We start from the raw sequence: 283220 nt of genomic DNA on the forward strand, positions 1-283220 counted from the left end.
CGTCTTCACTCATTGCTCTCAACAGTGTCCCTCACACCTGCATTCCTGCACACAGGGCCCACCTCCATGCTCGGGGTAGCATGCACACACCAGTGTCCACCCCGTGGCTGGCCAGGGCCAGGCGTGAGCGTGAGCGTGGAAGGACAAGCAGCTTCCTTGTCATCCGAGGCAGGGAAGCTTCTGTCCTGGGCTCCGCTTTGCCCGACCTCGTGCTGCACCTCCCCCAGCCCAGGAAATGCTCTGCAGCCCAGGGCTGGTGGCCAAGGTCATGCCTGGTATCTCTGGATTTGGAGGCCGGCACGCCTTTTCCCACGCTTTCGGTGCAGCTTGCCTGCCTGGCGCGTCTCCCAGGGCTCCAGGTCCCCAGGCCCTGTCGTGGGGCTGCCTGTCTCTGCTCCGCAGCCCACCACAAAGCCAGCCCCACTGGAATGCAGGCAGAGTGGGAGGACATCTTTCGAAGAGGGGGTCTCCACCCTTTGACAGGCTCTGAGCCCCAACAGCACTCCCATTCTACAGCTGTAAGAGGTAGAACCCCAACTTGAATCCCATTGCTTCATGTAAGTGAACTGTCCGCTGATTCTTAGAACTTCAGGCATGGCTGGATCCAGGGAGTCGGCCCACGGTGTCTCGTCTCTGGGCACTGCAGCTGCGGAAGCCCCGAGTCCACGCTGGGTGGTTCGAGAGGCCCTGTGTCTCCCAGAGAGCAAATATCACATCTGAACTGAGTGCGGGGCACGGACCCAGCTGCGCCCCTGAGCATCCCAATGGCCGTGGCTGGGCCTGGCTCACGTGCTCACTCCCGATCAGTCTCCTGGAGTGGGTGTTCCAAAAGAAAGAGCAAAGGAGGCTGGGAGGACTGGGCATGCATGGAGCATCAGACTCCCATGTCCCCTTGGTCTCGTGTGAGTGATGACACCAAGCTAGAGGTAGACCACGGCCACGTGGTGACTGGGCACGGGGAAAGGCGAGCTCACTGACCAGGGCCCGCAGCAGAGGAAAGAGCAGACAGACACAGCCTCCAGCTGGGGCCCAGGGCAGCAGAGCCACTGGGCACCAACTGCTCCCTGTGCCGGCTCTTTCCAGAGACTGCCCGGTCAGAGAAGAAGGGCTGCTGGGCCTCTGCTGGGCTGCAGGCAGCCAGCTGAACTCCACATGGGAGGCCCTGTGACTGTGGGCACACAAGACCCCCACAAGGAACACTCCGCCCACAGATTGCCTGTCACAAGCTCTGTGAGCACACGGCCAAGGCCAGGAGCTGTGAAAGCCGAGGCTCTGGTCCGGTGCTGACTTCTCCCGGAGGGCCACTCCGCGTGGCTCCTGCCTCCCTCCCTCCTCCCAGCCTTTCCTTCCTGCATTGTCCCCAAGTGGCTGAGTCATCCCTCCCAGACTTGGGGCCCAGGGTCCGGCTCCCGGAGTTGGGGGTTATGGAGCAGACAACTGGGAAGAGGGTGCAGCTCCGTTGTCAGGGAAACAGGCTCCTCCCCATGTGTCACCCATGGACTGGACCACAGTGCTGGGTTCCAGGCAGCGACCCCACCCCACCGGGCCCCTGTGGCCTGAGTGCCTTGGCTCTTCAGGGAAGCTAGGGGCTGCTCTCAGGATTGGGACCCAGAGGTCCGGCTTGGCTGCTTCTGTCATCAGTTCACCCTCTCAACCTTGAGCCAGACCCTTTTCTCCCCTGGACCTCAGGACACTACCCCACCATCAGCCCCACCCCCTGTGTACCCACCCACCCCCCAAGCTAGCCACACTGGCAGGCAGAGCAAGCAGCCAACCCCTGCCCTAAAGGCCCAGACAGTACAAATACGCGAATCCTACAACCCACAGAGGCCGCAGTGGGCCAACGGGGTACAGTCCTTGGGCCAGGAGGCCAGCACTGCACGGGTGAGGCCAGGCACCACGCCCAGCAGGTTCACTCTCAGTGTCTCAGCCACACTGAGACAGACACGAGTGCACGAGTGGCAGAGCGGCAGGTGCCTGCAGGCATGGCAGGCTGCCAGAGAGCTGCAGACCAAGCTGGCGAGCAGGGATGAGGCGGTTCAGTCAGTAGAAACCAGCCATGGAAGACAGAGAGCCTTGCAGACCGGCGCTCCCCTACCCCATCCCGTACTTCCTTCCTGGCCCTGGAGGCCGTGACCTTCAGAACAACTCTGGCGCCAGGAGCCCTGATTTCCCCCTTGTCCTAATCTGCCACTCCCACTTGGGGACCTTGGGTATAAAAAGTAGCACCTCTCTCTCCCTCCGTCTGTAACTTTCAAAATAAATTTTAAAAATCTTTTAAAATGTATATACAAACATGACAACAGGAGAGCCAGCAAGGGCACAGGACTGAGCAGCTCACAGCTGGGAGCCTCTGAAGGCAACACGGGGAGGGGCAGGAAAAAGGGGGCTTCTATCCAGCAGATGACCCTGGGAGGTCACCTCCCTGCGGCAGGGGACACACTGGCACACGACAGGAGGACCAGCAGCTGGGGGGCGGCAGGTGCCCAGGGGCCTGGCTCACACACTTGTTCTGGGGGCCAGGCAAGGACACAGCCTGAGCTGGGCCCTGCGCCTCTGGGAGGGGCTGGGGAGGGAGGTCCGGCTTCTCAGCCCTCCTGAGTGACAGGCAGCAGCCGGCCCGCCCACAGCTTCCTCCTCAGCTCCCTGAGACTGGGACACAACAGAGGCAGGGCCCATCCATGCTGCCAAGTACCCAGCCTGGCCCACGGGATCCCTCCTCCACAACCAGCCCCTCAGAGCTGCCCCCAGGCCTCCAGGGGGGACCTCATCACCCACCACCTGGAGATGGCACGGGGAGCCACCGAGGGTCTACAGGCAAGCAGCCCTCACCCACAGAGCCAGGCAGTTCCTGGGCAGTGGCCCGCCTCGGCCCTACCTGCCAAGGAAGTAGCCCTTGCTCTGGGCAGATGCTGTGGGTGGGACCCCAGCGCTACGGCGGAAGCCTGTACCAGGCTTCTGCGGGCACTAGAGTTCCTGGAGCTTCTCTCTGTCCACCTGCTTCCGAGTGCCTGGAGGAAGATCAGGTCCCCGAAGGCAGGCACTGCTGGGCCCCTGGCAAGAGGTCTCACATAAGGGCTGGGGCTCTGCCTTGAGGTGGGGGCAGCATTTCCATCACACCCCACTGACTTTAGTCCCATTTTAAAGCTGGAGAAACTGAGGGCTAAAATACTTACTGCAACTTGTCCATGTCAACAGCTGCCCAGCGGTGCAATGGCTGCTAACCACTAGACTCCACTGCCTCTCTGCAGGGAGCAGCAGCCAGGGAGCTCAGAACAAGGGGAGGAATTTGGCCTTGGAGACAGAGCTTTCACCTCTTCCGGCCCTGAGCCCTGACTGCTGGGCTAAGAGCCAAAATGACCTAGCTCATTCAGTCTCTTGTAGCTCGAGACACGCCTCTCAGTGTGCCCCTCTGTGAAATGGGACCAAGGATCATGGGACCATCAGGCAAACGTCCTTGCCTTCTTGGGGGCTGCCACATCCCAGAACTCAGCCCCCTGGGCAGCTCTAGGGGCCCGTCCCACCTCTACAGACCCCCATGTTCGCTGCAGACATACATGGGGAGCTCTGTGTACTGGTAGTGGCCCACGCTTTCCAGACACAACCTGGGCAGGCTGGGCTGCCAGGCCACCCCGGAAGTGTTTTCCCTGGTCCAGGCTGTCACCGAGCAGGACAGTGGGCAGTGTTCCAGCTCTTCCTGGCCAGAGCCGCATGTGAAGCCCTCCCAAGGCAGGAGAGGAACCTGCCAGGCCCTGCTGCCGGCACAACACACGGAGAAGGCCGGGGAAGGCCCACAACTGCCCTGGGGGCCACAGCATGGTGCTCAGAAGGGGTGGGGCCTGAGAGAACCCCGGCTGAGGGCATAACCTCTGAGGGTACCGCTAGTGGCCTCTGGGGCCCCTTGGCCCTCCAGGGCCGTGCCAGCTCACGCTGAGACCCTGTCCTGCACTGGCCAGCCTTGCTCCCCAAGGGTATATCCCTGAGCAGCCTGAAGGGACGCCACCCCCGCAGGGAGTCCCAGCCCCCACACATGCCTTGGATGAGGTGGCTGTCCCCTCAGGGGGCAGCAGGGAGCAGCCCCTGGTCTGCAGTTTAGCTCCTGGGAATGGAGGGTTACCATCCTTGGTCAGCTCTGCCCGACACCAGGTCCCTAGTCTCCATGGGTTGTCGTTGGCCCCAAAGCCAGAGGCGTGGCTGGAGTTGGCCAGCGCTGACCCAGACATGGCTCCTTAGGCCCTCTCCTCTGAGATGGATGAGCTCTGTGACCGTCTCGCCCATGTCCATGGACCTTCAACCCCAGTTGGCCACCCTGGAGGCTCTGCGGACCCTGGGGGTTGCAAGTGAACCAGAGTATCCCATGGGGCCAGAGGCAGTTGGTGATGGTAACAGCCCAGCCAGCAGGGTGGCTCAGCTCTGGGGGGCTCCCCAGGCTCCCTGGCATGTACGAGAGCCCCCGGCACATGCCACATCCTCCTGAGGGGGCCGAGGTGCCAGTTCCCATGGAGGATATCACCCTGGAGGGTAGGTGGCAGACACCCTGAGTGCAGACTGCACTCACCTTGATGTTCCCCAGGGTGGGGACCGCGGGAGAGGTGGTGACTCCAGGACCAGGGTCAAGGAGGAGGCACAGGGTGAGTGGGGGGAAGACAGTGGCCAAACTCAGGGCGTATCAGGCCCAGGGACCAATCTGCTAAGTCCACTTGGGATACTTATGATCATGTGAGTTTGGACAACTCACCCCACTGTAAAGTGAGTGGTTGAACCCTGCTCCCAGGAGGCCGGGAGGAGTGGGAGGTGGTGGTGGTGGGAGCTATGCATGGCACCCCTCCGAGGGACTGTCTGTGCCCTCCACGTCCCAGCTCACCCGCGTGACCCTGGGCACATCCTGCCATTGGGCAGCAGCTTCTCTCAGCACCCCAGTAGCCCCTTCACCTGTGCCAATGCTGACGCGAAGACAGCAGAGCCACATGGACAACCAGATGTGCAGCGTGCCCTGAATCCCGAATCTGCATAGGGTCTGCTGTTGGCCGGCCAACTTGTGGGATGGGAAGAATGCACGGTTGGGGGCTCAGGGCCAGCTCCCCCGCCTGGTCTCCATCGGGGGTCAGGGGCTCCACCTATCTGGGCTGCAGGCTCCAAGAGCGAGCCTGGAGTGAGGGCACCTCCTCCACCAGCCACATCCTGCCCCATCCCAGTCCCCCATACACCTCCATATGCCTCCCTCACCAGGGTCCCAAAAGAGAGCAGCCCCTCTGTCCAAGGCTTTCTCTGGAGGGAGCGGATGGCCCTGCCCCCGGGTGAAAGCCCCTTCCAGACACACAGTGGGTGCTTAATAACTGCTGGTCTCCGCCTTGCTCTTCCTGGAACTGAGCCCTAAGACCAAGTCCAGGCCTAAGTGGGAAGGACTTAAGGACTTTTGACCTCACCTCCACCCTTGGCTTTCCGAGACACAAATCAGCCATCCATCAATCCCCTGCCTCCCTCCATCCGCACTCCTCCACCCACCTCCCACCCAGTAACTCAGCCCCCGGCAGTCCACACTGAGGCTGGCGAGCTGCGGAGGGAATGCAGGGGAGCCATCTCCGGGCCGCGGGCCGCGGGCCTCCAGGGGGGAAAGGGCACCTTTGGAACAGGCAGGGCTGGAGGCAGAGCGGGTCAGCACCCCCAAAGGGAGGAAGCCAGACTGAGAACAGAAACATCACCTGACAGTGGGCAGCTGCCGTCCAGCAGCGCTGCCCACGGTGAGCAGCGAGAACACAAACGGTGCCCAGCAGCCTGCATCTCCGGCTCCTTTGGGAGACGACACCCGACAGGACCTGCAGTCACAAAGGGCGGAGCAGGCCACAGGGCAGATGACAAAGCCAGGCACCGCGTGGAGGGCAGAGACACAGCGCACTCGCAGCCTCGCTGACAGTCTATTGATGTAATTGTCCTGTTTCATTACCAGGTATTTACAGATTAAACTTTATCACGGGAGCAGGCACTCTGGCCCAGTAGTTAGGACAGCCCGCATCCCACATGACAGTGCCTGGGTCTCTCCCAGCTTCCTGCTCAAGTGCCTCCAGGGAGGCAGCAGGTGACACTCAAGTCCTCGGGTCCCTGCCACCCACCTGGGAGACCTGGACTGAGCTCCTGGCTGCTGGCTTCAGCCTGGCCCAGCCCCAGCTGTTGTGGGCATTTAGGAAGGAGGCCCGTGGGTGGGAGATCTGTGGTTGTGTCTCTCTGCCTTTAAAATAAAAAACTTTCAGAATGCATTATCGTGAGCCTATACTTGCACAGGACAGGACTCAACGCTCTCAAACTCGAGACCCACTGAGCTGGAGAATCCCAAGGGCACAGGAGCTGGCAGTCGCCGGCAGCGCTTCCCAGTGAGGGTTCCAAGGAACACCAGTGTTTCCGAGATGGCACCAATGACATTCCCCTGGCAGTAAGTCTGAGTGGCCCTGGCTTGAGCAGAACTTAGACGTATTTCTGCAGGACCGGTGTCCCCAAGCCTCTCCGAGGAGCTGAGCGAGCAGTTTCCCAAACCTGGAGCAGGGGAACCCTCTTTTCTCAGAGCGCCTATTAACGATCTCCCAGGACGCCCGGGTCCCACGGAGCCCAGTCTGGACAAAAAGGCCGAGAGGGGCAGGAATCCAAGAGCGCTTGCTCGGAGAGCGGCGGAGGCCGCGCCCTTTCCGGATTGCAGGACCTACCTGGGCTTTCTCTTGGCTTCTGTTCCATGGCCGCTGTGGCCAAGTTCATCCACCATAGTCCCAGAGAGCTGTGGGCTGGGGCGATCAGGAGATGCCAGCCTGCAGCAGGGGACCCTGGGTGCGTGGCCTGAGCCGGCAGGGCTGTGGCAGTATTATCGTCACCATGTTCTGATGGAGGCAGGGCCGACGTCCCCAGGAGCTCCTCGGTCACTTTCACTTTCACAGCTAACTCTTCAAGGTGGAGAGGCCGAGGGCTCGCAGGCTGCTCATTCCCCAGACATGGGGCACTTGGCAGGAGCTCCCTGCTCACTTGACCCCCCGGCAGGCTCCAAACCCAGCGGCACCCGAGGGAGGTGGGCTTTAGAAACGCCTCCCACTGGCTCCCAGCGTGAACTGCTGTCACCCTCCCCCAGGTCTGTGCCGGGGTCTGGGGGAGGCCGCAGGTTTTTCATGGCGGATGTATTCCCTAGGCAGGCACACAGAGAGATGAAATGGGTAGGGGAGAGAAACTGAAGGAGAAAAGCAAGTTGGTGACGTCACCTCCCAGGGCCCACAGGATCATGTGTGAATTCGGTCCCTCGTGTCAAGGGAACAAGGACAAGCAGGCTGAGCCAAGGGTGATGCAGTATAGGGTGGTGAAGCTGAGACGGGCGTGGGAGCAGAGGGGAAAGGGAGGAGGTGGGCCCGCTGGGCACCAGGTGCAAAGCCAGATCTCGCAGCCCGCTCTGTGGGCGCCGACTTCCCTCTGGCCTCCTCCCCAGTCCTGGCCCAGTCACGCCTCGCAGAGGGTCAGTGTGTGAACGTGTGCCGGGGGCAGGAGGTCCCGATGCCAACACCCACCAACAGGGGCATTCTGGCCGCAGTCAGGGATAGCTGCGGCCCTGGAGAGAGAAGTCACACCAGGAAACAGGATGGGAAACAGCCGGGTACAAGAGCTGGGGCCCGCGATGGCCACCGGACACCACACCAGCTCTGGCTTACATTTCCTTCGTGTGAAAGAGAAAGGCAGTTCCTCCCCTCCCCTCCCCTCCCCTCCCCTCCTCTCCTCTCCCCCTCTTTCTTTCTTTCAGATTTATTTATTTATTTGAAAGACAGAGATACAGAGAGAAGAGAGGTCTTCCAGCTGCTGGTTCACTCCCCCAGATGGCTGCAACCATCAGGGCTGGGCCAGACTGAAGCCAGGAGCTTCTTCCGGGTCTCCCACATGGGTGCAGGGGCCCAACCTCTTGGGCCATCCTCTGCTGCTTTCCCAGGCCATTAGCAGGGAGCTGGATCAGAAGAGGAGCAGCCAGGACACAAACCAGCACCCATATGGGATGCAGCACTGCAGGCAGAGGCTTGGCCTTCTACGCCCACAGTGCGGGCCCCGTGTTTTTACTCTTCATCACCACAGACACATGAAATTTGTTTTTAATGGTTCAAATCATGTATTTTACATGAAAAATCAAAAAGCTTAAATAGACATTGAAATTATCCTGATAAAAAGGCTAACTGAGGAAACGTCTAGGCTGGTCAACATCTTTCTGAAGAATCAGCAAGTCAGCACAGCGGAGGTAGTGCTGGGCATACGGACCTCGGCCCCGCAGACCCAACCTCGCAGTGAGAATGGAGTGACGTCACCAGCTTTGGAAGATCAAGGCCCTGGCTCGCCCCCTCCACTCCGTGTGCTTGCCCCAGCCTCTCAGGGCGTCTCTGCACTCTGAGCACCAGGCCCCCATCACACCCACCGCATGTCATCTGCCCCGGCCTGTGGCCATTGTCCCTAACTGCTCTGCGACCCTGGCCACCAGCAGCCCCTGCACAAGTTGACTCTGGCCATTCCGGGTGTCCTGCAGGCCGGGAGGCTCCCGACTGGTGCACACGGGGTGGGAGGACGGCAGGCTCTTTTTGGACCCACACACTCCACATTAGGAAACCAGGTACTCAAGGAAAACGAAACAAAACACATTATCCTAACGGCAAAAGCAAGCCCCAGGGAGCTACCACGCTGGCAGGGAAGCTCTCCGAGATGGACCTCAGGGTTTGGAAGGATTTACTGGCTACCACAGAGCTAGAGAAAAATTACATTTCTCTCAAAACGGTGCTCAGACTGAGCCGAGGGGAAAGCCTGGACTGTTCATTTATGAATTCCCAAGGTTGGCCCCAGCACATCAAGATGCCTGGGTGCAAAGGTCCCTGCCCCCCAGTTTCCGGTTCACCCCGGTGCTGGGCGGTCCCCACGTGGCTGCTGCCCACAGTCCTGCAGCATCCACCAAGGAATTGGTCCAAAGAGGAAGCAGCGGGGCTGCACTCCTTGACTGCTTCGTGCTGGCTGGGCCCGCAGTGCCAGCTTCAAGGGAGAGGGCCCCAGGGACAGGGGCACCCACACCGGAGCAGGTGCCTGGGGACCCTCACGGCCGTCTGCAGCCGCTTCTCCGGGTTCTCCCCTCGCCGCTACACCTCAGGGGCAGCCACGCTTCGGGAGCCTTTGCTCCCAGACCCGACTTTCCCACAGGGAACGCTCTGCCTGGCTCTTGCCTCCCACGTGACTCAGGAGGCAGCTGCACCGTCAATGCGTTGTTGCAGCTCAGCGGAGCCGAGCCGATTTCTGGACTAACACACACGGCTTCGTGCTCTGTGGCCCGAGATGACCTTGCATAGACAACCAGTTCTAAAAGACTCCAGGTGGCCTACACATCTCCCGGGCCACATAGGCAGGGGAGCGAGGGAACTTGGGAAGCCAGGGCTGGCTGTCGCTTGTCCCTGCCTGGCTCTGGGAAAACCGGCCAGGACCTGGGGGCTATTTCCCTGCCATGGAACCCAGAGCCGTTCAAGCACGCCCCTCAGCACCACAGGAATGGCTGCCACAGGACTCCTGCTGTGGCCCTGGTCAGTCCAGACGCCGAGGGGTGGACGCTGCAGCACCAGCAGCACCATGTGGGAAAGTCTGCATGGCTCGGTGTGGAGAAAACCAGCTCCACATGCGGTCGGCTCGCCCTGCACATGAGGAGGCATGGCCAATGGTCCTGACAGTGCCAGCACCACTGTGTGAGCCCTGGGCTGAGCCCCAGATTCCTCAGCTGGACACAGACCTGTTCCCTGGCCCCCTGTGTTCCAAATACGCAGGGCCAAGGGCAGTGGTGGGCACGCGGTGGTGGCTACGCTAAGGCTTCAGCAGAGAGATCAGGGGTGGGAAACCCCCGGAGGATACCCAGGGACTATGAGGTTGCAGGCAACAAAGGGCACAACAAACCCATTGGTCCCGTTCGTCACTCACCCACAGGGCTAGAAAGGACAACAGCGCTGGCCCAGGAGAAGAGCCCATTAGGAAAACAGAGCCAGCCGGAGAAAAGGCCGAGAGACACTTCCAGCTCACTGCTAACCGGGCAGCTACAGGCATGTTTCTGGCGCGATCCCATCCTACGGGCCATGCTTCCAGGTCTTGGGAGTTAATATTCGGTCTCGGTTCTGCTCAAGGACTTCCAGCATTTTCTCCATGTTGTGGTCGGCCTCTATCACCTGGAAGTCAAACACCATGGCACAGGGCTGCTCTGACTTCAACATCCTCCTCCTTCCATGGCCAGAGACAGAAGGTGGAGGCAGCCAGGCGAGGCAGGGAGAGGGAGCGCGAGGGGGAAGGCAGATGGGAGGGGAGCTTAGAGCCACGCAGCTCCCAGCTCCAGCCAGTCCCCTTACAATTCCCGACTTTCCCACTTAGGCATCCGCCGCAGGTGTCCCTGCAGTAGGCTCAGGAGTGGGTTTTTTCTCATCATTTTACACCCTCCAGCTGTTCTTTAACACTGAGAGGGAAAAAGATAAATTGAAGGAGGGGTCTTCAAAAAGTCCATGGAAAATGGTGCTATGAGAAAACTGCATGGATTTCTAAAATGAGCTCACCCTGCCACTCCATTTTGCCAGACTTGTTTGTAAACCCACCATGGTGAGCACCTCATGTGCAGCAACCTCTCTGCTGGCGGCAGTGTCGTGTTAGCGGCCCTAACGCCAGCGCTGGCGGCCATGCACGGAGCGCCCTGGCCCACACTGCGTGCGCCGACAACCAAAAGTACCCAACGGCCCACAGAAAGAACTCTGGGAGCAGCCACTGAGAAACCCGGGTTGGGAAGGGAGGAATGCTGATGGGCAGACACATCGCGGCAGTTAGAAAGGACACATGGAGGCAAGAGAGGGAGGGGACTCTCCACAGCAAATGCACGCACCCAGGCCACCACCTGGGCACCTCCCTAAGGCCTCGGCGCCCCAGCCACCACCTGGGCACCTCCTCCCTAAGGCTTCGGCGCCACACATCCCTCTTGATGCCCCCGAGTCACCGAGCAAGGGGACGTAAGGCTCTGTGTCGCCACATCAGAGGGCCCATACCCTAAACCCCCGGCCAGAGGCTGCGGGCTTCTGGAACACTCCTTGGCTGACCACGCTGGACAAGGGACATGGCACTGCACTCAGCAGGTGTCATGGCCTTGGGACAGGTGTTGGTGGGCTCCTCTCAGGTCTGTCCAGAAACAGGGACAGAGAGACAGGAGGAGCCCTTCCCGCCTTCCCCAGGGCTGCCGGACTTGGCCCTCCCCGTCGCGAAGTGCTGATGCTCCCTGGGTCACTCCTCCTGGAAATGTCTCCTGCCCTGCAAGGGAGACCAACTTACCAGAACAGGGGCTTCCAGGGGGAAACGGCTTCCTGTGATGAGCCACTCCTCATAGAGGCGGTGAATGGCGTTCAGGTACTCCTGCCGGAAGCATGGGAGCATCCTGTCAGGCAGGGAGGGGAGCAAAGCCTTCCCACCAGGGGTCACAGGCAGGGCGGGGGAAGCGGCTGTGACCACAAAGCAGGGACTTGGACAAAGGAACCCACAGCAGCCAAGTGGGCTCTGGTGGGGCACGGTGAACGCAGCTCCGTGAGCCAGCATGGGCATCACCTTGGTCAGTCTGCCCCACCGGGTCTTCCCCTGAGGACAGGCCCTTCCCCAGGGCCCGCCACAGACGGGTCTGAAGGCAGGAGCCCACACCTGGCTTTGCCACATCTCCACTGCCAGGCCCCGGCTCCGCCACGGCACAATGATCCACAGCTGCGCCGCGACCAGGTATCTCAGCTCTGGGCGGCCTTGCAGCCTTCTCGCTGTCTTGCCCCCAAGAGGACTGTGGCCACAAAGCCCTTGCCCAGCCTGCCTATGGGCCTCCAGGGCATTCAGTGCGATGTTAACTGAGTGACGACTGGTTGCCAGGCTGGGGCACATGTGCTGGGACACAGAGGGGATTGGATTTCAATGGGATGAGGAATGGAGGCCTAAGCAAACAGCATCAGTGCACGGTCCTGAAGGCTCTGATCTCAATCAGCCTTGTGGGGGAGAGGGAAGGGGGTGTCACATGGGGGAAGATTAAGGAAGGCTTCCTGGAGGAGCTGGCATAGGAACTGAACCTTAAAGGCAAAGGAAACACTGTGCAAATGCACATTTGCTTAACCCCATGGTTTGTGTGTGGCCACATGCAGTTCCTTATGGCCAGGGCACGGAAGGCAGGGGGTGGACAGAGCAAAGGCCAGAGAGGCACCTGGGGCAGGACGTATGGGATCTTGTGTGTTATACTATGAGGAGTGGATTTCATCTGAGACAGGGCGCTGAAGGGTCTGGGCCAGGCAATCACCAGCGTGGTGTCCATGGTGGAAACACCACCTACCCGAGCAGCAGCCAGGGGCTGGACTGCCAAGGGGAACGTGGCGGGTGGACAGTCCAGACCAACCCCACAGTTCCCATGCAAATCGGTGTGGCCCTGAGACAGACTCAGCGAGACGCCCCTCCATGCCGGCTTGGTGCAGAGCTCCGGGGAGGGCGGGGTCTTCCCGAGTGACGAGGCAGAGGAGGGCAGGAGGCCGCAGAGAGGAGGCCCTGGCAGGGGCTGCTGGAGCCGGAGCGGGGGACGGCGGGAAGGGAGGCAGACGTGGACATCCACGAAGTCAGAGAGCCTCCTCCCACACACTCAGCTCTGGACAAGAGCTCAGGGCGGCCCGCAGGTGGGCTGGGGCCGGGGTCCCAGGGGGCCTGGCCGAGTCAGAGGCCACTTACCAGTGGAATGACCCTCTCCTCTTCCCTGCATCTCATCTTCAGCCTCTGGTAGCAGGTCTCAGGAGTGGTCCGCAGATAAACTGCCGTGAGACACACACGGAGCCCCGGTTACTCTGCTGTGGGCTCAGACGCCAGAGCTGGGGTTGGGGGGAGGCTGTGGGCAAGGTGTGGAGAGAAGCCCCTGCCCCAGCTCAGCTCTCCATGGACCACCTGCCAGCTGGGTGGCCCAACAACCACCTCCTGTCACCTTGCCCTGTCACCAGCCCCACGAGGGTGATTCTGTACTAGACAGGGCCTGGCACACAGCGGGTCCCAGCAGGTGTCTGGCTCTGTCCCTCTCCACTGTGCAAACCAGGAAAGCCCACTCCATCCCAGTGAGTTCCGCTGTGAGGTGGCTGCTACAGGGGAGGGCACGTGAGGTGCAGAGGCCAGGGCCCTCCCCCCACAGCTGCGCCTGCCCTTGGTGAGGGCTGAATTAACGGGGGCAAGGGGTCACTGGCGCCAAGCCCCCTGCCCCTGGTCCTGGCAGGCAGGAAGGGAGGGGCCGGCTCACCTATCAAATCGACAGAGATGTCCATGTTCCTCCCGATCCAGTCAAACCACTCGGAGAGGACCACGTAGTCCACCTCAGGCATCTTCCCGCTGCAAGGAGAGGTGTCAGGGCATCACCGCCCCGGGGCGAGCCTCCGGCTGTGCCATTCCCCGAGGGGGTCTGGGTGCTCTCGGTGCACGGGGGTCGCAGAGAGCACCAGGACAGCAGGCTCCTCATCCGCTCCCCCCTTCCACTGCCTGGGGTGGCTGATGCAGCAGGAGTCCTGCGACGGGAACTCCACGCCGAAAAGGGGACTTTAACGCGTGCTCCCCGAGAACGGAGGCAGAGTTCAGGCTGGGAGATGGAGCAGCAAGGCCGACTCCACTTCCAGAAACGCACCTGCTGAAAACGGTCTCGGACGCTCGCTGTCTAAAATAAGGAAAGCGAGGTCTTGGTCCGTTCCCGTCACAGAAAACCATGCTGTAACGGACATGGGGAGCATGCAGCACCGGCGTCCACGCGCACAGCAGCTTATGAAACTGTCCATAGCACAACCGTATTTCCCAAAGTACTCAGCGCTGCTTTGAAAACGCAGGAACAGAAAAGCAAAAATACCGCCGAAACGCCAACAGTTGCTTTTCTCTGAGCTATAGGACTAGAGGAAATACTTATGTTTTTCTTTATGCTTTTCTGTATTTTCCAAATTATAACAACGTATTAGTTCTCATTTCAGGAATAGGGAGTGGGGAGTATTACTACATATTTTAATTTTAAAAAAGGGGGGGAAGAAGAAAAGGGGAAGGAAGAAAGAGCCCCCGAGTGAGGAGAGGCCCCATGTGTATTCCCAGCATTCCTGGGGGCTTGCTCCACCCAGGGGAACACAGGGCAGAGATGGGAATAGCAGCAGGTGGACAGCACAGGCCCCACAGCAGTCAGGGGACCCTCAAAGCCCAAGAGGGGAATTCTTCACTGCTCGGCTCCTTTAAGAGTTGCATATGCATTTTATTTGAAAGGCAAAGAGAACGAGATCTTCCATCTGCTCCCCAGAGGGCTGCAACAGCCAGGGATGGACCACACCAAAGCCAGGAGCCAGGAGCTCCATCTGGGTCTCCCCCCAGGGTGGCAGGGACCTCTAAGCAGGTGGGCTGTCAATGGCTGCATGCCCAGGTGCGCTAGTGGGAAGCTGGATGAGAAGTGGAGCGGCCGAGACTCTTAACCAGCACTCCAGGACGGGATGCAGGGGGCTCAAGTGGCAACTAAACCCCTGCGCCACAACACTCACCTAGGAGCTCTCCCTCTTAACAACCTCCACGTGGGACCCCACTGGGATCGGCTCCGGTCTGCGCTGGGCAAGGACGGCTGCGGGAGGGGATGCGCCGTGCTGTGTGCAATGGGAGCCACTCCCTGGGGCTGCAGGAGCAGAGCCCACTGGGGAGGCCACAGAGGGGCTGGTCCCTCCCAGCTCTGTGAGCTGACTGCAGCCCCATGGGTGGACCGAGAAAGGAGGGGGGTGAAAAGCTGGAAAAGCATTTGAGGGAGGTGCTCTGAGGGGCCCAAGTACAGAGCAAGGCCCAGACTGGAGAGGGACACCTTCCCCATGTCCCTGAGGCCACCACGATACCCTCCACAGAGAGGAGCGGGCTTCACAGCGGCAGGGGCGTATCAGGTGCTGGGACAAGAGCGGGACCATCCCAAGTAGACAGATGTTCAAGGGGAAGCTGGGGGGAGGGGAAGGAGGATAGAGGGGGTGGGAGGAAGGCCTTCAACACTGCAGAGGGGACTCCTGACTCACGAAACCCAGAAACCACAATTAAGGGAATGACTGTGCCCAGAGACTGGTATGGTGTAGGGGCACCTGGTCACCTCTGCCTTCCTTCCCTCTGCCCCCAAGGACCCATCCCACAGGTCCTCAGGTTTCAAGGACACCTGGTCCCACCCCACGCTTCAGATGGACTCAGCTGGTCTAAGGGACCCAGGGAGCAAGGATGTGCAAAGAGGAAGCTCTCCCCTTCTCCAGCAAACACACAGTCCAAGGTCCAGAACATTCAGGCCATGAGGGGGACCGGGCCATGCCACAGCAAGGGGGAAGAAGGCGGGGCTGCCACACGTCACAGTGTCCCATGTCTCCTGGGCAGGATGGGTGGCACATCTGCCTGCAAAGATGCTGGCACTCAGAGCTGGGAGGATCTCGAGAGATAGGACCATGGAACCGAAGCGCAGTGTAGCCAACACCAAACCAGCAGCACCATGGCTCAGGACCGCGTGTGCTGCAGGCACAGCACAGAGACCCGGGGACCAGGAGGCCAGAGTCCCACGGCCGCCCTGGAAATCAGCTCCCAGTGGTCTTGACACCCGAAGGCTCCCCTCTTCCCCATGCTCTTCTGCAGGGGTCCTCGGAGGGTGGCCTTGCTGAGGGCAGGCCCGGAACTACACAAAGCCCTTGCTCAACTGCTAGGAGCTGTGCACTGGAAGGCACTGGGGCAGCTGGGATGGCTGCTTGGGAGCTGAGCGGGGACACAGGCCTGCTCCCGGCCATGCCAGGGAGGCTGGGCCTGCGGCAGGCGCTGTTTTAACCTGATCTGCCACTTTCCTCCAGGCTCTGCCCGGCTCCTCCTGTGTCTGCCTCCAGCATGGGGCTCCCCACACCCCAACAGGCTACTGCTTGATTTCCACAGACCACACAGGGGGCAGTGCCCACTGTCGGCAATCCAGCCACAGGGCTCGGCAACAGTGGACACAGTGGGGTTCCTAGTAGCCACCCCTGCTTAGCCCAGTACAGGGCAGGTAAGGGGCAAAACCGAAGTCTTGGAGCCTTGTGAATCCTGCTGATGTTTGGCACAGTTTGCTGTCACCTCCCCAGAGGCCCAGAGGGCCCCATTTTGCACAGGATGGATTAGAATGGAAGTCTTACACTTAAATGCCACCCACCTTGTACACGTTATTTCCTTGTTTTCACAAACCTCAGGGGCCTAGGTTTAGATGAGCAACACTGAGACTCAGAGAAGGTCAGCCCAACTCCCTCCGAGCAGGGGTTCAAGCCTGGCTCTCTGTGGCCCCCAAACCCACAGCCTCCCCAAGGCCTCACCTGCCCTCCCTGCTCTGTCGCCTGGGGGCACAGCCCTGTGGCTGGGGATCCAGGAACGCCGGAACTCCCAGGCCCCTGACCCAGGCGGTGAGTCCTAGCTTGGACCAGGACCAGTCAGACAGGTGCAGGAAACTACCCGTGCTCCGCCCATCAGGTGAGTCAGCTCAACATTTTCCCAGCGGGGTCCCACTCCACTCCCCGACTTCTACTTCTAGAAAGAATGACCAAGCCGCCACCGTGTGAAGCTTTGCAGTCAGCTACTCAGCCCACGGCACTCGTGGCACACGGCTGCCTGCATGGCTGCCTTAGCTACATCAATCTTTCTCGCCAGCCTCAGCGTTCCACTTGGGCCCAATGCCCACACCTCCAAAACGTTCCCAGCTTTCGGGACACTGCGTAACCGGAGTGAGCCCCAGCCTCCCAGTCCCTGCACTGGCACCCTGCCAAGCCTGGACTGGGGCTCTCTCCCTCGGGAGGCTCCTCACTTGTCTGAGGCGCCAAAGGCAGTTTCTCGAATGCCCTGCAGGACCTCCAGCTGTGAGGGTGTCTCTTCAGGGCACTCAGCCTGCCCCTGCAGACGGCCTTCTGCCCAGGCCCTGCACATCCCCCACCAAGCAGCCCAGGGCTGCTGAAGGCAAGATCAAGCCCAGCACTGCCCTGGGAGGGGCTCCCAGCCCGCCATGCCAGGAAGCTTTTCCCTTGAGCACCCCAGGAAGTGGGGAAACACAGGGTCCCAGCCTGCCCTCTCGTGGTTCCCAGCACCCAGCTGAGCTCTCCACAGGGGGAGACCAAGGCATCCAGTTCTAGGCGTGGGCCTGGAAGCAGCCGGCAGAACTCTGAGGGCTCCAAGTGACAGAAGTCCGTATTCCGGGGTCGGCAGACGGCTCTGGCAGTGACCCGGCACTGTGGATGAGCCACTGCCTGCAGGGAAGCTGCAGCCCGGAGGAGGGACGCCACGAAGAAAGCCCTCTTCTCTTCTGCTCCTCCTGTCACCCATTCCTCCTGGAGCTCAGCCCCAACCCCTTCTGACTGGGCCTCAAGGCGGAGGCCCTTCAGCCTGTGGCTCCCTCACGCTGGTGCAGGGCAGACCTGGCCACCTTCAAAGCAAAGACTACCCAACACACCCCCAGCAAGCAGGATAAATGTGAACCGAAGGAGCCATAGCCCCGAAGGCAATTCCAGGCCTGGGCTCTGGCTCTCATGACCCCCAGAGCCCAGCGAGGCCCCAGGGAAGCCAGGGGGGCAGATTCCAGGGGCGGAGGGCCAGGTGTGGACGCAGGAGGCTCCCTGCAGGCCAGCCGGCCTCGGCTTCCGCGAAGGCCTCACTGCGCCAAGCCAGATCCCGGCAGAGCAGGACGCAGCTCAGGGGCCAGCCCAGCCTCACTGAAGCAGACCTTGAGCGCTAACAAGATGCACGGGGCTTCTAGGGAGAAGCCAAGGGTGAGGCCTGTGTGGAAACAGTCTCCGCAGGGGCCTCGTCCCCGGCTGTTCTCAGCCTTTGGGGGGCTCCACCAGGCTCTGAAGCCTTTAGCGGCTCACGAGGGAACTGCACTGCCTCTGGCCACTTCCTCATCCACTGCCTGCCCCCAGCAAGGTGCACAGCGCCTTCCCCCACCGAGGGAGCCTCCTGCCCGGCAGGGACGCTGGCGTTGTAACCCCTTCTCGGTTCCACACCTGCCATACAGGGGCAACAACCAGAAAACATGTGGTTCCCATCCAGGAAGGGTCACTTGCCCGTCCCTCCAGCACATGAGCAAACGCCTCGATTTCCAGGGAGCACAGAGGCCGGTCCAGGTCACACATGAACGTCCTGCTCCGGAAAGGAGCTCTGCTCCTCTGCCTCCCGAGCCTGGGGACTCTGGGGTAGGAGGCTGAAGGAGGCACGCTCCAAGCCACACGTCAAGTGTGGCTTTCACGGCAGGATCACCTATTTTCCTCAATGCTAAGCGTGTAAGCTCCAGGATTCGAGGCTGCTGCTCCGGGCCACAGGGGCTGTGGTGGGAGGTAAGGAGGCAGCACCAGTGGAGGCCTGTCCTCTGCCTCCGGGGGACTTTGGTGGCAGCACCTGGGGAGCTGCCAGTCTGAAGGCCGTGGTGGGTGGCCTGGCCTCCACTGTGCCCCGAGTACCCGAGGCCATGTGATGCTGACGGTGATGCCGGGACAGGTCTCGAGGCTGCAACCAGGCTCTTGGGAACAAACAAGAGGCCACTTAAAACACATTAGATCCCCAGGACAGAAACCAGAACACTATAAATTTCTTCTGAGGTTCATTTTCCCAAAAAAATCCTAAGCACAGCTGCCAAGCAGTCTGGGAGGGCTCGAGGAGAGATATAGTCAGCCGTGCAGGGGCCAGTGCTATGGCGTAGTGGGATAAAGCCCTGGCCTGAGGTGCCAGCATCCCATATGGGCGCTGGTTCTAGTCCCGGCTGCTCCGATTCCGATCCAGCTCTCTGCTATGGCCTGGGAAAGCAGTAGACGATGGCCCAAGTCCTTGGGCCCCTGCACCCACGTGGGAGACCCAGAAGAAGTTCCTGGCTCCTGGCTTCTGATCAGCTTAGCTCTGGCTGTTGCAGCCATCTGGGGAGTGAACCAGCAGATGGAAGACCTTTCTCTTTTCTCTATCTCTCTCTGTAACTCAGTCTTTCAAATAAATAAAATAAATCTTTAAAAAACATTAAAAGAATTTTTTAAAAAGTCAGCAGTGCAGGAAAAAAGCTAGAAAAATGTAAAAGCCACGTTTTCCTGCCATACTGCCCACAAGACACCCCCGGTGAGGCCCACACAATCCAGACTAACGCCACAGCCACAGAGGCTGGGGAACGCGGAACGGACACGTTGGATATACAGTGACGAGAGAAGAGGGGTGTGAGTCAGCAAAGTCATGGTCACGAACGAAACTGCAGCCTAGGACGAGCCAAAACACACGGCTCTTCCTGGGGCTTTACCTGGTGCTGGGCGGCCGACGGGTGGTGGTGATGGTGGGGGTGACTGGCTATATTTTCTTAGACTGAGGTGAGCAAGGAGCCATACAAGGACCATGAGCCCCGAACTGCACGCCCAGTCCCAGGGATGGCTGGTGGGAATGAGACGTGAGAAGTGGATTCAGGCAGTCTGGAGCCTGGGTCACGACAGCAAACTCTAGTGCTGGGATGGAACCCAGGTCCACGCTAGGCCACCTCCCACTCCCTCCCCTGACCTCACCTGGCTCACCACACAGGACGCAGGACCGGCTGAGCCGGCTGCCCCTGCTGTGCCCAGAAGCCCACTCCACCGCCCAGGGTTGTGCCTGGAGCTACGCTTTGGGCAGAACAGTCCACAGAATCACTCTGCTCTCTTCCGTCTGTTCTCCCCAGGCTGAGGAGCCGGCGAGCAGGAAGCAGAGGCAGCAAAGGGCTGGGTAAGCCCAGTGGCGGGCAGCTGGTGAGGGCTGTGGCAGCGGCTCCCAGCCACTCAGACTCAGAAGCCAGAGGCACGCAGCTCAGGACCTGTGGAGGAGCCTTCTGGGTCACACCCTCAAAGGAAAGCACGTCAAACAATGGGGGCCAGAGCCTGGGGAACAAGCTGGAGGCCAAAGATCATGCGACAGTCGTTAGGAATCAGCCAGGGGTCAGCCCTGTGCTGGGTCCCAGCAGGGGCAGTGACCCAGGTGCGGTGCCCATCCTGGAGGAGCTTGTGGTTAAGATGCCAATATCCTACTTGGGAACTGGGGTTCAGCTGGGGTCAGCTCCCAGCTCTGGCTCCAGACTCCACCCTCCTCACAATGCAGACCCTGGAGGCAGGGTCGAGTAACCAGGTGTGAGACCTGGGTTGGGCTTCCAGCTCCCAGCTTCCATGTGGCCCCATCCCAACCACTGCAGATACCTTGGGCATGTACCAGTGGGTAGGGGAGCTGGCTCTCACTCTCTCACATAAATAAACCAAAGTTTTATCAAGACCACAGCACACAGGACATACACCACAGTAGACTGATGACTCTCATCGCCCTGATTCTTACTCCTTCCCAATATCCTGGCTCTTCACATGGAACTCTCTAGAACCTCCCACCACCCATCTCCGGGCTCCTGCAACCATGTGACCTGCTTCAGCCAATGGAACGTTAACTAGCAGTGAGCAGTGTCTGAACAGGTGCTTCTGCCCTCTGCCATTGCCATGAGCAGGAAACGCGTGGCCAGCTCGTGCCCCAAGAAGGCAGAGATGAGTCACTTCAGGGCCCCCAGGTGGGTCAGGTTAGCACAGCTGAACCCCAGACACCTCATGGAGCCAGGCCATTGTCAGCAGAACTGACTGGGCAACAAATGCCAGTGGGGCCGGGGGCTGTTTGCTACAGAGCACTACTGGGGCAACAGGTGATCAGTACAACACAGCACCCCCCATGTGTCCAACGAACACATTCCGATTTCACCTCAAAACTGTTTTAACACATCGCCAACTGGGCAAACTACATACCTTCTGTACAGGTTTTCTACAAAAATGTATTTTGCACTGTGAATGGACCTCTCCATCAACCGTACAGGTGCCGTCTAAAGGAAAAGAAGCAGCGATTCACTAACCGGCAAAGAGGAGCAGGGTCAGCAAGCCTGGAAAAACACCTGTCTCACACACACACACACACACACACACACACACACACACACCCGCCGCCAGGGTCTGCTGAATGCAAGAATAAGCATCTGACATTAGGGGCGGGCCGTGTGCCTCCCACACCCTGCCCCGCCCCACGCTCTGAGCCTCTGTCCTGGGAGAGGTGCAGGGAAACCTGCCTCTGCTGTCCCCGCGGGGCACGGTGTGGTGACATCACAGCACTGCATGGGTGGATCTGCCCAAGCGGAGCATCTGTGTGCCCGAGGGGGAGCCCCGAGTGCCGCGGGGCTTCACCTACAGACCACGCACGTGACCTCATACTGCCATGGGACCCGCAAATCAGGGGCAGGCTCCAGGCTGTAACCCAGGAATTACTCGTCTTCCTGTCACTCTATCCTCTACGCACCTGAATTCCTTTCCCTGTCTACTCCGTACACAGGATCCTGAAGCCCACCTCTGCCCAGCTCCGCCATTCAGCCGCCTCTCCCTCCCTGCCCCTTGCCTCGTCTGTCCATCTCTTTCCACCTCTGCCTCCTCGGTGGCAGGTTTCCACTCGTGACCCCGACATTCAGACATTATCAGCTACAGGCTGGGTTCACAGGTGAGCACCCAATCAGGAAAAGACACGACTTCAGATTACTGAGAGGCATCTGGTGAGACAAATTCAATTCACCAAAAAGGTTCTCGCACCTTTCAATCCTAAAAGACACAGATTTGCAGGTACCCACAAGGAATGGCCCAGCTCAGCGGCTGTGCCAGTGTACAGAGATCCTGGCCCCTTCACGGAGGGCCCCTACTGCAGTGTCTTTGCTGTACTTATGGCTTAAACGCACAGGTGCCCAGCTGGAGCTCCCCAGCCACCCTTTCCTCTAAGAGACTCTGTCCCCAGTCACAGCCCTGCTGATGGAAGGGGTCCATGAAGTCACATCTGTGCCCTGGGCTCCTGCCCCCAACACCAGGTGGAACCAGGGCTGGACACCTGACTCAGGCTGAACCTACCAGATTCTCTCTCTCAAGAAAATGAACTGGGGCTGGTGCTGTGGTGTAGTAGGCTAAGCCTCTGCCTGTGGCACTGGCATCCCACATGGGTGCTGGCCTATGTCCTTGTTGCTCTTGTTCTGATCCAGCTCTCTGCTTATGGCCTGGGAAAGCAGTGGAAGACAGCCCAAGTGCTTGGGCCTCTGAACCCGCATGGCAGACCTGAAAGAAGCTCCTGGCTCCTGGCTTTGGATCGGCCCTGCTCTGGCTATCACAGCCATTTGGGGAGTGAACCAATGGATGGAAGATCTTTCTGTCTCTCCCTTTGTCTGTAACTCTACCTCTCAGAAAGAAAAAAATATATATATATGAACTAAGAGCCAGACCCCGTGAAGACTAGATGGGCAGTCCTCGGACAGGCACAGAGTTGCACTCGCGTGCCCTGGAGGCTGTGATGTAACACAGACTGCTGGGCCCATCCACGAGCTCCTGACTTAGCAGGTGTGGGATGAAGCCAGGAAGGGAGCAATCCTAACAAGCTCCCAAGTGATGGTGCTGTTGGTCCAGGGACCACACATGCAGAACAGAACTGAAGGATGTTCAGTCCAGCAGCAGCAACTGTGTCACGATGACACGGGCACAGAGTGGCTGAGGGCGGGGCGGGGGAGGGGCAGGGCTGGAAGCCGGTCCTCGGAGAGCTGCAGCACAGGGGACCCCGGGCCGCACGGACAAGGCTGTGCGGCGCTGACAGCCCTGTGGGGCTTCCTGGTGAGTTTCCCTTCCTGGCAACCACGTTCCCCGAGTTCGAGGATTTGAGGAAGGCTGCAGCCCAGCACCTGACACACACCTGTGGGCGCGTGTGCTGCTCCAGCATGGTGAGCTGCACGTACGTCTGCAGCGTGAGGCCCCATCGCCAGGCGTCGCGGTACATCAGGCCCTGCAACAGAAGGCAGCTGTGTGATGCTGGCCTCACCAACCTCGCAGTCATCTCAAGGAACCTTACACGAGGGCTGGGCTGGGGCCCGAGATGGCCGCAGCATGGTCCCAGGGCCCTCGGTAGAAGGCAGGTAAACTAGAACAATGTACAACCTCCCAGGAACAGCTGTACTCACACTGGGAACTTACAGTTCGCAGGGAACATGCATCCGGTCATTGAGTAAACATTCCCCGAGCCCCCATGGCCTGTTCTCTGTCCAGCAGCCCAGGCGAGCCAGCTGGACCTATATTCAGTTCTGGTCATGCCCCTGCCAGCGCCATCCAGGGCCTCCACACTGAAGCCTGGAGGAGAGCCAGACGTTATGGCGTGCAGGGCCCCGCAGAGCTGCTTCTGTCCTCCCGCATCTCCCACCGTTCTCTGCGGCAGCCCAGTTGGCTTCCATCCGTGTGGGCTTCCTCGGTGTTCCCCAAACACGCTGAGTGTGGTCCCCCTCAGTGCCTTCCCATCTTCCTCGTGTTCGGCCTCTGTTCAAGCGTCACCCTGTCAGAGACGCATTCCCTTGCTAGCCTGTTGGAACAGAAGCCCACCCACACCCCACCCACTCTCGACGGCCAAGCTCCAAAGCCCATCACTAACACTTATTCTGCGCCTGCTCCTCTCCACACGTGCTCTCCGTTCTCCTCTTGTTGCAAACTAACGGAACCCCGGTGCTCTCACTGCACACACACCTCAGCAAGGCTAGGCAAACGCTGCCTCCTGCCTAGCAGTGACAGCCAGAGCCCTCCCTGCACCAGAACACCAGTCGGAGGAAGGGAAGAACGAGGACTTCCCCCAAAAGCTTCCATGCTGTTCTTCTGTCGGGAGTGCACACCTGTGCAAACAACAACCCGTTCTGGTGTATTCTGTTAGAAAAGCGCCAAGCACGCTCGGGCTTCCAAGACAGGGTTCTGTCCTGTGCCATGGTCAGCAACACCAGCCGCTGGAAAAACACAGACGGCCCCGAGCTTTCCTCAGCCTGGAGGTGGCGGTCACTCTGGCCGCTCCCATGTGCACAGGGTTCTTCTCATCACCACGGGATTCTTCACGCAAAGACTCTGCGAGCTTCCGCCTTATTTTCGCTTCCAACCTCCCATCACCACCCACTCTATCGTCTTCTGTCTCCCCACACTGGACTTTCAGGGCCAGGAGTACAGCAGCTTTCAACTGATCACTGCCCCCAGGCTCAGAACAGCCAAACGAATGAATGAAGGAGCGAGCATCTGCGGGGGTTGGGGGGTGGGGGGCAGGGCGTGTGCCTGCCCTCTGTTCTAGCAGACAGGGGTCAATCGAATGCCCCAACCAAACCACACACGGAGGTGCCAACTGTGTTGCTAAAAATAAGGGGGCAACTCCCGCTTCCAAGTCCCAAGTCCACACCTAGATCCATCATTTACCTGCTGTGTGACCCTGGGCAACGTGAAAAATGAGACCGACTGTCCCCAGGCCATGGGAGCCCACAGCCAACATGGGTTTCTCAAGCTGTCTCCAGCCGGGCCCAGAGTCTACCCATCCCTTTCAAGCAGCCAGAGCAGAGCCCTCCAGATGGGGAAGGAGGAAGGGCCGTGTGCACATCAGCGCCCCGGCTTGAGCAAGCAGGCAGGTAGCACCTGGTACTGAACAGTGCCAAGTGCAGACCCCACTCAGGGCTGCACCAGAGACCCTGGTGGCTTCGTCAGGTCCCAGGGGGCTGATCCTGATGGGTGTCTTCAAGAACGGCACGGGGGTGCGATGAGCAGCAGGAGACGGACACCCTGGCAGCCAGGGGCAGCCACCTTGGAGAGCATCTGCAGAGGGCCCCGGGCTCTGTGCACGCCCACCCAGGCCTTGGAGATCCTGGACCTCAGGACACCAACATACTGCGGTTTTCTGCCCGTGCCTCTGCCGAGAGTGAGGAAGAAGAAGGCCCAGCACCACATTCCCCAGAGCTGAAGGGGAAGCTGGGGCTTCGTGCCAGGAACAACCCACTCACCAGAGGATTGTGGCCACGCACATTTCTCCACTTGGACACGGGCTCCATTAACACCTGCAAGGCAAGAAGACATGAGTGCTGCTGTCCCTCCATTCTGAGCCCTGTGACATTGTGCAAGCATTGACAAGAGGGAGAAAGAGAGAAGACAGAGAAAGGGACTAGCAGCATTCAGCTGCCTTAGGCGGGCCAAAGGAGCCATGAGGCCACAACTCCACCCAGATGTGGTCTCTTTCTGTAACTGCCAGAAATGACCTTAGAAACACCACCCATCCCTAGGGCTGGCATTGTGGCGCAGCAGGTAAAGCCACTGCCTGTGATGCTGGCATCCCATATGGGCCCCAGTTCGTGGCCCGGCTGCTCCACTTCCAATCCAGCTCCCTGCTAATGTGCCTGGGAAAGTAGCAGACGATGGCCCAAATGCCTGGGTCCTTGCATCTATATGGGAGACCCAGATGAAGTGTCTGGCTCCTGGCTTTAGCCCTGGCCCAGGCCATCTGGGGAGTGAATCAGTGGAAGGGGATATCGCTCTCTTTCTCTCTCTCTAACTCTGCCTTTCAAGTAGATAAATAAATCTTTAAAAAAAAAAAAAAAAGGGAAAGGAAACACTATCCATCCCTGTCTCCAAGAGCAGACACATCCCACCTCTCTGGCTACGCTGCCCCTCCAAGGTCAAGGCTGGCTCTCCCCATTCCTCCTCCACTGTTCTGTCTGAGCCCTCCCTGCCCCCACAGGTGGGGCAGGCAGGAAGGAGGAGCCAGGAGGGGAAGCCAGATAGGCCCAGGTCTACCGTCTCACTTCCCCAGCTGGCAGCTCACTGTGACGGCGGCAGACTGCTTGCCTCTGTCTCCTCCCCGCCATCTCCACTGGGGTTTCTCTGGTACACTCCCTGTCTTGGGGGATGTCTTCCCTGGGGTCCCGTCTGTGCCTCTCAGACGACTGTGTCCTGAGACACACAGCGGGTTTTAGCTGGGCATTCCTCCGCTTGTGCTCTAGAAACAGGGCTGGGCCAATCCCAGACCACGGAGGAGCCTTTCTGGGTGCGCAGCTGTGTTCCAGGGAAGATTTAAACGGTGCTCCTGGGACCAAGATTTTGAGAATGCCTAGATCCACCTGGGGACTTTCAGAGTGCCTATGAGCAGGAGCCAGAGGCGACGGGAGACCAAAGGAAGCTAAGACATAGGACACTGAGGACTAACCCCCACCCTTCACACTCTGTGCCGTTGCTCACTGTCCTCCCCTTTTTTAAGAAAATGTGTGTGTGTATATATATATATATTTCAAAGATTTATTTATTTATTTATTTGAAAATCAGAGGTACACAGAGAGAGGAGAGGCAGAGAGAGAGAAAGAGGTCTTCCATCTGATGGTTCACTCCCCAGTTGGCTGCAATGGCTGGAGCTGCACCGATCTGAAGCCAGGAGTGAAGGACCCTTATGGGGGGAGAGGGACAAGAAACTAGGCCTGGGCAGATATCAGGGGCTTCTTAAGAGGTTAGATGTTCCCCAGGGTCCAGCGGGCACGTTCTCTGGGAAGGAAAAGTCTATCCCCTTTAGAGAACCTCTAGGCATGCCCAGAGCAGAGCTGCCACTCCCCTTCGGAGAGTCTCAGTACTCTCCTCAGCATTCTCCTCAGCTGGTTCCCTCAGCACTCTCCTCAGCATTCTCTTCAGCTGGTTCCCTCAGCACTCTCCTCAGCATTCTCCTCAGCTGGTTCCCTCAGCACTCTCCTCAGCACTTTCCGGTATGCTAATTGTCCCTCCAAACCGGCCAATCCCATATGCTAATTTGTTGACTATATAACCTGTGTGAAACTGCCGCTCAGGGCTCCTCACCGCCTTAGGTGGGGGCCCGTTTGCGCAAACGTACAATAAATACCTCATGCTTTTTGCATCAACTGGTCTGGAGTCTGGATTTTTGGGCATCCTCTCGAGCAAGTGGGCATCTCTACAACTGAGAGGTCCAACATTTTGGCGCCCAACATGGGGCTCGAGGTCGCCCTCAGACCCATTCTCTGCAGGACCAGTTGGAGGTATAATTAAGTGTTTTCTGTTTGTTGTTCTTCGTCTTGAGTATTCTGATTCTGACTGGAGTATTCTGACTGGCCAGTATCTGACCTGACTCTGTGGGACCAGTGGGGGAGGCAGGCGTGCCCAGCAACCCCTGGTCCGTTCCCCGGAGGACGCTCCGGGTTATGAGGGGAAACCCTCGGTCCGTTCCCCCGGAAGACGCACCCGGGGTGGTCTGGGTGGTCTGGAGGTGGGTCGGAGACCAAGTCTCCCTCCTTCCCGGGGAGGGCTGGTCAGGCAGCCGCTCCCAAAACTAGTGCAATAGCGTTTGATTTGTCTTAGCCATGTGGTTTGTCTTGCTTATTGTATATGTCTGTGCATTGGCTGTTCTTTTTGTTTGGGTTGAAATCCTTGCACACATGGGTCAACAAATAACCACCCCTTTAAGTCTCACTCTAGATCACTGGAAGGACGTTCGAGAACGCACGCGCCACCTCTCAGTGGAGATTAAAAGGAAACAATGGGCAAAATTCTGTTCCTCAGAGTGGCCGGCCTTCGAGGTCGGCTGGCCAAGGAACGGCACTTTTAACCTCGATATTATTTTACAGATTAAGGCGCGGGTCTTTCAGCCAGGATCCAATGGACACCCTGATCAGGTGCCCTACATTACTACGTGGGAGGATCTTTCACGTAATCCCCCTCCCTGGGTAGAACCCTTCTCCTTCCCGACGGAGCCCATACGGACCCCGTTACCCCCTCCTCCTATCCCGGTTGTGCCAACCTCCTCCTTATACCCTCTGAAGGAGATTCGAGATCCAAAACCTGACAAGCCACCGGTTCTTCCGGCTGATCAGGACTTTCTGCTCTTTGACTCTCCCCCGCAGGAACTCCCACAACAACCAGAGCGGGATGTGCAACCTTCTGCACCATCCCCTGATTCCACGAGGGCAGGGGAAGAAGTCTTAGCGCCTTCCCCGCCCTCCAGCCGCCTGCGCCTCCGTCGGGGGCAGGCAGGGGGCTCGGGAAGCGTCTGGAATTCGCAGGCTTTTCCTCTTCGCTCGGTGGCTGGCCAGATGCAGTACTGGCCATTTTCTGCTTCCGATCTTTACAATTGGAAAACCCATAACCCCTCTTTCTCTCAGGACCCCCAGGCTCTGACTGGGCTGATCGAGTCAATTTTATTGACTCATCAGCCCACCTGGGATGATTGTCAGCAGCTTCTGCAGACCCTCCTCACTACTGAGGAAAAGCAGCGTGTCTACCTTGAGGCACAGAAAAACGTCCCTGGAGCAGATGGCCAACCGACCCTACTGCTAAACGAAATCGAGGAGGCGTTTCCCTCAACTCGTCCTGATTGGGACTACACCACCGTTGCTGGTAGGGAGCGACTTCGTCTTTATCGCCAGATTCTCCTTGCGGGTCTCAGAGGGGCTGGAAAGCGCCCCACCAATTTGGCCAAGGTACGTGCAGTAGTACAGGGGGCTGAGGAAACGCCGGCAGGCTTCCTAGAAAGATTAATGGAAGCCTACCGTATGTACACCCCGTTTGACCCCCTGGCAGAGGACCGGCAGGGAGATGTAATCATGTCCTTTATAGGACAGTCAGCGCCGGACATCCGCAATAAATTGCAGCGGCTAGAGGGGCTTCAGGGGTATACTATACAAGATTTAATAAAGGAGGCAGAAAAGATTTACAACAAAAGGGAGACCCGAGAGGAGAAGGAGGAAAGGATCCGCAAGGAGCAGGAGGAAAGGGAAGACAGAAGAGACAAAAGACGTAATCGAGAGCTTAGTAGAATTTTGGCCACCGTAGTGCAGGATATAGAAAGGAGTAGACCAGGACAGAATAGGGACTTGGGAGACAAACGAAAGCCTCGGGTGGAAAGAGATCAATGTGCCTATTGTAAAGGAAGAGGACACTGGGTCAAAGACTGCCCGAAGAAAACACAGGGACCAAAGAGGAGACCAGTTCCAATCCTGTCCCTGGAAGAAGACGACTAGGTGAGTCAGGGCCAGGAGCCCCCCCCTGAGCCCAGGATAACCCTTGAAGTGGGGGGCAGACCGGTAACCTTCCTGATTGACACGGGAGCCCAGCACTCGGTACTGACTTCAGAAAAAGGGCCTTTAAGCTCCAAGACTTCCTGGGTTCAGGGGGCAACTGGAGGGAAGTTATATCGCTGGACAACCAATCAAGAGGTCCAGTTAAGTACAGGACTTGTGACACACTCGTTCTTACTAGTGCCAGACTGCCCCTACCCCCTCCTGGGCAGGGACCTACTCTCGAAGGTAGGAGCCCAAATTCACTTCCATGAGAAAGGAGCTACCATCACAGACTCAGGAGGGCGGCCCCTCCAGGTATTAACACTACGCTTGGATGACGAACACCGATTATTCGAGAGGCCCTCGTCCACCATGGCTCCCCTGGACCCCAAGTGGCTCACAGATTTTCCTCAGGCCTGGGCAGAGACTGCGGGAATAGGGCTGGCCGTCAACCGGCCTCCCTTGATCATAGATCTGAAGCCCACGGCCATTCCCGTATCAGTTCGTCAATATCCGATGGGCAAGGAAGCTAAGGAAGGTATCCGGCCACATATCCAGAGACTGTTACACCTAGGCATTTTAAAACCTTGTCGTTCACCTTGGAACACCCCCCTACTACTAGTAAAGAAGCCTGGTACGGGTGACTACCGCCCGGTACAGGACTTGCGGGAGGTTAACAGGAGAACGGAGGATATGCATCCCACAGTGCCCAACCCCTACAATCTGCTAAGTACCTTGCCTCCGACCCACGTATGGTACACTGTGTTAGATTTAAAAGATGCATTCTTTTGTTTAAGACTGAGCCCTCAGAGCCAATCCATCTTTGCTTTTGAGTGGAAAGACCCAGAGACCGGGTTTTCAGGACAACTCACCTGGACAAGGTTGCCCCAAGGATTTAAAAACTCGCCTACCTTGTTTGACGAAGCTCTGCACCTAGATTTGGCCGACTTCCGAGTCAACCATCCGGACCTGGTCCTCCTGCAATATGTGGACGACCTCCTCCTTGCCGCTGAAACTGAGCAGAGCTGCCACTCTCCTCAGCATTCTCCTCAGCAATTCATTGCCCCGGGCACCAACGAGGAGACGACCCCGTAGCAAGGGGAAACAGGATGGCAGACGAGGCCGCTAGGGCGGCAGCCCTGAGCCAACAGGTGCTCCCGTTAAAGACAATTGAGCCCACCCAAGTATCGAGGGAACCACCTTTCCTCTATCCGGACCAAGACTTAGATACGATTCAGCGGCTCGGTGCAGAGTATGATGAACAAATAAGGGTTTGGAGGCTCGGAGAGAAAATAGTCCTGCCACATCAATTGGCTAAAGAAATAATTACCAGCCTCCATCAATGGACTCATTTGGGACACAAAAAGCTAAAAGCAGCCTTACAGGAAGATAGGCAGTCTTACTACATCCCCGGACTTGACTCTTTAGCCCAGCAGGTGACTGAATCCTGTGTTCCGTGTGCCAAGGTAAATGCCAGACACCTCAAGCTCCCGGAGGGAGCTAGGGTAAGAGGAGACCGACCAGGAATCAACTGGGAGGTCGATTTCACTGAGATAAGGCCGGGCAGTTATGGGAATAAGTATCTTCTAGTTTTTGTAGACACCTTCTCCGGATGGACTGAGGCATTCCCCACAAAACGGGAAACCGCCCAGGTGGTCGTCAAGAAGATCATAGAGGAGATCTTCCCCCGGTTCGGCTTGCCTAAGGTAATTGGGTCCGACAATGGCCCAGCGTTTGTCTCCCAGGTAAGTCAGTTGGTGGCCAAAGCATTAGGCATAAATTGGAAATTGCACTGTGCCTATAGACCCCAAAGTTCAGGACAGGTAGAAAAAATGAACAGAACAATTAAAGAGACCTTGACCAAATTAGCGTTGGAGACTGGCGTTAAAGACTGGGTCCAACTCCTCCCTATGGTGTTGTTCCGGGTCCGAAACACGCCCTCTCATTGCGGGCTGACACCATACGAAATCCTTTATGGAGGGCCCCCACCAGTAGCAGGCTTGCTTGACCTTGCCAGTGACTCCGTTGCCGATGCCCCTAAGTTACAGGCCCGGTTGAGAGCACTCCAGATCATCCAGAACCAGGTCTGGAAACCTCTTGCAGCAGCCTACCAACCCGAGACGACAACCATCCCACATCCTTTCCAAATCGGTGATGCTGTGTATGTCCGAAGGCACCAATCTAAGACTCTAGAGCCCCGGTGGAAAGGCCCCTTCACTGTGCTGTTGACAACTCCCACCGCTCTCAAGGTCGACGGAATCGCTGCTTGGGTCCACGCCTCACACGTGAAGCGAGCACCACCTCCCCAGGGCCCCGAGGATCCGGATAGACCAGCCAAATGGAAGCTCCAGTGCACTCAGAACCCACTCAAGCTAAGACTTTTAAAAACTGTTTAATATTTATGATGTTCCTGGCCTTTCCCCATTGTTTTTCCAATCCCCATGCTCCGCAATTGTTAACGTGGAACCTAACCCAGTCCAGCAAGAACAGAGTTTTCTCCCTCCAGTGAGGCAGGTTCTCCCCAGGCTGGTCCAATAGATTTTAGGATTAAAATCTTTGCAAAAAGAAAAGGAGGGAATGAAGGACCCTTATGGGGGGAGAGGGACAAGAAACTAGGCCTGGGCAGATATCAGGGGCTTCTTAAGAGGTTAGATGTTCCCCAGGGTCCAGCGGGCACGTTCTCTGGGAAGGAAAAGTCTATCCCCTTTAGAGAACCTCTAGGCATGCCCAGAGCAGAGCTGCCACTCCCCTTCGGAGAGTCTCAGTACTCTCCTCAGCATTCTCCTCAGCTGGTTCCCTCAGCACTCTCCTCAGCACTTTCCGGTATGCTAATTGTCCCTCCAAACCGGCCAATCCCATATGCTAATTTGTTGACTATATAACCTGTGTGAAACTGCCGCTCAGGGCTCCTCACCGCCTTAGGTGGGGGCCCGTTTGCGCAAACGTACAATAAATACCTCATGCTTTTTGCATCAACTGGTCTGGAGTCTGGATTTTTGGGCGTCCTCTCGAGCAAGTGGGCATCTCTACAACTGAGAGGTCCAACAGGAGCTAGGAGCTTCCTCCGGGTCTCCCACATGGGTGCAGGGGCCCAAAGACTTGGGCCATCCTCCACTGCTTTCCCAGGCCATAGCAGAGAACTGGATCAGAAGTGGAGCAGCTGGGACCAAAACCAGAGCCCATATGGGATGCTGGCGCCTCAAGCCAGGGCGTTAACCCACTGTGCCACAGCGCCAGCCCCAAATATATATATTTTTTAAAAAACAGTTATGGAGAGGGATAGACAGGAACAGAGAGATCTTCTATCAGCTGGTTCACTCTCCAGAAGGCTGCAACAGCCAGGGCTGAGCAAGGCCTGAGACAGCCCAAAGCCAGGAGCCAGGAGCTTCATCCGGGTCTCCTACATGGGTACAGGGGCACAAGTACTTGGGCCATCCTCTATCGCTTTCCCAGGCCACTAGCAGAGCTGGACAAAAAGTAAAACAGCCAGGCATGAACCAGTGCCCAGGTGGGACACAGGTGTTCCAGGCAGCAGCTTTACCCACTATGCCACAACACTGACCCCTACTCACCACTCCTCCTGCCTAACGCAAGCATTCCACCCCACTTCATGTCATTACATCACTTCACTTCCCATATATGGACCACTCCCAGATATCCTTCAAAATCCAGTTCCAAAGCCCTTCCTCTGTGACTCATTCCCCGCCCCCCAAACCTCCCATCCTTCTTCAGGGTCCGCAGCACTCTCTCTCCAGCCCCTGTGTAGCATATAGTGTACCACCATGCCTGCCAGAGGCCATGCTCGCTGGCCCCAGCTCAGGGCTGGGTCCCTAGCATGTGCTCTACCTGTAGCACTGTCACTAGAGAGATACTTACTGAGCCATGCTGGACACTTGGGTCGCACGAGAGCCAATGGCTCCCAAGCCCCTCCTCCATGGAACTTTAAGCCCACTAAGGGAGGCAGACACTAACTGGATGTTCACAGAAATCAACAGCTAACTTCACACCCCGAGAGGTGCAGAAGGACCAGAAGAATCTCCACCAGGGAGGAGACCCTCGCTGGGGAGGTCAGAGAACACCGAGCTGAGGCCTGACAGGTGAGTGGTCCTCCTACAGCTGACATAGCTCCTCATGCCACAGAGGAATCACGCAAGGGCACAGCTCCCAGAGCCAGACAGCCTGCGTGGGGCCGGGCTTCACTGCGCACTCCCCCTGAGTGTTAGGGTTCTCCAGAGGACAGAACCAACAGCATAGAGGGCTAAGTGAGAGGGGACTGATTAGGGAACTGACTCATGCAATCAGAGAGGCTGAGAAGGCCTGCAGCAGCTGGAGACCCTGGGCTGCTGGTGGTGTGGCTTGGCCCAAGTGCAGAAGCCTCAGAACCACGGATACCAATGGTACAGTGTTCAGCACAGGGTCAGAGTCCTGAGAACCCAGGTGGCTGCTAAGTCCTCTAGTCCCGAGGTCAGAACTTGGAGTTTTGACATCAAAAGCAGGAGGAGGAGAGGGTCCCCGTCCCAGGAGAGAGAGGGGGGAAATCTTTCTCTCCTCTTTGGTTCTATCTGGGCCTCCAGCCAAGGCATGGTACCAGCTCACACCAAGGACAGGTCCTCCCCACTCAATCCACCGACTCACATGATGCCAACCTCCCTGGAAACACCCTCACAGACGTGCCCACAAGGGATGCTCTGCCAGTTCCCTGGGCAAACTAGTGCCCTTCCCAGGGCAAGCTGATCTCGTTCCCTGCTCAGAACTGCAGGCACATGAACTGCTCATTTATGAGATTTTTCCATTAGTACTTTGGGCCACAAAACCACAGATGGGGAAGACTACTGCATCTTTAATTCAGTCCATCTGACACCTAAAATTAACCAGAATCCCTTGTGAGCCTGGGTAAGCCATTGAACCCATTGAGCCTTGGTTTCCCCACCTGCAACTGAGCTGGGAACAGCACCTACCTCAAAGGGCTACTCTTCCAGGATGGGGTCCACGAGACGACTTGGTAAGCCCCATACCTGGCAAACAGTATCATACTCAGGAGATGTTCCCTGTCGTCTTATTATCACTGCTATTGTCGTTGGTGGGCTCCCAGGTCTTCAATGAAAAGATAGGCCCTTCCAAAGAGCCACCGAGAGTCCCACCTCGCGGGACAGGTTTGATGCTCCACAAGGAGGACTCGCACAACACCACACAGTTGTGCTCACAGCTACGATTTATTATGGTGACAAAATCGGCAATGGGACAAACGCAAGGGGCAGTCTGGAGGGAACCAGGCACAAGCTTCCAAAGGCCTCTCCCAGTGCAGTCACACAGGACACACTCAGTTCTCCCAGCAAGCTGTGCGATATGATTGAGATGCAGCCTCCCGGGGAAGCTGGCCTGAGCCTGGAGATTCAGGGTTCTCACGGGTGCTCGGTCACATGAGGGGAGCCACCACCTCATGCGTATCCAAATTCCGAACTCCCAGGAAGAACACAAGTGCTCGGCCCCTACTGTTTGCACCCTCAGGGGAAGCACAGAGTTCCTCTGATCAGTCAGGAATGGTGGGATCCTCGCAGCCAAGGGCCCGCCTTGCAAGCAGGCCTTTCCTAGGGCAGCCTGCTCAGGCCTCTGGGCTGCCTCTTTTCTACAGGCAGCGCACAAAGACGACAAGACGATTCCTCTCCTACCAAGCCCGTGTGTGCTTAACAGAAGTGCAAACAAGAAAAGAAGGAAAGATGGGAAGACAATGACTTTAGAGTATGGAAATTATAGGATCTGTAGTCAACAACAAAAAGCCACACATAGCAAAGACTACATCTCTGAAATCGAGAGCAGGGAGGACAGGTCTGGCTCCCAGTGCCGCGAACACTGTACAAGTCTGTGGGGTTGGCCGGCGCCGTGGCTTAACAGGCTAATCCTCCACCTGCGGTGCCGGCACACCGGGTTCTAGTCCCGGTCGGGGCGCCGGATTCTGTCCCGGTTGCCCCTCTTCCAGGCCAGCTCTCTGCTATGGCCCGGGAGTGCAGTGGAGGATGGCCCAAGTCCTTGGGCCCTGCACCTGCATGGGAGACCAGGAGAAGCACCTGGCTCCTGGCTTTGGATCAGCGTGATGCGCCGGCCGCAGAGGCCATTGGAGGATGAACCAATGGCAAAAAGGAAGACCTTTCTCTCTGTGTCTCTCTCTCTCACTATCCACTCTGCCTATCAAAAAAAAAAAAAAAAAAAAAGTCTGTGGGGTTATTTTAGTGACAGAGCTTGAAGTGGACTGTCCCTTGCTGGGCCACTGACATCTCAGAAGCCAGCAGTAAGAGTCCAGCCTTGCTCCGTAGCCCGACTTCTCTTCTTTCACACACAGACCCCTTCCTGACCAGACAACAGGGGAGGTCTGACCTCCACTGCCCAACACAGTGGTCCTGAGTCACAGAGGGCTATTAAGACCTTGAAATGTGACCAGTCCAAATCAGGATATGCTCTGAGTGTAAAATACATTCAATTCAGAGAGTGAGAATGAAAAAGAGAATGCAAAATAGCCCACTGCTGGTTTCTCTTATTTATTTATTTCAGAGAGAGAGGGACAGAGACAGAAACAGGCAGACGTGCCTACAATGGTCTGGGCTGAGCCAGGAAGAAGCCAGGAATCTAATCGAGATCGTCCCCATGGTGGCAGGGACCCAACTACATGAGCCATGGCCTGCTGCCTCCAGGGTGCCCACTGGCAAAAGCTAGAACTGGAAGTAGAGCCAGGACCTGAACCCAGGCACAACGACATGGGATGGTGGCTTTTCAATGCTAGTATGAACAGCTTCCCCCACTGATGACTTCCGCACTGAGTACATGTCGACGTGATAATATCAGGGCATGCTGTGTTCAATAAAATATTCTTTTTGGTTTTTTTCATGAGGCTATTAGAAATGCTAAATTACATATGTGCTTGCACTTGTGCCTCGCATAAAACTTCTGTATCATCTAGGGCTGGTCTCCATCCTCTGTAAATTATTCCACCGTGCTTGCTCAGGTCCCTCTGCACCCAGTGTGGAGGCCATACCTCGACGTCGGTCGTGCTGGAGAAGAATTCCAGGCAAGTCGTCTTCCCGCTGGCAATGTTGCCCTCCACACAGACCTGCCAAAGACAAATGTGCGTTTAGAGCCAGAAACCAGGCGCCTAGGGGACAGCAAGGAACGGCTTCCAAGGGAGGGCTCAGGTGAATAGCACAATGGGCTCAGTGTAAAAAACAAACAAACAAACAAACAAACAACAGACTGATCCATGAACTGATCCAGGATCCATGGTCCCACTGTTGGCAACACCAGACCAATTGACCCCCCCCTCCTTGGCTCAGCGGTCCCTGCAGACCTCACCCTCCATCCCAACTCCTAGACCACCCACAGCTCCATCCTCCCAAGCGCAGCCCCTCCCACTCTCCGATTTCAGGCCTAAGTGTCCTAAGTGTGCGGCCTCCTTAACCAGAGCCCAGTGAACAGCTCTGAGGCCAAGAGGCATGGCACAGTACCTAGACTCTAACTTGCTGCTTTGTACAGAAAACAAAGCACTCAGGCCCAGTGAAAACTGTCGGAATCCAAACAGAGTGGCTGTGACAACCCCACTAAAGATAAAGAAAGAAAGGGGCAAGCGCATCAAAGGAAGAGGTAACTTTCTCTGAAGGGAGGAGAGAACTTCCACTTGATTATGGCCTTGTCTAAATAAGGTCGGAGTTGGTGAACTCAAGAGGCTTCCATAGCCTTGGAAGCTCATGACAACAGCCTCGGGTGATTACTGACACCATAAATAAGAGTGTCAGTTGTTAAATCAACAACAGGAGTCACTGTGCACTTGCTCCCCATGTAGGATCTCTGTCCTTAACATGTTGTACTATGCAAATTAACAGTAAAACTAGTCTTCAAACAGTACTTTATACTTTGTGTGTGGGGGGGGTGCAAACTGTTGAAATCTTTACTTAGTATAGAGTTGATCTTCTGTATATAAAGATAATTAAAGATGAATCTTAATGAAGAATGGGATGGTTTGCGGGTGGGAGGGTAGCTATGGCGGCAGCGGGGGGGATCACTATAATCTAGAAGTTCTACTTTTGAAATTTATATTTATTAAATAAAAGTTAAAAAAAGAAAAAGAAAGAAAGGGGCAGGCACAGTGCACAGCAGGTTAAGCTGCCACTTCAGATGCTCAGATCCCACGTCAGACTGCCTGGTCTGAGCGCCGTCTGCTCCACACTTGTCACCCCACTTCCTGGTAACATGCCTGGAGGCAGCTGGTGGTGACCAAGTCCTTAGGTTCTTGCCATCCATGTGGGAAATCCAGATGGGGCTCCCGGCTCCTAGTTTCAGCCTGGCCTAGCCCCTGAAATTGCAGGCATTTGGGGAGTGAACCAGTGGATGTAAGACCTAGCTCTCTCCCTATCATTCTGCCTCTCAAATAGACAGAAGCTAGTGTTGTGGCACAGCAGGTTAAGCCGCTGCCTGCAACACCGGCACCCCACATGAGTGCCAGTTTGAGCCTCGGCTGCTCCACTTCCCATCCGGCTCCCTGCTAATGCACCTGGGGAAGCAGCAGCAGATGGCCAGAGTGCTTGGGCCCTGCACCACATGGGAGAACCAGATGAAACTCCTGGCTCCTGGTTTCAACCTGGGCCAGTCCTAGCTGTTGCAGCCATTTGGGGAGTGAACCAGTGGATGGGAAGGTATCTCTCTGCCTCTCCCTCTGTGTAACTCTGACTTTCAAATAAATAAATCTTTAAAAATAAGCAATCTTAAAAAGTAAGTAAATAAAGTCAGGAGGTCAGGAGGTTATAAAGCAAAGGAAGGTCCTCATCTACAGCTGTTTGAGGTGCCAATCACGAAGACCCTGCAGAACCACAAGCTTGTGCCAAGGCCAGCAAACACTGACAGAAAACCCTTCCACAGGCCACCCCTGTGATACAATCCTCCTCCTGTCCACCTCAGCCTCTTGGCATGGCTCGCAGTGGACGGCATGTGTGTTCTCGTGGCAAATGCTCCGCACTTCCCAAAGGAGTCTCATGGTTCTTCGGAGACTCTCTCCCTGACTGCTGCTGAGGTTGACAGGCACTGACTGGGAAGTATTAGGAAAAGAGGAGCAGTGACTTCACCGAGACCCGGCCACCGGCCGGGCGCCGATGCAGGTTACGTGCACCATCACCGCTGTTCGCCTCCCAGAAGCTCAGAGGGAGGTCCCAGCGGTTTTCACAAAGTGAAAAATGAGGCTTGTGGGAGGGACTCCAGCAAGGACAACTTGAACTGGTGACCGCCCTGGGGGGAACAGGGGCAGGAGGGGCCCCGGCAGCCCTCTGGGGTCCGCCTAGACCAAAGACCTCCTCCTCCAAGCAGCTCACCCCAGGGAAAGGCGGCGTCTGAGGCTGCGGTTCTCTACCTTGGGAACTTTCACAAACCTCTGCAAGGAAGCCACAACTCAGACCAATTGTGCCACAGCCTCTGCACGTGAGACTCGGGCCTAGTCGTTGTCAGAGCTCAGCCGCCAGCAGGGCTGGGCACACTGGTCTGCAGCAGGCTTTCGCACTTGTAGTCCACAGGCACCTGCCGCCAGAAGCACAGGATGCAGCAGCGGGTAGCGGCCAGACCCCCTGAGAACCCTCAAACCTGGTGCCCGGCAATACTGACAGGGCTCTGCACAGCCAGGCACTGCTGGTGGCTCTGGATCCAACACATCAAAGGAGGGAGTGGGCAGTCCTGCCTAAGGAAGAAGAGAAAGCAGCCCCCGGGAACACCTAGTAGACATCCTCCAGCGCGCACACAGAAGGACCTATCTAGAGTTACTTGGGTGACTGCAGGCATGGCAGAGGGAAGAAGGGGAATTCACACCCAGGCCTGCAGGCCTCTTCTCATGACTCCCACAGGGGCTTCAGGCACACCCTACCTAGGACCCCAGGCACACCCTACCTAGAACTCCAGGCACACCCTACCTAGGACCCTAGGCACACCCTACCTAGGACCCCAGGCACACCCTACCTAGGACCCCAGGCACACCCTACCTAGGACCCCAGGCACACCCTACCTAGGACCCCAGGCACACCCTACCTAGAACTCCAGGCACACCCTACCTAGGACCCCAGGCACACCCTACCTAGAACTCCAGGCACACCCTACCTAGGACCCCAGGCACACCCTACCTAGAACTCCAGGCACACCCTACCTAGGACCCCAGGCACACCCTACCTAGAACTCCAGGCACACCCTACCTAGGACCCCAGGCACACCCTACCTAGGACCCCAGGCACACCCTACCTAGGACCCCAGGTACACCCTACCTAGAACCCCAGGCACACCCTACCTAGAACTCCAGGCACACCCTACCTAGGACCCCAGGCACACCCTACCTAGGACCCCAGGCAGGTCCTACCTAGAACCCCAGGCACACCCTACCTAGCACCCCAGGCAGGTCCTACCTAGAACTCCAGGCAGGTCCTACCTAGAACTCCAGGCACACCCTACCTAGAACCCCAGGCAGGTCCTACCTAGAACCCCAGGCACACCCTACCTAGGACCCCAGGCACACCCTACCTAGGACCCCAGGCACACCCTACCTAGGACCCCAGGCAACAACTGTCTCACCTCCGCGTCCACTGGCCGAGACTTCCCACAGCAAGGCTTCCTCTTGCCCTGATCCTATCAGGTGTCCAAGGGAGATGGACAAACACTTCCAACACATGCCAACCCACGCTCCAATCCCAAGTCCCTGCCCAAGTCCCTGCCAGCTCACTCCTCTAGAACCCCAAACTCCGAAATCAACCCAAGGGAGTATGCAAAAGGGCACAACGGGACCCTATTAAGGACACTAATGAATGGGACCTTTTTGTTGTTGCTCTTTGAAAAAAATCACTTTTCCAGGAGCTGGCATCACGGCACAGCAGGTGAAGTTGCCACCTGCAACACCGGCATCCCACATGGGAACTGGTTTGAGTCCCAGCTGCTCCATTTCCAACCCAGCTCCCAGCTAAGGCACCTGGGAAAGCAGCAGCCAATGGCCTGAGTGCTTAGGCTTCTGCTACCCAGAGGGGCAACTTAGATGGAGTTCTAGGCTTCTAGCTTTGGCCATTTGGGGAATAAACCAGCCCCAGCCACTGTGGCCATCTGGGGAGTAAACCAGCAGATGGAAGTTCTCTCTCCCTCTCTCTCTGCAATTCTTTCAAATAAACAAATATCAAAAAAAAAAAAAAATTACTTTTTGGGTGCTGGTTCTAGTCCCGGCTGCTCCTCTTCCGATCCAGCTCTCTGCAATGGCCTGGGAAAGCAGTAGAAGATGGCCCAAGTCCTTGGGCCCCTGCACCCATGTGGGAGACCTGGAAGCTCCTGGTTCCTGGCTTCGGATCGGCACAGCTCCGGCCGTTCCAGCCATCTGGGGAGTGAACCATCGGATGGAAGACCTCTCTCTCTCTCTGCCTCTCCTCTCTCTGTGTAACTCTTTCAAATAAATAAATAAATCTTTAAAAAAAAAAGTTTCTTTAAAAAAATTACTTTTGCTAGCTTTTAAAAAAGAGTTCCATGTAGATATCACTCTACATAGACTTCACTTTCCTGTTCATTGCAAAGAGTTTAACACACTGTTCACGTGAGACCTTTTCCCAAAAACACCGTTCCTCCTCCTACCCCGAAATCCTGAAGTGGCTCACTGTGAGGCCTTGAGTGAGCTCAGCCCAACTGCTCCCTGACTCAAAGCAGATAAAACAGGAAGAATCCACAGAGCACCCTGTAATGAAGGGGAAAGAGAAGGCAGGCAAAGCACACTTCTTTTTAAAGTGATGTCTAAAAAATATGATAAGGAGTGGAAGGAAACAGAGAAAATCATAAATATTACCCCAAACTATTAAGAAATGAGCTTCCTTACATCTTAACATATTTCATACATGTGTTATTTTCTATACACACTTCTCATCTTCCAGTCTTTCCACTGCATACAAGGCCTCTGTGTACCAGGCTCTGCGGCCTCAGGTACCCAGAGACACACACAGGAGATTACGAGGGGAGGAGATGTGATGACACAGTGGGAGCAGGTGGGTGTGCCGTGATTCACCTCCACCATCCTCGGCTCTGAGGCTGGGAGTCCAGTTCCCATGATCACTGCCGACACCACGACGAGCCACCCAGCCTTACCAAAAACATTCCATCTTTCCTAAAAAATGGAAGTTAAGCACCCTCACCATAGGATGTACAGAGAACCAAAAGGAGAAACCAAAAATCACTCATACTCCCTGAGAGAATGGCCATCTGAACGCAATCAAGACCACGGGTTCCAAGGTAAACAGGCTTGGATCCAAAACCCTCACCGGAAGAGGCGAATGCTGTCCTGTTAAAAACCCTGCAAAATCTGCAGTAAATAGGAAAGCTGCTCAAATTTCTAACAACCACACACTGAACGCATCAGCAAAGCATGGTTCAGGTTCAGCATCCTTGATCTCAAACATCTGGGACCAGATGTGTTTCGAGTTTCAGATTTTTTTCAGACTTGGTCTACATGCATTACATAATGAGCCCTCTCGGGGAAAGGACTCAAGTCTAAACACAAAACTCACTCATGTTTTGTATATACCTTACATGCAAGGCCCGAAGGTAACCGTCTACACTGTTTCTAACAATTTTGTGTATGAAAGTGAAGTCTCAAGGTGTAGAATTCTCCAACTGGGACGTGAGGTCAGGGTTCTGAGGGTTCCTATTTTTGAAGTACTGCAGGTGTTGGTCGGGATCAGTGATGGGGCCCTGTACCTCTGCACAAGGAGCTACTATGGGATCCAGGGAACAGAGCCCTTCCCACGCAGGGTGGGCATTTGTGACGGCCTTTTACCGTGGCGCAAGCCTACCTGAAGGTCATGAGGACCCCTCCCTGCTGGTGTGTGTAGACTCTTCGGAGGAGGACAACCAGGAACCTGGCCTCTGGGGGGATGGGGACAGACTTGCTCTAGAATCTGTGGGCACGGGTGCCTGCACTCTCCTCTTTGAAAGATAAAACCAGAATCACCCCACAGGGGAGAGTGTGCGTAAGAGACTTACCACGGACTTTTTCTCTTTTTCATTTTCTCTACCTTTAGCTACAGAAAAAAAAAAAAAGAAAGAAAGAAAGAAAGAAAGAAAGAAAGAAAGAAAAGAAAAAGAAATCAATTTTTAAACCCAGTGTTCCAAACTCACTCTCCCCCCCCCCCCCCAGCTTGCTACACGACCGGAAAAGTCAATGCTATGCTGGCGCCCCAGGCCTAAAAGCGGTGTCCGTTTGTGGGGTCCCCTGGAGGATGGCTGGACACCTGTGGGCCACACTGCAGGGGCCACGGGTCACGTGAGCACATCCGGGCCCTACGTGTGCTCAGGTCCTCGCCCTGGAGCTGACAGCACTTTGCCTTCTCCATACACGCCCTGTTCGGGAGCGCTGGGAGCGCTGCAGCTGGGCGGCCCGCAGGAGCCCAGAGCGGGCGGCGGACACGGGTCCGGGTCCGGGTTCGGGTTCGGGTCCGGCTTCTGACAGCGCAGGCGCTCTCAGGCCACCCAGCGCCAGAACCCAGGGCGCGGGGCCTGCTCTCCCCCAGATTCTCTGGCGGAGTCCTCTCCCCCCAACCCCGCCAAGGCCCAAAAATCCAATCAGACGAGGCAATGGGTCAGCGCCTCCCCACGCCCCACCGGGCAGGGGTCCTGCGGCTCCCGGCGCCCCTCTCCTCAGCCCAGGGCCTCTCCCCCCGGGGAGGAAACCCCGAGCCTCCGGACAGGAGCTGCGGGGTCCGGAGGGTCTGCGAGCCGAGAGGCGGGGGCCGAGGGGGACAGAGACCTGAGTTGTCCGGCGGCTCGGCCCGGCGCTGCGCCCCTCGCGGCCCGGGGCTCCCCGGCCTGACGCGGTGCAACGCCCGGGCGGCCCAGCCCCGCAGCGGCCGCAGCAGCATGGCCCGGCGGCCCGGCCGGCCGGACTTCCCCGCCGCGCCGGCGAGACCCGCGGCACGTCCAGCCCCGGCGCTCCGCCCCAGCCCGGCACGCCCTCGCCCGGCGTCCGCGGGACCCGGCCCTTAAAGGGACCGCGTCGCTTTGGTGCCTCCCAGCGAGAGGGGAAATGGATCCGAGACAGGCTCGCTGACTCGGAGCAGGGACGGTTCATCATTCCGATCAACCCCGCAAGGAGATACCGTCGCTCGCCGTCTCCGAGCGCATCCTCAGAGAGTTGAGCCACTTGTTCAGAATGATCAGAAGTCTTCATTAAGGGATGGAGCTGGAATTCCAGCCCACGTCTTGCTGGGAAGCCACTGGTGTTTACACGTTGCCATTTCCAGGGAGTGGACTCTGATCTGGATTGCTTGCGAATGCACAACTAATTTTCCAACTAGGCAGATAAATAGGGAGTGGGGAGGAAGACTGTAAGTCCGACATCTACTCAGATAGCAAAAATCCAACCTCGGGGTTGGCGTTGGGCAACCACATCCGGGCCAGCTCCCTGCTAACAGGCCTGGGAAAGCAGCAGAGGATGGCCGGAGTGCTTGGTCCCTTGCACCCACATGGGAGACCTGGAGGAAGCTCCTGGCTTAAACCATTTGGGGAGTGAACCAGATAATGGAAGATCTCTGTTTCCCTCTCTCTGCCATTCTGTCTTTCAAATAAATAAATCTTTTCTTAATGAAAAAAAAAAAAAGCCCATGCTAGTGTTGGGGTACCTCACAGGCCCAGACCCAGTACCAGAACTACTGCCACCCAGGGCTGGGACAGGTCCAGTGCCTCTGTGCAGGGGTTCCCCCTCCCTCAGGAGCATCAGTCACCTCTTTGCCTGGGAGAAAGAACTCATTTGCCAAAGAGTTCACTTGACCTGTAGGTGTGTTACAGGAAAACCACTACCTGCACATTGGCCACACACCTGGCCTGGGCAAGTGTGCTCCCCAGTTAGCAAGCTGGAGAACTGAAGTCCAGGTTTCCTAACTGGATGAGGGTCTACAGCTGACTGCTGCTCAGATCTGACCGGAAGAATCCACAGGTTCCAGGGACTGGGACCGTGGCCAAATCACCCCAGGTGGAATCTCAACCACTTAAAAGAGGCAATATATACTTCACACACACCCCCACCCCCAAAAATAGTCCCCCAGCTGGTGGAGCGCTGATTTCACTGCGGTATTTGTGGAAACTCGAATTAAATCCAAGAGGCAAAAGAGCAAGTCCGCTGAAGGGGCTTGTGATGCCCTGGGAGCAGGGATAGGGCCTGAGGCCCAGCTCATCAGTTCAGGATACACAAAGTTAACACCTACTGTGTACCAGACCCTGGAGACCCTCCCCAGACAGATGCAGCCAGGGCTCGGCTTTTGTGGAATGTATGTTCTTAGGGCATATTATCAACTAGCGATCAACGCTGTGGAGAGAGAGGGTAGCTCTTCTAGACGAAGGGGGATCACCAGGACCTGGCTTTTGAGATGACCAAGGTCTGGGGAGGCCGGCCAGACATTCCCAGCCCCTTCCTCCTGCTGCCCCGCTCTCCCGCCTCACCCCCAGCCCGGGGAAGCGCCTCCCAACAGGAACGCCCCACCCCCAGCCCCCTAGAGAGCAAGAGCGCTGTGGCCCTCAGTGCTAGGCAGGACCGGGCAGGCGGGCCAAGCGGGAGCCGACCCCGGCGGCTCCCGGCATTAGGTTTCCGCGTGCACCGCGGGAGAACGCGACAGGGGGCGTGGCGGGAGCGGCTAGCGGTCCGCGCCGTAGAACGCATGCGCAAAGGTGGCTCCGCGGCGCGGTACGCATGCGCGCGAGAGGGCGGGAAGCCGAGAGGGGCGGCGGTTGTGGTCGCGGCGCGCGAGGCTTGGCAGTGCGCTGAGAGGGCTGAAGAGGAAGTGCGACTGTTCTGTCTGCTGGCGCTATGGCGAAACCAAAGCATCGTCCCTTCTGCTTGAGCGTGAAAGGCCACGTGAAGATGCTGCGGCTGGTGAGGGCCGGGCGGCGGGTCGAGGGGCTCAGGGGTAGTGAGTGTCCGTGTGCTCTTTCAGCCCCAACCCCGCTGTGACGAGGCCTCCCCCGGGCAAGGCCTTCCACGCTGCGCCCTGGAGGAAAGGCAGAACTAAGGCAGGCACTGGCCACACCCTTCCGCAAAACCGATTGAGCCTCCTGAGTCACCTGCTCTTGGGCCCACAGGCCAGACCCCCGGGTGATGCGTCGCGGCCGCTCAAAAGCCAACAGGATTGAAAAGAAATTGTTTTCAATCCCGGCGGGGCTAGATGCTCTGTGTATTCCTGAAGTCGGACGTTGGATGTGCGTGTGCCTGAGCTCGGTGCCGGCAGGGTCCGAGCCAGGTCCAGAGCTGCCCGGGACCAGGAGGCTGGCCGGTAGCTCTGATCGGAGACGTGCAGAAGGGAATCCCCACTTCTGCAAAAGTGACGGGGCAAGTTAGATCGCGGGAAACTCCTAGTTGAAGGAATTCGAGAAGAGACAATGAATTGTCTTAAATCATGAAGAGCTGACCCGCGGAACAGGGGAGGAGATGGTTAAAAGTTACAGGGACCTCTTCCTCTTAACGGGAGGAAGCACTGTGTGTTGGGAAAGGTCTTGAAAATCATATGGCCACTTGGAAGGCAGAGCGCTCCCAGAGAGCAGAGTTTGACAGGCAGAGTGGAGTTGTGAGGGCGCTGCGGACCCCAGGGCAGTGAGGGGACCCTCTTGCGTCCCTGCCACACTCTGATCCTGAGAAACAGCTGTGACATAAAAACAAGGCATAACCTTCGCAAGAGCGGTTCAGAAAACTGTTCTAGAGGAAGAAGGTATTACATCTGGTTAAGCAAGAGTAAATAACCAGGGAGAGGCCGGTGCCGCGGCTCACTAGGCTAATCCTCCACCTGCGGCGCCGGCACCCCAGGTTCTAGTCCCGGTTGGGGCGCCGGTTCTGTCCCGGTTGCTCCTCTTCCAGTCCAGCTCTCTGCTGTGGCCCAGGAAGGCAGTGGAGGATGGCCCAAGTCCTTGGGCCCTGCACCTGCATGGGAGACCAGGAGGAAGCACCTGGCTCCTGGCTTTTCGGATTGGCACAGCGCCGGCTGTAGAGACCATTTGGGGGGTGAACCAACGGAAGGAAGACCTTTCTCTCTCTCTCTCTCTCTCACTAAGTCTGCCTGTCAAAAAAACAAATAAATAAATAACCAGGGAGAAAGCGAGCTGAAGGCCTGAGGGCTTTGTGCCAGGTACTAAAAGCTCTAGAACCCTGGAGGAAGAACAGGTTCATGAGGAAGGTTTCGGTTTTTTTGTTTGTTTGTTTGTTTGTTTTTGACAGGCAGAGTGGATAGTGAGAGAGAGAGACAGAGAGAAAGGTCTTCCTTTTTGCCATTGGTTCACCCTCCAATGGCTGCTGTGGCCGGCTCATCGCGCTGATCCGAAGCCAGGAGCCAGGTGCTTCTCCTGGTCTCCCATGCAGGTGCAGGGCCCAAGCACTTGGGCCATCCTCCACTGCCTTCTCGGGCCATAGCAGAGAGCTGGCCTGGAAGAGGGGCAACCAGGACAGAATCCGGCGCCCCAACCAGGACTAGAACCCTGTGTGCCGGCACCGCAAGGCGGAGGATTAGCCTGTTAAGCCACTGCGCCGGCCTAGGTTTCGTTTTTGACCTATTAATTCCATTAACAAGCAATCCAATTAACTTGTTCCAAGCTCTAGAGCAGAACTTGGAACCACCAAGATGAACAAAGAAGTCGCTGACCCATGGTGTTCTTCGGTCCAGTCATCAGCATATAGCTATAATACATAACAGGGTGGAGACAGGGCACAGAAGTAGATGTCTAACCAGGAAAATAAATGGAAGTGTCAAAACTTCCTGGAAACCCAAGGTGGGGTCTGAGAGCCACCTGAACAAAGGCATGAAAGCAAAATAGCAAACTAAAAGAAGCTGAATGTTACCTTATTGATTCACTTAACAAGTATTTTTGAGTACCTGTGGTGTGCCAGGAATTATCCCAGGCTCTTGAGAGAGATCAGTGAACAAAAGAAAGATTCCTGCCCTCATAAGACTTTACTTACTAGATGGGAGGGCATAGGAGACAAACATGGTATGTAGTATTCTAGAAGGCCGTAAGTGCTATGGAATAAGAAAAAACTAAAGCCAGGTTAAAGGAGGAAGGGGTTTGTAGTAAAAGGCTCTAGACTGTAGTAATAAGTGGAAGGATTATTATACAGTCAGGTTGACATCTGATGAAACAGATGACTGAGGTTAGCTTTAAGAATATCTGGAGGAAGCGTGAAGCAGAGGAAAGTCCACTGGGTTGACCCAGTGGCAGGCATGTGTCTGAAGGAGTCAAGAACCAGTGTGGCTCAAGTAGAATACAGTGGCAATAAGGAAAGTTTTGAATCGGACTTACAAAAAGGCCGCCACTGTGGCGTAGTAGGTCAAGCATCTGCCTGCAGCGCCAGCATCTTATACAGGTGCTGGTTTGAGTCCCAGCTGCTCCACTTCTGATCCAGCTCACTGCTGATAGCCTGGGTAAGCAGAAGATGGCCCAACAGCTTGGGCCCCTGCACCCTCATGGGAGACATGGAAGAAGCTCCTGGTTCCTGGCTCCTGGCTCGTGGCTTCAAATCAGCCCAGCTCTGGATGTTGCGGCCATCTGGGTAGTGAACAGTGGATGAAAGACCTCTCTTTCTCTCCCTCTCTCTGTAACTCTGACTCTCAAATAAATAAAATCTTAAACAAATTTTTTTTTAATTACACTAGCTTCTATGTTAATGGTAGATTGGTAGGAAGGAACAGGAAAGGACTACAGCAAGGTCAAGGGTAGACCAGTTAAAGATGTTGCAATGATCTGGCAAGAGGTGATGGCAGCTCAGACCAGCTGGTGTCTGGTGGTAGCAGAGTAGGTAATAGAAGTGCTCAGGGCCTTCAAAGAGTTCATGGAAAATTAAATTGGAATTTAATTTTGTTTTGGTACAAAAATTTGAAATGCACTTATTTTTTTCCTAATATGCATTTTTCCTGAATTTGTTGAAGAATCATTATATGCATGGATTTCAATTCCTTTTGGCACCAAGATAAACTTTTAATTCTATTTTTCATAAACTTTTTGAAGTATGTTTATCGAGTTTGAATATCCTTTATCCAAAATGTCCAGAACCAGAAGCATTTTGGATTTCAGGTTTTGGAATATTTGTGTAAACAGAGTAAGATATCTCAGGGATGGGACCCAAGTCTCAACATGAAGCTTACTTATGTTTTATATACACCTTATACATACAGCCTGAAGGTAATTATATGCAACCTTTTTTTATAATTTTGTGCATAAAACAAAGTATGTACATTCAACCCTGAGAAATCAGCTATGAACTTTTCCATTCAAGAAGTTTTAGATGTTGGAGCATTTGGGGTTTTGGATTTTCAAATTATAAATGTTAAACCTGTATTTTGAAAGTAGTTACCAAAACAAAATTGCTGATGAACCAAGAGAAAGAAGACTCGAGATAACGCCCAAGTTTTTGGCCTAAGCAACAGGAAGGGTAGAGTCACCATCCGTGGAGATTGGAAAGTTTACAGCGAAGCAAATGTGGCAAAAGGATCAGAAGTTCAATTTTGGATCTCATTGTGAGAGTAGAGATATCTGTTAGACATCTAAATGGTAAAATTGGATAAGGAGTTGAAATAAGAATGGATTTTTGTAAAGGTCAGGTTTTAGGTATATAAAATATTTAAAGCCACAAAGCTGATGAAGTCATCAAGATAACATAAAAAATATAAATAAGGAAGTATGGAATGTACCACAGAACATTTCAACATCAAGATGTTCGGGAAAAGAGGGGGAACCAGCAAAGAAGACTATGAGAGAGCATTTGCGGAGTCGGAGAAACCAAGAATATGATGCCCTGGAAGCCACGAGGAGAAGCTCTTGAAGGAGTCACCAACTTTGTCAGATACATCAGTTCAAGTAAGATAAGGACCAAGAATAAACATTAAAATGATAATGTGGATAAATGTGAGGCAGCTCTTTGCTCTCGGGGCAGACAAGAGCTGAGTCAGGGAAGACCCTGGCCATGCATTCAGAGGGAGGCTCTATTTGGAAGACCAAGAGGAGCCATTGAAGGATTCTAGATAGATAGATGAAGAAATATATAAACCAATTTGCATTTTAGAAATTTTACTGTAGTGTATTTGTCATGACAGTTCAAGGGAAAGATGCTGAAGGACAGTAGTTGTAGGGATGAAGAGGAGGGAAGGCCAGAAATGGGCATCAGGTCATCAGAACTTGATAACTGATCATGTGGTTACAGAGAATGGGGAGGTGCAGTGGTCCTAGGTACCTAGCATAGGAGTCAGTTCAGTTGTGGACATGGTGAATTTCAGATGCTGACAGGCTATCCAGATGGGGATTTTAAATGGTGATGTTTGTGTGTGAAACGTGGAAGGTAGACCTAGAATAGAGACCTAGGTTTATTGAGTGGGATGGGAACAGAATACAGGGAAAGGTCAGCATTTTAAAGGAGTGGATAAAGGGAGAGGACATCACCAAGAGGACTTGCAGAAGGAATGAGAACCAGGAAAGATGACATGGGACCCAAAGAAGCAGAGGAAGAAGAGAAGGACAGCCAATGGCAAGTAAGTCAGCAGGGTCCCTAGGGATTAAGACTGGGCAATTACTCAGCTTGTACTTCTGAAATCAGTGGTGATGTTAGCAAAAGCAGTTTCCTTAGAGTTGTGAAGAAATGTGGGAGATGTTAATGGGACATTTAAAGACAACTGGGGGGGGGGGGAGTCAGTAGCTCAGGGAAGATATAAGAACCGACTGTAGCAGAAATCACAAGAAATTTTAAGAAAATAGAGAAATCACCAATGCTAATTACTGTAGAACAAAGAGTTTACAGAGCAGGAACTGAAAAAATGATTGCGTAATCTGTGAACTCAGGTTCTTGGTGCAGTAGACTGACAAGCAGTTGCAGTGACATGCCGCTACAGGGTACTTTGAGAGTTTGTGGGAAATGCATGTGCATGTTAAGAGAAGATAACTTAGAAATGTTTATAAGATGGGGCCGGCACCGTGGCGCAGTGGGTTAACACCCTGGCCTGAAGTGTTGGCATTCCATATGGGCGCCAGTTCAAGACCCGGCTGCTCCACTTTTGATCCAGCTCTCTGCTATGGCCTGGGAAAGCAGTAGAAGACGGCCCAAGTCCTTGGGCCTCTGCACCGCATGGGAGACCGGGAAGAAGCTCCTGGCTCCTGGCTTCGGATCAGCGCAGCTCTGGCCATTCCAGCCATCTGCGGAGTGAACCATTGGATGGAAGACACCTCTCTCTCTCTCCCTCTCTCTCTCTCTCTCTCTCTGCCTCTGCTCTCTCTGTGTAACACTTTCAAATAAATAAATAAAATCTTTGAAGAAAAAAAAAGAAATGTTTATAAGATGATGAAGAAAGGAATTATCAAAGGAGGACAATTAGAGGTCTGAGAGAGGAAGGAGATGTTTGATGGGAAAAGATCAAGAGAACGGATTTGGGAAATGAAATATCAGAAGTACAAATAGTAGGGCTGGCGCTATGGCACAGTGGGTAAAGCCACCGTCTGCAGTGCCAGCATCCCATGTGGGTACCATTTTGAGTCCACTTCTGATCCAGCTCCCTGCTAATGTGTCTGGGAAATTAGGGCAGGATGGCTCAAGTCCTTGGGCCCCTGCACCCATGTAGAAGACCCAGAAGAAGCTCCTAGTTCCTAGCTTTGGCTTGGCCCAGCCCAGCCCCAGCCATTGGGGCCATTTGAGGAGTGAAATAGTGGATAGAAAGTCTCCCTCTCCCTCATTCTCTCTTTGTAGCTCTGCCTTTCAAATAAATAAAAATAAAATCTTTTAAAAAATACAGGTAGTGAATTAGACTTAAAACAGGGGGTACTTAGTTATCCAATGCACAAAGAGAAACCAGTATCTATACATTTTTTGTTTTTAAGATTTATTTATTTACTTGAAAGACAATTACAGAGAGGAGAGGGAGAGACACAGAGAGAGGTCTTCTATCTGCTGGTTCACTCCCTAAATGGTTGCAGTGGCTGGAGTTGGGCCAGACCAAAGCCAGGAGCCAGAAGCTTCTTCAAGGTCTCCCACATTGGGTGCAAGGGCCCAAACACTTGGGCCATTCTCCACTACTTTCTCAGGCGCATTAGCAGGGAGCCTGATCAGAAATGGAGCAGCCAGGAATCGAACCGGCACCTGTATGGGATGCCAGCATTGCAGGTGGTGGCTCAACCCACAGTGCCATAACGCAAGACCCTATCTATACATTATAAGCATGCCTCTTTTGTGTGTGTGTGTGTTTGTGTGGCAGGAATACATTTAATTATTTCTTAAGTATTTTACAGCTTGATTTGTATTCAATAATCATTGAGTAAAGCATTTTTTTTTCTTTCTTCTAGGCACTATCTGTGACATCTATGACCTTTTTTATCCTCGCACAAGCCCCTGAACCATACATTGTTATCACAGGATTTGAAGTCACTATTATTTTATTTTTCATTATTTTATATATACTCAGACTTGATCGATTAATGAAATGTCTGTTTTGGCCTTTGCTTGTAAGTATTCAATTTCATCCTTAAACTTTGCATGTTCCTACCATAGTGAGACATTTAATAAACTGTTCTTTGATTCTCTTGAGCCTTTAAGGTAATCTCTGATAGGCTGAAGGAAGATGAATTCTACCCATTGCTAATATACTTTTTTTTAAAAGATTTATTTATTTATTTGGAAGTCAGAGTTACACAGAGTGAGAAGGAAAGGCAGAGACAGAGAGAGAGAGAGAGAGAGAGAGAGGTCTTCCATCTGCTGGTTCACTCCCCAGTTGGCCGCAATGGCCAGAGCTGTGCTGAGCCAAAGCCAGGAGCCAGGAGCTTCTTCCAGGTCTCCCACATGGGTGCAGGGGCCCAAGGACTTTGGCCATCTTCCACTGCTTTCCCAGGCCACAGCAGAGAGCTGGATGGGAAGTGGAGCAGCTGGGACTTGAACCAGTGCCTGTATGGGATGCTGGCATTGCGGGCAGCAGTTTTACTTGCTACACCACAGCGCCAGCCCCCCAATATACTTTTTACTGTCCTTTGGAGAGGTTTTCAGGAATCTAAGACAGCCACAGAAGATAAATTCTCCTGTAAGTGCCATCTATCAGTAGATGTGGATGACCATTCTGTAGGAGAATTCATTGAAGTATAGAATCTTCTAAAAGAATTTTTATTTAGTATCACATTAATATAGCATTCTTAATCTTTACTTCTCTTTCAAATGCATGTTGATATGGCCTCTCAGTTGGGGAAGAGAGATAGAGGCAGGTACTAAGTTTCTGTTTTTGCATATCCTTGATCCCTAAATAGAAAATCTAAGTAGGGAGGCTGGATAGAGCATAATGTATCTTACTTGAAATCAATAACCATTAATGCCAAGTAATTCTAACTGACCTTAGAGAATCTACTTTGTAGTGTACAGATGTCAACTTGACATTCTTAGAGCAGTAGAGTGCCCAGATTATTCTGAAAATTCACTGGCAAAAAAGGCAGATTGATAAATAAATCTTTAAAAAAAAAAGGGGGGGGGGGGCAGATTGAAGATACTAGTTAAGGTGCACATGGTCCTTCCGTCTGGACTAGTAGCTGGTTCCAGTAAACCGAGTGAGCTCACTCCAGCCTCCTGTCTCCATAGGTCACCCTCCTGCACCCCACTCTGCCCTTCCCTTCTTTAGCTAGACCGGTAACTGCTGTAGCATCAAGAAAGCTATCACATTTGGGCTGTTCCTTTCCTTTAAACTATAATTCTCTGGAGCTACTTACATACGCTAATAATAAACTTGGAGCTCCACGTTTAACAGAATACACAGAGCAGCCTGTGTGTAGCAAACTGAAAGTAGTCTCCAAATCTCTGAGGATCAAACTTGGCTGATATTGCAATCCCTTAGAAATGGTGCTATGTGGGCAACTCAGTTAGCACTCTATTATGAAACCCAGCTTGCTGTCTGATCTGGAGCGAATGAAATTACTTTCTAAATGCTAAGCATCTGCTAATCCCAGATTCTGTAATTGATTTTTTCTATTGCCTTGAAGTTGAACTAAACACCTAGCACAGAAGAAAGTTAACCTGGGAAAGCTAGTCTCAATATTTCCTGCAAATGGGAATTGTTTTCTTCCTAAGTGTATCTAATCTTCCCTGGCCCCATTGAACTTCTTCCTCTAATAACTTTTCTAAGTCATCAGGATTTTGAATTTTGGCATTTCTGTGTTAATTCTTCCCTGCCTATAGTTATCTGCAAACATAAGTAAGGTATTCCAGAATAAAGATGATTTATCATTCCCACACTGTACCCATTAAAATATCAACTGGGGCTGGTGGTGTGGCATAGCGACACAAACTGCTGCTTCTGACGTGAACATCTGATTATCAGAGTGGCAGCTCAAGTCCTGGCTGCTCCATTTCTGGTCTAGCTCCCTGCCAATGCTCCTTGGAAGGCAGCAGAAGATGGCCAAGTAGTCATGTAGGAGACCAAGATGGAGTTCCTTGCTCCAGGCTTCAGCCTGAATCAAACCTGGCTGCTGTGGCCATCTTTAATAAATAGACCTTCCTAAAGCCACAGTTAGGAATTAAAATGCTTCATTTGGGGAAATTCTTGAAAGAGCTGCATCAGAAATAGTAACACTGGGGCAGGTGTTTGATGCAAGTATAAAGATGTTACTTGGGATGCCTGCATCCCATGTCAGAGTGCTTGAGTCCCGGCTCCATTCTGATTGCAGCTTGCTGCTGCTGCACACTCTGGGAGGCAGCAGGTGATGGTCCAAGTGGCTGGGCTGCTACCACCCACATGCGGCACCCAAACTGAGTTCCCAGATCCTGGCTTCAGTCTGACCCAGCCCTAGCTGTTGGCATTTGGGTACTAAACCAGTAGATGGGAGATCCCTCTCTTTCTGTGTCTCTGTCTTTCAAATAAGATGAGAATAAATAAAACATTTTTAAAAAGAAGCAACATATTCAGTTTGGGTTAAAAAAAAATTACCATGCCTGTAAAAATTCTCTATCAGGGTTATAAAAATGTGAGCTCAGAGAGTTATGCTGTCCAAAATAGAAACATCTTAAGTGTTAATTCAGGATAGCCATATAGATACTGCACTAAAAATGAGTAATCTCATACATGATGTTCATTTGTATGGAAAATTAATTTTCTTTTTTATGAAATACTACAAATAAATTTAATGTTAACCTAATTACAATTACACTTGAAAATATAAAGGCACAGATAGAAAAAAGAATACTATACCCCAATTTTCCACTGTGAAAATAAAAAACTTGAAAAAAACTAAGATCTAAAATACTGATACTTATTTTTAGATTTTATAATCTACCTTAAGTGGCTAATAAATGAGTATTAAAAAGTTAACACTGGGAAATCCAGTCTTCTCCAAATAATTTAGAAAAGTGGTTTGTTCACATATGAGGTATGTGCATTGTCCCACAGATAAATTCCTACTACATTTCCATTCACTGGAAACATCTACCTGCAGTATAAATAATCAAGACAGTGAACAAAAATATATATCTTGTTCCAATAACTTAGAATGCACAGAAAAATGCCTATTAGTCAGATATTACATAAAATGTGTGTGGGGTTTCTCCTGAAAATTACCACTTTCTCTTAAGTACATGCTATTTTAAAATTTATTAATTTTCATTTTAATAACAGAGTTGTTTGACATTCAGTGTAGACTTCTCAACATTTTCTCTTATTAAAATTGAGCTTTGGGGGCCAGTGCTGTGGCTCAGCAGGTTAAAGCATAAGCCTGCAGCACCAGCATCCCATATGGGCACTGGTTCGAGTCCCAGCTGCTCCACTTCCAATTCAGCTCCCTACTAATGCACCTGGGAAAGCAGTGGAAGATGGCCCAAGCATTGGGCCCCTGCACCCACATGGGAGACCCGGAAGAAGCTCCTAGCCCTGCACTTTGGGTCAGCTCAGCTCTGGCTGTTGCTGCCATTTGGGGAATAAACCAGCGGATGGAAGATCTCTCTCTCTACCTCTATCTGTACCTCTGTCTTTCAAATAGATTTTAAAAATATATATTTAAAAAAAGTTGAGCTTCTACCTAACAGATGATCTGCTTTCTTTCCTAACTAGATGATTTCTCACATCAACTATATGTTAAATGAAAAAGAAATAAAAGCTTAAATAGTTAAATGATTGATATTTTATAGGTAAAGAGAAGCACTAGGCATTGTCAGTATACACCAAATAATACTATAAAGGTATCATTTTGGTTTCCTGAAAGATACATGCCAAATAAATTTGTTTAAATGGAATTTTCAAAATCTTTGTAAAGTCAAGCCATTTTTTTTAAGTGTTACTTGGTGGTTTCATGTAAGACTTACCTTCCTACTCTTGTGTTTTTAGGATATTATCAATTCGATCGTAACAACATTATTCTTGGTCATTTTATCTGTTTTGGCACTGATACCAGAAACCACAACATTTACGATCCTTGGAGGGGTAAGTGAGATCTTTCTGGTTTCTTTCTTGAGGTTTGATCAGAATACAAATTTATGTGAAAAACAGATACAAGAATAGAAAGCTACACTGTGTTCATCCTTGAGGCTCCCGGGCCAGGATGTAGTATCTAGTGGCTTAATATTTTGTGTGTATGAATGCTTGCCTTGTGATGGAGTATGATTTTGTAATAGAACTGGAGTTAGCCAAATAAAGAGGCTCCTACATATTTCTTATAGGTATATAGGGTTAGACCAGACTGAGAGAAGCTACTAGAATCAGTTACAACACTTAGCTCTGAGAAACGTGATGGATGAGCTTCAAAGCTCTCCCTTTTCAAGAAAAGCATGTAGGTTACATATCACTCATTAAGACAGACTGGGGCCAGCACCACGGCATGCAGAGCCGTCACCCCATATGGGCACCAGATCCAGTCCCAGCTGCTCTGCTTCCAAACCAGCTCCCTGCTAATGCACCTGGGAAAGCAGCAGACAATGGCCTGAGTACGTGGGCCCCTACCACCTCTATGGGAGACACAAATGGAGTTCCAGCCTCCTGGCTTCAGCCTGGCCCAGGCCCAGCTGGTGAGGCCATCTAGGGAGTAAATCAAGGGATGGAAAATCTCTTGTCTCTCCCCCTCTCTCTGTAACTCTGCCTTTCAAGGAAATAAATATTTTTTTTAAAAACGATGAGATAGACTATTCTAAGCCCAGTTGTTTCTTGTTCACATGAAATATGATGCAAAGTGTCTATGATGAGGGAATGTTGTTAGGAAGGATTATTTTGAACTTTTACGGATGGCAAAGCAACTTCATCAGAATTTATCCTGGAAGGCAAGCCAAAATCAAAGAGGTAAGTAATTTAGGTATGAATCCATCTGAAATACTTCTGTATTCCTTATAGAAGACTCAAAATCATTTGGCTTTTCTAGGCTCTGAGTGAGAGGCTTGAGTTAGAAAATTCTCCTTCCTGTTTCCTTGTTTTCTGAAAGTATAGGTCAGTTAGAACTGATTCAGAACCACGGTTTTGGGGCCAGTATTTTATCAGAGGGTTAAGCCACCACCTGTGACGTGGAACCCTATACTGGTGCACTGATTCAAGACCCTGCTACTCCATTTCCCATCCAGCTCCCTGCTAATGTGCTTGGGCAAGCAGCAGAAGGTGGCTCAGTGCTTGGGCCCCTGCACCCAATGTGGAGAGCCAGATGGAGTTCTAGACTGCTGTCTTCTGCTTGGCCCAGACCCAGTCATTGCAGCAATTCAGGGAGTGAACCAGTAGATGGGAGATCTCTCTCACTCTCCCTCTCTCCTTTTTCCTGTCTGTAACTGCCTTTCAAATAAATCTAAAAACATTTTTTCAAAAAAGAACAAAACATGGTTTTCATCTCCCTTAGGCCCCAAGCAACTATGAGTGATGGAATTTTTCTAAAAATGACTATAACAACTTCCCCCAGTTGTTTTTAAAGATAATCTTACTCTTCTAGTCCGAAGAAAGAGGGAACAGGTTAAGATTGACTTTCATTCACTTAATTACTCATTCATTCATTTATGCATTCCATAAGTTACTTTGCAGCCATTTACAAAGTGGTCTCCAATACAGTAGCCACGAGGCACACTGTGTACTGGAAATGTGACTAGTCTAAATTGAGATAAACTACAAGTATAAAATCAACACTGAATTTCAAAGATTTATGATCTGAAAAAAGAACGTAGAATATTTCATTACTAACATTGCTAGATTGATAATATTTTGGATATATTGGACTAAATAAAATATTAAAGTCTATTTCACTTTTTCTTTACTTTAAAATTTTATTTTCATTTTATTCAAAGGGCAGAGAGAAAGAGATTTCCATCTGCTGGTTCACTTAGAAGTGCCCACAACAGTCAGGGTGGCTAGGTCAGGCCGAAGCCAGGAGCCGAGACCTCAATTTGGGTCTTGCGCATGTGTGGCAGCAGCCCAAGAACGTGAGCCATCATCTGCTGCTTCCCAGCAGAAAGCTGGATTGGAAGTGGAGGAGCCAGGACTCGAACCGAGGCACGCCAGGATGGGATGTGGGTATCCCAAGCAGAGTCTTAGTTGCTGTGTCAAAGGCCACCCCTTTTCTTTTTCATGTGGCTCCGAGACAACCTTAAATTAATTAGGTGGCTTACATGGTGACACACATTATGTTTCTTTTGGACAGCACTGGACTAGAACGTGAGCCCAATCTTCTGGTTGCTTAGAGCCTAGCACAGGAGACAGAAGCGCAGACAGCTGTGTAGAAGCTGTTGACAGAGGGACAGGGGACACAGGAAAAAGGAAGCAGCTACCTCTCTCTGATAGCAAAATTGCAATTTGGCAAGAAGAAAGGGAGAAGAAAGAACCATGGGAGGAAACAGCAGCACGGAGAAATGCCAGAATCCCAGAAGGACTGATAGAGGGAAGTATCAACCCTGCTCAGAAGCTAGGAGGTGGGGGGAAAGGAGGTTGTAGGAATCCAGGAAGCCGACCACGTGGCGCGCAAGTTCTGGTCCCCTCCAAGCCCGCTGTGTTCAGTCTGTTGTCTTTCATTCAGTTTTCTTTTCCCAAGGCTTGTTTAGAATCCCACTTCTAAAGCAGATGCAGCCCAGCCTTGGAGAGTTCACGCTGGCTAATCTTGTCACCCTGTAACCCAGAGCACACCACACATGTGGTACGCTCCAGATGCCCAGTGTGTCTCCAGAGCCTTGATCATGGCAACCATGCCTGTGATCGCATCCTGAGCGGCTGTTAACCTTGATCTTCTCTCCAGTACAGCCCTGCAACAGGGAAATCAAACAGTGGACACAGGGGGTAGAAATGATGGTTGGTAACTGAGTCTCCTCAGTAGCGCTTAAAAGAGCACATGCAGCAGTGGGTGAAGAGGTAAGAGAGGGCCCAGGGCCCGGCGCTGTGGTGCTGTGGTGCTGCAGGTAAAGCCACCGCCTGCAGCATTGGCATCCCATGTGGGCGCCCGCCGGTCCATGTCCTGGCTGCTGCACTTCTGATCCAGCTCATGCTAATGGCCAGGGAAAAGCATTGAAAGACGGCCCAAGTGCTTGGGTCCCTACTACCTTTGTGGAAGACCCGGATGAAACTCCAGGCTCCTGGCTTCGGCCTTGCCCAGCCTTAGTCATTGGAGCCACCTGGGGGGTAAACCAGCAGATGGAAGATACCCCCCCCCCGTGTGTGTGTGTGTGTGTGTGTGTGTTTCTGCCTCTCCACAACACTCTCAGACAAATAAATAAATCTTAAAAAAGAAGTAAAGACATATGGACCAGGAGTCCACTATCAGCTCTGCTCACTTCAGCTTCCTGTTCTTGGTCCATAGGCAGGTGTTGGGGAACTTTGCAGAGGATCAGAGGAGCTGGTGGGCAGACCATTGACAATTTGTGTTCATCACAGCGGTGGGTGACACTGTGTCTTCTGTCTCCAGGTGTTTGCGCTCATAACGGCAGTGTTCTGTATTGCTGATGGTGCCCTCATTTACCGGAAGCTTCTGTTTAATCCAAGTGGTCCTTATCAGAAAAAGCCTGCTCACGACAAAGAAGAAGAAGATTTGTAATTTTTTACTTTTTTTTTAGTTAATAACAAGAATTAAACCTATTTCCTTATGTTTCCACAACATTTTCCACAGTTGTTCTCATTCTAATCTCAGTATGGAACCTGGAGAAAGATTTCCAAATTTTGCACCTGGCGTCTGTAACTTTCACGGGAGTACTGGCAGCAGTGGGCTGGGATCGAGTTTTGTAGCTCCCGGGCCTCGATGGCAGGGCAGAACGCCCCAGATGGTCCGCAGAGACCCTTGCTTGCTGGCTAGTTTCAGCTCGGAGGCGGAGGCGTGGATAAACCTGGGGTCGCCGGGCGGCGAGGGGGGCAGCTGCTGGGCTGCGCTTGCCCGCGGGTCAGCAAGAGCGGGATGCGCGCGAGGGCCAGGCGGCCAGGCAGCCGTTGGCGTGCAGCGCTGGTTTCCAGGGCACAGCTGGCCACCACGGCTGGGGCCGGCCTGACACGACCAGGTCCAGCAGCCCACCATGGATCCTGAAAATACCAAACCCGGGCTGTCTAGTTCGTCTTCTGTGGCCTTGAATCACCCACCGTCAGCACGCCGGGCGCAGCCCACGCCGTTGGTGGGTGCGGCTCGTCCTGCGAAAGAGGCAGTCTCTGGTATGCCCAGGCGCTCATTCTCCGTGCACCACAAAGCCTCTGAGCATACTCCACATTCGGTGCCCTCCGCCTCCGTGCATCCGGTCCCATCAGCTTCTTCCGCGACCTCTGTGCGTCCCGGACGTTGGGCTCCTGCCGCGCCCTCAGCGCCTGCACGACCCGGTAAGGGCCCTGCAAAGTCAAGGACGCCCAGGGACAGCATGTACTTGCTGCTCGCTGGGCCCCCGGGACCCAAGAAGGCAGAGGTGAAGAAGGCTATCCAGAAGCGTGCGAAGGGCCGAGCCAAAGTGCCGCACAAATTCAGGGACAGCTTCAAGAACTTCTTCTTCTCGCCCACTGGAATGCTGAAGATCCTGAGAATGGTGAGCAGAACGGGCGACCTGGCTGGGCGGACGCAGGCCGGCGCTGGCTGGTGGCCTCTGGGAACGCCGTGCGAACCTTTGCCAGGCTCCTCCCCCCAAAACCGCACTGCTAGATTTGGCCTCCTCTTCCTTTAATATTTCTCAGATTTAGTCTCACAAGGAGAAACGACAGCAATGACGATAGCAGAATTTTGTAAATTAGCAAACAAAAAAAAATTGGTCATTACAAGAGATGTCGTTTGAAACCCTGTTAAATTGGTAAATCACTGGTTAATGTAATCAGGAGAAGGAAAGGGGAGAAAGAGAGGACACAGACGAGTATTTAAAGTTGGAAAACAATCACAAATATTGAAGAAACAGAAAGGAACTACAAGAACACTTTGCAAAACAAAGAGATGTGATTCATTGGATGCAATATTTTCTTTTCCAGGAAAATATGTAACCAAAACTAATCCCAGAATAAAGAAAAATCAAAGCAGTCCATGTAAACACAGGAGATGACAGTGTTATCAAATGAGCCTCTTTCAAAAATGTACCAGGGCAGGCATCATGGCATAGTGGGTTAAGCTGTACTTGGGACAGAGGGAATGGCTTAGAGTCCTGGCTGCTCCACTTCAGATGCAGCTTCCTGCTGATGCACCCTGGGGGCAGAGGATGATGGCTCAAGTGCTTGGACCCCCGCTTCCCCTGTGGGAGATCTCGGTGGAGTTCCTGGCTCCTGACGTCAGCCTGGCCCAGCCCTTGCTGTTACAGATATTGGGAAAGTGAATGAGCCAGTGAGTAGAAGATCTCGCTCTCTGTGTCACTATGCCTTTCAAGTAGATGAAAATAAACAAACATGTAAAAACAAAAAATGTATTAGGCCCAGACTTTTTCACAGGTTACCTGTTTCAATCCTTTTAGGGGATGTAACTTTTATTTTAAGATTTATTTATTTATTTATTTGCGAGACCAAGTTATGAACAGAGAGAAAGAGAGACAGAGATCTTCTATCCACCAATTCACTCCCCAAATGGCCACAATGACTGGAGCTGAGCCAATCAGAGCCAGGAGGTTCTTCTGGGTCTCCGACATGGGTGCAGGGGCCCAAACACTTGAGCCATCTTCTGCTGCTTTCCCAGGCCATTAGCAGGGAGCTGGATAGGAAGTAGAGCAGCCGGGACTCGAGCAGCACCACAGGCAGAGGCTTAACCTATATGCCATGTTGCCAGCCCTGGATGCAACTCTCACATTACTCAAACTTTGTCACAGAATAGAGAAAGCACTATTTTACAAAGTCAGTGTAACACTGATATCAAAATCTAACCAAGTTCAGAAAAAGAAAATGCAATACAGATCTCATTTCTACCAAAGCAAAATATTAGTACATTAGCAGAAAATACTCATCAGTACTTTTAACGTATATACTGCAAGGTAGAAAGATAAAGATTCAATATTAAGACTCTGAAAATAATCTGCTATAAAGAGAAAAAAATCATGAGATTATATCACACAAGGTAAATGTGACAAAATTCAACATTCATTTCTTATTGCCAAAAAGGAGAAGGAGAAAGAAAGGGAATACGAGTAAAATAGAATACATAGACATTTTCATTGACATTATGAAAATAAACATTTCAGGGGACCGGCCTTGTGGTGTAGTAGATAAAGCCACCGCCTGCAATGCCAGCATCCCATACGGGTGCAGTTCATGTTTCAGCTCCTGCACTTCCCATCCAGCTCCCTGCCAATGCCCTGGGGAAAGCAGCGGGATATGGACACAAGTGCTTGGGCCCCTGCACCCGTATGGGAGACCCAGAAGAAGCTCCTGGCTCCCGGCTTCGGCCTGGCCATTGGGCCATTATGAGAGTGAACCAGCAGATGGAAGCTTGCGCGCGCTCTCGCTCTCTCTCCCTCTCTCTCTCTCTCTCTCTCTCTCTGTATTTCCCTCTCTCTGTAACTCTGACTTACAAACAAATAAATCTTTAAAATAAATAAGAAAAAATAAACAGTTCAAACCAAAGGTCAGCATGATATTTCGTTAAACATCAGAAGTACTCCCACTTGAATGAAGGGGAAAGTGCTGCCCATCAGCCAAAATGCTACCCAGTATTTTTCTGAAGCCACTCGTTATCACAGTTAGGAAAAGGAAGTAAGTACATTTGAAAAGATGCACTGTACATCATTTATTGGAGCTGAAATGACTGTATGTGTAAGAAACCCCCAAATAACTGGGAGACAATTTATAACAAGATAATGTAGGTAGGGGACTCATTATTGAGTTAACAAATAATCTAAAAGCTTTCCTATAGAGAAATAACCACTTACAATATAAGAAAACATTTCTCTTTACAACAGCAATCAAAATGATCAGATATCTGAGAGTCACTGAAATAAAATACTATATGAAGATGTTTACTAAAAATTACAATAACTAGAAGACATACTTCATTCTCAAGTAGCAAGACTACATTTCATGATCTTTACAAATTGTAAGTTGAGTAAGGTCCCAATTAAAACACCATCAGGTCAAGTTTGGGGAAATTGACCAGGACAGCCATGGGAGATGAGGAAGATCAGGCCAAACAACACCACAATATAAAGCAAATTGGCAATAATTTGTAGTAAAGTACTGGAGAAGAAATTGGCAACTAGTCTCCTCAAATACATCTGAGGACTGACTATGCAACAGAGGATGGGTTTCAGACCAATGGAGAAAATCCTGTCATTTCCCAAGAAATGTTGAGATAATCATCAGTGGTTTAGAGAGAAAGAGAATAGGCTCTCCCTCTCTCTTCCTAAGTTAATTTGCATTTATGTTTATATATGTACATATACACATATATTTCCAGTGTAAAATATAAACTTCTAATAGCTGTTATTTTTAAGAGAGAACAGGGTTGGATTAGGAGAGAAGAAAGAAGTTAACAAATTTCTGTCCTTATATGTATTTTTGCATGTTTTATTTTTTGCAAATATTATTATTTTTGCATGTATTATTTCTTAAAAATAGAAGACATTATTCACAATAAAATGTGTGTGAAAAGCAATACCGGCAGTTGCAATATATTCAGGTTTGCATGCTGACGAGTGTATGTTTCCTGTGAAGTCACCACGTGCGTTCAACCAAATCCTGTCTCTTTTGTTGCAGAGCCTTATCGTGGCGGCAGCAGTTTGTTTTCTCAGCGCCAGTGCCCCTGAGTCTTATATCGCAGTCACCATTCTGGAAGCCTGCCTCGTCATTTTCTTTATTCTAATATATCTGCTAGCCCTTCAACACTTGCTGACTTACATACATTGGCCCTTACTTGTAAGTGATCATTTTCATAATTCACATATAAGCTTTGCCCTCAGCCCCAGAGTAAGGATTCACCTCCACAGGAAACGGCAGGGCTATCTCTCTAGACAGAGGACGTAGCTGAGCTGTGACTGTGTTGCCCTGGTCCCAGGAGAGAAACTGACCCGGTACCAGAAAGATGCCTGGGACCCTTCTGGCTGTATACAGCCAACAGCACAACGCACATGCCTGCTTCCTGCCCAGACTATGAAACCCATCTCATATTGCTCTGAATACGTGGTACTTTTCAGCTTGGCCTAACAAAACTTTTAATTAGTATACTCAGTATACTCAGTGGATTAGCATATTCCTTACCCATTGCTTGTTAAAAAAAAAAAAAAAAAAAAGGCTTTGACTTTCCAAGCAGCATGTTCTCTCAAACACATTACCAATGTCCCCACTTGCCCCAAATGTAGGTGTCGCCCTGACGGCCACAGACCTCTGCGTATACCCTGAAAGACGGTAGGAGTCAACTCTTTGTGGGGAGTCAGAGTCCGTACTCAAGGGGGTGCCATGTGATGGACGATCGAGGAGAGGCCATTGCATGAGCCCCTTTCGGGAGCTCTTTCCAAACTTGGACATTCTTTCCCAGCTGAGAAATTCCTGAAGCTGGTGCGTTAGCTCTCAGGCAAGAGAACAGTCCAGTTTTACCAGAGGCAGGCGTGGGCCCAGTGCCCGGCCCTGCCACCTTACGGGCTATGTGGCCTGTGGATGCAGTTACCCTACCTGGGAAATGTACAGGAGGGAAAGTGTGATGCTGACTGCTTAGTGGGTTTTCCATAACATTTAAACGTGTAAGATGCCGATGGCACAATGTAAATGGCCAATGCAAGGTGTCCAAAATGCAAAGCAACCCTCAGGCCTAAGAAGGTCATTGGGTGCTTTTGCCATCTGTCTTGTGCAGTCACAGAGTTCAGGCGTCTTCCACAGCCCCTTGTTAATGTACATTTGTCTAAGCGTAAAGTAGGCTTGGTTGCTATTGAGCTAAACCTCAAATTTATGTTCTTCAAATGCACAAGGGATTTTTCTGAGAAGGCTGCTGAGCTCTCTCTGCCCCACAGAGTGCCAAGCCACCGGAGACAGACAAAGCACGGTATGAGCAGCTTTATCGGACATAAGGAAGACCCTGTTAGTTATGGAGAGCTATGACCATGGAGAGATTTCTAAAGGGAAACTCAGATCTCCATGGCAGTGTTCAAGAAGGGAAGTAGCCATCCGTGAGCACATAGCACTGCCGGGCAGTTACTCTGAGTCCTCACAGCCACCAGTGAGCAGGCGTCGTCCCGCCCCTCAGGAAACAGGAATACAGGATGAAGAGATCGGTGGCCATGGTTGTGTGTGGGTGCATTAAGACTCGGGTTGGAGTCCAGGTCTGTCTTGATTCCAAAGTCCAGCGCCTTTCCAGACTTCATACACAATTGCTTGTGATGGTTTCCCTATCCCCATTCTCTAGACCTCCCTTAAGGTAGGAATTCAGTGAGCCTATACCTTTATGTCCTCATAAATGTTCTCTCTCTGTCTTCTCCTACTTCCTCATGGCTTTCTTAAACTGAGGTAAAGTGGGAATCCTGACAGGGTGGGGACTCCACAACACTGAGCTGTGGGCAGGTGCACCAGAGCCCTCTGAGTAAAGGCCTCCCCTGCCATAATGCTGGAGATGTGGGCAGGACTGCAAGGCACCAGACTTTGCTGTAGGGACCAGGGGCGATGTCCAAGAACTATCCCAGGAAGAGGCAAGAGCTAGGGCCTCCTGAGCATGACCCATGAGCCTCCAGGCCCAGCTGTAGAGTTAGAAGCCTTTGAACAACCCCACTGAGGCCACCCCTCCTGGCTCTGACTGTCGTGAGTGAGAGCACCCTCCTTTCTTTGCATGGTCCTGGGAGCCTAGAGTGTGATTCAGGCCCCTGCCTTTTTCTTGCTACTGTCCTCCAGGACATTGGCCAGGGGCCAGCACAACACATGGATGGATAATGCCTAGAGAGCACCCAGGAGAAATTTTGTCTTACCAAGAAGGCTGCCCAGTTACTTGGATGTTCAACTGACTAGAAGTATGTATGCTGAGCAACCAGAGTTAGATGGTGGATTATCTAGTTAACATGGAAGTTTTTGAAAAAAAACAAAACATCAAATCGGGACCCAAATCCCACCCTCTTTTCCTGTCCAGCCCCTTCCTTCTAACCTGGCATTCTGGATTCCATGAGATGAAGGCCATGCATGTATCTGACTGTCAGAGGGGCAAGTAGCTACCCCCAGGGTGGTAAGAGGGATGGCTTGTCCAGGAGGAAATGTGTTGGCCTAGTGACAACATCAGTGCCAGGAGGCGATGATGACTTGGCACTTTAGGTGGTGGGTGGCCTTGAAGTCATACAATCAACAGAGGGCAGGAGTCACTTAGGACCTGGTCACAGGGTGAGTGCAGGAGGCCACGGAACACATGGCCTGTTCCAACTGGAACTGCTTTCGGGATCCCCCAAGCTTGAAATCCTGCCCACAGGCTAGAGATATCCAATGTTCCTAGCTGCCACTTCCTTTCAGCTGGGAAAGATGGTTTGATTCCCAGGAGGTAAAGGATTAAGATGGGGTTGGTCATCTTACTAGTTAAAGTGATCAGTTTAAGTTCATAATTGATTATAAAGATAGGATTAAGTGTCAAAGGGATCACATAAATAAGACCAGTGGCTGCTAATAATAATTGATATAATTAAAAAGGAGAGATCGATCCAACATGGGAAGCGGAATACACAGCAGACTCATAGAATGGCAAATGCCCTAAACAGAACTCTGGCCTCAGAATCAGTCCTTAAGGCATTTGGATTCAGCTAAAAAGCCCATGAGAGTATTTTAGGCATGGAAAGCCAAGACACTGTGGCAAAAAATAAATAAATAAAATGACCTAAATGATAGATCTATGTGAGTGTGATCCCCGTGGAAAGAACAGGCCAACAAAGAAAGAGGTACTTTTTTTCTGAATGGAGGAGAGAACTTCCACTTTGATTTTGACCTTGTCTAAATAAGGTCTGAGTTTGTGAATTCAAGAGGCTTCCGCAGCCTTGGCAGCTCATGACAAGAGCCTCGGGTGACTACTGATGTCATAAATAAGAGTGGAAATTGTTAAATCAACAACAGGAGTCACTGTGCACTCCCCATGTAGGATCTCTGTCCTTAATGTGTTGTACTATGACAATTAACAGTAAAACTAGTCTTCAAACAGTACTTTATACTTTGTGTGTCTGTGTGGGTGCAAACTGTTGAAATTTTTACTTAGTATATACTAAGTTGATCTTCTGTATATAAAGATAATTAAAAATGAATCTTGATGAAGAATGGGATGGGAGAGGGAGTAGGAGATGGGATGGTTTGCAGGTGAGATGGTGGCTATGGGTGGAAAAACCACTATAATCCAGAAGTTATACTTTCGAAATTTATATTCATTAAATAAAAGTTTCCTTAAAAAAAAATAATAATAATAGGGGCCAGTGCTGTGGTTTAGCAGGTTAAGCATCAGCCTCAGTGCCAGCATCTCACATGGCACTTGTTTGAGTCCCAGCTGCTCCATTTCCAATCCAGCTCCCTGCCTGGATAGGCACTAGAGGATGGCCCACGTACTTGGGTCCCTGCACCCGCAAGGGAGACCAGAGGAAGCTCCTGGCTCCTGGCTTCAGATCAGCCCAGCTCCAGGCATTGCTGCCATTTGGGGAGTGAACCAGTAGATGGAAGACCTCCCTCTCTGTCTCTCTGTAACTCTGCCTCTCAAGTAAATAATTAAATCTTTTTAAAAAAAAAAAAAAGGATTAGGATAAGGAGTACTGATTTTTAATGTTGATTTCTAACTTAAAGGCTCATACAAGGATAGAGTTCCTTATTTCCCTGTCCCCACACTGGTTTGGCAAACAGCTGAGGGTGACGGGTGGCACCAAGGAGGGAGAAAGTCACACCCATCAGGGCTCTGCCCTCAGCAGGCAGCTTCGAGTACTGACTGCAGACACAGGGGCCCAGTGAGGTCTGTGGGCGCTGGGACCGTGTTTTGTCAGGGCCTCCTGGGCGCCAGGCACCCTGACACGGGGCAGGGCGGGGAGCCCTTCTTTTCAGCATGAGTCTGCAGCTTCCCTCAGCCCACCCGCGGGGGTCACTGTCTGCACCCCCAGGGCTGGCTTGACTCCCTCACTCCAGTGTCGGCGGTGTGCCCAAGAAAAGTGGGAACTACAGTTCTTGCCTTCTGAGCAGCCCACATTTTAAATAAACACTTCTCCATTGTAAAAAGGATCTTCATGATCAGAGAAATTCTTTGTCAATACAAAGCAGTTTTTAAAAATAAAATTTTAGGCCGGTGCCGCGGCTCACTAGGCTAATCCTCCACCTGCGGCGCCGGCAACACGGGTTCTAGTCCCAGTTACTCCTCTGCTGTGGCCCGGGAGTGCAGTGGAGGATGGCCCAAGTGCTTGGGCCCTGCACCTGCATGGGAGACCAGGAGAAGCACCTGGCTCCTGGCTTTGGATCGGTGTAGCTCTGGCCATAGTGGCCATTTGGGGGTTGGACCAATGGAAAGAAGACGTTTCTCTCTCTCTCTCTCTCTCTCTAACTCTGCCTGTCAAATAAATAAATAAATAAAATTTTAAACTAAAACTGTATAACAGTGATGATTCTGAAACGATCAACAATGTCTTTACATTTTTTAAAGACTTATTTATGGGCCAGCCTTGAGGCACAGCAGGTAAAGCTGCTGCCTGCAGTGCTGGCATTCCATATGGGCACCTGTTCAAGTCCTGGCTGCTCTACTTCTGATCCAGCTCTCTGCTTTGGCCTGGGAAAGCAGGAGAAGACAGTCCAAGCCCTTGGGCCCCTGCACCTGCTTTTGAGACCTGAGAAAGGCTCCTGGATCCTGGCTTCGGATTGGCCCAGCTCTGGCCATTGCTGCCATTTGGGAAGTGAACCTGCGGTTGGAAGACCTCTCTCTGCCTCTGTGCCTCTGCATCTCTGTAACTCTGCCTTTCAAACAAATAAATCAATCTTTAAAATCTTAAAAAAAAAAGGGGGGGGAGGGGAACCTTTCCAACAAAGTATTGGAACAATTAGATATCCATAGGCAAATAAATACAACTTGATCTGTAACTCAAAATGGATCATAAACTTAAGTATATTATGTAAAGATACAAAACCTCTGGAAGAAATCATAGAAGAAAATCTTTGTGAACCTTTGGGTTAGGCAAAGATTTCTTGGATATGACCCAGAAATTAAAAAAAAAAAGATTTATTTGAAAGAGTTACAAAGAGAGGAAGAGACAGAGGGAGGAAGAAAGGGAGGGAGGGTGGGTGGGTGAGAGAGAGGGAGTGCTTCCATCTGCTGGTTCATTCCCCAAATGGCTACAATGACTAGGGCTGGGGTGTGCAGAAACCAGGAGTCTAGAACTTCATCTGGGTCTCCCACATGGATGGCAGGGCCCAAGCACTCTGGCCATCTTCCACTGCCTTCCCAGGCAAATGGGAGCTGGATTGGACTCAAATCTGTGCTCATGTGGGGTGCTGGCTTTGCAGGCAACTTAACCCTATGTGCCACAACTCCAGCCCCCAGTGACTCTGTGTTTAGTAGCAGATATCACTTGTTAGAATGTCCCTTTCAAATAAGATTAATGAAAGACAACCATTTCGGTGATTTCTCAGCAGGCTGTGCCATGTATGTGGAAAATACTAGACATAAATGAAACCAATGAGACATTGCAGTTAGTTGAATACCGGCTAAGTTTTTTCGTTTGTGAATTCATACAATAAATATCATCTTTTGTGAAACAAATTTTAAGTTTAATTGGTATAATATTCAGTTATTTAATGGCACTCACCATTAAAGCATTGGAGGTATAATTCTATAAATCTCGTATACCTCAGAGAATGGTTTGGGAGTTTTTGGAAAAATGATCATGAAATAAAAATCTCTTTTTCAGTTCAGTCCGAGGAGGCCACTTGCGTAAATAAGGTGTTTAGTTTCATGGGAAAGAAAAAGATGATGAGTGAGCACGGTATTGATGGCGAAAGCAGAAGTCCTGTAGCACGTGGCCAGGCGCAGCCGCAGTCCCACCCAGCCATCAAGAAGACAGCTCTCTCTCCAGAAAAGGCAGCAAGAGAGGCTTCGTCCTAGGCAAAAGGGAGGGAGCTAGGAGGAAGGCCCTTGGTCTCGCAAGTCAGACTGCCCAGGGCCATGGCCTCTAACTGGCCAAGCAATTGTGCGCAAATTAATTACCCACCTGTGAATGGGGCTAAGGAGAGTTTGTTGTGAGGATCAGATGAGATCACATATTAACAGCTTTGCACAGTGCAGGACACACAGCTCAATAAATGTGAGCAACAATGGAAGTGTTAGGGACAAGGCAAACCTTAGCTCCGGGGGAAAGATTAGGAGAGCACTGCTTTGTAAGGACCAGAATCAACTAGAACATCCAGCAGTCTAACAAGGAGTCCAAGATTAGCAGGGCCTTGTCTGTGGTCACTCCGTTGTCATTACTGGATCATTAGTAATGTGCTTTCATCCGAAATCATCTAGGACCACAGCTAGCTACGTTCACTGTGATTTATTTATTTGAAAGAGTGACAGGGAAAGACGGAGAAAGATATCTTCCATCCACTGGTTCATTCCCCAAATGGCTGCAACAGCCTGGACTGGGTCAGGCTGAAGCCAGGAGCCAGGAGCTTCTTCCAGGTCTTCCACGTGGGTGCAGGAGCCCAAGTGCTCAGGTTATCGTCAACTGTCTTCTCAGGCACATTAGCAGGGAGCTGGATCAGAAGTGGAACAACCAGGACTCGAACCAGAGCCCCAGTGTAGAATGCAGCAATCAGCAGCTTAACCCACTGCACCGCAGCGCTGGCCCCACAGCTTGTTCATTTTGAATTTTAAAAGTTTACGCTCCACTTCTTAGCTTCTTTGAGTCCTCCGGCACGAAGTTTCCTGCAAAGCCTGCCCACTGTGGGCCTACAGAACTCTGCAGGGACCGACTTCCAGCTCTCACCAGCCCTGCTCTGAGCCTCCACCCACAGTCCGCTGTCACCTACAGTAGACATTGGTGCTTTTCCAAGAGGCGAGTCACATGCCATGCCAAGGCCCCCTGCCCACCTCATCAGGAAGGATCCGGTTTAGCCTGCAGAAAGCACATCTAACTATGTAGACATGAGTGTACGTTTTGTGCCCTCCCACTGTCCTCTGAGGCACGGTATCAGACATGCCATTCAATCCTCTGGTCAGTCCAGTGAGGACCAGTCATTAGCCTCGTAGTGAAAGTTAGCAAGTCGGCAGAGGGTGATAAAACATGCCCAGGTCACGCCTCCAGCAAGGGCCGTGCCAAAGAGTTCAGCAGCAAAGACAGCCTCAGCGGACTTGCTCTACAGCATCACAGCCCCCAGCCCCATCCCACAGAAAACTCCCAAGCTACACTGGGTGCTGCATCTCCTCCTAGTCTGGTGTCCTGGATGGGAGTCGACGTGAGCTGAATTCTGCCTTTATTCCTTAGCAGTTACTCAGTCTTAAGCAACTAACTAAGCCCAAGTCTCTATGATGTCTTCTGAAAAGGGGGTTAGAGCAATACTGATTCGGAGGCCTGCTTGGGAGAGTTCGGTGAGATGCTAACGGGAAAACGCTGGACATGATGACGCTCCGTTCCGCCCGTGCACCCTGGGTGATAGTGCTCCTCGCCTTGTTTGGGCTAGTGTGCCAGACAGGCTGCCGCTACCAAGTCAGGCCATTGGGAATGAAAGTTTTCAAATTAGGTGCCTGAGCCGTGATGTGGTTACATCATCCTAGGCGTGGGCCCCTCCCCTCACACTGGTCACTGAAGCCGAGGAGTCATTCTTGCCCTGCTATGGAAGCTCAGCTTTGCTCCCTCGGGCTGTGCCCCACCACTCATCCTCATCCTTTATCACAGCACACAAAGAAGCAGGTTGGGCTAGCCGGTAAAGAGCCTGGCCCTGAGAGCCGACTGAATGAAGGACGCCAAGAATCTAAATGTCCGGGCAGACACGAGTCTGGCCATGTCTGAGAAAACAGACATCGGTGGGGCCCCATTCACTCCCGCTCCGCTGGGCCCAATGCTTCTTGGGACACGTGAACGCACAGAATAAAGACAACCCAACCTCCAGAGCACTGGTTTTACTTACAGATCTGGAAGTAGAATTAAGTCAGTAACATGCTCCTCTAAAATTTCACTTTTACATTAAAACAAATGTGTTACAGAATAGAATGCATAATTTACACTAATTTAATACAGGACTTCAAGAAAATCCTGTTTATGGAGGACCATTTTGGGCAAGGCCTCTAGACCACTGTTTCGTTTTGTTTGTTTTTTGGCTTTTGATTTTTTCTTTTCTTTTTTTTTTTTTTTATTATTTATTTGACAGAGTTAGATAGTGAGAGAGACAGACAGAAAGGTCTTCCTTCTGCCGGTTCACCCCCCAAATGGCCACAACGGCAAGAGCTGCGCCAATCCGAAGCCAGGAGCAGGGTGCTTCCTCCCGGTCTCCCACGCGGGTGCAGGGCCCAAGCACTTGGGCCATCCTCCACTGCCTTCCTAGGCCACAGCAGAGAGCTGGACTGGAAGAGGAGCAACCGGGACAGAATCTGGCGCCCCAACCGGGACTAGAACCCGGCGCCCATATGGGATGCCAGCGCCGCAGGCGGAGCATTAACCAAGTGAGCCACGGCGCCGGCCCCAATTTTTTTTTTTTTTTTCATGCTCACTTCCTTGTGCCTTTTAAGGAACATTTACTGGAAAATTTAGCAACTTTTTTAAAAAATGACATTCTTTAAACCTATTTCTGCAGACAAACTCAAGTGTCTGGAAGATATAAGAATTATGCTACTGAGGGTTCCTCTTACTCAAAGGGAAAATTTTTTAAAGGCACCCATCCTTACCTGGTAACTGACTAAATATTTTATGAAATTACATGTTCTTGTGAAGTTGACAGTTTTCATTTCTACATTACAGGATCTTATCAACAGTATCATTTCGGCTCTGTTCCTTTTAATAGTTGGCCTCTTGGTGATGGAAGAAAAGGACAGAAGGAACTTATTATTTATTGGAGGGGTAAGTAGAGGCCTCTAGGACTCTCTCCAAGCTCAGGATTCCAAGACTTTGGAAACTGGCAAACCATCATCTGTCATTAACAGAACAAACTCCTTGCAGCGGGGTGGGCGGAGGGGGGAGAGGAACACACACCTTAGCTGGGGCAAGCCCTCCACAGGATAAGTTCATTCAGCAGCCAGGATTAAGTGACCATAAACTGAAGCACCCAAAGCTGGCAAAAGCTGTAGACTGCTGGGGAGCACCGGGCCTCACAGGCCCCTGGCCCCTCCCTGGGTTCCTCACCTTGGTCTCCATCAATTCTTACCTGGTGGGCAGCAGCACCGCCAGCGCTCCCCCCCCACTTACATTTCTCTGCTCCCACACACACATTCCTCTCCTACCCCCCACCCCTCCCCTACCCCTGCTGCTCACCCCCTACACACACACCCCGGGTCTCCCCACCCTCCAAGTCCGGAGACTTGGGTTTCCTTTCACGCCTCTGCAAGTGGGTTCTTGGATCCCGGCGCCTGACCCCTCCCCTTGACAGAGTCCGACATCTTGAACCTCTAGGGCTTCAGCTCTGCCCCCTCTCCCAGCAACGGCAGAGGTCTCGGCCACAACGAGGGCCCCCCAAGATCCCAGGCAGCGCTGAGGTCTTCTCGTCCTAGCCCATGAGGACGCCCTCCTGCCCTCGTAAATGTAACCCAAGACTTCTCTCCCCCTGAGAGCCCCTCTCAGGTCCCTACCTCCACCTCGGGCCTCCAGGGGCCAGGACCCCTCCCTCCAATGCTTGGGGCGTCCTATGAGGCCGCTGCTGGCCGCACACCCGTATCCCCAGCCCTTTTCTCCGGGCAAGGCCGAATGCGCTCGCGCAGCTACCTGGGCAAACACCAAAGGGGAGTGGAAGGTCAGAAGGAACCTGGGGCCCCTCGCAGGGCCCAGGGGGAATGGGGACAGGGCCGAGACTCGACGTGGGGCTGCGGAGTAACCGCGCCTTCCCTTCCTGCGCGCGGCCCTGTGTCCTGCAGACCCTGTGTCTCGTGGCGGCAGCCCTGTGTTTAATTGATGCGGTGCTGGTCACCAAGAAGACGAGGGACAACATAAAAAGGCTCCTGGCGGACAACGAGGAGTCCAAGCACACGGTCAGGGCGCCTCTGCCCAGGCACGGGCGCGAGACGGCGCGGCGGGCGGCCCGGCAGAGCTAGCGGGCCCGGCGCGTCTGCGGCCGCCTGCCTGAGACCATAAAGGCCCGGATGCTCGGTCAGGAACACTGCTGTCTCCTCGTGTTGCCTTGGGTAGAGTCGACTTCCATTCCCCGACGCCACCTACGGTTCCAGCCGACCGTACTGCGCGGCAGGAGGCCGCTTCCGAGGCCTCGCCAGGCCCGCGAGGGAGCTCAGCATCGGGCTGGGAGCCGCGTGTTGGACGCGGAGGCCGGGCCCCTGCGCGGTGGGTGGGCGGCTGGACCCGCGCTGCCCCGCGCGGCAAGGTGGCCACGCGCGTGGCGGGCGCAGGCGTTGGCATTCGCGGCCCCTGGCGGTTAGCAGAGCGCGGCCTCGGAGCAGGTCGGTAGGCACCAGGCTCTCTCCTGGGCGGGGCCTGTCGGAGGACAGCAACAGAGGTTGGGCAGGCCGTGAGGAAGTAAGGAGTCCCACGCCCCGGGATGGCTGACAAAGCTAAGTCCAAGACTGGAGGGGGCCCTCCGCCCGGGGGGGGCCCCCCGCCCGCAGGAGGTGATGCACAACCCAAACCTGGGGAGGAAAAACCAAAGGACGCCCCGAAGCCAATGGCGGTGCAGCCCAAGGATGAAGTGGGCACGAGGAAAGGATGTCGCCGCTACCGGTGGGAACTCAAGGACAGCAACAAAGAGTTCTGGGTCTACGGGCACGCTTTCGTCAAGCTCGTCAGCCTGGTGAGCTGGACTGGTGTCTCTGGGTCGGGGCCCAACACCAGGGGCCGGGGAGAGGCACAGCGGACTCCAGAGGTCTCCGGGGCGCTTGGGCGGGGCCCAGAACCCTTGGCTGCTGCTCAGATGTGTTTCTCCGCAGGGCTGCCTGATCGCCGCGCTCATACTCTTGCATGGGCTCGCGGTACACCCCATCGTGCTACTCATCATCACCATGGAACTGTCCATCTTCATCTTCTTCATTATCCTCTACAGCTTTGCCATCCAAAGATACATGGCCTTCATCCTGTGGCCCATCACTGTGAGTGAGGGCCGGCGGGGAGGGCTCGCTGCTGGGGCGCTCCTCCGGGTGTGACTGTCAGTGCCCGGGACGTAACTACCAGCAGAACAGCCGCAAGGCCCCACGTTGTGCCCAAGGCAAGGCGCTTTGGGTGGGGCTTGCGGGGACAGCTGGGTCGAGGAGGGCGTGGGTGGGCAGGAAAGGCCCCCCAAACGCCTAGCAGTCTGCTGGTGTGGAGCTGAGGGCACCTTACCTACCTAATGGTCAAATGACCAAAGTCCGAGGCTTCCCTCCTGGGGAGGAAGGGGGTATGGCAGCCAGCCCTTCCCCCTCACCCCGGTGCCAGCACACGTCTGACTAGGGAGATCAGGGAGATTGACAGAGGCATCACATCTCCAGAAACTCCAGGAGGAAAATCAGTCTCCCCACAACTCAGTAAGTTAAAAATGAGCAGAACGTCCCTGCTACAGCAGCCTTCGGCCTCCAATGACTGTCCCTAGAAAGAATGTTTGCTTCAGAGCCTCGTTCCGCCCTCAGCAGTCATGCAGCGGAGTGAGGCAGAGCTGGGCAGGTCCCTGAGCCCGGCCCCGCCTCTGTCCTCCTTGGGAGCGCGGGGGCAGTCACAGCCCCATGTGGGATGGTTCACACTGCAGGACTGAGTGTGAGGAGTGCGTGCTGCCTCTCTGCCCGTGCCCTGTGTCGTCACAGGTGCACACACCGAGCTCCGGAGTCCCAGGTCCCCTGATTCACGGCACACTCACCCCCACCTCCAGAGCCCTCTACTGTCGGTTTTACTCACTTTGCACAGGAACCAACAGGTCCACAGTGGCCGCCTGGTTCACCCTAGCTTTTCCTGTGAGTGGCAGGAAGACACTTCGCCTCTAGCTTCGTCAGGAGGCCCTGAGTCTCTAACTAACTGTGCTCTGCCACACCTCCCTGTTTAAAGTTATTCAGGTCCAGGGCAGGTGAGGACCAAGAAGAGGGGCAGGCAGGTGACAAGGTGACAAGGCAGGCAGAGGACAAGTTCCCTAGCAAGGACTCCAAGATGAAAAGCCAATGAACCCTGAAAACCTTGCTCCTGTACTCGCCTAAAAATTGCTGGGGAAATGTTACCAATATTGCTTTAATGGGCTTGGGAAAACAAAGAGAAACACACAGGTGCCAGAAATAGAAAACAGGTGCAGCAATGGACTTGGCCATGAAGTGTGGCTGAGAATGGCCCCTGAGCGATGGGCTGAGTGAGGTGGAGGCGTAGGCTGTGACCCGCTTATACAGCCAGCACCCTTGGGAGGAAGGTGGAAAGAGAAGACACATACCCTTCCCCAACCCCGGAAAGCGTGCTCCACTCTGGCCGAGCTTCTGGGGAGGGGGCGGTGCTGACTGGGAACTGGGGTTTTTGCCACCTTTCACCAGGAAGCCATTAGGCAGCCTAGAAACCTTCATTCCCGGGACTTAGCACAAGAGCTGACACCTGTTGACGTTCTGATGCCACTGCTGGGGCTTCTAACAATTGTAAAGTCACGGTCAAAGCAGGAGGAGCTTCTCTGGGCAGAGAGGGGTGGGGTCATGGGTGAAGGAAACCTTGTCAAAAATGGACTCAAAATTCAAAACCATGAAACACCTGATCATTTTTTAAAGATTTATTTAGTTAGTTGAAAGGCAGAGTTAGAGAGAGAGAGAGATTTTCCTTCTGCTGGTTCACTCCCCATATGGCCACAATGGCCAAGGTTAGGCCAGGCCAAAGCCAGGAGCCAGGAACTCCATCAGGTCTGCCGTGTGGGCTGCTTTCCCAGGTGCATTAGCAGGAAGCTAGGTTGGAAGTGGAGCCTCCAGGAATCGGTCCAGCACTGCTATGGCATGCTGGCATCATAGGCAGTGAGCGTAACCTGTGTGCTCCAACACCCACCCTGAAACACCTGATTAAAACAACAAATCCCAGGGCCGGCGCTGTGGCTCACTTGGTTAATCCTCTGCCTGCGGCACCGGCATCTCACATAGGCACCGGGTTCTGGTCCCAGTTGCTCCTCTTCCAGTCCAGCTCTCTGCTGTGGCCTGGGAGAGCAGTGGAGGATGGCCCGAGTGCTTGGGCACCTGCACCCGTGTGGAAGACCAGAAGGAAGCTCCTGGCTTCGGATTGGCACAGCGCCAGCCGTAGCAGCCATTTGGTTGGTGAACCAACGGAAGAAAGATCTTTCTCACTATCTAACTGTCAAATACATTATCTGTCAAACACATTAAAAAAAATTTAAAAATTCCCATGAGTAAGACTTTAGCCAGTATGACAGGTGGGAGGATTAGAAACCTGAAAGTAGGAGATAACAGAACAGCTGCTGAAAATCTTAGTAAGTTTAAGTGATTACAGGCATAAATAAGGGTCCTAAGAAAAGAACAAAACACTATGAGCACAGAATAGGCAACGTGTTGTGTTCATCTGAGATGCAGAGGGAGCTCTCATCTGCTGATTTGTTTCCCAAGTGCCCGCAATGGCCAAGATGGAGCTAGACCTAAGCCAGGATCCAGGAACTCCACCCAGGTCATCCACAGGGGTGCCAGAGACCCGGTGATCCTACCTGGCTGCCTGCCTCTTTATCCCAGTCACCGCCTCGCAGGCTGTGTAGGAGCCATCATGCTGAGGTGCATACGGGGCGGGGGGGGGGGGGGTGATTGTACTTCCAGGCTCTTGCCTCCCAGCCGGAGAGGCACTGGAAGTGTCAGGCACCTGTCAGGTGCACGCGGTGATAAGCAAACACAGAAGTGAGCCTGTGTTGCCCCACAGAGAAATCTCTGTCACGAGGGGGGCCCCGGGGGAAGGCGGGAAGGCAGACCCTCAGCTGTGGTCTGCGGTGGAAGAGACCCTGGTTGGTGGCCTCTTTTATGAGGCAGGGGTGGGGCCTCCACAGGTGTGAAGCCATCTGGGAATTTTATGGCATCTTCATAAATTCCACCTGGGGCTCAATGTCCGAATTTTGATGGCATCTCCCCACCCCCCAGCCCAGGTCCCAGATGACGTAGATGCGTTCCAGGAAAGGGGGTGTTTTGTTTGACAAGTAGGAGGGTAGAATTACATGTGGGGGTGGGGGTGGGAGGATGGCTTGCAGGTATCCCCAGCTCAGTGATCCTAGCTCAGTGATCCCTGCCTGCCTATTTATCCCGCATCTCCGCCTCCCAGGGTGTGTAGGAAGCTGGAGCCGGGAGCCAAAGCTAGGTATCAAACCCAAGACTCTGTGAAAAGCTTTTTTAAACAGTTGTTAATAGGGGCAAGTGTTAGCCTAGCAGTTAACCCACATCCCATATCAGAGTGCCTGTGTTCAATGCACAGCTCCTAACTCCAGCTTGGGCCTAAGGCGAGACGACCCTGGGACACAGTGATTAGGACGCCCACAGGGGAGACGGGGCCTGAACTTCCAGCTCCCTGGCTCCAGCCCCAGTCCTTTTCTCAGCTTAGTGACAATTGTGACCACTGGGGAACTGAACCAGCAGATGTGACATATCCTTCTCTCCTCTCCTCTCTCTCTCTCTCTCTCTCATTCTCAAGTAAATAAATTTGTTTAAAGTTGTTACGAGAACGGAGGAGAGAAAGCATTCAATGAGACTGATGGAGACTTGCTTCTAGATTCAGTGAGAGGAAACCCCACCAGTCTGCCCTCCCAGTCAGCAGCGGTGGAGCTGGGGAACACAGTCGGAAGCGGCCTTTTCTCAAGCTTGGAACCCAACCAATACCTACAGCACGCATGGCGCACTTAATGAGAAAAAGAATACTGTGCATTTTAGCTTCTGCACCTGCCGTCCCTCACCCCCCGGCCCGGCTCGGCGCAGGCCGTGAAAGCGGCAGCCCACATGTCTGGGAGAGCTTGGTGGTGGCAGAAGGAAAAATGGCCTTTGTTAGTGGACCTTGGAGATAAACCTAAATAAGTAGAGCTACCCCACTCCCAGGTGGGAGGAGTCACCACTAGAGAAATGGCAATTCACTTCCAAATGAATCTAGAAATTAAATGATATCTCAACCTGATAGATACTGCTCACGGAACTTCCCAAGGGGGTTCCAAAATGCTTATGGAAGAATGAGAAGAATCCCAAGTACAGACTTGTGCAAGCAGATACCAGATTTACTATAAAGCTTCGGTACTAGGCCAATGGAATTGTCACCCACTGAATGGTTGCGTCCCCTTCAAATTCATATCCCGGGTCCCTAACCCCCATGTGGCTGTCCTTGGAGACGGGGCCTCTAAGGAAATAGTTAAGAGTGAATGAGAGCCAGCGCCCTGGCTTAACAGGCTAATCCTCCGCCTTGCGGCGCCGGCACACTGGGTTCTAGTCCCGGTTGGGGCGCCGGATTCTGTCCCGGTTGCCCCTCTTCCAGACCAGCTCTCTGCTGTGGCCCGGGAAGGCAGTGGAGGATGGCCCAAGTCCTTGGGCCCTGCACCCAATGGGAGACCAGGAGAAGCACCTGGCTCCTGGCTTCGGATCAGCGTGATGCGCCAGCCGCAGCGGCCATTGGAGGGTGAACCAACAGCAAAAAGGAAGACCTTTCTGTCTCTCTCTCACTATCCACTCTGCCTGTCAAAAAAAAAAAAAGTGAACGAGGCGCTAGCTCGTGTCCCTGACCTGACAGGATCAGTATTCCTCCAAGAAGAGTCACCAGGCATGGCACTGTGCAGAGGGCCGTTCAGCATCTGGTTAGCATTTCTCTGTTAATGAGCCTGAGAGAGCAGCAGAGCCTGGCCCTCAGTGCTTGGGCCCTCAACCCACCTGGGAGACCCCGATGGAGCTCTTGGCTCTTAGCTCCTGGCTCTGGCCTGGTCCACACCTGCTGTTGTGGCCATTTGGAGAGTGAACCAATGTCTAGAACTCTCTCTCTCTCTCTCTCTCCTCTCTCTCTCTTCTCTCTCTCCCTCCCCCCGCCCCGTCTCTCCCTCCCTCTCTCTGCTGCTCTGCCTTTCAAATAAATAACAAATCTTAGACTGAAGAACATGACATCAGACTTCTCCCTCTCCCCCCACCCCCTTCTCTTTCCCTCAGTCTCCATACGCACACACACGCGCACACGCACACACACACAGGCACACACACACAGAGGGGAGACCACATGAGAACACAATGAGCAGACGCCAGCCCTCACCAGAAACCAAATTTGTTAGCACTTTGATCTTGAACTTCTAGCCCCTAGACCTGTGAGAAAAGAAATGCTGAAGCCAGTCCAGTCTCTAGCATTAAATCTTGGCAGCCAGAGAAGACCGATATAGGACTAGAAAGAACTCTGAAACAGAGCCATGTATATATTCAACACAGTTGAGTATTCAGTAAATATGCCCAGGACTATTGGAGGAAGAGAGAGGCTATATGGCTCCCATCAGAATTAAGACTGCACAACCTTAAACATCATAAACATTTTAAAAAAACAAACCAAGGAGGCTGGCGTCGGAGAGATCTTCCACTTGTTGGTTCACTCCCCAGATGGCTGCAATAGCCGGGTCTGGCCTAGGCCAAAGCCAGGAGCCAGGAACTGCAGCTGGGTCTCCCATGTGGGTGGCAGGGGTCCAACTGCCACTGCCCTCCTAGGCTAGCAGGAAGCTGGATTGGAAGCACAGCGGCTGGGACGCAAACCGGCGCTCAAAGCAGGGACTCAAAGTAGCAGCACAACCAGCAGAGCCACAACTCCAGCCCCCGCAGAACGTGCTATTGAAAAGGCAGAAACGGGGTGGTGCTGTGGGGCAGCAGGTTAAAGCTCCGGCCGTGGCGCTGGTTGGCATCCCATAGGGGCGCTGCTTGAGGTCTCAGCTGCTCCACATTCTGATCCAGCTCCCTGCTAATGCCCTGGGAAAGCAACGGAGGATGGCCCAAGTCCTGGAGGCCCTGCACCCACATGGGAGACCTGGAAGAGGCTCCTGGCTCCTGGCTTTGGATTAGCGCAGCTCCAGCTGTTGCGGCCATTTGAGGAGTGAACCCGAGGATGGAAGACCTCTCTGTCTCTGTCTCTACCTCTTTCTGTAATTCTTTCAAATGAATAAAATAAAAATAGGCAAGTCCCTGAAACCTGATTTTTGAAAAGCAAGTGTTAGAAGGTTTGATGCCTTGTATGTAAGTTGCTGAAACACACGAAATAGCGAATGTTCTCTATTTATCTTTGCATATATTTATATAGAGAAATGTATCAAGTCAGGCAGACGTTTGAAAACGCGCCGCTGGGGAGGCCGCGCGGCCCAGCTGCAGCCAAGCCCTCTCTGCACTTGCAGGACCTCCTCAACGACCTGTTCGCCTGCGGCTTCCTCGTGGGCGGGGCCGTCTACGCCGTGCAGAGCCGGAAGACCATGCCGCTGCACTATTTTATCGCCGTGGTGCGTCCTGCCCCCCTGGGCTCTGGCTTGGCTTCGGCTCGGCTCCCTTTGGAGAACCGGGGCGGGGGCTGAGGGCTGGGGGCGCCTCTTCTTAACGGAAGAGCAGCTTCTCACCAAAAACTCGTGGTCGCAGGTAAGTCGCCACGTGCGGCTGGGCGACACTGCCAGCGAGGCAGCCACTGGGGTCCCGGGCACCGCCGGCCTGGAAGCAGGAGATGGAAGGGAGGAGGCCGCGGCCGACCCGGCGCCCCGTGGGCTCGCGGCTGCTGCAGAGCTGGGGGCCGGCGGAGAGGCGGGGAGCAGCAGAAGTAACCCCAGGCTTTGCTTCGCAGATCCTGATGGGCGTGGCTGCACTTTTTGCTTTTATCGACATCTGTCTCCAGAGAAAACACTTCAAAGGCAAGAAAGTCAAAAAGAACGTGCTGGTTCCTCCCCCGCCAAAGGGTCAAGAACCACCCCCAGCAGAGAAAACAGAGCCAGGGAAAGAGCCCGAGAAGGAGAAACCCAAGGAACCCGAGAAGGACAAAGGCAAGGACACGGAGAAGGACAAAGGGAAAGACAAGGATAAAGGGAAGGACAAAGGGAAGGGAAAGAAGTAGCCGGGAGGAGACCCCCGCTGTCCGGACGGCAGCCCGTGCAGTGGCCAGCCCTGTCTCCGCCCTCACTGTCCATCACTGCCGTCTTCTTCCAAGACTGCTCTTCTTTTCCGTCTTCATAACCACCTGTGCCTGGAAAAGAGACGTCCCTTTAAACGGATCTGAAACCTGAAGCTGGTGTAAACCTTATTTTGTTCAACAAAAGCTCCCGGAAGTTCAGGTGCAGAAGGGGAGACGGGGCCAGGGCTACAGGGGACCAGGATGAGGGTCCCCCCCTCGCTGACCGCACTGGGTGGCCAGAGGCGCTGGAGGGAGAGGAAAGGGAGGCGTCCACTGTGCGCACGCCCACTGTGCGCATGCCCACTGCCCACGTCCACCTTTGTGTCGGAGCTTCTTTAAGGCTTCCAAGCATCCAGGAGAGAAGTTTCTTTATTTGTTTGTTTGTTTTTGTTTTGTGTTTTTTGTTTGTTTTTTGTTTTGTTTTGTTTTGTTTTTGCCTTCCTTGCTTTGACCTTGCGGCTTCATGTTGAGCCTCATTCGAAGGTCCCTAGGGGAGCGCACCTTGCAGGGCTCAGGGCCTCCAGGGACCTGACCCAGGCTGACAGGCATGGGTGCCAGGCAGAGCAGGCAAGGCAAAGTCCCTCGGAGTCGGCCTGCCAGCCCCTGGGGCCTGAAGTCTGAGCCCAGCTCCACATGCAGCCGCACCGGCCCTGCCCCAGCACCCCACCTTCCACACACAGTCCAGCCATCGCGGCCAGGTGCAGGTCATCCTTAGGAAAGGGAGACCGCCAAACAGGCAGGGGCAGCTGGAAGGGGGGCTACGGGCCTCAGCCTGGAGGCCTGAGCCCAGCAGGAGGGCCAGCTAGGGCCGCCACATGACTGGGGCCTTTGTCCCAAGCACCTCGGGGATCCCGGAAGTGAGGCTTTCCCCTGGGAGAAGGGCACACGCGCTGGAGGGGGGCTGCTGCGTGCCCTCTGGGGAGGGGAGAGTAAAGGCCTAGAACCTGGGGTGACTCCAGCCCTGGCTCCTTCTGCCCCTCCCCAAACATCCGCCATGGGCCAGGTGACCCAGGCAACCGTACTGTCAGGGGCGAGAGCAACTAGAGCCTTCAAATGGTCGAGAGAGGCCAGCGCTGTGGCACAGTAGGCTAAGCTGCCGCTGACGCCAGCATCCCATATGCACGCTGGTTCGAGTCCCGGCTGCTCCACTTCTGATCCATCTCCCTGCTAATGCACCTGGGAAGGCAGCAGATGATCCAAGTGCTTGGGCCACTGCATCCACGTGGGAGACTTGGATGGAATTCCAGGCTCCTGGCTTCAGCCTGGCCCAGGCCCTGGCCATTGTGGCCATTTGGGGAGTGAACCAGCAGATGGAGGGTTCTCTGTCTCTCCCTCTCTGTCTGTAACTCTGACTTTCAAATAAATAAATATTTAACAAATAAATAACAGAAAAAGATAATAATTCCTATTTCAGAAAAAGAATATGTTTCCTAAATATACATGTTCTTACGCAGAGACTTTTAGAGACCCACACAGTCAACAACAAAAAAATCCTCCAGGCTCGTGCTGAGCTTTCCAAAGAGGAGACGCACGCGGGTCTCACACATGTGAGAAACACACCTGGGTCCCCGCCTTCGAGAGAACTGCACACTCCTGTATGCAGATGGCCAGGAGGGAGACGGGGCATCTCCAGTCAGGGGAGAGGACTTTCTCAGGGGAGCTGATGGAAGCTGAGGTGCCCCCGAGTGCCAGGGATAGGGAGTGGGGGAGGGCACGGGGCAGGGGAAGCACTCAGGAGCCACCTGTGCACCTGATGGAGGCAGAGCGACTCGCACAGCACAGGTAAGTCTGGAAGTCTTTCATCATAACCCAGGGAGGCTAACAGATCTGTGGAGGGGCGGGAAGACACCCACCAGCAACTGAGGACCCGCCCTTAGCTCAGCAGCGAGCAGAGCCGGATGTCACCCTGGGAGGACCGCCCCCAGCCTGTGGTGGGATGGGCAGTGGCAGCCAGGGACCCAGCTGCCTCAAGCAGAGGCCCCCACCCGGCTTTCCTCTCTCAGCCCCTCCAGCCCAGTCACCACATTTTTCTTTTTAAAGATTTGTTTATTTGAAAGGCAGAGTAACAGAGAGAGAGAGAGTTCCTGTCGGCTGGGTCACTCCACACCAAAGGGCCAGAATAGCCGGGGCTGGGCCAGGCTGAAGCCAAGAGCCTAGAGCTCCCTCCCAGTCTCCCACGTGGACGCAGGGGCCCGAGCACGTGGGTCATCTTCCACTGCTTTCCCAGGTGCGTGCAGGGAACTGGCTGGGAAGTGGAGCAGCCGGGACTTGACCCAGCGTCTGATACGGGATGCTGGCGTCACGGGCAGTGGCTTAGCCCACAACGCCGGCTCCCACATTTTGCTTTGGTCTCAGCACCTTTTCTGTAAATTGGAGTCTACCTTACATGAAATAAAATACATCCATGTTGGGGATCCCACATGGGCACCGGTTGGAGTTCCACTGCTCCACACAGGACCAATTTGGGGTCGGCGGTGCAGAGCAGCGGGAACGCTCGGCAGCTGTGAGGAGAGGTGTGAGTTGCCCCCTCCTCCGGGGCCGACCTTCGCAGTTTGTTGGAAAGTTAAACAAGCGTAGGCCCACCACGGACCCAGGCGTTTCCCTGGCAGACAGCTGGCCGCTGGAGCCGGAAGCACAGGTCGAGACAGAGATAAGTGCGTTAGTGCTCCAAGCAGCCTGACTGGTGACAGCCCGACAGGAAATCCAGTGCCCGGGCACAGGGGAGGCTGTGCAGCAAGGGTGGGTTCTGCAGATACCAAGCTGAGGGGAAGAAGCCAAGCGCTAAAGGGTACACACTGTGCAAGTCCACTTTTAGGAAAGTCCTAGCAGCAGTCCTCAGCTCCGGGGACAACAGATCAGAGGGTGACTGGGTCGCGGCAGAAAACTTCCTGGGTGCTGGGAATGTTCTTTGGGAGAGTGACCCAGGAACATAGGAGGGGTCTTTAGAAAAGTCCACGGGAAACGGGCGTTATGGAAAGAGCCAGACATGGGTTCAAACAAATTTTGCACCACAATACACTTTCAGTGGCATTTCCTACAAACTTTTTGAAGTACCTAGGTATGTTTGTCAAAGCACATCATATGGTACACTTAAAATTGATTTTTTTTGAAGATTTATTTACACCACAACGCCAGCCTGGTCACCTAGCTCCTTTTAGACATCATCTTAGGGGCCGGCACTGTGCCATTGTAGGCTAAGCCTCTGCCTGCAGCACCAGCATCCCACATGAGCACAGGTTTGAGTCCAGGCTGCTCCTCTTCTGATCCAGCTCCCTGCTATGGCTTGGGAAAGCAGTAGAGGATGGTCCAAGCCCTTGGGCCCCTGCACATATGTGGGAGACCCGGACGAAGCTCCTGGCTCCCGACTCTGAGTTGGCTCAGCTCCAGCCATTGTGGCCATTTAGGGAGTGAACCAGCAGATGGAAGACCTTTTTGTCTCTCCCTCTCTCCATCACCCTGCCTTTCAAATAAAGAATAAGTCTTTTATCTAGAAAGTCACTTTAGATTTGTGTAGTAGTAGCTCGTTGTGGTTTTATTTATTTTTTCATGCTGTGTTATCTTAAGCACAAAGCCCTCTCCTAGAGACTGGCCCACCCACTGCTCCGTGCAGCCTCCAGGTGAGGTGATTCCTCTGCCTCAGGGAAAAGAAATCCATGGCTTGATGCCTTTGGAAACTCGGGCGGCAAAGTGGTTGCCCCAGCATCTTTCGCTTGAGCCACATCAAAAGACCTAGCCCGTCTCTGTCCGATGGTGGTCACGTAGGGCCCGGGCAGCACCCCCACTCCATGCCCAGGTCGCCAGTGCTGAACCTGATGAGCTCTGTCTTCTCATCGACCTGAACAGCGTCCTGCACCTGGATAAGAGGGTCGGGGTAGCCTCTGTCACGAGGCTCACCCGTGCGGCCCCTATGAGGGACACGTTTCCTTCCCACAAGATCGTCCTCACTCTGCACCATCGGGACGGCGGGCTCTGCAGGTGTAACGCGACAAACAGCCGAGCCACCCTGGGTGTCCCAGACTGGGGGACCACGTGGATGACAGCCAGGAAGCCAGCAGGGTAGCTCTCAGGCACCATGCGGGACACAAGGTTTCCTTACTTCCTCTCAAGTCCGCGCCTCGGGACCAGCGGATGGACTGCGCAGGCGCCTGGCCCACGGTCCAGCACCCAGGCTGCTGTGTCTTGGGGCTGTCAGCCAGGGCAGGGCTGGTACTGGGGAGAGCTCGTTGTGCTGTTAATTCGCCTTCCCAGACGTGTAAGGATGCGCTCTCTGGACACCCATGTCTCCTTCGGTCAGCTCCGATCTTCGGTCCATCTTAAACATTGAGTTTGCTTCCTGACTTACAATTCAGCGCCAAGTTTTTACTAACACAGACCGTGGCCCGCCCCTATGCCCGGCCTTCTGTGGTGCAGCCCACCTGGCTGCCCTCTGACCCAGACACCTGGCAGCAGGCACGGCCGGCCGTACTCCTGGCTCCGTGGACACACTTAGCGTTCTGTAGCCCTCCCCAGCCCCCAGCTGCAGCCTCCCTGTGCGCTGGGTTTTAGGAAAGGCTTCTCTGGCGAATGCCAGCCCGCGGGACCCCTGCAGAACAGGACCCACTCCGGGAAGCAGGGTGAAGAAGCAGCGTCTCGGGGGCAGGGGCAGCATGTACAAAGGCCCTGTGGGCACTGATGGGTGGACCGGCAGGAAGGGAAGGACCCAGGGGTTATACTTTGTCTCTGGGCCAAGACCCTGGGCAAGCTAGGAAACTCCCAAGGTTTGTTTACTGTTTGCTTCTCCTTTGTGGGGATGGGGGGTGGGGACGGAAGTGACCGGATTGGTGATTTAAGCATCTCCCTAGCTGCCAAGAGGCCTCTTAAAGAGGCCGCTGAGGGAGGGGTTCTGGGGGCCGCCTGGCGCTCCAGCCTGCCTCGCGGTTGGGGGAGGAGGGATGGGCACGCCCTGAGAAAGTCACGCTGAACTCCAGGTGCCCTGCAGGCCCGCGCGCGCGCGTGTGTGTGTGTGGGTGTGGGTGTGGGTGTCAAGCACGCGCGTGCACACATACACACACACACACACACTCCGGGGGTGGGCAGAGCTGGAGTTCGGAGCTCACCTCCTCCGATGCGTGGGGGCTGGGGTGCAGCACCCAGGCCTGCAGCGGCAGCTTTGAACAAGAGGGCTGGGAAGTGGGTGGGCGGCCAGAAAAACTCTGAGCACGGAAAAGAGGCAGGAGGAGGCGGAGGCCCGGGGCCGGGGCTGACAATACAATCGGCGCTGGTGCGGACTTGCAAACAGGCGGGTGGCTTTGCTCTTTAGACGTCGGGGCCCCGGGGACGCGGACGCGTGCACGGGCAGGAAGTTAGATAGCAGACGAGGGGGTGCACAACTCCTCTGGGCAGGGGCTGGGGGGTGGGCGCCGCGGGGGGGGGGGGTGAGTAGGAAGTGGGTCTCTGTGGCCGGGACGGGGAGCAGGGAGCAGGGAGCAGGGAGCAGGCGGAGGGTCCGAGGAAACCCCAGGCCAGCAACGCGTCGAGGGGTCGCAGCCGGGATCCGCAGGGGGAGGGGACGCAGGGGAGGGGGCGGGGCTGCGCGGAGAGGGGAGGGGAGGGGAGGGGAGAGGAAGGAGGAGAGGGGCGGGGCAGGGGGATGCGCCCCGTGCCGGGCTCGGCTCGCCTTTTTCTCCTTCCGCAGAGTCCGGGTTTCCGCTTCCCCCGCAGGCGCTGGGTGAGAGGGAGCTAGGCTGAGCCTCGGTGCCGCCGCTGCAGCCATGTGGCCCCCGGACCCGGACCCCGACCCCGACCCGGACCCCCAGGCCGAGAGCGGCTCCCGGGCTGGGGCGGCGCTGCCCGCACTGCGCGCCCTGCTGCCGCCGCGCGCCTTCCTCTGCTCGCGCAAAGGCCGCCTCCTGCTGGCGGAGTCGGTGAGTGCGGCGGGCGCGGGGGGCTGCGGGGGTCCCGCCGAGAAGTGGGCCTGCAGGTGGGGACGGGATCGGCTCCCAGCCCCCTGTCCGACGGCTCCTCGCGAGAGCCCGGCGAAGTTGTGCCAACGCCCCCAAGTTTCGGACCGGCGCCCCGAACTCGGAGCGCGACTCCGAGGAGAGGCGGGCCCGAACCCAGGCCCTCGGCCGCAGGAAGCTGGGGTAGGCTCTCTGGGTCCGCCCAACAGCTCCGTCCCGGCGCTGCCCAGCCCTTCCACCGGCCCGGGAGGGCCCCAGGAGCGATCGGCCCGCGCCCACCCTTAAGAACCCCGCGCGGGCCGGGGCCTTGAGCTGCGGGGCGGAGACCGCAGCGCCTCTGGGGCTGCTGGGAGGGGTCGGGGTGGAGTGGGAAGGAGCCCCCCGGGATGGGGTGAGGCCCAGGCCGCGCAGTAGGGGGCGGGGGCCCGCGGGGTGACTTCATCCCCCCGCCCCCACCGCGCACATCCCGCCGCCTGGCTCCCGCCCAGCGCCCTCCTCCTCCGGCTCGCCCCTGTCCCCTGCCGGGCGGGCCTCTTTGTCCTCCCGACCCGGGGAGGCGGCCGCGCTGTCATCCGCAGGCTCGCGTGTGGGGTGGGGGCGGGCGCTGAGTCTACGGATGGGGAGGAAGAGACCGGGCTGGCGGCAGGCGGACCGAGGGGCAGCGCTCGGCGGCGGCCACTTGTTGCAGGGCCCCGCAGCCTGACGGTACCGGCCCCTATTCCCACTTCGCAGACGGGAGCCGAGGCGCCTGGCCCGGCGTCCAGGGGCCTGGGGTCGGAGGGAGGAGGATGCTTCCTGGGGGCCGCTGGGGCATACCGCCCTGGGCGGGTAGCAGAAGGTTGTCCTACCTGTTCTGCCTCTGAGGTCACCAGCCCAGCACCTGCCAGACTCCCAGGGCGGTGGGCGCCCCACGGCTGGCCGCCCTTCCCCACCCTAGAGATCTTTGGGAGCCACTTGGGGTGGGGGAGCAAGGTTAAATTCACCATCTGCCGAGCCGGCTGTGCCCAGAGCCCCCTGGTGGAGGGGGAATCCAGGCCCAGGAGGATCAGAAGTGGGGGAGGGGGGGTGGCTGCAGAGACCCCCCCCCCTTCCTGGTCCTTCGGGCCCCAGGTCCAAGCAGGTGGGGAGGCTGCCCCAGCCAGGGAATACTGTGGTGAGACCAGGAATGGGGAAACAGGCATCTAAGGGGGATCCCCCGGACCAGGCGAGGGGGGTGGGGGAAGGAAGTACAGGTCCTTTGCCCCGCCTCCCTGAGAAGCCCTGGCGGCCTCAGCCCCTTTCTGTGCCCAAGAGGGGCTCAGCCCCTGCCCCCCGGGGGTGCCCTGGGATCCAGGCAGCTCACTTGCCTGAAGCAGCCACAGTGCTTCCTGTGGGTTAGCCTGGGGGGGACCCATGGGACCACCACGCCCCACTCCAAGCTGCTCAGCCGTGGACGTGCTCAAACCCAGCCCCCCGGGGACAAATACCAGCTTTTCCCTGGTACCCACAGGTCAGCCCAGGCCTGGGTTCAAATTCTAGTGCCCTCTTGGTAGAGACACTGAGTGGGGTGGCCCTGAGGGTCGCAGGCGGTACCCACAAGCCTCAGCGGGCGCCAGGTGCCGGGGAGCCACGCCTGCCGTGTGCCGGCCGGGCTGCAGTAGACGTTGTTTTCACAAATCTGCTTTATTTATTTTATTGGAGAGGAGAGAGAGAAATCTGCCATCACCTGGCTCACTCCCAGATGCCCCTAACATCCAGGGCTGGGCCAGGCTGAAGCCAGGAACTTGGAATTCATTCCCGGTCTCACACGTGGGTGACGGAGCCAGCCGCTGGCGCCATCACCTTCTTCCTCCCTGGGTGTACAGTAGCAGGAAGCTAGAGGTGGAAGCGGCACTGGGGCTGGAACCCAGGCGCGCTGATGGGGGGTGCGGGGGGGTCCCAAGGAGGTTCTTAACCATTGCACCCAATGCCTGCCCCGGCCCTAAAGGGCCGTGTGGAAGAGGCAGCCGGGCCTGCCTTCCCAGCACCCGTGCGCCCTCCACTGGCTGCTCTAGGAACCTTGCAAGTACAGGAAGGCACTGGTCCATCTCCCACCTGCACAATAATGGACGCTTTGGGGTGGGCGTTGGGTTAGCACTTGTGACCCCTCACTCCATATCAGAGCTCTGAGTCCCATCGGCTCCCTGCTGACGCACCTGGGAAGGCCGCAGACGATGGCCCAAGTGCTTGGGTCCCTGTGCCACCCCATGGGAGACCCAGAGTGACTTCTGGGCTCCTGGCTTTGGCCTGGCCCATCCCTGGATGGTTTTTTTTGTTTTTGTTTTTGTTTTTTTAAAGATTTATTTATTTATTTGAGAGGCAGAGTTTACAGACAGAGAGAGAAAAAGAGAGAGAGAGAGCGGTCTTCCATCCACTGGTTCACTCCCCAAATGGCTGCAACAGCCCGAGCTGGGCCGATCTAAAGCCAGGAACCAGGAGCTTCTTCCAGGTTTCCCACATGGGTACAGGGGCCCAAGCACTTGGACCATCTTCTGTTGATTTCCCAGGTCATAGCAGAGAGCTGGATTGGAAGAGGAGCAGCCGGGACTCGAACAGGCACCCATATGGGATGCTGGCACTGCAGGTGGAGGTTTTACCTGCTATGCCACAGCACTGGGCCCAGGCCTGGCTGTTGCAGCTATTTGGAGAGCACACCAGCGATGTCTCTCCCTCTGTCTGCCTTTTAACACCTTCCTGTATTTGCTTTGTCACTCGTCGATCTGTGTGTCCGTCAGTTCACTCTACATGGTGATTTTCCAAGGAAGTTGGAGACCTCGGTATGCGTCGAGTCTAAGCACTTGGACATGCACTTCCCCGAGGTTCAGGGTTTTTTGTTTCTCGGGTAAAATTTACGTTCGGTGAGCAGCACAAACCCTTCGCTGGGGTGTGACTTAGGAGACCGGTTGCCGTTTGCTGTGGGTTCGCCCCGCAGTTAACCCCATCTGAATGGAGCGGATTCTGCCATAGAACCACTGTGGGACGGGGGTGGGGGTGGCCTCCTGGGAGGCTGGGGCCTGGGCGGGGAGCTGGTGTGGAGCAGGACTGGGGACAGCACGCACGTGGGCCTGGGTCCCCAGCTGCAGGGCACTAGGCAGGTGGCTTCCCTGTGCTATGGGGCCTGGCTGGGAGGGGCTCTGACCTCTGCCCTCAACCCCTCCCCCACAGGGCCTCTCCTTCATCACCTTAATCTGCTACGTGGCGTCCTCGGCGTCCGCCTTCTTCACAGCGCCACTGCTGGAGTTCCTGCTGGCCCTCTACTTCCTCTTTGCCGATGCCATGCAGCTGAAAGACAAGTGGCAGGGCCTGTGCTGGCCCATGATGGTGAGGGCGGGGCTGGCCGTCCATCGCAGAGGGGCAGATGAGGAGTCCAGCCTTGTGCCTCTCGGGCCGGACCCTCCGATGCGCCGGAGGGCCGCTTGCTGTTGGAGGCAGCCGGATAGACTCAAGATCAGGCCCCTCGGGCTCAGCAGCGATGTGCCTGGAGCAGGTTCCAAGCCGGGCGCTGGAGACAGCCTTTGGCCACCAGGTGGCGCTGGTGCTCCCAGCGCGCGGCCTTGGAGAAATGAGCCTCAGCCGCAGGAATCCGGGCCACGCGGGTTAGCTGAGGACTTGCAGCGCTTCCCAGACCTTGTTGTCACCTGCAAGGGCCCAGACCCCCGCCAGTGGGCTTTGCTGGATGACGAGCGCCACAGAGGAGCAGCAGCAAGGGCTGCACGGGAACTCTGGCCTCCTGGCCTCACCCCGGCCTCTCTGCACCCTCTGTGTCTCCGGTTCAGCCACGGCAGGCCCAGGGTCAGGTTCCCTAGGAGGGGCGGGTGACATGTTTCCAGTCTCTGCCTGGACAGCAGCCCCAGTACAGCAGGCAGCGCCTGGTGGGCGGGACCCTGGGGGACCCGGCGGCGGGTGACCCCTGCCCCGCGCCACGCCCCTCTCTCCCCAGGATTTCCTGCGCTGCGTCACGGCGGCCCTCATCTACTTCGCCATCTCCATCACGGCCGTCGCCAAATACTCAGATGGGGCATCCAAAGCAGCGGGGGTGAGCGGCTGCCCCGCCCCGGGGACGGGGTGCCCCGCGGTGTCCCCTGGAGTTCCTGCCTCCCCGCCTGAAGCTGCGGGTGCCCCCTCAGGGTGCTGGGGGGGGGCTGGGCACGCCCTCCCCTGCTCTGGCCCCTGGGCGCTCCGTGGGGCCCATTTCTTCTGCCCTGAGGCATGATCAGCTGTTTGTGCGACCGGTTCGCAGCGTTTTCCCCTTCCCCGTCCTCGGCTTGGAGGCCCCTGTGTCTGCCCTTCCGTGGCGCCTCCGCGCGGTTCTCCCGGGGGCGGGGACGCGGCCGACACCCTGCCTGCCATTCCCACAGGTGTTTGGTTTCTTTGCCACCATCGTGTTTGCCATCGACTTCTACCTGATCTTCAACGACGTGGCCAAATTCCTCAAGCAAGGGGACTCTGCGGACGAGACCACAGCCCACAAGGCGGAAGGTGGGTGGCCGGCGTCCGTTTCTGGCTGGGGACCCCAGCTGCCCGCCCCAGGCACGCTTGGCTGGGTAGAGGCAGGGCTGCGAGTCCTTTCAGCAGCCTGGGTCTCATGTCCCTTCCTGCGGCACCGATCACGAAGCCAGGCCCCTCGGGGCCTCTGCCTTTCCGGCGAGGGCAAGCCCAGAGCCTGCGTGAGCCCCGGTGCCACACCGCGCTCCCCCTGGACAAGTCCCCAGAGTGGCTGCCTCACCTGCCCAGGGACCCCAGCTGGCATCCCAGACGGAGCCCACAGGCCCCGGCTTCTGTGGGTTTCGCTTCTCAGGAGAGCGTAGCAGCCCTGCAGGCTTCCCCCGCTCCGGCTCCGTGAGGCCAGTGAAAAACGCCAAGACAGCCGGAGGCCGCCCCACAGAGCTGCATGGACCGGCACATCCTCTGCGCGCTTGTGTCCGGCCAGCACAGGGCCTGCGGGGTGGCCTCGAGGAGGGCCAGGGCATGCTCAGTCACAGCCTTGAGGCACAGCGCAGCATCAAATGCCAGGAAGCCCAGGAGCTAACCTGGGATGGGCTAACCTGCCCCGCCCCCTCCACAGCCCCGGGGCACCTGCAACACGTGTGGGCCGGCAGCCCCAGTGGCTCCATGCAGCTGAATCCATGGGCTGTCCTGCTCAGCCCTGAACTCTCCCAGCCTGAGTGGCCCCCAGTCTGTGGCCTGCTTCTTCCTGGGCCCTGTGTCAGATCCACTGCGGGTGCTGGGTGCTGGGTGCTGGGCACGAGGGACAGGCGGTGGACAGGGCCTGTCAGCCTGCCCATGGGGAGCCCACAGCCCAGACAGGAGCCAGCAGGAAAGGCCTCCAGACAGGGGGACAGAGACAACAGGGAAAGAGGTAGGGGTGCGGCAGCTGAGGAAGGACCCACTCCCTCTACCTGCCGGGCCCAGGGCTTGTGGTGCGGCCCCCAAAGCTGGGTCTTGATGGGTGCATAGGAGCCTGCCGGCAGAAGAAACGGGGCAGGGGAGGGAAGAGGTCGGGAGTGCAAAGGGCAGGACTTCCGCCAAGGTGAGGTGCGGGCCAGCGTGTCCATGGCCGCGCAGACCGACGGGGGGTGGGGGGCTTTGTCCTGTTTAGGACTTTAGCATCTTCACAGCTGTGCTGCTGTGGCCCTGGGCTCCGGGAACCCTGGGTCACGTCTGCTGACAGCACGCGGCCGGCTGGGGCCTGGGTGGCTGTGTCCGCGGGGCGGCACTACATGCTCACGGCCAGCCCGGAGCTCGGGGGGCCACGTCGGCCGAGATGCCTGGTTTGTTCTTTTTAAGTATCTGGAGAACTTCAGGTCCACGGGGACTTCAGGAAAGTCGAAGTAAAAATGGGACTCGAAGATGAGCCTTTTGCTGCGGAGAACTGAGACGCTCGCATATGGGTTTCTCAGAATATGCATTTCCCGTGAACCTTTTATTTATTTTTTGCTGACTATTCCTGGCCCGTGTGTTAGACCTGAATATAGCACAGTCTGCACAGATCTTACCAGCGCAGCCCCGGCAGGAGGTTGAAAGGAAGTCGGGGTTTAGGGACATTTCTCCAGACAGCTGGGGGCCGCAGGTGGCCTCGCTGGCCCCGAGGCCAGGGAGGGTTTGTGACTGGGTGCTTTTCCTTCCCGGGGTGTGCGGCTCCCGAAGGCTCTACTGGGGAACCCCGAGTCACCCCTCATAGCCCCTTATATCAAATTATTTCTGATCACAAATAGACCAAGGATGGGGGGGCGGACTATAAAATGGCCAGAAAGAGGCCACTGTGCTGTAGCCTTGGGGACAAGAGGGCTGCCCTCGCCTTTCCCTGAAGCTGGGATGCCAGTGTACCCGACACCCCCCGGGGGAAGAGCCTGGGGGCAGGGGGCACCTGCGCTTGCGGGGGTGGAGTGGGTGCCCACTTGCTGCCTGAAGGGAAGGGGCTCCCTGTGGAGGGGCCTGGGCCCAGGGCTCCCCAGGGTCCGGTGCCGGCACTGCTGCCTCCCGCCAGCACCTTCTCTGCCTTCCTTTCAGAAGAGAATTCCGACTCGGACTCCGACTGAGGCCTTCACGCCTGCGCCCTGCTGCTGGGAGTGTGGCCGGCGGGGGACACGGCGTGGGGGGGAGGCTGCGGCCACTGCAGGTACAGCTGGAGCAGGCCTCCTGCAGCCTCGACGTTCTGCCCTGAGCCCAGCACCCAAGACTGCTCCCCTCGGCTCAGCACTGCTGAACCACTGTGTGCACAGGGCTGGGGGGGGTCTCCCCGTGTGTCTCGTGGGCCTGACACCCTCCACCCTCTCCGCCAAAATTAAGCATGGCAGCACTGCCCTCGAGGGGGCTCTGTGTGCCACTGACAGAGACCCCCACAGGCACGTGGTGCTCCTGCTCGAGCCGGGCGCTTTGTCGGCCCTGCCCAGGGCCTTGTGTTCCAGGAGCACCGTGTATCTTCTTTGTCCTTGAAGCAGGGACAAAACTGACCTTTGCCTTGGCATCCGGGGCCCTGGCCCCCACAACTGACACCTCCCACCTCCCTCGGTGACATGGCCTCTCTGGGGCTGACTTCCCAAGGAAAGCCCATAGGCCAGCTTGCCATGGCCAAAGCTCAGAGACGACCAAGGACGTAGCAGCGACAATGTCACGAGGGGTAGCTGGGCAGGCCCAGCTACATTCTCTCTCTTCCTGGGGACTGGCTAGCAGGCAAGAGGTTCTTGGGACCCTCAGAATGTCTGGACACCCGAGCAGGTCTGCGGACCGCCTCACCCGAGAGGAGACACGCCTTCTTGTGTTTGTAAGGACTTAACCATGTATGCACCTTCGATGGGATTTTGTAACCTTTTATAATTTTTTATACATATACACAAAAGCAGCTTCTTAACCAAAAGGCTTCACACATGAGCCAGAGTCGTGGGCATTTGTACCCTTGATCTTTGCGTGTGGATCTCCCACCCTGAAGAGTCATGATGAATTAAACCAGGCTGCCCACGCTGGGAATGTGTGTGTCTGCAATGCCACCCCCAGCCAGAGCAGGCTGCCGGGGATCATGCCACACCCCACCCCCGGGCTCAGGGGCAGCGCACCGGGTGGGCGGCCATGCACAAGCCATCAATGCGCCTCTCACCCAGGGAACCCAGCCCCGGGCCCTCTCGCACATCCAGGCCGTGGCCCCGGCAGCTTGCAGCTCTTGTGGTTCGGAAGCTGGTGGCACGAGAGACCTCGGTGTCAAAGGCCCTGGTGGGTGAACTGGCCCGAGCTGATGGAAGGGCTCGGGCTTCCACACACAACACCCAAGAGGAGGTGTGAAGAACGTGCCGGGCACGAGGGGCACACAGGCCCCATGGCCCGTCAGCAGGAAGGGAGAGACCGGCGTGCTTTTGCATGTCCATTTATTAACCAGGAACTCCTTCATGACAATTTAGTACAATATTAATGATTAGTGTTGAGAAAATTATTTCCCTCTACATACAAAAATACAGATTTGCACACTATGAAAACAAGACAAGTACCATGAAAAACGGGTCCTTCAAAGGAAGCTACGGGGGCCACATGGGCTGGGGGCCCCTCCTGCTCCCTGCGCCCCACAGAGTCGGGGGCCCCTGGACGTCCCTGTCCCCATGAGAAGCCAGGATGGCAGCTGTGCCCTGTGCAGGCCGAACCTAATCCAAAGCTGGCCGAGCGGGCACCACCTCAGAACGCCCAGATCTGTGTCCAAGCTGTGGAAAAGACACAGACCTTGGAGAAGCAAGTGAATGGCCACTGGATGCCACCCCCCTCCCGCCCCCGCCGGAAGTGCTGCCAAGGAGGTGCCCCAGGGTGATCAAGTACCAAAGTGATTACTTAGCTGTCTGACTTCCTGGGTGAGCAGATCATTGAGGGTGGGGGCAGAGGGCTATGCACACACACACCCCTCCCCCATCTGCAGGGGCTCAGCAGGTGTCCCGGGATATGACTCAGCCCCAGAGATGGACAGGGCCCTGCTGGCTCGGCCGCAGGTCGGGGCACAGGCAGGGAGCCAGACGCAGGCTCTCCAGGGGGGAGCGAGAGCCCTGGTGAATTTTTTTCCCCCTTCAAGATAGGGCAACCCCTTCCTCCTCCTGTTCTGAGGTGAGCAGTGGCCCTCCACACTGATCGAGTGGGTAACAAATGCCAAATGCAACCCCACCAGTTCATAATGATTTCATGGAAATTTACTCTCAGACGACTTAAATCGGCAGAAATGCGGTGCTGGGGGGGGAAGCGGCAGAGGAGCCTTGAGCCACGGGGGGAGGGGGGCGTTTGATTTTTTTTTTTCTTTTAAAAAATACATATGAAGTTTAAAGGGAAAATGGTCCAAACCAGCGCTGTGGAGAGCAATAGTAAAAGGACACAATCTAAACTCATGCTACAAAAATAGTGTTATCTGGTTTAACTAAATGTACATCTTTTTTTCCAACTCCATGATTGACAAGAGTGCTTAAGTGATGCATGGAAGGCACCAAAGGTGAAGTGAGTATTATTGGTCTTAAAATATACAAAGGATGACCTACTTCGAAAAAGAAAATGGTACCGTCACACTTGTAATAAATAGCTTAGTGTTCCTGCCTCGGGTTCCTGAACCCTTGCGTGTTCAACATATACAGATCGTCTCCCTGGGCGGCGTTCTCTCAGAGGGAGCCACGTGGAGCAACGTTAAGTTATGAAAGCACTGATTTGGTCCGGACAGGCCCGTCTGACCACAAGGCAAGGTTGAGAAACTCATTTCTCTGTGGGTTGCTGCGTGGGAGGGTTGGGAGCAGGCGGCCCCCTCTGGGGGCCAGGCCCAGGCCACTCCCGCAGGGAGCTGTCTTCCTGCCAGGGTCCCCGTGTCTCTTGGCAGTTTCGGACAATGCCTGACTCCCACACACACCGTCCTCACCCTCTTGGTGTGCAGTCCCTCTCCTTTGCAGGCGCAACTGTGAGAAACAGCTGGCCCTAGACCCCAGCACGAGGCTGATACAGGAGGCGCGACACCTCCCACGTGTCGATCAGAGCCATACAAGTCTCGCCGGCTCACCAGGCGCACTCAGCGCCATAACCTAAGGCCTTTGTGTGTTCTGTGCTGGAGCCACCCTGCCACCCGAGGGTGCAGGAGAGCAAGCCGCCCGGGGACAGCAAACTAACCCTGCAAGGGCTCACGGTCCAAACTCTGCCCTAGACAGGTCGCCAGTGACTCTGGCTCAGCGGGTCTGTGGGTCACTTGCTTTTCTTTACTGTTTGTGGAATAAGGAAAACCAGAAATGAAAAGAATTTTAAAAATCCCAAAGGTTGGGAAATCGTACCCACAAGGACAAGAACATATTCCAGACAAGGAAGGGAGACCAGGCCAGGACCCGCCCATTTCAGGGCCACATGCACACGTGTACAGACGACGTGTGCTATGAGAAAAGGCCAAGGAAACCTCTCTTCCAGAACCTTCCTCAAGAGCTAACAGACGCTGAAGGCGTTTTCCTTGAGAAGTGTTTAAATGGAACAAAAGGTCAAACATGGCGAATGACTCCCGACCAGACCTGACTTCACGGCACCTTCTACAGACAGGGGAACTGGCAGAGTCGACCGCTGACGAAGCACAAGGGTGGCAGGGGCTGGCCTGCGTCCTGCCTGGGAGGACACCTGAGCCCAGACCATGGGTTCCCAAACCAGGTGCCGGGAGCCCGCCTCCCCCTGGCAAACCAGTCCCATGGCTCGTGCCCCACGCTGACTGGGACACGCGGTCTCACTTTTGCAGAGAGAGGAAGGGGATTAACCTGCACACTTCACCGAGGCGGCCTAGGACGCTTGGTGTGTGTGGTGAGACCCAGGCTGGGCGTGCTGGGGGATCCCTCCCTTCCCCCCTACCTCCCACGGCCCCCTGCACAGCCCAGGGAGCCAGTGCCGATGCAGTCACAGCCCAGGGAGGAGAGGAACCTGGACGGAGTCTGAAGACCCCACAGGCTAAGAGCAGACCCCAGCGGCACCAGCCACTTGTTTGCTCAGAACCAGCCAGCACCCCTGGCTAGAGTGTGTTCCCTGTGATTTCTGTGAACGCCATATGGAGAGAATGCCAGTCGCGTCGTGGCTGCTCTGGTTGGAGCGTGGCTGGCACAACAGGAACCACCGACCTCATCACAGCCTTTCGGGATCACTACGTCGGCCCCGTGTCTCTCCAGCTGGTTGGGACAGGTTCTGAGACAACCCACAGGAGGTCTCGTGCAGACAGGGCCCGGGCTGTGGCCCGCCTCGGAGCGCACACACAGGTGAGGAGCTCCCTCTGAGAAGCACATGCAAATCCACGAGAAGACACGAGCTCGGGCCACGCACAGGCAGGGGGGACACACACCACGGTTTCTCGAGGCTCATTCGTGGCAAGCAAGACTTCACAGAACAGAGAACTCGCGTGGGTGTACAGAATCCTTGCTGCTCTCTCAGAGCCCCCTGTGGCTTGCCCAAGTCTGAATCGAGGGAAGACTTCAAAGAAGGGCGGACGAGAGTGCCAACTCCAAGAGGCTGGGGTCTTCAGCGGAGTCCCAGCTCTCGCCAGAGGGACCCGCAGAGTGCAGGTAGGACGCGCTGCGCCTGTGTAGCGGTGTGCGCCTCCTGCTGGGGGACGGGCGCGGGCATCGAGGACCAGACCCGCACAGCCGGCCCTGCCCATGCTCGGGCTGCCGCGACCTTGCTTTCTTTTTCATAATCGACAGAGGTCACCTCCCTTGGATGGCTGTGTTCTTTAGCTCAGCCTTCCGGATGAGACTTGAAGCTGGGACTGCCTTCGCCCTCTCCCAGCTGTGCGTGGGGCCACCCGTCCTCAGGCCTTCATGGTTGCAGGCCCTACAGCAGGGGCGGTGGGGGGAGGGGTGCAGCGGTTCCCACGGGGCCTCCTGGCAGGGAAAACCCAGCCTCCCCAGCTCACTGCCCAGGTGGCCTTTCTCCAGAGGCAGCAGCGCCGGCTTCCAGCACGTGTTCCTGAGGGCTAACTGCACAGGCTCCCTGCAGGCCCATTGGAAGGGACGCGACAGCGGCAGTCCTTGAGTTTTGTGCAAGCCACGGAAGCCAATACCCGCCCGCTCAGAGGCCCGGAAAAACCAGTCAGGCTGCTTCAGTGCCCCCAGCCTGACGCTGGCCCACAGAACCATTCATTGCAAATCTATGCTTCCTTCCATCTGCAGAGGTCGTTGTAAGGCCCCGATCTGGATGGTCTTCTGTGTGAGGCGCCCTCGGGTTCCCCAGGGCCGGCCACAACCCCCTCCCGACGGCCCTGTAGGTGGAGATGGGCCACGGTGCCGCCTGCCGCAGAAGAAGTGTGCCCGGCCACCTCTGCCCCAGCGGGAGCAGGATAACCGTGCGGGGACTCAGAAGCCACGGGGGAGGGAAGGATGTTAGCAGTTCCAGGGGCAAAAATTGCCGCACGGATTGCATCACCGGGATGCACACCTGCTCCCAGGTCCCACAAGGCTCGTGGGCTCCTCCTCGCCATCTGGCGTCGGCTTCGGAGCTACTCCTTGGACAATCAGCTGTCTCCTTTACCCCAGACCTGAAACCGGCTTTCCGGAGGTGATTCGGGAAACCTGACTTCAAAAGGCACAGCCTTTCCTTACCCAGGGCCGAGCGACGGGGCCCCCAGGAGGAGATTCCTGAGAATGCTCAGGGTGGCCCCTCCTCGTGGGCGCGAGGGGTGAAGGCCCTGGGACTCCCGGAGGGAAGCCAGCCCCATCCTCACTGAGCAGACACACTCGACAGATACAGAATAAATACAGAAAATGAGCAGAGAAAATCCCCACACCATACTCTCCACCCCAAATCACAACATAAAGTAAGTTCCAAGTTTGTGAAGCTTGACTTGTATCAATGCCCGACACCCAAGGGCTGGGCGCAGGCCTCTGGGGGAGGGGGTTGGGGAGGAAGGTACCTCCAGTCCAGCTGCGCCAGTCCGAGGTGGACGTGGTGCTTGGACACACGCCCTGGGCCGCTGCCCCGGCCAGGAGCTGCGGCAGAACTCGGACTGTGCGGGATGCTGGGTGTAGTGGGCTCATCCCTGACCCTGACCCTTCAGAGACAGCTTTGTACCATTTCCTGGAGAAGTCCCAGCCCAGCGGTGCCGCCCGATAAACCCCACACCCGCCCTCCCTGCTCTGAGGCTGTCATGTAAACATTCGTCAGGCTGGGGGCCTGGGGCCTCTCCCCAGGGCTGCAGAATCCTCCCGGCCATAAGGCTCGCTGCTTGGGGAGGCGAGACCCGAGACCTGAGGGAGGTTTGTAAACATTGAAAGTGGCTCCAGGAGTGAACACCGGACAGACAAAAACCATTTTTCCATCAAAGATAAAATTACTCGAATTAAAAAAAAAAAAAAAAACCTAAGATGTGAGAGAGGCTCATGGAACTCACGCATCTCAAAAAATATCTTCACTTGATTGTGAATCAATCAAAGCCTTAAGGAACCAGGATGCTTCCCGGCCTGGGGTCCACAGTGTGACACCAAGGCGCCCACAGTGGTGACGGGTGACGACTGTGCCTCCTGAACGCCGCTGGGAAGATGCGCCCCATGCGTCCAGATCCTGGACCGGTCTACGCAGGCAGAGGGCAGGGGTGCAGGCGGACACCTCCTACAGACACACCCCTCTTCCCTGTGGTCCCAAAGCCGACAACAGGGCAAGCACCTTGGCCGCTGCAGTGGACCACGAAGGTAAAATTACAGCAATCTGCAGTGCAGCCTCAAAGGATTTAGGGGCAGGAAGGAAACTGGAAAACAAGCTGGCCCCCGTGCTCCCGGAGAAGAACCTGGGGCTCAGGGGCGTCACTGGAGCGAGAGTCGGGAGACTGCTCAACGGGGTGGGCGACAGGAGTCAGCTGTCCCGGCTGCACATGGCCTGCCCCACCCCCACGGAGCCCAGGCCCAGTCAAGAGCTCCACCAGCACTCCCCTGCCAAGACCCTGACGGTCGTCTGTGGCCTTGGCCGTGCTGGCCACCTGAGTGTCCTGGCTGTGGATGACAAGCAGTAGGGCCACCCTGGCAGACAGGCTCATGTGACCCCAAGCAGGACCAGGGTCTCACACAGGGGCTGCTGCTGGCCTCCCAACCCCACGGCTCGGCCCTTGGTGCCCACCCCCTCTTGGGAGTAGCCAGGTCGAATCCGAAGTCTTGACTCTTCACAGGCACAGGGGACAGCGCGGCTCAGGCTCGGAGGGGCACCTGTGCTCTGAGACGGTGCGCACGGAAGGTGGACCAGGGCAGTCGGCCACCCCGCAGGACGTGGGCCTCCGCAGCCTGCCACGGGCCCACCGCTGTGCCATCCTGGAAACCCTTCCCCAAGCTGCACTTCTACCCAGGAGGCCAACATTCCACCGAATCACACGACAATCGGATGTGCCGAGGGAGAGGGGCTGGGAAGGATGGGCCGAGGGCCGGCGGGGGGCGGCCTGGCGCTCCTCACGTGTCCAGGCGCTGGATCTCTGGGCGGCTGTCCACGTCCCGGGACTCGGTGCGGGCGCGGATGTAGTCGTTGGCGCTCTGCTGGCGGACACTCTGCCTCCATTTCTGCACAGCCAGGAACGTGTTCGCCGCATACGCCGCCGTGGCCAAGAAGCCAAATATCTGCAACGCACAGGCACGGTTGGTCCCGGGCCCCAGACCCGAGCCGCGGGCAGCCCTTCCCGCTGGACCCCGGCACGTGCCTGCCCTGTGCAAGGCCGTGGGTGTCGGTGGAAGAAAATCCCGCCTGACCGACAGATGGCCTAGGGTCCTAATGCAGTATTCTGGACCTTTTAAAGGTCACAAAGGACCTCTTTCCCAGCACCTTCGTGGCCTCTGGACACAGATGAGAAAACACACTGAAGGTGAGTGAGGGACGCATGTGTGAGCCTCGCACTGGGCCGTGGGGCTGGCCTCTGCTGGCCAGCGGCCTCACCTGGCAGCTCCAAGGTGACAACACAGGGCTTTGATTCTTTGATTAAGTGGTACCTGGGAGAGTCCCATGTTTACATTTTTTAATAAACTTTTTAATCCCCACCCCAACTATGAGCGTGAAACATGTTCCTGTGAACCCAGAACAACACGGAACCGCAGGGCCGAGGGAGTGAAAGCTCCCTGCCCCCACCCCAGCATTCCACCCGCAAGAGAGAAGTGCCTGGCATTGCGGAGCGGCACACGACTGGGTCCCATCGCTGTCAGCCAAGCAGCAGCTGAGGGCGGCGGCTGGGCAGGACACACGCCGGGGACAGAGGCCAGAAAGCCACAGGAGGGGCCCCTGTCGGCTGTGGCTCACCCACACCCCTGGCCCTGAGTTCGCTTACCACGGCGGCAATTTCTGCTCCAGTTTTGTGGTTTAGAGCGGCCAGGGCAATGGAGGCAATGAAGAAAAAGAAAGTGCTGAGTCCAGTGTTGACCAGATCCTAAAGGAGAAAAGACCAGACCTCTGGAGAAGGGCTGTCCCACCATCTTGCTCCAAGAACAGCTGAACCTTGGACACACAAGATCTAACCTCTCGGGCACAGCGGGTAAAGCCGCTGCCAGTGAAGTTGGCATCCCACACAGGCACTGGTTCAAGTCCCGCTGCCCCACTTCCAATCCAGTTCCTCGCTAATCCACCCCGGAGAGCAGCAGAGGATGGCCCAAGTGCTTAAGCCCCTGCACTGACATGGGAGCCCTGGAAGATGCCCCTGGCTTCAGCATGGGCCAGCCCTGGCTGTTGCAGCCATCTGAGGAGTGAACCAGCAGATGGAAGATCTCTCTTTTTCTGTTTCTCCCTCTATCTCTGCCATTCAATTAAATAAACAAACAGATCTTTAAAAAAAAAAAAAAAAAAAGAGGGGCCAGCACTGTGGCGTAGTAGGCTGGGCCTCCAGCTGCAGCACTGGCATCCCATGTGGGCACCAGTTTGCATCCTGGCTGCTCCTCTTCCGATCCAGCTCTCCGCTGTGGCCTGGGAAGGCAGTGTAAGATGGCCCAAGTGCTTGGCCCCTGCACCCACATGGGAGACCTAGAAGAAGATCCTAGCTCCTGGCTTCAAATTGGCCCAGCTCTGGCCGTTGCAGCCACTTAGGGATTGAACCAGCAGACAGAAGACCTCTCCATCTCTCCCTCTCTCTGTCTATAACTCTACCTCCCAAATAAATAAATAAATAAATAAAATCTAAAAGAAAGGGAGAAAGAAAGAAAGAAAGTGTGTATCCCACACCAGAGTCCTGGGTTTGATTCCCGGCTCCACCTGATTCCAGCTCCCCGCCAGTACAGGCCAAGGCACCATGTACCTGGGTTCCTGCCACCCATATGGAGACCTGGATTGAGTTCCCAGCTCCCAGCTTCAGCCCTGGCTATTGCAGGTGCCAAGGGAGTGAACTGGTGGATAGGAGTCCTCCTTCTCTCTCTTCTCTGCCTCCCAAGTAAATATATAGAAATTTCAAGATAAAGATGCAAAGAGACAACAATGGAATCACAACACTACAGAGCCTATGCAATGGAAACCCTAGCTGCTCCTGCGTGGGCACCTGGGGCACAGAAATGCTCTCTGCAGAAGCGCTGCAGGCAGGGGACGGGCAGGGTGAACCCCTCCTTCACAAACGCAAACCAAGTGTTCAGTTACGTGGAGGTCTGGGTTAGGCGCTGTATGGGGTAAAAAGGAATTAAAAAACCTACTTAACCTGCTTGCTAAAGCAAAGAGCATTTGGAAATGGAGGAAAATATTTGGTGATATAATGCTGAAGTCAAACAAGTCAAACAGTAGACACAACAGTTCTAACAGTGACTGTGGAAATACCAGTATTTGTGGATTTTTTAAAAATCTGCACCAGAATAACCTTACCTTTTAAGTCCATTTTCCACAAACTTTTTGAAGGTGCCGGTATAGATGTGATAAAGGGTTGGGAAATAAACAGGCAAAACTTTAGCAGTTGTTGAAGTATTGGTGGTTTTCCGCTTAGGTTTATTTCTTTGAAAGGCAGAGTTAGAGAGAGGGAGGGAGGGAGGGAGAAAGGGGGAGAGGAAGGGAGAGATAACGAGACCTTCCATCTGCTGGTGTACTCCCCAAGTGACCGCACGGGCCAGGGCTGAAGCCAGGAGCCCAGAACGTCATCCTGGTCTCCAGTGTGGGTGACAGACGCCGAGGTTCTTGGGCCATTCTCTGCTGCTTTCCCAGGCGCATCAGTAGGGAGCTGGAGCAGCCGTAGAACAGCTGGGACTCCCACCAACCTGCGAGCAGCAGCCCCCCCTTGTTTTAGTAATAAAGTTACCAATGGGAAATGGAGAGTGAAATGTTACATGTTATCACAGCGCGCAGCAACAACAACAAAATGCAAAAAGGCTATTATAAAAAGACAGGCTACTCTCCCACCGGGACCCGAGGTTATTTCAGAGATGAGATTGAACTGGGCAGGGAAACACCAGCAACTGCTAACAGAGGTGTGGCGTGTCTGCTTCCTTGTGTCCCACATGCTGAAGCTCCTGCCTAAAACATGAACCTGAAGACCACCGGCTGCCAGAGCTGTGCTGTGGCTACTGAACTTAGCAGCGGGCATCTGCCCAAGCAAGATGCCGGTGAAGGCGCCTGCATCCCGTAGGAGAGAGCCTGGGTTACAGTCCTGGTCCCCGCTGCCTGCTAATGTGGACCCTTGGAGGCAACAGGGATGGCTCAGATGGTTGGGCTCCCGCCACCTACACGGGAGAAGTGGATTAGGTTCCTGTCTCCTGGTTTGGGCCTGGCACAGTTGAAGCCATTGTGGGCATCTGGGGAGTGAACCTGTAGATGAGAACTCTCTTTGTGTATCTGCCTCTCAAATAAATAAAAACGTAAAAAGTAAGCAAAGTTAAATAAATCACAGAGATAAACAGTTGCTTCTATCACATCAGTCACATTTTCATCTGGTGGGCGTTTTGGCTATTTCCACTTTGGTTAGTATCAGTGTGCAGCTAGGAACTTGTGTTTGTCTGGACATATATTCTCATTCCTCTTGGGTTATCACATGATTTTATTTTTTATTATCTATACATTGCCTACTTTTTCTACAACATTTTTTATATGCACTGTCTTTTTAAAAAATATTTTTTATTTATTTGAAAGGCAGAGAGAAAGAAACAGGGGTCTCCCATCCAGTGGTTCACTCCTCAAATAGGGACAGACCAGGCTGCCACCCAACAACTTGAACCATCACCTGCTGCTTCCCAGGATGCCCATCAGCGGGAAGCTGGACGTGGGAGGGCAGCCAGGGCTTAAACCCAGGACTCCGCTAGGGGACGTGCGCCCTCGGGCAGCGTCTTAACCGCTGTGCCAAACACCATCCCCTATTTCCACGATTTAGATGGGACACTGCAGAAGTTGGTCAGCATCAATCCCTTGAGCACCTGGGCCAGGAAACAAAAGCGAGGGCTGCAGATTCATCCTTCTCATCAGGGGCACACGCGGCCGTGTGGTTTTGTTTCTGTTCCAGTCCACCCTGGTGTGTAAGGGTTTTCAGAGCTTGTCCTGGGATGGTTGCTCTACCCACCACAGCTCCCTCTCCAGTCCGCCACAGCCCCCCCACCCCCCACCCCCAGCTGCTAGGCTATGCTCCAAACCCCCGAAGCCACAGCCCTCCTCGTGCTCGGGACGAACAGGAAGGTCAAGGACCAGGAGCTGTGTCAGCCCGCAGCCCTGAGACCCCTCCCAGGGACGCAGGCCCCAGGTCTCGTTCGGCAAACCCCAGAGTGCAGCTGCACCACGCTGCCCAGAGCATGCCGGACAGAGGCCCACAGACCACTGTGCCCCAGCAACAGGCTCCACCTGTGCAGGGTGCAGGGCAAACCTGAACAAACAAGCCAGTACTGGACGGCTCCATACAGAAAAGCCCCCTCTGAAAACTGAAGCCCAACTTCCCGCTGCTCTTGAAACCCTGGGCCGGAGGCCGGCGCTGTGGCGTAGCGGGTTAAGCTGCCATCTGCAGTGCCGGCATCCCATATGGGCGCCAGTTCGCATCCCAGCTGCTCTACTTCCAATCCAGCTCTTTGCTGTGGCCTAGGAAAGCGGTAGAGGATAACCCAAGTCCTTGGGCCCCTGCATCCATGTGGGAGACCCAGAAGAAGCTCCTGGCTCCTGGCTTCAGATAGGCTCAATTGGTCACTGTTGTGACCAACTGGGGAGTGAACCAGTGGATGGAAGACCCCTCTCTCTCTCTGCCTCTCCTTCTCTCTCTGTGCAACTCTTTCAAATAAACAAATAAATCTTAAAAAATAAAATTAAAAAATAAAAAGCCCTGGACCAGGAGTCCCACAAAGCAAATGCCACAGGTGACTACTCATCCTTCAAGCCCCCTGGCATCTGGCATTTCCTCTGAGCGCCCCTGACTGACCGCTCCAGGCCTCCTGCCCGAGGCACCACACAAAACCAGACCCTAGAGAGCACCCAGCCCTGCACTTCCTGTGCCCAAAACCTGCACGCAGCAGGTGGGCAGTGTTTGCTCCGCCCACTGTGGCTGCGTCTCTGTGAAACGGGTTCAGCCCAGGGCTGTCACTGCACTCCTGCTGGGCTCCCAAACCCAGACTCCACGTCTGGCCCCAGCCTCTGTCCTACACGTCCATAGTTCTCGGTCCAACCACGCAACGACTTGTGCTTAAATGGCCCCAGGATCAACAGGACAATGACAACACTGATGGCAGTGGCAGCTCCCAGCAATGGGGCCTGACTGTGACAATCAGGCAGTTGTCAGGGTCTGAGTCCTGACCCCGTTACGACACAGAATACCCAAGAGGCTGCGCGAGGCAGTTCTTGCTATTTCGTCTACTTTCATGGATGAAGAAATCAAGTCTCAGAGAGGGTGAGTGTGGGATTGTGAAAAATAACTCCTCGTCAAATCTTCAGTCTCCTGAGCAACAGGAGCATCTTTTGCTATTCCACCATGTCTGAGTCTGTGCGAATGAGGTCAACCCTGGGTAGAAGTGGGTCTTGGGGCCAGCGCTGTGGCACAGCAGGTTAACACCCTGGCCTGAAGCATCGACATCCCATATGGGTGCCAGTTCTAGTCCTGGCTGCTCCTCTTCCTATCCAGCTCTCTGCTATGGCCTGGGAAAGCAGTAGAAGATGGCCCAAGTCCTTAGGCCCCTGCACCCACGTGGGAGACCCGGAAGAAGCTCCTGGCTCCTGCCTTCGGGTCAGCACAGCTCCGGCCGTTTTGGCCAATGGGGAGTGAACCAGTGGATGGAAGACCTCTCTCTCTCTCTGCCTCTCTTCTCTCTCTGTAACTCTTTCAAATAAATAAAAAAAATCTTTAAAAAAAAAAAGAAGAAGAAGAAGAAGTGGGTCTTAGCAGAGTTTCTGGATGGGCCCTGTCACCAGAAAAACCTTCAGCCCCACCCTAGACTCTAGGGAAGGGAACCGGACTGGACACAGCGTCTAGTTGGTCATCCATCACGCCTATCCATGGACATATCCACTGAATAAGCCTTGCTGGGAGCTTCTGGGTTGATGAACTCATCCACGAGGGTGGCTGGCTCTGATTCCAAGGTGGATCCACAAACTCCTCCGCAGCTCGGGCGGAGGCTCCTGCACTTGGGACCCTGTAGACCCAGCCGGACATCTCTCTTCGATTTGGCTGCTCCTGAGTTTTATCCTTCATAAGAAACCAGCGATCACACGGAAAGCACGTTCCTGGGTCCTTTGGGCTGTTCTGGGGAATTCTTTTCTTTAATTAGTTTTCATCTTACTTGAAAGTCCAATAGAAATAGATACACACACACATACACACACACAGACAGAGAGAGAGACAGGCAGACAGACAGACAGACAGACAGACAAAATACATCCAATTTGCTGGTTAATTCCCAAATGCCCATAATGGCCAGGGCTGGACCAGGCCAAACCCAGAAGGCTGGAAATCCATCGGGTCTCCCACGTGGGTGCAGAGATCCCAATACTTGAGCCATCGCCAGCTGCCTCCAAAAGGTGTGAGTTAGCAGAAGTTGGAATCAGGAGCAGAGCCAGGACTCGAAGCAAAGTACTCCCGTACGGGATGTGGGCATCCCACATGGCATCTTAACTGCTGTGCCAAATGCCCGCCCCAAGGATAAGTGAACTGCAGAGGGGGTTGTGGAAGTCGCTAGTGCCTGGCCATGATGTCCGAAGCAGGGCGAGTCTTGTAGCTGAACCCCTAACCTGTGAGACTGCGCTATCTCTGGGAACTGGCATCAGATTTAAGTGGAATTGTTGGGCACATGTAGATGCTTGTGTAGTATCAGGAACAAAACAACACACACACACACACACATACACACACACGAGTCATGGCCAAGGGCTCAGGGCTCAGCAAAGGCCCCTCTGGGTGACCCCACACTGTTCTCAACCCGGCACAACAGCCGGCTTGGGGCCCTGGGCAGAAGGAAGCCTGGGAGAGGAGCTGGGGCCACCGAGGGGGCACGCAGGAAGCCAGGAGAGCACGGAGTCCCAGGAGGCGAGGCCGAGAGCATGGCAAGGACAGGGCGTTCCAGGCAGATAGGGCAAGGCGGTGAGCAGGGCAAGTGCTCAGGGTCACCAGGGGACCCAGGGCCATGCCGCCTCCGAGGTCCTCAGTGGAGGGCTTCTGGTGTCGCAGTGGGACCCACAGCCACACTGGAATGAGTGGAAGGTGCCCAGGGGACTGGGGGCGGTGGCTCCTTGTGTCTGAGCGGGACACACGGGAGCTTCAGGGCTGCTGGCAGGAACCTCGTGCTTGGCCCACGTGGCAGCTACACAATCTTAACTCTTGGCTAAACTATGTATTTACTTTCCCAAAGTGTTTTGAATGTGATCATAACAGGTTAGGACAGAGAGATTAGGGGAGAGGGAACAGAAAAGGCAGGTGCCAGTCTCCTGCCAGCAAGTCTAGCCAAGTGGCCTTGGGTTACGGCGCCAGCAGAGAAGCGGGGGAGCCAGTGGCAGCTTTCAGGGTACACTGGGGATCAGACATGCCCTTTCAACAGCCCAGCTCCAGCATGGGGCGAAGGAGGCGGCATAGCACTCATCCAGGTGAAGTGCCGCTGGACCAACAGGTGTGCGAGCCCCCAGTCCACGGATAGACACAGTATCACAGAACAAGGCCCACACACTCAGCAAAAAAATAAAACCAAACCAACCAACCCCCAAACTTGACAAACAGCATCATTCAGATTGCATCAACTCACGCTTGTACAAAAACTGCCTTGTGACCTTGGTCCCTGGACACAAAGCTGGCGTCAGATGGGAGGAGGAAGTCTGGGTGCCCCACTGCACAGGGTGTGACTGTCGCCAAGACCAACGTGATGCTGGGTTCAGAGTAGCTACGAGAGGACTTCTCACGTTCCCACCAGCAAGAAATGCTAAATATTTCGGTGATGGAGACGCTCAGTGGCTGGTTTGACCATTCTCAAGAGATACAGGTATCAAAACATCATTGTGTACCCCACAGAAATAGTTATTTCTAACTTAAAAACAGAACTTGAAGAAAAAAATATGTCCTCCCTATCTGCCATTGCTCCTCCACATTTGTCGGCCTGGGCTCCCAGACGACCTGTTTTCCTGCACCTGCGCCCATCACATCCATTCGCCTCAGCAGGATGGCTCTGCGTTGTCAGAGCCACAACAGGCCAGGGCTGGCCCTGCAGCGACTCACACAGCGGTACCACTTTTCTCAGACAACAGATGCCACGGATGCCACCCACGGTACCACCTCCTCAGGCTCACTCACCGCAAAGTGTGGACCCCAGGGACAGGAAGGGCACAGGAAGGTGGTCTCAGCTGATCACGTGACCACCAAGCCAACCTCTCATCCAGGAAAAAACCAGATACCAACTTTCCAGTGAAAAAGATACAGCTGAACGTGACCATGAACACGGTGTTGAACCAGTAGAAGGGCTTTCATGATTGAAATGGGAAAGTCGGAATTTCAGAACGCTCACTGACTGGGCATCTCTGGAGGGAAGGGCCACATGAATGGGCGAGAATCCAAAGCATTACAGATGAACGGCTGTCAAAGAGGCAGACAAAAAGACAGGAGGAAAGGCAACCCTGGTAGAAGCCTGTGGGAGGATGGTGTGGTTGCACCGGCAGTAGCACCCACTGGTGTGAGGGTTTACCAGATGCCTGTCTACCCATGATTCCACTTTATGTCTAAAACAACCCTGTGAGAAAAACATCATCATCTCCACTTTGCCAACAGCACTGTCTCACCAATGCGGGGCTCCAAGTGACCCACTTTTATTTATTTATTTATTTATTTATTTGAGGGGCAGAGTTACAGACAGTGAGAGGGAAAGACAGAGAGAGAGGTCTTCCATCTGCTGGTTCACTCCCCAGATGGCTGCAATGGCTGGAGCTGTGCTGATCTGAAGCCAGGAGCTTCTTCTGGGTCTCCCACGCAGGTGCAGGGGCCCAAGCACTTGGGCCATCTACTGCTTTCCCAGACCATAGCAGAGAGCTGGATCAGAAGGGGAGCAGCCGGGACTTGAACCGGCGCCCGTATGGGGGCCAAGGATGAACCTACTGCACCACAGCACCGGCTACAAGTGACCCACTTTTCAAAGACTGTGATCTTGACCTTCCCGGCAGCTGCTGCTTTGTCAAATAGGTCCTCCTGCAGGGTTTCACAGGCTCCTCCCTTTAAGTACTTATCTTGAGGGCCTTAGGATCACCAAGTAACTGGAGAACGAGGAACAAGACAGCAACCTTGGCCTTGCCCCTGTAAGGCTCTCTCAATCTGTTCATCTGCGGCACTATCAGTTCAGGCCAGAACTCGAAGCATTTTTTTAGGGACAACACAGACTTTACCTCCAAAATAGCTGAGACATTAAAACTTGTCACAAAATCTTGGACAAGATGCTTCTAGTTATATTGAGGTTTCAAACTGAATTTAAAATACAGTTCCATTTCCTCCAGCTTTCAGTGCTAACAAAAAACCAGCCCGGCGTTCGGCTGACATCGACTTTTCTAGATCAGCAGTTTTCCTTTGATTTTCTTCCTCCTAAGAAGAGCTTGTGCCCATTAGGACAACACAAAGACTACTCCGTCAGAAGACTTTCCGTGTCCGTGCCCCAGGGCACACCACGGCAGAGGCCCTGCCTGGGCCGCCTCCCGCCTCCAGCCGGAGAGACAGAGTCCACGGCCCTGGACAACTGAAGGCCCCGTGGCCCTGGCCGACGGAAGGGGGCCCGCGGCTGTCTCCTCCACCCCCATGGGTGCAGCTGCAGTGCCCGCGGGCACAGAGGGTGAGGCTGCTGCTGAGCTATTCTCTGTCTCCCTGACTGATACGTCTGAGCTCTTGCACATGCTTATTTGCAAAGAAATGTCAAGAAAACCAAGTGACGTTAAAATTCCTTTCTCGTGCCACAAGACTGGAACAAGCAGCACAGGCAGGCAAGGCGGCTGGGGCCTGGCCAGCCCTGGCTGTCCCAGCAGGGCTGAGAACTCAACCTTGAGAGAAAAGCACACATTTCCTCTCGAGATTCTTGGTCAAACCACTCAAAGGCCCAGGTCCCCCCCATCTCTATGTACTTAGTTACATTTCTAGGCTTTGCACATTATTGGCATTTCATTCATATTTTCAATTCTTACAGAATCAATGTTTTTGTTAACTGCTTTGGTGTCCCGTCTGAAAAATATACAAATGTACTAATCCATTTTCTTTCTTGTCCCGTGTGAACATGAACCTTACTGGTTGGTCATGGCAGATGACTTAAAACTGAAATGAGGGGCCTGGTGCTGTGAATAGCGAGTAAAGCCACCACCTGCAGTGCTGGCACCCCATATGGGCACCAGTTCAAATCCTGGTGGCTCCACTTCTGGATACAGCTCTCTGCTATGGCCTGGGAAAGCAATGGAAGATGACCTTGGGCTCCTGCACCTGCATGGGAGACCTGGAAGAAGCTCCTGGCTTCGGATTGGCGCATCTCCAGCCATTGCAGCCAATTGGGGAGTGAACCAGTGGATGGAGGACCTCTCTCTCTCTCTCTGCCTCTGCCTCTGCCTCTCTGTAATTCTGCCTTTCAAATAAAATAAATAAATCTTAAAAAAAAAACCCAAAACCTGAAATGACATCTCTAACATCATTGTTAGAACCATTCAGTTCATTCAACCAGCAAAGACATTTTAAACGTCACCATTGAGTTATGGACTAGTTAAGGATCCAACTGCACTAGAAGCAAACACGACATGGAGGGAGGCCAGCCCTGGAGCCCAGCGGCGTCACAGCCTCTCACCGTCGGGGAGCGGGGGCTTGTACTCACGGTCAGGTTCCAGTTGATCTGGGGGATCCTCATGTGGAGGTTGAGACTGAACATGATCAGCAAGACTGCAGTCACCACAAACGCACTGCAGCTCACAAACTCAAAAAAGTAGAGGCCTTCGCAGGGCGAGCACTCCATGATGGTCTCAATGCAGATGAAGGCGATCAGGGACAAGACCTAGGGAGGAAATGGGAAACACACATAAGCCTGTGTATGGCACACACCTGCGCTCAGCCGTGCCAGCCGGCTTCAGACAACACTGGGTGACGATGCACAGCCACAGAGCTTCTCCCACAGGGACCTCAGGGTAACTGTCTGAACTGGGCTGAACGGGAGGGTCTGACTCCTGATGTGAACAGCCAAGCCCCACCGCACCCCCCACCCTGGCTGCACACTGACACGGCTCTGCTGCCGCGTGGCCCTCGGCACGAGCTGCTGGCCCTTGGGAAGACGAAGACGCAACCCTGCAGTGATTCTGGTTCCTCCGCCACCAGACGTGGATACCGCCTGGGCATGTTTCTGATTTTAGCCTCTGCTACAAGTATGAGCACGGAAAGGCAGAATCAATACATATCAGTACATAATCAATACATTTCAGTACATATCAATACAGTCAGTCCATAGCTACCTTGGTGGTTCATGCTCGGGTCACACAGGTTAACTACAGCCCTGATGGCTTCCACGACAGCAGGTGCCTAAAACAAGAGGCCCGTCTCTTCTGTCCGCGTGCCTTCCCCAAAGGGCATCACCAGGTGTGATTACAGGGGGCGGACTGGTGGCTCGTAGGAATACAATTAAAATCGACCAATAATAGAACCACTTTCTTTCTGAAGGACCCAGATAGCGTCCTAGCCAACATGTCACAGCATTCAGAGATCACAAAGTCAAACAGTAAGCCATAAAAATTACCAAGTGGGCTTTTACTTATTTATTGTGGAGGGGCAGAGAGGCAGGCAGAGCTCCCATCTGCTGGGTCACTCTCCAGATGCCTGCGGTGGCTGGTACCGAGCAGGAGCCGACAACTCACCCAGGTCTCCCACATGGGTGACAGGAGCCAAGTCACTGCTGCCTCAAAAGGGTCTGAAGTGGCAGGAAGCTGGAGTCGGGATCTGCAGCCAGAGCCACAGCCAATCTGGGGGCTTGGACGCAGGCATTCCAATGTGGGATGCAGGAATCCTAGCTGCTAGCCTGCTCCCCAGGCAAACTTTTTTTTTTTTTTTAAATATTTATTTGAAAGGCAAAGGGAAAGGAGAGACAGAGAGAGAGACATCTTTCAGTTGCTAGTTCACTCCCCCAAATGGCTGTAGTGGCTAGGGCTGGGCCAGGCTGACGCCAGGATCCTGGAACTCCATCTGGGTCTCCCACATGGGTGCAGGCGTCCAAGCACCTGGGCCATCTTCTGCTGCTTTCCTAGGTACATCAGCAGGGAACTGGATTGGAAGTGGAGCAACCAGGGCTCAAACGAGAGCCCATATGGGATACTGGTGTCTCAGGTGGTGGCTTAACCCACTGTGCCACAACACTGGCCTCCCAAGTGAACTTTGAAAGGCAGATCTGCAGATGTCAGGAAAGGGAGGCAGCCCAATGACTAAGCCAATGGCTCTGTGATCAAGGAAAAGTCAGAGACTGTAGCACCAAAGGCCAGATTCGTCTCGGGCACTGGCCTCTGCGCCAGCGGCACCAGCACCCCAGGGAGGGTATGTGATGTACCGGCCTGTTTCCTCTCCTTCACCGGCAGAAACAGAATCTGCTTTTTGACAAGATTCCCAAAGTGTGAGAAGCATCCGTGGCTTGGGGCGTGCTGAGGCCCCCGCTCCCAGGCCTTCCCTGGGTGTGTTTCTCCCAGACTTGGGTTTTGTTCGAGTCCACCTACTCCCATAAGGCCTGCTCTCTCTGGCTGTGTTCTACGTGCACCATGAGGCACCTCCGTCTCCACCTCTCTCCATTCCTGGGACAGCACACACAGAAATAGGCACACAGTCAGCAGGCGGGGGCTCAGTGACTCACAAACCCCACACCTGCAACTCCTCTCACTCCTGTCGATTGCCAGGCATGAAGGTAGAGCAGCTCTGCCCTTCTCACTGGCTGTGTCTCCACAGTCCCCCTTCCCTAACGGTTCGTGGTTTTTTTTGTTTGTTTGTTTGTTTTTTGTTTTGTTTTGTTTTGTTTTGTTTTTTTAATATCTATTGGGGCCAGTGCTGTGGTGTGGCAGGTAAACCTGCCGCCTGCAGTGCCAGCATCCCATATGGGTGCCAGTTCAAGTCCTGGATGCTCCACTTCCCATCCAGCTCTCTGCTATGGCCTGGGAAAGCAGAAGATGGCCCAAATCCTTGAGCTCCTGTACCCGTGTGGGAGACCCGGCAGAAGCTCCTGGCTCCTGGCTTCGGATCAGCGCAGCTCCAGCCATTGAGGGCCATCTGAGGAGTGAACCAGTGGTTGGAAGACCCTCTCTCTGCCTCTGCCTCTGCCTTTCAAATAAATATTCATTTGAAATATTTTTGTTTATTTATTTGAAAGGCAGAGTTAGAGGGAGAGACAGAGAGAGAGGTGTTCCATCTGCTGGTTCACTCCCCAGATGGCTGCAACAGCTGGAGCTGAGCTGATCAAAACCAGGAGCCAGAGCCAGGAGCTTCTTCTGGGTCTCGCATGTGTGTACAGGGGCCAAGGACCTGGGCCATCTTCCACTGCTTGCCCAGGCCATTAGCAGGGAGGTGGATCAGAAGAGAAACACCTATATGGGATGCTGGCACTGCAGGCAGAGGCTAAGCTACTAAGCCACAGCGCGGGCCCCAAGGGCTTTTCCCATTTCTTTAATAACACATTGAAGAAATGGGTCTTACAGATCAAAACTGCAGCTAGAAAGGATGTGTTCAGCAGATCTGCTGTACACATGGTGACTACAGTTAATGTGCTGTGTTTGGAAAATGGCTACGAGAGATTTTTAAGTCTTCTCACCACAAGAAAAAAAAAGAGAAAAAGAAAAAGTATGTGTATGTGAGGTAATGCATGCGCTGATCAGCTCGGATGAGCCACTCCAGTTGGGTACACATTCAGAGCATCCTGGTGCACACGGTTTTATTTGTCCATCAGAAGCAAGAGAGAGGTCTCACAGCACACACTTTGTGTCTCTCCTTACAATTTGCTACAGAAGCAGAGACTTTCTAACTCTTCGCGTGAATTTCATGCCTAACTTGTGATCAATTCGCAAAAGAAATAGTTCATATAAGGAAAAGTCCCAAACTTCCCTCTTTTCTCACCCCTGTAATCGGATCTCGTAATCTTGGGCAAGAAATCACACACTGCACTGATGAGTTGCAAATGTCTCTGGAATGCTAACCTCAACCAGATTCTTGCGGAAAGGTAACTCCTGGTCTTCGACATTAAAATAAGAATGGCTTCAAGGATATGCAGGTCTTAGGGACCACTCCTGAATCCCTGCTGACTCAGAGTTGAATGGAAAGAAAATTTTTAAAAGTTAAATTAAAAAAATACAGTAAGTCAGGCAGTGATGAGAACAGAGGGATAAACCTGAGGGCAGGCAAGAGGAATGAAGCCTAGCGGGGCAAGGGTGCTTGCCCCGTGAGACCAAGTGGCCCAGAAGGCCTCCAGGGCCCGGGGGTGCCGCCAGGGGCCCTGGGGCATAGCCTGCGGCTGTCATTCGGGAAGCTCTGGAGGGTGACACCGCTAGGTTCAGGTCTTAGAAGGGCCGCAGCTACTGTGCAGAGATCACACTGGAGCGAGGACGGGGCAGAAGCTGCAAGAGTCAGGAGGCCTTTGCAATACCCTGGGGAGGGGTCACGGCAGCACAGATGGCGAGTGCTGACTTAGTGCTGCTGACAGGTGACCGGACGGGGAGGAAGCGGGGGCCGGCGCCACTTGAAGGTTTGGGCTCTGGCAGGTGGAAGAGCTGCGTTGGGTACCTAAGACGGGGAAGCCTGCGGGGGAGCAGGTCTGGGACGGGGGCATCGGGAGCTCAGCTTGGGACAGGCTAAGGCCGGAACGCAACCCAGACGGAGACCTGCCTGGGGATGTGGAACAGGATACAACGACCCCCCTGGCTGGGCTGAGTTCAGACAGCAAAGAGGGCACCTGAAGCTGGGCAGGGGGCACTTCCACGCGCCCACCACGGCGAGAGGCAGACAGCTGGGGTTTAAATTCCTGTCTGCTGGCTGCCTGGCCTCCAAGACAGCCCCAAAGACCACACCTCCCTGGTGCGCTACTCCTTTTGACACACACAGAACGGGGCTGCCCTGTCATCTTGCAGAAGTGATGTCACCGAGGTGTGGCTGCCTGGACCAGGTCAGCAAAGTCCCTGTGGCAACCAGAAGGTCAGCAGCCATTCAACTGACAACAACTTTGCAGTGGGCAAATCTCGCGTGTGAGAACCGTACAGACGCTCGAGATGGCGTGAACAGGAAAAGGCTGTGGCGTTTGCTAATCCGGGGATCGCAGGGTGTCCTTGGAGAGCCCTTTGCTGGTGTTGCCCACCAGCTGACTTGGAGCGAATATTTGCACAGCTGATAAGTCAATCCATATTGAAAGGCTACGGGACTTCCATAACTGTGGCCGATTACGATCACCGACACCAAAAGGCAGAAAGGAAAGAAAAGGGGAGGAGTTAGTATAACAAATTTGTTTCATTCATTTATGTATTTTTAAATTTATTTTCAAAGATGAAAGACAGAGTTACAGAGAAAGAGAGCTCTTCCATCCACTGGTTCACTCTCCAAATGGCTGCAATGGCTGGAGCTGGGCCGATTCAAAGCCAGGAGCCCAGACTTCTTCCAGGTCTCCCACATAGATGCAGGGGCCCAAGCTCTTGAGCCATCTTCTGCAGCTTCTCAAGTGTATTCGCAGGGAGTTGGATTGGAAGTAGAGCAGCCAGGACTCGAACTGGCACCCATATGAGATGCTGGCACTGAAGACAAAGGGTTTACCTGCTACACCATGGCACCGGCCCCTGAAATTTTTTCATAGAGCCTCAAGTTACCAAGGGTTGGACCGTAAGCCATTCAGATCTTTCTGGAGACTGAAAGAGACCAACACATTCCAATCTTGTCTTCACAGGCACACGGCGGGGCTGGAGCCTTGGCCGTGAGATTTCCAGAGGTACATTGATTCTAAAACACGCAGCCAGCGCTTCAGAGCCCTCACTTGCACCAGCTCCTTGCAAGACCCTGGAGGGGACCCCAGCAAGGGGACAACATGCTCCTGCTTTTGTAAAACCTGCCACAGCTCCATGCGCCAGCTGCTGACGGAGTAACAGCTACTTGGAAGTCGAGGGAGGGGCAGCTGTCACTCCCGCTGCCCTGCCAGGGTGGAATGCTTCCAGAGAGCCTCTGGCCCCCAAATTAACAAGACAAATGTGTCCTCCAAGGCCCAACTAGAAGCAACAAGGAGAATGGAGGAGAAAAGGGTGTGAAACAGGGAGCCAGGCACTGCTCTGGGAAATCCTGAGGATCACTGGATGCAGAAGACTGCAAGTGGAGAAGTCTACGGCCATCAGCACCCGAACGCAGGCTGTGCCTGTCAGGAATCCCTTCCGATGCATGTGTGCAACTATCAGTGCTCTACCACACGCTCTGCCCTTGTGCTGGGAACCACATGAGGAGCATTGATGGGAATGCCAGGGTTTTCGGGCACAAGGAGGCGGCACTAATGTACGAGTATGTGTGGGTGGGAGGCTGTGGTTTTGGACATCCGGACATCCCCATGAGTCAGATAACATCTTGTGCATCTGACAAGGTTTGACGTCCCCAACAAAAAGTACGTACCAGATGCCTCCGACTCACTGAAACAGACTGAAGAAACAAGTGTTCCGCTGACAAACTCCCACACGTGTTTGTCGGCACGTCAACGCGAGCCGTGTAAGAACACATCGCTTGTATAATGATGTTACAATCTAAGATCTGAATTATTCTTGCACACTTCTAAGATTCAGACTGATTTTGCATACTTTCTCAGAGTATGAGAAGGCTCTGTTTCAGTGGAGGCCAAGAGAAAAACACAGAGAAAATGCTTTCTGAATTTGTAAATTAGCATGCTTCTTATTCCAAATACATATTCATTCTCATGCCAGGCCTTTTGTATTTTTAATTGTATATCTTTCCCTTAAAGTAAGCATCCAAAATCACTGAATCTTAACTCTTCAAAACCTGCATCTGCTTCCAACTTTGGGACTCGCACACTCAGATGTGCGTGGGTGAGACACTCGTTGCTTCTGGTGCAAGCCTGCAGGAACCATGAACAATGATGTCACCAAGCCCCCCCGCCCCCCAGCTACAGCTGCCAGACATGTTCCAGATCCAGGAGATGGGGGAACAAATGACCAACAACACAGATGGATGCCCAACTTCACACTCAACTAGAGAAATGATACCTCGGATTCTGTGCTCACCTCCCGGATTCATAAGTATACACTGATATCTTGTACTAGAGGAAGGGCAAACAGGCACCTCCCACCAGGATGGCTGTGGCACGGAGAACAGCCTTGCAGCCCTTTCAAAGCTGTGAACTTGGGGCTGGCGTGGTGGCAGCAGGTGAAGCCGCCGTTTGCACTGCCAGCGTCCCCACAGCAAAGTGCTGCTCTGCCGATCCTGCAGCAGAAGATGCCCCACATGGGAGCAACATGGGTAGTGGACCCTTGCCCCTCACATGGGAGACCAGGATGGAGTTTCTGGCTCCTGGCTTTGGCCTGACCCTGACCCGGCCATTGTGGCCATTTGGAGAATCAACAGATGAAAGAGCTCTCTCTCTGTCACTCTGCCTTCCAAATATAGAAATCTCTTTTTAAAAAAAAAACACTGTGAACTCACACACCTGCAGTTGTTCCAGAAAGCCTGGGAATGTGCCCACTGGAACAGCTACAGTCATGTTCACGCTGGGAAAATCACAAGGGAAATTGGGAGATTTCCCCTTTTTTGGGAGAGGACTTTAAATACTACTACAGACTTTGATTTTATAAGAAACACATATACATCTAATATATGTGTGCAAACTTACATGTATGTATCACAGAACATGTATATATTGGAAACGCAGCCATGCATGTATGCAAATATAACACAAGTTTATAAGTCCAGGAAGAATCTACAGCAAAATGTGAACAGTGAATTCATTTATACAGTAGAAATGTAGTTAGGTGGTTTTTTTTTTCCAGAAGTTCTACAATGAGTCTATGTTTTTAAACCGAAAAAATTTGTCATGTGTAAGAACACTCTCTTAAAACATTCCAGTTTATTAGGAGTTAAATGTTGGTGACCTCTATGAGCCACTATTGTTTTAAAGCCTCTCATGAATATTTCAAAATGAAATGAAAAACTTTAATGGAAAATGAAAAGCACTCTACAAGTTGCTATTGGTTCCACTGCTTTATCAGAGGAGCTTGTCATCTGCGAAGTATTTCCTGACCATCACTGCACTCCGGCTGAGTGGGGATAAAGTAAAAGGCAGCCTTGCTCTTAACCTGTCAGCAAGGACCCCACAGAAGAACAGCATCTCTAACATCCTCAAGGATGTCTTTGAAGATAGACAAAATTCATTTTTTTAAATTTTTGACAAAATTTATTTTTTTAAAAAGTATTTATTTGGAAGGCAAAGCAACAGAGAGAGTGGGAGAGACGTGGAAGAGAAATCTTCCATCCTTTGGTTCACTTCCCAAAATGCCCAGGGCTGGCTAGGAGAAAGCCAGAAGCCAAAAGCTCCATCTGGGTCTCTCAGGGGATGGCTGGGACCCTGGGATGTGGGCCACCTTCTGCTGCCTTCCCAGGAGCATGAGCAGGGAGCTGGATCAGAAGCAGAGCAGCCAGGACTCAAACTGACACTCCAACATGGGATGCCGGCGAAGCTGTAGATTTACCCTCAGTGCCACAACACACACCCAATTAGATAAAATTCTAATTCTTCTTGACCACCAGTTTATTAAGACCTAATAAAGCCCAATGCAAAATTAGAATACATGCAAAAAGCACAGCATTTTATGAATTTATGAACTATATGAGGGGGCCTAGAAGCCACCAGATGCTATGATGACTTCCCAACTCAGGGTGTCCACAAGGCAAGGCTGGAGGGTCTTATGTGGTGTGAGCAACGCCCTGGAACCCAACACCACCATCTAGATCACACGGTACCAGAACCTCCTTTTAATGCTGTTCCATACAGCATCACCAATGTGCAGAATAATTTAATCAAAGCCAAGCCCATAAGATGAATTCCAGGACTTCTCAAAATGGTTAACAGGCAGCACAATTGGTCTGAAAAACTGGCTTCCCAAGAGGGAGTTCTCTTTTCAGCCCAGATTTAATCCTGCTTGTCATCTGAGAAGTCAGAACGACACGTCCCCATGTTCTCTCATCTCAAGGTGCACTCTGGGGGCCGCTGTGGCTTAGCAGATGAAGCCACTGCCTGCAGCCCCAGCATCCCGTCTGGGCGCCAATTTGAGTCCTGGCTGCTCCACTTCTGACCCAGCTCCCTGCTAATGCACCTGGGAAAGCAGCGAAAGATGGCCCGAGTTCTTGGGCCCCTGCACCCACGTGAGACACTCTGATGAAGCTTCTGGCTCCTGGCTTTAGCCTGACCCAGCACTGACCATTGTGGCCATCTGGGGAGAAGGAAGATCTCTCTCTCTCCTCTCTTCTCCCCTCCTCCTCTCTATAACTCTGTTTTTCAAATAAATAAACTTGGTGTTTTTTTTGTTTTTTTTTTTTTTAGTTTTTTTGGACAGGCAGAGTTAGACAGTGAGAGAGAGAGAGACAGAAAGGTCTTCCTTTTGCTGTAGGTTCACCCCCCCAAGTGGCTGTTGCAGCCGGCGCACTGTGCCGATCCGAAGCCAGGAGCCAGGTGCTTCCTCCTGGTCTCCCATGCAGGTGCAGGGCCCAAGCACTTGGGCCATCCTCCACTGCACTCCCAGGCCACAGCAGAGAGCTGGACTGGGAGAGGAGCAACCGGGACAGAATCTAGCGCCCCAACCAGGACTAGAACCCAGGGGCCTGGTGCCGCACGCAGAGGATTAGCCCAGTGAGCCGCAGCACCAGCCAAAAAGTCTAGTTTTCAAAAAGCAATACACTTATGCAACTATCATCCCTTTATGTAGCTAACACTAGCCAAGCACCTGCTCTGTTCCTCAGGGAATTAGTATGTCCCCTTGTTCCAGGTTCCTCCTCCTGAGTTTTCTCTCCCTGATACATTTATGTTTCTGTGAGAATGGACTTTGAAAGTCTGCTGGTGGAACCCCACAGCGTATACCCAAATTTAATCATCACCTGCATCACATGGTGTCCCACAGATACCCCTGGTGGAGGGGGTATGGTCTGTCCCCAGCTGCTCTCCTCCCGCCCACACCTGGGCTCAAGACCACAGCCTCTGTCCAGTCTACAGCCTCCCACTGACACTGGGTCAGGCCCCACGTGGGGCAGGGGCAAGCACGCTGGCTGGCTGCCACCTGCTCCCCTCCTCTTCCCGCAGCACAGCTTCTCTGGGGCCCCAGTCCCGGGACACAGTGGAACTGCAGCAGAGAGGGGCCGGGCCCGTCAAATCAGGACAGAGCAGGACACCTTCTCCAGCACGCTGACAGTCTCGGTTCCCACCCAGCCAACACCACGTCAGACCAGCTCAGGTCCAGGCAGGCATCCGGACAAAGCGCTGCTGGGGTTTGCAAGGAGAGGGTCACCTAGGGCTCAGGCACAGCAAAAGGCCAGAGAAGGTTTCCCCACAACAGCAGACGTGGGCGGCCCTTGTGGGGTGTCTGCCAGAGCAGTGACTCACTTAGCTACCGTGTTTCTTGACTGGGGGCAAGAGCAAGGCTGGGCCAGAACCTCGCCCCTCACCAAGGGACCTGTTTTTATGCTTCCATTCCCAGTAGTGGTTCCCAAACTATTTGAACCATAGAACCCAACACCTGTTAACAGTCTCCTGAAAGAAAGTTCCAGATAGAGTACTTTGCAAGCATTGTGCTGGTTTATGCACTGGGATAGTATTCCTGTTGTTCTTTAGAAACATTTTTTAAGGCCAGTGCCGCAGCTCAATAGGCTAATCCTCTGCCTGCGGCGCCGGCACCCTGGGTTCTGGTCCGGTTGGGGCGCCGGATTCTGTCCCGGTTGCTCCTCTTCCAATCCAGCTCTCTGCTGTGGCCTGAGAGGGCAGTGGAGAATGGCTCAGGTCCTTGGGCCCTGCACCCGCATGGGAGACCAGGAGGAAGCACCTGGCTCCTGGCTTCAGATCAGCGCAGCGTGCCGGCTGTAGCAGCCACTTGGGGGGTGAACCAACGGAAAAAGGAAGACCTTTCTCTCTGTCTCTCTCTCTCTCTCACGGTCTAACTCTGCCTGTCAAAAAAAAAAAAAGAAAAGAAAAGAAAAGAAAAGAAAGAAACATTTTTTAGGGGCTGGTGCTGTGGCATACTAGGCTAAGCCTCCACCTGCAGTGCCAGCATCCCATATGGATTGCTGCTTCATGTCCTGGCTATTCCACTTCCTCTCCAGCTCTCTGCTATCACCTGGGAAAGCAGCAGAAGATGGCCCAAGTGCTTGTACCCCTGCACCCACATGGGAGACCCAGAAGAAGCTCCCGGCTCCTAGCTTCAGACTGGCCCAGCACAGGCCATTGCAGCCATTTGGGGAGTGAATCACAGATGGAAGTTCTTTATCTTTCCTTCTGTCTGTAACTCTGCCTCACAAATAGATAAATAGATCTTTGGGGCTGGCGCTGTGGTACAGTGAGTTAAAGCCCTGGCTTGAAGTGCCAGCATTCCATATGGGCATCAGTTCAAGCCCTGGCTGTTCCACTTCCAATCCAGCTCTCTGCTATGGCCTGGGAAAGCAGTGGAAGATGACCCAAGTCCTTGGGCCCCTGCACCCACGTGGGAGACCCGGAAGAAGCTCCTGGCTTTGGGTCAGCTCAGTTCCAGCCATTGTGGCCATTTGGGGAGTGAACCAGCAGATAGAAGACCTCTCTCTCTCTTTCTCTCTCTCTCTCTTTGTAACTCTTTCAAATAAACAAAAATCTTAAAAAAAAAAAAAAAAAAAGATAAATAGATTTTTTAAAAACATCTTTTATAAAATTTTGAAACTGCGGATGCATTCGGGTCCTTTGGGTTACGGAGGAGCAGCCCAAAAGCCACACAATGTCACGGCTGTGGTTTTCTCATGCTGAGCCCAAGCTGTTTCCTCCTTAACTATATCCCTGGCCTGGGGTACTCAGAGCAAGCAGGCATATTAGCAGCTCTCAAAGCTCACAGTCAATCTGTTAGTCTTAATTTGCTACCTGGATTACGTTTCCTGAGCACAATTCCGCCCCCCTCCTCAGCACACCCATTAACACCCTGCGAGGTCGTGGCTGGAGGGAAACCGGGTCAACCCTCAGAGTGAGAACGGACGTGGCCATCACTGAGGGACCAACGCGCACACAGCAGGGTCCCAGTGCCTTTGGAGGCAGGCCGAGCCCTGATCAACTCCAGCATGCTCAAAATCAAATGCTGCTCTTCTCACCAGGGCTCAGAAAATATTTGGAAGAGGAGACGCAGCTTGTATTTAGCTCTAAAGGCCCACTAGGCAAAGGTGAGAATGGGACTTCTGGGGGGAGGCATTTGCCCAAACGCTAACACGCTGCTTAGGACCCCTGTATCCTGCCTCGGGGTGCTGGTTCACGCCCCAGCTCCTCTGCTTCCGATTCAGCTTCCTCCTATCATGCACCCTGGAAGGCAGCAGGTGATGGATGGCTCAAGTGCTTGGATTCCTGCCACCCACATGGGAGACCAGGATTGAGTTTTGAGCTTTTGGCTTTGGCCTGGCCTGGTCCTGGCTGTTGTGGGCCTTTGGGGACTGAACCTACACATGGAAAATCTTTGCCTCTCTGCCTTTCAATAAAAAGACATACAGACAGACAGGTATAGATAAAGCACAACTTCTAGAAGACCTCATGACAGACAGAACAGAGAACCTAACAGTGCAGCAGAGGGGCAGGTAGCAAGCAACTGCTCTTCAGAAACCAGCTCTATTCTCAGTGCCTTACTGCCCACGTTAAGATGGATCCTACAGCCAACTATGCAAGAGACATGAGTCCATTCCCCATGCTCCTGAGTCTTGAGACAAGGGTTTTTAAGCTGCTCTGTATACATCCATGTTGGTTAAATGACAGATCACCATAATATGTTAGCTCCCAGGCCAGGAGCCACGTTACAGGTGCACTGCCAGCCCCTTGGGCTAGCAACGGCCTGCACTTAGGGGGCATCCACAGGCAAGGATGCGGCCCCTGCTGTGTGGGTGTGGACTATGCACAATCGCTGATCCTCACACCCACTCAGGAAGCAAACAGCACCTCCATCGTGTGGCCCAGGTTTGTTCAAGGCCCCAAGGCTCGTTCCTCCGCATCCCACGTTCTCCCACACCAGATGCCAACCGCGGCTTATCCTCCGGCCACCAGAAAAACCATCCCTGCCTGAAATCTCCTGGAGGGACACACAGCACGAGGCCTGGGGCAGCGGTGCCGGGGTCCTGACATAGCACACCCCTGACTACCTGTCCTCAAAGGGCCCTCACCACCACAACCTCAACTTCTCACATATTCATTTGCTTTGTTTGGAAGGCAGAGTGACAGAGAGAGAGAGAGAGAGATCTTCCATCTGCTGATCCACTCCTCAAATGACCGCAAAAGCCAGGGCAGGAGCCCGGGTATCTGGACCATGTTCTGCTGCCTTCCCAGGTGTATCAGCAGGAAGATGGACCAGAAACAGAGCAGCTGGGATTGAACGGGCGCTCCACCATGGGGCACTGGTGTCATACATGGTGGTTAACCCGCTGTACCACAACACTGGTCTCTGGAACCTCTTAATTTTTCTAAAAAAAAAAAAAAAAAAAAAAAAAAAATTTTAAAAATCCATGCTTTCTTCCTTCTTGAGGAAGAAATCCCATGAGGAAGGTGGATTTAAAACTATACTGCGCTTGAAACAATAGAGCCACAAACTAATTAATTTTTTTTGGTTCCACAAAGGAGCTAATTGCAGAGGTAAATTACTAAACCTGTAACCAGCATCACTGGTGATCCTTCGGTTTCATCGCTTTTCTGTGGCTAAACGGTGTCCACACTGTGGATTTGAGAGCATTAAAAGAAAACCACCTGCCCTAGAGGGGCAGAGGCAGCTCTCAGGGCCAAAGCCACCCAGACCGGCCGGGAGGACTTCTCAGTTGGGAGCACTTGGGTGAGAAAGGAGCCAAGTGCAGGAGGCAAATAAGTTCCTCCTTGTACAGAAAGGGAGCGATGAGGACAAAAGGAGAGGCTGCCATGGCAGGGCATGGGGCCAGCGCTGTGGCACAGTGGGTTAAAGCCCTGGCCTGAGGTGCCAGCATCCCACATGGGCGCTAGTTCTAGTCCCAGCTGCTCCTATTCCAATCCAGCTCTCTGCTATGGCCTGGGGAAGGCAGTGGAAGATGGCCCAGGTTCTTGGGCCCCTGCACCCACATGGGAGACCCGGAAGAAGCTCCTGGCTCCTGGCTCCTGGCTTCGAATCAGTGCAGCTCCTGCCAATTGGGGAGTGAACCAGCGGATGGAGGACCTCTCTCTCTGTCTCTACCTCTCTCTGTAACTCTTTCAAATAAATAAAATAAATCTTTAAAAAAAAAAAAAAAAGAGTGCAGGGCAGGGGAGCCATCAGAGTGCCCAGCGGGCAGCCCCAGCCGGGCAGTGCTCACCCCAGGCCCCTGGATGCCTTCTCTGCCCCTGATGAGACCGAGGGCCAAGCTGCTAACACCCCAGGAAGCTGTCAGCTTGGGTGGTCGGAGCTTGGCCAGCTCAACAGGTGCTCCTGACGCAGCCTTCACGCTGGGTCCTCCTGCGAATTCTGGAGTCCTTGAGGAAGTTAAGAAAGGAACTCTGGAAGCTGCATCCGACTGATTCTCTGACAACTCTCTCCTGTTTAGCACGCATTTCTGTGCGGGCCACTGCACCGCAGACCCAGACAGACACAAATAGGGGTATTCTGGGATATCCAGCCTCCCCGAGCACACAGGCAGTGTTACCTGATAAGGCGAAACACTCTTACTTTTTGTTTTAGTGTAGTTTTACACTTTGAATCATTTGACAGGAAGAGAGAGTGAGAGTGACAGAGATCCTATCCCCAAACACCTATAACAGCCAGCATGGTGGGGGCATGAGGGATGGGGAACAGGGAGGGGCAAAGACAGGAGCCAGGAGCTCAGCCCAGGCCTCCCAGCTGAGTGGCAGGAGCCCATCTGCCTGAGCCGTCACTGCTGCCTCCCAGGACCTACACTGGAAGTGGGAGTCAGGAGCCAGGGCCAAGGCTCCAACCCGGGCACTCCAACGTGGGGCGCAGGCATCCTAACTGCCCCCATTTTCTTGTTTCTAAAAGAAACCCTTACGTGGTTTATGACAGAATTGCACATGACTTCAGAAAACCACAGGATGGTCAGCATCTTTCCTGCCAAGAGACTGCCCACAGAATCCTGCCGCTGAGGCCTCCCTGCCCTAAAGTCTGCATTTCCCAGCCCGCTCGGATGGGTAAGGGGCAGAAACAGCGTGCGCACAGGGCACAGGGGGCAGTCGGCCTTCAAGCCACATGCCGGGAAGACACCGCACCACTGCTGGCCTTGGGCTTCTCCCGCCTTCCTTTCTCTCGGTCCCAGTTTCAGAGGTGAGGCTGAAAACCCAGGGGCAGCATCATGTCCCCACAGGACTCCAAAGCTAACCCTTTCCCTCTCCTGCTCCTCCTTGCCTCAATTCCCAGGCGCCTCCCCACCCCAACTCTGGCAAACCACTGCCTCACTGGACAGGAACGAGGGCCTGCTTTTCCCACTGAATGGAAACCAGCAGGCCGGGACCAGCGCCTTGCTAACAGCCGATCTGGTCCAATACAGGAGGCCGCACATCCCGGAGGCCAGGAGCAAGTCTGGTGGGACAACCCAGCTCAGGCAGAGTCCTGTGCCCGACAGCACCTGCACTGGCCAACTGGGGACAGTTCCCGATCAGGTTCTGTGGGAGGCGGGAGTGGTGGGGGCAAGAGGGCAGCCTCCTAAGTGTCCCCACCCAGGGTCACCACGGCCTCCATCTTTCCCTCACCGACTCAGAGATGACCACTCAGCACGGTGTCAGTGGTGACCCCAGCCCCAGAGACAATGAGAACTGTGGCTCCTAGAATATGTGACACGTGACCCTCCTAAGAAAAGTCCACACAGGGGCCGGCTTTGCGGTACACACTGCTTGCGAGGCGGACACTCCGTTCGGATCCAGGCCGTTCCACTTCTGATCCGGCTCCCTGTGATGCACCTAGAAAGGCGGCAGCAGATGGTCCCAGCGCTTGTGCTCCTGCCACCGCCACCCACGTGGGAGACCTGGATGGAGATGGAATTCCCACGCCGTGAGATCCACCCTGTAAAGTATGCAACGCAGTGGCTCCCCGGGTACCTGGGTAACCCCAGGACAGCTTCATCACCCCAAGAGGGGCGCGGCTTTTAGTCTCCATCTCACCCATAATGACACACAGTGGTCCAGCGAGCCACTCGCAGTCACAAGGTCTCCCTCACAGCAGAGCTGGGTTTCAAAGACTGCAGCACACGGCACTGGGGATCGCCGTCCTCCCCTGCCTCCGCTGCTCCCTCCCTGTCCTGCCTCCCCTCCAGGGGCGGCGATGCCCCTGCTGCACTCTCACCACACACGGGCACATCCCTGGCGGATCCCTGTCCCCGGCTGGGAACACACTAATGCTCGGAACTTCCAAGTCCCCGGCGCCAGGCCGCGATGCTGCCCAAGTCCCCAGGGACCCACAACGGGAGGACAAAAGTCCCCTCCTGACTCAGCCTGCGGCATCACTTGATACAGCGGAAGCTCTGACCTCAGCTCAGTCACGTGTGAGCTCTGTGATCCTGGGCTCCTTTACTTCTCGTCTAAATCACAGAGTGGGTCATCTTTCTACTTACTCATCTGTCGGATGGATTAAGGAATAATTCTGTTCTCATAGGGTCACTATGAGGATTAAATGTCTGGCACATGATGAGTGGTAAACAAATGGTCACTACTACAGGAAAGTCCAAGGGGGGCCCCCTCAGGGTCCCCATCTTTACCAAGCTCCAATCTGATGGGGGAAGCTGTTTACCTAGCAGCCATCAGAACTGCCTTCCTTGTGAAGGCTGAGTAGTATTCCACTCACAGTATTATAAATCACATTGTTCTCACACATTCATCTGTCCATGGACACCTGGGTTCCGTCCACATTGAATCCATTGTGAATGCTGCCGCTACGAACACAGGTGTGCAAGTATCTGTTCCAGTCCCTGCTTTCATTTCGGGGGGTATCTGACCAGAAGTGGGATCGTCAGATCACATGGCAGTTCTATTTTGAGTTTTCAGAGATGAAAATCTTAGCCCAAGAAAACAAAGAAAAGTACTAAAATCAAAGTAATTATATAAACTTACTCCTGCTTCTTAAAAAATGAGCTATGTGGCATAGCAGGAAAAGCCGCTGGCTGCAGTGCCAGGATCCCATATGGGTGCCAGTTTGAGTCCCGGCTGCTCCTCTTCCGGTCCAGCCTTCTGCTACAGTCTGGGAAAGCAGTAGAAGATGGCCCAAGTCCTTTGGGCCCCTGCATCATGTGGGAGACCCAGAAGAAGCTCCTGGCTCCTGGCTTTGGATCGGCCCAGTTTTGGCCATTGTGGCCATCTGGGGAGTGAACCAGCAGATGGAAGACCTCTGTCTCTTTGCCTCTGCTTCTCTTTAACTCTGCCTTTCAAATGAATAAATAATTTCTTTAAAATTAGCTATATCCAGGGCCAGCACTGTAGCATAATAATAGATTAAGCCTCTGACTGGAGCGCCAGCATCCCATGTGGGCGCTGGTTCGTGTCACGGCTGCTCTACTTTTGCTCCAGCTCTCTGCTATGGCCTGGAAAGCAGTAGGAAATGGCCCAAGTGCTTGGGCCCCTGAAACCATGTGGGAAACCCGAAAGAAGCTCCTGGCTCCTGGCTTCAGTCTGGCTCAGCTCCAGCCATTGCGGCCATTTGGGGAGTCATCTGGCAAATGGAAGATCTCCCTTTCTGTCTCTCCCTCTGTCTGTAACTCTATCCTCAAATAAATAAATAAATAAAATTTAAAAAAAAATTTAACTCAGTAACAATGAGCACCCCCAGTGCTAGTGAGGAACCTAATCTATTTCCTACTGAAAGGACAAGGGTTTCTTGATGAAATAGCTTCGTCATATCTGGGCTGTTTATACACAGAGCACCACTCATGGGGCTGGCATTGTGGTGCAGCAGGTTAAACTGCCACCTGCGACACTGGCATCCCATATGGGTGCCGGTTCAAGTCCCGGCTGCTCCACTTCCAATCCAGCTCCCTGCTAATGGGCCTGGGAAAGCAGTGGAAGATGGCCCAAGTGCTTGAGCCCCTGCACCCACGTGAGAGATCCAAATGGAGTTCCTGGCTCCTGGCCTCAGCCTGGCCCAGTCCCAGCTGTTGCAGCCATTTGGAAACTAATCCAGCGGATAGAGGATGTCTCTCTCTCTCTCACTAGTGAATAGAGGATCTCTATCTTTCTCTCTAAGTCTGCCTTTCAAATAAACAAATACATCAAAAAAAAAAAAAAAAAGCCCAAATCTTGGTTTCTAAATACTACTGAGAGGAACCAGAGCTCCTTGGGGAATTCTGGGACTAGAGTAGGAGAGTCAAAGGTGAGCCTGGGACACCTGTGCTCAGAGAACGTAGGGAACGTATCTAGTGGACATCAGAGCCAATTTTCAAAATAAATCACAATAACTATTAAAATCCATGAATAAAATCCAAATCTCTGAAATTTTATGGATATAACTAAAGAGGGAGAGGGGGGAAACTTTCCCTTACTTTTACAGTCAAAAACCCAACTAATAAATACTGACGAAATGACGGATTTGTAAAGCTGTCATTTGGCAACCATTGGAATACTTGATTCAGGCGAGAATCATCAATGGACATTAAAGCTAATGGATGAAAGTTGGAGAAGTTACAAGGTACTTACACAATCTGAAAGTGTCTTAAAGCAAAACAAAACAACAAACGTACTGTGGGTTGAGTAATTATCCAGAATGCTAGGGACCAGAAGTGTTTCAGATTTCAGAGTTTTTTCAGATTTTGGAAAAGTCACATAGACTTTACCAGTTGAGCATTTCAAGCTCAAAAATCTAAAATCTGAAATGTTCGCAAATCGGTGCAACAAGCTTCGGGTGTCAGAGCATCTCAGATTGTCGGGTTAGGGATGTCCAGCCTGCAATCAAGCAAGACAACACGGCAACCTGACAGCGGAGACGCCTGGCAGCCGTGGCCGGGACCAAAGGAACATGCCCGATCGATTGCCTCTGATAGGATGCACTGAAAAGAACTCATCATTGCCCCTGTAGTGTTCTGGACAACGCCACAAAACAACCAGAAACAGGAGAAAATGTCGGACAAACCCAAACCGAAGACATTCTGCAAAATAACTGGCCTGTGCCCTTCCAAAGCGCTGATGGCATGAAACACAGGGGCGGAAGAACTGCGCCAGGTCCAAGGAGATTAAAGAGACCCATGACTCAGCACATTCTTCTACTTTTCAAAAGTTTTGAGACAATGAGGAAAACATAAATAAGGTTGACACATTAGCTAACAGTATTCAGTCAACCCATTTAAAACCAGAAGACATGAACTTTGCTGGATTCACCAAAAAATACTCTTTCTGTTCACAGATCAAAGTCATTGCTCCTGCACTACAGGCCTGACTCTGATTTCCCACAGCCTTGGCCTTCCTCAGCAGTGCACACACTTGGTTCATCCCGGGCTCTTTTCAAAGTCCTGACACCCACACTGCACTCCAGAACGAGGCAGCCCAAGCTGCCACCCACTGACGTTTGGGTGCGATAACTCTGGCTCCACCCACTGGACGCCAGTGTCCACCCTGCCCTCCAGTGGTGACAACCAAAAATGTCTCCAGATACTGTCACATGACCCACGGGGGATAAAAATCTTCTATTTCCGGTGAGAAGCAGCTAATCTAGGCTGATCTGCTAAAGATAAAAGGCTGACGAGGAATTTTCAATCAATGGGTCAGGTACTCACCAATCTTTTTTTTTTTTTTTTTTTAAAGATTTACTTTATTTATTTGAAAGGCAGAGAGAAGGAGAGGGAGAGGGAGGGAGAGAGATTGAGATCTTTCATTGCTTGTGTCACTCCCTAAATGGCCTCAACAGCTGGGGCTGGGCCACACTGAAACCAGGAGCCAGAGCTTCATCTGGGTCTCCCACGTGGGTGCAGGGCCCAAGCACTTGGGCCATCCTCCACTGATTTCCCAGGCGCACCAGCAGAGAACTGGAGTGGAAATGGAGCAACTGGAACTCAAACTGGAGCCCACATGGGATGCTGGCATTTCAGGCTGTGGCTTAACCTGCTACGCCACAGCGCCAGCCCCCACCAGTCAATGTTAACTTCACCAATGGTGAGACCCCTGGCCAAGACCGCCTACTGTGGAGGAGGCAGTGGGACGGGCAGCAGGACTCACACAGCCCTTCTTGTCGCTCCCCACCTCAAGTGGAGGCTCCAAAGCTAACCAGTGCCAGGAAAGTGAAGACTCGGATGAGCGTGTTAAAATTACACTGCAAGGCCACCAGTCAAATCCAAAATGTGGGAGATACATGAGAAAATGATTACCTCATTTCATCCAAAAGTGAATCAGATTAAAGGAGACAAGGCTGCTATAGATTAAGACATAAGAGATGTTATCAAGCAAATGCAATGGGTCGATTTTGTTTAGATCCTAATTCAAATACACCAGAAAGGCATTTTTGAGATCACTGGGGCAAAGTGAGCATATGTTGAATATTAAGAAATAATTACAAGTTATTTAGACATGTTGTCCCTGATGTTACAGATGTGTCACTTGAGAAAAGCTCTTAACTGGTAGAGATCCAACCTTAGCCTTTACAGTTGAAAGGTTATGATATCTGAGGCTTGCTTTAAAGAACTACAATGAAAACTGAAGGGTAAAATTAATGAAATAAAAATGCAAAATGGTGGTAACCATTAAAGCTGGGTGAAGGGTACAGGGGGGGTCCACTATACTATTATCTTTACTAGTATATGTTTGAAATTTCCCAAATCAAAAAGCTGAATTTTTTTAAATGTCAAAGAATATATCTAGGATATACAGAAAACTCAAATCTCTATAATAAGAAAACAACCCGAAAAGCAGCTAAAAAGAAGAGCACTTCACGGAAAGTGACAGAGAGAAAGGCCGGCACTGTGGCTCAACAGGCTAATCCTCCGCCCAGCGGCACCGGCACACCGGGTTCTAGTCCCGGTTGGGGCGATGGATTCTGTCCCGGTTGCCCCTCTTCCAGGCCAGCTCTCTGCTGTGGCCAGGGAGTGCAGTGGAGGATGGCCCAAGTGCTTGGGCCCTGCACCCCATGGGAGACCAGGAGAAGCACCTGGCTCCTGCCATCGGATCGGAGCGGTGCGCCAGCCACAGCGACCATTGGAGGGTGAACCAATGGCAAAGGAAGACCTTTCTCTCTGTCTCTCTCTCTCACTGTCCACTCTGCCTGTCAAAAAGGAAAAAAAAAAAAAAAAAAGGAACAGAGAGAAGGCAATAAGCACATGGAAGTTTTCAACACCATCAGCGGATTACAATCAGGAGTCACCATTTCACACTCATTGCAACGACTGTAACCTGGAAGCTGACAGACAGCACCAATGCAGTCACCGAGCTCACACACCTGCGCTGAGAATGCAGGGTGGTATGGCCACTCTGGAGGGGGCATGGCGGCAGCTTTTAGTCAAACACACACTTACCATGTGGTCTGGAGATCCCATTCTTTGATATTTGCCCTAAAGAAATGAAAATTTGATCATACAAATACCTGTACCAAATATTCACAACAGCTTCCACTCATAATCATCAGAGACTGGAAACAAATCAAATGTCCTTCAGCAGGTGCACGGGCGAGCAAGCAAGGGACGTCACAAAACGGAACAGTACTCAGCAAGGAAAAGGAACAAATTATTGACCCATGTAACAAGGATGAATCTCAAATGTAGCACGTAAGTAGAAAAAAAAGACTTAAAAGGTAACACACAGTATGATCCTATTTCTGTGACAGTATGGGAAAGCTATGTGGACAAAACCACGGGTTGCCAGGGGTCAGCCAGAGGAGGGACAGGCTGAAACAAAAGGCAGCGTGAGACAATTTTGGGAAGTGATACTTTCAGTACCTTGGTGGACAAGTGTTGTCCACACCCAGAGCACTAACATCATGAAAAATGAAATCTAGTGTATGCAAATTAAAAAGAAAACATCAAAACTGCTATGAAGCCTATTGATAGAGAGGCATACAGAAAACAGTCATGTTATAAAGCAATTTGTGTTTGTGTGCACTGTATATACACACATATATACACACATACACATATATATACACACACATAATCATACATACACAGATTCACACACATATACATGTGTGAATGAACACACAGACCAAAAAGTGAATAGTGCTCAGGAAAATTTTCCTTTTTTTAAAAAAAAATTATTGGCCGGCGCCGGGGCTCACTAGGCTAATCCTCCGCCTTGCGGCGCTGGCACACCGGGTTCTATCTAGTCCCGGTCGGGGCACCGATCCTGTCCCGGTTGCCCCTCTTCCAGGCCAGCTCTCTGCTATGGCCAGGGAGTGCAGTGGAGGATGGCCCAAGTGCTTGGGCCCTGCACCCCATGGGAGACCAGGAGAAGCACCTGGCTCCTGCCATCGGATCTGCGCGGTGCGCCGGCCGCAGTGCGCTACCGCGGCGGCCATTGGAGGGTGAACCAACGGCAAAAGGAAGACCTTTCTCTCTGTCTCTCTCTCACTGTCCACTCTGCCTGTCAAAAAAAAAAAAAAATTATTTATCTGAAAGGCAGAGAAACCAAGACAAGAGAGAGATCTCCCTTTCATTGGTTGACTCCTCTGAGCTCAGGACCCAGCCGGGTCTCCCACACAGGTGGCAGGGGCCCAAGGATCTAAGCTATCACCTGCCTCTCAGGTGTGAGTGAGAGAAAGCTGGCATTGGCAGCAGCGCTGAGACTCAAGCTCAGGCACTGTGACGTGGAATGCAGGCATCCCAGTGGCATCTTAAACACGACACCAAACCCCTGAACCTTCTTTTAACTTATCAGTATTTTCCGACTTTTCTCTTAAAATTAATCAGCATTACTTGAGTGATTTCTTTTAAAAAAATAAAATAATGTAGGCAAGCAGCGCTGTGGCACAACAGGTTAAGCCGCCACATACAGTGCCAGCATCCCATACAGGTCCCTGTTCAAGTCCCGCTGCTCTACTTCCCATCCAGCTCCCTGCTACTGCGCATGGGAAAGCAACAGAAGATGGCCCAAGTGCTTAGGCCCCTGCACCCACTTGGAAGACCCAAATGAAGCTCCTGGCTTCAGATTGGCCCAGCCCTGGCCGTTGTGGCTGTTTAGGGAGTAAAACAGTATATGGAAGGCTTCTCTCTCTCTGCCTCTATCTGTAACTCTGCCTTTCAAATAAATAAATCTTTAGAAAAAAAACACAAAGATACCAATCCTACTGGATTAGGGCCCTGACTTTACTAATAAAAAAAAATCTTTCAAAAAAAATAATAATGTAAGGGGCTGGCTTCATGGCGTAGCAGGTAAAGCCACCACCTGCAGCACAAGCATCCCATGAGAGCTGGTTTGCGTCCCAGCCACTCCACTTCCAGTCCAGCTCCCAGTTAGTACGCCTGGGAAAGCATGGAGGAAGGCCCAAGTGCTTGAGCTCCTGTACACCCATGGGAGATCGAGAAGAAGCTCCTGGCTCCCGTCTGGCCCAGCCCCAGCTGTTGCAGCCATTTGGGGAGTAATCCAGCAGACGGAAGTACGCACTCTCTCTCTTCCTCTCTAACTCTGCCTTTCAAATAAATAAAATAAATCTTTTAAAAAAATAATGTAGAGGCAGGTTTTTGGGCAACAGCTTAAGTTGCTACTTGGAATGCCTGCAATCCCACGTGGTAGCACCTGGGTCAATTCCTGACTTCTCCAATTCCAAACGAGCTTCCTGCTGCTGTGCACCCTCGGCGGCAGCAGGTGATGGATCAAGTACTTGGGCTACTGCAACCCACACGGGAGACCCGGATCGAGTTCCAGGCTCCTGGCTTTGACCTGTCCCAGCCCTGGCTGTGGCAGGCACTTGGGGGTGAACCAACAAGTGGGAACACACACTCAATCTCTCAAATATTGTTTAAAATTTTAAAGTTTATTCTGCTCCAAAAAAACTTTGAAATACTTGCATAGTTTTTTTCATAATGTACATTTTCCATGAACTTTTTGAAGAATGACATGTCCTGGTATACAATTCTAAGTTCTTTAAAATTTATGATGGTTACAAGAAAACTTTATAATACTGTCTGGTGGGGTTTTAATGTATTTGACAACTAAAACAAGGGACCAATGTAACGGCAGGTCTTCTATATTTTATCTGAAGTAATAAAATATTAGAAATAGGCTGTAAAATGTTAATGCTAATTATTTATAATGTTAACTCCTAGAACATTTTTTTTAAACTATATAAAATTAGTCAAACTGAATAGTTGTTACAATGGAATAGTAGCAGATATTCAAAGAATCAAAAAACAAAAAAAGCAGAAAGGGGAAACAGAAATAAAACAGAGTGAACAAACAGGAAATAAATAATAAAATGGTAGGCCTAAATCCAAATATATTAATTAGATTAAATGTAAATGGTCTAAAAACAGACCCATTAAAAATGGAAATCGTGAGAAGAGATTAAAAAGAGACCCACGGTGGATGTCTGACCAAGAAGCTAAGCCACAAATTAGAACTGCCACATTCTACAGTTGAGGCCCTGGGTTCAATTCCAGCCCCAGCTCTGAAGTCCAGCTTCCTGGAGATGCAGACCACGTGAGGCAGCAGAGATGGCTCGGGTAGCTGGGCTCCTGACACCCACCTGTGAGGCCTGGCTTGAGTCCTGCCTGGCCCAGCCCCAGTGCTTGTGGGCACTTGGCGGAGCAAACCAGCAGATGAGCTGTAGCTCCCTAGCAGTCTCCGTCTATCTCTGCGTGTGTCTTTCTGCCTCTCAAATTTTTAAAAAATAATAAAAATAAAATTCCAGTTCCAGATGGTTTCATTGGCAAATTCTACCAATCTTCAAAAAAAGAAATGTTAATTCTACAAAATCTCTTCCAGAGAACAGAAGAGGAACGAAAACCTCCCACCTCATTTTAGGAGGCCAGCACTCCCTTGATAACAAAATCAGACAAAGGCAATTCAAGAAAAGAACACTACAGACAATATTCCCCATGATCGCAGACATAAAACCCTCAACAAAGTAACTAGGAAACCAAATCCAGCAATGTGTAAAAGGAATAGAACAGCACAGCCAATTGTGTTCTATCCCAGGAGCAAGAGGCCAGTGCAGTTTTCAAAAGGCAATAGATGTACCCCATCATGCGAACAGCTCGAAGAAGAAAAAGCACACGGCTCTGCCAGCTGATGCGGAAAAACATCTGACAAAACTGAGCACTCACGCACGATCACCGCTGTCAGTGAGAACTTCCTCAGCTGGAGAAAGGACACGTACGAAAGTCTACAGCTGACGTCCCACTCGGCGTCCACTCTCACCACTCACTCAGCAGCACACTGAAATCCTAGCTGGTACAAATAACAGTAATGAATTAACGGCATCTGGATTGGAAAGGAAATATAAATCGTCTTTATTTGCAGATGGCATGAATGTCTATGTAGATAATCCCATAGGAATCCATTAAAAAAAAAAAAAAACACTCCTACCTATAAATGAGATGGCTAGATTGCAGGGTATGACATCAACACCCAAAAATCAGTCCTGTTTCTACCCTCTAACAATAAATGATCAGAAACCAAAGCTAAGAAAGTTGCAATACTGCTGAAAGGAATGAAATACTTAGATATAAAGCTCCCAAAACATGCACAGGATCCGCACACTCAAGACTACAAAACACTGAAGAAAGAAATCAAAGATAAGCTGGCCGGCGCCGTGGCTTAACAGGCTAATCCTCCCCCTTGCGGCGCCGGCACACCGGGTTCTAGTCCCGGTTGGGGCGCTGGATTCTATCCTGGTTGCCCCTCTTCCAGGCCAGCTCTCTGCTATGGCCCAGGAAGGCAGTGGAGGATGGCCCAAGTCCTTGGGCCCTGCACCCCATGGGAGACCAGGAGAAGCACCTGGCTCCTGGCTTCAGATCAGCACGATGCGCCGGCCGCAGTGGCCATTGGAGGGTGAACCAACGGCAAAAAGGAAGACCTTTCCCTCTGTCTCTCTCTCTCACTATCCACTCTGCCTGTCAAAAAAAAAAGAAAAAAAAAGAAATCAAAGATGAGCTAAACAAGTGGACATACTATGTTCATGGATTGGAAAATTCAACACAGTGAAAATGTCAATTCTCTCCATATTAAACCTATAGGTTTAACACAATCCCAAAATCCTGGTAGTATTCCTTACAGAGACAAGCTGATTCTAAAATTTATATATATATATACATACATACATACATATATATGTATATATATATATATATATATATATAAATTTTGATATATATATCAAAAGGAACTAAAATGGCTATGGTCTGAATGCTTTGGTCCACTCCACAATTCACGTGTTGGAAACTTAGTCCCCAGAGCAGCAGTCCTGGGAGGTGGGGCCTCGTGGGAGTCTGCTCACAGGAGTGGGTTGGTTCTCTCCTGGGTTTTTTGGCCTCATGGGGATGCACACAGCCCATCTTCCATGTGAGGATGCATCAGGAAAACCCTCACAGATGTGGGCACCTCAATCTTAGATTTCCAGGCCCCAGAACTGTGAGAGAATCTATTTCTACTCTTTATAAATTAGTCTGAGGCATCATTAAAATAACACAAAATGTAATAAGACATGGCCCAGACAATTCTGAAAACTGGGTTGGAAGATTCATACTCCATGATTTTAAGAATTACTACAGGGATGGGTGTTTGGCCCAGCAGTTACCCTGCTGGTTGAGACTCCTGCATCCCGTATTAAAGTTCCTAGGTTCAGCACCTGGCTCCAGCGCCTGGCTCCAGCGCCCTGCTGAGGCAGAGCCTGGAAGGCAGCAGTGACAGCTCAGGTAACTGGGTTCCTGCCTCCCACGTGGGAACCCCGGATTGAGTTCCCGGCCTCCAGCTTTGGCCTTGGCCCAATACCCACTGTTGTGAGCATTTGGAGAGTGACTCAGGGGGTGGGAGCTCTATGTCTCTCTGCCTCTCGAGTAAATCTTTTAAATCACTGTACGACCACAGTAATCGAGACAGTGTGGTACTAACGCAAGAATGGACACAGATTAATGAAACAAAAGGGAGAGCCCAGAAGCAGACTCAGGCAGACCCGGCCAGTTGCTGCCAGTGGAAAGGCCGCGCAGGGAAGAGGCATGGTCTGAAACACAAAATGTGTGGGAGCTGCTCACCAACCTGAATTTTTCACCTTGAATAAAAACCAGCTTCAAAGGAAGCATAGATCTAACTGTAAAACATAAAACTCTTTGAAGAAGGGCCCAGCATTGTGGCATAGTGGGTAAAGCCGCTGCCTAAGACACTGGCATCACCTACGGGCGACAGTTCAGGTCCCGGCTGCTCCAATTCCAATCCAGCTTCCTGTTAATGTCCTGGAAAAGCAGTAGAAGATGGCCCAAGTGCTTGGGCCCCTGCACCCACATGGGAGACCCAGAAGCTCCTGGCTCCTGGCTTCAGATTGGCACAGCTCCAGATCAGCGCAGCACCAGCCCTTGCAGCCATCTGGGGAGTGAACCAGCAGATGGAAGACCTCTCTCTCTCTCTCTCTCTCTCTCTGCCTCTCCTTCTGTGTGTAATTCTTTCAAATAAATAAATCTAAAAAAAAAAAAAAAAAAAAAGAAAAAGAAAGAAAAGAAAAAAACCAGTTCTACAAGGCAATGAAAAGTCACAAGATGTGCAAGTCATGTATCTGTCAGAGATCTAAAATTCAGAGCATATAAAGCATTCTCAAACTTCAACAGTAAGTAAACAAACTGTCCAATAAAGAAATGACTTGGGCTGGCGCTGTGGCATAGAGGGTAAAGCCACCACCTGCAGTGCCGGCATCCCATATGGGCACCCAGCTGCTCCACTTCCGATCCAGCTCTCTGCTGTGGCCTGGGAAAGCAGTAGAAGATGGCCCAAGTCCTTGGGCCCCTGCACCCACATGGGAGGCCCGGAAGAAGCTCCTGGCTCCTGGCTTTGTGGCCGACTGGGGAGTGAACCAGCAGATGGAAGACCCCCCCCCCACCTCCGTCTCTCCTTCTCTCTGTGTGTAACTCTGACTTTCAAATAAGTCTTTTTTTTTTTTTTTTTTTTTTTTTTTATTTTTGACAGGCAGAGTGGACAGTGAGAGAGAGAGACAGAGAGAAAGGTCTTCCTTTGCCATTGGTTCACCCTCCAATGGCCGCCGCGGTTGGCGCGGTGGGGCCGGCGCACCGCGCTGATCTGATGGCAGGAGCCAGGTGCTTCTCCTGGTCTCCAATGGGGTGCAGGGCCCAAGCACTTGGGCCATCCTCCACTGCCTTCCCGGGCCACAGCAGAGAGCTGGCCTGGAAGAGGGGCAGAATCTGGTGCCCCGACCGGGACTAGAACCCAGTGTGCCGGCGCCGCAAGGCGGAGGATTAGTCTAGTGAGCTGCGGCGCCGGCCTCAAATAAGTCTTTAAAAAAAATAAAAAAGAAAGAAATGACTTGAACTGAGACTTCATCTAAGAGAATACTATGTGGCAAATAAAATAAGCATAAGATGCTCGTATCATTAGCAATTTAGGGAAGTGCAAGTTAAAACCAGCTCGAGCTGCCACTACAGACAACACCACACCCCAGCCAGGGGGCCAGGTGGCAAGAACTTCATGCCTGAACACTGCTGGTGAGCGTGTAAAATGGTACAACCACTCCGGAACACAGGGCAGCTGTTTCTTACACTGCTAAATGTACACTTACCCTAGGACCCAGCAATTCCACTCCTAGTGAAATGAAAACCTGTGTCCACACAAAGCAGTGCACAAATGTCCACAGCAGCCCCATTCCTCATCGCCAACAACCTGCCAACGAAGCAAATGCCCCTCAGCAGGTGAATGACTGAAGAAGCTGTGCTACGTAGCTGCGAGGTGGAAGACGACTCGGCAATGAGCAGGAGCGAGCTAGCGACACAGCACAGCAACGTGCCTGCATCTCACAGTCTGCTGAGTGGAGACGGTCTCAGCAGCACATACCCTCTGACTCCATCCTGAGACGAAGTGGCTGCCAAGGGCTGGGTGCAGCCACTGAAGACAACAGGGAAGCTTTGTAGGCTGGTGGAACCACTCTGCACCGTGACTGTGCTGCTGCTCCAGCGGTGCGTCCTCATGTGTGTTACGGCGCGTGGAGCAGCGCAGCAAAGCCAGTCAGCCAGGGCATGCTGCCTTACAGAGCGCGTGGAGACCACCAACACGCTGCGCAGGTGCTCAGACCTCTGGAGCGCAATCTTCTGCCAGCTCTGTATGCTCTCGGAAAGAAAGCGGTGTGCATTCCCCACTTAGATCCTTTTTAATTTATTTTTTGCCTATTTAATTTCAAACCATGATATGACAGATTCTAAATTAGCTTTAGTTACTTCTTCCAGATTCAAAGTAGAGAAGAAAGCCTGCAATTGTGCCACTCAATCATGAAACAAAACAAAAATAATATAAAAATAATGTAAAGAGAGAGACCTATTTCTAAAAGCAAAGAGTGTGTGCACGTGTTCCCATTCGCCAGGAATGGAACCCCAAGTGCCCACAGGGGCTCCAGGTTGAAGTCAGGAGCCAGGAACTCAATCCAAGACTTCCACATGGGTACCAGGAACCCAATTACTTGAGCCATCACCATTGCCTCCAAGGGTCCACCTTAGCAGGAAGCCAGAGTCAGGAACCAGAGCCAAGTATCAAACCCAGGGACCCCACTGTGGAACACAGGCATCTCGACCAGCATATTAACCACTGCCTGCTCCCACAACACCCCGCTTTCAGGAGAGTACGCGTGCAGGAACAAAGGTTGGAAGGACATACACACGATCATCAGCTGGCAGTTCTAAAGACGAGAATGCTGGTGGTTTTCACTTTTTCCTTGTTTTCTAAAACAACTGACACAAATACTTTGGGTTTTGTTTTTTTTTTTTTAAGACTTATTTATTTATTGGAAAGTCAGAGTACACAATGAGAGGTAGATAGAGGTCTTCCATCCGCTGGTTCACTCCCCAGTCAGCTGCAACAACCGGAGCTGTGACAATCCAAAGCCAGGAGCTTCCTTCAGGTCTCCCAATCAGGTGCAGGGGCCCAAGGACTTGGGCCATCTTCTAATGCTGTCCTAGGACATAGCAGAGAGCTGGATCGGAAGTGGGCAAGCCAGATCTCAAACCAGTGTCCATATGGGATGCCGGCACTTCAGGCTAGGGCGTTAACCTGCTGTGCCACAGCACCAGCCCCCCATACAAATACTTTGATAATGAGAAAATAGCTTATCTCCATTTTGGAAGAAGGATTCAAGTTTAAAACGAGACATTTCAGCCGGCGCCGTGGCTTAACAGGCTAATCCTCCACCTTGTGGCGCCGGCACACCGGGTTCTAGTCCCGATTGGGGCGCCGGATTCTATCCCGGTTGCCCCTCTTCCAGGCCAGCTCTCTGTTATGGCCCCGGAAGGCAGTGGAGGATGGCCCAAGTGCTTGGGCCCTGCACCCGCATGGGAGACCAGGAGAAGCACCTGGCTCCTGGCTTCGGATCAGCGTGATGCGCCGGCCGCAGCGGCCATTGGAGGGTGAATCAACGGCAAAAAGGAAGACCTTTCTCTCTGTCTCTCTCTCTCTCACTATCCACTCTGCCTGTCAAAAAAAAACAAGACATTTCTATCATGGACAGTTTACGAATGACTTGAACTGTGAGCTCGGAAGCCTCCTGCGGGACCCGGTTCCCAGCAGACGCTTCACCAGACGCGTGCCCAGAGAAGTTGGAATGGAAGTGCCACAGGGCAAAGGTGGTCAGAGGGAAGGAGGTGGAGAGCGGTGGTGAAGAGGATGCTCTTGAGACGGACGAAGGCAGGGAGACCCAGAGGTGTAAAGAGAGGGGCAGCCCTGAAGCAAAGGCTGGTGATGGAGACCGATCCCTTCTAGAGCTGAGACTGCACCCTCCACCCCCTTCCCGTGTCTTCTCTTCCCGCTCCACCCTATCCCCACACCAAGGGAAGTGGCTCCAGGCTGTTCTCTGCACACAGTGTTATGTTCTGGACCCTGAGTATGCAGGAGTGAGCACCTGACACACGGGCTCCAACCCACAGTCTGTGCTGGGAAAGTACCCCACCTCCGCCCACAAACAGGGAGAGACAGGTGCTCTCTGGGTTTCAACTGCAGCCAGCCAATTAGCACCTGTCTGCTTTCCGTTGCTGTAACAAAATACTCGAGACAGGATAATGAATAAGAAGGTTATCTGGCTCGTGGTTCTGGAGGCCGGGAGGTCTGAGAACTTGGCATTGGCATTGGCTCAGCATCTGGTGAGGGTCTCCTTGCTACATGACAGGGCGGAGGATGTCACACAGGGAGAGTCAGCAGCTAGCCCAGGTCTCTCCTCCTCTTATAAAGCCACTAATGACACAGACGGGGCATGGGAGGGTGGCACCTTATGGCCTTATCTAATCCTAATTAACCCCCAAAGGGTCCACCTTGGCCAGCGTTGTGATACAGAGAGTTAAGTCACCACTACGGCACAAGCATCCAATATGAGCAGTGGGTCAAGTTCTGGCTGCCCCACTTCTGATCCAGCTCCCGGTTAATACGCACGGGAAGGCAGCTAAAGACTGCTCAAATCCTGGGGCGCCTGCACCCACGTGGGAGACCCAGGTGAAATTCCCGGCTCCTGGCTTTGTCCTGACCCAGCCCCAGCTGTTGCAGCCATTTGAGGAGTGAATCAGCGGATGGAAGCTCTCTCTTTCTCTGTGTTTGTAACCCTATCTTTCAAATGAATAAATAAATAAATCTTTTTTTTAAAGGCTCCTCCTCAAAACATCATTAACACATGAGTTTGGGATTAATTTCCAATAAATCAACTACTGCGGGGACAGATTCAACACAGCAACAGCAGACACAGCAAACAGATCAATGACATTTTAAATATTTTAAACACAGACGTCATCAACACACACTTGCAAAGTTATATAGACACATACATACACGAGGGCACTTCATAGAAAATGCACTTAAAAGCTTATTTTGGTGAAAAAAAAAAAACCACCTTTGAAATCCATGCATACAAGGCCTCTTCAAACAGTTGTCACAAACAGAATTGCAGAAAAACAATGCAGAGATTTCAGAAGGCTGCGACTTGGTTCAAGCATTATTTTTTGATTCCTCTGCGAGTCTGCTGCCAGAAAACACCTTAGCACACGTGCTGCCGCTTCCCGGCCAGACGCTGCTGTCTTGTGCAGCTGCTGACAGTGACACGTGGCCTCTTGGTAAGGCGTTCCTTAAAGCAAAAGACTGGGTTTCCCGCAGCTAACAAGGGATGCAGCGAACCCTGTAGCTTGCCCTGCCTTGCAGTCCACACACCTGAAAACAAATGCAACCAATCAAGGCCCATGGGTTCCTGAGAACACGCCCATCCCTGCTCTGGTCTGCAGCTTCCACTGGGGCCCTAGCCTCGGCTACCCCGGGTCACCCCGGCCTTCTTTCTGGGCAAAGGTGGCTGGTCCTTGGCTGATACAGACCCGGGGTCACCTGCTGCCTTCCATGGTGGGGCCATGGCCCGTGAGCACCACCGGCAGTTTTTATCCCATGTCCTCGGGAAGTAGGCGGGCAGTGCTCACGCTGTCTGGCCGGACAGGCCTGCAAGGCAGAAGCTGGCCCAGCCTCAGGGTAGAGCCGAGGAGGCCAAGCCCTCTGTCAGTGAGATGGGGTCAGGATCTGGTCTGCACTGGAGGACAAGGGCTGCCCTTGACATGGCAGCTAGAGGACAAAGCCAGTCCTGACGCATGAGGCCCAGAGGCTGGACCCTTCCAGGGACTCCCAAACACCTGGTTTACCTGTAATAAGCCCAGAGGAACCCATTCAGAAGGGACCAAGCATGGGCAGGGTCCGGGAGCAGCCGGCGGTCCCAGGGGCCCGTCCTGCGCACACCCAGACAGGAGCCACAAAGCACCTGGCTATCTGTGCCCAGCTCCACCATCACGCTCAGCCACACTGGGCTTCTGTTCTGACGCTCACCTGGGCTGTGAGTTTCCACAAATGGGAGCTCTCGCTGAAGGGGGGCAGCAAGTTACCTGACACCGCCTATTCATTTGGTCATTCAGTATACATCATCGTTTACAAGAGGTCTTCAACAAGTGCATGGAAAATACATGTATATGAAAAAAAAAATAGCCTGGATTACAGATTTTGTGCACCAAAATAATCTTTTTAAAAAATTTTTTTATTTATTTGAAAGGCAGAGAGACAGAGAACTCTTTCATCTACTGATTCACTTCCCAAATATCCCTAACAGCCAGGGCTAAACCAAGCAGAAGCCAAGAGCCAGGAACTCAGTCCAGATCACCCATGTGGGTGACAGGGACCCAATCAAATACTTGAGCCATCACCTGCTGCCTCCCGGGGCGCACATGATCAGGAAGCTGGAAGCAGAATGGCGACTTCGACCTAGGAGTTCACTGTTGTGGGCATCCCAAGTGACAACTGCTGCACCAAATACCCACCTCTACACTTATCTTTTAATTCCATTTCCTGAAAACTTTTTAAAATTTTATTATTTAAAAAATTTTCATTTTATTTGAAAGGCAGAGAGAGCTTTTTCATTCACTGGCTCAATCCCCAAATGCCCACAACAGCCAGGGCTGGGCCAGACCAAAGCCAGGAGCCCAGAACTCAATCTAGTTCTCCCACACTTGAGCCATCACCTGAGCGTTTCCGGGGCACACACACCAGCTAGAATCAGATGCCGAGGCTGGACTCAACCCAGGCATCCCAAGTGGCATCTTAATTTCTGGAACAAACACCTGCTCCCTCCACAAGCTCTCTGAAGTGCTGTTGTATATACATTACGTAAGAACATACACAACGCTGGAAGGCTCTACATGTGCTGATTGATCCAAAATAATCTGCTTAAAATACTATATATGGAAAATATTTATAGTTTACATGTTTATTTCTAAGTCATGTCTCTAAAGCAAGTCTCCCAATTAAATAATCAAGACCTTTGTGTCAATCAAAAACAGATCTCACTCTGGGTGGGAACTTAGCTTCTTCTGAGGTTAGCATATTTAAATTGGCACCCTGCCTGGGCTGATAAATTGGGAATAGGCAACCCTTCCTCCCAGTGGACACTGCCCAGTGCCAGGGCACACAGGTTGGCAAGCAGAGCAGGCAAGCTGGGGCTCAGCCTCCACCGCTCTCTAAGCTGAGCCCGCTGTGCAGTGCACAGTCTGCCCAACTGTACCAGGTGGACCTGAATAATAAGAGATTTATTTATACCAGGATGTTGGGGGCTTTCTTTGTATTCCTGAACCAATCTGGCTAAATCCTGTATTTGACAGGTCTTGATGATCTATGTGTTAAGTATTAAGGAGTTTCCAGCTGCAAACAGCTAGAATTTTTAATATACTTTTTTCTTGTTTATTTTCTTTGTTAGAAAGGCAGAGAGAAAGAGTGGGAGAGGCCAGCGCCATAGCTTAACAGGCTAATCCTCCACCTTGCAGCGCCGGCACACAGGGTTCTAGTCCCGGTTGGGGTGCCGGATTCTATCCCGGCTGCCCCTCTTCCAGGCCAGCTCTCTGCTATGGCCCGGGAAGGCAGTGGAGGATGGCCCAGGTCCTTGGGCCCTGCATCCGCATGGGAGACCAGGAGAAGCACTTGGCTCCTGGCTTCGGATCAGCGCGAAGCGCAGGCCGCAGCGGCCATTGGAGGGTGAACCAACGGCAAAAAGGAAGACCTTTCTCTGTCTCTCACTATCACTCTGCCTGTCAAAAAAAAAAAGAGTGGGAGAGTGGAGGAGGGAGAGAGAGAGATCTCTCCTCACCAGCGTGAACTTGGATGAGCTGGCAAGGGCTTAGCAAGTGGTCTAGGGTTCACCACCACGGACACGACACTGAGCAGGAGAAAACTGGGTCTTAGCCATGCCGATGTTTAAAAATTTATTAAAGTAGAACCTGAGCATTGCTCATTACCCAAATCTGTCTGGACAGCCAGCGCAGAGTGAGGGGCACACGTAATGCAAAGTGCTTCACCCGAGCACATCACATCAGTCAGAGCAAGGCGGGACCCCTGAGACTGGTCGGGGCAGGACCAGGAGGGAGTGGACACAGGTCCCCGGCCCCCTCACTCCCAGGACCCCCCCAGCTGAGCGAGGGCTGGGGTGGCCATGTAGCAGCCATCCTACATGGATATCCTGGTGTGGGGGCACCCGACCAGGCCGCGGCAGCAGAGAGGTATACAGACAGAAGTGCAACAGAGCGAAGAGGGCACCAGAACTTGACCCAGTGAGGTGACACACCAGCAGCTAACATCGACCAAGGCTTCCCACGGCCAGGCTGCACGCTGGGCACGTTCCACTCCACCTCGTCTTGTGCTACGGCGACAGGCGGTCCCCTCCCCTGCACTCCAGATCATTCGCACCTGATTCCCGCCCTCAGAAGCCAGGCTGAGGCCTAAAGGACCAGGTCCTGAGCACAAGGGACCAAGATCTACTTTTCTGCAGAGAAGTGACCAAAGAGGGGAAAAACAACAGGGAAATCTAGAATGTGGGGCGGGGGTGCTAAAGGACCCTGCTCCCCGCAGCCCTGACACACACCATTCAGGCTGCAGGAGCAGAGGGGAGAGAAAGGAGGGGACAAATGAAATTGGGAAGGTCTGGCATGCAAGGCTTGGGTGTGACCCAGGCAGCCAGCCCCCTCCCCATAGAGTCCCCATCTCAGGATACATTGTGAAAATCTCATGAAATGGGCCATAAAGATCACCCAGTATCTCCAACAGCAAGGCAGGCCCGGTTACAAAATAACTTTCCAAGTCACCTGATCCCATGGAATGTGGGCCTTTCCTTATCTTTGAGCCACTCTGCAGCCCTGGAAGTCCTCCGTAACTAACAGCAAAGCAAACGACCCTTGTCTGAGGTGCGAGGATCTGAAACTCCTTTTATAGAGTGCGCCTGCGGATCCGCTCTTTGCACAGTCCCTTGATTAGGTGTAACATCTCACCGGTTCCCTCATTAGTTAATAAAGATCTTTTATATTTGTCTGAGAGTTCATTCATAAACCTTTCTTTACAAAAATGATCCTTTGGCCAGCGCCAGGGTTCACTAGGCTAATCCTCCACCTGCGGTGCCGGTACTCCGGGTTCTAGTCCCAGTTGGGGTGCCGGTTCTGTCCCGGTTGCTTCTCTTCCAGTATAGCTCTGTGCTGTGGCCCGGGAAGGCAGTGGAGGATGGCCCAAGTCCTTGGGCCCTGCACCCGCATGGGAGACCAGGAGAAGCACCTGGCTCCTGGCTTTGGATTGGCACAGTGCACCAGCTGTAGCAGCCATTTGTGGGGTGAACCAACGGAAGGAAGACCTTTCTGTCTCTAACTCTGCCTGTCAAAAAAAAAAGATCCTTTAATACCCACAAACTCAAGTCCAAAAGGTTGCTAATGCTGCGTGTCAGTTGCTCTCAGAAGGGAAAACCAGATTCCTGGGTCAACAATTCTCCCACCCCCAGACGCTCTGAACTAGCTGGTGGACAGGAGGATGACCAGGTCTGCCCTCCACCAGCCAGCCTGGTCTCCAGCTTCCCCATGACTTGCAATGGCTCTGATTTCAGCAGTTCTTAAATTATACAGATAATCCAAAGAGCTAGGAGAAGAGGACCTGCAGGGGCCTCCCTTTTTTAAATGAAACAATCTGACAGGCGAGACCCAGAAATCGTGCAAGGATAGGGCACCAGAAGTGCTCTCTTCAGGCAGTGGACCCCTGGGGAGCGGGGCCAGCAGGAGGTGGACACAGACCTGTGGTGTCGACCAGGTGTGCTCTCTGCCCTGTGGGTGCTGAAAGCAGCTTGCACTGAGCCCAGCTGTGTCTTGGAAGGGGGTGGCAGAGCTGCCCATTTTCACTAGCCAGCTATTGATCTCCACACGCCTGTTTGTCCGTCTGTAAAATGAGCACATTTACAGTATCTGCCTCGCACGTTTGCCAAGGGCATTAAATGAGGCAACCGAGCACACAACTGCATGTAATCAGTGTTAGCGTCATCATCATTTTAAACATTTATTTATTTATTTTCATTTTATTTGAAAGGCACACAGACAGTTGCAGACAGATCTTCCATCTACTACTCCCAAAATGCCTGCGACAGACAGGGCTGGGTCAGGTCAAAGCCAGGAGCCTGGAATTCCATCCAGGTCTCCCATGTGGCTGTCAGGGACCCAAGCACTGGGTCATCACTCACTGCCTCCCAGGATATGTATTAGTAGGAAGCTGGACTGGAGGTGGAGTAGCCAGGACTTGGTCCAGGCACTCCAATACAGGATATGGGTGTCTCAAGCAGTGACTTTACCCACTGTGCCAAATGCTCACCCTGACTTTACCAGCATTTTTATTTTTAAGATTTATTTATTTACTTGAAAGAGTTACAGAGAGAGAGAGAGAGAGAGAGAGAGAGATCTTCCATCAGCTGGCTCAATCCCAGATGGCTGCAACGGCCAGGGCTGAAGCCAAGAGTTTCATCCGGGTCTCCCACATGGGTGGCAGGGGCCTAACCACTTGGGCCATCTTCCGCTACTTTTCCCAGGCCATTAGTAGGGAGCTGGATTGGAAGTGGAGCAGCCAGGACATGAACTGGCTTCCACGTGGAATGCCAGCAGCACAGGCGGTGGTCTTACCTGCTATGCCAAAGCACCAGCCCCACTAGCATTTTTTAAAATTGAAATGTGAATTTAATGAATTGCTAAATAAAAACATAAAACATAACTGCCACCCTGAACGCTCTCCCATTTGCCACGTCCTTCCCATCCCCTCTTCCTCCTCCTGACTCATTCAAAGTCCCTTACCAGGTCCTGCCGCCACAGTCTGCCCCTTCTCAAAGCCATTCCTCTGGCCACCTAACCCAGAACACGTGAGCCACATACAATTACAAATTTTCCAATAGCCATATTTTAAAAAGAACAGAGAAATAAGTAGAATTAGTTTTATAGGATACTTAATTTAACCCAAAGTACCCAAAGCATTATGAACTATTTCAATGTACAATATGAAATATTGAGAAGTTTTACAGTTTTTCCCATTAAATCCAGCATGCATTTTACACTACGCACATCGCAGTTCATACTAGCCACATCTCAGTGCTCAGCAGCCACAGCTCCTTAGCCTCACAAACCAGGCCCTCCTAGCCTGAGTGCTCCTCAGTCCGTCCAGTGCATCGAACCACCAGCCCTGCCCACCTTCCCACACTGTGCCTGGTGGGCCACCCCTGACTCGCCTCCCTCCCACCGGATCCTGGGCCTGCCCTGACTCCCTGCACTGGGGGGGATCTCCAGCCACAGGACACAGCACTCCTTATTCCAGGCACTCAACCTCTCACGTCAACGTGCCACCTCCCACAAGGCCACAGGTGCTCCCCTGCCCACTGTCTCCAGGCCTCTACGAGGGTACTTCAGAAAGTTTATGGAAAATGTGAATTAAAAAAAAAAAATCTTGAAATCCATGCATAGTTCTTTTTCATAATACTCATGTTTCATTAACTTTGTTAAGATCCCTTGCATTTATGGGTCTCATTTTTTTTTTTATCCAAATAAACTTACCTTTTAATTCCATTTTCCACAAGCTTTTCAGAGTACACGCATAGGACACACATAGGAGTACACCTAAGCCACCTGGCTTAGGTGGTCGGAACAGTGCGTGTGTACATTTGTCCACCCCAAACCCTCGACCCTAGGAGGACTGTGGGCTCCTTGGAGGCAGGGATATTTGTCCTACTTATATTTGCCTCACAGCAGCTGGCCCAGTCTCTGCACTCAAGAAAGGTGTGGATTTGTTAAAGAGAGGCAGTGATGTTAGCTCTGCAGTTGCTCCGCCAACTGGCGAGGGCAGCTCGTACACGCTCAGGGTGTGGCCAGAACGTGCGAGAAGACGAGCGGGGGTAGCAACAGCACGGCAAGGCCCACTGCTCCTGCTCTTGTTTTGTTTTTCTTCCCTTTTTTTTCCACTGGCACAGAAATCTTTTAGCCTTAAACTGTTTTTCATAGCTGGGCTGGAATAAATGGGAAACCACAAAAATGAAGGCTTCCACTGCGCCCGTCATCGAATGGCAGGGGTGATACAGCGACCGTCCAGGACCAGCACGACTCCACCAAACGCTGAGCATCTGAAGTGTTCACAACTCGCTCGATTCCCAAGCTTAACCAGCCCTGTGAGACTCGCAGAGACGCAGCTCCGGATCCCAGGGCCACCACTGCGAGCTGCTCCAGCCTCCACCCCTCTGCAGGCCTCACGGGACTGCTGTCTAACTGTAATCCACGCGTCCCAGCCAGGGCTTTCTTCAAGCGGGCAGCATCTCTCCTCCTCAAAACACATGGTGGGAGCGGAGCAGGGGAACAGCGCTGTGGCGCAGCAGGTTAATCCTCCGCCTGCAGTGCTGGCATCCCCTGTGGGTGCCAGTTCTAGTCCCAACTGCTCTTCTTCCCACCCAGCTCTCTGCTGTGGCCTGGGAAAGCAGCAGAAGATGGCCCAAGTGCTTGGGCCTCTGCGCTCACGTGGAAGACCCGGAAGAAGCTCCTGGCTCCTGGCCTCGGATCAACGCAGCTCCAGCCATTGCAGCCATTTGGGGAGTGAATCAAAGGAAGGAAGACCTCTCTCTCTGACTCTCCCTCTCACTATCTGTAACTCTACCTCTCAAATAAATAATAAACAAAACCTTTAAAAAAAAAAAAAAAGACATCGGGATGGCTGACCCGAGCCATGCGGCCCTGACCCGTTCAGCCGACAGTTTCGGTAATCATTACAGAAGCCCTGGTTTTCATTTTACACGTTTCTAAGCAAAAAGCTTGGCAAAGCCTCTTACGGTTTCCCCCCCTTGTACAAAAATCTGTCTCCTAAGCAAAAGCTCCTGTATCCTAGTAGCAGTACTCTTTTAAAAACTTAAAGTTAAAAAAAGAAAAAAGTAATTATAGTGGCATTTTATTTCCATTCTTTCTCCCCAGTACTTTCCACTAAGAACAGAGGCTGGTGCTTTATTTATTTATACATATGTTAGTTCCCCTTTAAGGACTCCATGCTTTCAAACTACTTGGACTTACAAATTCTGTTAAGTAATAATCCAGTATTTCTTCCTATCTCTCACTAAACCAACATCTATAATCCACTATTCATCCTTGTGAGCACTGGCTTAGACGCTGCCAATGCAGCCGCAGACTTCGGCCAGGTGTAAATGCTAAGGGGAGTATTTACACAGGGGAGGGGTCAGGGTCCTACTGCAGACCTGGTGGCCAGCGAGGGGCTCCTGTGAGCAGGAACTGGAACAGAGCCAGCAGAGCATTCTAGGGGAAGGGCTGAGGGATGATGGGAGAACCAACCCCGAGTGCAAAGACCGAGGCGGGGGCAAGTTAGTCAAGATGTTCAGTGAGGCTTCTGAACGTCACGAGACAACCAGGACTGTAACATTGCAGCCAAAGGTGAGAAATGCGCCCTGTTCGGCGCACTGTGGCTTCTGCTGGACGTTCTGACATACCATTAGTCCCCAGCCCCTCATTCTGACTCCGAATCCCCGACTGCCACCTTAGATCTCTCTAGGGAACCCCACTCTGAAAGCCAGCGAAAGGCCCCCCGAAATCTTACACAAAGGCAACCAGGCCACGCCAGAGGCTGAGCCAGCCTTCAAGGGAGATTGCTTTCATGCAAGATCCCCCTCTATCAGGAAGTGAAACTGCCTAAAAACAGAGTAATTTACCAGTACTGAAAGGAGCAGAGCCTTCTCCCCGAGGAGGCGTCCCCTTCTGAGACCTGTGCCCTTCTTTCTTCTCTTCCGTCCCCTCTAGCCAGTGCTGCCCCGCCCTGCACCCCGGACCACCTTGCACCGAGTCCACTCTGTCACCCACACCACTGAGGCTGTCCCCCAGCAGGGGTGTGCTCTTACCTACTTCTAGCAGCCTCAAGTCCCATTTTGCTAAGGAACCCAAATCCCGCCTCCTCGCACCCTTTTTACTTCCCCCGTCTTCCAAATAAAACCATGAGGACACACTGTGAATGGATGGGTACTTATGAATCACTATCGTGTCAAGTGCTTGGAATACTTCATATTTTTTTAAATTTATTTGACAGGTAGAGTTAGACAGTGAGAGACAGAGACAAAGGTCTTCCCTCGTTAGTTCACTCCTCAAATAGCTGCCACGGCCGGCGCTGCGCTGATCCGAGGCCAGGAGCCAGGTGCTTCCTCCTGGTCTCCCAGGCGGGTGCAGGGGCCCAAGCACTTGGGCCATTCTCCTCTGCACTCCCGGGCCACAGCAGAGAGCTGAACTGGAAGAGGAGTAACGGGGACTAGAACCCGGCGCCCATATGGGATGCTGGCACCGCAGGCAGAGGATTAACCTAGTGAGCCACAGCGCCGTCCCTGGAATACTTCATATTTCAAAGGGCACTTTTTTTTTTTTTTTTAATTGATTTGTTTGACAGGCAGAGTTACACAGAGAGAAGGACAGGCGGCTGGGGGGTGAGGGGTGGGGTCTTCTATCCACTGGTTCACTCCCCAAATGGCCACAACGGCTGGAGTTGTGCTGATCTGAAGCCAGGAGCTTCTTCCAGGTCTCCCACATGGGTGCAGGAGCCCAAGGACTTGGGCCATCTTCTACTGCTTTCCCAGGCCATAGCAGAGAGTTGGATTGGAAGTAGAGCAGGCGGGTCTCAAACTGGCACCCATATGGGATGCCGGCACAGCAGGCAGCGGCTTTACCCACTACGCCACAGCGCCAGCCCCAACTTTTTTTTTTTTTAAACTGAGGACACAGTCTGATGAGGCAGCACAGACAATAGGGACTGTCCAGGACAATTTATTACCTACGGTCACAGCCCTTCGGACTTACTATGCTACTCCCTAACAAATAGTCCTGTTTTCCAAAGAACTCTGACCCTACGAAAGGTATCGGGGCTAGTCCCAGGAACAAGGACAGAGGCAGCCATGGCATTGAAGGTCAACAAGCCGGCGTTTCCAGTTGTTTATTCCAACCACTCCGGGAGGACCCCTGGGGGAAGGGGAAGGGGGACTCAGCCCAGGCTGCACAGTGCTTACAGGGGTGGCCCCCACATGTGGGGCAGCTGAGGCATATCCAGCAGTGCTTCAGACACGCAGCGGACATCTGTCTTAGTGTGCTCACTGCTGCTGTGTCACAACACCTGAAGCTGGGTGATTCACAAAGAAAAGGAGTTTTCTTTGGACTCAGGGTTCTGGATGCTGACAAGCCCAAGATCAGTTTCTGGTGAGGGCCTCCTGCTGCTTCAACCCACGGGTGCACTGAAGACAAAGCACAGGCGCCACAAGGGGCAGCCCTGCTGCAATAAGCGATCCAGCCCTGCTAGCGCTGGTGGGAAGAAGGTGCTCATCTGTGCACCAGGGCTCTGCCCCCGTGACGCAAACACCCCCGCCAGGCCGCACCTCCCAGCGCTGCCGCACCGAGGGACTCAGCAGCACCCATTCAGCTCCTCCGAGACGAACAGGGCACACAGAACCCTGTCACTGCCTCAGCGTCCTCTGGATCCCCATGGCCTGGGAAAGGCTCGCATCAATCTCCAGGTAAGAAAAAGTTTCTCCAGAACTATCACAAAGGAATTAGTCTGGGCCTGCAGTCCAGGAAGAGCCACAGGACTTGCAGAGGTCACTGTTTCCCAGGTGACTGCCCCTGCGGGTCAGCACCTGTTCGAGCCCCGGCTGCTCCACTTCTGACCCAGCTCTCTGCTATGGCCTGGGAAAGCAGAAGATGGCCCAAGTCCTTGAGCCCCTGCACCCACGTGGGAGACCTGGAAGAAGCTCCTGGCTCCTGGCTCCTGGCTTCAGATCAGTGCCACTCCAGCTGTTTCAGCCATTTGGGGAGTGAACCAGCAGATGGAAGACCTTTCTCTCTCTCTGCCTCTCCTTCTCTCTCTGTGTAACTCTTTCAAGTAAATAAGTAAATCTTTTAAAAATGTTTAACCAAAAAATAATTCAAAAGAAGAACCGGGCTTTTTTTTTTTTTTTTTTTTTTTTTTTTGACAGGCAGAGTGGACAGCGAGAAAGAGAGACAGAGAGAAAGGTCTTCCTTTGCTGTTGGTTCACCCTCCAATGGCTGCCACGGCCAGCACACCGCACTGATCCGAAGCCAGGAGCCAGGTGCTTCTCCTGGTCTCCCATGCAGGTGCAGGGCCCAAGGACTTGGGCCATCCTCCACTGCACTCCCGGGCCACAGCAGAGAGCTGGACTGGAAGAGGAGCAACTGGGAGAGAACTGGCACCCCAACTGGGACTAGAACCAGGTGTGCCGGCGCCGCAGGTGGAGGATTAGCCTATTGAGCCGGCAAAGGTTCTCAGGCTTATTCTTGAAGACACTTATCTGATGGTCTCCCCAACAGCAAAAAGTTGGAAACCATGATCTTGGGACTTTGCCCCTAGGGCATCTCACACGCCTTTGGAAAGAAAAAAATTCCCAGTTCTTCCTGAGTCTCACACTAGATGATTTTCCCCCTCATTTCCTTCAGTGTTGCAACATTTAAATCAATAAATAAAATAGAAGTATATTTCTTTCAAGTGGAAGATGTTTTCCACCAGCATCAAGAAATTTATTAAGCACCTGCTAGCGTGCAGAATGTTTGCCATTTTTTTAAACAGGAAAATGTACTGAAAATAATTTTATCCTTCAAGTTTGCTCAAGAGGTCTGTAGTATCTAAGTCATCCTCCCCAGGGTCCTCCCAGTTATAAAGTAAGGGAAGCAGTAAAAGTTTAAATAAAGATGATGGTCAGTATATTAGCTTGAAGGCTAATCTATACGAAGGTAGGACTGGTAACAGCATTTTAGTAAGTTTTAAATAGGAGGTCCTTGCACGTAGTATAAAATTCAAAAGGTGTGAAGAGTTTCACAGTGACAAATGTCTCCCTGTCCCCTGGCCTCCCCTTCTCCAACTTGTACCATTCCAGGGACATTCTAGGCCTGTGAGGGGCTATAACATACTACCTTAGACCAGGCAATTTCTAAACAACACATCTATTGCTCAGGGTGTCGGAAACTAAGAGGCCCAAGTTCAAGGTGTCAGCAAATTCTGCAAAGGGCCTGCTCTGTGCAGATGGCACTTCCAGGTGACCTCACGCGGCAAAGGGGCAAGGCTGCTCCCCCCCACCCCGTGAGGGCCCTGATCCCATGCCTGCTCACCAGGACCCATCTCTTACCACGTTCACATTGAGCGTTAGTTCCCAACCTATGAATCTGGTGGGGATGGTGGCAACAGCGTTCACACCGCAGCCACCACCAAACTCACAGGTGTGAGGATTTGGTGAGAAAAACCGAGCTGAGGGCTTTACTGCAGGCTCATTGGGATAGGCAAGGCAGTACCATCATCATCCTCGGCTTACAGGAGATGAGATGTGCTTGGAGCCTTTGGTGAACAACCATCTTGCCTAAAGTCTCATGGCCGAGACACCTGCCTTGACCGACTGACTGACCCCGCACACACACACACACACACAGCTCTGCCCTAAACAAGGGCCAGTCCCTGTCCTGTTGTTCCCTCTGCTGGGAGCACTCTTCCCAAAACCATCCTTTCACCTGGCTAACTTGGCTTTTTCTACACAAATTTTGGAATCACTTTACACAAAATCTTGTGAGGAGTCTGGGATGGCGTTCAACCTATAAAGATCATTTGGGGAGAATGGATATTTTATTTTTAAAGATTTATTTTATTTATTTGAAAGATAGAGTTACAGAGAGAGGTAGAACCAGAGAGAGAGAGGTCTTCCATCCGCTGGATCACTCCCCAAATGACCACAACGGCCAGAGCTGAGCTGATCAGAAGCCAGGAGCCAGGAACTTCTTCTGGGTCTCCCACATGGGTGCAAGGGCCCAAGGACTTGGGCCATCTTCTACTGCCTTCCCAGGCCATAGCAGAGAGCTGGATCAGAAGTAGATCAGAAGTGGAGAAGTGGTAAGCGAACCAGTGCCCATATGGGATGCCGGCGCTGCAGGCCACAGCTTTAACCCACTGTACCACAGCGCCAGCCCCGAGAATGGATATTTTAACTACACTGAGTTTTCCAATCCAGGAACACCGTATATCTGCCCATTTACTTAGATTGTGTTTGATTTCTTTCCTTAGTAGTTTCAGTGTGCAGACCCTGTACATGTTCTGTGGACATATATCCAAGAGTTTCTTTTTTTTCCTTTTTTTCTTTTTGACAGGCAGAGTGGATAGTGAGAGAGAGAGACAAAGGTCTTCCTTTTTGTCGTTGGTTCACCCTCCAATGGCCGCTGCAGCCGGCGCATCGCGCTGATCCAAAGCCAGGAGCCAGGTGCTTCTCCTGGTCTCCCATGCAGGTGCAGGGCCCAAGGACTTGGGCCATCCTCCACTGCCTTCCCAGGCCATAGCAGAGAGCTGGCCTGGAAGAGGGGCAACCGGGACAGAATCTGGCACCCCGACCGGGACTAGAACCCGGTGTGCCGGCACCGCAAGGAGGAGGATTAGCCTGTTGAGCCACGGCGCCAGCCCAAGAGTTTCATTATTTTCAAAACGATTCCAAATAATATTATGTTTTTTACTTTAATTTCCAATGATTTGATGCTATAGAAATACATCTGATTTTCATGTGCTGACCTTGCATCCTGTAAACTTGCTAACTTATTAGTTCTATTTTATAAATTCCTATGGGATTATCTACATAGACAATCATACCATCTGCTAAGAGACATTGTATTTCTTCATTTTGAATATCTTTGATTATTTTATTTGCACTCGCTGGGACTAGCACATTGCATGAGTGGTGACAGCAAACAGCCTTGCCTGTCCCTGTGTCAGGGGAAAGCACTCACTCTATCCCGCGACGTGGACCTCAGCTGCCGATGTTCTGTAGACGTCCTTTCTCGGTTGAGGATGTCCTCTGCCAGTTTGCTGACAACATTTATCATGAGTGCTGAATTTTGTCAAATGTCTTCTCTGCATCAATTGACTTAACTGTGTTTTCTTCCTTCTTCAAGCTATTGATAGGATGTACTACATATACTCATTTTTGAAAACTGCACCAGCCTCTTTCTTGTTCCAGGGACAAATCACAATTGGCTGCGGTGTGTTACTCTTTGCTAATGCTGGATTTGATTTCCTAGTTACTTTGTTGAGGATTTTGTGTCTGCCTTCATGGGTAACATTGTCTGTGGTGTTCTCTTTCCCAACTATTCGTCTGGTTTTGTAAAACAGCACATGGGGCCAGCATCGTGGCACAGAGGGTTAAGCTGCAGCCAGCAACACCAGCATCCCATATGAGAGCACCAGTTCGAGTCCCAGCTGCTCCACTTCCATCCAGCCTGCTGATGTGCCTGGGAAAACAGAAGATAGACCAAGGACTTGGGTCTCTGCCACCCACATGGGAGACTGGTTGGTGGTCCAGGCCCCTGGCCCAGCCCTGGCCACTGTGGCCATTTGGGGAGTAAACCAGCAGATGTAGAGAACTCTCTAACTCCGCCTTTCAAATAAAATAAATCAATCTTTAAAACAACAACAACAACCCAACACTCATGTGGTTTTTGGAGGACATGGATAACCGTACTATTTTTAATCATCATAAAAACGTAAGACTAGTTTTAACTTTGCTTTCCTGCTAGAATTTGATTCCAAGTCCTTGATCAGGAAGGCAACTCCTAAAGATAGCGATCTAAAGCAGGGGTGGGGAACACTGCCAAAGGTCGTCTGGACATTTAATTATCAACCTAAACATCAGCTGGCTACAGATTATTGACTTTGAAGTCCCACCTGCCTCAGGCGAAGGAATCTTCTGTTCTTAGCAGGGCGCAGTGCCCTGCAGGGTCGGGCAAGGTGCAGTCTGCATTCGCCGGGCCGGGCCCTGACTGCTCTTTTGGCCAGGTCTTCAGAAGCAGGAAACCAGGTCTGTCCTAACCGAACTTCGGATGAACCCGCCCCTCCTACCCAGCTGGGGGGTGTGGGCCTGATGCACTGAGGGCTGTGACGAGGCGTTATCAGGGCTGCTGCTTCGTAAATGTGACTGACTCCTAGGTCGTGTCTACTTTCTATCTATCATTTATTTCCCGACTGGACTTTAGTAAAAATCCAGTTGTCTACGGCCCCAGAGCGCAGGAACCAGTCGGAGTTGTGTAGGCTGCCTTGAGATGAAAAGCTGTCAAATAAAAGATATGCCATCACCCAACCCCGAAATGCAAATACTCAGATTTGCCTTTGACACACCTAAGAAAGCACCTATCAAACATTAGTTCATATAATTCCTGAAATGCTCAATTAGCCACCACGCCCACCTTCTCTACTGAGGAAGCCACCGCCGGGGTTGGGGTGTTTGTAGCCTACCCCTGCCTATGAAGGGTTCTAGACAAACCACTGCAAAAGGTCAGCTGGGCATGGGAGAGGATTGAAAACAGGATCTGAAGCCACGAGGCGCCCATGCAGGGTCTCGGGACTGAAATGCCTTTGAGAGGGCCCACGCCCTCACTCCTGGGAGGGGGCGAGCTGTCAGGTGGGCGGGCAAGCTCGGCACTAAACAGGACCTCCCACCTCCAAACAGCACCCCTTGGGAAACCACAGCCCTCGTCTCCCTCTCTCTCCAGCATTGACAAATTCACGCCCGAGACACTGGGCTGCTTCCGGATCCCAGAAAAATCTCTGGCCTGCAAGTCCCCGGCACTGCTCCACAGAACTTAAATCCACGTGTTCAGGAGGCGGGGAAGGGCTGAGCTGAAACCAGACTGCAGGGGTGCAAAGCCCAGCTCCTCCACGCCTGGCCCTGGGACCGCGAATGACTCAGCACTCTGGGCCTCAATTTCCCCACCTGTAAAACACAGACGACTACGGTGGAGAGCTAGCCTGCACTACACCGCCTGCTATTACCGGTCAGCCGTGTCCACTCCAGAGCCTGGTCCCCCATCCTCCACCCTAAGAACAAAACTCTGCTTTCCATCAGTTGATTTAAAAACAACAACAAGGCCGGCGCCGCGGCTCACTAGGCTAATCCTCTGCCTGTGGCATCGGCACCCCAGGTTCTAGTCCCAGTTGGGGTGCCGGATTCTGTCCCGGTTGCCCCTCTTCCAGGCCAGCTCTCTGCTGTGGCCAAGGAGTGCAGTGGAGGATGGCCCAAGTGCTTGGGCTCTGCACCCCATGGGAGACCAGGATAAGCACCTGGCTCCTGCCATCGGATCAGCGCGGTGCGCCGGCCGCAGTGCACTACCGCGGTGGCCATTGGAGGGTGAACCAACGGCAAAAGGAAGACCTTTCTCTCTGTCTCTCTCTCACTGTCCACTCTGCCTGTCAAAAAAAAAAAAAAAAAGAAAGAAAACAACAACAAGCTAATGGCCTACAGTAGCTATTTCATTAACTGGTGTCTGACAGCTGAAAACCAGTTTTCACAAAATTTACACTCATGGGACCCACGCTGTGGCATGGTAAGCTAAGCCTCCTCCTGTGGCACCAGCATCCCATATGGGCACCAGTTTTTGTCCCAGTTACTCCTCTTCCAATCCAGCTCTCTGCTGTGGCCTGGGAAAGCAGTGGAAGATGGCCCAAGTCCCTAAGACCCTGCACCCACACGGGAGACCTGGAAGAAGCTCCTGGCTTTGGATCGGCTCAGCTCCAGCCTTTGCGGCCATTTGGAAAGTGAACCTGAAGATGGAAGATCTGTCTCTCCCTCTCTCTGTAACTCCACCTCTCAAATAAATAATAATAAAAAACCCCTCACACTCATAAAAAGAATGCAGGTAGTTTAAATCAGTTGGTCAAGCCAACTCTTTTTTATACAAAAAGCAAACTTCATTGTTTAATGTAGCCATAGTACATTGTCCCCTCACTCAGAGGTAGGCCCAGGTAGCATTTTGAAAGGATATAACCTAAGCAACTGCACTAATCAGTTTTCATAACATTTCACATTAGTTTTACCCTCAAACAACATTCCAAGAAAAAACTTTAAATCAAAAATTAAGCTATATTTATTCAAATATGTAATTAGGATTTTCAGGTGACATTACTGCCAAGTTTCTCTAGAGACAGGAAATATTAATTAGCAACAATGATAGCTTACAGTTATTACACCAATTAAACACCTAATGAGCTAGGTGCTAATTCTTACATAATAGCTCATTCTCTTAACCTTTGGAGGGAGGGACTGGCTCCTCTTACATAGAAAACTCAGCCTTCAGTCTGACTACTAATGGTTCTGATAGAGAGCTGGTTGCTGGCACCAGTGTAAGGTTAAATCTCAAACTTCAGGGTCATGCAGATCACCTAAGGGAATGCTGTTATAATGCAAATTATGATTCAGAAGGTCCAGAGCGAGGTGCTGCTCCTACATTTCTGAATTTTTTTTATTCATTAATTTTATTTATTTGAAATCCAGAGAAACTGCGTGTGCGTGTGTGTGTGAGAGAGAGAAATCTTCCATCTGCTGATTCACTGCCCAAATGCCTACACCAGCTGGGACAGGGCCAGGCCGAAGCCAGGAGCCTGAAACTCCATGTGGGTCTCCCATGTGGGTGGCAGGGGCCCAAGTACTTGAGCCATCACCTGCTGTGTCCCCAGGACACATGAACAGGACTGGAAGCAGAGTGGGAGAATGAACCCAGGCGCTCCAATGTGGGATGCAAGGGTCTCAAGCAGCAACTTGACCGCCGTGCCAGGGCCCGCCCCTGCTTCCAGCACTAACTTGCTCTCACGTGAGGACAGTGCCGTTGGCCTATGGGCCACATCTGAAGTCGCCAGGATCTGCAATTGCAACAGGTCACAGACCACCAAAATGTCTACGAAAACCAAAATTTTGAAGTCATTTTCTTCTTGAAAACCACAAAGTTAGAACTGCCTCTTGATGGGACTCTGAGTTTTGGAATATCTTAGGACAATCTTCCTAACTTTTCTTCTCCAGCTTAGACTGTATCTTTTGGAGTCTTCCAGGGGTTTCCCCCGCTAACATCCCTGACCTGTATAAGGGCTGAGAAGCTAAGGACACAGAAGACAGTTTCTTTTCTTTTTTTTTTTTTTTTTTTTGACAGAGTGGACAGTGAGAGAGAGAGACAGAGAGAAAGGTCTTCCTTTGCCGTTGGTTCGCCCTCCAATGACCACCGTGGCCGGCGCACCGCACCAATCCGAAGCAAAGAGCCAGGTGCTTCTCCTGGTCTCCCATGGGGTGCGGGGCCCAAGCACTTGGGCCATCCTCCACTGCCTTCCAGGGCCACAGCAGAGAGCTGGCCTGGAAGAGGGGCAACCAGGACAGACTCCGGCACCCCGACTGGGACTAGAACCCGGTGTGCTGGCGCCGCAGGTGGAGGATTAGCCTATTGAGCCGCGGCGCCGGCCTACAGAAGACAGTTTCAAGCTGCCATGGCCGACAGGTGGATCCCTTTCCTCCACTCACTTCCTCCATAACTTCTCACTGTTTAAGTTCCAGTGAGTAGACAAATGGCAGAGTTGGGCAAGATTTTAGGGGCTGGGTCCCAAAATTCTTCCAGATTAAGAGCAAGGTTCTACAACAAACTAGTACCTTCCCAAAAGGTAAATACATTCCAACAGCCTCCATCCCAGGCCATAGGTGACAAAGTCCCAACAATGAGGTGTATCAGCTACTGATTTCAATTCGTTTACCAGTCTTTGAGTGACAAGTGAATTCACCATGGCAAGCTCCATTTACCTTCAAAACCCCAGGGAGTAAACACAGCAAGGCCCCTGATGAGACCCTGTACCCCACCTGGTCCAAGTTCAGCCCCACTTACTTAAAACCCTGGCAAAGCCCCACCCCTGCCCCTCCTCCATTCTCTTTGCTAACAGCAACACCTAACTACAGAACCAATCACCTTTGAGAACATTCCAGCTTCCCGGGAAAAGGTCAGCTGAAAATTCTAGAGACAAATAACCTGCTCCATTTACCTGTCCTGACGCCCTTCAAAAATACCCCACCACACACACACACACACACACACACTCCACACACACAGGCACACTCCCGGCAATCAGCAGTGAGCCTTTTACCTGGCAGAGACAAAACACGTAATCGACAGAGACCTTGATTGAAAAGGGTGTCCACACAGGATTCCCGAGGACCGGTTGCTTATGCTCTCCAGTAAGCACAAGGAACAAAATGCACACACGCTGTGGCTCTCTGTAAATGGCTTCCCCGGCGGAGAAGTCTAAAAACTTGGGCGGCAGGAGCGCCTACCTGTGGCAGGGAACATGGAAGCCGCCGAGGGTTTTCCAGAGCAAGCCCTGTCCACCACAGAGCTAAGCAACCACCCGCACAGGCCTGTTCAACAAAACCACAAGCCAGGCACGGAGCCGAGAGGCCGGTGTCTGGAACACCCTGGAAGCTAAAAACAAGGACCCTGAGGAATGAGCTCCACTCCGGGCGAGTCCAACAGAAAGTTCTCTGTTTCTGTTACCTCCGAAACTGGCTGCCCTCCCAGAGTGATTTAACTCTGGGTACCAACTGGGCAGTGCCAGCCACCATGCCGGCGCGGAGGGCTCCGGGCGGCCGGTTCTGTTCTGTCTTCTCGGCTAATCAGGGGGCTCAGACCCCTGCGGCATAAGCGGGAGGCTGATCTGGGCGTTCCCACCCTACCTGGGCTACCTGCCTCCCAGCAACAGTTCCTGCTGGCTGCCATATGCCAGGCACCCCGCTAGGCAACCAAGCCACAGCTGCACATCTCCAGGGGGCAGAGTCAGACACGGACCGTCCGGAGGCTGTGTGGGCCCTGACAACCTGCCACAAGTTGCTCCCATCAGAAATACCCGGGGGACGAGACAGCCCTGCGCGCAGGGCGCCGCGCACCGCCAAGCCCGGCAGCAAAGACCAGCTCCCAAGGGGGGAGGCGCGAGTGGACAGGCAGGCCCGGGGGCAGGTGCTCAGGTAGAAGGCGCACACCTGAGGCAGCCAGGATGCACAGGGCAGGTTCCCCAGAGGGTGCGGCGAGGGCACGGTCCCCCAGGGGAGGCGAGAGGCGGAGGCCCGGAGACCCAGCGCGGGAGCCAGGGTTCCGGGGAGGCGGGGACGCGGCGGAGGCCGGCCGGGCCTGCGCCCCCGCAGCGCGAGCCCGGGAGGGAGAAGGCGCACGGCTAGGCCGCCCGCCCGGCACCTGGGGCCCCGCCCGGCACCTACCACTTGGGCGACCTTGAGGCGGCCGAGCGCGCCGCGCAGGTAGTCGGGGTCGCAGCGCAGGCCGGCCAGCCCGCGGCGCTGGCTCACCGGCTCGGTGGTGGGCTGGTACGGGCTGCTGGCGCCCGAGATCATGGAGGTGCTCGAGGCCTCGCCCTCGAAGCCGTCCAGCTCCTCGCCGCTCCGCATGCTGCCGCCTGGCCCGGGCCGCCTCCCGCGGCCGGCCCCCGGGCGCCAGGAGCGCGGGCGGGCTCAGCGGAGCCGCCGCATCGCCGCCGCCGCCCGCCCCGCCGCTGCCGCTGCCGCTGCGCCCGCCGCCCGGCTGCGGCCGTGGCTCGGTGCGCTCGGGCTCGGCTCCCGCCGCCTGGGCAGCGGAAAGGGAGGGAGGCGGGAGCGGGCGGAGAGGGAAGGAGGCGGGAGCCGGCGCGCCGGGCCCGGAGGGGGCGGAGCGAGCGCCCGCCCGCCCGCCGTTCGGCGAGGTGGAGGTGGCGGGGCGGCGCCGCGGGCTCGGGGCGGGCGGGGCGCCGGCTCCGCAGGCCCCGCCCCGCCCCGCCCTCACCTGCGCCGCGCGCCGGCGGGACCGGGCGCAGCGGGGGCCGCGGGGAGCGTGGAGGTGGGCAGGGGGGGCGTGAGGGTGTTTTCTCAGGGCACCGCCTCAGTTTCTTCTTTGGAGAAAGTGGGGGCTCCTACCGGTGAAGACCAGGATGGGCCGTGCCGCCCCCCGTGTGCAGGGCAGCGTGTGGCCAAGACTGACCGACAGGAGCGCCCCCCCCCCCCACGCACCGATCCGGAGGCCGGAGCGCGGCGGGCCGGGGTCCGCACCCACTCAGCGCCGGGAGGTGCGGGGGCCCGGGATGGGGTCCGCGCCCCGAGCGCCCAGGGGGCGGCGCCGGCGCGTAGTAGGGCCCCCCGTGACTACCGTTAGTGCCCGCTGTCTGCCGGAAAGGTTTTGCCATCTTGAAATACCAAGTCGAGTTAAACAGATTTTGCCCTGAAGGGCGTTAATTAGGGACCAATTTGCAATTCAAGTGTGAAGGCTAATTTTAAGCTTAAGTAAAACACTGACTTTCTAAGAACTGTCGCTTTGATACTGAACCCTTGCACGCCACAGAGACGCTTCCTGGCTCGGGCACGGAGCGAGGCACCTGAGATGGTGGTGGTGATGGTGGTGGTGGCGACTGCTACCCCGAGGGGAGGGCTGGGGGTCCAGCGTGGAAGAGGCTTGGCTGGGGCAGAGCCCCGGTTTCAACATTTTTTCAAAAATGGAAGGACAATGATTCTAGGACTATGGTGCTAATTAACACTTTATTTGACCAAAAGATACTTACTGGGCACTATGTGTTAAGCAATATGTTAAAATTCCTACCACCACCACCACCACCACCCTGCGTCCCCAGAGGTTAAATGGTTGGGTGTAGGCTCTGGCCTCTACTCTCTCCCCAAATCCCAGTGAAATGACAGTTACAGGCATTTGCTTTTATTAAGGGCATAAAACCACACGTTCTTTATGAACGAATGGCAACGGGCCGGCGCCGCGGCTCACTTGGCTAATCCTCCACCTGCAGCGCCGGCACCCTGGGTTCTAGTCCCGGTTGGGGCGCTGGATTCTGTCCCAGTTGCTCCTCTTCCAGTCCAGCTCTCTGCTGTGGCCCGGGAGTGCAGTGGAGGATGGCCCAAGTGCTTGGGCCCTGCACCTGCATGGGAGACCAGGAGGAAGCACCTGGCTCCTGGCTTTGGATCAGCACAGTGTGCCGGCCGTAGTGGCCACTTGGGGGTTGAACCAACGGAAAAAGGAAGAACTTTCTCTCTGTCTCTTTCTCTCTCACTGTCTAACTTTGCTTGTCCCAAAAAAAAAAAAAAAAAAAAAAAAAAGGCAACAAAATATTGGAAGTGGAAAAGCAAATGGGTAAGTGGTAACTGACTAGCATATCCAAGAAAGCTAAACCCTCAGCTGAAATGCAACCTAGGCTGTATCAGAACAAAAGGTTCAGGCATGGCAGCACCAAGTATATCTGGAGGGTGAATACAGAAATAACCAAAAACAACTGAAAGTCTTTCTAAGCAGCAGCTGGACCCCTGGCTCCTCTCTGCGCTCATGCCCTAGGACCAGAGAAGGTGTGAAGCAGGATCTCCTGGTTAGAGACTGCCAGACACAGGTGAAGGTGAGGCAGGGGCACCGTACTGCAAACAGGAGTGTAGTAAGCACAAGTTTGTTTACTGAATATTGGGGGCCCTTCCCCCCACCGACTTCTTTCCCTCGACTGAGGTACCAAGACCTCTGTATCATCCTTGGAGAACATGAGCAGCCCAAGAAGAAAGACCTAAAGATGGTGACATTGGAAGTTCCTCCAGGTACAGCGCAGCCAGATCACCTGACTGAACCCCAGAGTCGGGGAATGTCACTCACAGGCACAGACTTCCAATGAGCTTTTTAGGGCCTGGCTTTGAAATACAAATGATAGCTGGAAGTCCCCCGATGCTTGAGGAAAGCTACAATAAAGGTCGAAACAAAGAAGAAAAAGCAAGAAAAATTGAAAAAATTGAAGTCTGTGCATAGATTTTTTTTTATAATATGAATTTTCTGTGAACTTTTTGAAAACACAAGGGGAGCATTAGTAACAGGTATTCAAACAAAAATTGGTGCACAGATGTTCATGACAACATTATCCACAGTAGTCAAAAGGTAGGCACAGCTCAAATGTCCATTAACTGAGAAGTGGATAAACAAAATATGATATACCTCATACAATGGAATACTATTCCGCCACAAAAAAGGAAGTACTAATACACTCTACAACATGGATGACCCTTGAAAATATGCTAAGTGGGGTATTGTGTCATAGTGGATTAAGCCATGGCTTTCAATGCCAGCATCCCTTGTGGGTGCTCCACTTCCAATCCATCTCTCTGCTTATGTGCATGGGAAAGGAGCAGAAGATGGCCCACGTGGGAGCCCCGGAAGAAAACTCCTGGCTTTGGACGGGCCCCAGCTCCAGCCGTTGTGGCCATTTAGAGAATGAACCAGTGGATGAAGATCTCTTTCTGTCTCCCTCCCTACCCCAACTCTGCTTTTCAAATAAATAATAAATATTTAAAGAAAGAGAGAAAGAAAATATGCTAAGTGAAAGAAGACAAGACCCAAAGGATCCCACACTGCATTCCGTTTACATGAAATGTCCACAACAACCAAATCGTTAGAAAGGAAAAGCAGCTTCGCGCTTGCCCGTGGCTGGGGGAGGGACGATGGGGAGTGACTGCTTAAGAAGTATGGGATTGGCCGGCGCCGTGGCTTAACAGGCTAATCCTCTGCCTTGCGGCGCCGGCACACCGGGTTCTAGTCCCGGTCGGGGCACCGATCCTGTCCCGGTTGCCCCTCTTCCAGGCCAGCTCTCTGCTGTGGCCAGGGAGTGCAGTGGAGGATGGCCCAAGTGCTTGGGCCCTGCACCCCATGGGAGACCAGGAGAAGCACCTGGCTCCTGCCATCGGATCAGCATGGTGCGCCGGCCTTAGCGCGCCTACCGCGGCGGCCATTGGAGGGTGCACCAACGGCAAAAAGGAAGACCTTTCTCTCTGTCTCCCTCTACTGTCCACTCTGCCTGTCAAAAATTAAAAAAAAAAAAAAAAGAAGTATGGGATTTCCATTTGGGTGATAAAGTTCTGGGATGGCAGCGATGGTTGCACAACATGTGGACGCATGTCATTGAATTGTATACTTCAACACGGGTAAAAGTGGTACATTTTATATATATATATATATATATATATATATATATATATATATATTTGACAGAGTTAGTGAGAGAGAGAGACAGAGAGAAAGGTCTTCCTTCCGTTGGTTCACCCCCTAAATGGCCACTACAGCAGAAACTACGCCAATCCGAAGCCAGGAGCCAGGTGCTTCCTCCTGGTCTCCCATGCGGGTGCAGGGCCCCAAACACGTGGGCCATCCTCCACTGCCCTCCCCGGCCACAGCAGAGAGCTGGACTGGAAGAGGAGCAGTTGAGACTAGAACCCGGTGCCCATATCGGATGCCGGTACCACAGGCAGAGGATTAGCCAAATGAGCCACGGCCCGCAAAAGTGGTACATTTTAAGTATACTGCACACATACCCTTAGCTATTTAAGAATATAAAAGAAAAAAATTAAAAGTTCAATAGAAGAGTTAAAGAAAATCTCACAGGAAATATAACCAAAGGACAAAGAAGTGGAAAATGAAAGAAAAGATGAGAAAATTACAGGAATAATCCAAGAGAAAGACACTTCCATAATGTTAGAAGGAAAAAAAAAGCATGGAAGAAAATATAGAATAACTCAATAGCATTTTCCAGAACCCAAAGGACATGAGCTTTTTATTTAAAGGACCCACTGGTGCTCAACAGAATGAATGAAACTGAACCTTCACCCAAGCCCTTAGACCACTGGAGTAGAGAGGATCCTCAAAGTCCCAGAGAGGAACAAAGCAGGTTCCTTGTAAGGGATCAGGGAACAGAGAGGCATCAGCTGCTCCACAGAAACTTTGGGAGTAATGAGGGAGTGGACCACACTTTTCCATATCTTCAAAGGAAAAGGATCCCACCTAGAGGGCGAGTTCCCACAGAGCCTGTCTCAGAGAGGAGCATGGATGAAAGTCGCTTTGGGACATGCAGAGACACCCTCTGTCTCCCGGGAAGCTGCTGGAGGGAGACTCCAACATAATGAGCACGTCACAGGGGTGGGGACCCTTTTTTCTGCCAAGGGCCATTTGGATATTTATGACATCATTCACAGGCCACACAAAACTATCAACTTAAAAATTAGCCTATGGGGTTGGCACTGTGGCGTAGCGGGTTAAGCCGCCACCTGCAGTGCAGTCATCCCATGTGGTGCTGGTTCGAGTCCCAGCTGCTCCACTTCCGATCCAGCTCTCTGCTGTGGCCTGGGAAAGCAGTAGAAGATGGCCCAAGTCCTTGGGCCCCTGCACCCACTTGGGAGACCCGGAAGAAGCTCTTGGCTTTGGATCAGCACAGCTCCATTTGCTGCCAAGTGGGGAATGAACTAGCGGATGGAAGACCCCCCCCCCACCCCGCCTCTGCTTCTCTCTGTTTAACTCTGACTTTCAAATAAATAAAATAAATCTTAAAAAAAATAGAAATGAGATCCATTTATTTTTTTTTTTTTTTAATTTTTGACAGGCAGAGTGGACAGTGAGAGAGAGAGAGACAGAGAGAAAGGTCTTCCTTTGCCGTTGGCTCACCCCCCAGTGGCTGCTGCGGCCCGCGCACTGCGCTGATCTGAAGCCAGAAGCCAGGTGCTTCCTCCTGGTCTCCCATGCAGGTGCAGGGCCCAAGGACTTGGGCCATCCTCCACTGCCTTCCCGGGCCACAGCAGAGAGCTGGACTGGAAGAGGAGCAACTGGGACAGAACTGGCGCCCCAACCGGGACTAGAACCCGGGGTGCCGGCGCCACAGGTGGAGGACCAGCTTATTGAGCCGCGGGGCTCGCTCAAAATATATATATTTTTTTAAATTAGCCTGCTATAGATTTATTGAATTTTGAGTCCCACCTGCAGTTGACTTGGCAGGGCCAGACCAAATGATGTCTTGGGCCTTAAAGTAGCCCTCGGGCCAGATGTTCCCACCCCTGATTCTAAACCAAGGAAACAGAGGATCTGGGATCTAGGAAGGACAGCTGCAGCATGAGAGAGGCACTGAGGGTCCCGGAGATGACGGGGACACAGGCCTAGGGTCTCCCAGCCAGAACCTCACAGTCAGAGGCTTGGAGGGAGACTTCTCCAAGATGAAATCAAGTATGTGATTGAGGGGCAGGTGTTTGGCACAGTGGTTAAGTGACCGCTGCATCCAGTGTCAAAATATCTTTTTTTTTTATTTGACAGGTAGAGTTATAGACAGCGAGAGAGACAGAGAGAAAGGTCTTCCTTCCATTGGTTCACTCCCCAAATGGCTGCTACGGCCGGCGCTGCACGCAATCGAAGCCAGGAGCCAGGTGCCTCTTCCTGGTCTCCCAGGTGGGTGCAGGGGTCCAAGCACCTGGGCCATCCTCCATTGCCCTCCTGGGCCACAGCAGAGAGCTGAACTGGAAGAGGAGCAACTGGGACTAGAACCCGGCGCCCATATGGGATGCCAGCGCCACAGGCAGAGGATTAACCTAGTGAGCCACAACGCCAGCCCAGAGTATCTGAGTTCAAGTCAGAGCTTAGCTCCCCATTCCAGCTTTCTACCAGTGTGCACCTGGGGAGGCAGCAGGTGAGGACTGAGTAGCTGAGGCCCTGCCACCCTTGTGGGAGACCTGGATTGAGCTCCGGGCTCCTGACTGCAACCTGCTGCAGCCCCAGCTGTCGTGGGCATTTAGGGAGTGAATCAGCAGATGGAAGCCCTCTCTCTGCCTCTCTCTAACTCTGCCTTTCAAATAAATAAATAAATCTTTAAAAAAAGGAAGGAAGGAAGAAAAGGAGAAATAGGGAGCCAGCATGTGGCACATCAGTATCCCATATGGGTGCTGGTTCAAGTCCTGGCTGCTCCACTTCCAATCCAGCTCCCTGCTAATGTCTCTGAGAGAAAGCAGACGATGGTCCAAACATTTGAGTTCCTAACACCCATGTGAGAAACCCAGCTGGAGTTCTAGCTTCTGCTTTGGCCTGGCCCAGCCCCAGCCGTGGAGGCCACTTGGAGAGTGAACCGGTAGGTGGAAGGTCTTTCTCTGTCTCTCCCTCTCCCCATAACTCTGCTTTTCAAATCAAAAAGGAGAAATAAGCAAGGTAAATCCCATGGCTCAGCTGGGAGGAGCATTTGTATAGTCATAACAATGGAAACAGCGAATGCTGATCTAACCAAAAGTACACAACCATATTAGGAGAGGAGAGGAACAAGAAGGATGTGTGACAGGGAGAAGGGGAGTGTGGGAAGAGATCTAAACACACAGCATCCAGGCAGGTGCGGTGGTGTAGTGGGTAAAGCCACCACCTGCAACAACGGCATCCCATAGGCCAGTTCCAATTTGGGCTATTCGAATTCCAATCCAGCTCCCCGCTAATGGCCTAGGAAAAGCTATGGAAGATGGCTCAAATGCTTGGGCCTCTGCACCCACGTGGGAGACCCAGATGAAGCTTCTGGCCCAGCCCTGGCTGTTGCAGCCATCTGGGGAGTGAATCAGCAGATAGAAGGTCTGTCTCCCCCTCTCTCTCGCTGTAGCTGACTTTCAGATAAGTAAATAGGTCTTTAATAAATAAATAAACATATAGCATTCATCATGGGAGACCAATAGGTGTTTAAAACTGAAAAATCAAGAGGCACCAATATATGCATGTAATTAGAAATTTAAATATAAAATAATCAGTTAAAAGAGCTAAATAGTGTTGCCTTTGGGGAGCAGAAAATGGAATGGGAGTTTTGGACCTCGTAGATCTATTTGATTCTCTGAAATATGTGCTCATAACTTTGGTAAAAGTAAAAGCTAGGGGCAGGTGTTGTGGTGCAATGGGTTAAGCCACTGCTTGGGATGTAAGAGCACCTAGTTTGACTCAGTTTCCAATCCAGCTTCCCGCAAATGCGCCTGAGAGGAAGCAGATGATGGCCCAAGTGTCTGAGTTTCTGCTACCCATGTGGGAGACGCAGCTGGAGGTCCTGCCGCCGGCTTTGGGAAGCCTGTGGTAGACAAGGCTGGCTCAGTCCCGCCACTTGGAGAGCAAGTGTTGAAACCACTAAATACCACGGAGGGTGTGCTGCGTGTTGCTGGGGGCACGGGGTGTTCATGGTGGTGTGGGAATTTCCAGCACAAGGATGCAATTGCATCTGTGGGTCAGAATCTCAGATCTGAAATATGCACACCAGTCAGCCAGGCAAATGGACAGGGAGGAAGGGTGGAAGAGAACTGCAGGGAGAGGCGACATGTGCAAAGGCCCGGAGACAAGAAAAACAAAGCACACTGAAAAGGATCAAGTGTAGAATTCAAGGGGAGGAGGACTGGCAGGCAAGATCTGAAACCAAAATGTGGCTTTGAGGCAGACTTTGTGAGGCCTCTTGGGCCATGTTAGAGGGTGGGCTCTACACGGAACAGTGTTGAAAAAGAGAGCGGCCCCGCGAGGCCTGCCTCTTGGATGCTCTCGCTGGCTTCCGTGCAGGGGGATGGTGGAGCAGAAGCAAGACTGGAGGCTCCCCTCCAGCACTTATTCACTGTTCCTTGTTCCTGGACCTCAGCCTAAGTTTATTTTTAGTTCCAGGGACAGATTCAAGATTTTCTCTTCTGGTTTTTAACAGAAGTTCACAGACTTCCAAAGCGTGTTGTTGGGAATCCCACGTGGATCCTTAAATAGTAGGCAAAACTTGGGGTTACAGTGCCTTCCTCAGTGTGCCGCTGTAACACATCATCAATTCCTGGCTGAGGCTGGACTTCTGGGTGTCTGAGAGTGCTAAAGACACAAGGACTAGAGAAGCACACACCCCCTGGACAGGTCCCCAGGTTCCAGGATCTGCTTGCTAAACCACCAGGGCTGACTCAGGGCGTCCACACTCGGAAGAGACTGCTGCATAAGCCAGATGCTACCTCATTCATTGCTGCAGGAGGAAAGACTGCCAGCGTGCCGACTCGTGCCTCAGACCCCAAGCATATCCTGTGACAAGCTGAACAGGGCAACCAGACAATGAGGAGGAACACTCCATGCCTGCAGACATGCCCCGGCCACGGGAGGCTGGGGTGCCTGCCCAGGGTCTCCTACCACAGGGTCTTTTGTAGCCTGGGCACTGCTTTGGTGTTGACAGATTCCTTCCCATTGACATACCCACCCACCCACCCACCCTTTTTTTTTTTTTTAAGATTTATTAATTTATCTGAGAGAGAGAGATCTTCCATCCATTGGTCCACTCTCAAATGCCTGCAACAGCAAGGGTTGAGCCAGGCCGAAGCCTGGACGTCCATCTAGGTCTCCCACATGGCAGGAAGCCCAGTACTTAGGCTAGCTTCCACCGCTTTCCCAGGCATCATCAGGCACGTTATCAGGACGCTGGATGGGAAGTGGAGCGGCCTGGACTCAACCCGGCACTCTGATAAGGGCTGCTGGCATCGCACGTGCCGGCTCAGCCCACTCCGCCACAACAGCAGCCCCGTCATCGGCCCTCTCCCCCACACTCCTCACCGGCTGGTCCGTCTCTGCAGGGCGTGCCCACACAGCATCCTCAGGTATGGGCTATTCCCTAGGAAACTTCAGCTCACTTGGATCATTTGGATTCTCATGTAGCCTGGGCTTAGCTCTTTTTTTTTTTTTTTTAAAGATTTATTTTAATTTGAAAGTCAGAGTTACAAAGAGAGAGAAGTAGAGGCAGAGAGAGAGGTCTTCCATCCGCTGGTTCATTCCCCAAATGGCTGCAATGGCTGGAGCTGCGCTGATCTGAAGCCAGGAGCCAGGAGCTTCTTCCCGGTCTCCTACACGGGTGCAGGGGCCCAAGGATCTGGGCCATCTTCTACTGCTTTCCCAGGCCACAGCAGAGAGCTGGATCGGAAGTGGAGTAGCCGGGACTAGAACCGGCGCCCATATGGGATGCCCGCGCCGCAGGCAGCGGCTTTACCCACTACGCCACAGCACCGGCCCCTGGGGTTAGCTCTTTTGAAAGGCATCCACCTCCAAGCCCCGGAAGCCCTCGCTGTGCCTCCTCTCCACACATTCTGACTCCCCGGACATCAGGACTCTTGGGGAGCCCTAACTTTAAAAGCATTGCTCCTGCCAGGGGGTTAGGTTCTTCGTTAGTCCTCTTTCTGCTGCTGTAAGGGAACAGCTGGGGTTGGGTACTTCGTAAAGAAAAGTTTGATTTAGCTCACAAGGTCTGTAAGTGGAAGGGCATGAGCCTGAGCTGACTTGGCTCTGGTGAGGGCCTCGTGGTGGATGCAAGCACCTGTGGGAGACAGGAAGCCAGAGAGAGCCCAGGGTCCCACAAGAACCACGATCCCGCAACACCCCCTGCTAGGCCCCACCTCTTAGAGCTTCCACACTGGGGACCAAGTGCATGAACCCTTGGGGAATAAACCACAGGCAAGCCATAGCCCATTCCAAATTCCAGGAAGGGCTGGGAGTAAATGCCTTTCCCAGTGCAATTCCTGCAGGCAGCGCCTGACCGTGGAGAGGAGAGAGGGGTTCGTACTTCATTTTGCTCCTCACCCAAGGCCCCTCCCAGTGCCTTCCTGCCAGGGGGTAGCTCCTCCTGTAAATTCAGTTAAGCAACAGTTCTAACCTACTTTAAATTAACCCAGGCGCTAGGAGAAGCCCTAAGAGACTTCCAAAAAATATGGTAACGAGGGGTGGCAATCACACTATTATTATTGATGATCAATAAGGAAAACTGCCAGTATACAGTCCTGCTAGCCGAGGGACTGGACTCCAAGACGCAGAAATAAACGAAGTGAGCTCCACTCTTGACAGGCCCTGTCCTCTTCCCTGTGGCAGGACTGGTCTCCCTCGGCAATGTCCCCCAGGCCTGGTGGGGGGAAGAGCCCGGGCGGGGGCCAGCCCCAGGCACCAGTAGTGCATGGTTAGAGTTGCCGGTTGCTCTCGAAAGAACCGTCCCTGCAGCCGGAAAGCAGCTCTCCCAAGAAGCCTCTAAAAATAGTGCTTGCTGGGATTTTCCAGCTCAACATTCCTTCAGTTCCTATGACTGAGGACAGCCCGAGCCAGCCCGTTCTGCGCCCCTAACGGAGCCTTCTGTGGAATCCCACGTTTGGGGGTGCCTGCCACCTACGAACCCTGCTGGAACTAGGGAGACTCAGGGGCAGGCTCATGTGCACAGCAGCTGTGTCGCTCATCTCTGGCTGCCCTCCACCTTCTCGTCTACACCAGAGGTTTGCTGGGGAAGAAGGCCCAAGTGCAGCTGCCGGAAGTGTGGGAACTGCCTTCAGTTACTCCCAGTACTGGTGTCTGGTGCCAGGCCAGGTGTCGGCTGTACAGGCCATGTGTACCCATGGAACTGCAGAGGCAACCAGAAGGCAACACAGGCAAGCAAGCCTTGCTGGTGCCCTGCCACCTCGTGCCAGGCTCTGGGTCACACCCTGGGGCCCCAGGCTCCCACAAAGCACTGGGGTGGAGGGGGCACTGTGAAGCCACGACGGTCAGCCCAGCACCCATTACCCTGCTTCTTATGAGATGGCTGCCTAACTCCAACACCCACCTCCCTGGGCAGGAAGAGAAGCAGCTGAACCAGAAAACACCAATTGTGGTTCCCTTCTACCCTCAGGATTGGCTCAGAGTATGCATGAGACTGTTTTTTTAAAAAAGAAAGTTATTTATTTGAAAGGCAGACGGTGAGAGACAGAGAAAATCTTCCATCTGCTGGTTCACTCCTCAAATAGCCACAGCAGCCTGGGACTCCATTCTGGTCTCCCCCAGGGTAGCGGGGGCCTAAGTACTTGGTTCATCCGCTGCTGCCTTCTTGGGTACATTAGCAGAGAGCTGGATTGGAAGAAGTGCCAGGATTTAAACTGGCACTCATAGGAGGTGCTGGCGTCGCAAGCTACAGCTTAACATGCCATGCCACAACGCCGGCTCCGGCACGAGATCTTGAGTTGAGCCAATGAGAATCCTACTGTGGGAGTCTTCTCTCTAGAAGGTAGGGATTCACAGATCATACTGTGCACAGGAATCACTAAGGGGGCAATTTTCAGGATTTGGAGAATCTGCTGCTTAGGCCTAAGGCAGGGGTAGGAAGCTGCTGCTGCAAGGTACAGGACCTCAGGCCTTGGGGGATAGACAAGGAAAGCTCCCCGGAGCCCGCCTGGCTCTTGGTGGTCACTCGCTAGCATGTGGCATGCCAACTGTTCCTGCTCTCGTGGAACAGCCTCCTTGCTTGGCATTTATGGCCCTGGGCTCTCCTGATTTCCCACCCACCTCTTTTGCAGTCGCTTGTATGGGCTCAGTGCCTCAAGGTCAGTGCTTCTCAGGATTCTGCCTTCGCCCCTTTCCCCAAACTCCAGACCTTTCTCCTGGGCTCCAGCCATTTAGATCCAGCTTCTCACTGGACATAATCCTCAGGGGTCTCAAATTCCACAAGGCCCTAACATCACTCCTCGTCTCACTTGCTCTTCCCCTACCATTACACACCTGCCCACTTAAGAGGAGGCACAGGAGGTGGAAACAGTTGTGTAGTGCATTCTGGAAACCAGTACTTAGTCTTCATACAATAACTCACTTAAACAACAAAACAACCCATTATCCTGGCTCCTGGCTTCGGCCCAGCCCAGCCCTGACCATTGTGGTCATTTGGGGAGTGAAACCAGTCAATGGAAAATCGCTTTCTCTCTGTCTCTGCCACTGCCTTTCAAGTAAGGCAGAATGAGAGAGAAGAGACAGATCCTCCGTCTACCAGCTCACTCAGCAAATGGCCACACGGCCAGGACAGGCCCGGGCTGAAGCCAGGAGCTTCCTCCTGGTCTCCCATGTGGGTGCAGGGCCCAAGCACTTGGGCCACCCTCCATGCTTTCCCAGGCACATTAGCAGGGAGCTGGATTGGAACATAACCAGATAACCAGTGTGCATAGGGGATGCCAGCGTCACAGGCAGCTGCTTAACCCACTACATCACAACACCAGCTCCCAAATAAATGTTAGCAGGTTTTTTTTTTTTTTTTTTGCTTTTGCTCTTTTTTTCCTTCAAAGTCCAGTAAGGAAGGCTGTCTTCTGGATACCCTGTAGGGTTCAAGCTAAACGTCACTCACCGGGAACACGTTCCCAAGGCCCAGGCTGGGTCAGACGCTCCTGTCCTGGCTCCCACAGCCCCTTGCATCACAGGTTGACCACACTGTATTATGACTCCCTGTTTACACACCCGGACACTGCCCTTCCAGACCGTGAGCTCCAAGAAGGCAATAGCCCCATTTATCCGGAGCTTGGCTTAGGGCCAGGCATGTGGTAGGAACAAAAGGAACTGTTCACAGGGCATGAGATTCTACTCACTAGCTCTGCAACCAGAGACAAGATGTGACCCTCCAGGAGGCAGTCTCATCGTAAATTGCAAAGGGTTTAGAATTATGTCTCTTACAAAGCAAACACTCAGCACCACACACACTCTTCACTGGGGTCGCGATTCTGAAGGCACAAGGCAGGGCAAGGCATTCTGGAAAGAGGAGCCAGCGCGGGATAAGGCATGATGGAAAAAGGTTCAGAAAGGGGTGTGTGCTCTGGGTTCTCACCCAGACATGGGAGGGCCGAAGGTGTGCAAAGACAGATGGGCAGGACAGTAGGTTGGGAACAGATTGTGAAGGGACCCGCAGGAGGGAGCCATCGGAGCTACTGCACTTTGCTCTTATTCAGGCACCGACATGATCCTATTTGGGCCAAAACCAAAGCACAAATGGGCTATTCAAAGTCTTGTCTGCAAATGGGCAGCAGGGACACTGTGAGTAACGTGGAGAGCCCTGGTGAAAGGAAAAAGGTCTCCGGGACCCCGTGTCCATGTGTGGATGCCTAGGGTCTCCAGACCCATCGCAGGGAGCCCTGGGGCAGGCAGCAATGCTCCCAGAGGTCAGGTGAGCACCTGAGCTAAGCCTCAAAGGAAGGCAGCCTTAGGGAAGCAGAGCGGACAGGTAGGCAGGCACAGTGGGATGGCAAAGGCGGGGGCCAGGGGCCGGGGGACGCGCTGGAGCAGTGGGGTCAGACAGGTTCCAGGGCTGCTGTCAAAGTCCGGCCCACGCTCTTCAGCAGCAAACATGGGTGGACTTGAAGGTTGGCTGCTTGTTTTAATTGATGTCTTTATTTGGAATCAATATGAAAATTATCCCCCAGTGGAGGTAAGAACAGTACAAATAACTTCTCCCCTGAATTATTTGAGAGTGTAAGTTGTCAACCTACTGTCCTGTCACCCTCAGATACTTACGTGTGCATTTCCTACCGACAAAAATATTCTCCTTTACCAGGGCACACACAATTTCCTAACCAGGAATTTATTCATGCGTTACCACAATCCAACCCTCAGGTTCCACTCAAATCTTGCCAAATGTCCTTGTCATATCTCTCTAGCAAAATGTGCTGCCCTTTGTTGTCACTTTTTCACATTTTTAAAATTTATATTTCAAAGGCAGAGAGACAGAGTGATCTTCCATCTACTGGTTCACTCCCTAAATGGCCCCAACAGCCAGGGCTGGGTCAGGCCAAAGCCAAGAGCCTGGAGCTCAATCTGGGTCTCTCATGTGGGTGCCAGGTTCCCAACTGAACCATCACTTGGCGTCTGCCTGGGTGTGCATTAGTAAAAAAGTAAAATCAGCTGGCGCCGTGGCTTAACAGGCTAATCCTCCACCTTGCGGTGCCGGCACACCGGGTTCTAGTCCCGGTCAGGGTGCCGGATTCTATCCCGGTTGCCCCTCTTCCAGGCCAGCTCTCTGCTGTGGCCCAGGAAGGCAGTGGAGGATGGCCCAAGTCCTTGGGCCCTGCACCCGCATGGGAGACCAGGAGAAGCACCTGGCTCCTGGCTTCGGATCGGCACGATGCGCCGGCCGCAGCGGCCATTGGAGGGTGAACCAACGGCAAAAAGGAAGACCTTTCTCTCTGTCTCTCTCTCTCTCACTATCCACTCTGCCTGTCAAAAAAAAAAGTAAAATCAAAGTGGAACCAAGACTAGAACCCAGGCATTCCAACAGGGGATGTGGGGGTCCCAAGCAGCACCTTAACTAGCTCGGCCAGTTATCCACTGTTACCTTTGGATGCTCAAACTGTCCCACGTGGCCACTGGGCCATCTTTTCCACAGATCTCCACTGTTCTGAGGCCTTTCTTGCTTCTTGTACAGATATTCCAGGCTCATCTTATGCTTTTCCCGCCCCAGTTCTGGATCCTGTCACTCCTCCAAGGAGCCCTGATTTGTTTTATTGGAGAATGGTATTTGACAGGCAGAATGTCAGAGAAAGAAGATGTGGGTGGTGGAGGTGCGGGTGCCGGGAGTGGGAGAGAGACACAGAGAGAGGTCCATCTTTGATCCACTCACTCTCCAAATGGCTGCCAACAGCCAAAGCTGCACCAGAGTGAGACCAAGAGCCAGGAACTCCATGTGGGTGCAGGGGCCCAAGTACTTGAGCCATCTTCTGTTGGTTTCTTGGGCACATTAGGAGCTGGAGTGTCACGCACAGCAGTTTACCTAGCTGTGCCACACCAACAGCCTCAAGAGAAAAGGGTTTATAAATCAAGACCTTGGCACAGGGGGGCTCATTGCTACTGAACTGCTGCTGCTCTCAGGCCCTCAGGGTGGAGAGCCAAGAAATGGAGGCTGGAGTGTGTATGCATGCTGTGACCCACACACACCTGCAATCCTTGACATGTCTATTTTTATATGTTTGTGTGCATTGAAAACCCTGAGTTTGGGGCCAGTGCTGTGTTGCAGCAGGTAGAGCCGCAGCCTGCAGTACCAGCATCCCATATGGGCACCAGTTCAAGACCCGCTGCCCCACTTTCAATCCAGCTCTCTGCTATGGCCTGGGAAAGCAGGAAAGCAGTAGATGGCCCAAATCCTTGGGCCCCTGCAACCACGTGGGAGACCCAGAAGAAGCTCCTGGCTCCTGATCGGCTGTGGCCATTTGAGGAGTGAACCAGTGAATGGAAGGCATCTCTCTCTCTGCCTCTCTGTAACTCTTTCAAAGAAATAAATTAAAACAAAAACAACCGAGTTTGCGCTGACCTCATCCCAACCCAACACATGGGCTTCATTCTAGTTTGTTTCATTATTCGTACCTCTCTCTGGCAGGAGGAAGCCTGGCCCAATATCCTCAATCATTAATGTGCTGGACCAATGCCCTGGTATGCAGACACCCTCCCCTGCCCGCCAGCACCCCGATCGCTGCACAGATGCCCTCCTACCTAATGACTGCACACTGGGTCACCCCACTCAGGTTCTGACACTCTAAGCCGGCTGCTCTACTCCACCCACAGGATGCCCTCTTCACCCTTTTTTTTTTTTAAATAACATTTTTAATTTTTTTTTGACAGGCAGAGTGGATAGTGAGAGAGAGAGACAGAGAGAAAGGTCTTCCTTTTTGCCGTTGGTTCACCCTCCAATGGCTGCCGCGGCCAGCGCATTGTGCTGATCCGAAGCCAGGAGCCAGGTGCTTCTCCTGGTCTCCCATGCGGGTGCAGGGCCCAAGGACTTGGGCCATCCTCCACTGCCTTCCCAGGCCATAGCAGAGAGCTGGCCTGGAAGAGGGGCAACCGGGATAGAATCCAGCACCCCAACCGGGACTAGAACCCGGTGTGCCGGCGCCGCAAGGTGGAGGATTAGCCTGTTAAGGATTAAGGATTAACCTGCCCCAGGTCTGCAGACTCCTACTGCACTCTGCCCACCTACCGGCTTTAGGCAGGAGAAGCAAAGCCGCACACAGCTTCTGGTTGTTGTGTGGAGAGCAGCCGGCTTGTCTGTTGCCCCTAGACCACCAGCCCTGCAGGGGCACAGCCCACCTCGCTCACCTCCCTATCATGCTGCATCGCCAGTGTCACCCACCCACACTCTTGGAAGACAGCTCCAGTTGCCAGAGAGGCAGGAGGGAGCCCCTAGATGCCACACACTTCCACCATTTTTCGGATGCCCACGCAAGCAGATGGCGAAGAGCTGCTTGCCCGAGAAATCAGGCGGTTGCCCAGGTGACAGGATTTATGGCATGTTGAAAGCCTGTTCTAAAACAGGGCTCCTTCTCAGTCTATAAACTGGCAGTTTCATTCTTCAGACTAAGACCTGGTGTTTAGCACTGCCCAGCCCAGGGAAGTTGTGCCGATGGGGTGGAGAAGGCAGGGAGGCAGCAGTGACACCTGGATGCCTCACTACCAACTCTGTTTTAAGGTTTGTTCAGACTTCAGAGGCAGTTGAGAGAGATCGTCTATCTGCTGGTTCACCCCTCAAATGGCCACAATGGTGGGGCTGGGACAAGTGGAAGCCAGGAGCCACAGCTCCATCCACATGGTGCAGGGGCCCACGTACTTGAACCATCTTCTGCTGCTTTTCCCCGGCGCATCAGCAGGGAGGTGGATCAGAAGTGGAACAGGTAGGACTCCAGCCAGTGCCTGCATGGGATGCTGGCACTGTAGGTGGTGGCTTAACCCCCTGTGCCACAACATCGGCCACGTTTCAAATGCCCTTTCAGACCACTGTGTATCTCACAGAGCTCAGACTGATCCTGTCTGGGACACCACTTGTACACTAGACACACCGTGATAAGTGTACACCTCCAACAACGCATCCAGCCCCAGGGCGGCAGGCAAGGCTTCTCACCACCCTAGAGAGGACATGATGACCTTGAGCGGGCTGCTGACTGCTCCATCACTACACACTGTTAAGTCCTGGGCCAGGACTCACAGCCAGGTCTACTGTGTTCCCAGCTAAAGCAGCTCCAGTCGGGGCTGGGGTAGGGTTTTCCTGGTTCAGCTCAATACCAAAGACACTTAGGGTTCCAAGTTCGGAGAGAATCATCTGGCAGGGTGCTTGGTTTGAGGCTGTGTTTGGTGGTGTTTCCCACAAGGACTCGGCACCAGCAGCAGGCGAGTGTGTGCTAAGCTCCTTTTACGCCTTGAGCTGTGCTACTCATGAGCACCACAGGAGAAACCTGCCCGCGCGGGGGTGGGGGGCAACTCTCCCGGGATGACCTGGTGTGGGCATACCCACCAACAGGCAGATGCTACTGAGGGAGGGGAGAAGGGGAGGGGGAGCGGAAGGTACTATGACCAAAACCCAAATTCCAGGTCACAAAAACCTGGACCCACCCTGCCAGCCCCTCAGAAAGCCTGCATGGGAATGGTCTCACAGGGCACTCTGCAGCACCCGGAGCACGTAGTCAGGCGTCGGTCACAAGGACATCTCAGTGTGGCCCCTTGGAGTTGCCTGATGCAAACTCGCACGAGGGAACACAAAGGTAAAGGTCCCTGTTTAATGGTTTAACATAGTCTAACCTTGAGTCTTCTCAGTCTACCTGACCAACAACTAGAGGCTGCGCTCCCGAACAAGCTTTGGGAAACCTGGATTTTCGACTTTCACAGCTGGGAAGACAGCTGTCAAGGGCGAGGCAGGTGGAGCTGGCACAAGAACCACGGGGGTTAAAGCTTTGCCCTCTGCTCGTCTCTCAGGGGCATACTCTCAGAACACAGCCTTCTGGGGCAAAAACCACCAAACGTCAGCTGGAGCCTCTGAAACACCCTCTCAACACGGCCAGATTGTCTGCAGGCAGAGTTTAAACAACTGCGTGGTTTTGTTTCCTATGTAATTCCCAGGCTAGTACTCGTGAGATGGTCTGAATAGGTCGAAAATGGATTCACAGTGAAGCAGTGCCGAATATTTTAAATATCAAGGCCAGATGTAACATGACACAGGCCGCTGACAGATGCAGCAAAGCACCCCATCTTTAAAATAAATTACGGCCTGAAAAAGGAACGGTTTTAAATTGTTGAATTCTTCCCAAACAAAAACTTCAGTGTTTCATATTGTGCTTTTCTAGAGAACTTTAAAGCATTCTTTAAAGACGCTGGTTGGGTAGGTGGGTCTGGAGGGAGGCGGGGGAGGCAGCCAGTGATCACTCAGGAATGTTAATTCCGTGCCATGAAAGAAACAGGGTCAAGGGGCTGTTAGAGCAAAACACGACACAGGACAATACTGCCACTGTCATTTATCTGTAGTCACTCCATGAGAACCACCAAGACAGAACACCACTGCTTAGAAAGGTTACAGACCCTTGATGGGCCAGGCCCCTCCTGGCCAAACACTGCCCGAGCCTGAGGAAGGGACTCTTGTCCCGCAGGATCCTCTCCTCCCGGGCTGTGGGATTCCCTCTCCTCAGAGCCCAGGGCAGACCTCCCCGGCCCATGTCTCAGCTGGGGCGTGGCTCACCGCGAGGCAGCAGAGTGCACTGTGCGTCCTGGACGGCACTCGTAGCTTCCTCCTGCCTCCACATCACTGCTGCTGCTCCGCACCCCTCACTGAGAGCACACCGCGTACACCCCAACAGTCACAAGCAGCACCAAGACTGCACTTCACGGCCTCTGGCCACCTGCAGGTCTTACAAGGGGGGGAAGGCGATGCTGCTCCCAGAAGCCAGGGCTTAGATGTGCGTCCTATGGGAACGGCCCCTCCCTCTGACCTGTTTTCCTCAGGGATGAGATGGTAAATGACAGATAGTAATGCGACAAACAAAAGGAACAGGGGCTAAGGACAGGGTTGCTGGAACAATGTTAATTAGGGTCAATAACCGCACAAAGACCTGCTGAGCGCCAAGTGCACATGTGCCTCCTTCAATGTTCACGACTGGAAAGAAATTTTATCCCCACTTTACAAAGACGGGGAAAGGAAGTCTAGCAGGGATGAATCCTGTGCTTGATCAGTTTCTCATCCGATAAACTACATGTACCTAATTCAACATCTAACAGAATGCTCCAAACCGGAACCTATTCCAGCTGCTTCCCTCGGTGTGGGGCTCGCAATCCAGAGTGGGCAGAGGGTGGGGGGCTGGCTACAGCGGGCCAGCAGACAGGGCAGTCTTCCAGCCTCACACACAGACACCTGCACTGGGGAATTGTCTTGGGTCTGCCATCGGTGGCCCTACAGCTCTTCAGGCCTTACGAAGACCCACCCAAGACAGAAGGGGATAGCACTCAACCTGCCTTTCCCAGCAGGGGACTGCAGCTGCAGCCCTACCCCATTTGGTTCTGGATCCGGTCACTGCCATTTTTGCTCACCTGACAAGAATGGCTCAGCAGCACACGGCAGCTCAGGACCAGAGACAAAACTACTTTCAATTGATGCATTTTCCCCATCTGCTTCCAAGGAGCACGAGGAATACCAGCACAGCACCACAAAATTAGCTCAGATTCAGAAGCTGTGTTGCATGGGTTCAAATTCTGGCCACGACCTTTGTAGCTACCTAGCCTATCTGTGCCTCAGTTTCCTCATCTGGAAACCAAGATGGAGACGACAACAGTGCTCGCCTCATGCATGGAAGAGCGACTGGGAGCTAGCAATGTGCAACAAGTATTTGCTATTAGAATGGTACTGCTAGTATCAAGTAAAGTAACTCCCCAAACCATCCTGCAGCTACTTGAGAGATCTGAAGGACACCACCTTAACCAAAGACTCCAACCCAGCACCACCAATATGTGGAAGAGCACGACGTACCCCAGTAGAACAGGTGCAACCCCACACAGAGTGCAGCATTCTCCTAGTAATGTCTAAACTGAATCACATCAAAAGTAAACAGTGACAAACTCAGAATACAGAACTTCCTATAGACAACGGGTCTGGACCCGTGGGCTAGAGTGTCTGTGCACACACATGCCAACAAGTTTGTACTGAGAGAGGGAGCAGGAGGAGAAGGAAAGAGAAAGCAAGCACACATGGTAATGAGGTCAAAAGCGGTGACTGTGTAAGGGAATCTGGTGCCAGTGTATAATTTTACAAAATAAAAATTTGGGGAGGTAATCTGTATGATAAATCAGCTTTAAAAGACAAACAAAAAAAACTCAACATACTACTTAAAGTGAGTGCAGTCATCATAAATATAATTCAAATGGGGCCAGCGCTATGGCGCAGTAGGTTAAAGCCTTGGCTTGAAGCGCCAGCATCCCATATGGGTGCTGGTTCTAGTCTGGGCTGCTCCTCTTCCGATCCAGCTCTCTGCTATGACCTGGGAAAGCAGTAGAAGTCGGCACAAGTCCTTGGGCCTCTGCGCTCACGTGGAAGACCCGGAAGAAGCTCCTGGCTCCTGGCTTCGGATCGGCGCAGCTCCAGCCATTGCAGACATCTGGGGAGTGAACCAGAGGATGGAAGACCTCTCTGTCTCTACCTCTCTCTGTAACTCTTTCAAATAAATACAAAATAAATCTTAAAAAAAAAAAAAAAGAAATATAATTTAAGGACTAATATAAAGATATAAAGAATTAGGGCTGGCATTGTGGCATAGTAGGTTAGGCTGCTGCCTGCAACGCTGGCATCCCAGATGAGCTCCAGTCCGAGTACCAGCTAATTCCCTTCTGACCCAGCTCCCTGCTAACTTTACCTGGAAAAGCAACAGAAGATGGTTCAAGTCCTTGGGTCCCTGCCACCCGTGTGGGAGCCCTGGATGGAGGAGTTCCAGATTCCTGGCTCTGGCCTGGCCCAGCTCCAGTGCTGCAGCCATCTGGGGAGTGAATCAGCAGATGGAAGACCTCTCTGTCTCCCTCTTTTCTATAACTCTTTTTTTTTTTGACAGGCAGAGAGAGAGAGAGAGACAGAAAGAAAGGTCTTCCTTTGCTGTTGGTTCATCCTCCAGTGGCTGCCGTGGCTGGCGCGCTGCGGCCGGCGCACCGCACTGATCCGAAGGCAGGAGCCAGGTGCTATTCATGATTTCCCATGGGGTGCAGGGCCCAAGCACTTGAGCCATCCTCCACTGCACTCCCTGGCCACAGCAGAGAGCTGGCCTGGAAGAGGGGCAACCGGGACAGAATCCGGCACCCCGACCGGGACTAGAACCCGGTGTGCCGGCGCCACAAGGCGGAGGATTAGCCTGTTGAGCCACAGCGCCGGCCTCTTTCAAACAAATAAATCTTTAGAGGAAAAAAAAAAAGAATCTAATCTTCTTGAAAAAATGTCATGGATGGCCGGCGCCGTGGCTCAACAGGCTAATCCTCCGCCTTGCGGCGCCGGCACACCGGGTTCTAGTCCCGGTCGGGGCACCGATCCTGTCCCGGTTGCCCCTCTTCCAGGCCAGCTCTCTGCTGTGGCCAGGGAGTGCAGTGGAGGATGGCCCAAGTGTTTGGGCTCTGCACCCCATGGGAGACCAGGATAAGCACCTGGCTCCTGCCATCGGAACAGCGCGGTGCGCCGGCCGCAGCGCGCTACCGCGGCGGCCATTGGAGGGTGAACCAACGGCAAAAGGAAGACCTTTCTCTCTGTCTCTCTCTCACTGTCCACTCTGCCTGTCAAAAAAAAAAAAAAAAAAAAAAAGTCATGGACGGGGCCGGTGCTGTGGCGTGCACAGTGGGTAAAGCCATCACCTGCAGCACTGGCATCCCATATGGGTGCCAGTTCGAGTCCCAGCTCCTCCACTTCCGATCCAGCTCTCTGCTATGGCCTGGGAAAGCAGTAGAAGATGGCCCAAGTCCTTGGGCCCCTGCACCCAAGTGGGAGACCCAGAAGAAGCTCCTAGCTCCTGGCTTTGGATCTGCGAAGCTCTGGCCGTTGCGGCCAATTGGGGAGTGAACCAGTGGATGGAAGACCTCTCTCTCTCTCTTTCTGTCTCTGCTTCTCCTTCCCTCTCTGTGTTATGGTGCCCCACTTAAATTAGTGAAAAAGCTTCATGGTACAGCTGCTCTGAAATTGCTCTACAGATTCTCAGTGCTGCCAAATGAGCTGGGGTAAAAATCACCCAGCCCAATTCAGACAAAGAAACAGTTACCCAAGAAGAAAGAAAACACAGGGACGACTCACACACCGACCACTGTATTCTACTCACAGCATGGAACTCCACTACCTTCAATATACAGCTTTAAAGTGTTTCTTTATCAGAATTTCTGGTAATTTCAAGTGAGAGGCATAGGTTTTTAACTACATGATCAGACGTCTCATATGATTAGCAATTAATGGCTCTCCAGGAGAACGATTTATCGTAAAGAAAGTCACCAAAAATTGTAAGCAGTCTGGATTCATGTTTATTGAAGCCAGTTATTAGACACATCTTTTTTTCCCCAAGCACTAGAAAGCAAGGTTCCACATGACTGCATACTGCACCCAGAGTCACACCCCTCGGCTGAAGCTGGTGGGGGAAAACCTGCAGTCCTAATTTTAAGTTAAAAACACCAATAAACTTAGTATATAGATGACAGTGAACGCTCACTTACAGCATCAACATTGTTAAGATGTACAGAGCAGTCACTTTCAACTGTTAAATTAATAAAACACAACATCTTTAGTTTAAATACTGGTTTTAAAAAGGCCAATCAAAAAAAAAGTGCAAACAAAATAAAACAATCTAGCAGCATACCTGTTGCATTTTTAGAAAAGACCAATCCATAGGTCTTTATCTTGGCCATGTCTTCAAGGTTGGGCTTATTTTTGATTTTTTTTCCATATTAAAGACAAATAGCAGATGTAATCACTATAATGTGTATAAATAGTCATAAAATTTTCTTTAACAGTCTACCATACAAGTATATTCTGCAAATAAAATGAATTTTACTTTAAAAAGTAAAGGCTGTCTATTATTTGGCCTTTGGTTCCAATGCTTGAAAACCCCAAAGTAACAAAATCATCTCCCCTCCTCCCACCCCCTAAAAAGAACCCTGCAGCTCCCCAAAGTTGGTAGACTTTGGCAACCACTGCGCATGTGACACTATGTGTCAGTTTCTTCTGATCCAAGGAGCACCCACTTGTGAGAAACAGTTAAGTGGTCTCCAAGAAGCCTTCCTGCCCAAGCCCGGTGTCGCAACCTTTTCATCAGCTGTCGTACATTTTACACTGACACACAAAGTGCTTATCAGTTCAAAGGATAAAAAATAAACAGAAATTAAAATTCTGTATTAAAATTTAAAACCATACTGTATTTCTCTTAGGCATGTGCCTTTCCCAGAATGCCTTCCTGTTTCTGAGGTCACTCATTTTTGCCCCCAGCTGCTATGGAAGGATTAAGTGACCCCCACCTTTAGCATGGCCACGAGCTGTTTGGCATCTGTTGGTCACTTCACCACTACCATCATTCGACAATTCAGCATCATCACCTAGACAACATGGTAATTGGAAGCCACAATATTTTTTTAAAAAAGCAATTAAAAAGAAAAAAATAGTATATTTCAACAATAAAACTGGCACAAGAAACACGTTTTTGTTTGTCAGAAAGGCAAGTAAATACTCAACTCTCTCCTTAACAGTGTTCAGACCTTTACAAAAGCAAATCAAGACAGTTTTAAGTCTTGTTATGTAACACAGGCTATTCAGTTATGCCCAGCACTACATCAGTGGTCAGTCAAACTGGGTGTGTAAAAGTAATGACGTTAGGGAAGTTATGCTCAGACACAGTACAACATTCATATAAAAAAAGTAAACTCCACATAAGTGAACTGTGGTTTTCTCCCTTAGTTTGACAACAAAATATTTCATACATTAAATTCATGGTAGTGTTTGCATTCAAATGTTGTATCATACATAAAATTAAAAGTGCCATTTCTAATCCACAGAAAATCCATCACAGAATGGTGGCGTGACATGACAATGTGCATGAATTTACCCTAAACAGGGAGACACCTAAAAGTATCACTTCCATAAGAAAAAAATGCTACGTTATGAAAAATACAAAAAAAAATCAGTAACTTTCATTTTCAGTATAAAACACTCACACTTATTTATCCACCTGATAGCATTGATCAGACCAGGGAGCTAGAACAAGACCGTTTTCCATCCGTGGAACTCCCTGAAGGTTCCTATGGACTGTAAGGCAGGGACTGGTGCGAGCCGATTACCCGGAGTGTGGTCACAAGCGAAACCTCCCCTGACTTTCTGCAGCACACTGCGTTGACAAAAGGAGAGGGTGACACCCATTCTCTATTATAGGCCAGCCTGTGGCAGCTTAAAACAAACAACGGCAACAAAAAACAAAAACGCAAGAGCTATTTAGAAAACGCAAGTTAAAATTAATTCTTAAACTGCTGACTTTGCACACACCCCGCAGTGACTGTCTGCCCCACGATGCACATGCGTGGAGCCCAGCACCTCCCACGAGGACGTGGCCTGGGCCATGCACGTGGGTCCCGGGCAGCTGCCATCTCCCCCAGCCGTGTCAGCTCCACCTGACTCAGGTGCCCCCACGCTTATCACATCCTTCTTAAGTTAAAGATGCTTCCAGAGCAAGCCTAATTGCCATTTGCTTAGTGTTTAGTTTGGAAATGCTTCTAATTTTAAGTCTTAAACAATGATTATTTGACTTCTACTGAACACACAGTATTTGCTAACACTGCTCACCTCCTGCTTCCCCCACCGGCCTCACGTTCGGCTTCCCCGTCATCACTTCTCTCCTTCCTTCTTCAGTCATTCTCTATCTTGCACCTTCTGCTACTTAATCTGCCTCCCAAGAACAAGTGACTTTGCTAACACACAACTGGTCAGACTCCCCACCCTCGGATCAATGATTGCCTGGGCTCATCTGCCCCACCATGACAGGAAATGGGCCCTCCCTCTCTCGCTTCACGTTCCCTCCACAAGAAACCCAGCTGCGTTCACTGACCACAAGAGAGCCACACACCCAAGAGTCCAAGGGTTTTCCTTAATAAAGGGTCTGACATACAACTTTCCTCAATGTGCATTTCACATCTGGACAAGCCAATCAAGTTTTTGTTTGTTTGTTTAGAGTCCATCTCCCCTGCCCCAAAAAACTGATAGCATGTGCCGTATCAGAAAAATCCTGGTCTTAGCAGATCAATATACAGAGTTATTTGGTCATTTGACAGATGCACTTTTTAAGGAGGATCAGGCTTCATTTTCTGTTGAAGAGTTTGTTACCATGGAGTCTGGTTTTCGAGTCATTCTATCCAGTTCTTCCTGAACATTTGACAACACAGTCTTTTGTCCTAAAAAAGAAAGGAAAAAAAAGGGCAATGATGCGAGAAAATAATCTTTAAAAAGGGACATTTAAGGACCAGCACTGTGGCACAGTGAGTTAAGCCATGGCCTGCTTTGCCAGCATCCCATATAGGCACTGATTTGAGTCCCAGCTGCTCTACTTCCAACCCAGCTTCCTACCGATGTGCTTGGGAAAGCAGTGGAAAATGACCCAACTCCTTGGGCCCCTGCACCCACATGGGAGATACAGAAAAAGCTCTGGACTCCTGGCTTCAGCCTGGCCCAGCTGCAGTTGTTGCGGCCATTTGGGAAGTAAACCAGCAGATGGAAGCTCTCTGTCTCTCCCTCTCTCTCTGCAACTCTTTCAAATAAATCAATCTTCTAAAAAATAAATAAATAAAAACAAAGGGACATTTAAAACAATGCAGAGTAAAATAAAAAAACAAAACAAAAAAACTCTTTCAAGTAAATAAAATTAAAAAACTCTCAAATAAATAAAATAAAACTCTTTCAAATAAAAAAAAATGCAGAGGGCCGGCGCTGTGGCATGGCAGGTAGAGCTGCCACCTGCAGTGCAGGCCTCCCATATGGGTGCCGGTTCCAGTCCCAGCTGTTCCACTTCCAATCCAGCTCTCTGCTATGGCCCGGGAAAGCAGTGGAGGATGGCCCATGTCCTTAGGATCCTGCACTCATGTGGAAGATCTAGAAGAACCTCCTGGATCTTGCCTTCAGGTTAGCCCAGCTCCGACCGTTGCAGCCAGTTAGGGAATGAACCAATCTCTGTCTCTCCGTAACTCTGCCTTTCAAATGAATAAATAAATCTTTAAAAATAAATAAATAAAATGATGCAGACTTCTGTAATTATGTGTAGTGACAATGTTGAGGTTCTGATGTGGTTTATCTCCCAAAGGTCCACATGTTGGAGGCTCCTCAGGGCAAGCTGGGAGGGTGCCTAGTGGGAAGTCCTTAGGTCAAATGGAGAGTCCCCAGGGAAGGAACTGTGCAAGCTGAATCCCTGGCTTCCAGTTTTGAGACATGATCCTTCCTCCTGCCACACATACCATGTGACCTAAGCTACACCCTGCACCACACTGTCTGGACTTTCAGCCCTCAAAACTATGAGCTACATAAAACTCTGCCTCACATTTAATAAGCAGTAGCAGAAAATGGACAAATACAGAGAGTAACCTTAGTAAGAATAAGGACAGCTTGTTCATTGGAAAGACTTTGAGAGATAATCTCATTCAGACTTCCTTAATTCTTTTTTTTTTTTTTTTTTTTTTTTGACAGGCAGAGTGGACAGTGAGAGAGAGAGACAGAGAGAAAGGTCTTCCTTTTGCCGTTGGTTCACCCTCCAATGGCCACCACAGCCAGTGCGCTGCGGCTGGCGCACTGCGCTGATCCAAAGGCAGGAGCCAGGTGCTTCTCCTGGTCTCCCATGGGGTGCAGGGCCCAAGGACTTGGGCCATCCTCCACTGCACTCCCTGGCCATAGCAGAGGGCTGGCCTGGAAGAGGGGCAACCGGGACAGAATCCGGCGCCCCGACCGGGACTAAAACCCAGTGTGCCGACGCCGCAGGTGGAGGATTAGCCTGTTGGCTCTCTCAGACCTTGGAGCTGCTGGAGGCCCAGGCTGCCCTGAGGATGGACTGGGGTCTCCGGAGGACCTCCTCTGTCCTAGACAAACCAGTCATGGCAAACACTATAGTAACACCCTTACAGTTAATGGAGAATTAAAGCGAAGAACCTTTGACAATATCCTCCAGCTCCCCAGGAAAATGTGCTGTTTCCCAAGGGACTTGGTTCTTTCGCTTCAAAGTCCTCCATGGCATCCAACTGTCCTACCAGCTCACAGGGAAGGACAGATGGGGGGCCACCAGAGGGGCATCCATGAGACAAGGAGGGGGCTTCATGGAGAAGACAAGGACCCTCCAGCGAGACGGTGAGGATTCACAGGCTCCAGCAGACATGAACAGAAAGCTTCATAAAGCATCACAGAAAATGAAACAATAAAATGCCCATGGTCCACCCCAGATCATGTTAAATCAACCTTTGGGAGACCATGGATTTGGATTGAGCACCAGTTCTGAACTCAACAGACCAAACCATTATAGTTTAATCACAGCAACCAAGCGCTAGTTAGTGGCAGGAAGCCCTATAGCCAACAGGGACCAACCAACTGATTGGTTGATAGACCGAACAGGATTCAGCTAGGTTGTTTTCTGTATCTCAGCTGTCTTTTCTATAAATGCTGTAAAGATCACATGATTAGCCCAGAATAAGCTCTGGTTCTTGGAGCTACCTGAATTGCAAATTGTTTGCTTTACTCTGCTGAAATCAATTTTACTGCTTTTAATTGCGCCAAGTTACTTACCCTTTCAGTAACCATGACCTCTAATAGGAATGTTATATATGTAGCAGAGCTACACATAAAATTTGCTCACTCACCCAGAAGCTAGTTCCCAAAAATATGAATGTATGTAAACCCCACTCAAAACGCGCCAAGAAAACCCACATGTCTCAAGTGCTCCCACTGCTCAGTGCCAAGTGAGGATCTGTTTCCTTGCTTGCCACTCAGGAGGCCGGGGGTCTGCAGGTCAGGTGAAGGCAGACACTCCAGGCTGCTCCCCATCCTTCCAGCCCTGCTCAACCACCAGGCTCCCCATCTCAGGGGGCCCTGCTGTACCTGACTTCTTGGCTGTGCTCTGTGCCCCACCAGCACCAGGACTCCCAGGAGAACCGGTTTTTTTACTCAGAAGACTGTTGAAGAAGCTGGCCAGCACTCCTTCACTTGCTGCATTATCTAGGGAAATCACAGGAAAAACAAAACAAAACAAAACACAGCATCACACAAACTGGATGACTTAATTAAACAAAAGCCCAGTTCTCACTGGAATCAGCCGTGGTGGCTATCATCTTCCCAGAACACCGGTTTCTACACTGTGAGTCCTTACCTAGCACTGCTGCTGAGGCTAACGAGGTCAACAGAAGCGTGTTACACCTCCCACCTGTCTGGGGGCCGTACAGATAACCTATGCTCCGCCTCATCTCCCTGTCTGCAAGGCAGTGTTTTTTAAAGGTTTCTGGGCCCTAATGCTCCAAACCTGCTGAAAACAGTACATCTCCTGAATGAACGCCATCAAATATATAAGAATTTAGCAGTAACAGTACAAACATAATGAGAAACACAAGGAAAGAATTCAGGGAGAGCATTGTGGTGCACAGAATTAGGCCTCCATCTGGGATGCTCACAGCCCATATTGGTCCATTCAAGTCCTACTACTCCATTTCAGATCCAGTTTCTTGCTAATGCATACTGGGAGGAGCAGATGATGGCTCAGACACTTGTGAACCTGCCCGTCACATGGGAAACCTGGAGGAAGCTGCAAACTCCTGACGTTGGCCTGGCCCAGCCCTAGCTGTTGCAGATATTTAGGAAGTGAACCAGTGGACAAAGGTTTCTCCCTCTCTCCTCTCTCTGCCTTCTGGAGTAGATGGGGATAAAAAAAAAAAAAAGCTAATAATCTAAAATATACATTTTAATGTGAGTTCATATTTTGGAATCCTCTATGAGGCAATCTGGGAGGCCTAACTGCAGTTTGTTCTTTCCTTCTTTTTCTTTCTTTTATTTTTTTATGCAAAGCTAAGTACATGGGCCTCCAATACCAACAAAGTAAATAGGCCCTGGTCTCTGCCAAGCACGAACCCCTCCCCCTGGGCAAAGAGAAATGGAAAGCAGCCCTTCCTGGGGAAGCGAACGCCCAGCTGTCAGGGGGCTCCTCAGACCCAGCCTCCAAGCCACTGTAGGGCACAGGCCTAGGACTAAAACACTCTCCATGGACACACAGGATACATACTTTTGATGTTTGGGTCTGGCTTCTTCACTGACGTGCCAGGGGAAGCACTTGGCACACTGGCTGGCCCTCCCCGGCCTTGAGTCCTTGGAGAGCCAGAGGGTCCTCTTGCAGGGGATTCCTAAGTCCAAAACCAGCCCAGGTCACATAGAGGCATAAAAATAACAGCAGACACATACTCCAAAAGTGAAGGCCTGATTCCACAGGATCCTTCCCAGTCCAGGGTGAGACAAGAGTGACACAGACAACAACGTCAGTTCACTCCAGTTCCCAACTGAAGTCCTTCATCAGACTCCTCGAGACATCACATGATGCTCCTAGCTGTGGGGCTGCAGGGAAAGCGGACTCCCTTTAGAATATGAAAGCCCACCCAAGCAATGGCACAGAGTCTGAAGCACCCATGACACTGGGCCTTGACCCTCTGTGTAGTGGAAGGTACTCACGGAGGCTCTCGTGGGCGTGACTGGCTGCTTGGCAAGGAGTGACTGCAAAGAGAGGGACAAACTGGCCGTTAACCAAGGCCTGCAGAGTGCAATGAAGCTCTGGAGAAAAACATACTCCAATATTCCACTAGAGGGCACCAGTAACAACAACAAAGTCCTAAGTTCTACAATATAAATGCAAAAACACTTAAAAAAAATTATTCCAAGTAATCAGTTGTGAAGCTAGGAAAGCAAGCTCTGGCTGATGTCTCCATCCTCCTGCTAATGGCATCCTGGGAGGCAGCAGTGATGGCTCAAGTAGTCGGGTCCATCCCCACACCCAGGTAGGAGACCTGGATTGAATTCTGGCTCCGGCCTAGTCCAGCCCTGGGGAGTGAACCAGCAGATAGGCACGCACTGTCTCTCAGATAGATAAATAAATAAAAATGTTTAAAGACCAACTGATCTACCTGTACCATCAGGCACACCCCAGACATGTCTAACAATTGTCCAGGTAAAAGGGAAACGTGAGATAGGGTTTATGTTCTAACCTGTCAGCTTGGGGAAACTACTATCATCACTACGGCAACGGGCATCACCGGCCTTTCTGCATGGGGCTGTGCAAGGCTCCATGAAATAACAGAAGTGAGGCGGGTGATCTGGTAGACTGTCCGCACAGGAAGTAAGCCAGAAAACCTTCCCTGTTTCTAGAGAAAGAGCACCTAAAACAATCTGCAAGGCAAGCAGGTAGGCAGTCCAACCCTACTAATCCCGGAGAGACGGGAGACAGATGGGAAGGAGGAGGAGACCTGGTAAGCTCTGTGACTCCCCATGTGTGGACACCCCAAGCCCTGCCCTGGAGATCTGACATCTCATGCACGCGGCAGCCTCTGTTCCAAACCTCACTGGTCTTCTTACCTGTTGCTTCATCAGGAACACCTGCTCATCCTCTGCTGCCAACTCTTTGTCATGGACCAGCTGTGAAGCGATACACAGGTTTATGGCCACAGACCAAGAATATTCGTAACTACCATCATGCTTCATGCTGCGAGGAGAAGCTTGGGCTTGGGCCTCCACATGGGGCTGAGGGATTCCTGCTCAGACGGCAGAATTAACATTTTTCTGGCCTGGCACAGACCCACTCCCCAAACCATACACAGTAGGTGGCCAATTAACATCTGAGTCTGGCAGGTTCGAAACAACACATCCCAGAAGAGAATCTACAGGGAGTTCGGAGCAGCAATCCAGAGGTGGCCACAGCAGTGCCTGGACTTTATGAGCCACCACCCCGCTCCAGTGGGCATACCATCACTCCTGGCCTGCTATCCAGGCCATTTACCCAACACTGGACCTCATTAAAGACTAACAAAAAGGACTTTGCATTTTTTTTCCCCAAAGTGGCACAGTGTGCGAGATCTCTTTCTTTTCCCATTTGAAACACCTAAACTCTGCAAGTGACTGACTTAAGTACCTTTCTCACAGGGGGTTTCACGATAAAGTCCTCATATGCATCTTCTGGCTTCACAGTCGTGAAGTTTTCATGTAAAATAGCTATTTTCTTTTCATTATCCCAGCCTGCAGGTCTAAAGGCAAAGAGACAGGGATTGACTTGCTTTTCCCCGGACTGCCTGATGGCATCTGCAAAGCACACTCCTGGCTCAGACTGTTTCCCACAAGATCTGGTGACTGCAGGGGGTGGCTTGCAGCTTCTGAGAGAGAAGCCAGAATCCACTTCAGGAATAACAAAGCAGGTAACACTGCACATCCTGCTCCACCCATACCAACTCAGGGGTGCCAGGCCTAAGGGAGCCAGTGTGGAATGACTAGGCTCACTGTCCCACTGAAGTGTACACAGTCACCAACTCCACCTCAAGGAGCCAGGACACAATGGGGCCTGTTCTGGCAGAGGACCACGCAGAGAGCAGCAGAGAGCAGAGCTCAGGATGTGACTGTTTCTCCTGGACCATGGCATGGAGGCTTCCCTCCTACACAGTCACTGTGAACTCTTGGCAACATCATCTTCTGAACTCATTCATTAATTTTCCTGGCATGGAAAGATATGTCCTGAAGCCACAAAGTGACTAGAGCCTATGTCTAACCTTGGCCCCAAGGTGTCCCTGACACTCCCCCACGGAGGCTGCCCTGCTGGACACCACAGGACAACATGTCACCTAGGTTCCTGCCTGATTCTCTTATAGGTAGCAATTATAAAATGGCCCACACAATACCCATTTGAACTCAGGAAGCTCAGAAAGATGGCAAACGATCATTCTCCACCCAACTCCTATTCCACAGCTCCATAACCAAGAGGGTGCTTATCCAGGGCACTCCATTCACCAAAATGGTCTTGCTGACTACACCAATCTCTAGATAAGAAACAGAGCTAAAAGCGCAAAGGAACAAGGCATGCTCCAGACACTGCCATGACCTCTGCAGCCTTCAAAAGCTATGAGATGCTTCTCCATTCCCAGCACCCCCAAACCAGTCTCTCTGCTCCCCTTTCACCTCAGGATCACATGTGATTTGGCTATGAGCAATTCCAATTCCAAAAACCTACTAAATCTGTGCCTTTGATGCTTGCCTGACTGCTCTGGATGACTGTCTAAAACCAGGTATGCTAGGTGAGCATTTGGTACAGCACTTAAGATGTTACATGGGAAGCCTGCATCCCATATCAGAGTCCCTGGGTTTGCGTCCTGGCTCTGCTGCCAATTCAACTTCCTGCTAATGTGCATCCCAGAAGGCAGCAAGTGATACCTCAAGTACTTGGGTCCTTGCCACTCACATGGGAGACCCAGACTGAGTTCCAGGCTCCTGGCTTTAGCCTGGCCCAGCCCCAGCTATTGCAGACATTTGGGGGAGTGAATCAACAGATGGAAGATTCTCTCTCTCTGGCTTTTAAATAAATTAATAAATAAGACAAAATCAGGTATGCTGTCCGTGAGTGGCCTGAGTGAGTGCAGAACAGAACCTATGTGGTTCTCTGAGAGCCCCTTTCACACCTCCAACCTCTCACTGACCGCCCGTCCCTTCCTCCTGCACTGCCTGTCCTCCAGCAGCCCCTCTGCTTTCCCTGCCACACTTCTCCACTACTCCAGCACTATTCTTTCCTCTTCAGCTATGCGTGTGACCCCTGCAGTGCCATGTGCAGGGACCAGAGTGCATGCATTTCTGGGTCCCCAGTGGAGAATCCAGGTACACGGTGGTGGTGGTGGGGGGGGGGGGCTGAGTAAGCTCTGCAGAGCAAGCAAATGTAACTGCTAAGTCATGAGAATATCTAAGCCTAAACATCAATCTGATGATACAAGTCCTCTCAGAGCACAGGATCACCATTTATTTAGTAACATCTAGGGTTCTCCAGTAAGCACATAGGCCTCCACGCATCTTCAAGACCAGTTGGGGTCGGTGCTGTGGCACAATGGGTTAGTGCCCTGCCCTGAAGTGCTGGCATCCCATATGGGCGCTGGTTCGAGATCTGGTTGCTACACTTCCAATCCGGCTCTCTGCTATGGCCTGGAAAAGCAGTAAAGATGGCCCAAGTCCTGGGGCCCCTGCACCTGCGTGGGAGACCCCGAAGAAGCTCCTGGCTTCAGATCAGCGCAGCTCCAGCTGTTGAGGCCAACTGGGGAGCGAACCAGCGGATGAAGACCTTTCTCTCTCTCTGCCTCTCCTCTGTTTAACTCTTTCAAATAAACAAAATAAATCTTAAAAAAACAAAACAAAAACAAAAACAAACAAACAACAACAACAAAAAACAAAAATCCCAGGCAACTCCAGTGGCTCCCAAAGTTGAAAAGTCGGAAACACTGAGCACAAACCCGTCTGACTGGGATGCATGCAGAATGCAAGCAGCCATCCCTGCCAATGAGCACAGGAACTACTGCCTACTCAGGATCCCCAAAGAGAAAACTCCTTTAGACCTCAACTCCCTCTTCCCACAACTGTACCAGACGACAGCAAGTGTCCCACACAGCTGGTGAAGTTCTGGCAACTTGCTCTCCCTGAAGAAGGCTACACCCCTCAGTGCACCCCGCTTCCCTCAGGCAGAGCGCCTTCTAGTCTGGAAGGGAGCAGAGAAAGGTGGGTCTCCGCCTCCAGGCAGCAGACAGAGGCACCTTACTTGAAACATGTGAAAAGCAAGTGAATGACAAAGACTCTGAAAGCGTTACAGCTGAAGAACTCACATAAACACTGCATCCTTTTCCACAACTAGGGCAGGTGTGGTGAAGTGGAACCCGTATGTTCTGTGCACAATGTACTTATACAAGAGGTCGAGATTCTTCTCTTCCTTCACTGATGTGTAAATCAAGGCAGCGCCATCTAATCGATCTTCTTAAGGAAAACAGACTCACCAGGGGAGACAGAACCACACACACAGCATAAGCCTCCAAGTGGCACTCAGGGCCTCGTCAATTTTTGATCACTACAGGAGCAACAGAAAGCTACAACTTACAAACGAAAAAAGGCAGAGGCCGGTGCTGTCACAGCAGGTTAAGCCTGCAACCCTGGTATTCCATGAGCACCAGTTTCAGTCCTAACTGTTCCACCTCCCATCCAACTCCCTACTACTGAGCCTGGGAAAGCAGATGATGACCCAAGTGGTTGGGCCCCTGCACTCATATGGGAGACCCAGATAACACTCCTGGCTATGGCCTGGTTCAGCACCAGCCCCAGCCATTGTAGCCATTCGAGGAGTGAACCAGCAGATGGAAAATCTCTCTCTCTCTCTCTTTAACTCTTTAAATGAATAAATACATCTTTAAAAAGAAGAAAAAAAGATGGGGCTGGTGTTGTGGTGCAGTGGGTGCTTGTTGACACCAGCATCCCACATGGGCACCAGGTCTAGCTGGGCTGCTCTGCTTCCTATCCAGCTCCCTGTTAATGTGCCCGGGAAAGCAGCAGAGCATGGCTCAAGTAGTTGGGCCCCGGCACCCACATGTGAGATCCAGATGAAATTTCTGGCTCCTGGCTTCAGTCTGGCACAGCCCTGGTCATTATGGCCTTTTAGGGAGTGAACCAGCAGATGGAACACAACTCTAATTCTACCTTTTAAACAAATAAAATAAACCTTTTTATTTTATTTTTATTATATATTTACTTCTATTTTAATAAATCTTTTCATAGAGAGAGAAAGGTTTTTCAAATGGCCTTAACAGCTGAGGCTCAGCCAGGCCAAAGCCGGGAACCAGGAACATCTTCCAGGTCTTCCATGTGGGTGCAGGGGCCCGAGCACTTAAGCAGGGAGCTGGATTAGAAGTAGAGCAGCCAGGATTTGAACCAGCGCCCATATGGGATGCTGGCATTGCAGACAGCAGGTTAATCCATTACACCACAACACCAGCCTCTAAATATATCTTCTAAAAAAAATGAAAAAAGTAAACAGTAGCATATGAAACAAATCAAAAGCATGAAGCCTATTACCATCAGCAGGCCATGTAGTTCACCGTCTTGACCCCCTCAACATCAAGGTTGCTTCCCAAGAGGTTAAGTTAATGGCTCTATGATGTCCACTCTCTCAGAATTCCAAGGTACACAGTCCCTTCCCAAGCAGGAACTCACACACGGTAAAGCTTTTTTGAGGTTTGAGTGCCAATGAGCTCAAAGGCAAAGGTAGGAACCCACCCCAAGGTCTGGGACTACTGACATTACAGAAGTAAGGTTCCAAAGACAGACTGCCAACACAGCACCCCTCATGGACAGCACAAAACCAATTCAGGGGAAGCACCTGTTGCATCTGAAGCACTATGTAGTTCAGTAATCTCTTTTGAATAAAAGCAAACTTTTATAAGATTTCTAAGACAGAATAATGAAAAATAATGTGGTCAATGACTACATAATCAGCTTCCTTGTAATGAAATCCTATCAAATACACTGCATTAAAAAGTAATCAAAGGGGCTGGCACTGTGGCATAGTGGGTAAAGCTGACGCCTGCAGTGCCAGCATCCCATATGGGCACCAGTTCAAGTCCCAGCTGCTCCACTTCTGACCCAGCTCTCTGCTATAGCCTGGGAAAGCAATAGAAGACGGTCCAAGTCCTCGGGCCCCTGCACCCACGTGGGAGACCTGAGAGAAGCTCCTGGCTCCTGGCTTTGGATCAGCACAGCTCCAGTCGTTGTGGCCATCTGGGGAGTGAACTATAGGATGGAAGACCTCTCTCTCTCTGCCTCTGCCTCTCTATAACTCTGCCTTTCAAATAAATAAATAAGTCTTTAAAAAAAAGTGATCCAAGATAGGCCAAAATCAGTAAGCCTCAAATTCCAATGAGGTAAAAGATACAATTTCCCCCAACAGAAGACTATTCTGGGTTCCTAAGGAGCTTCACCCAAAGGGTGAAGGGAGGGAAGTCTATGCCCCTGGGCCCGACACAGCACCCCAAGGATACACTGGAGGCAGAACCTCCGCAGGTGCGACTGGATGAAGTCCAAGTGCTCGTCCCTGTAATCGTGCTCCTTCTCCAGGACGCTCACTGCATCACACTGCAGGGGAGACAGCAAGACAAAGAGTCACCTTCTGCCTCTGCCTGCTGAGGAGGGAACAGAGCCTTCTGCAAACGAACTACAGGACAGCACGGGTGACAGCCAGCCAAGGATCCCAGCAGGAATTGGAGAAGAGCCAGAAATCACCGGGGAGCTGTCCCTCTCATTCTGGGCCTGCTGCTCCACGTACAAGCTGGATATAACAGGCCTGTTCAGGTCACAGTTGTTCTAACTCGGAACCAGCTCTCGTGAGCCACACTGGGCAAAGCTGTGGCCGCTGTCCACAGAGCTCCATGCTCCAGAACAGGGTGAAACTGGCACACCCCATACTTGGTAACACGGTGAATAACTGGCAGTAAAGTATTCTGGAAGCCAAAAGTTTTTAAGGCAACATTTTTTTCTTATGTAAGAAACATAAGTTTACTCCTGCATAACTGAACTTAACTCCTATTCCCAGCTAATCATTCTCATCATCAGTTTGGGTGAGATGAACCAGTTCACACAGCTGCAGGAAAACTGCTTTTTGGGGCAGGTATTTGGCATGGAGGATAAAAAGCTGCTTGGGACTTTGACATCGCATACAGGAGTGCCTGGTTTCAGGCCCGGCTCCTCCCGATTCCAGCTTCCTGCTCATGTGCACCCTGGGAAGCAGGAGGTGATGGCTCAAGCAGCAGGGTCCCTGGCTTTAGCGTGGCCCAGCCATGGCTGCTGCAGGCATTTAAGGATTGAACCAGCAGACAGATCTCTCTCTCTCTCTCTGCCTTTCAAATAAATTAAATAAATAAGGCAAACAAGCTAATCTCTTAAAAAAGAAAATTGCTTTTAGTTCTGAGTTTGCCTAAAAAGTCAACAGTGCTTCATAGACTAACCCAGGCAGAAGCAACCTGAGTGATGTCCTGTCTCCAGTGACAACATTAAATGACAGTGTTTTTTCCTAGCCTGACAGATTCAGTACCTTAATGAATCCTGAGCAAGTCGAATGCTCCCTTGTGAACTAACTTTATCCAAAGTTTGCTCTTCTCAAACTCTCCTCCCAGTGGTGCTGGTCGCATGCCTGCACGCCCCTAGCACACACCTTTGTGCACACCACCAACACAGGGATCCCCAGGTTGTGAGTCAGCACGTTGTCACCCAGGGGCAAGGCAACACTCTCTTCATCCGAGCCTGCAGTCAGAGGGCCTCTTCTCTGCGGGGAACCTTGACAACCTTCCTCAGGCTCGATATAGTCTTGGAAATCTTTCACAACTATAGTGGATGAAAGAAAAAAATATATATACAACAATAAAAAACACATTAGCTTTAGCAAACTGAAAAAGGCAGCAACTAGCACAGAAAATAAGCAGTCACATGTGACAGAACTTCCTAGTTGCATCTGACTGCAATCTTAGGGATCTGGCCATGGTGATGCAAAGTGCCAATGCAGACACATCTGAGGGGCCTTGTCACCCCAGAGCAGCCAGGACATCCCCCTAAACCTTTTTAATTCTGTCTAACTCCTAAACAGACCTGTAAGAAATTCTAAGGCTTCCATACCTTTTACAATGAAAAAAGCCAATTCTGTACATATATTCAATTTTAAATATTAGAAAAGTTGAACTGTGCTATTTTAAGACAGGCAACTATTTTTTTTAATTTTTTTTTTTACAGGCAGAGTGGACAATGAGAGAGAGAGACAGAGAGAAAGGTCTTCCTTTTGCCGTTGGTTCACCCTCCAATGGCCACCGCGGCTGGCATGCTGCGGCCGGCGCACCGCGCTGATCCGATGGCAGGAGCCAGGTGCTTCTCCTGGTCTCCCATGGGGTGCAGGGCCCAAGCACTTGGGCCATCCTCCACTGCACTCCCTGGCCACAGCAGAGAGCTGGCCTGGAAGAGAGGCAACCGGGACAGAATCCGGCGCCCCGACCGAGACTAGAACCCGGTGTACCGGTACCGCTAGGTGGAGGATTAGCCTACTGAGCTGCGGCACCGGCCCAAGACAGGCAACTATTAGAAACAGCTATATCATACAAAACCCATCAGGGTCCTCACTAGAGATACCCGGTAAAACATCTGAACTCCACAAAGATACACCATGCTAGCTACAAAGCACTGAGGTCCTTCAGCACTAGGTGATGAGGCCAGACCCGCCCAGCACCACAGCATCGCCACATTACCCTCACCTGGTAGATCTGGTATCCTCAGCAGAGCCTAAGTCACATGTGCAGGGTTCGTCACTGTTCCTGCCTAAAGGGCCAGCAGTACAGCATCACTTCTTACTACACACGTCCACTGCTCCGGCTAACGAGGGCCTCCAAGTTGACAGTAGTACACTGGCTCATTTAAGCCAAGAACCACACAGCCCACACACCTGCCCCTTGTGTGGACACAGCAAAGCTGTCTTGTTGAGCCATGGCACACAAACACTGTGGTTAAAGCTACCAAGAGTCAGAGGAGCAAACAGGTGGCTCTACCGTTCTACGCCCAATCAGACTGAGGGACCGGCAGGCCTTTTATCTCATCAACAACACACACAGCAAGTAAATGCAAATACCAGAAATAAAAAGAACCTGAGGGAGACGGTCTGGCACAGCCTTTAAGACACCACTTGAGGGGCCAGCACTGTGGTGCAGCAAGTTAAAGCCCTGGCCTGAAGCGCTGGCATCCCATATGGGCACTGGTTCTAGTCCCGGCTGCTCCTCTTCCAATCCAGCTCTCTGCTGTGGCCTGGGAAGGCAGTAGAAGATGGCCCAAGTCCTTGTGCCCCTGTACCCATGTGGGAGACCCGGAAAAAGCTCCTGGCTCCTGGCTTCGGATCAGCTCAGCTCCAGCTGTTGCAGCCATCTGGGGAGTGAACAAGTGATGGGAGACCTCTCTCTCTGTCGCTACCTAACTCTTTCAAATAAATAAAAATAAATTTATATATATATATGTAAAATGATTCCCACCATAAAGGAATGACTTAATTGCAGTGTCTAATGGCAGGGGGAAATTCACAGGTTTTTAAGTAACTTGCCATTTTACCAAATAGGTTGGAAGGTAGAGCTAACGTGCATAACATATATGTAAATGAGAAGGGAGGATCATAAAAAGAGCGAGGACTGTGCAACTTGGATGTGCGTTTTCCTTAGGTCTACACAATCCACCGTGCTAACAATCTCTATCTAGCTGGGGATGGCTGGTGTTTCACAGCAGGGAGCCTGAGGCTCCCCTTTCACATCAGAAGGGAGCAGGGGCACGAACGAGATCACAGAGACAGCGCCCTTCCTGGCTGCTGCTTCCTATCTTATCCCTCCTACCTCACTGGCCACTCGTGGGTTCCACAGTCCAAGACCCCACAGACTTTCGTATGCAAGAGAAGCCTCAGACAGCAAGCAGGAAAGGTAACAATCAGAGAGGAACAAGCACCACTTTCTGGTGGCTCTGGGGAACACCTTCCCTCTCAGATGGTTCTTAGTCAGCTGCCACAGACCCAGGGCTACTGGGGAACATAACCCTGAAACACAGTGGTCCAACCACGGAGCAGCTTCCAAAATCAGCAAACTGGAGATGGGTGCTGGATCAGAAACTATTTGGATAACAGCCTTCACACACTCAATGTGAAACCTAGAGTCCTATTCATCTGGGAAGTGGGGTCCTCTGAACACAAGGATGGCCAACGTAACCTAAAATCAGCCCATCAAAGGCACTCCTATATGCGGCAAACAGAGCTCCCTACCAGGCCAAACATCTCGGAGGGGCGGGGACAGCAGGGAGGCCCTTCACAGGTTACCCAGACCTGCGATCCAACAGGGGTCCAGTGATCACTAGTTCCTCTCCAGTGTCCTCTCCTCCTTCCCTTCAAAACCAAACCCAACCCTGACACTTGGGACACAGAACTGAGACTGAATTTCCCGGCCTCCGTAACAAGACAGCACGTGCCCTTCGGCCCTTCCTTCAACTCCTCCTTCCTGCTGCCTGGACGTGGATGTGAAGGCTGGAGCTCCAGGTGTCAGGAGGGAGAGAACCTCACCCAAAAATAACAGAACAACAAGGACAAAGGAATCAACGGTCCTGACCCGTCTTCCCAGGCTGCTTCCAATCCTGAACCGCCTCACTGAACTCACAACTCACTGATAAAAATCCCAGTCTTGCATGAACCAGCATTATCTCAGGTTTTCCAGCACATGCAGCTGAACCAAATCCTCCGTGACACAGCCACCAACAACTGAGATCACAAAATGAATGCAGGGGCTCATGGAAACCTCAGATCCCCAGGAACAGGCATCTTGCCAGCTGCATCCCCAGTAACTGGTACAGAGCAGATACTTTCCCTGCCTCGGAAGGAACAACATCCTTGGCTCAATCCTTCCCCTTTTTTCTGTTGTAACAAATCCTTACAAGGTTATCAGCGCAAGAAAACAGGTTCAAAGGACCACAGTCTCCAGGACACGAGCCCCCTCATCCGGGAGGAAAGCTCCAACTGCAGGGACACAGACAGCTCGTCAGCCTCACAGTTACTCTGAGAAGCTGTCTTTATTTCAGGGGAAAAGAGGCTTTATCTAGAAAGGTCAGTGGCTGGAGACAGACAAGCTGAGCTGCATAATAATCACTGCGGCGCACATGTGGGTGACCCAGGAAACACACATGCATACAAACACACTGAGAGGAAGATGTTGAACGCTCCACTTTAGCTAACGTGGGACAGGAACAACATTAAGGTGAGGGACAGGAAAACGCATCAAAATTCCTGACCCTTCTGCCTGTAAGAATGAAGAAAGCATGTGCCATGCCCTAGGAGCCGCCCTCAGTAATTCACTAGAGGGAGTGATGTCATCCTGTGGAAATAGGCCAGGCGAGGCCAAGCCTACCCTGGCTAAGACAGCACTGCCACGGCTCCAGCACCTGCCCCTCCCATCTCCCTGGCAAGTGGACAGAAGCTGATGTAACTGCACAGAAGCAAGGAAAAAGAAAAACAAGCTCCTGAACCACATTAAGGGGGAAAAAACAACTTCCTTTTATTTGCAAGTTCTTTGTTCTCATAAGGACTTGGACATCCTTCGTCTTAAAATAGCCTTTCATCTCAAGGAACCAAAAAATGACCTTTCTGTCTTAACTAAAATCTTATGTACTGGGTTGTAAAATCAATTGGTAGGAGCTGACGGGTTTGTCTTGCTAGGGCTTCCTCTAAACCTGCCCACAACAGGGGCCTTAATGGAACTCTAGGGCAGGAGATCACCACAAATCCCCACACCTCTACTGCTAACTTAGCAGGTACTGAGACTCACTGCACTGACCTCATTTCAGTGAGCAAGGGAAGAATTCTCATTTTAAAACAGAACCAATAAAGGTAACAAGAAACAGTGACTCATTCTTCAGCTGTAACACTTGAGATAAGGATTGAATCCTTCTGACCACTGAGCAACTGAAACACATGGTGAAAACAAAACAAACACTACGCAAAGGAAGCCTCTTGGCTTTGAAAAGGACGGTGGTTAGAACTTTTCACAGGGGCAGTGCTGTGGTGTAGTGGGTAAAGCCACCACCTGCAGTGCTGGCATCCCCTATGAGTGCCAGTTCGAGTCCTGGCTGCTCTACTTCTGATCCAGCTCTCTGCTATGGCCTGGGAAAGCAGTGGAAGATGGCCCAGGTCCTTGGGCCCCTGCACCCGTGGGGGAGACCCAGAAGAAACTCCTGGCTCCTGGCTTCACATTGGCATAGCTCTGGCTGTTGCAGCCATCTGGGGAGTGAACCAGCAGGTGGAAGACCTTTCTCTCTCTCTCTCTCTACCTCTCTGTAACTCAAATAAAATAATCTAAAAAAAAAAAGAAAAGAAAAGAAAAGAAAAGAACCTTTCAAAGAGACTGTAAATTCTATTATACTTACACTTCCGTTCCAGCTCCCTCATTTCTTCTGGCGGAATTTTCATCTTATCAATGTGCTCACGTAAAACACTAGCCCATTTCTGTAAAGATTCCATCACAGTCCAAGGCCTAGACATGTCTGCAACAAGAATGACCAAGGTCTCCGGCAAGGATTCTGCAGACACTGCAAATTTCAGCAGGCCTTTGTGGTACAGGTCTCCATCGAGGATCCACACGTTGCAGCGTGTGTGATCTGAGGGAAAAACGAACCCGAGTTATTTCCTGACAACCAGCCACATCAAGATCTCAAAGGTGACCATCAAGAATGTCACCCTAACTCACAAGAGCCCCAATACTCAGCAATCCTTGGTCCTCGTGCCTGATGAGCTGAGTGGTCCTAAACTTAAACTAGCACAACGTATGAAGAGTCCACACGTAAAAAGACTTGAACAATGCTTAAGGAATAGAGTAAGGTATTTTACTTTCTTTTTTAAAGATTTATTTTATCTGAAAGGCAGAGAGAGAGAGGAGCATCTATCCACTGGTTCCCTCCCCAAATGGCCGCAACAGCCTGGGCTGGGCCAGGCCAAAGCCAGGAACTCCATCCTCGTCTCCCACACAGGTGGCAGAGGCTCAAGTATGTGAGCCATCTTCCACTGCTTTCCCAGGCACAGCAGCAGGGAACTGGATTGGAAGCAAAGCAGCAGGAAGCTAAACCAGTGCTCAGATATAGCATGTTGGTGTCAGACGCAGCAGCCTAATCTGCTTTGCCCCAGTGCCAGCCCAAAGACATTTAACTATCAGTAAGAACCAAAAGATACTAACGTTCACTCTGCCACAGTTTAAATAACCCATTGTTGTAAGCGATCTGTGAGCGGTCACTGTGCCCAAGCGCCTGTGGTTAAACACACCCTTCTTGTGTCGGTCCCAACATGCAATGTATTCATTGACAGCATCTTTGTATTTTAATGCTAAGATAAAATCAATACTGACATAAATTTAGATATGAAACACTGGATGCCTGATAAGAGGACTAGTTATTTCTGTTATGATAATAATGTGGTTATGCTTTTTTAAAACCCTCATCTTTTAAACCTAGAGGTATTCACAGATGAAATGATACAATGCCTAAAATCTGCTTCAAAATATCCAGTGTGGACTGAAGGGAGAAAGGGAGATTATAGCTGAAATAAAATTGACCAGAAATGCAAGTCAAGTGATAGGCACACTGTGGTTCATGCTACTGGACTCTCTACTTTTATGTGGGTGTGCCTGTACATATGTATATTTGTCATAATCTGTTGAAACATACACACACACATTTGCAAATACTGAAATTTAATGAAGCGGTTCCAAAATCATACCTGGATGACCAAACTGAACAACATAATTCTCCAAAATGATAATATATTTTAAAAAAATTTTAGATATTTTTCACCATTTTTTTTTAAAGATTTATTTATTTATTTGAAAGTCAGAGTTACAAAGAAAGAGGAGAGGCAGAGAGAGAGAGAGAGAGAGAGAGAGGTCTTCCATCTGAAGGTTCACTCCCCAGATGGCCGCAACAGCCGGAGCTGTGCTGATCTGAAGCCAGGAGCCAGGAGCTCCTTCCGGGTCTCCCAAGTGGGTGCAGGGGCCCAAGCACTGCTTTCCCAGGCCATAGCAGAGAGCCAGAAAGGAAGTGGAGCAGCCGGGTCTCAAACTGGCGCCCATATGGGATGCTGGCACTTCAGGCCAGGGCATTAATCCGCTGCGCCACAGCGCCGGCCCCCCAGTATTATTCTTTATAAAAGAACCTGAGGGGGGCTGGCGCCATGGAGTAGCATGTAAAGCCACCACCTGCAGTGCCAGCATCCCATATGGGTGCCGGTTTGAGTTCCAGCCACTCTATTTCTGATCCAGCTTTCTGCTAATGGCCTGGAAAAGCAGTAGAAGATGGCCCAGTTGCTTGGGCCCCTGCACTCACATGGAAACCCAGAAGAAACTCCTGGCTCCTGGCTTAGGATCAGCCCAGCTCTGGCCACTATAGCCTTTGGGAAGTTAACCAATGGATGGAGACCTTTCTCTCTGTCTCTCTCTGTAACTCTACTTTCAAATAAATAAATACATCTTTAGAAAAAAGAAAGAAGCTGAAGCAAATTCCTGCCATTAAAACTATCACTTTGGGGGCAGCGCTGTGGCAAAGCAGGTAAAACCACCGCCTGCAGTGCTGTCATCCCATTTGGGTCTAGTTGGAGTCCTGGCTGCTCTACTTCCAATCCAGCTCTCTGCTGTGGCCTGGGAAAGCAGTGGAAGATGGCCCAAGTGCTTGGGCCCCTGCACCCACATGGGAGACCCGGAAGAAGCTCCTGGCTCCTTGCTTCGAATCAGTGCAGCTCTGGCTGTTGCAGCCATTTGGGGAGTGAACCAGCGGATGGAAGACCCCTCTCTCTCTCTCTCTCTCTGCCTCTCCTTCTCTCTCTGAGTAATCTGACTTTCAAATAAATAAATAAACCTTAAAAATATATCACTTCATTAACTTTTTTCCAATAAATTCCAACATATACGTTAAAAATCTATTTTTTCTATAATCATCAAAATGCTATAAAAAACTTTATATTCATGAATTTAGTTTAAAAGTATAAGGTATCTAAATCTAGGTATACTTTCAAATCTAACATCTGAGTATTTTACAGAGGTTTTAGTTTGGGCTCTGTGAATGCAGTCTAAAAAGTACTACTCCCCATTACCCACTACACATAACTTGCACATGCTCTTGGATGCACACACATGATGTCCTTAACCCAGCAGGCTACATTTTGTGACATGTCATATCCCACCACTAAAAAGGTACAAGCCAGAAACCATGTTTCCCTACCTTTGTGACTTCCTGCAATGTGTGTTATTTATAACTGAGTCACACCACACAGTAAAAAGGCTAGGCTGAAAAATGTGTAATTAACAACAAATAAGGACAGCTCTTTCATCAAGCAGAAACTCACAAGTAGGTGGCCTTAAAAAAAAAACAAACAAAAAAAAACACAAAAAAACAAACCCTATAAATGCAAAGCCCCAGAAGTTTCTGAGATAATCTTAAAGCAATCTAAAATAGAAGTTAACATGTACTTCAACTCAAAGGCACGCCATACATATGGTTAACATGAAGCTTTGGCATGCAATATGTTTTCACCATCTGGAAACAGAAGAGGCTAGAACCTCACAGAATATCCACACCACACGCTGTATTTTCCAGAGAAACAGAACAGGGCACCGGAGCTGTCATCAGGTTTCAAAGCTCTCCTTTACCCAGGACACACAGCATCTCATTCTACCCACCTGCAAAGCAGGCAGCACCACAGCATTCCGCACATGAGGAGACTGCAGCGCAAAGGGGCGAAGTCAGCGACCCAAGGATGCACAACTATTAACCACAAGAGTGGCACTCGAACCTGTCCTGCCTGGCTCCAAAGCCCAAGCTCTTGTCACAATGACCATGCAGCCCAACAAAAACAGGAAGCCAGAGGCAAATGTATGAGGTCCTCCAGGCCTGGCTCAGAGGCCCAAGTCTCAGTCCTGTTTGGAGACTTAAATGGGCCTAGATGGACCCCTGAATGCTTCTGTCATTTTTATAGAAGACAGAGCCCTTGGCACCTGGTCTACTTCCTGCCTCGTGCCTTCCTTGCATGGCCTTCAGGGAACGTGTGGCATGACAAAAGCAGCCCGGGCAGGGGAGTAAATATAAAATCCCTGGAGTTCTCAGATGACCACTGAATGAACAGCAGTACAGTGCAGTTTTCCAAGGTTTCACAAGGGACCCTGACCCATGCCCTCCACTAAAAAGCTCTTGAAGAGGGAAGAATCACAGGCTGGAAGCAAACCAGGTTCTTCCTTTTAGCAGTAATAAACTGGGGGACCAGAGGATTAGCTCTCACTCACATAACCACTCTTCAGTCATGGTCCCTGCTGCTTACATGTGTAAAAGCAAATTAAGAGAAATCAATTTTTAGGTCCAGCGCTGTGGCTTAGAGGGTAAGGCCACCGCCTGCAACGCCAGCATCCCACATGGACGCCAGTTTAGGTCCTGGCTGCTCCACTTCCGATCCAGCTCCCTGCTATGGCTTGGGAAAGCAGTCGAAGATGGCCCAAGTGCCTGGGCCCCTGCACCCATGTGGGAGACCTGAAAGAAGCTCCTGGCTTCAGGTTGGCACAGCTCTTGCTGTTGTGGCCAATTAGGGAGTGAACCAGCGGATGGAAGACCTCTCTCTCTCTCTCCCTCTCCTTCTGTGTAACTCTGACTTCCAAATAAATAAATAAATCTTTAAAAAAAAAAAAGCAATTTTTTTTGAAAGTCAGGGTTAAATAGAGAAGAGATAGAGAAAGAGCAATCTGCTGGTTCACTCTCCAAATGACTGCGACAGCCAGAGCCGGGCCAGGCCGAAGCCAAGAGCCAGGAGCTTCTTCTGGGTCTCCCACATGGGTGCAGGGGCCCAAGGACTTGGGTCATCTTCCACTGTTTTTCCCAAGCCATTGTCAGGGAGCTGCATTGGAAGTGGAGCAGCTGGGACTCAAACCTATGTGGGATGCTGGCATCACACGCGGCAGATTAACCTGCTACACCAGAAAAGAAAATTTCGTTCCCAAAAGAAAGCAATTTAACCAATATACTTCCTCTTCAGGCTGTACCAATAACTTTCCTACCAAAAAAACCCACCTAGGTACCAACAATTACTTATTCTAGAATAATTAAAAAAACTAACATAAAACCTAAAACGTGGGATTGGTATTGTGGCATAGGGGGTAACACTGCTACCTGCGACACACCAGCATCACGTTTTAGTGCCACTTCATGTCCCAGTTGCTCCACTTCCAATCCAGCTCCCTGCTGATGGCCTGGGAACAGCAGCAGAGGATGGTCCAAGTACTTGGTCCCTGCCACCCATGTGACAGATCCAGATGAAGCTCCCAGCTCCTGGCTTCAGTCTGGCCCAGCCCTGGCTGTTATGGCCATTTGGGGAGTGAACCAGCAGATGGATGATCTCTCTCTGCCTCTGGAACTCTGACTTTCAAATAAATAAATAAATAAATCTCTTAAAAATAGAATGATTTTTTACTACCTTTCTGCATATGTAAAACTCTATCTTCAGCCTCTCCTCTAAAGCAGGGGCTGGCCAGAGCAGCAGGCGCCAGTCCCACTCCCTGTGATTGCTAATACACTCTAGAAGGGAGAGGGAGTGAAGTACTGTCAAAGACACATACTTCACTCATTATTGCCTTCGATGAATTCTCTCAGACTCAAAGAGAAAATCCAGAGTACCATGGTCTAGTCACTGCAAGCGAGAAGTCGACCTGCCCAGAGCCCCGTCCCAGGGACCACGCTCCACTCACCATCTCGGTCCTCATCATGGACGCTGAGGTAGAGATACTCCAGGCCTCTTCCTTTTTTACCATGTTCAGCTCCTTGCAGTTTAGTCATGAGGGTTGTTTTACCAGAACCATCTTCACCTACAGTTGACGTTTGAAGACAAAGCTGTACTGTTAACTCCAGGCAAGGACAGGGAGTCATGGCGTGCACACACACACACGAAACAACTAAGAAGCCTCCTGCAAAGGATGCACCTGCTTTCGGAAACAGGGCCAACTTTGCTATTAAGAGTGTTTGGGGATAGGGTGGCAAAGGTGGCCAATCCCAAATCTAACGCGACTTTCCACCAGAGCTACCCTCACTTCGCGAGGGAGGAAAGAAGCCAGGTCCACAGGGCCTACCCACGGCTGACAGGATGTGCGTCTGGAGAAGCCAAGTAAAAGGTGGGGGCCAGCTCCTCACAAAGCAAACTATGATCACAAGAAAAACAAGCAACCTTGAAAAACGTAACCTCAACACCCAAGAACTCTGAACTCAAAGAGGTCTGATCCTGCCCCACCATCCTGAAGAACAGAGTTGTTATTCATGTCTGATCTCAGCACATCTCCTTTATAACCACTCTGAAGGCTGGGAAACTGGTAATAATTACACACCTAAGCAAAACTCTCAGGTATAATCTTCATAATTACCAAGGACTTCCTCATCTCCCTCTGCCCACCTACAGACCCCGGCCCCCACCCTCCCCTAAAAACTCCAAACCAACAACCACCAGGAGGCACCCCTGGGAGCTGACACCCGGCACTTTAGAGCTAGGGAACTGAAAGGCAGGCCACAGACCCGAGCCCCTCTTCCCCGCAGCGCCATGCCGCACGGACACCCTCCACCTGCCAGGCGGAGCTCGGTGAGCACTTGGCAGCCTCACTTTGGTACCTGCTCCTTCTGAGCTCCCCGTCTCTCCACACCCAGCCCCTGAAGATCTCCAGGGGTCCTCCCACTGCCCACCACAGTGGTCAGCACCTAGGGAAGACCGTAGGCCCCTCTCAGAAACAGAAGGAAAACCAACCAGGCTGTGGTTGCCATGAGGCCTGGGGTGGAGATGAGATACGAGGCCTCAGAAGACAGCGCCGACGCTTCAGCCTTTCACAGTCTGCGCCTGGCTTACCTTAGCAAGCACCTGCCACAGAAGCTTCTAACAGTTTCCACGCCGCGTACCCTCTTGTCACCTCCGGGCCGCTGCAGGCTGACTTTGGCACCTGCTTCCTTACTCCCCATACCACTCTCTTTCGACAGCTCAAAGTAATGTGATGCTAACACCCTCAGCTGCCCAAGCCCGGCAGGGCGCAGCAGCCACCAAAACGTCACCTGCGGGGCGTCCAAGGGCTGTGTGCGCTGTCCCAGGCCCACGAATGGGCTCCTTCCGTGAATGCCCCCAAACTCCCTCACTCGTACGAGGAAACTGAGGCCAGAGAGCGTAAGGGACCGGCACCAGGCAGCCCCGCAGTGAGGGCTGCAATGATACAGGGAAGCCCTGAAGCCTCCGACCGCGCGCTGCCCACGATGGAGAAAGGCTGGTGTGGCATCTTCCCACGGCTCCGAGCGCAGGGCACCGCCTTCCCCGCCCTCTCCAGCTAGCCGCCGCATCGCCTCACTCCCCTCTCTCCATGCCCTCACTTTGGTGAACAGGAGGCCGCGGGAGCAGGGTCAGGGACAACCAAGGCGAAGTCAAAGGCCGAGGTTGTGACCAAGTGACTTTAGCAATGTGCCGACAGCCCCACGCAGCCACACCGGGCTCTCCCCCGCGAGCGCTGGCTCAGCCAGGGTCCACAGAGCCCTCCCGTGCAGGACACGCCGCGGGCAGGCGGCAGGTGAAGCGGGGCTGCTGGCACCTGCGGGACAGACGCCCGCCTCGCCCACCCGGGCGCCCCTGGGCAACGCCCCGCCGCCGGCGCTCACCGAAAACCAGGATGTTCTTGCCAGACGGCAGTTTGGACCTGGCGCGGGTAGACACTTCGCTCAAGATCGAAGACCTGCGGCGACAATGGCGACAGCGGTCAGCCCCGGGGCCGACCTGGCCCTCCCGGCGCGCGCTGGGCCGTCGGGACCGCTCGGACGGGCGGGCCCGGCCCAGGCGGCTCCCGCCCGGCCACGCCCTCCCCGGCCGGCCCGGCCCGGCCGCCCGCGGCCTCACCACAGACTCTGGCCCTCTTCCTCCTCGCTAGTCAGGTCGCCGGCGGCCGCCACCGCGGGCCCGTTGGGGCCCAACAGCAGCTTCTTTTCCACCCCCACCGGCGCCATCTTGCCAACAGCAGCCACAAAGAGGGCCCTCCCCCGGGCCCGCCGAGGACCCGCGAGGACCCCGGCCCAGCCGCCCGGCGCCCGCCGCTCCGCCGGCAGCGCCCCCGCCGCTCGTCGCCCGCGCCGCAGGGGCCGCGCCGCTCAACGCGCCCTGGCGTGCCGGCGGCGGCTGCAGCCTCCCACGCTCGCGCGGCTGCGGCAGTGGCGGGTGGCGGTCAGGCGGCCGCCGGGGCAGCCAAGCGCGGGAGGCGGCGGCGGCGGCGGGCACCGCCCGGCCCGAGGTGGCGCGGGCGGCCTCTGGCGGCCGAGGGGCGCAGCGCAGCGCCCCGCCCTGAGCCTGGCGCGGCTCAGCGCCGCGGGCCCCGCCGGACAGCCCGGCCTTCAGGAGACTGGCGTGGCAGCACCGTGTTCCCAGCGCGGGCTGTGTCGGAGCTCACAGCCCGCTGAGTCTTAGCCAACTCCTCGGTCCGCGAAGAAGCTGCAGCTCAGGAAGTTCAGGAGACTCGTGCGAGGTCCGGTATCAGAAGTCAGCCTCTCTGGACTCCGGTCTTCACCCGGTTCTGGAAAGATCTCGGCCTAGCCTAACCCGGGTTGTGCGAGCAGCCCTACACGGGACCCCCGGCCCCCACACAGCTTTACACGCCCCTCCACAGACGTTTAACCGGTCCGTGAGCTTTGGTACACTCAGAGGACCCACCACAGTGATACAGCTTCCGAACATCGCTGTCCCCCGAACGGCTCGGTGGGCCGCGTCCAGTGCACCCCTCTCCCCAGCACCACAGGCAACCAGCCGCCCGCCTCTCCCGGACAGCGACCGCTGCCGCTCTGCGTGTTTCGGAGCTGCGGCCGCGTCACTCCGGGCGCCTTTGGTTCCTTTTTTGACGAATCATACCTCCGCGCATGGGTGGACCGCGTGCCGGCTGCTCGCGCCCCGGTCCGACGTTCCCGCTGTTTGTCCCTGGACATCTGCGCACCAAGTCTTTGTGTGGAAACATGTCTTCTTTCTTAACTTCTTAATGGCAAAGGCAGGTGTACTGTTAATAGATTTTGACATCGGACACTAAAATCAGCAGCTTTAGTTCCCTTTCAGAAGGGGGAAAAGACGGGTGGAAAAAAGAAAAGGGGAAGTGAAAGGGAAGGTGAGGCCGCGCCACGGCTCACTAGGTTAATCCTCCGCCTGCAGCGCCAGCACCCCGGGTTCTAGACCCGGTCGGGGCGCCGGTTCCGCGCCGGCCATAGCGGCCATTTGGGGGGTGAACCAACGGAAGGAAGACCTTTCTCTCTCTCACTGTCTAACTCTGCCTGTCAAAAAAAAAGGGGGGGGAGGTGAAGGGCGGGAAGGGAAACAGAGGGAAAAAATACATTCCACTTTAGGTACGGCGATTCTAGTCCCAGCTGCTCCTCTTCCAATCCAGCTGTCTGCTATGGCCTGGGATAGCAGTAGAAGATGGCCCAAGTGCTTGGGCCCCTGCGCACATGTAGGGGACCAGGAAGAAGCTCCTGGCTCCTGGCTTCCGTTCGGATTGGCACAGCTCCAGCCGTTGCGGCCATTTAGAGAGTAAACCATCAAATGGAAGACCTCTCTCTCTGTGTGTGTAACTCTTTCAAATAAATAAATAAATCTTAAAAAAAAAAAAAAAGTAAGAAACTACAGGCCAGTGAGCTTCATCCGCATTTGGTGAATTCTCTACTGTAATCAGTTGAAAAACATAACACCAGATTTACAATCGCTTCTCGGCCTTTCGGCTAAGATCAAGTGCAGATGTACACAGTATCCTTCCTTTCTGAAGGAATACCAGGTATGATAGCAAACACAGATTTTAACAGAGCAGTTGACAATTCAGACATTAACAAAAAGCGAGAGGGGCCTTTCACATAGTAGTTAAGACACTGCTTGGAATGCCCACACCCCACAGTGGAGTGCCTGGCTGTGCGTCCTGGTTCCACTCCCAGTCCGAGCTCCCTGCTGATGCAGATGCAGACCCTGGGAGGCCGTAAGTCATGGCTCAAACAGCTAAGCCACATAGAAGACCTGACTTTGGCCTGACCTAACCCCAGCTATTGTGAACATTAGGGGAACCATTGGATGGAAGATCCCTGTCTGCCTTTAAAAAAAATGGGGGGGGGGGCAGGGCGGTGCTGTGGTGTGGTGGGTGACGATACCGTGTGCAGTGCTGGCATCCCATGTTGGCACCAGTTCAAATCCCGGCTGCTCCATTTCCAATCCGTCTCTCTGCTATGGTCTGGGAAGGCAGTGGGGGATGGCCCAAGCCCTTGGACTCCTGCCCCCACATGGGAGACCTGGAAGAGGCTCCTGACTCCTGGCTTTGCATTGGCACTGGCCATTGCTGCCAATTGGGATGTGAACCAGCGGATGGAAGACCTCTCTCTCTACCTCTCTCTGTAATTCTTTCAAATAAAATTAAATAAATCTTTAAAAAAAGATTAATTTATTTCTTTGAAAGAGTTACACAGAGAGAGAAGGAGAGGCAGAGAGAGGTCTTCCATCCACTGGTTCACTCCTCAATTGGCCACAACGGCCAGAGCTGTGCCAATCCGAAGTCAGGAGCCATGAGCTTCCTGCGGGTCTCCCACGCGGGTGCAGGGGCCCAAGGACTTGAACCATCTTCCACTGCTTTCCCAGGCTATAGCAGAGAGCTGGATCAGAAGTGGAGCAGCTGGGTCTCGAACTGGTGCCCATATGGGATGCCGGCACTGCAGGCAGCGGCTTAACCCGCTACGCCACAGCACCAGCCCCCAACACAAAGAAATTTAACAGAAACTAAAGCCCTTCAGTTAAGTAACAAAAAAGTATAACAGTACAGGAATTATTTGGAAATAATTAAAATTATAATCTAAGACTCATAACTGTATTAACTGTACTCTCAGAGTTGGTCATGTAGAATGCCAAAAAGCATCTTAAGATCCACAAAACCTCACTCAATCCAGCAAAGAAGCTGTTTCCCTACTTAGCCAACCAGGCCACATTTCTGTTTGGACACGTTTTACGAAGAAATGTCTAGTGGCCAGCATCAGGGGATATGACACTGTTTGGCTGCAGCAAGAAATAGCCAGTGTTCCCACCATGAAGGATAAAAAATGGAAAGAGAGAAGAGGGGAAAGAAATAATCACTTATGTCGACCTAAAGCACATAAACACATGCCAAAATAAAGCAAACCAAACCACAGAATATGGACATATTCAAAGCAACTGCAAAATCAGCCTTTAAGAGAGAAGCATGTTAATTAACAAAAGGTCAAACACTGATTTGGTGTGTGGTAACCTCCACTGAACAGCTTGGGAAAATATCCTATTTTTCTGAATTATGAGGAGGGTCTTGGGCAGTAGGTAAAAATACTAACATCCCAATGTCTCACACAGTATTCACTGCAAAATTACATCACATAATGTTTAAAGGCTGATTGTCTTCTTCTCTGAATTATATTCTTTGAGCTTAAGGAAAAACAAAAGCATATTCCCAAATGTTTGACCTTATGAAGGAATTTTATCTTATTGATCTTCACATTGAAAATGTATTTGCCTTATACATTGTTATAATAATTTGAAGCATTCCAGCATTACAGACTTTTTAATAACATCAATCTCTGTTTGTACATTTTCTGCCTTGTGAAAGTTCCGAAGAATACTTAAATTTTTGTGTCTTTCAAGGCAGTATATTTTAAGAGACCAAACTAAACTATGACAATGTCTTCTGCCAATCAAGGAGTTGCACACTTGGGGCCTTTTGTCAGCTTATGATATTTGTGAGCAAGGTCCACAGCTGTTCGACCTTTCTGAAAGGGGAAAGACCACAAAATTAAATTCCAGTGATTTCCCATTTTCTTAACTCCATTGAAAAGGTAATTTATTTCTTCTTCAGTAAAGTTTTTACGAATTCTTCTTTTTTCTGCAATTAATGAGAATTGTAAAATATATTAGTACTTGCTAAAAAAAAAAGAGGTCTTCTTGAGACCAAACTAAGTGCTTAACTTATTCCAAGGATATGAACTATAGAGTGAGAAAATTTCATGTCCATGCTACTCCTCATTTGGAAATCCAATTTTAATAACTTGAGTACCTACTATTAAATTATATCACTGTAACTTCAATAATTATAACAATCTTTTGTAATAATATTCACACCTCTCAAAAATTTATAAACATTTATTAATTTCACATTCTTGTGAGGACACTTAGCAAACTGGTTACCTATCTTACAGATTAGGATTTTTCCAAAGCGCTCTGTAACTTTTTTTTTAAAGATTTATTTATTTGAAAGTCACAGTTACACAGAGAGGAGAGGCAGAGAGAGAGAGAGAGAGAGAGAGAGAGAGAGGTCTTCCATCCGCTGGTTCACTCCCCAGATGGCCACAACTGCTGGAGCTGTGCCGATCCAAAGCCAGGAGCCAGGAGCTTCTTCTGGGTATCCCATGTGGGTGCAGGGGCCCAAAGACTTGGGCCATCTTCTACTGCTTTCCCAGACCATAGCAGAGAACTGGATCGGAAGAGGAGCAGCCGGGTCTTGAACTGCCACCCCTTGGGATGCCGTCACTTCAGGCCAGGGCATTAACCCGCTGCCCCACAGCGCTGGCTCCTATAACTTTTTTTTTTTTTATAACTTCTTATAACAGAAAAGAATATCCACACTTGTTACTTTAAACATTTAATTAATATTTTTAAGAATAAAGGTCTTTTGAAATTTGTTTTTAAAAACATGTTCATGGGGCCATGTTGTGGCACAGCAGGCAACGCTGCCACCTGCAATGCTGGTATCCCATACAGGTGTTGGTTCATGTCCCAGCTGTTCCACTTCTGATCCAGCTCCTTGCTAATGGCCTGGGAAAAGTCTCGGAAGATGGCCCAAGTGCTTGGGCCCCTGCTACCCACGTGGAGCTCCGGATGAAGCTCCTGGCTCCTGGCTTTGGCCTGCCTAGGCCTGGCCATTGTAGCCATTTAGGGGGTGAACAGCAGATGAAGATCCCTTTCTCTGTCTATCCTTCTGTAACTCTGACTTTCAAAACATCTTAAAGACAAAAACATATTCATCTTAAAACATCTTAAAAAAAAAACAAAAAAAAATCTCAAAAAACAAAACATAATCACTTCTTGTATGAATGCTCAGCTTGAGCAAAACTCAGAATGCCCTATGGGGTAGGAAGATTTTAACTAGGTTTTTGGTTTTTTTTTTTTTTTTTTTTTTTTAGAGCTACTTCTACACAGAAAGAATACACAGTTTGTATCTGTAAACATATTTTTGGTGATGTTTAATAGTTTAAGCTTTTGAATGATTGTTAATTCATGTTACTGTTGGTAGATGGTGGTGAGGAGAACTAATCTGTATTGCCACTTGAGGTTGCTAGTGAGGTTAGAAGGAGCGGGTATAGTTGTGCTGGGTCATCCTTAGAAAATCTTGCCCTTGCAAGCCAAAACCATTAGCTATTTGTTCACTTTTATTTTTAATAAAGATGTATTTTATTTATTTGAAAGAGTTACAAAGAGAGGTAGAGACAGAGAGAGAGGTCTTCCATCCGCTTGTTCACTCCCCAAATGACTGCAACAGCCGGAGCTGAGGCGATCCGAAGCCAGGAGTCAGGAGCTTTTTCCGGGTCTCCCACGTGGGTGCAGGGGCCCAAGGACTTGGGCCATCTTCTACTGCTATCCCAGACCATAGCAGAGAGCTGGATCAGAAGAGGAGCAGCTGGGAATAGAACCGGCACCCATATGGGGTGCCAGCACTTCAGGCCAGGGTTTTAACCTGCTGCGCCATAGCACCGGCCCCCGTCCACTTTTCTTAAGAGCCACAGTGCAGACCTTTTAAAGCAGAAGAGAAAAGTCTGAGAAATCAAGGTGATGTTTCTTAATAATGTTATTTAGAATACAAGCTCCATGAAGGCAGGAATTTTTGTCTATTTTGTTCACCACTATATCCCCAGTACCTAGAATATTTGACAAATAGTAGTTATAAATAATTACTGAAGAAAAGGTATTATTGATAAAACGATCTCAAAATTCATCAATAAAAGTATCCTTATTTTTAAGTCTACTGGAAAACTGTGGTTATCCAGAAACAGGTTTCAGTTTCATTTGCTCAATTAATTGAACTCACTTGAATCAGGAATAGATAGGTTATTCTAATTTGGGAATACTGAGGCACTGGAGTTTAGGGAAAGCCCAGCTTTCCACTGTGCCTACCATTTCCCTAACTCCTACACTTAACATCTGTGTCCAAATCCACAAATGTTCCTGCAAAGTCTGGGCAGCCTGGAAAGAGGAAGCAGCTCCCTGTTCCAACCATCTCCTCTGCTGCTTCTTAACATCAGCCAAGCCTTAGGCAACAGCAGGGGAAACTGGACAAAAGGACTTGATTCTAGAAACTCTTATTTTCAAACATTCTCTAGATACCTATGGATCCTGAAGGAGAGCCTTGGGGAAATCCTTAAATGCATACTGCAGTAGTCCCTTTGAAAAATAATGGATGCAAATTTAAATGTAAGCAAATCTTTGTGGCTAACAGGTTAAGCCAACGCCGGCAATGCCAGCATCCCACGAGTGCCCACTGGAGACCCTGGCTGCTCCACTTCTGATCCAGCTTCCTGCTAATGCACCTGGGACAGCAGTGGAAGATGACCAAAGTGCTTGGGCCCTTGCCATCCACTTGGGAGACCACTAAGAAACTCTGGGCTCCTGGCTTCAGCTTGGTACAGCCCCAGCTGTTGTGGCCATTTTGGGGAACAAACCAGCGGCTGGAGAATTTTCTGTCTCTCCCTTTCTCTCTGTAACTCTGCCTTTTAAATACATAAAAATAAAGTTAAAAAAAATTAGTGATAAATTCCCCAATATGAAAGGGAAATTTATCGAGGGACAGAAAAAATGGCAACATACCAAGTATTACTGGTCTGCTTGTGAAAAAGACTTTAGACAAACGGATTAACTTTTTTTTTTTTTTGACAGGCAGAGTTAGACGAGAGAGAGAGAGAGAGAGAGAGAGAGAGAGGTCTTCCTTTCGTTGGTTTACCCCCCAAATGGCCGCTATAGCCTGCGCACTGCGCCCATCCAAAGGCAGGAGCCAGGTGCTTCCTCCTGGTCTCCCATGCGGGTGCAGGGCCCAAGCACTTGGGCCATCCTCCACTGCACTCCCAGGCCACAGCAGAGAGCTGGACTGGAAGAGGAGCAACCGGAACAGAACCAGTGCCCCAACCGGGACTAGAACCTGGGGTGCCGGCGCCGCAGGTGGAGGATTAGCCTAGTGAGCCGCAGCACTGGCCCAGAAACATTAACTTTCTGACAATTCCTTTCTATATTCTAAAAAAGCAAGCCAAGTTATTAGCTATTTGGTCAAAAATATGTGTGGTATTTATGAGCTAAATACCACTTACCAGTTCTTAGGGTCCTTCTGTATAATCAATGAGTGACCATCATTATGACCATTTCATGAGGCTCTGCAGGTGATTTTATGTAACCAGATTACAGAATATGTTTAATTGCTACATATCTGTTTTTATGACACGTTGTCAAAAAATCTATTACTAATTCAATGCCAAGTCTTTGACAAAAACAAGATTTCCAAGCGCAACATGTTTCTATGGAAAAAATACCCATTTTCTAACAATTTCTACTGAAAATATTACTTCAAAAAGTGGGTTTTTCCATAGTGGTACTTAGTATTGATTTGTAAGCAGAACATTTGACTTAGAAAAAGACCTAGATATAAAGAGTAAATTTGAAATCTCTTTCAAAGTTTTGCAAGTAAAAAAATAGCCAGGGGCCAATTCTGTGGCATAGCAAGTTAATTCCCTGACCTGAAGTGCCAGCATCCCATAGGGGCACCCGTTCTAGTCCTGGCTGCTCCTCTTCCAGTCCAGCTCTCTGTTGTGGCCTGGGATAGCAGTAGAAGATGGCCCAAGTCCTTGGGCCTCTGCACTCATGTGGGAGACCCAGAAGAAGCTCCTGGCTCCTGGCTTTGGATAGGCACAGCTCTGGCCGTTGCAGCCATCTGGGGAGTGAACCAGTGGATGGAAGACCTCTCTTTCTCTGTCTCTACCTCTCACTGTAACTCTGTCTTTCAAGTAAATAAAATAAATCTTTAAAAAAATAGCCAAATAAATATATGTAGGAAAATGCTTCCTGGATATACCAAGTCCAAATGTCTCTGTAATAAATAATGGTGGATCTATACATGTTATTAATTTCTAGATTATTTTGACAAGTAAGGAACTAAATGACTTATTCTTACTATGCACATTAACTTCAAAGGAATAGAATAAAATGATCTTTAAGCATCTGTGATAAATTTTGAACGTTGATAAAACTGAAATGTTAACCCTGCAGTCAAATAAAATTGCCCATAAGTCAAGTAAGATGCATTTTTTTAAGCAGACTTTAAGATTTATATACTATTTGCCTCTTCAATTTTGATTGTCTGAAGCATGAGAATTATGAATAAAACCTTCTGCAAAGTCTCTCTGAAGCACTTGTGCAAGGAAAATATTTGTGTTCTTAAAATAGAAATGTGGTCTGGAGGATAGAACAAGGGCTTCTGGAAGAGGGCTGCATTTAAATCTTAATTCTACTATTTACCAACTCATTGTGCCTTAAAATGGTAATAAAAGAATACCTACCTTACGGTATTATAAAAATTAAAGGAAGTAATGTCTACAAAATACCTAACACATAGCAGGTACTTAATGAATATTAATTTCCTTCTGTTCCTTCCCCAGCTGGCAGGCAGTGGGTGAGCAAGCAACAAGAGAAGAGGAAAGTCTCTTTGTCCCTCATCAGATTCAAGAACTGTCATTTAAGAGTCATTAATGATGTAACTTAAAGCAACCATTCAGCTGTCCTCTTCATTCTTAGGAACATATAAAATGTAAGTTTATTTAAAAATTAAATATATTCACTTATTCCCCCAGGAGCAGTAGATTCAATACTGAGCTGTCGTCTTCTACGTGGGGTCAGCAGAATTTCTGCAAAATATGGAAAACATTTATCATACTTAGTGTATGAATCAGAGTAATAGCATATCAATTCCAATAGTATATTTCTTTTCTCCCCTTCCTAATGGGAATCCTTACAGGATTAGGAAGAATTTTAAAAATAGCAGAGACTAAGGCTATTCCCTGGGTACATCTTCAGATCACTGGTTACTTAGAGACAGCTTTTCTTTTCCACGTGTTTTATCCTCTAGTTTTTAATATACTTGATGCTTTACATGATAGTTCAGAAAGTATAGTCATAATTATAGTTTTAAAGGTGCTTAATTAATTACTTTTGTTACAGATAAGTGATTTCCTTAGTTCACTTTTATATCTGTCTTCAACTTCCACAATGACTTTGTGACGATCACATTGGTATGGGCAAGAGTGCAAGAGGTTGCTAAAATTTCGGCTATTCAGAGATTGTCCTACTGCTATGCAACCTAAAAGAAAACAAATTAAATTGATGTATAGATTTTATAAAATATAACAAACTTATGAAAGCATATATCTATGATGATGACTGAAGGAAAACAAGAAACTCAAATATCTCAAGAAATTCAAAGTCCTGGGGCCGGCGCTGTGGCACGGCAGGTTAAAGCCTTGGCCTGAAGCACCGGCATCCCATATGGGCACCGGTTCCAGTCCTGTCTGCTCCACTTCCGATCCAGCTCTCTGTTATGGCCTGGGAAAGCAGTAGAAGGTGGCCCAAGTCCTTGGGTCCCTGCACCCGCGTGGGAGACCTGGAAGAAGCTCCTGGCTCCTGCCTTCGGATCGGCGCAGCTCTGGCCATTGCGGCCAAATGGGGAGTGAACCAGTGGATGGAAGACCTCTCTCTCTCTCTCTCTCTCTCTCTCTCTCTCTCTGCCTCTCCTCTCTCCATGTAACTGTGACTTTCAAATACATTTTAAAAAATCTTAAAAAGGAAAAAAAAAAAGAAATTCAAAGTCCTACAAACACAATACAATTAAACAAATGCTGGAACAGAAGGATGAACCCAGTTATGGTGACATAGAAAAACAGCATCTGGCTTGGTCTTTTTCTGAGCAGGAGTCACTATTAAGAGCAGATATTCAAAAGAGGTGAGAGGTGATTCTTAGACCTGGTCAATGTGAGGTGTTTTTGTTTGTTTGCTTAACAGTTTATTATGGAAATTTCAAATACAACATTCAAGGAAAGAATATGATGAACCCACATGTATCTACCACCCACCTGCAATAATAATAATTACTTTTTAAAAAAGATTTATTTGAAAGTCAGAGTTACACAGAGAGAAGGAGAGGTGTTGGGGGGGTCTTCCATCCGCTGGTTCACTGACCAACTGATTGCAATGGCTGGAGCTGCACTGATCTGAAGCCAGGAGCCAGGAGCCACCCCTAGTCTCCCATGCAGGTACAGGGGCCCAAGGACTTGGGCCATCTTCCACTGCTTTCCCAAGCCATAGCAGAGAGCTGGATCAGAAGTGGAGCAGCCGGGACTCAAACTGGCGCCTATATGGGATGCCAGCACTGCAGGCAGCAGCTTTACAGACTATGTCACAGCGCCAGTCCCAGTAATAACTACTTGTATCTTATCTACACTCCCATCTACTCTGTTCTGTCCCCATCAATATGGGATTAAATTATAATGCCTAAAATTTAAAGTATCATTTCATCTGTAAATACTTCATATATTAGGACTGAAAAAGAAATATCACTCAAAACCATTATTACAGCTAAAAAAGCCACACTTAATATACCTAATGTCTAGCTTTAAAATTTCCCTTTAATTTCAAAAACTTCTTATTCTTGGTTGCTTGAATCATGCTTCAAACAAGGTCCATTGTTAAATTTGGTGCATATGCCTCCTGAGTTGCTTTTAATTTATCACCTTTCTTCTATTACCTCCTTGCTATTTATTTTTTGAAGACATTAGGCCATTTTAATTACAATTTCCCAAATTCTGGGTTTTGCTGACTGTATCATTTAAAATGTTCTTGGGTACCCTAGTAATTAGATCTACTTGTAGATTACTGATCAGATTCAGGTTGAAGCATATTTGCTAGAACTCCTCATATGTATTATTATGTGCTTCAAACTGTAGTATATTCAAAGAAACAAAATCTCTCTATACATTTTAAGACAGACAATAGGCTCGGATAATGTCAATAGTACCATTCATTATAAATTTCCCCTTCAGGGAAAGACATAGTGGCACAGCAGGGGAAGGTGCCACTCCTGATCTCCTCATCTCATGTGGAAGTGCTAGTCTGAGTCCTGGCTACCCTGCTTCCCATCCAGCTCCTTGCTAATTAATCATGGGAGATAGCAGATGATGGTTCATGTGCTTGGACCCCTGCCATCACATGGGAGTTTTAGGGTCTTAGCTTCTGTCTGGCCCAGCCTTGGCTGTTTTAGGCATTTGAAGAATGAGTGAACCAGATCAATCACTCTCAATCTCTCACACTCTCTCCCCAACCCCCACCTTTCAAGTATATGGGAGAAAAAGTGCTATGTCAGCATCTTACCCAATTATATTAGTGACTCATTCCTAAAGGACCAGGAGAATTTAGTCAGGCAAGTAGTTGATGAGGGTGAAGATATTTGGGGTACAATAAACATGCGCAAAAGCATAAAATGTGAAAAAAACATAGTGTGATCATCAAATCAAAAGTACTCTGGTATTGGCCATTGTACAAGGCATAAAGAGGAGTGTGGGAGAAAAGTTAAGGCTGGGAAGGGTTGCAATGAGACATACCAAGAAGCCATGTTAAGGAATTTTTAACTCCTTTCAAGACAATAGAGAACTACTAACATGATTTCATTTGTCTTTCTAGAAAGACCAGTGGAAGGCAAAAGATCAGTTCAGAGGTTGGCTTCAATAATCCAAAAAAACAAGTGATATTCTAAAATAAAGTATTTTAAGGGAGAATGGAGAGATTTCTGAGGTAAAATTGGCAAGATTTAATAATAATGAGCTAGTGAGCTAACAGAAAACTTTAGGCTGATTCTCAAGTAATTTGGTAACCAAATGGCAAAGTTTGGAATGAGCATACCACATTTCTGACAGACTTAAAGAGAGCAGATGTGCAGTAAATCCAATTAGTAAAAGCAAAACAAAATTTCATAAGGTTTTGAAAGTTAGGCAGAAAGTTTGTTTCTGTGACTTAGAGAGAGACATTTAGCATTCCTTAGCATGGTAACAGGATAAAAAGCATACATTAAGAAAAGAAGTCAATACAGGCATCTAGCCTAGTGGCTCTGGCTCCTGGCTCCAGCTTCCTGCTAATGCACATCCTGGAAGACAACTATGATGGCTCAGATAACTGGGTTCCTATCACCCAAGTGGAATACCTCGATTGAGTTCCCAGCAACTGGCTTTAGCCTAGACCCTCCCTGGACACTGTGGACATTTGGGTTGTGAATCAGCAGATGGGGGGGGGGTGTCTTTGTCTTTCTCCTTATCTCTCATATAAATAAATTTTTTAGAAATTTTAGGGGCTGGCACTGTTGCATAATAGACTAAGCCTCTACCTGGAGCACCAGTATCCCATATGGGCACTGGTTCATGTCTTGGCTGCTCATCTTCTCTTCTGATCCATCTCTCTGCTTGTGGCCTGGAAAACAGTGGAGGATGGCCCAAGTGCTAGGACTCCTGCACCCACATTGGAGATCTGGAGGAAGCTCCTAGCTTCAGACTGGCTCACCCCTGGCTGCTGAGGCCATTTGGGGAGTGAACCAGTGGATGGAAGACCTTTCTCTCTCTCTCTCTTTTTTTTTTTTAAGAAATTTTTAAAAAGTTGGCCGGCGCCTTGGCTTACTAGGCTAATCCTCAGCCTGCGGCGCAGGCACACCGGGTTCTAGTCCCGGTCGGGGCGCCAGATTCTGTCCCAGTTGCCCCTCTTCCAGGCCAGCTCTCTGCTATGGCCTGGGAAGGCAGTGGAGGATGGCCCAAGTGCTTGGGCCCTGCACCCCATGGGATACCAGGAGAAGCACCTGGCTCCTGCCTTCGGATCATGTGGTGCGCCGGCCGCAGCACACCAGCCGCGGCGGCTATTGGAGGGTGAACCAACGGCAAAAGGAAGATCTTTCTCTCTGTCTCTCTCTCTCACTGTCCACTCTGCCTGTCAAAAAAAAAAAAAGAAAAAAAAAGAAATTTAAAAGAAGTTAACAGCAATATGCATACTATGGTTGGGGGTAGGAGAGACTTGAACCTGAAAGGCTGCTAGAAAGCGGGTGCACTAATTTAGGTATGAAGCAAAAAGGGACTATCTGAGAAAGAAAGAAAAATCATATTTGATAGGAAATGTAATGAGATAGTATAGTCATGGATGACTTAAAGTCTAAAACTTGAGAGATCAGAAGCATAATGGCAACACTGATAGAAGACAGCAATTTAAGAGGAAGAAGGATGTTGTGTTTAGGATACATTAAGCTTAAAGTAACATGAAGACATTTTCAGTGAGCATGTTCTGCAAGTAGAACAATAAAGCTACATAGCCCAAAGTAGAAGCCAAATATTTGAGACACAGATTTGAAAATCATCAGTAAAATGGCAAATAACACTGTAAAAGTTAATTAAGTGATAGAATTGAATAAATGCTGGAGACTATGTCTCAGGGAGAATACCTGTGGAAATGTGGTAGGAAGAGAAAAACAAAGCAAAGAAAGTAAGGGCTGAGTTCTATTCATCTTTGACCGCAGTGCCTGCCACAGAATAAATACTCCATAATGTTTGTGAAATGAATGGGTGATCTCTAGGAAAGAAAGAAACTAGGAAAGAACCATCTCAAACCAACTAAGAAGTGACCAGGCGTTAACAATTACAGAACATTCACTCTGCCAACTGGAATACTTTTGACTAAAGGCTCCTGGAGTTTCTTGGTACACAGTACACCAGGCCAAAACAAATGCCTAATCATTCTGTTAGGTCGAAAGCAACTTAGTAAGTATTTATTTATTTATTAAAGCTTTTTTTTTTTTTTTAAGATTTTCATGTATTTATTTGAAAGAGTTACAGAGAGAGGTAGAGACAGAGAGAGAGTTGTCTTCCATCCATTAGTTCACTCCCCAAAGTGCCACAATGACCGGAGCTGAGCCAATCTGAAGCCAAAATCCAGGAGCTTTTTCCAGGCTTCCCATGTGGGTGCAGGGGCCCAAGGACTTGGGCTATCTTCCACTGCTTTCCCAGGCGCATTAGTAGGGAGCTGGACTGGAAGTGGAGTAGCTGGGATTCAAACTGGATCCCATATGAGATGCCAGTGCTGCAGACTGGGCTTTAACCTGCTGCACCATGGTGTCAGCCCCTAGTAAGCATTTATGTTCTAACAACTCATTAGTCATTTGAAAAAGATATATAATTAAATTGGAAGAAAATAATGAAATACAATTATATTTATATTTACTTCCTAATGGAATATATGCACTATAGACAGAACAACTTCTCAAACTTCAGAATCAAACTGGACACTGTCATCTTCATTTTCTGTTCCACATTAATTTTCACATAGTGCTGGCATTTTATCACAACCACTGAAAACTTAGCCTTACAAAGATATGACATCAAAATCAAAAGGAATACAGTACAATCTAGTACTGAAACATGAGTTAGTGGTTCATTTAGTATGCAACAGATATTAGTGGTTCATTTAGTATGCAACAGATATTATTATTGTATTTCCTATACAGATTTTTTTTTTTGACAGGCAGAGTGGACAGTAGAGGGAGACAGAGAGAAAGGTCTTCCTTTGCCGTTGGTTCACCCTCCAATGGCCGCCGCGGTAGGCGCCGCGCTGTTCCGATGGCAGGAGCCAGGTGCTTCTCCTGGTCTCCCATGGGGTGCAGGGCCCAAGGACTTGGGCCATCCTCCACTGCACTCCCTGGCCACAGCAGAGAGCTGGCCTGGAAGAGGGGCAACCGGGATAGGATCGGTGCCCCGACCAGGACTAGAACCCGGTGTGCCAACGCCGCAAGGCGGAGGATTAGCCTACTGAGCCACGGCGCTGGCTTTCCTATACAGATTTTAAAATACTATGTAGTACCCTTGTGAGTTGATTGCAAAACCCCCCGGGAACCTGGGTGGGCAGTTTGGGAACTATGGATTTACACTTTTTTTTGTTTAAAGATTTATTTTATTTATTTGAAAGAGTTACAGAGAGAGGTAGAGACAGAGAGAGAGGGAGAGAGGTCTTCCATACATTGGTTCACTCCCCAAATGGCTGCAACAGCTGAAGCTGAGCCGATCCAGAGCCAGGAGCTTCTTCTGGATCTCCAACATGGGTGCAGGGGCCAAAGAACTTGGGCCACCTTTTTCTGCTTTTCCAGGCACATTAGCTGGGAGCTGGATCAGAAGTGGAGCAGCTAGGACTTGAACTGGCACCCGTATGGGATGCCAGTGCTGCAGGCTGGGGCTTTAACGTGCTGCTCCTGGATTTACACTCTTCTGAGCAAAGAATCTCAAGGAATGATAGTCAACATTGCAGAGATGTGAAAGTGGGTAAGACAGGTGGGTCTTTGGTACAGTGGTTAATACACCATTTGGGGGGCCGGAACTGTGGCATAGTGGGTAGGGCCACTGCCTTCAGTGCCGGCATCACACATAGGCACCGGTTCAAGTCCTGGCTGCTCCACTTCCCATCCAGCTCTCTGCTATGGCCTGGGAAAGCAGAGGTAGATGTTCCAAAGCACCCATGGAGCTCCTGGCTCCTGGCTTCGGATTGGCGCAGTTCTGCCCATTGCGGCCATCTGGGGACTGAACCAGCAGATGGAAGACCTCTCTCTCTCTGCCTCTCCTTTCTCTGTGTAACTCTGACTTTCAAATAAATAAATAAATCTTTTTTAAAAAAAAAGGAAAGAAAAGAAAATGAAGGGAGCAAGAGAGGTATCTGGCAATACAAGAGTGTATGAATACTTAAAGGGTTAGTAAATCATACAATGTATTGGGATTTTTTTAAGATGAGGAATAATGAGCATAGTTTAAGGTGAGATAAAAGAATAGCTAGAAAGGGACTGAAAAGATTTTGCAATTATCAAAATTGGGGCGGGGGGGGGGAGATGGTATTCATATTATATATAGCCAGACATCAGCTTTAGAATAACAAAATAATATCTTCATCCAAAAGAGAACAGTAACATTTTGAGCTAAACATAGAGTAACTTCAGTTTTCTCCATGGAGCAAGACTGAACAAGGAGGAAATACCAGGGTGTGAAAGAGGAGGAAAAGAGATGGAATAGTTACTGTGGAATGTTTAGAAGAGCCTTGGAGAAAAAATAATGAGCACAGAACACTAAAAACACTTACATATTATAAATATTAAAAATAGTAGGTATGAATACTTAATGCTTATGTTTAGAGAGTAATGCAGAACACATGCCTATTGAGTTGCCCTTTGAAAACATAAAGTTAAATTTATGGGTGGTATTGTGACAATAAGGGAATAAAATGACAAAAAGAGAATAAAGTAATAAAGGTATTTGCTGATTCAGATAAATATTGGGAGCTCAGCCTGATGCAAAAGGTATTAATTTTAATATTTGAAGTCCCAGATTGTTGCCTCTCCAAAGGAAATGAAGTTTAAATCACACTGGCATAACTATTATAAATTCAAGTTAACTAATATCAGAAAAAGTTTTAATTATAAAATAATAGCAGTTAAAAAATGTTTACCTGAGCACCTATATTTCAATGTTTTAGAAGAACTGTCAGTTTCTAGAAAACTGATGACTTCTTTATTTATTATATCTGAACATAATGTAAATGGATCTGTAAAAAAATCACAAAATTCAAGATTTCTTGGATTAATGAAAAAGATCTGACATTTATAAGATTTATTAAGTATCAAGATTTTCATAAATTTTAGCGCATTATTTCACATCCAGTTGTCCTGGTAATTAAACGAGAAAGATTCTGAATATCAATAAAAACTGAGACATTTACACCAGAAAAAGGGCCAACATGTGACTTATACCTTGGAGGAAAGATATACCAATGTATACATTTTTTGTTGTGTTAATCACCTAAATCTGTTTTTTTGAAAATCAAAAAGAAACATTTTAAATCATACCTGTAACTGGTAACGGCTGCTTCCTATTTTTGATAATGTGAGTTGGATGCTTAAAAACTTGGTCACTAAAAGAAAATAGACACTAGGTTACTAAAAGTAAATATAATGGTTTGCATGTGGACAAATGTTTCTGAAAGAGTAGAATGGCAGGGCGAGCGTTGGGTGCAGCCTGGGATACCCGCATCCCATTGGAGTGCCAATTGAGTCCCGGCTGTTCCACTTGTGCTCCAGCTTCCTGCTAATGCTCCTGGGAAAGCAGCAGAAGATGACCCAAGTGCGTGGGCCCCTGCATAAACATGGGAAACCTGGAAGAAGCTCCTGGCTCCTGGCTTTTTAAAAAATCCTTCTGGAAACTAAACACATACATGTGCCAGAACCCTATGTTTTGTTTTGTTTTGTTTTGTTTTGTTTTGTTTTTGACAGGCAGAGTGGACAGTGAGAGAGAGAGAGAAAGGTCCTCCTCTTGCCGTTGGTTCACCTTCCAATGGCCGCCGCGGTAGGCGCGCTGCGGCCGGCGCACCGCGCGGATCCGATGGCAGGAGCCAGGTGCTTATCCTGGTCTCCCATGGGGTGCAGGGCCCAAGCACTTGGGCCATCCTCCACTGCACTCCCTGGCCACAGCAGAGAGCTGGCCTGGAAGAGGGGCAACCGGGACAGGATTGGTGCCCTGACCGGGACTAGAACCCGGTGTGCCGGCGCCGCAAGGTGGAGGATTAGCCTAGTGAGCCGCGGCGCCGGCCGGTTTTTTTTTTTTTTTAACCTAAGATTCATTTTATTTATTTGAAAGGCAGAGTTACAGAAAAAGAGAAGAAACAGGGAAACCTTCCATTCTCTGGTTCACTCCCCAAATGCTGCAATGGCTGGGGCTGGCCCAGGCTGAAACCAGGACCCTGAAACTCCAACCAGGTCTCCTACTCGGTGGCAGGGGTCCAGTGTTTTGGCCATCTTCTGCTGCTTTCCCAGGCACATTAGCAGAGAGCTGGACTGGAAGCAGAGCAGCTGGGACTCAAACCACCAACCATATGGATGCTGCATCACAGGCAGCAGCTTAATCTGCTGTGCCACAATGTTGGCCCCCACCCTGTGGTCCTTGATGAATTAATGTGTTTTTATTATACTGTCAAAATGGTAACATATAGTGCAGAAAAAGGCAAAAGCTATAGACCAGAAAACAGACAGCAATAACAATAGCCATAGCCATCTGTCCATGTACATATATTTGGGAGGTACTGTATAGGAGAAAAAAGGCATTTAAAAGAAATGTAGGGGCTGCTGCTGTGGCATAGCAGGTAAAGCCATAGCAGTGCTGGCATCCCATATGGGCGCTGGTTGAGTCCCAGCTGCCTTCCCTCTTCCAATCCAGCCCTCTGCTATGGCCTGGGAAAGCAGTAGGAGGATGGCCCAAGTCCTTTGGGCCCCTGTACCCATGTAGGAGACCTGGAAGAAGCTCCTGGCTCCTGGCTTCAGACTGGCCATTTGCGGAGTGAACCAATAGATGGAAGACCTCTCTCTCTGTCTCTTCCCCTCCCTAACTTTGTCTTTCAAATAAATAAAATAAATCTTTTAAAAAATAAAAAAATAAAACACAACACAGAAAAGAGTTCAAGAAAAGCTACAGCAGCAGGGTCAGTCCCACAAGCTACACGAGAGAGAAAGGATGTGTACCAGACTAAGAACAGAGAACAAACAAAAAGGCAAGTCCAAACCAGACTGACCTCATATCCTATTCCCTTTATCAGGGTAAACTTACACCTCAGGTCTTTGCTAAATTGCTGATGGATTATCAACAGATGTATTGTCACATCAGGTAGAGGTTTCAGTTTAGGTTTTCTTTCCTGAGTATCCTTTCTAAAATTCAAATTTTATTATGTCAGTCAACTTAAAAATCCTGATTGGCTGCCTATATTCTGTGAGTTCAAAGCAATAATCCTGAGTATGACATGCAGGCCCTATATGAACTGGTCCTTACCTCCCTATCCAAACTCCTTTTCCAATATTCCTATTTTAGGCTCCTCCCAAGACCTTGTTTTAGCATTTCTGTATCTCCTGAACCTAACAGTGTGGCACACAGATACTGCACACGAAATGCTTGCTAAAATAAACAAAAGTTAGAATTATTAAACTATACCTTGATTGAGAAACAAAACTCTTTTTTTGAAAGCTGTTCTTCAGGTAAGGTTTGATTGCAGCATGAACTGGCTTTACGTAAAGTCTGATTTTGCCCACTCTCCCTATAACAAGCATTAACTGGATTTGTACTCGTTACCAGGGTATTCATTTGATCATCATTTCTATCTGCTTTAGAGATGACTCCATGGGGCATGTAACTCTGAAGTTCTCTGGACTGACGTTTATTCTTATCTTCTACTTTGGTTCTTCCACCATACTATCCACATGGAGATGTTTCAATGGATTCTGAACATTTATGTTCATATTATCCGTATATTTTTCTCTTTGTATTTTTTCCTGTGATGTAAAAATGACAATCAATATAATCCATTTGTTTATAATTCACTTTACACTTTCTTTAAATCATGCAGGAGTTCATGATTGTCAGTAGAAGATATAAAAAGGACAGTTCATATTAAGAAAGAAAAGTGAGTTTATTCAATAAATAATATTAGAACAATCGGGTAGCCATCTAAGGAAAAAATGGTTGAATATCTCACAATTTACACAAAGGTGAAGTCAAAATGAATCAAATATTTAAGTATAAAAATTGAATTACATACATCCTAAAAGAAACCATGGTATTTTAATATTCTCAAGGAGTAGAAGACCTTTCCAAGTATTATGCAAAAACAATAAATTAGAAAATTAGAAAACAAATATTCTTAACCACATACAAATTTTTTTCAAATTCTGGTAGAGACCAAGATCGCTGAAGTAAAAGGAACTCAGAAAAAAGGGTCTAGAAGTAAAACTAAATGACAAACAAAACATCTGAAAGTTATATATATATGCATATCTAGGGAACAGGATAATTTTTAAAATGACATTCATAAAAAGTTACTACAATCAAATATAAAAAAAGACAAATAGTATTGTAAAAAGTAGACAAATGAGATAAACAGAGAATTCATTGGAGAGGAAATACATATAGCTCCTAAACACAAAAAAAGGTTTCATCCCTCTGGTAATAAGATAAATTTATATTAAAGCTACATTGAAATACTTTTTCTCAACACACTGGCAAAGATCAGAAGGAAACAAACTATCAAACATTACTGGTGGGAGTGTAAATGGAAAATAATCTGACAATATCTTTCATAATAAAAACTGCATATCTGTATAAAAATCTATAATTACTTTTACATGTGTACAATGTTAATGTTACCTGAAACATTATTTGTAACACTAAAAGTTGGAAATAACCTTAACATTTATCAGAAAAGGAGCTAAGATATACAATCAGTGGAAGACTTTGCAACTATAAAAACGAACAGGGGGCAGAGGTTCAATCCAGCAATTAAGATGCCTGGGTCCTACATGGGCTTAATACCCCACTTCAGCTCCTGACTGCAGCTTCCTGCTAGCGCAGACTCTGGGAGGCACCAGTGATGGTTTAGGTGACTGGGTACCTGTCACCCATGTGGAAAACCTAGATTGAGTTCCTGGCTCCCAGCTTTAGCCCCGGGGTCATTGCAGGCACGCAGGTGCACACACAAACACACACACATACATTCACACAACTCACTCTCTCCCCCTCACCCCCATCTCTCAAATAAAGTAAAAGGAAAGAAAAAAATAAGGATAATTTCCAGGTAAATATAGTGAATTATACACCCATACTTATTTTTGGTACTTCCAAAAAACTGACTAAAACAACAGTTTTTAGAACGGCATAAACCCACAAGTACAAGGGGAAATGGAAGAAGAAACAAAGGCAACAAAATTTTCAAAACTAAAAAGATAGGTGAATGATGACAACCTACTTAACAGACTTGGGAAAGCACAATCCAAAGCTGGCACTGGGAAAATCCAAGTACTTAAGAGGTACTGCCAATCTCTCTTTTTCTCTGCCTTTCAAATAAATAAATCTTCACCAAAAAAAAAAAAAAAAAAAAAAAAAAAAAAGACATATTGCCAAATCTTCAAAAGGCTTAGGAATGGGAGTTATCAAGAAACTCTAGGGGTGGGTGTTTGGCCTTGCAGATAAAATGCTAGTTAAGATGCCCATGTTTAGGGGCCAGTGATGTGGCAAAGTGGGTTAATCATCTGCCTCAGGTGCTGGTATCCCATATGGGCACCGGTTCTAGTCCTGGCTGCTCCTCTTCCAATCCAGCTCTCTGCTATGGCCTGGGAAATCAGCAGAAGATGGGAAAGCAGCAGAATATGGGAAAGCAGTAGAAGATGGCCCAAGTGCTTGGGCCCCTGCACCTACGTGGGAGACCTGGAAGAAGCTCCTGGCTCCCGGCTTTGGATTGGAGCAGCCCCGGCTGCTCCAAATGGCCGTTGCAGCCATTTGGAGAGTGAACCAGTGGAAGGAAGACCTTTCTCTCTGTCTTCCATCTCACTGTCTGTAACTCTACCTCTCAAATAAATAAAATAAAATCTTTAAAAAAAAATAAAGATGCCATGTTCCATATCAGAGTACCTGGGTTCAATATATGCCTTTCTCTCCTTATTCGGGCTAATGCTGACCCTTGCAGGGAGCACTGTTGACCCATGTAATTGTGTTCCTGCCACCTAGGAAACCTGGATTGAGCTCCAAGCTCCCATCCTCAGTTTGGCCCAGCCCTAGGCATTTTGGGCATCTGGGAAGTGAAAGCAGTTGGGAGAGCTCACATGCATGCTATTTCTCTGTTTCTAGGCTTCTCAAATAATAAATAAATAAAATAAAGAAACTTAAAAAAAAAAAAAAACTTGGGGCAGACCTTTGGTACAGCAAAGACACTGCCTAAGATAGTCACACCCCTCATTAGACTGTGTGGTTCAATCCCCGCTTCTCTGCTTCTGATCCAGCTTCCTATTCATGCACACCCTGAGAGGTAGGAGATGGCTCAAGTACCTGGAAACCTGCCATCCACCTGCATGCTGGATGGAGAAATGGGTTGGATGCTGCATACCTGGATGAAGAAATGGACTCCTGGCTTCTGCCTGGCCCCGCCCCAACCATTGCAGCCATTTGGAGAGTGAACCAGAAGATGGAAGACTCCTGTCTGTCTGTCTCTGTGTGTGTGTGTGTGTGTGTGTGTATCTCTTTGCTTTTCAAATAAATATTTTTTAAATTTAAAAAGTAAGTGAATAAATTAAAAAAGAAAATAGAAACTCTAGAATGTGAGGTTAAAGTAGCGTTAAAAACAGGAAGGGGGCGGTCAGCCTTGTGACACAGCAGTTTAAGCTGCCACTTGTGATGCCAGAATTCCATATGGGAGTGCCAGTTGGAATCCTAGATGCTCTGCTTCTAATCCAGCTCCCTGCTAACAAGCCTGAGAAAGCAGCAGAAGATGGCCCAAGTACTTGGGCCCCTATCACCATATGGGAGACCCAGATGGAATTCTCAGCTGCTGACTTCCATCTAGCCCAGGTCTCACCCCAGCCATTGCAGCCATTTGGGGAGTGAATCAGCAAATAGAAGATACTTGTCTCTTCCTCCTTCCCTGTCAAAACTGCCTTTCAAATAAATAAATAAATCTTTTTTAAAAAGAAAGAGCAGCTTCTACTTAAAAGATAATTAGGCCGGCGCCGTGGCTCACTAGACTAATCCTCCGCCTTGCGGCGCTGGCACACTGGGTTCTAGTCCCGGTCGGGGCACCAGATTCTGTCCCGGTTGCCCCTCTTCCAGGCCAGCTCTCTGCTGTGGCCAGGGAGTGCAGTGGAGGATGGCCCAAGTGCTTGGGCCCTGCACCCCATGGGAGACCAGGAGAAGTACCTGGCTCCTGCCATCGGATCAGCGCGGTGCGCAGCGGCCATTGGAGGGTGAACCAACGGCAAAGGAAGACCTTTCTCTCTGTCTCTCTCTCTCACTGTCCACTCGCCATGAACAGGAGTGTCAAATTGTTAAGTCAGCAACAGAAGTCACTGTGTACTTACATCCCATGTGGGATCTGTCCTTAATGTGTTGTCTAATGTGCAGTGATGCTATAACTAGTACTGAAACAGTATTTTTACACTTTGTGTTTCTGCGTGGGTACAAACTGATGAGATCTTTACTAATTATATACTGAATCGATCTTCTGTATATAAAGAGAATTGGAAATGAAAAAAAAAAAACCTGGTGTTAAATTGGAAATGGCATAGAAAATTAATTAATTTTTTAAAAAAAATATTATGTAGGATCTCTGTCTTTAATGTGCTGTACACTCTTATTTAATGCTATAACTAGTACTCCAACAGTATTTTTTTTTTCACTTTGTGTTGCTATATGGGGGCAAACTGTTGAAATCGTTACCTAATATATACTAAACTGATCTTCTGTATATAAAGAGAATTGAAAATGAATCATGATGTGATTGGAAGGGGAGAGGGAGCGGGAAAGGGGAAGGTTGTGGGTGGGAGGGAAGTTTTGGGAGGGGGAAGCCACTGTAACCCATAAGCTGTACTTTGGAAATTTATATTCATTAAATAAAAGTTTAATTTAAAAAAATAATTAAATTATTAGTAAAATTTCTTAAAAGATTTATTAATTTACTGAAAGAGAGAGAGAGAGAAGAGACAGAGAGAGAGGAGCAAGATCTTGCATCTGTTGGCTCATTCCCAAATGGTCACAACAACCAGTGCTAGGCCAGGCCAAAGCCAGGAACCAAGAGCTTCACCCCGGTCTCCCATGTGGGTGTAGAGGCCCAAGCACTTGAGCCTCCGTCTGCTGCTTTCCCAGGCACATTAGGAGGAGCTGGATTGGAAATGGAGCAGCCAGGACACAAATTGGCACCCATGTGGGTTCCTGGCACTGCTTAACCCATTGCACCTCAGTACCAGCCCCTAGTACAAACTGTTAGTATGAAGAACAAAGTGAAATGTAAGCATATTATTTTAAGAGTCTTATACATGAAATCGAATAGTATTATTTGAATATATGAGATATCTTTTTAAAAAGTCATAGAAAACGTGCATTATGAAAAAATTTTGCATGAATTTTAAACAAATTTTGTACCAAAACTAATTTATCCACTTTTCCACAAATGTTTTGAAGTACTCTCCATAGACCATGATAAATTTATGTAGCATATTGTAAACCCTAAACAACCACTAAAAATATAAAAATTCTAGCTAATAAGCCAAGATGTGATACAATGGAATATTTAAAAACAAAAAAGGTGACATACATAGGCAAATACAGGAACATAAAACAAATGAGGCAGTAGAAAAGAAATTGCAATATGATAGACTTGAACTCAAACACACTAGTAATTATATTAAATTTAATGGAGTGACCATATCAATTAAATTCTCAGGATAAAAGCCTCAAACTAGGGGTAGATGTTTTGGCATAGCAGTTAAAATGCCACCTGGGACACTTGCATCCCATGTCAGAGTGCCTGTGTTTAGGACCTGGCTCTGCTCCCAATTCCAGCTTTCTGCCGGTGTGAACCCTGGGAGGCAACCAGTGGTGGCTCGAGTAGTCGGTTCCCTGCGACACACATGAGAGACTCAGACTGAGTGCCTAGATCCGAACTTTGGCCTGGCCCAGCTCCAGCTGTTAAGGGCATTTGGAGAGGGTACCAGCAGATGGGAAATTTCTCTAAATAAATAAAAATTAAAATACAATTGTAAATATTTAAACTATTAATTTTTTAAATAACATTAGAAAACACTTTTTAAATGTATTTTATTTATCTGAAAGGCAGAAAGTCAGAGGGAGGGAGGGAGAACGAGAGAGAAAGATTGAGATTGAGATTGGTCTTCCATCTACTGGTTCACTCCCTAAATGCCCACAACAGCCAGGGCTGGGCCAGGGTAAAGCTAGGAGCCTGGAACTCAATCTGGGTCTCCCATATGGGTGGCAGGGACCTAATTACTTGAGCCACCATCTGATGACTCCCAGGGTGCACATTAATAGGAAGCTCGAATTAAAAGGTGAGCCAGTACTCTAACCTGGCACTCTAATGTGGGTGCAGGCATCTGTCCCAAGCAGTATATTAACTGCTGCAGTAGACACCCTTCCCAGAAAAATTATTTTATACTCCAACCTCTACTGTTAAAAAGTATCTGGAAGGCAGCACTGTGGAATAATAGGTAAAGCCACTGCCTTCAATGTCGGCATCCCACATGGGTACCCATTTGTGCCCCAGCTGTTCCAATTCCAATCCAGCTCCCTGCTAGTGGCCTGGGGAAAGCAGTGCAAGATGTCCAAAGTGCTTGAACCCATGCACCCACATGGAAGACCCAGGTGAAGCTCTTGGCTCCTGACTTCAGCCCTCTCAGTCCCGGAAGTTGCAGCCACCTGGGGAGTAAATCAGCGGATGGAAGAGCTCTCTCCATCTGTGTCTCTAATGCTGACTTTCAAAATAAATAAATAAATAAATAAATCTTAACTGAAAAAAGTAATAGAAAAAAGCTCTATTTTTTTTTTTAAACAAAAAAGCCAACCTCATTGTTTCTTTTTTCAAGGTGTTCTAGTTTATGTAGAATTTCCTTTGCTCTCTTCCAGTAGGGTTCAAGATTCTTCTCTTTCACATCTGGTTTCTTTAATTGTTCTGCTTCACTTTCATCAAAAGAATAGTCTCCTAAACTTAGAGATAATCTCTCAGCTTTGTAATGTGGGAAAAAAGGTGAGTTTATCCATTACCATAAATGTTATTTTAACACTTTAAATACTCTACCCTAACTAACCCTTCTCTAAATTTTGTCCTTCTAAACTACCTTACCTGCTTAACTAGTACTGAAAATACGTGGGAAGAGTGCTTGGCAGAGCCCCAGGACCCAATCATTCCTAACTTAGGCTTTACTCTCAGAACAAAAGAATAACATGAAGGTGTTATGCCAAGTACATAAACACCTTCAGTTACATGGACACTACTTTTAGAGGAGTTACTTTTTTTAAACAGTGTTCATAAAATAGTTCCTTCTTATAATCTTTTATATCTTTTTTTCTATATTATGCTGCAATTTTTCTTTCTTTTTCTTTTTTCTTTTTTTTTTTTTTTTTGACAGGAAGAGTGGACAGTGAGAGAGAGAGAGACAGAGAGAAAGGTCTTCCTTTGCCGTTGGTTCACCCTCCAATGGCTGCCGTGGCTGGCGCACTGCGCTGATCCAAAGGCAGGAGCCAGGTGCTTCTCCTGGTCTCCCATGCGGGTGCAGGGCCCAAGGACTTGGACCATCCTCCACTGCACTCCCAGACCACAGCAGAGAGCTGGCCTGGAAGAGGGGCAACCGGGACAGAATCTGGCGCCCCGACCGGGACTTGAACCCGGTGTGCCAGTGCCACAAGCGGAGGATTAGCCTATTGAGCCATGGCGCCGGCCAACTGCAATTTTTCTTTTACAAAGACCAAAACCTTTACCACAGCCACTGTTCTCTATGCTCCAGCCACATTTGCCATCAGTTCTTCAACATACCAAGTTCCTTCTTACCACAGGGCCTTTGTGCCTCACTGTTGCTTATGCCGGAGACGCTGGCCCACAACAAATCCCTTCTCTCATCTAGTTAACTTTAGGCATTCAGATCTCAGCTCAAAAATCACTTTCTCAGGGCTGGCACTGTGGCGTAGCAGGTAAAGCCCCACCTGCAGTGCTGGCATCCAATATGGGTGCCCGTTTGAGTCCCAGCTGTGCCACTTCCAATCTAGCTCTCTGCTATGGCCTGGGAAAGCAGTAGAAGATGGCCCAAGTGTTTGGGATCCTGCACCCACGTGGGAGACTAGGAGGGGGCTCCTGGCTCCTGGCTTCGGATAGGCACAGCTCTGGCCATTGTGGCCATCTGGGGAGTGAACCAGCAGATGGAAGCCCCTCTCTCTCTCTCTCTCTCTCTCTCTCTCTCTCTCTGTGTAGCTCTGCCTTTCAAGTAAATAAATAAATAAAATATTTTTAAAAATTACAACAACACATGATCTTAAAGAGCATTCCATGACTATCTCTAGTTAAACTAAGCTCTGTGAATACACAGACTGTTTTTTCTCATCACTGTATTCCCAATGTCTAGGACAGTGCTTAGCACACAGAAGAAACTCAAATCTTTTTAAAATAAACAAATGAATTTATATTATAGTTTAATAATAAATTACCTCTGGTCCTCAAATTTAAGTTCTAAAATTTAAGTACAAACTAAATTTTCAAACATGGCATAAAACATGTGACTTATCTCTACTGCTTTTTTTTATATGCTCTCCTCCACAGGTTTGTATTACTGAAAATACCCTAGCTGTCATGTTCAAACTACACAAGGGCACTTCAAAAAGTTCACAGAGAGATGGAACTAAAAGATAAGTTTATCTTGGCGCAAAATATTTTTAAATCCATGCAAGGTTTTTAATAATATGCATTTTCCGTGCACTTTTTGAAGACCCTCATATGTTCTGCCTTTCAAATGTGGGAAGAATGTAGGAACTTAAAAGACTTGGCTCTTTAAGACAATATAAGTTCCCCTGTACAAACTTGGGTTGGTACTTTCTTAAAGTAACAGTAAACTTACTAAGTTTTTTGCAGTTATAAAGCACAAAAGTAGCAGCTCTGTTTAGTTCCTCATTTTGAGATTCATTTAAGGCTTGCATTATGAGTGGAAGCCCATTGTTTTTTAAAAGGTCATACTGATTTTCCTCTGGAAAAGATAAAAAATTAAAGTGGATGATATTTATCTTATCATAAATTATATGAATTAGGCCATAGTTCTTCCTTGTCATAATTATAAACACAGGTAAATTTTTTAAATAAAGAAAAACATAATTTTTAAAGTCTTTTCAATATAGAAAACCACTTGTGCAAAATACTTAAGTCTCAAAAATGATGATCTCTGAAATGCTGCCAAATAGTGTCATAATAGCAGACAGACTGCCCTTACTTGGTTTAAAAAAAGAGAAAGTCAATCCTAAATTGCACAGAGAGCAACAATAGAGAAACTGATATAGAGAACAGAAAATGAAGGAAGGAAAAGTACCTGGAAGAAGCAAGAAAACAAAGGGAGAGGAATAGAAAAGCAGAAGAAGTAAGGAGAGGAGGAGACTGGAAAGAGAGAGGAGAGAGGAAAGTGGAGGTGGCAAGAATGAGCAGGCTGGACAGAGGAAGAGTGGGAGGAAAGTAAAGAAGAACATGGAGCAGGGAGGAGAAAGAGAAAAAGAGGGGAGGGAGTACCAGGTAGAGGGAGAGCCTTTGAAAGTTTTTAGCAAGGGAGAAAAGAATCAGATGTGTACAGCAATGTGAAGTATGAACTGGAAAATGGACACAGAAGGAAGGACCCTAGGGAGGAAGCTCCTGCAATAGTATTGGTGAAAAATATTGAGGGGTAGAGGGCCAAAACTGAGAACTGGGGAGAAAGGAATAAGCAGGGGTAAACAGAAGCAGAGCCACAGATCTCAGTGACTGAATAAAATGTGTGGAAAAGGATGAGGAGAAGATGATTGCTTTGGGGCCTAAATGACTGGGGCCGTGTGGTGGGGGGCAAATGTATATTTATACTCCACTGTCTTAATAAGCGCAGCAAATAAATCCAATGCTTATTTACCACAATCCTCTGTGCAATAACCAAGAGTAAGTATGATGCTAAATTTTTCTTCTGAATCCAGACTTTCATGAAGCAGTAATGCCAGAAGTTTCGAAACAATGTGGTACTTGGATAGTACTATCCCAAAAGTAGCTATTAGTATAAAATAGAGGGAAAAAGAGAGTAAGTACAAATTTAAAGCATAAATATACATTTACTCTATTTTTAAGTCTATCCAAGGAGCTTATATATCTATATAATATCTAATATACATGTATCACATAACATCTAATATACATGTGTGACTACAAAAGCAATTGTAATAAGTTGATGGCTTATTACAGTAACCTCATTAATCCCTCTTAATTATTCTGCATAATTTTGTGAATATGAAATACTACTACCTTTCTACCTTTCTAAAAGTTGAATGTGGTTACACTACCCTCCTTATGTTCCTTTTCTTGCCTAGATTTTACAGTAAATGCTTTCCTATATGATCAGTATCTGCCTAACACTAAAATATATTAACTGACCAAGGACCTACTAATGTTAATGATGCAATAAAACATATCTGAATCTATGCTATGTGACAAAACTCAAGAAGTCCATCATTTTAAGCTAAACTTCTCCAAAGTTCACCCAGAGTCCAAGATTGAAGTCAACAATAAAGTTGTAAATTCCTCAAGGGACAATATCTTAATCATTTTTGTATTTCTAGAGCTTAGCACATAGCAAGTCTTCTTTAACTGTTTTTCAAAAATCATCTGCTTTTGCTCCAATTATTTTTATGAATACCAATAGAGTTTCGTATTCCAGAGATTTATAGATTATCATTCCTCAGCATTTGTACGTGTGAGAAGCAGTCACGGGTTCAAGTATGGTTCTGCTGCTCATTTATTATAGTGCACTGGGTAATTCAGACCCTTACTTACCAGAAAGAGGCATACTTTAATTCTTTAAATAATTCTTTAAAATCTATAAATTAGATTTTCCACTTACGCTCTTAAAATATCTCTTGATTCAAATCCAAAATTTTTCCTTTAATGCTGCTCTTTAAATAACATAAAGGTTTTGAAATTATGTTAAAAATCTTATTTTGATTCTATCATCTGACTTCTAAAGTCGGAAGAGTTAGATTTGAGTGCTTAAGGAAGTCATGATCTCCACGGAAATAAAAAGAGTCAAGCTATGTAACTTCTAAAATTCCTTCCCATTTATGAGAAACTAGAAGTCTAATTCATGTTAGTGTTCAATCTACCATTTCAAGGCCAGTGCTGTGGCACAAAAGGTTAAGCCTCCACTTGCAGTGCTGGCACCCCATATGGGTGCTGGTTCAAATCCGGGCTGCTTGGTTTCTGATCTAGTTCCCTACTAATGCTGGGAGAGCAGAGGAAGATGCCCAAGTACTTGGGCCTCTGAACCCACGTGGGCGACCTGGAAGAAGTTCCTAGCTTTGGCCTGGCCCAGCCCTGGCCACTGTAGCCATTTGGGAAGTGAAACAGAGGATGCAAGATCAATAAATCCATCTCCTTTCTCTTTTTCCTTCCTTCCGTTTCTTTCAAATAAATAAATAAATCTTTTTAAAAAATCTATTATTTCTTCATTCACCATAATTTTAAACAAAATTCAACTGTAGAAAAATTACTAAGCTTTTTCACTCACGATTGTCAGCAATACACGCATCCAGTGTTTTTGTCACCACCACTGCAAGGTTAGCACAGGAAGCAGTCTCATGTGAATCAGATTCCAGTCGCACAAGAACTTGAGACAATACATCCAGTCCACCCACAGATACAAAGTATTTCTGAACATATGCTTAAGGAATAAAGTAGAACTATTAATATCTCAAACAAGTATGTAATTCCATTGAACTAATTTGCACTAAATGTAATATTGACTTTTTTGAAATACTAAGAATCTCAAAATTAAAGAATTAAAAATCTAATCCCTATCTGTGTACATATATATATATATATATATATATCAGTAAGGTAATTTATTTTTGAAAGCACCTCCTTTCAACATACAACTATTTTTCATACCAATTTGTTCAGAGTATTAAAGACATATAATATCATTCATTCAAGTTGGTTTTCAGAGAAAGTAAAGGTATCATGGAAATAGATCCCAGGTTTTGGAATTCTAGATATATTCCTTTGCAAGTGAAACATGAGCATTTACTTTAAAAACCTGAACACATAGACATACATCAGCAATGTGTAAAATTTCTTCTGGTTGCTCCACATCCACACCAATATTTAACATTACCAGTTTTTTTATTTTTAGTTGCAGTAGTGGTTATGTAATGGTATTTCTGTGTGATTTTAGTTGGGATTTCTTTTTTAAAAAAAAATATTTATTTTATTTATTTGAAAGACAGAGTTACAGAGAGAGGTAGAGACAGAGAGAGGTCTTCCACCCACTAGTTCACTCCCCAGATGAGTGCAATGGCCGGAGCTGTGCCAATCCGAAGCCAGGAGCCAGGAGCTTCTTCCAGGTCTCCCACATGGGTGTAGGGGCCCAAGGACTTGGGCCATCACCTACTGCTATCCCAGGCCATAGCAGAGAGCTGGATCAGAAGAGGAGCAGCCAGGACTAGAACCAGCACCCATGTGGGATGCCGGCACTTCAGGCCAGGGCTTTCACCCGCAGTGCCATAGCGCTGGCCCCTTAGTTGGGATTCTATAACTGATGATCTTGACCATCTTTTCAAGTACTTATTTAACAGTCATATCTTCTTTGAAAGCATCTCTTCTCCACTTTTTAAAATCATTCAGTTGTTTTTGTTTTATTATTGACTTTTATAAGAGTTTTTAACATATTCTGAGTACAAGTTCTTTATCAGATGTATATTTCTCAAATATTTTCTCCTGGGGCTGACGTTGTGGCAAGGTAGGTAAAGCCGCCACCTGCAATACCAGCATCCCATATGGGTACTGGTTTGTGTTCCAGCTCCATTTCTGATCCAGCTCCCTGCTAATGGCCTGGGAAAAGCAGCAGAAGCTGGAACAAGTGCTTGGTCCCCTGCTAGCCATGTGGGAGACCTGGAAGAAGCTGCTGGCTCCTGGCTTTGCCCTAGCCTAGTCCCAGCAGTTGTGGTCATCTGAGGACTGAATCAACCAATGGAAAATCTCTATCTCTCCATCTCTAACTCTTTGAAATGAACAAATAAGTCTTTAAAAAAAATATTCCCAGTCTGTGGCTTACTTTGTGTGTATGTTTAATTATAAAAAGACAGAGACAAACAGAAAGTAAGGAGGTGAGGAGAGCAGAACTATCCACAAGTTCACTCCTCAAATGCCAGAAAAGTGGGTAGGAGAAGGGGCAGTACTTAAGCCACCACTTCTTCCCCTGGTCTACATTAGCAGGAGCTGGAGCAGGAAGCCAGAGGTGGGTATCAAACCCAGGCACTGCAACACGGGATGTGGTCATCCTAAGCAGCAAATTAACTGCTGCAACAAACATCTACCATTTTTTAAAGAGTGATTTTTAAGAGTGATTTCCTTACTGACGCCATGAACAGGAGTGTCAAATTGTTAAGTCAGCAACAGGAGTCACTGTGTACTTACACCCCATGTGGGATCTGTCCCTAATGTGTCATCTAAAGCCAAGTGAAGCTATGACTGGTACTGAAACAGTATTTTTATACTTTGCGTTTCTGTGTGGGCACAGACTGATGAGGTCTTTTCTAATTATATACTGAAGTGATCTTCTGTATATAAAGAGAATTGGAAATGAAAAAAAAAAACCAACCTGGTGTTAAAATGGAAATGGCATAGAAAATTAATTAATTTGAAAAAAAAATTATGTAGGATCTCTGTCTTTAATGTGCTGTACATTGCTATTTAATGCTATAATTAGTAATCCAATGGTAGTTTTTTCACTTGATGTTGCTATATGGGCAAAATGTTGAAATCTTTACCTAATATATACTAAACTGATCTTCTGTATACAAAGAGAATTGAAAATGAATCTTTACATGAATGGAAGGGGAAAGGGAGCGGGAAAGGGGAGGGTTGCGGGTGGGAGGGAAGCTATGGGAGGGGGGAAGCCATTGTAACCCATAAGCTATACTTTGGAAATTTATATTCATTAAATAAAAGTTTAATAAAAAAAAAGAGTGATTTCCTGGTTATGCTTTTTTATTTTTTTAAAATTTATTTGAAAGGCAGAGAAAGAGGACAGAGAGTTCCCATCCACTGGTTCATTCCTGAGATAACCACAACAGCCAAGTTTGGGCCAGGCCCAAATCAGAAACCAGAAACTCAATTCAGGTCTCCCATGTGTGTGGCAGGGATGCAAGTACTTGAGCCACCACCTGCTGCTCCTGGGGTGTGCGTTAGCAGGAAGCTGGGATCAGGAGCAGGGCAGGCACTCCACACAGGACTCGAGCATTCTATGTGTCGTCTTGATCACCAGACCAAATGCCTGCACCGTTCATCTTCTTAACAAAGATTTTAATTCTAATGAAATACAGTTTATCATTTCAGTAGCTCATGCTTCTTATATCCTAAAAATTCTTTATCTAGACCTAAGTTATGAGGATTTTCTCCTGTTTTTGTCTAAAAGTTTTCTATTTTTTCACTCTTATGTCTGACAATCATTCAAGTTGATTTGTATATACTGTGTGAAATAAGGGTTAAGATTCACATTTTGCATATAGATATCCACTTTTCGAAAAGACTATCTTTGGGGCTGCTGTTGAGATACAGGAGGTTAATGTGCTGCCTGTAATATCAGCATCCTACATTGGAGAGCTGGTTGGGAGCCCCAGCTACTCTGCTTCTGATTCAGCTTCCTAATGATGCACCTGGCAGGGCCACTCCTGTGAGATCTGGCTCTTAGCTTCGGCCTGGCCCAGACCTGACCAGCAGATGGAAGACATTCTCTTCCTCTCTTTCTCTTTCTCTTTTTATTTCCCTCTCTCCCTCTCTGTGTTGCTCTGCCTTTCAAATAAATACACAAAACCTTAAAAACAAATAATCTCCTTGGGACTGGTTTTACGGCATAGCAGGCTGAGTTACCACCGTGATGCTGACATTCCATGCTAGAGTACCAATTTGAGTCCTGATGGCTCTGCTTCCCATCCAGCTTCCTGTTAATGTGCCTGGGGAGGCAATGGAGGACGTCAAGTACTTGGGCCCTGATATCCTGATGAGATCCAGAGAAGAGATCCAGATGAAGTTTCTGGCTCTGGTCTGCCCCAGGACTGGATGTTCTGGATGTTCTAACTATTTGAGGAGTAGATTTGCTGATAGAAGATTTCTCTCTCTCTCTCTCTCTCTCTCTCTCTCTCTCTCTTTCTCTTTCTCTCCCTCTCTCTGCTGTTCTGCCTTCCAAATGAATAAATATTTAAAAATAATATCCATAATGATTTATACTTTGACTCTTTAAAAAATACTGTTATTTAATCAGCTGAAATTTTAGGCTTTTCTAGATGTTTTATTTTTATTCACTTCTAATTTAATTTAACTGTGGTCAAGAATATACTCCATGGATTTTTAGTTTTTCTATCCAGTTGCTCTATTATTCACAGATATTAAAAACTTATTCTGGGGGCTGGCGCTGTGGTGTAGCAGGTTAAGCCACTTGTTGCAGCACCAGCATCCCATATGGGTACCAGTTCAAGTCCCAGCTGCTCAACTTCTGATCTAGCTCCTCTCTGCTAATGCACCTGGGAAAGCAGCAGATGATGGCCCAAGTGCTTGGGCCCCTGCACCCATGTGAGAGACCCAGAAGAAGTTCCTTTGGCCTGGCCCATTGCAGCCGTTTGATAAATAAACCAGCAGATGGAAGACCTCGCTTTCTCTCCCTTTCTGTAACTCTATCTTTCAAATAAATGTCTTTAAAAAAAAAAAAAACCTTTTCCTGCCATCACCATCTTCCTAAAATACTCTTCATATCTATTTTTAACATTTTCTCATTTAAAAGAATCTAAATGCATCCAATATGACTCAAATCACTATAATATACTAATTCAATTAAATAGTGAATTAAATTACTTGAAGTATGTTTCTTCAAATATGACCTAGAGAATAATGAATACTTAACTGTTATTTGCAAGAGTGAGTCCAATGAATGCACAAATAGGGCGAATTATCTCAGGTTTCATGCAGTTTATTAGCCAATCATTAGCATGTGAAAACAGTGAACAGCAAAACCTTTGATTCTCATCTGAAAAGAGACCAAGACAATCATGTATGACATATGGAGTATATCAGTTTTAGTAACTGTTTTTAATCTTTATTTTTATATTGAAATGTTTGAAATGATTACCATTTTGAGGATTGTTAACACAGACACACAGAGTACTACACACTGAAGCCCACAACTGGTAATTCTGGAAAATATTTTCATCTGACAAATCCAACTCATATTTTGAAAGAATTTTCCTATTGAGATAAAAAGAAAAGGAAAAAAATTAACACAAATGTGTTGAGCTCTTAAGTAGTGAATAATTAACAAGAAATTTGTATTTACTTACTTGAACAATTGTGACAGAACAGTAATACAATCTGTTTCTCTCACGAGAGTTTGTCCAGGTCCTCAAAAAGAAAAGCCATATATTACATAGATATGACTTTAGAAATAATTTCACGGAAATGAAACTTTTATATATTTTTAAAGTTAAATTTTATTACAATAGAAAAAAATTTGTGATCAAGATTATTATGGAAAATATACTACTTATGCTCAGAGTCTGACAGCACTCAAATTTCCTCCAAAACTTATAAAACCTTTACTTTGCATCATAGTTCTATGTTATGATACCAAAATAGTTTCCAAAATAGAAAAAAAAATAAATTTGATCCTTCCTAGTTTTTCAAAATAGAAAAAAAAATTCTGGACACATATTAAATGAATATAAAAGTTCTCACAATTTGAAGAAATAAAGCAATGTAAAAAAAAATAACAAAAAATAACCTTAACCTGCACAATAGATATACAGAAAGACTCTACACTATCTTTGCAACTTTTCTGTAAACCTAAAATTATTCCAAAATAAAGACCACTGCTGGTTAATACATTAAACACTGAAAGTAAATGGTCAATTCACCAGAAAATCTACCAAATGATTTGCTTGCCTCTCTTTTTCCCTTTAAAGTTGTTACTTTTCATTCATTCGTTCAAAAGGCAAAGAGAAAGAGAGATGGATTTTCCATCTGTTGGGTGCAAATGCCTGCAATAGCTGGGGCTGGGCCAGGCCAAAGCCAGGAGCTGGGAACTCAATACGATCTCCCACATAGGTGGCAGGGGCCACCTACATACTTGGGCCATCAGTTCCTGCTTCACAGGGTGTGCATTAGCAGGAAGCTGGAATCAGAAGTGGAGCTGGGTCTCAAACCCGGGCATTCTGATGTGGGATGCAGGCGTCCCAAGCAGTGTCTTAACCATTGCACCAAATGCCCACTCACAAAGGTGTTTTTTTTTTTTTTAAGAAAGCTCATCTTGGGGTATTTTTTAAAAAGACTTTATTTTTATTTATTTGAGAGGCAGAGTTACAGGCAGAGAGAGGGAACGATAGAGAAAGATCTTCCATCCACTGCTTCACTCCCCAAATGGTCGTAACATTTGGAGCTAGGCTGATCTGAAGCCAGGAGCTTCATCCAGGTCTCCCAGATGGGTGCAGGGGCCCAAGCACTTGGGCCACCTTCTACTGCTTCCCCAGGCCATTAGCAGGGATCTGGATCAAAAGAGGAGCAGCTGGGACACAAACCGTTATCCATAAGGGATGCCGGTGCTGCAGGCGGAGGCTTAGCCTGCTATGCCACAGCACTGGCCATTACTTTTTAACATTTGTTAATCACTGTAGTACAAATCACTTTTAAAATTAACAAATATCAAATGATTAAAATGTTATTAATTTCCTTTTCTTTAAAGATAGTATTTCTTGGATGAGATTAAAAAGAAGACACTATGGCCCGGCAGTTGGCATAGCAGTTAAGTTCACATCTCATATCAAAGTACCTGGGTTCAAGTCCCACCACTGCTCCCGATTGCAGTTTCTTGCTAATGTACACTCTAGGAGGCAATAGGTAATGGCTCAAGTAATTGAGTTCCTATCACCCACGTTGCAGACCTGGATTGAGTTCCATGCTCCCAGCTTTGGCCTGACCCAGCCCTGGTTGTGGTTATTTTGGGAGTGAACCAATAGATGGAAACTCTCTGTGTGTCTCTCTGCAACTTAAATATTTTTAAAACAAGACATTTATATAAGAATTAGAATTTTGGGGCCAGCACTGTGGCATAACGGGTAATGCCTCTGCCTGTTGGTTCATATCCTGGCTGCTCCATTTCCGATCCAGCTCTCTGCTAGAGCCTGGGAAAGCAGTACAAGATGGCCCAAGTCCTTTGGTCCCTGCACCCGCATGGGAGACCCAGAGGAGACTCCTGGCTCCTGGCTTCAGATCGGCGCAGCTCTGGCCATTGCAGCCAATTGAGGAGTGAACCAGTGGATGGAAGACCTCTCTCTCTCTCTCTCTCTCTCCCTCTCTCTGCCTCTCCTTCTCTCTGTGTAACTCTGCCTTTCAAATAAATAAATATATAATCAAAAAAAGGACTAGAATTTTAAAACTCATAACTACTTCAGTTTATTTATTAGTTTATTTAATGTAGGCCACTCAGATTATATCCTCTCCCTGTTACTATCCCAAAGGAAGAGAAGAACCACTGTCTATGGCAAATGGCAGTTAAAGCAAAGCAACTCCAACTAGCTTCAGGCTCAGGAGAGAACACTGTGCCTCCTGGTGGGTTCTGGTGTTCTGTATCCTCAGGTAAATCTCTTTTAAGGAATTATGAAAAATGATCACAGGGGTCGGCATTGTGGTTTAATAGGTTAAGTCGACACCTGTGACACCAACATCCCATATGTGTGCTGGTTCAAGTCCCTGCTGCTCTACTTCTGATCCAGTTCCCTGCTAATGTGCTTGGGAAAGCAGCAGAGGATGGCCCAAGTCCTTGGGCCCTGCACCCACATGGGAGGCCCAGAGGAAGCTTTTGGCTCCTGGCTCTCAGTCTGGCTCAGCCATGGCCATTAACGCTATTTGGGGAGTGAACCAGCAGATAGAAGTTCTCTCTCACTCTCTCTCTCTCTCTCTTTCTAACTCTGCTTTTCAAATAAATAAAATAAATCTTTTTTAAAAATCCCAGAAAGTATATCCTTAGAATTTATTATTTAAAACATTTTGTTGGGGGCCAATGTTATGGCATAGCAGGTAAAGCTGCTGCCTGCAGTGCCAGCCTCCCATATGGGCACCGGTTCGAGACCTGGCTGCTTCTCTTCCGATCAGGCTCTCTGCTATGGCTTGGGAAAGCAGCAGAGGATGCCCAGGTCACTGGGCCCTTGCACCCATGTGGGAGACCTGGAAGAAGTTCCTGGCTCCTGGCTTGGATCGGCGCAGCTCTGGCTGCTGCGGCTAATTGGGGAATGAACCAGTAGATGGAAGAACTCTCTCTCTCTCTCTCTGCCTCTCCTTCTCTCTGTGTAACTCTTTCAAATAAATAAATAAACATTTAAAAATAAATAAAAAATATTTTTTAAAATTTCATGAGAATTTACTTACTATTGTTTGAAACCAGAACCAAAATAACATAGACAGACATTCTTTTCAAATTTGTGCTTGAATCATTATTAGATAAGAACCAAGTTAAGTCTTCAAACAATTCTGAAGTACACAAAGTCTGCTGACAGTAAACTGAAATACAAAATATAATTTTAGTTTCACTATATTAACACAAACAAGTTCTAAAATATGTAAAGTTGCTAATATGTTTCTTAACCAGATCTTATTTAATTAACATTTATTAGTTATATAATAAAATCTCTGACAAACTGATATATGCTTAACTCAATCAGTAGACAAAAGAAAAAGTATCTTAATGAAAAGTACTTCATCTAGGCTCCAAAACACATTGAAATCTCCCAGAATTTCCAATAAAAAATAAATATGACAAAAAGTTTCAAGAGGATAAGTAACCAAACATAGCAAATAGGGGCCAGTGTTATGGCATAGCGGTTAAGACATCATGTGTACACCAGCATCCCATATGGGCGCCAGTTTGAGTCCCAGCCACCCTAATTCTGATCCAGCTTCCTGTTAATGCACTGGGAAAACAGAGGAGGATGACCCAAGTGCTTGAGCCCCTGAACACTTGTGGGAGACCCAAAAGACGCTCCTGGCTTCAGCCTGGCCCAGCCTCGGCTACTGTGGCTACTTGGGTAGTAAACAGTAGATGGAAGATCTCTCTCTTTCTCTGTCTCTCCCTATCTCTCTGCAACTTTGTCTTTCAAATGAATAAATAAATCTTAAAAAAATAGCAAGTAAAAGTTGGAGAAAACTCATAATCTGCTATAAAAAACAAAGGGACAAATATGAAATTTGTGATTTTTTTAGACTTTTCCAGAAATAAAAATATTTGCAAATGATACTCACCTGTCAAAAAATAAAAATGATATTCACCTGACCGCAGTTATTTTTTGTAATAATCTTGAGAAAAGCAGAATTTTACAACAATCATTTGAAGACAGTGATATAATCAGCACATATCCCTGCCTAGGACTAGCCATCAGCCCCTGTCTCATGGCAAAGACCATTTTATTTATCCCAGCATCCCGAAGACTAGCACAGAGCTTGGTTCTGAGTAGGTGATGAAGAAATACTTAGTGAACAAAAGTTTAGGAATATAAAGTTGGTTTGACAAACCAGTGGTTTAGATTCAATCTCATTTCAGGTACTCTACAGAAAAATATTGTTGCCAACATGAATTTCTGTACTCAAAGCATATTAACCCACATACAAGAAGGTTTGAAGTAATCTTCATTATTTGAATAAAGTACCTGGATAAAACTATTCAAACAAGCAAAACAAATGAATTTAATTATAAAATTATTTCTTATTAGTTTAATTAAGTATAACACAGCGGGCCTGAGTTGTGGTATAGTAGGTAAAGCTATCGCCTGAGATGTTGGCATCCCTTATTGCTGCTAGTTCAAGTCCCAACTGTTCCACTTCTGATCCAGCTCCCTGTTTCTTAATGGCCTGGGAAAAGCAGTGGAAGATGGCCCAAGTGCCTGTGCCCCTGTCACCCATGTGGGAAACTCTGAAGAAGCTCCTAGATCCTGGCTCCATTGCAGCCATCTGGGGAGTGAAGCAACAGATGGAAGATCTCTCTGTCTCTCCCTCTCTCTCTCTGTAGCTCTTTCAAATAAATAAATAAATATTTTTGTAAAAGTTAAGTATAACACAATGCTTGAAGTATAATGAAATAAAGTTTAAAATATTTTACCATTTTTTTCAGCAATAGCTCCTAATGTATATAAGGCTGCTGCTTTTACTGTACTATGTTCACTTGACTTTGCAAGATTTTTCACAAACACCAAACCACCAATTTCCCGAAAATAAACACCTGCGTTACCTGTAGGGGGTGCAAACAAAACAAAATAGAAACCATGTTTAGATATTCTTTAAAGGATTATTCTTTAAAGGATTAAACAAAATGCATGAACAAAGCAACATAATATGTATAGTAACCAAGTGGAAGTTTAAAAAGTACGCATACATATCACAGTACAAAAGAATCAGAATCACAGATAAAAATTCACGATTGTATCTTACTGTTTTGTTGACAAATTGAATGAATAGAGACCAAGGCTTCCTTTTGTGAAACAGGATTGTCCATTTGATGCTTTATACACTCCAATAATAAATTCAGGTCAGTCTTCATTTCTAAAGGACAAAAATTCTGTTACTTTTTTTTTTTTTTTTTGACAGGCAGAGTGGACAGTGAGAGAGAGACAGAGAGAAAGGTCTTCCTTTTGCCGTTGGTTCACCCTCCAATAGCCGCCGCGGTAGGCGCACTGCGGCCGGCGCACCGCGCTGATCTGATGGCAGGAGCCAGGTGCTTCTCCTGGTCTCCCATGGGGTGCAGGGCCCAAGCACTTGGGCCATCCTCCACTGCACTCCCTGGCCACAGCAGAGAGCTGGCCTGGAAGAGGGGCAACCGGGACAGGATCGGTGCCCCGACCGGGACTAGAACCCGGTGTGCCGGCGCCGCAAGGCGGAGGATTAGCCTAGTGAGCCGCGGCGCCGGCCAAAAATTCTGTTACTTTAAGCAAAAGTTTTCTTTCAAAAATTAACCAATTTTATTTTCTGATTATAAATTTTTAGAATGTTCAACAATGAGCATTATTATTTTATAATCTAACAAATTATAAACATGTATAAAAAGATGTTCTTTAAATAATGTAAAACTTCTTAGAATTTTTTGGTTTAGCATGTAAAGCTTCAGCCTGTAATGGCAGCATCCCATATGCATGCCAGTTCAAAAACCAGCTGCTCCACTTCCAATCCAGCTCCCTGTTAATGCACATGGAAAAGCAGTGGAAAATGTCTCAAGTGCTTGGACTCCTGAACCCATGTGGGAGACAAGAAGACGCTCCTGGCTTCAGTCTGGTCTAGCCCTGGCTGTTGACACTATTTGCAGAATGCATCAGAAGATGGAAGAAAGAGGGAGAGACAGATCTTTCATCTGCAGGTCCGTTCCCCAAATGGTGTCAACAGCCACAGCTGGGCCAGACTGAAGCCAAGAGCCAAGAACCTCTTCTGGGTCTCCCATGTGTGTGTAGGGGTCCAAATATTTGGGTCATCTTCCTCTGCTTTCCCAGGCCCATTAGCAGGGAGCAGCTGGGACTCAAACCAGTGGCCATATGGGATGCCAGCATCATAGGTGGCAGCTTTACCTGCTATGCCACAAAACTGGCCCCTAAAATCTACCTTTTAAAAATATATGTAATATATAGGAATAGAAGATCCAAATATTCTCTTTAAGTGAAGCTACAGTGGCTTAAATAACTGCCATTTAGAAATAAATGAAATGAAAATGAAAATAATAAGACATAACAGAATTTGTGAGATGCTACTAAAGTAGTATTTAGGAGAAAATTTATAGCACTAAATATCTATATTAGAAAAGAAAACAGTCTTAAATCAATGACCTCAGCTTCCATCTTAAGAAACTAAAAAGTAGGGGCCGGCGCTGAGGCACAGTGGGTAAAGCAGCTGCTGCCTGCAGCACCTGTATCCCATATGAGTACCAGCTTGAGTACCGGCTGCTCCACTTCCAATCCAGCTCCCTGCTAATGTGCCTGGGAAAGAAGTAGAAGATGGCCCAAGTGTTTAGGCCCCGTACCCACATGAGAGACCTGGAAGAACCTCCTGGCTCCTGGTTTTGGCCTGGCCCAGCCCTGGCTATTGAAGCTTTTTGGGGAGTGAACTACTGGATAGAAGATCTCTCTCTCTTTCTCTAACTCTGCCTTTCAAATTAGTCTTTTTTAGAAAAACTAGAGAGCAAATTAAACTCTAAGTAGAGGAAAGGAAATTACAAACATCAAAGCTAAAATTAGTGAAACAGAAAACAGAAAAATAGAGCAGGTGCTTTGAGAAGATCACTAAAATTGATAAACCTCTATTCAGACAGATTAGGAAAAAAGATTCAGTTTACCAACATCAGAATCAAGAAAGATAGCAGTGCCCCAGAATCCACATATATTCAAAAATAATAATGAATATTACATACAACTACATACTTATAAATTCAATGACTTAGGTAAATTGGACAAATTGTTTAAAAGATACAAAGCTTCAAAACTCATCCAGAAGAAACAGAAAATCTGAATAGTACTATATCTACAAAAGAAGTTACCATACTTCAGAACTTTTCCACAGAGAAAACTTCAGGTTCAGACAGTTTCATTTGTAAATTCTAACAAACATATAAGGGGGAAAAAAATACCAATTCTACACAAACTTTTCCAGAAGTTTAACAGTAGGGCTACTTCTCAACTTATCCTATCACGTTGGCATTACCTGATACTAAAACCGAAGCCACTAGAAAGAAAACTATAGACCTATCCCTCATAGATAAATGCAAAAAGTCTAAACAATTTTAACAAATTAAATATACATTATATTAAAGTAATAGTACATCACAACCAAGTGGTTTTACCCCCTCAGGCCAGGGTTGATTTTAAAAAAAAAATCAATGTAACAAAATCAAATTAAAAAGTAAACCCTTTGGGTCACCTCAACAAGTACAGAAGCAGCATTTGATAAAATCTGACATCCATCTTTAATTCAGAAAAATAACTCAGCAAGCTTAGAATAGAAAGGAATGTCCTCAACCTGACAAAGTGTATCTACAAAAACAAATAAAAAGTTCTACAGCAAACATCATACCTAAAGGTAAAGACTAAAAATTTTCACTCCAAGATCAGAAAGAAGACAGATACCTGCTCTCACCACTCCTATTTAACATCATGCTGGAGTCTCTCACCAGTGCCATCAGAAGAGAAAAAGATAAAAGACATCCAAATTGAAAAGGAAGTATTAAAATCACCTGAGTTCACATACTACATGATCTTGCATGTAGGTAATTTGATTGATTTAACAAAAAGCCTACTAAAACTAGTAAGTGGACTGTCAATTTTTAGGATATCCATTTATTATGCAAAAAAATCTATTGTACTTCTATATACCAGCAACAAACAAATGGAAATTGATATTTAAAAGCTGGTATCATACAATAGTTTGAAAATATAAAATACTTAGGGATACATCAAACAAAAAAATATTAAAGACATATACACTGAAAACTAAAAAATACTAAGAAAAATTAAAGACCAAAATAAATGGTGTATTACACTTTGTTCATGAGTTAGAAGACTAAATATTATTGTCAGTTCTCCCCAAATTGGTCTGCATATTAAACACAATTCCAACAAGCTTTTGTTCTTATTTTTTCCTTTTTACATTTTTATTTATTTTCATTTTATTTGAAAGGCAGAGAGACAGAAACAGATGCAGAGATCTTCCATCCATAGGTTCACTCTCCAAATGCCTGCCAGGCCCAAGCCAGGAACTCAATCCAGGTCTCCCATGTGGATGGCATTTGGTGCAGCAGTTAAAATGCCATTTAGGATGTTCACATCCGATATCAGAGTACCTGGGTTTGAGTCCCACCTCCACTCTCAATTCCAGCTTCCTGCTAATGCACACCATGAGAGGCAGCAGATGATGGCTCAAGGAGTTGGGTCCCTGCCAGCCATGTGGGAGACCCAGATGGAGTTCCCTGGTTCCTGGCTTTGGCCTGGCTCAGGCCTAAGAATCAGGGGATGGAATATTTCTCTGTCTCTCTGCCTTTCAAAGAAATGAATAAATTTTAACAAATTTTTAAACATTTGAGCTTCAAAAGATACCATCAAGAATATGGTAAGACACAGGGCCAGCATCGTGGTGAAGAGGGTTAAGCTGCCACTTACAACACTGGCATTCCAGGTTCATGTCTCTGCTGCTCTGCTTTTGATCCAGTTCCCTGCTAAAGCATTTAGGGAAGCAGCAGAAGATGGCCCAAGTACTTGGGCCCCTGCTGCCATCCACATGGGGAGTTCCAGAGTCTTAGCTTCCATCTGGCGCAGCCCCTGGCTCTTAAATCAAGAGCCATTTGGGCAATGAACCAGCAGATGGAAGATATCTTTGTCTTTCCCTCCCTCTGTCACTCTGCCTTTCAAATAAATAGATTTTTTAGGTATATAAAATAGCCCAGTCTGGAAGAAAAAGTGTGAAAATCAGATATTCAATAATGGGCTTGTGTTCAGAACAAATAAATCTAAAAAGCATGTAAAGAATCTGTACAGGCATTTCTCAAAAGAAAATAAACTATCAATAAGTATATGAAAAGACATACAAGATATATCACGTTTCTGCCTTTCTGAAATGTTTTTTCTCAGCCTTTTTAAAAAACATTTATTTGAAAGACTGAGTTACAGTGAGATAGAGAGAGAGAGAGATTGCATCTGCTGGTTCACTCCCCAAATGGCTGCAATAGCAGGGGATGGGCCAGACCAAAGCCAGGAGCCAGGAGCTTCCTCTGGGTCTCCCACATGCATACAGGGGCCCAAGAACTTGGACCATCCTCTGTTTCTTCCCCAAGCAATTAGCAGGGAGCTGGATCGGAAGTAGAATAGCCAGGACATGTGGGCCTATATGGGATGTTGGCACTGCAGGTGGCTGATTAACCCACTGTGTCACAGCGCCAGCCCCTATAGTATTCTTTTTATCAGTCTGTCTTTTCACAGGAGAATGTTTCCTGAAGCCAAGAATTATACAACAGGTGCAGAGCAGATATTAAATATTTATGTAAATTGCTCAATGACTCTTCCTGGAGCCTGCAAGATAATATGTAGCACTTTTATCTCCCACAAATATAAAACTAATTGTAGGGACTGGCACTGTGGCGTAGTGGGTAGAGCTGCCACCTACAGTGCTGGCATCCCATATGGGTGCCAGTTCTAGTCAGCTGCTCCACTTCTGACCCAGCTCTCTGCTATGGCCTGGGAAAGCAGAAGATCGCCCAGGTCCTTGGGCCCCCCTACACCCACGTGGGAGACTCGGAAGAAGCTCCTGACTTTGAATTGGCTCAGCTCCAGCCATTGTGGCCATCTGGGGAGTGAACCAGCCAATGGAAGACCAACCTCTCTCTCTCTGCCTCTCTGTGAATCTGCCTTTCAAATAAATAAATAAATAAATATTAAAGAAAAAACTAACTGCAGATATAGGATCCGTTAATCACTCACCTTGTGTTTTATTTGTGTCCTCACTTTCCATACTTGCTTATATTCTTTTTCTTTATATTTCATCTATAAAAAAAAGGTATTTTGTCAATTAAAAGCCATGTCCCAGAATGCCAGAAAATAACTGCAAAGGACTGGTAAAAGAATGGTTTTCCTGAATCCAGAAGAATAGGGGCTGTTTCTGCAATTTATTAGAAATATGATATTGGCCGGCGCCGCGGCTCACTAGGCTAATCCTCCGCCTTGCGGCGCCGGCACACCAGGTTCTAGTCCCGGTCAGGGCACCGGATTCTGTCCCGGTTGCCCCTCTTCCAGACCAGCTCTCTGCTGTGGCCAGGGAGTGCAGTGGAGGATGGCCCAAGTCCTGCACCCCATGGGAGACCAGGATAAGCCCCTGGCTCCTGCCATCGGATCAGCGCGGTGCGCCGGCCGCAGCGCGCCAACCGCGGCGGCCATTGGAGGGTGAACCAATGGCAAAAAGGAAGACCTTTCTCTCTGTCTCTCTCTCTCACTGTCCATTCTGCCTGTCAAAAAAAAAAAAAGAAAGAAATATGATATTGTTTAGTTGGCTTAAGTTCTCTGACAGTTTCCTCTTGCTGTGGCAAGGTGGTGAAGTCGCCACCTGCAGTGCCGGCATCCCATATGGGCAACAGTTCGTATCCTGGCTGCTCTACTTTTTTTTTGACAGGAAGAGTGGACAGTGAGAGAGAGAGAGAGACAGAGAGAAAGGTCTTCCTTTGCCGTTGGTTCACCCTCCAATGGCCACCACGGCCAGCGCGCTGCGGCCGGCACACCATGCTGATCCGAAGCTAAGAGCCAGGTGCTTCTCCTGGTCTCCCATGGGGTGCAGGGCCCAAGCACTTGGGCCATCCTCCACTGCACTCCCTGGCCATAGCAGAGAGCTGGCCTGGAAGAGGGGCAACCGGGACAGAATCTGGCGCCCCGACCGGGACTAGAACCCGGTGTGCCAGTGCTGCAAAGCGGAGGATTAGCCTGTTGAGCCACGGCGCCAGCCCAAATAAATAAATCTTTAAAAAAAAAAAAAAGAAAGATATAGGGTGGGCACTGTGGAATAGCAGGTAAAAGCTGACACCTGAGACACTGGCATCCCATATGGGTGCCGGTTTGAGTCCTGGCTGCTCCACTTAGAATCCAACTCCCTGCTAATGGCTTGAGAAAGCAACGGAAAATGTTCCAAGTGCTTGGGTCTCTGCAACCACGTGGGAGACCAAGAAGAAGCTCCTTGCTCCTAGCTTTGGCTTGGCCCAGCCCCAGCCATTGTGGTCATTTGGGAGTGAACCAGTGGATGATTTCTCTCTCTCTCTCTCTCTGTCTCTTCCTCTGTGTAATTTTGACTTTCAAATAAATACATCTTTTTTAAAAAAATTAATTATATTCCTACTTCATAGCATTGTTAAAAAAATTAAACATCTCACATTTTAAAGACTATATATATTCAACAAATTGTATTAAACAAATGGTTGGGGGCCAGCACAGTGGTTCAGTGGGTTAAAGCCCTGGCCTGCAGCATTCGCATTCCATATGGGCACTAGTTCGAGTCCTGGCTGCTACGCTCCCAATCCAGCTCTCTGCTTTGGCCTGGGAAAGCAGCAGAAGATGGCCCAGGTCCTTGGGCCCCTGCACTCACATAGGAGATGCAGAAGAAACTCCTGGCTCCTAGCTCTGGATTGGCTCAACTCTGGCCATTGCAGCCATTTGGGGAGTGAACCAGCAGATGGAAGACCTCTCTCTCTCTCTCTAATTCTGTCAAATAAAATAAATCTTAAAACACACACACAAATGAATCTAACTGGTTCTCCTCCAGTCCCAGTTTTGTCTTTCCTGTATATCTTCATCCTAATTAGTTTGGTTGGTCTCTCCATGAATCAGAGGTTTTAAAAAACTCTCTCTCTCTCTCTCCACAAGTTTAATACATAGTTTTTTTTCTAACAATCCATAGTTATTTTTGGCATGATGTTCTATTTAGCTTAAATCTTTGCTTATATACTTTTTGTTAGAACTTTTTAAAAAAAAACTGGTAGCTGTTTTTTTTTTTTTTTTTTTTTTTTTTTTTTGACAGGCAGAGTGGATAGTGAGAGAGAGAGAGACAGAAAAGGTCTTCCTTTTTGCCGTTGGTTCACCCTCCAATGGCCGCTGCGGCCGGCGCATCTCGCTGATCCGAAGCCAGGAGCCAGGTGCTTCTCCTGGTCTCCCATGCGGGTGCAGGGCCCAAGGACTTGGGCCATCCTCCACTGCCTTCCCGGGCCATAGCAGAGAGCTGGCCTGGAAGAGGGGCAACCGCGATAGAATCCGGCGCCCAGACCAGGACTAGAACCCGGTGTGCCGGTGCCACAAGGCGGAGGATTAGCCTGTTAAGCCACGGCGCCGGCCAAAACTGGTAGCTCTAATATGGTCTCTTACATGACCTACTTTAAGAGGCTAAACAAATTACTTAGAAAAACATATCAGGGGTTGGCGCTCTGGCGCACTAGGTTAATCCTCTGCTTGCAGCACCAGCATTCCACATGGGCACCAGTTCTAGTCCCGGATGCTCCTCTTCCAGTCCAGCTCTCTGCTGTGGCCCGGAAAGGCAGTGGAGGATGGCCCAAATGTTTGGGACCCTGCACCCGCATGGGAGACCAGGAAGAAACACCTGGCTCCTGGCTTTGGATGGGCGCAGCTCTGGCCGTTGCAGCCATTTGAGGAGTGAACCAACAGAAGGAAGACCTTTCTGTCTCTCTCACTGTCTGTAACTCTACCTGTCAAATAAATAAATAAAAATCTTTAAAAAAAAAAAAAAGAAAAAGAAAAATATATCGGCATTCAATTAACTTCTTCAAGCAACAAATTAGGATTCACAGAACTGAAAAATTCCCATTTGCCCCTACAGCATGTTGTTAAAAGGAGATGGCCAATTATCTTTCATATTTTTCATTCTCATACTCAAAAGGAAGTTTTCAAAGCAAAAAATAAAGCTTAATTAACAAATATGAGATTCTTTTATGAATATATACTAGTTTTGACATTTTTAACCTAAGTATTACATTAAAAAAATAAATTGTTAGGTACACTGTGGTATAGCCACAAGATAATAAACTATTACAAGACAATCACATTTACTAGAAATGCTAAATAGCAAGAAAAATGCTTATATTACAAAGTAAACCAAAAACAGCAACACTGAAAATTTTATGTACAATATGATCCCAATTAGAGGACAAATTTAAAAGACTGAATGGAAAGACAGTAGCATATTAATAGTTATCTTTAGAGGGTCATTGTGTGGGTGTTTTACTCCAGAATTTTCATAAAAATAACAGCTTCTAAAATTATATAAATACATACTATAGGCCAGACTCAGTTTTCTGCACCTTATTAATATTATTTTTCGGTCTCCACAATAACCTTATGGGAGCTACATGTATGAAGACAGATCAGACAGGGAGAGAGAAAATGACCTGGGTAAGTTCAAAAAGCCAGCAAGTATCAGAGTCAGGGCCTATACTATCATCCTCTCTTATACTGTCTCTTGTATATAAATATAAATCACCTTTGAACAAGTGGTTTAAGGTTTAGAAAGACAGACTAGATTTTAAAAAATTCTTACAAAATGGACAGTTGTGTATTTGTAAATGTTTTTTGCCTTGTAGGGGAGCTTAAGAACTATTTCCTTAATTTTAATTAGTCAATCTTTTCTGCTTTTTAATATAATTTTATTTCTAAAGAGGGATGACATAAAATTTTAAATTAAATGGCTTGAAAATGACAACATATTACTTTCCTTTTTTTCTTTTCTTTTCTAATAAATGTTTACTCTGAACAGCAGAATAGATTGTCAAAGGGCGGGCACTGTGGCATAATGGGTTAAGCAGCCACTCGGAGTGCTGGCATCCCATATGGGTGCCAGTTCAAGTCCCAGCTGCTCCACTTCCAATCTAGCTCTCTATTATGGCCTGGGAAAGCAGTGGAAGATCGCCCAAGTCCTTGGGCCCCTGCACCCGCATGGGAGACCTGGAAGAAGCTCCTGGCTCCTGGCTTCAGATTGGTCCAGCTCCAGCCCTTGTGGCCATTTGGGGAGTGAACCAGTGGATGGAAGATCTTTCTCTCTCTGACTCTCCCTTTCTCTAACTCTTTCAAATAAATAAATAAATATTTTTTTAAAAAAAATAGTGTGTCAAGTACCTAGTGGCAGTAACACAAATCACCTATTTTCTAGATAGGTGCTAAAAACATCCACAGTAAAAACTTTAAAGAGGTTGATCATTTTAAAATTATAAAATAGCTTATTACCAAGAACAGCATTATCTGCCAAATACAGATAATGAAGTGTTTTTCAGTAACTTGGTAAATAGGTAAAAATTGTTCCAAACAATGAGGGTTTTAAAATTTTCACAGTATTCTCATAGGAAAGAAGAAACAGACTTTTTTGGATAACAAAAAAGGGCCTATACCACTGAGAGAGATTTCACTCAATTTATTTCCCAAAACAGAACTGCAAGAGCAGGCATTTAGTTGCAGTTAAAACATCCCCGTCGGGGTCAGAGTGCTGTGGTATAGAAGGCTAAGCCTCTGCCTGCAGTGAAACATCCCATGTGGCCACCGGTTCAAGTCCCAGGTGCTGTACTTCTGATCCAGCTCCCGGCTAATGCACCTGGGAAAGCAGATGACGATGACCCAAGGGTTTGGGCCCCTGCATCCTTGTAGGAGATCTGGATGAAGCTCCTGGCTTCAGCCTGGCCCAGCCCCAGCCATTGTGGCCATTTGGGGAGTAAACCAGAGATGGAAGATATCTCTCCTTCTCCCCTTCTTTGTATCTCCGCCTTTCAAATAAAATAAATAAATCTTAAAAAAAAAAAAAAAAAAAAAGACATCCATGTCCCAGATGTACCTGACTTGGACACCCAACTCCAGCTCCTGGCTCATTTCCTCCTAATGCAGACCCTGGGGGCAGCAGTGATGGCCCAAGTAATTGGGTTCCTGCCACCCTCGTGGGACACCTGTTTTAAGTCACAGATTCTGGCTTCCTGCATCTGGGGCGTGAACCAGCACATGGAATCATTAAACATATCTCTTTCTCTTTCACAAATAAAATTTTTTAAAAATTTCAAATTTCTCTAAGAAAACAAACTGAACATTATGTGATATAGAAAATGTTACTATCAAAAGCTTTTTAAAACCAAAGTATTGGCCGGTGCTGTGGCTTAACAGGCTAATCCTCCGCCTTGCAGCGCCGGCACACTGGGTTCTAATCCCAGTCGGGGCGCCGGATTCTATCCCGGTTGCCCCTCTTCTAGGCCATGGCCCAGGAAGGCAGTGGAGGATGGCCCAAGTCCTTGGGCCCTGCACCCGCATGGGAGACCAGGAAAAGCACCTGGCTCCTGGCTTCAGATCAGCGAGATGCGCCGGCCGCAGCGGCCATTGGAGGGTGAACCAATGGCAAAAAGGAAGACCTTTCTCTCTGTCTCTCTCTCTCACTATCCATTCTGCCTGTCAAAAAACAAAAACAAAAAAAGCCAAAAAACAAAGTATTACCCCCAAAATATCAGAAAAGCAAGTGACATGTTTCTGTGGAAGGCTGGCAGGGTTTCAAACCCCACCGCCAGACCACCACTACGTAGCTGACAGTGGCCATCCATCTTAAAGATGTCCTTTAGGAGGAGAAAGGAGAGAGAGGCAACGTGTAGTAGAAATTGTTGTTAGAATCGTTGAGAGGAACAGCAGTCGTTCAGGCCCCGGGAAACGCGTTTAGGGGACCCGGAATCGGTTTGCTCCGCGACGCTGAGCAGACTGCGGAGAAATCCTCCTCTCTCAGCCCAGCTTGCACAGATCACACATCCCCAGGCCACCCCGGGGCTCCGAGAGGCCTTGCAGAGAACCTGGGCCAGACCGACGAGACACGGGTTTGTGCTACTTTGAGGAGTGACGCACGGCCCGGCCCGAGAGCGCAGCGTTAAATACAGGCAGCGGCTGCTTCGTGACCCACCAGCCCGGAGCGACCCCGGAGTGACCCCGGCGCGGCCCCGGAGCCCCCAACTCAAGGGCGCAGACGGTTTCCAGCCGCCGGGTGACGGTGACGGCGCTCGGGCTCACCCACGGAGCTGGGAGAAGCCTTCGTAAGAGCACAGGTGCTTCACCAGGCCCTTCTCAGCGCGGGGCCCTCGCGTCCCTGGGGGTCCCGAGCGCAGGTTAGAGGCGCGGGCCAGCCGCCAGCCCCCCACCCACCCCACATCACCCCCGCAATCCGGCCGGTTCCCGCGATGAGGGGACCCCTGGTCCCGCCCTGGCTCCGAGAAATGCTCTCTCCGGGGGCTCCCATCCCTCCCGGGCATCAGAATCACCGGCAGCCTTCTGGGGGCTGCACGGCGCCATCAGAATAAAAACTGCCAGGGCTCCTGACGAAAAGGCACGCGGCAACCATCTTCTCCCACCTGCGGCTGCGGGCTCCGTTCTGGAAGGCCCTCTGCCGACCTCTCACGTGGCGGGCATACGAAGGGACCCGTGAGGGTGGACCCGGCCAGGGAGGGCGCAAGCAGGATCTGAGGAAAAGCAGAAGGCAGGCCCCAAAAGCTCCTGAACCGAGGAGTAGGCCTTTACCCTCAAGGCGAGGCCCGCTGCCACTTAGCACGACGCCCAACTGGTTTCCCGCCCGTGGGCGAGGCTCACTTCCGTGGGGCGGGACTTCCGGCGGGAGGCGGGCAGGGCGCCATTCACGCTCCCTCACACCCTTCTGCCTGCGTCTCCACCTGTCTCTTAGGCTATGCGTTCTTCCTTGGTAGCGGGCATTCCATCCACTGACATCCATGCCCCACAGGCGCAGCCTGACCCCAATTTTATCAGTGGACCTCAGGAGGGAGCCTCCTCTTTATGAACCTGCCCCTTGCCGCCTCCACAGTAAAAGTCACCCTTAGGAATATTAAAAGGTGTTAAGATACAGGGGCCGTTACCTTCTGTGAGAAAGGTCCACTGACAGCGTGACAATGACCAAGGAAGGTCTGGACCTGTGAAGTACTCTCTTGGGAAATCTGAGATTGCACTTAAGCACAGGCCTCAACGACTGACCAGCTGTGAGTTTAGGGTCCTTGAGTACTGAGAGTCCTGTAACACGTTCCTCATAAAGTCAAACTGGCCACTGCCTCTGCCTTCTGAATTCCGTTTATCTACTTTTGTCTTAGGTTTTAGTGGGTTTTTAAAATTATTATTTTGCCCACTGATATGCTAGTGAATCCTATCAGTTCAGTGTGATTTCTGTTTTTTTTTTAAAGATTTATTTATTTATTTGAAAGTCAGAGTTACATAGAGAGGAGAGGCAGAGAGAGAGGTCTTCCATCCGATGGTTCACTCCTGATGGCCGCAACAGCCGGAGCTGTGCCGATCCAAAGCCAGGAACCAGGAGCTTATTCCTGGTCTCCCACATGGGCGCAGGGGTCCAAGGACTTGGGCCATCTTCTACTGCTTTCCTGGGCCACAGCAGAGCTGGACAGGAAGTGGAGTAGCTGGGTCTCAAACCGGCGCTCATATGGGATGCCGGCGCTTCAGGCCAAGGCGTTAACCCACTGCACCACAGCGCTGGCCCCGTGATTTCTATTTTTATAATTTATTTGAAAAGTGAAGAGGCAGAGACAGAAATCTTCCATCTGTTATGGGCATCAGCATCTTAATTTTTATTCCCAAGTTCTTGCCCCCACAGAGATAAGAATTCAAAACAAAAGCATAAATAAAGTGCACAAGTGAGAGCAGGATTTATTTAAGAGAGTGAATACACATTCATACTGGTGTGGGCAACTCCACATGGGGACTTAGCTGTCGAGGGTGGGCCAGACTAGCCTAGGAAGAGAAAGTGGGAGGAGACCACAGAAGGACCCATTTGCACGGTCCAGAAACCAAAAAAAAAAAAAGGCTGCTTCTACATTATCAGTCTCTTTTATGAGGTAGGTGGTGGGTGCCTGATTGAACATACAAACAAAGTGAAGTTTAGGTAGGGTTTTGTGTGCATGAGGCTTTCTGGGAGTTTCATGGCACCTCCACTTGGAGCTTAACTCTCACATGGCCATTATGGCATCTCCTTCCTGGTCCTGGACGAGACACACATGCGTCATGGGAAAGTGAGTGTGAAGGCCTGACAGGCAAAGGGGTGGAGTTACAATGCAGTGCTACACAGGAATTTGAAAAAAAATCCCTCCAGTTGTATGTATCCCAACCTAACTCCTTGCTTCATTCCGCTGTATCACATCCACTGGTTCACTCCCCAAATGCCCTTAACAATCATGGCTGGGCCTGGCAGAAGCAAAAAGTCTGGAACTCAACATAGGTCTCTCAATGGGTGACGAGGACCCAAAATACTTGAGCCATCACCTGCTTACCCCCAGGGCATGCATTAGCAAGAAGCTAGAATCAGGAGCTAAGGCACAATTTGAACCAAGGCACTCTGATATGAGATGCTGGCATTCCAAGTGGTGTCTTAACTGTTGTGCCAAATGCCTGCCCCCAGTTAAGTGAAATTTGAGCTTTTATGTACTATGGATGGAATGACCGCATAAATTTTAAGGTGTAATCAGCAAAACCCAAGCTTAGATAACACCACATACAGGGATGGCGATATTTTCTGATAAACTCCACAAACGGAAATATTTTTAAAAATTATAGTCACAGGGCCAGTGGGTAAAGCCACTGCCTGCAACACAGGCATCCCATATGGCTGCAGGTTCGAGTCCCTGCTGCTCCACTTCCCATCTAGCTCCCTGCTAATGTGTCTGGGAAAGCAGCAGATGGCCCAAGTCACTGGGCCCCTGCACACACGTGGGAGACCTGGATAAAGCTCCTGGCTTTGGCGTGGCCCAATTCCAACTGTTGCAGCCATCCGAGAAGTAAACCAATGGATGGAAGATTTTGCTCTCTCTAATTCTGCCTTTCAAATAAATAAATAAATCTTAAAAAAAATTTCTAGTCGCTTTAACAAATGTCCTTAAATGTCCATCCATAGCTGCAATCTGCACATGGCTTAAATTCATTAAGATGGTAAGAAAAAAATATTTAAGCTATTTCTGATGAAACACAAAAGATCTATGGTAAGTAGCCTTGACAGAGCAAGCCCATCAGTGTTAATGAACTTCACTGGAAAGGGATAGCTTTTACTCTTTGGGAAAATGATTGCTTCCTTGCCGCTCCCAACAAAGAACAAGCCCACATTATGACAAATGACAAAATGTTTATTAAGGAAACAGTTTGACGGCTTTCCTTTAGCACAATTTTACAGATAAGAGCACAACCTGAAGGCAATTACAGCTTCAATCATTAACACACTACACAAAGTGCTTATTCTACAACTGGAAAGTTGCTGAGGTTTGTGACATGCCACTATAAATATAAGTATTATTAAAAATTACAAATTGTTTGGTGATTATTTTGATAACCTCTTGAGCAGCAGCTCCTGCAAGGAAAAGAGAGAAAAGCAAATCTTTAAAAGAATAATCTTCAAGAATGATATAAACACATTCAATTCTGTATAAAACCTTTCCCAAAGCAAAGTTATTTAAAAGTAATCCAAAACAGGCATAGCTTACTGAGTCATAAAAAAATTTAAAGGATAATTTTTATAACTATGTTGTAAAAGTTTTATTTTGGCTATTTCATACAATGGATATTGCTATTATTTAAAACAATGAAGCATTTTTAATTACAGTAGCTTAAAAAGATTGGCAAGATATAGAAAGTGAACAAAGCAAAGTTTAAACTGTAGTATGATTCCACTGGTTCACTCCCCAATTGGCCACAACAGCCAGAGCTGCACGGATCCGAAGCCAGGAGTGGGAGTTTCTTCTGGGTCTCCTACGTGGGTGCAGGGGCCCAAGGACTTGGGCCATCTTCTACTGCTTTTCCAGGCCATAGCAGAGAGCTGGATCGGAAGTGGAGCAGCCGGGACTTGAACTGGCACTCATATGGGATACCAGCACCGCAGGTGACAGCTTTACTCGCTATGCCACAGTGCCAGCCCCGACAGGACTTTTCAAATGGATTCACAGAGGCAAAAAGATTCTCAAAGGACACCCTTCTGGCTTAAGCATTTGAATTTTACCTTTTGCCCGTTTTAGAATAAAAAAGGGTAAAAGTACATTATGTTCTAAAACATTGGTAATAACTAAAAGGATCTACATGAAATACTGCCAGGCTGCAATAACTACTCAAAACCAACAAAATAGGGCCAGCATCGTGGTGCAGTGGGTTAAGCCACCACCTCCAATGCCAGCATCCCATAATAGCACCAGTTCAAGTCCCAATTGCTCCACTTCTGATCCAGCTCCCTGCGAATGCACCTGAGAAAGCAGCAGAAGATGCCCCAAGTACTTGGGCCCCTGCCACCCATGTGGGAGACCTGGATGAAGCTCCTGACTCCTGGCTGTCATTTAGGGAGCGAGTCAGCAAATGGAAGATCTGTCTGTAACTCCATCTTTAATAAATAAATAAATCTTAAAAAAAATATTCTGGATCTTTTTTATAATCTGAAGCTTCCTCTTTCACAGATATTCATCGACTTGATAAAATTTAAGGATTAGGGCCAGTGCTGTGGCATAGAAGGTAAAGCCTATGTCCCATATAGACACCGATTTGAGTCCTGGGTGCTCCACTTCTGATCCAGCTCGCTGCTAATATTCCTGGGAAATCAGCGGAGGACGGTCCAAGTACTTGGGCCTCTGCACTCATAGAAGTTCCTGGCTTCGAACCAGCCCAGCTCCAGCTGTTGCGGCCATTTGGGGAGTGAACCAGTGGATGGAAGACCTCACTCTGTCTCTCCCTCTCTCTCTGTAACTCTGCCTTTCAAGTAAATCTTTAAAAATTTTTTTTAAAAATTGGGGGCTAGTGTTGTGGTGTAACAGATAAAGCTGCCGCCTGCGATGCTGGCATCCCATAAGGGCATCAGTTTGAGACCCACCTGCTCCACTTGCAAACAAACTCCCTACTAATGACCTGAGAAAGCAGCAGAGGACAGCCCAAGTCCTTGTGCCCCTGCATCCACATGGTAGACCTGGAAGAAGCTCCAGGCTCCTGGCTTTGACACAGCACACCCCCAGTTGAGTTGTTGCAGCCATTTGGGAAGTGAAACAGCAGATGGAAGATCTCTCTCTCTCTCTCTGACCCTCCCTCTCTCTGTAACTCTGCCTTTCAAATAAATAATAAGTAAACCTTTAAAAAAATTTCAGGATCTGTTACACAATGTTCTAGGCAAAAGATAAAAGACTCATTTGCCCATGGATCCCACATTTTGGCAGAGACAGACAGATGATTTCCAAATAAACAGAATGTATACTACATCACAGGACCATGAGTGCTAAGGAGAAAAAGCAAGGAAGAGGGATAGGAGCACAAAGGCAGCAGCCAGTTGTAAAGAAGGGAACTGGGGCCGGCGCCATGGCTCAATTGGCTAATCCTCCACCTGCGGCGCCGGCACACTGGGTTCTAGTCCCGGTCGGGGTGCTGGATTCTATCCTGGTTGGCCCTCTTCCAGGCCAGCTCACTGCTATGGCCCGGGAGTGCAGTGGAGGATGGCCCAAGTGCTTGGGCCCTGCACCCCATGGGATACCAGGAGAAGCACCTGGCTCCTGCCTTCGGATCATGTGGTGCGCCGGCCGCAGCGCACCAGCCGCGGCGGCTATTGGAGGGTGAACCAACGGCAAAAGGAAGACCTTTCTCTCTGTCTCTCTCTCTCACTGTCCACTCTGCCTGTCAAAATAAATAAATAAATAAAAAAGAAGGGAACTGGGGATGGCCTGGAAGAGAGGATCACATTTAAACAAAACCACCAAACCTGAAGGAAGTGAGGTAATAATAGCATATGCAAAATGTTACAGAACATAAAGAAGCCAAAAAAAAAAAAAAACAAACCTTCAGTTTTTACTATAGGCAAGTTCTGGTCACATAAATATGATCTCAACTTGGAACTCACCCCCCAAGAACGCAGCAATGGTGTGTGGCTCAGCAGCTCCATATCGGCAACTACAGGAAAGGATGGACACATGACCTTAGATCAGCCTTAGGACAGGTGGGGGCTTCTGTCTCATATGCCCTGAAGAATACTCACAATTCATGGATATAATCATCTTTCACCATTACAGATAACCCATATTCCTGAAGGAAGCCAGTGAGACAAGACTTCAACTTTCCTACATCTTCTTCAACTTGATAGTTAGACACTCCTAAAAATACATATAAATTAATTATATAAATGAATTTTCATTAAAATAATCATAACTAAAAATTAATGGCTACCTTTTTATTTAATTCAGTTTTGGGTATTCTAGTCAAAACAGTAAGGTACGGAAGTGAAGATAAAACAAAAATAATGGAAAGTATGAGACCGATATTTGCATATATCTATAATTAAAATCTATTAAAATTTTGAGTTCAATAAACTTTTGTCCCCTGTTCGACACCCAATATCTAGAAAAGTATTTGGCACATAATATCTAGTAATTAATTGATAAAAGAACTGAAAGAATAAAAAACTGTTGTCCTAGTTATACCATTTAGGCAAATTATGATCCGTATTATGTATATATAAGAAATTAGATGATCTTGAGGAAATAAAGCTATAATAGGTAATACTTATCAAACATTCATAAATGCTACATACTATCCATATACAGTATGTGTTTATAAATTTAAATTTGTACTCCTTAAACAATAAATTTAAAAATTCTATTTAATCCTCACAACAACTCTATAAAATAGGTACTATTGTCCTCATTTTACAGTTGAGAGAACTGAAGTACAGATTAATTTACTTATCTCATAAACAGTAAAACTAGGAAATAAGTCCAGGCAGTTTTTAATGTTTAAACTAAAATGTCTCCCAAGATAAGCTGCTATTATTACTACTGGAAGGAAAAATACAATCATCATACTAGTCAAGTATTAAAAATTTTTAATTAAAATTATCAAAAGATAAATATATTCTGAGCAACAGTCCATCTTTGAAATTATCCCAATTCTCTAATTACTACACTTGTAGATAACAAAAAATGTAGACTGAACAAAGACATCTCTACATTGTCAAGAGTTCTGAGTTCAGAGGTCAATGGCTTTCCTACTCCACTAAATTAAACTCAGGGTCCTTCTTAGAAGTAAACCTTGGAAACTGACAGAAAAAAAGTTTTCTTTTATATCCATGCTACCAACATTCCTCCTGTAATGGTTTAGAATCAAACACTAAAAAAACAAATGGTAGCTCCTCACTAGGATTCACTGGGATAAACTATAGATGCAATCTGTTTACAATGTGATATTCAAGCAACACTTTTTTTTATTTTTTTATTTTTGACAGGCAGAGTGGATAGTGAGAGAGAGACAGACAGAGAGAAAGGTCTTCCTTTGCTGTTGGTTTACCCTCCATTGGCCGCCGCGGCTGGTGTGCTGCAGCCGGTGCACCGCGCTGATCCAAAGGCAGGAGCCAGGTGCTTCTCCTGGTCTCCCATGGGGTGCAGGGCCCAAGCACTTAGGCCATCCTCCACTGCACTCCCTGGCCATAGCAGAGAGCTGGCCTGGAAGAGGGGCAACCGGGACAGAATCCGGTGCCCCGACCGGGACTAGAACCCGGTGTGCCAGCGCAGCAAGGCAGAGGATTAGCCTATTGAGCCACAGCGCCGGCCCACCATGAAAACACTTAAGGTTCAATTTACATGTCTATTCAAGATTTTGTTGTATTCGGTAATTCACTTGTTATTCTTACCTGGATATCTACCATGTTGTTTATGAAATCTGTCAACAGCCCGTAACATTAAATATAATACTATCTCATTATCTGGACTGTCCATGCTGGAAACTGGGGAAGGGAAAAATTCAGTGTCATTTCAGTAATTCACAACTTACAAACAATGAGGGGGTAAATTCAGTATATAATCAAATTTCAAGATAGAAGACACCTGACTACAATTTTAACAATAAAATAGAAAATGATGAGTAGCAACAAAATAAGAGGAGATACATTAAGGTGTGATCCCACGTTATGAACACTAGCTGTAGTCACACAATCTCTACTGCAGCAGTAACATCCTGATTTAGCTCCTATGCATATCTTACAACAGACTCTGATTCCAATAGGATTTCATGTATAAATTAAGTTTATATAACAGGTATATAAAATCTGTTACCTTTAAAATTAATTAAATCAAGCCAGCATTAAAAGGCTATTAATACTTACTAATTTCATCCTTGTTAACTGTATCCAAACCATATTCTTCAGCTAAGGACCGACATCTTACTACTCGAAGAAACGCAGAATTGCTGCCTGAGCACAGGAAAGACACCGTGGAAACAATGGTTAAGACAGAAGAATATTCCAAATCAAAGGTCACTTTACAAACAGGAAGTGCTGTACATATCCTTCACAGATAGGAGAGTGTGAAGAAACACACTCTAATGGAAGCATTAGGCCCTAAAGGTTAGCAGAGAAGACACCAGAATACAAATTCTCTTAAATGTGTATCCTTGGCCCTACAATAGTTCAGTACTGGTTAAGAAGGTGACAGAACCTCTCTGAGCCTCAGTTTTCATTTGTAAAATGGGAATAATATTGTTTACCTTTGAGAGTTTTCTGTAGATCAAACATGACAAGTGTATAAAGTACAGAGCACAATGCCTGAGATGGCTCGATAATGGTTTCCCGTATTATGGACAAGCAGTCCTAAAACAAAATGTTAATATTGTGCTCTTGGTACCTGAAAATTTTTTAAAAGATTTAATTATCTATTTTAAAGGCAGAGTTAGAGAGAGAGAGACAGAGAGAAGAGAGAATCTTCCATCCACTGGTTCACTCCCCAAATGGCTACAACAGCCAGAGCTGTCAGTCCAAAGCCAGGAGTCAGCAGCTTCTTCGGGGTCTCCCGTGAGGGAACGGGGACCCAAGCACTTGGGCCATATTATGCTGCTTTCCCAGACACATTAACAGAGAGCTGGATCAGAAGTGGAGCAGCCAAGACTCAAACCAGCGCCCATATGGGATGCCAGCGCTGCAAGCAGCAGCTTTACCTGCCATGCCACAGCACCAGTCCCAGCTTTTTTTATTCATAAAGATTTTATATTACGGAAACTTTAAACATACCCTGAAATAGAACAGAATAATAAACTCTCAAATAACCAACATCCAGCTTTTAATCTGCTATTGTCTAATAGAACAAACACTAATTCAGAAACAAGGTACATAACATGTAATAGTACAAAACAATAAAACCGAGCCTAAGTAGGCATTGTGGAAAAGTCATGAAATGGGAAGCTTGAATAAGGCTATATTAAGATGGGAAACATGGGGGCAGGCTTTGGCATAACAGTGAACATATCACTTGGGATGCTGGCATTCCCATATTAGAGTGTCTGGGTTCAAATCTCAGCTCTGCTTCCAATTCCAGTATTCTGCTAATGGTACCCTGGGAGGTAGCCGGCAATGGCTCCAGTTCTTGGGTCCCTACCATCCATTGTGGGAGACTTCTACATTGAGTTCCAGGCTCCTGGCTTCAGCCTGTTTCATCTCCTACACTGCTGTGGCACTGGGGGACTGAACCCAGTAGCTGGAACCTCTCTCTCTCTCTCTCTCTGCCTTCCAAATAAAATGAAAATAAAAAAGTTTTTTAAAAAACAGATAACATGAAGAATAGAAACTTCTATAGGAACTAGGTATAGTAGCTATAGGGAAAAATCTTCACATGGCATGAAAATAGATGTTTTATTATTTTGAAAGGTTTTTTTTTTTTTTTTTTTTTTTGACAGGCAGAGTGGACAGTGAGAGAGAGAGAGACAGACAGAAAGGTCTTCCTTTGCCGTTGGTTTACCCTCCAATGGCCGCCACGGCCGGTGCGCTGCGGCCGGTGCGCTGCGGCCGGCGCACCGCACTGATCCGATGGCAGGAGCCAGGTGCTTCTCCTGGTCTCCCATGGGGTGCAGGGCCCAAGGACTTGGGCCATCCTCCACTGCACTCCCTGGCCACAGCAGAGAGCTGGCCTGGAAGAGGGGCAACTGGGACAGAATCAGTGCCCCGACTGGGACTAGAACCCGGTGTGCCGGCGCCGCAAGACGGAGGATTAGCCTAGTGAGCCGCGGCACCGGCCTTGAAAGTTATTTTTAAAAAAGATTTATTTATTTACTTGAAAGTCAGAGTTACACAGAAAGAGAAGGAGAGGCAGAGAGAGAGAGAGAGAGAGGTCTTCCATCCGCTGGTTCCCTCCCCAGATGGCCACAACTGCTGGAGCTGTCCTGATCTGAAGCCAGGAGCTTCTTCTGGGTCTCCTACATGGGTACAGGGGCCCAAGCACTTGGGCCGTCTTCTACTGCTTTCCCAGGTCATAGCAGAGAGCTAGATAGGAAGTGGAACAACCGGGACTAGAACCAGCACCCATATGGGATGCTGGCACTGCAGGTGGCAGCTTTACCCACTACATCACAGTGCCGGCCCCCAGAAAGTTATTTTTGAATAAAAGAAAATGAGTCAGACAGAAGAGACCCCAGGAGCCTAGCCTCTCTGAAACTAGACAGCAAAATTTTTAATTCCATCAGTCACTCAACACAGGTCAAGGTGAGTTTTTAAATCAATACCGTCGGGGCCAGCACTGTAGTATAGCGGGTAAAGCACCGCCTGCAGCACCAGCATCCCATATGGGTGCCAGTTTGAATCCCGGCTGCTCCACTTCCGTTCCAGCTCTCTGCTATGGCTTAGGAAAGCAGTGGAATATGGCATAAGCCCTTGGGCTCCTGCACTCACGTGGGAAACCTAGAAGAAGCTCCTGGCTCCTGGCTTCCGATCAGTGCAGCTCCAGCCACTGCGGCCATCTGGGGAGTGAACCAGTGGATGGAAGACCTTTCTGTCTTTCTCTCTGCCTCTGCCTCTCTATAACTCTGCCTTCAAATAAATAAATAAATCGTTAAAAAAATCAGTACTGTCAATGTACATGTGACTCAAGACTTCAAAACCAGTCTTCAAATAAAATTTCCCAAATTACTTAAAATTAACAAGCTGAAAATAATTCTACATTAATGACAATTTTCAATTAATTGACCTTCATGTCCTTTTAGCATTGTCATAGATAGATATGTTCTACCTCTGACCCAGTCTTAAAATATCTTCTGTATTATGAAAAATTAAAAAAAAAACTTTACATAATAATTATATATCTATGCCATTAAGACCACAGAAAATTCAAAATTCCAACCATTTAAAACTCCTGGGAATGTTCCCTGTGGCAATTTTTATATAGTAAAATAAGCTAATTTAAGCAGACTTACAGAGCAACTTTAATTCTCTCTCTGAAATGGATTCTGGTGCCTGTAAAGAGATAAATGTAGGTTTTTGCTCTGGTACAGAAAAGATTAACAGAGGGTGCAGCGCAAAGCCAATAGCTGTAGCATGGGGAGGCTTTCTCAGAGCTGGGAGAGCACCTTAAAAACACTGTTTCCCTGTAACTGGCTTTTCCCCTAGGTGGGCAAGGAGAAGCACAGAGCCAGGGCCAAGCCCTCTGTCTCTGAACTCTTTCTCGCTGGAATTACGTGATCAGGCCTCTACAGAGATGTCCATCAGAGACGCAGTGTGCCCAGCAGCGTACCTGGCCAATGGACTGCAGCAGCTTGGCAACATGATTCCCCACAGCAGCAGCATCTTTCTTTGCTTTTTCGCGGTAACTGGGGAAGAACAACAAAAGCAACTATTAGCAAAACTTTTAATTAGCAAAATTTAATTATTACCCTGAAGCAGACAAAAACATTGGTCTGGCAACATATAAAATGCAAAAATGCCAGGAAACACCACCAGCAGCACCTGTCAGTGTTGGGGATTTCCCAGGGTTGGCAATAAGCTCCCTAAAATCCAGGCTCCCTCTTTAGTTTTAATGAACAGTACCCAACTTAAAAACTGCTCCTTGGGCGATCCATGAATCCATGACCCAGGCCTCTGACAGAGGAACTGAGAAAACATGTTACTCAAGAACATGACTTGCTTCCTTCAAGTTAAGTCCAAGGAGTTAAATCAAGTATTTATAAATTCATGGAAAAATTTTGTTTAGGTCTATTTAGAAATAATCAGAGTATAAGCTGACTACCTCTTCACACTTTTTTCTGCTCTCTGTGGGCCCTGCCCAAGTTGAATTCATGGGCCAGGCCAACAAAGGAAGATCTGCTAGACAGTAACTGAAATGAAGAGCACAGTTTGTCTGTGGAAGCAGCATCTGTGTGTGACATTGTCTGGCTCCTGAGGAAACCAAACCTGCAGCCTTGGGTTCATCCGTACAAAGGAAACACCTACGGAGGCCTATCCCTACGACAGTCTACCTGGGTTCAGGCTAGTGATGCCTGTGTAGCAGGTGTCACTCTGGTTACGGACACTTCAAACTACAAAATATTAATGACAGAGAGTCCATCAAAACTAAAGTCTTCAGTTTTAAGTTAGAGGAAATATGCAAGAGATGGCTCTGGAGTTCTGTTTCATGGAGTTCAAATCCTGGTCTGTCATTTATCAGAATAAGTCACCTTTTCTGTGCCTCAGTTTCCTGTTCTGCAAAATGGAGACATTGAGTTTCTCTCATGAGGTTGTTGTAAACCCAATGTACGTATTAGATTAGTTAGTACACAGAACAGTTCACAACCCAGAGTAAGTGATTAAATGTTAGGCTTTATCACGCAATCTAAAAGAAAAAACTATGTTCTGGTAATATATGAGAATTCTTTGTACTTTCCACTCAATTTTGCTTTCAACCTAAAACTTTTTCAAGCAGAAAAACATAGTTTTGGGACCAGTTCAAGTCCCAGCTGCTCCACTTCCAATTCAGCTCTCTGCTATGGCCTGGGAAAGCAGTAGAAGGTGGCCCAAGTCCTTGGGCCCCTGAACCTGCATGGGAGACCCAGAAGAAGCTGCTGGTTCCTGGCTTTGGATCAACACAGCTCCGGCCGTTGCGGCCATTTAGGGAATGAACCAGCAGATGGAGGACCTCTCTCTCTCTCTCCCTCCCCCTCCTCCTCCCTTTTCTTCTCTCTGTAACTCTTTCAAATAAATAAAATAAATCTTAAAAAAAAAAGAAAGTCTTTTAAGAAAAAAAATGCCCCCTAAATTCTTCAGCATATTTCTAAAGCAATGAGGTTATAAGAGACTTTGATTTCTGAGTGCTAAATGTTCAACTCTAATATGAACAAGTTTGTCAGTTACATAGTTTGAAAATAGCAACTTACACATTTTGCAGTTTTATATATTTGCCCGAATCTGCAATCATGTCAGGAATTGTGCCTCGAACTGGTAAATTTCCTTGACCTTCTTTGGCCACAAATTCCTTTAAGGCACGAGCTAGAATCCAAAATGAAGGAGTCTAAAAGAATTAAAAAGAAATTAACATTCAGGGGCTGGCGCTGTGGTGTGGCAGGTTAAAACCCTGGCCTGAAGCACTGGCATCCCATATGGGTGCCGATTCTAGTCCTGGCTGCTCCTCTTCTGAGCCAGCTCTCTGCTATCGCCTGGGAAAGCAGAAAATGGCCCAACTCCTTGGGTCCCTGCACCCATGTGGGAGACCCAGAAGAAGTTCCTGGCTCCTGGCTTCGGATCGGCTCAGCTCCAGCCATTGCAGCCATCTGGGGAGTGAACTAGTGGGTGGAAGACCTCTCTCTGTCTCTACCTCTCTCTGTAACTCTGTCTTTCAAATAAATAAAATAAACCTTTAAAAACCTTATTTTGATCCAAACTTTTAGACAAAATCATTTTTACTTTTTGTTATCATTACCTGTTTGGTGATATTTATGCAGCGATCATCATTAAATATATCTTCAATACTGCTTGGGATCTATCAAAGGAAACAAAACATTTACTTATACTAAGAATTTTCCCACCTGTAATGTCAATGCTACTTCTTCAAATAAGTGCTTTGAATTCTCAAACTGTCTCAAATACAAACTTATGATTTATTTAGTTTATTTAGAATCAGTACCACATGGAGGTTTATTGCATCACACATTAATAATACAAACTACACAAATTATAGGCTTTCATTCTCGTGTTGTATGAGAAGAAATCTGAGTGGCAACCTCCTCCCTGGTCTTTGTGCTTCCACTCCAGACCCCTGACGTTCTGATGCCCCCTCGTCAGTCAGAATGACCTCTTAGAAATGTAAAGTATATTGGTCCCCTTCCTGCTCAACATGCAGTGGCCTGCAAGGCCCTGATGATCTGGCCCTTTCGGTCTCAAATTCTTCCCAACACTCGCTGCCTGCTCCACTTCCCTCCAATCACATCAGCTTTCTTACTGGGCCATGAGCCAATGCTGGACCTCAGCTCCCGTCAGGGCCTGTGCGCAGGTGCTCCTCCACCTGAATAGCTACCAGATTCCTGCACGTCACTTCACCCAGGCTTCAGCATAAAAGAGACTGAGAGTCACCCTGTCCCCCCATTTAAAATTGCCTTCTAATCTTAGACTCCTCCAACCCTATCAGACTTCCCTCTGTTCTGCTCTAATTTTGTTCACAGCAACTAGAACATTTGTATGTGTTTACTTAGTTACTGTTCCTTAATCACTAGAACATTGTATTTTTTTTTATTTGGGTAAATTATATATTCAGTGTGAAATGCACAGATCCTCAATACACAGTTTGATGCATTTTAAGCACACCTACGTATTCTCGTCCATCATCCCAATTAAGACATAAAATTTTCATCCCCCCAGAAAATTAACACACACTTTTATTACTTAGTAACAATGCCTCTTTGCCTAAAAAAGTTTGTAGTGTTAGCATTTTTACTCTTAATTATAAGAAATTTTTAGCTTAAACTACCAGGTGTTATTCCAAAGCTCTCCAAAAACTTCATTGGTCAGACTTCAACAACAAAACCACCATTAAACAAAAGACATCTGAATTACTCTCCAAATAACTTTCAAACCATATACAATGTCATAAAGAATATCTTCCACGATATCCAAATCTCTGCTGTCAGAAGCAAATCCAGGGAAACAAGATTTAACTTTTTAGGCAACACTTTTTTGGGCCAGCAGAACAGCACCTTCATTTTATAACCTCACCTCCAAGTAATTACAATTTGAAATTATGAATTTCAAATAATTCATATAAATTATTGTATCACTCCTATATGCTGAACCACTAACATCCATTTTAACAAGGACAACACAAAATCTTAGTAAAAACAGTGTTCAAACTGTACTAGAAATGCTTATTTCTAACTATATATTTACATGTATTGACTTAAATCATTATAATCAACTGTTTCACATCAGAAAACACCTTATGTGGATCCCTCAGCAACTCTTCTAATACCTGTGTTGTATTAAGTGCAGTGTTCACATTTTTAATAGCTTCTTCAAAATTCTCTTCATCTTCAGGAGTCCCACTTTCATTCTTCAGGATTCCTATTAGAATAGGAACCAGTTAGCAAACCACAGCCCTTTCTTTCTCATGCCCATTCCCTCAACATCACAAAAACCCTTGTCAGATTCTGAAGTGATCAAAATCTTGGAACTTAAGAAATATGGCTTAGCATTAGTTTTTCAAATTATACAAGGAGTGGCTCCTTTATCTCCCCCAGAAAAAAGGGCAAAATGAAAAGTTCATAATGCATAATTTGACAAAGTTATCAATAAAAATCCCATAAATATTTGCTTCAAACAATTTGATTTTCAAACTTTATACAATACTTAATCACATCCCACAATATTACCTTGTCTAATCAAATCTCTGAAGTCCTCTTTTTCTTTATAGGTTTTAGGTATTCGTCCATTAGTCTAAATTGGTTAAAAATTTTAAGAATCTAGTTATAAAACTCAAAATATGAAAATTTCCCCCATTCTCCACATGAGATTTCATCAACTATATACCTCAATGAAATCAGAGGCTCACCTGATAGGAAAAGGAACCTGGGCCATGGTCAGTTTCAGAATGACATTTATTCAAATTTCACTTTGTTAATAAAAGTATCATTACTCAAAGAGGAACTGCTAGAGCTAAATTTTAAAATGTTCATCTGCCCCACAACCTACAAAAAAAATTAATCTCCCATTCCACTTAAGGAAATATTTTATAATAAAGTAAAAATGCAATCACATGGAATTTCTATTTTTAAAAAGGACATACTTCATTATACCACTGAGCTAAATATTTAGCTACGATCACAATCCACGGCGTATGGCTATGGTCCTAAAAATGAGAAACAAATCAAAGAAAACATCAGTATAAGTTAGCATAATTCTTCACTACAATACTCATTTTTAACAAAAACAGTACTTATGATCATCTCCTAATTTACACAGAGTAATAGAAGAGAATGAATTGGCTAAGTAAAAATTATTTCACACATTGTTTTGAGAGGCAGTGTCCAACCAAATCCTGGTATGCAAGGTTTGTACTACCACTGTCCCCATTTTACCACCCCGAAAACAGTCTCAGGGATTACATTGTTCAGATCTCTCAACTTCCCACACCAATCCTAGACTAAGACAAGAGGACCTGCTGTGTTTCCTGGAAGCCAAATAAATATGTGCAATTTAACATGTAGGTGGGGAAAAATATACTATTTATATAGTCTGTTATAAATCACATTATTTTTCTAATGAAGAATACAGTTGCTTTTGTAACTTTCAAACACTAAAAATAAGTTGCCAGAGGAATCAATTACAACAAACACCCAACCCAAATTCAAACTTTTCTAAACTACGTTCAATTGTTGAGGAAAGGGCTATGAAGAGGGTTCCTGGGATACATTCATGCCCGGTTTCTGATCCAAGTGGTACAGATTCAGTTTATATACTTTTCATCAATAAGTATATATATTTTTAATTTTGGGAGAAAATAAAGTTACTGAAGATAAATAGAGTAAAATGTTACTAGGTAATCTGATGACAGGAAAATGGAGGCTTGCAGTAAATTCTCACTTCGGTATCAATTCAAAAACCTTAAGTTAAAGAAACTTTAGGAGCCGGCACTATGGCTCAGCGGGTTAAAACTCCAGTCTGCAGTGCTGGCATCCCATATGGGCGCTGGTTCAAGTCCCGGCTGCTCCACTTCCAATCCCACTCTCTACTATGGCCTGGGAAAGCAGTAGAAAATGATTCAAGTACTTGGGTCCCTGCACCCTCATGGGAGATTAGGAGGTCGTGGGAGATTAGGAGGAAGCTCCACGCTCCTGGCTTTGATCAGCCCAGCTCTGACCGTTGCAGCCATTTGGGGAGTAAACCAGCAGATAGAAGACCTCTCTCCCAACCCCCGCCTCTGCCTCTGCCTCTCTGTAACTCAGCCTTTCAAATAAATAAATAAATCTTAAAAAAAAAAAAAAAATTCAAGTCTATCTATAAAAGTAAGGTCACACACACTACCAACCTTCTTATCCATATGATCCAAATTGTAAGACTGAAAATGTTCTCTCAGTTCAGGAAATGGCTTATCCAGGCGTAGATCCTCTAGTGCGTTATCTGGATGAGACTCTATTACTGTGAGTCAATCCCCCCAAAAAAAAATAAATAAAAAGAAATGTAATTCTCTAGACACTGTTGGCATGACACCACCTTACAAGAACTTGGAAATCTAGAATTTTGCCCTCCACCCAGTGAGACATCCCAGACAGTGAGGAGGGAGGAGAAAACAGAGGGCCCATCTCCCAATACATAAAAACTCCTCTATGAATGCAGGCTACACTCTCAGTTCTTTTCTGAGATGCCCACCTGCTCTACCAAGTGCATTTCTTGCCATTAAACTTTAATATTCCAAAAAAAAAAAAAAAAAAAGAAATCTCTAATTTTTAAATAAGTATGAGGCCTAAAAGATATTTTTGTTATTGAAGTACAATTTACACATAGTAAAATACATTAATCTTAAGGGTTAAATCTTAAGTTTTAATAAAAGTAAAAACAAAGTTCCTTAGAACAGAGTTTATCTACCTGGAAAGTTACAGCTAACAACCTACCCTCCTTCTTCTGGCCTTCAAGAAATAGCCTGACTGCCTGCCTAGACCTCTTCCCTGGCAACCCAGTGGTCATCCTTGACTTCCTGCTTCCTGAGCTCCTACGTCAGTCAGTCCCCACCTCCTGACCTCACTCTGCACACTGCTGTCCACGTGAAAAAGTACAGGAACGCAATTTCAGTGAGTGTTTAGGGCCAGGCCTACTTCTGTCACTTGCTAACCATGTGACCTAGGTAATAACTTAATCTCTCTGTGCCTCAGCATCAGCAGTAAAAAACAGATATAATACTCTACCTTACGGCCGGCGCCGTGGCTTAACAGGCTAATCCTCCGCCTTGCGGCGCCGGCACACCGGGTTCTAGTCCCGGTCGGGGCACCGGATTCTATCCCGGTTGCCCCTCTTCCAGGCCAGCTCTCTGCTATGGCCCGGGAAGGCAGTGGAGGATGGCCCAAGTGCTTGGGCCCTGCACCCGCATGGGAGACCAGGAGAAGCACCTGGCTCCTGGCTTCGGATCAGCACGATATGCTGCCCGCAGCGGCCATTGGAGGGTGAAGCAACAGTAAAGGAAGACCTTTCTCTCTGTCTCTCTGTCACTATACACGCTGCCTTTCAATAATAATAATAATAATAATAATAATAATAATACTCTACCTTACAAAGGTTTCTGAAAGAGTAAATGAAATAATCCACATAAAGGTGGTATGGAGCTAGCAATGCTGACTTTCATCATTATCTACCCCTCTCCCCCATCCTGTAACATCGTCCCTAAGTCAGGGGCTGTCACTCTCTCTTACTTGCCTCCAGTTTTTACCACTTTAAATCCATTCATTCTCTCAACTTCAGAGTGACCCATGTAAAAAAATTTTTTTAAAATTTTTTGTCACTCTCTCACTTACAACTCTTTTATTTTTATTTTTTTTATTTTTGACAGGCAGAGTGGACAGTGAGAGAGAGACAGAGAGAAAGGTCTTCCTTTTGCTGTTGGTTCACCCTCCAATGGCCGCCGCGGTAGCGCGCTGCGGCCGGCGCACCGCGC

The 283220-nt window shown here is 50.0% G+C and overlaps 9 protein-coding genes and 1 pseudogene across 10 annotated transcripts in view; 4 read left to right on the forward strand and 6 right to left on the reverse strand.

The window, feature by feature from the left end:
• Positions 1-8073: 8073 nt before the first annotated feature.
• TK2 (thymidine kinase 2) lies at positions 8074-42804 on the reverse strand. Of its 2 annotated transcripts, XM_062177991.1 has the most exons (10): positions 42690-42804; positions 41927-41964; positions 35937-36011; positions 24866-24919; positions 22768-22857; positions 20808-20881; positions 13298-13386; positions 12745-12824; positions 11332-11412; positions 8074-10193 (listed from the first exon to the last, which is right to left on the reverse strand). In XM_062177991.1, exons 1-10 carry the CDS (start codon positions 42799-42801, stop codon positions 10095-10097), a joined length of 792 nt encoding a protein of 263 aa, XP_062033975.1. In that variant the 5' UTR covers positions 42802-42804; the 3' UTR covers positions 8074-10094. The 2 variants fall into 2 exon arrangements, with proteins under 2 accessions (XP_062033975.1, XP_062033976.1); XM_062177992.1 differs by lacking the exon at positions 41927-41964 and having other exon boundaries at positions 8076-10193; positions 42690-42752.
• Positions 42805-44640: 1836 nt separating this feature from the next.
• LOC133747969 (chemokine-like factor) lies at positions 44641-59201 on the forward strand. The gene is made up of 4 exons (XM_062176456.1): positions 44641-44807; positions 51236-51394; positions 55240-55335; positions 58769-59201. The coding sequence occupies exons 1-4, from the start codon at positions 44742-44744 to the stop codon at positions 58895-58897; spliced, it is 450 nt and encodes a 149-aa protein (XP_062032440.1). The 5' UTR covers positions 44641-44741; the 3' UTR covers positions 58898-59201.
• A 120-nt stretch (positions 59202-59321) lies between these two features.
• On the forward strand, positions 59322-73423 carry LOC133747720 (CKLF-like MARVEL transmembrane domain-containing protein 2B). The gene is made up of 4 exons (XM_062176023.1): positions 59322-59861; positions 62992-63150; positions 72141-72239; positions 73247-73423. Exons 1-4 carry the CDS (start codon positions 59367-59369, stop codon positions 73421-73423), a joined length of 930 nt encoding a protein of 309 aa, XP_062032007.1. The 5' UTR covers positions 59322-59366.
• Positions 73424-73924: 501 nt separating this feature from the next.
• CMTM2 (CKLF like MARVEL transmembrane domain containing 2) lies at positions 73925-81346 on the forward strand. The gene is made up of 4 exons (XM_062177099.1): positions 73925-74130; positions 74267-74425; positions 80638-80739; positions 81072-81346. The coding sequence occupies exons 1-4, from the start codon at positions 74005-74007 to the stop codon at positions 81336-81338; spliced, it is 654 nt and encodes a 217-aa protein (XP_062033083.1). The 5' UTR covers positions 73925-74004; the 3' UTR covers positions 81339-81346.
• Positions 81347-87043: 5697 nt separating this feature from the next.
• On the forward strand, positions 87044-94820 carry CMTM3 (CKLF like MARVEL transmembrane domain containing 3). Its single transcript, XM_062176098.1, has 5 exons — positions 87044-87298; positions 90518-90673; positions 91293-91388; positions 91711-91831; positions 93863-94820. The coding sequence occupies exons 1-5, from the start codon at positions 87146-87148 to the stop codon at positions 93889-93891; spliced, it is 555 nt and encodes a 184-aa protein (XP_062032082.1). The 5' UTR covers positions 87044-87145; the 3' UTR covers positions 93892-94820.
• Positions 94821-94919: 99 nt separating this feature from the next.
• CMTM4 (CKLF like MARVEL transmembrane domain containing 4) lies at positions 94920-163537 on the reverse strand. The gene is made up of 4 exons (XM_062176095.1): positions 163337-163537; positions 112012-112188; positions 102108-102206; positions 94920-101409 (listed from the first exon to the last, which is right to left on the reverse strand). Exons 1-4 carry the CDS (start codon positions 163520-163522, stop codon positions 101245-101247), a joined length of 627 nt encoding a protein of 208 aa, XP_062032079.1. The 5' UTR covers positions 163523-163537; the 3' UTR covers positions 94920-101244.
• Positions 163538-185922: 22385 nt separating this feature from the next.
• DYNC1LI2 (dynein cytoplasmic 1 light intermediate chain 2) lies at positions 185923-213086 on the reverse strand. Its single transcript, XM_062176094.1, has 13 exons — positions 212945-213086; positions 212710-212783; positions 210780-210896; positions 205438-205668; positions 200672-200841; positions 199503-199596; positions 197304-197439; positions 194591-194702; positions 194038-194097; positions 193141-193182; positions 192701-192818; positions 191530-191646; positions 185923-188852 (listed from the first exon to the last, which is right to left on the reverse strand). Exons 1-13 carry the CDS (start codon positions 213049-213051, stop codon positions 188752-188754), a joined length of 1479 nt encoding a protein of 492 aa, XP_062032078.1. The 5' UTR covers positions 213052-213086; the 3' UTR covers positions 185923-188751.
• A 106-nt stretch (positions 213087-213192) lies between these two features.
• On the reverse strand, positions 213193-258304 carry TERB1 (telomere repeat binding bouquet formation protein 1). The gene is given in 20 exon segments (XM_062176024.1): positions 213193-213348; positions 213456-213529; positions 221950-222015; positions 222318-222467; positions 229670-229765; positions 230067-230131; positions 232195-232230; positions 232232-232446; positions 232449-232532; positions 238599-238759; positions 240639-240764; positions 241665-241796; positions 243306-243458; positions 247695-247817; positions 247920-248035; positions 248128-248188; positions 251207-251338; positions 252930-253058; positions 253259-253369; positions 258274-258304. Coding segments are annotated over 20 exon segments (2217 nt in total).
• Positions 250260-250455, reverse strand: LOC133748931 (small nucleolar RNA U3; annotated as a pseudogene).
• A 9151-nt stretch (positions 258305-267455) lies between the features above and the next one.
• NAE1 (NEDD8 activating enzyme E1 subunit 1) overlaps positions 267456-283220 on the reverse strand; it is a 25477-nt gene continuing 9712 nt past the window's right edge. The window contains exons 8-20 of the mRNA XM_062176758.1: positions 281604-281713; positions 280362-280424; positions 279949-280012; positions 279549-279640; positions 278007-278066; positions 277465-277598; positions 275850-275925; positions 275533-275572; positions 272462-272548; positions 271991-272083; positions 270344-270458; positions 270209-270258; positions 267456-267697 (exon numbers count right to left, since the gene is read on the reverse strand). Of these exons, the coding sequence (XP_062032742.1) occupies positions 267588-267697; positions 270209-270258; positions 270344-270458; positions 271991-272083; positions 272462-272548; positions 275533-275572; positions 275850-275925; positions 277465-277598; positions 278007-278066; positions 279549-279640; positions 279949-280012; positions 280362-280424; positions 281604-281713 (1094 nt within the window). The 3' untranslated portion in view covers positions 267456-267587. The remainder of the gene's footprint in view (positions 267698-270208; positions 270259-270343; positions 270459-271990; positions 272084-272461; positions 272549-275532; positions 275573-275849; positions 275926-277464; positions 277599-278006; positions 278067-279548; positions 279641-279948; positions 280013-280361; positions 280425-281603; positions 281714-283220) is intronic.

This window comes from Lepus europaeus, chromosome 19 (assembly GCF_033115175.1).
Source record: "Lepus europaeus isolate LE1 chromosome 19, mLepTim1.pri, whole genome shotgun sequence".
Classification (NCBI taxonomy): Eukaryota; Metazoa; Chordata; class Mammalia; order Lagomorpha; family Leporidae; genus Lepus; species Lepus europaeus.

Excerpts from the sequence above, each read along its gene's own strand:
- LOC133747720 (XM_062176023.1), top strand. The coding sequence starts at position 59,367 with ATGGATCCTGAAAATACCAAACCCGGGCTGTCTAGTTCGTCTTCTGTG. Across the intron at positions 59,862-62,991 it reads TGCTGAAGATCCTGAGAATG|AGCCTTATCGTGGCGGCAGC; the intron begins GTGAGCAGAACG and ends CTTTTGTTGCAG. Across the intron at positions 72,240-73,246 it reads ACTTATTATTTATTGGAGGG|ACCCTGTGTCTCGTGGCGGC; the intron begins GTAAGTAGAGGC and ends TGTGTCCTGCAG.
- LOC133747969 (XM_062176456.1), top strand. The coding sequence starts at position 44,742 with ATGGCGAAACCAAAGCATCGTCCCTTCTGCTTGAGCGTGAAAGGCCAC. Across the intron at positions 51,395-55,239 it reads GTCTGTTTTGGCCTTTGCTT|GATATTATCAATTCGATCGT; the intron begins GTAAGTATTCAA and ends TTGTGTTTTTAG. Across the intron at positions 55,336-58,768 it reads CATTTACGATCCTTGGAGGG|GTGTTTGCGCTCATAACGGC; the intron begins GTAAGTGAGATC and ends TTCTGTCTCCAG.
- CMTM4 (XM_062176095.1), bottom strand. The coding sequence starts at position 163,522 with ATGCGGAGCGGCGAGGAGCTGGACGGCTTCGAGGGCGAGGCCTCGAGC. Across the intron at positions 112,189-163,336 it reads GCCTCAAGGTCGCCCAAGTG|GTCTTGTCCCTGATCGCCTT; the intron begins GTAGGTGCCGGG and ends TTTCCTCCCTAG. Across the intron at positions 102,207-112,011 it reads AGATCAACTGGAACCTGACC|GATCTGGTCAACACTGGACT; the intron begins GTGAGTACAAGC and ends TTTCTCCTTTAG.
- TK2 (XM_062177991.1), bottom strand. The coding sequence starts at position 42,801 with ATGCTGCTGCGGCCGCTGCGGGGCTGGGCCGCCCGGGCGTTGCACCGC. Across the intron at positions 22,858-24,865 it reads TGCGTGGCCACAATCCTCTG|GGCCTGATGTACCGCGACGC; the intron begins GTGAGTGGGTTG and ends CTTCTGTTGCAG. Across the intron at positions 11,413-12,744 it reads AGGAGAGGGTCATTCCACTG|GAGTACCTGAACGCCATTCA; the intron begins GTAAGTGGCCTC and ends TGCTTCCGGCAG.
- DYNC1LI2 (XM_062176094.1), bottom strand. The coding sequence starts at position 213,051 with ATGGCGCCGGTGGGGGTGGAAAAGAAGCTGCTGTTGGGCCCCAACGGG. Across the intron at positions 212,784-212,944 it reads GAAGAGGGCCAGAGTCTGTG|GTCTTCGATCTTGAGCGAAG; the intron begins GTGAGGCCGCGG and ends TTGTCGCCGCAG. Across the intron at positions 194,098-194,590 it reads TGAAACCCCCTGTGAGAAAG|CTGGTCCATGACAAAGAGTT; the intron begins GTACTTAAGTCA and ends ATCGCTTCACAG.
- CMTM3 (XM_062176098.1), top strand. The coding sequence starts at position 87,146 with ATGTGGCCCCCGGACCCGGACCCCGACCCCGACCCGGACCCCCAGGCC. Across the intron at positions 87,299-90,517 it reads GCCTCCTGCTGGCGGAGTCG|GGCCTCTCCTTCATCACCTT; the intron begins GTGAGTGCGGCG and ends CCTCCCCCACAG. Across the intron at positions 91,389-91,710 it reads GGGCATCCAAAGCAGCGGGG|GTGTTTGGTTTCTTTGCCAC; the intron begins GTGAGCGGCTGC and ends CCATTCCCACAG.
- CMTM2 (XM_062177099.1), top strand. The coding sequence starts at position 74,005 with ATGGCGGTGCAGCCCAAGGATGAAGTGGGCACGAGGAAAGGATGTCGC. Across the intron at positions 74,131-74,266 it reads TCGTCAAGCTCGTCAGCCTG|GGCTGCCTGATCGCCGCGCT; the intron begins GTGAGCTGGACT and ends GTTTCTCCGCAG. Across the intron at positions 74,426-80,637 it reads TCATCCTGTGGCCCATCACT|GACCTCCTCAACGACCTGTT; the intron begins GTGAGTGAGGGC and ends CTGCACTTGCAG.